This window comes from Vipera ursinii, assembly GCF_947247035.1.
Source record: "Vipera ursinii genome assembly, chromosome: 2".
Classification (NCBI taxonomy): Eukaryota; Metazoa; Chordata; class Lepidosauria; order Squamata; family Viperidae; genus Vipera; species Vipera ursinii.
In genome coordinates, this window is record NC_139513.1 from 108,314,899 (window position 1) to 108,603,256 (window position 288,358).

General features: G+C 41.4%; 3 protein-coding genes and 1 long non-coding RNA gene across 14 annotated transcripts in view; 2 read left to right on the forward strand and 2 right to left on the reverse strand.

Moving 5' to 3' along the window:
- The first annotated feature begins 16,608 nt into the window (after nt 1–16,608).
- On the forward strand, nt 16,609–187,821 carry ADGRL1 (adhesion G protein-coupled receptor L1). Of its 7 annotated transcripts, none has more exons than XM_083351757.1 (24): nt 16,609–16,672; nt 109,565–109,711; nt 120,381–120,597; nt 133,763–133,872; nt 146,151–146,168; nt 154,871–155,671; nt 157,779–158,090; nt 158,656–158,759; nt 158,903–159,088; nt 159,950–159,988; nt 161,582–161,765; nt 165,056–165,178; nt 165,352–165,557; nt 166,208–166,378; nt 166,836–167,045; nt 168,713–168,933; nt 169,295–169,361; nt 169,697–169,788; nt 175,025–175,193; nt 176,767–176,895; nt 177,064–177,160; nt 178,030–178,158; nt 178,499–178,516; nt 180,335–187,821. In XM_083351757.1, exons 2-24 carry the CDS (start codon nt 109,642–109,644, stop codon nt 181,111–181,113), a joined length of 4,452 nt encoding a protein of 1,483 aa, XP_083207883.1. In that variant the 5' UTR covers nt 16,609–16,672; nt 109,565–109,641; the 3' UTR covers nt 181,114–187,821. The 7 variants fall into 7 exon arrangements, with proteins under 7 accessions (XP_083207883.1, XP_083207887.1, XP_083207886.1 ...); XM_083351759.1 differs by lacking the exon at nt 16,609–16,672 and adding an exon at nt 17,225–17,320; XM_083351758.1 differs by lacking the exon at nt 16,609–16,672 and adding an exon at nt 83,850–84,599.
- A 31,400-nt stretch (nt 187,822–219,221) lies between these two features.
- Nucleotides 219,222–271,225, forward strand: ADGRE5 (adhesion G protein-coupled receptor E5). Its single transcript, XM_083357059.1, has 20 exons — nt 219,222–219,445; nt 241,403–241,447; nt 245,195–245,329; nt 245,821–245,898; nt 247,304–247,450; nt 250,252–250,386; nt 254,052–254,195; nt 255,905–255,954; nt 257,248–257,340; nt 259,604–259,772; nt 260,183–260,296; nt 262,113–262,333; nt 263,319–263,489; nt 264,892–265,080; nt 265,718–265,935; nt 266,316–266,382; nt 267,324–267,415; nt 267,705–267,873; nt 268,140–268,247; nt 269,255–271,225. Exons 1-20 carry the CDS (start codon nt 219,409–219,411, stop codon nt 269,285–269,287), a joined length of 2,415 nt encoding a protein of 804 aa, XP_083213185.1. The 5' UTR covers nt 219,222–219,408; the 3' UTR covers nt 269,288–271,225.
- On the reverse strand, nt 251,217–267,927 carry LOC310636910. 3 transcript variants are annotated; one of them, XR_014491835.1, is made up of 5 exons: nt 267,805–267,867; nt 264,966–265,139; nt 262,028–262,172; nt 260,154–260,267; nt 251,217–251,362 (listed from the first exon to the last, which is right to left on the reverse strand). It is a non-coding gene; the product is annotated as an uncharacterized lncRNA (long non-coding RNA). The 3 variants fall into 3 exon arrangements; XR_014491833.1 differs by lacking the exon at nt 264,966–265,139 and having other exon boundaries at nt 267,805–267,927; XR_014491834.1 differs by lacking the exon at nt 260,154–260,267.
- A 5,380-nt stretch (nt 271,226–276,605) lies between the features above and the next one.
- DDX39A (DExD-box helicase 39A) overlaps nt 276,606–288,358 on the reverse strand; it is a 15,807-nt gene continuing 4,054 nt past the window's right edge. For 2 of the 3 annotated variants that reach the window (XM_083352322.1, XM_083352320.1), the window contains exons 3-11: nt 288,096–288,223; nt 286,872–286,964; nt 285,066–285,249; nt 281,787–281,905; nt 280,080–280,211; nt 279,824–279,933; nt 279,469–279,613; nt 279,047–279,194; nt 276,606–276,915 (exon numbers count right to left, since the gene is read on the reverse strand). In XM_083352322.1, the coding sequence (XP_083208448.1) occupies nt 276,899–276,915; nt 279,047–279,194; nt 279,469–279,613; nt 279,824–279,933; nt 280,080–280,211; nt 281,787–281,905; nt 285,066–285,249; nt 286,872–286,964; nt 288,096–288,223 (1,076 nt within the window). In that variant the 3' untranslated portion in view covers nt 276,606–276,898. The remainder of the gene's footprint in view (nt 276,916–279,046; nt 279,195–279,468; nt 279,614–279,823; nt 279,934–280,079; nt 280,212–281,786; nt 281,906–285,065; nt 285,250–286,871; nt 286,965–288,095; nt 288,224–288,358) is intronic. The other variant, XM_083352321.1, reaches the window with a different exon arrangement.

The following is a 288,358-nucleotide window of genomic DNA, read 5'->3' on the forward strand; positions in this document are numbered from 1 at the left end:
AGTAAGAAAGCCTTCAAGCAATCTTTCCAACCTGAAACCTTCCAGATGTGCTGGATTGCAACTTCCATAATTCTAGTGACTTCCCACCAAGCTGACAATGATTGCTTGAGGCAGGAAGAGGTCACTAGTGAACCTTTGGATAGAGGATCATGATAAATTTTCAGTAAAATTTGTGATTCCTCCCTCCCATCGTAGCCAGATGGCTCACTTTACTTACTATTAGCTCAAATCACAAGATGAGTTGAAATTGGTGGCACACATAAGAATAGTCTCTGCCTGAGTCCACAAATTTGGTTGTACTTGCAGTTAACTTGACAGATAGCTTTTGTACAATCTCCTCCATTCCCTTTTCCAGATTACAGTACAGAAGGCTTACATTTTTCTCTACTTAAACCTTATGTTCATTCCTGGAAATGCTCACAGAGAAAATCTGATTAACCAAGGCAGATAGCCATTATTTAGTCCAGATATTTAGAGGACAAAGTGTATTATACGAGCATTTCCGATTCATTTTTTTAAACAAAATGAATTTCTAACCTTTGTGGCAGCAGAAAAAAAGCTTGAAAAGGTGAATCTAAATGACAGAAAAAAGGAGATCGGGTTGAGGGACAAAACTGGGGTGGATTTCTGAGCAGAGAAACAAATTCTGATATCTGGTTGGTGGAAAACAAAAACTGGATTGGTTATCCCTTGACAGGAATGAACAACATTGATAATATCTGATTATTTTAGTCAAGTGGGAGTAAATAACTCACGTCATTTAATGCTGCAGCACACTTACTTTCTCAGACGTAAGTCTCACTAAAGTCAATGGAGTTTACTCCTAAGCAGGTGTGTGTGGTTTTATCAAATCTTTTCAAACAGTTTTGTTTGCGAAAGCTTATAATATTGCCTGATTTTTCATACAATCTTATATTAGAGAGAACCTTTAAATAGACATTCTCCTCCCTTTCCCCCCCCCCCAAATGTATTCGGTTGGGTTAACATGGATATTCCATGCACAAACCATAGCCTCAGAACACTAGATTTCAGATTCCATACATAGCCAGTCTCTTTGTAGAGATTTGCAGAAACTCCCAAAGCAGTTAAACCCTGATTAGGAAAAACAAAGTGCTTGGCCAAAAAAAATTGTTAATGGCAAAGAGAGAGTTCATTCCTGAGGGATAGGTAGAGCAGGTTAAAAAGTAAGCTTTCATTATCTTGGGGGAAAAAATCAAACGTTTATTATCTCCTCAGACTTCAACTTACTATGTTTTTGTAACTCTGATTCAAAGCTCTCTCCTGTGGAAATGGCTTTATTCTTTCCCCCAAAACATCATTAATGTACAAGGCCCGGGGGGCCGGATCCGGCCCGCAAAGTGGTTTCATGCGGCCCCCAAAGCCATCCTGGAAACAGTGAGGGAACGGCCCCCACTGCCTTGGCCCTGGCCCAGAGACCCTCCTTCTGCCAGAGACCCTCAGATCTGTCCCACTCCTGCCCAGGCCGCCATAGGCACCCTTGATGCAAACGTTGTAGAGCTGGCCACGCCCACCCAGTAGGCCATACGCACTCTAGCCATGCCCACCCAGTAGGCCACGCCCACCCAGGCCACACCCACCCGGCCCCCTGAGGGCAATTGCAATGCTGATGCAGCCCTCAATGAAATTGAGTTTGACACACCCTTGAGATAGAGAAACAAACTTCCATGATTTTTAGCCAACTTTTTATCAATCGGTCCCAAAAAAACATATCTGGCTACAGTTAAAATTTAAAATCTTCTGAATTAATGTATGTATTTGAATCCCATTTTTTCAGCTTTTTTACCTATCCACCAAGAGTAATTAAAAAGTCCCCCTTATTCACATTTCCAGCATAAATGTGAAATACCTTTATACTTTAATTTTTCCAGTGTCAAATACCAACATCATTTTATAAAAAATTAAGGCTATAATATAATATGAATTTCAGTCTTTTTATCTGTATGCTGATTTTCTTTTGAATTGATGCATTTTTATTTTTTTTATTATGTTATGAGCCACCTGGAGTATTTGGACACCACTACTGAATAAAGTAGAAAGCAGATGACAAGGTTATGTCAAAAGCAGAATTAAAAAATAATTAAATTTTTAAATTTAATCTGAATTTTAAAGAAAAATCTTCTGGAACAAAGTATAGGGGGTTGGGTTCCCCCATCCTTAACTCAGGGGTGTCAAATGTGTCTTTTAATAATGAACATAAAAAAAGTCAAAATTTTACTTGCAATGACCTAGCTGCCATTTTGACTTTTTTGACCTAAGTTGACAAAATGCAAGGACTTTGGCCAAATGAGCATGCAGTATTACCAATGCATGGGGTAGACAGATTTCCACAACTTACTTTATAGCCCAATTATTATTATTTGAACATAGCAATTTTGTTATTATATGTCACAGGATTTATTTAAAGGAACTGCGATCAAGTGCAACCATTTATTTTTATTTTTTTATTATTAAATTTATATACCGCCCTTTCCCGAAGGACTCGGCGGTTTACAGGGTACTTTGCAGACAATAAATACAATTTGCATACTATACGATCTGCATACAATGAAAAGCATACAGTGGTGGGTTGTAGGCTGGGTTGTTTCATCAGCTGAAATTTATTCCCTTCCAATACCATCCTCTTTTGTATTTATATTGGAGAGTTTGCATTGCAAACTGCAGTTTCTCCTTCAAAGGGGAGAATGTACTTGTGTAGAGCAGTTGCCCTCTCAGCAAAATCCAGCAGACAATCGCTTTGACTTGAGAAGCTTTTCCAGAAAGTCAGAGCAAAATTCGGGCTATCTTTCCTTTTTTTTTCATGCAACTCACTCAACCATTACAGGTTTTGCATGCAACCCACTAAGCCATTATTAGAGTTTGCAATTTTCTTTACTGAAACTGCCGCTTTGGAAAATATTGGTCCGGGCTGGAATGTTCAAATAGAAACTGGGGGTTGGGGGGAGAACAGTTTAAAAGTCAAACGCCAGCTCCTGAAATAAAATGTGCTACAAGGTTGGAACGACTTACAAACTAGTATAAGTACGATTTCATTGTAGCAGTCAGGAGATCTGGCTGGAAATGTCCCTTCGAGATACTTAAGAAAGTTTTCTCCCTCGAGTCCCCCCTTTCATTTTGAAGTTGGTATAGTCCTGAAGTTTATATTGCTTGCTGCAGAGCCAGCTCCGTTCATTTCAGAGGTGAGGGGGTGGAGGAGGAGGAGAAAATCTACGATGTTCGTTTCGTTCAAACAATCGCTTTTTATTTTCCTGTTGCGTTAGGGGCCAGCTTTTGCAATTCCCTTTAGTTTTTTCCCCGGTTTATTCTGTGGTGGGGGTTGTATCGAGAGAGCCTGATATATCTATTAAGAAAATATTTTTTTCTATAGCTTTTCTTTCCGAACGCTCGGTCTCCATTAGTGGGAATTTATCTTAGTTAAAAGTGGAAGGAGAAAAGGCTTTTTATAAAATGGGGTTGCCAGTGACAGGAATTTTTTTTAGACTCAAATGTGGGGTTTTATTTTAAAAAAACAATGGGTTTCTATGTCGTTTTATTTCAAAATTCAATTAAGACTAGGTTTCTAGGTCTTCTAAAATTCAACTAATTCTAGTCTCTTTCTATGCACCACATTATCCTGAATATTAGCTAGGTAAAACAAATTTAGTTGATATAACCATTTTTCACACCTGGGTTTTGTGTAGAATTTGGGTTTCACTGGAAAAACAATAGGGTTTTTTCAGTTATGCTGAAAACATTTATTTTATGGGAAAGAGGCAGAAGAGTTTGAAAGTTAAGGTTCTAGAAATTTTACATTTTATGTCAACTGCCCTGCTTGAAAGTTTGAATTCTGTATTTAGATTAAAGTTCTAACTGGGAAGGGAAGGTGATAAGATTTAGCAACTTTGCAATGAGATAGTTACTTCAGCAAGAAAAGTCTAGTTGGGATTAGACCAATAATAGTTTTGCAAAACACAAAAGATGAGAAATTGGCTGCTTTGTTAACTTGAAAAGGATTTGGGGTGGATCTTCTGAGTTGCCTTCAAGTTAGGAAATGGCTGCCTTGCTATTGTTCAAAGGCCTTTCAATGTTTCTAAAAACAGTAATTAAATTTGCTTGAGATAAAAGTAACCGGATTGTCCTGAAATTTTCTGGCCCAAGTTCCTATTGCCATTTTAGGTTCATTTTGCCAAAATGCACTCCTAGTTCCATGTTTTTTCTCCCCACACTAAGTTTGCTACCCTTCCATTTTGAGATCATTTTTGATTTGTCTGGTGGATAGAGAAGATGAGGCTTTTTCAAATAGTTACATAGGAAACCTTTTTAACGATTAAGTTGGGCTAGTGCTGGTATTTTAAAGATGTAGGGTTTTTAAAAAAATCTGGGTGTTGGAAGTCTTGGCTTTTCTATACGCAACATTAACCTCTTCTATTAAAATTACACAGTACATAAAACAGGAAAAATAGTATTTCAAAACTGATCTTAAGTCTTTATCTGGGTTTATTTGAACACAAGTCCTCTTTAAGGTTTCTAAGTTAGGCAATGATAGCCTGGAAGAGAAGAAATGCAACATCTTAAAATACAGTTTGAAGCAATTAAAAGTTAAAGGAATTTATTATAGTTGGCCTGCTTGCACCTCCTTATTGGGGCAATCTACCTTTTAAATTCAGAAGCAATTTAAGGAAAGGGGGCAGGTGATAGATAATTCAGCTCTTATTTAGAAACTTTGCAGGGAGATAGCTGTTTTTAGCAATAAAGCCTGTAGCTGGGACTCTACTAGTAGTAGTATTTAATTTTCTCCAGCAAGGGGTTTTATAAAAGGTCTTTTAAAATGAGTTGCTTTGTTGGGCTTTAAAGAAAAATTTGGACTGTTTTTCTAGTTGAAAGATTATATATTTCATAAAAGGTTGCTTACAAGTTAAATGGCTGCCTTGCCTTTTTTTTAAGAGCCCTTAATCCAATATTTTACTGCTCCAGCAAAAACACTATCCAAGTCCAGAAGCATGTTCAGTATACGCTATGTCAGCCTTCAAAAAACATTCAAAAGACTCCAAAATAATTGGTATTTAATTTCATAATTGTTTTCTGCCCAGCAACAGCCAATATGGGGGATCAGATGCCCCTCTAATATTTATTTCTAAGCATAATTACCTAACATTTGTTGAGATATTTATACATAGGAATAAACCCTTAATCCCCTGATTCAGTTCATCTACTTTTAGGTTTTTCCCTGACAAAATAAAATCTTTTAAATCCATACAGATTTCTGATAAAACTTTTTTTTGTTGTTAACGTTCTTACATGTATACCTTCTTGGGTAGAGAAAAGACAAGGCTTTTCCAAATTATTTTGTGGCTTTGGCAGACTATTAATGTGAAGGTCTCTGGGACTTATAGTGGCTATTTTAATAGTTTTGTTAGTTGAAACTGCTTAAGATTTATTTAGACATGCCACTTTTCTATAAGGCAGTGAATATAATACGCACACACACATATACACTCTCTCACTTGATAGTCCTTTCTCCTATTTAATAATCCTCAGAACAGAAGCATACATTTGGTTTCTATTTCTGACAAGCAAAAGATAACTTTAATACTCCTATTCATACAACGAAGGGTGCATGCATCTGGCTCCTAATTTTCAATTCCCATTAAATGATTTTGCTTGCCATTTGGTGCTGTCCTAGTATAAATTGTGGCCCTAATTTTCCTACAACTTTGGGATTTGTGATAACATCTTTTTCTACTGAATAAATCTACCTTTTGCCTGACAAATGCATGTCGTCACAGATACAGTTGTTTCAAACTCCTGATAATGATTTTTTTTTACCAAGAAACCTTGGGACAGCTTCCTACCTATAAATTCTGCCTCATTAAATAAACCCTGATACTTAGCTGGGGTGTGTTCTTCAGTATTTACCATTTGAACAATATTTGATTTATAGTGCCCCTCATTTTGTCAAAGCATTTCTGGGTAGTTCATTGTGTCAGAAGCAATACAAAGGTGTATTATATGACATAAAATTTGAAAGATTAAAATACAAGTTAAATAGATGTTGCCCAGGGACTAGCAACATAGTGTTCTGTTTTACTGCCATGAAGAAGTGGGCAGTGAACATGGTTAAAAACGGAAAGCAAGACTAGAAAATTAGAATGTCATAAATTGGGGGATACCTCAAGAGACTCAACTGATAAGCAACAAGATCTTAAAAGGGGTTTTCAAAAAGTTGGTAGAGTTGGAACAATCTGAATTTTAAGGGGGGGCAGCATTCTAGGTTTAGGATAACAACGTACATCATGCTTATTCTGATGAACAACCATTTATAAGGTCCTCCTTTCAAAAGAGTTAATACATGGAAAATATAGTCTCCTCTCTGCTGTGGTGCTTGCATCTTAAGAAATATAAATTAAATCTTGGACCAGCTTGTTTTCCAACATGTTTCAAAGACTTAAAACTTTGGTTGCATTTAGAGTATTCTGCATTTGTCTTAATCAAACTTACAGTTCCAGATGAAATTTCCCAATTCCCCGCCCCCAATATTATTTAGGAGATTCAGAACCCAGCTTTTATCTAGGCAAATAGCAAAATTCGTGGTTTATTTGAATAATGTAGATGGCTTGGCGGGGTTCGGGGACCTTACAGCTCTTCCTCCTCCACTACTACTATTTGTGAGTCCTATTTCTGGAGAATAGCAATTCATTATTTTTGCCTTGGGCTGCTTCAGGCTCTTGCTCTAACACAAACCCACCTTCCTTCTACCCCCCCCCCCGATCTCTTGGCACCCCCAGTTGCCTCTGCTCAACTTCTGTAGCCATCCATCAGTGGGCTGGACTGGTTAGGGAGATGTCTTTAAAAAGGGACTGGACATTAGTCCCTTTAAGATCCTGGCCCCTTTATGGGCAATCTGACTTGACAAGTATTTTGGAAGATCAGTTTCTGTATGTTCTCAGTGTACCTTGGCAAGTTTTAATAAAGGAAAAATTCAGGTTGGGCTCCTAAGGGTATTGTACAACGCAATAGAGGTCAAAATAGAAAACCATGCAGCATAAGTTAAAATTGGGAATTATCAATTTGCCTTGTTGGAATCTCTTGAGCTTGGTTTTCAGGCTTGCATATGTTTTAAAGATTTTAAAATGGTTCAACGTTTAGTCATTTCTGACTCATGCTACCCTGTCAAGAAAGGGGGTATTCATCTTTGTATCATATTTGACCAATATCAAGTGAGCGAGATCTTTGCCTTTTGATCCACTAGCATCACTTACTTCTCCAATGAATTTGCACGTTTGACATGGCCAAAGTAAATCCAATGTAGTCTTGTGATTTTGGCTTCTAGTGATGTGTTTCTGGATTTATAACATTGAGCACTTGTTTGCTCTAATGGCTGAAGAATTCTGGGAGTTGAAGTCCACAAAGTCATGAAAGGGCCATGTTTGAAGACCCCTGCTCTATTTGCTTTAAGAACAGCAGTCTACTATATCTATTTGTGCCTGGTCATCTCTCCATTGGACTACTGTAATGAGGTCTATGTGGAGCTATCCTTGAAGAGTGCTTGGAAGCTATGGCTGGTGTGGAATGCAGCGATGTGGGCAATTCCCAATTTACCACCTTTTTTATACATGGATATTTAATTTTGCAGGAAACTGAATTGCTTAAGTAAATCTCTGCTACTTTTGCACAAAAAAGTTACCGGTCCTAGGAAGAGAGCTTTGATGCAATGTCTTTTATGCACATGTGTGATTGTGTAGAAGATCAGAGAAACCTAGGAGGAATGAGGGTTAATCAAGTAAATCCTAGTCCCAACTTCTCCAAGAATGCATGGACCATTACACATTTCTGTGACCACCTCATGTGGGAGCCTGCAGAGTGGGGGGTGGGCAAGTGGCATGTGAATAACCCAAATGGATAACATTTTGCACATCATGACTCAAAACGTCTTTGTTGATGAGTGCATATAGCCTCTACAGTATGGCATCTCTAAACTAATGGGAATATAGGCAGTTATTTAATAGCAAAAGCAATAGCACTTAGACTTATATACCGCTTCATAGTGCTTTACAGCCTTCTCTAAATGGTTTATAGTCTCAGCATATTCCCCCAACAATCTGGGTCCTTGTTTTACTGACCACAGAAGGGATGGAAGGTTGAGTCAACTTTGAGCCAGTTAGGATTGAACTCCTGGCTGTGGCAAAAGTTAGCCTGCAATACTGCATTCTAACCACTGTGCCACCATGGCTCTTCAACCAAAGAACCTCCTCCTGTGGTTCCCACATTATTCTATGTCTTGATTTACCTAGTGTTACTTTGTGGGTTAAGTCATAACTGGCTGAGTTTGCATAGGCCCAGGGGTAGGCAACCTTACTGTCTCAGGAAATCTGGGAGTTGGAAGTCCACGAGTCAAAAGAAAAGAGCCAAGGTGTTGCCTGACCCCAGGGGATTCATGAGTAAATTATGCAGTGACAGGAGTCACATCTGCTTAAAACAAACCAGTTTTGCATAGGCAAAGTGGAAAGATTGTCAAAAACTTCTCCAGATTTTGAGGTGTCTTGGTGCTCGCTAAACTTTCTTTCTTGCAGACTTTTATTACCCAAACTAAGTAACACCACCAGTGCTAGTAAGGAGTTCGCTCAGTTTACAGCAGACATGTCAAACACAAGGCCCGGGGGCCAGATCCGGCCTGCAAAGTGGCTTCATGTGGCCTGCGAAGCCATCCTAGAAACAGGGAACAGCCCCCACTGCCTTGGCCCTGGCCCAGAGACCCCCCCTCCTGCCAGAGACCCTCAGATCTGTCCCACTCCTGCCCAGGCCCCCATAGGCACCCTTGATGCCAACGATGAAGAGCTGGCTATGTCCACCCAGTAGGCCATACACACTCTAGCCACGCCCACCCAGTAGGCCATACCCACCTGGCCCCCTGAGGGCAACCACAATGCTGATGCGGTCCTCAATGAAATTTGAGTTTGACAACCCTGATGTACAGCATTAGAAATATCCTTGTACATTACTACCAGTCTGGGGTTACCAAGGTTTAAAAGTAGATGAAATGACAAACCAAATTAGGATTCTTTTTTGGAGAATTATTATAGCAAAAGAAAAAAAATCAGAAAATAACTTTTTCCGACTAACATGTTTTAGTGTAAGCAGCAGTGAAAGCTTATATGCCTTTTAATAAAATTGTGTTAGTCAGAAAAACTGCTATTTGCCACATAGACTAACATGACTCTCCCGTACAATGTCATGCTGCTAGTTAATCCTTGGTTTCTTGGAATAGTAATATTTTTCAATTCTGCCTCTTGGTCAAGTGACAAAAGTGCTCAATAGCCTTAAGAAAATACGTCCAAGTTTGAAAGCACAATTATGATAGCAATATTCCAGGCTTGTTTGTCTAGAGCAGGCATGTCAAACTGCCGGCCCATGGGCTGGATGTGTCACACTGAAACCATGCCCACCCCATTGCTGGCAATGGGGGGAAAGTCCTGATATGTCATGACATCACATGGCATTGCGAGTTTGACATGCCTACGTCTAAAGAGTTATTCTATCGCTTCTCTCTGTCCACAAGAGGAGTGGACTCTGTCTAAGGCAGAGGTCACCAACCTTTTGGGCACCAGAGAAGGGTTCCGTGGAGAAAGGTTTTTCCACAGATTGGAGGGTGCATAGTTTTTGTGTGCTGCCTGCATACACAGATGGGGCTTTGCTTGTTTGCAGGGACTGGTTCCTGGCATGCTGTGGCCTGGTACTGGTCCATAGACCAGGGGGGTTGGGGACCCCTGGTTTAAGAGCAAACAAGTTCCTGCATGAATGTACATTATCTAAACTACACTACATGGAGCAGATTTATATCTGTCAAGCAAATAATTCCAGGTTGGCAAAATTCTAAAACCTACTTAAAATGTAGTTTTTCTAAGTCATAGTTCTCCAAATGAGATAATGTACAAACAGATACAATTCACATAGAGAATCAGAGACGTGTCCTTACGGGATGATTTGTTTTCCTTAAAGGAGACAAAGATAAGCTTTTGATAAAAGATAAAAAACTAGAGACTGAAGTATAGCTTTCTTTATTAGACACATCTCACTCATGAAACTTGTGTACAACAGCTATACCTCAGAAGAGATATTTCACAGTTCTTTATCACTTATATTTTTAACCACTATAATGTGAAGTAGGTAGAAGATCTCCCATATAACTCCATTTGATTGTCCATTTATTCAAAACATACTTTCAAAATAGATTGAAGTCCCATATAAATTGGTCTCCACTTCAGAAAATTGTTTTTTTCCCCCGATTGAGTATCCAGGATGGTTAAGAAAATGGCTACATTTCTTTTTAGGGTCTTTTGGTTTCATGTGAAGATTTAAGTTTACTAAATACTATGTTTGATTTTGTATTGTTTACCTCTGTATTACATTGTTATTTATTGCACTGCTTCATTAATATGTTTTAATTAGGATATGTATAACAATGGAGAAGATAATCAGTTTTTGTGAGGGTTTGTGGACAAAGAAATAAATTGGTTGCTTACTTTACTTTTCTCTTCCTGGCTTTCTAAATCTATACAGCATAACAAAAGGGAAGCTGTGGCCTTGCTCTAGATAACAATTCCTGTGAATCCCAGTCTGTATAATGGAACTATTAACTTCTGGAAGAAGTACGTTCTTTATCCCATTGTATTGGATGCACCATTTATTTAACATACACATGCAGAGGATCAGCAAATTATTTTGATAATTCTCTTTACACTATTTGTTCCAACCAAAATAATTTTAAGTCCTTAACCTACCATTGGCTGGGTTTACAAGACATGGAACAACAAGCTAGCAGACCATATTGTAGCCTAAAGATATTGTGTGAATTTAGCACAGTTTGCATGATTTATGGCTCAAATGTATTCTGTGAATCTGGGATTCAGAGTTAGGATTGTGTGCAGACATATTCAATAGCAGATCTATGTGAGGGACTAGAGATCAGTGACTTCATTTGTTCATGAATTGTCCTCAAAATTTCTAGAATAAAAGAAAAAAACAAATCTTAGACAGCAGAGCTGAGAAAAAAATCTCTGCCAGGCAAGTAACTTTAGATATAACAGATAATTTCCCCGATCTATCATTGTGTCCATCCAACATGCTTACCCATACCTAACCTAATCATGGTTTATTTAACCCTATTTTATTATCACAGCATACTGAGTAATTTGCAGCTTCCTCAAATACAAAGGATTACCAACCACTGCATAACTAACCAGCCACATGGCTAGAACTGCACAACACAGAATTCTAAAATGTGGCTAGGTAGTTTCTGTTGCAGCGTGTTCTGCAACAAAAGCTAATGGAACTGGAGTTTTTTTTAAATGCAGCTTCAGTGAAAATCACAGTATTTCTTAGTTTTACCATGAGAGTAGCAATGTATAACAGCAGATACTATCCTCACATCACACATTAGAGGTTGCAACTCTTGTTCATAGAGGTTTTAGAAGCAGAGGACCCCTCTTATCTTGTCAATTGGGATCAACAATGCACACCAGATGGCACTAAAGGTGCCATGATCTTAAAGTCTGTGTTGCATGAATTCATATGCAGTGTCTATTTTAAATAATTCAGTATACCAGGGTTATTAGAGTGTTTTATTTTCTAGCTGCTGTATTGAGAGGGTGGCCTTAAATCCCATCTCTATTTATTTATTTATTTATTTATTTATTTATTTATTTATTTATTTATTTATTTATTTATTTGGTTTATATACCGCCCTATTCCCAAAGGACTCAGGGCGGTTTACAAGGCAAAATTTAAAAACAATCCAATATAAAATTAAAATAAATTAAATTAAGTCTAGCCACAAAAATTAAATCACAATTTAAAAACATTAAACCCCTCAGTCCTGACCAGATAGCTCAAAGAGCCAGGTTTTTAGGTCCCGGCGAAATGAACGAAGGTCGGGGGCAGTCCGGAGTTCCGTTGGCAGTTGATTCCATAGGGCAGGCGCGCCCACAGAGAACGCCCTCCCCCTGGGCATCGCCCGGCGGCAATCCTTGACCGGCGGTACCCTGAGGAGGCCCTCCCTGTGGGAGCGCACAGGACGAAGGGAAATTTATAATTTATAAATTTAAAATTTATAAAACACTTCTGCACATTGGCATAATTTTATTCCCATTTTATAGATCTTAGGATAAGGCTGTCGTTTGGCGTTCTGTGCAAACTCAAGCAATGAATTCAGTAAACCATTTTGAAGTAAACCACGGGGTTGGTAAGTTGTGCCTGTGTTTTTAATTTGGTGTATAATAATGGAAGATACAATTTAACACAATTCTATCACAAGACTTATTTTATATGAGCCATTCAACAGAACAGAGATAACTTTCCAGAAGCAGCTAAACTATACCTCCCAGCATCCTTCATCTTAGACCAGACATGTCAAACACAAGGCCCGGGGGCCGGATCCGGCCCGCGAAGTGGTTTCACGCGGCCCGCGAAGCCATCCTGGAAACAGTGAGGGAACGGCCCCCACTGCCTTGGCCCTGGCCCAGAGACCCTCCTCCTGCCAGAGACCCCCAGATCTGTCCCACTCCTGCCCAGGCCCCCATAGGCACCCTTGATGCCAACGATGTAGAGCTGGCCATGCCCACCCAGTAGGCCATATGCACTCTAGCCATGCCCACCCAGTAGGCCACGCCCACCCAGGCCACACCCACCCCTTTAGGGCAACCGCAATGCTGATGCGGCCCTCAATGAAATTGAGTTTGACACCCCTGTCTTAGACATATTTGAAGAGGGCTGGTGGGAGTTTTTGATTAGCTGCAGTTTTTTTTATCCCATTTATATCCTGCCCTTCTCCGAAGACTGTCCCTGAAATACAGATGAAGGCTTGATTTTACCCCTATTTAATGAACTGATCTCACTGAAATTATTGCTCCACCTGCAAACGTCTCTGGATTTGTTTATTTCTTCCAATTGCTTTTGATATACCTTCATTTGTATGGTTTGAATTAATCAGGTATGTGTGTTTTGACACATGGCTAGTGAATTTCTAATACTATGACTTGAAAATGTCAATATCTTCAAAAAAATATATAGGAAACTGCCACCTACCAGATCAGACCATAGAGCCATCAGGTCAGATCATGGAGACATCTAGTTTAATGCCATTCCCTCTTGTCTTACAAGACCTTTTTGGCAGAAGTCTTCCAACACCTGCTGTTGGATCCTTTTCACCTGGCAATGCCACACCAAACCTCAAGCTTTCAGTACAGTATGCCTCGCGTCTATTCTGCCCCAAGGTCCAGGAGTTTTCCTCTGTTCAGGAATCGAATCTGCTTTGTTCCAGGAATGACCTGCAAAATGTGTCTACATGCATTTGCATTATCCTAAACTTCCAGATGTTACACTAGCCCACCATGTACCTATCGAGATTAAGGAATTTAGTCTTTCACAAGTCAGTACTGTCAGCATCACTAAAAACTGGATAGTTCTGCTCGCTAACACTGTTAACCACAATATTTGTGCTTATATAGGACAAACGTATGTTTTTCTTAAGATAATTCAAGTTTCTGGGTTTGAAGTGTATGCGATGTAATAAACACACCAACTGGATTGCTTGGTTTATATATAAAGTTGTGCAATGAAGGGTAAAAATTCCCCAAAACCTAATTTACAGAATGCTGATGACACAATCTGCTTGAACAACATTGGGGACAAACTACAATATTCCCCCCCCCCTTAAAGAAGGTTCAAATAATCTTTGTATAGTTGTATAACAAATGCTGACCAGTAGTCACCTGCCAATCATCTTATTTTTGATCGCATGGGCTAGATTTTCTGGTTACATGCATACTGATAAATACACAATTAATAAAATTGAGGCTGGTATGGGTCAACTTTTGTGATTACGTATACCTAGTTTCCATCTGAAAATACAAATGCCAATTTAAATTGTAAGCCAGCATCTATAAATGCCTTAAGAAAGCTATAAAGACTTACTTGAATTCAGGAATCGTTAGTTTAGAGATCTTGGTTCGGGCATTTGTTTTACTCTTTCAATTCTCCCCGTTGATGCTGGAATTGGGAACTGATTCTAAATCTTCAAAATCCTCTTTATAAGGATAATGGGCATCATGGACACATAATCACCCGCCTCATCAGAGGTAAATAGAAAACGATAGATAAAGGTGGCTGGTAGTGGCGACAACTTGGGGCGTACAAGTTTTGTTTTGAAAGTTTTGTTTGGTTTTTTTACTCCTTCAGCAACCCTAATCAACCAAAGTTGTTACCATGCAACATTGAAATGTAAACACTCAGATTTGGGCCTGCAATCCACTCTGGAGTTCCTTGCTGGATACATCAAAAATGCCTAACTAGATTCTCCAACAAGGGAATCTGTATAGTCCAGGGACTCCAGGGGTAGGCAACCTCGGCTCTTTTATGACTCATGGACTTCAACTCCCAGAATTCCTGAGCCAGCCATGGCTCAGCTTGGAAACCTCCCTTTCCCCTCAGCATGGCTGGCTCAGGAATTCTGGGAGTTGAAGTCCATGAGTCATAAAAGAGCCGAGGTTGCCTACCCCTGGTATAGTCAAAGCAGTCAAGATGGCGTGAGGATCCAATGAAAACTTTGCCTGTGACACACATACAAAAATGAGTCAAGCTTTGCCCCATCGAAGGCACCATCTTGATTTTTTTTTTAACCAAACTCTGGAATGCCTTCTAAGAGTAGTCAGGTGTGACCTATTCCTTGTGAGCATTTACAAGATCTCCCTGCTTCTTCCCATTTTTCATAATTCTGGAGGGGCTGGAAACTCCCCAACCCAAACATTTGGAAATTAAGCAAATCTGGAAAGCAGCCATTTGGGAAGACTACATGGAAAAAAAAGTTTCCTATAAGTCCCCTCAAACCTGCGCACCTTTTTCTTCACGATACCATAATGCCTGATGTTTTATACTGCAGTACTTCCTGCCTTTGTTATTAATTCTCCAGGACCTTATATGAAGTCCTGCTTAATAATTTTAATTGTAATTGTAATTTTAATTAATTTTATTGCAATTGGGCTTTTCTATTTAATTCTTATCTTAACTTTTGTATATTGTATTTTTATTGCATTTTATTGCCCTGTACACCGCCCTGAGTCCTTCGGGAGAAGGGCGGTATAGAAATTAAATAAATAAATAAATAAATAAATAATATCGTCTGCGGCTTCATCCTGAAATAATTCCCCTGCTACCCAATTTATTCAAATTCTTCCATCAAGCTTCCTTACACGTTTGCAGATCCATCCAAGGTATTCCTTCTTTCCAGACTAAAGTTCTCTCTTGCCCGCTCCCTTTCAAAAAACTCCGTTCCGGATTTTCTCCCTTACGTGTGAGATGTATTGTTGAACGCCTCCCAGGTGTATCCGTCACTTCTGGAATCCGCTCCGATTTTTCCCTCCCGCCTTCCCTCCCAGCCCTGAATATAGCATCGGCTGGCTTGCCGTTGCCTCCCGGTCCTTAGGGAGCAAAGCAAGCATTACGCTTCTTCGTCAAGCACCCCCCCCCCCTCCGCGCGCCGGCTAGTAGTCCCGGGCTCTGTGGCTGAGGGTCTCGCGCAGGGGCTCGTGAGGGATTCGCGCGCTCGCGGCCGCCGATCGCCTCCGGCCTAGCCCCCCCCTTCCCCCTTTCTTTCCCCCTTCAGTCGCCTTCCTTTTGCATCTACTTCCCCCTCTCGCCTTGCCCGAGCGGGTCCGCCGGGAGGGGGCGTCCACCGCAAAAGGAGAAAGGGGGAAGAGTGTTTTGCCTCGGGGAAGGCAGCGGGGCAGCTGGAGCCCTCAGTCCACCGGGAGACGCGGGGGGGGGGAGGAGGGAGAAAGCTGCTCGGAAGCTATCGGTGGTGAGGCCAGAGCTACACCCGGCCGCCTAGAGCCCCAAGCCTCCCCCCCCTCCTCCGCCGCCTCCGATCTCTTCGCGGTGGGTGCTCGTGGGGAGCGCGCGCGTGCTTGTTTGTGTGCGCTGTGGCGGAGGAGAGACGGGCAGAGCAGGCAGACAGAGCCCCCACCCCGCCGCCGTCGCTCGCTCGCTCGCGCGCGCGCGTGTGTATGTGTGATAGGGGGGTGGATCTTGGTTCGCTCGCCTCCACCGACTCCAAAATGCCCAGACTGCTTCGTACGGATGGCTATATTTCAAGGTTTCCTTTGGCAAAGCTAGGCGAGGGGCATCGCCTTGTGGAGGCGTCCGTCATTGACATCTCTTCGGAGGAAGGAGGGCTTTGATTTGGTCCTTCTTCTCTCCCTCCTTCCTCCCATCTGCTATTTTCCGAGGGGGCGGCTGCAAACAAAAACAACAAAAATAATCATAACAGGGACATAGTCGATTGATAAGAGACGCCCCCCCCTTCTCTTTCTTTCTTGCCCGCCCCATTTAACTCGACGGCCCACCAGGGGCAAAAGCAACCCGAAATCCGGACGCGTTGTTATCTCTGTGTGTGTGTGTGTGTGTGTGTGTGTGTGTGTGTGTGTGTGTGTGTGCTCTCGCCCTCCCCCCCCCCTTTCTCTGAAATTGACGCCCCAAGGGGGAGCGATCGGAAGAAGATCGAGATCACGCATCCGATTGCCTCGTGTTTCCTAATATCTGCGGGGGCTCGAGCCCTGCCATTCCGGCGGCAGGATGGATTAGAGATCTCTGAATGGAGGAACCCGAGAGGACTGGATCGCAGAAGGTAAGGAGAAGCGAGGCTTGCTTTCGCGGGTGGGGAGGGGGTGGTGGTGGTGGTACGCGCGGGGTTGGTGTGTTGGTGGAAATTGCGCTGCCGAATTGTACCTCTCCCTTCATTCATCAGTGACTCTGTTGGCCTCGAACATCTGGAGAAATCGGATGGATGGCGAGTCGATTTGCAAGAGGGCGCTGGTAGTTTTTGGCAAGATGATGATGGTGGTGGTGGTGGTGATTGTTATTATGAGGGAGAAAATGGGATATTATCACCGTCATCATTACCTGAGCTTTCTTCTGGCTCTCTCTGCCCCCCACCCTCCCCTTTGGCTACTGCTGGACCCGATGTTTGATAAGCGTCTCTCACGAGCTGGCTTGCTTTGCGCCGTGAGACTTGAACGGGGGAGGGGGGGGGTGTTGCTGACTGAACTGGGAGGCTGGGAGGAAGGGACCATTTCCTCCCTCCTTCCCTCTACTTCTTCCCCCCCCCCCCATTTCATTTTCTCTGGAGGTTTGCTGCGATCTAGTCAGGGTTTCTTTTTGCAAGCGAGGGTCCTTTTCGCCTGCGGGTGAGGCGGCCGCCTATCCTCCGTTTCGGTTTCTGTGATGCCCAAGACAAAGCCCTCTGCAAAAAAAATTACCCTGCTCCTCGTCGCCGGTACTGCGGTATTTCCTCCCCCTCGATTTTGTATATATGTTAGGCGGGGGGGGGGGGGGGAGAGAGGAAAGGAAATTGCCGTCAAAATACCGTAATGCACAAAGAGGAGGAGGGTAGGGCAGTTTCTGGCGATCTTTTCTCCAGGTTTATTCTTCTCTTCCCCGCAGCCCGTCTCCGGGCTTGTTTTGCTGCAGGGGGTGGGAAAGAGACCCGGAACCTGGTTAAGTATCGCGGCAACGCTCCGTTTCTTGTAATTACCCTCCCTCCCCCCCCCAAAAAAATTTCTCTGATACGTGTCTGTATGCAACAACCGGGTTTTAAAGGAAGAGGAGGTGGCGGGCGTACACACGCGCGCAAATCTCCCCCCTCCCCACACGTACAGTTCCAAGATGGGGGGAGGAGAAGGATGCAGGCAGAATGGTTAATTGGGAATGTTAATTGGGGGGGCTCATGGGTTTGTTGTGATGGCTCTGGAGCTGTGCCATTCACTCCCCTCAGTGCCTACCCCACCCTCAATGCGTTGCTCTAGGGGTAAGTGAATGTGTGGCCCTTACTTCACCTCAGGCCAGGCCTTCCCTAAGCAGCCCCCCTATGGCCGCCAAAGGGTCCCTGAACTGAAAATATGGCTGTGAATCTAATTCTGTAGCAGTGGTGCCTGATCTTGATCTGTCCACAGAAAGGTTTTCAGTGAATGGTGGATGTGAATGCCACACGCTTGCGCACGCACACACACACACACACACATATTTTGGTATCTTGCATAATATCTCCTGATTCTCTCTGCCCCATAAGAAAGAAAGGCTGGCAAAGAATTTGGGGGGGGGGGCAGGTGGGCTATCTGGAAGAAACTTGGATTAAAATTATTGCATCCGCTCAAGTCTATTTTTCCCCCTTCCCCCCCCTTCAATTAGCTGACAACCATGATTATTAGACTTGCGCTGATTTTAGGATGGGAGTGGAGATGGGATCAAATTATCTCTGCCCCCCCTTCCCCTATCATTCCCAAAATTAGGTTGACAGAGATGGTAGATTGATTGCTGCAACACAGTTTGATTTAAAATTCTTCACAGGGCTGAGAGACGGAAGGAGGAGAGTAGATTCAGTTTTACTGTGTCCTGAGATCTTCCCTAATTTGGTGAATATAGAGGCTGTCGAATTGTAATTATTAATGTTTTGAAGTGTTGGGAAATGAAATGACTGGGAAAAGGGGCTGTGTGTGTTTCTGTGTTTGGGAGGGACTAGCTAGAATGATTGGTAAGGGTGAATACAAATGTCAATAAACTAAACCCCCCCAAAAAAGATGTAGATAAAGGGGAAACAGAAGCTCAGAAAAAGAAATGGTTAGAAATCATGCTTTCTTTGCCTCCCTCTCCAAATTTATTATGAATAAACCTCTCCCCCATTCCCGAATTTCCTGTGGTAGCTTTCTGCTTTCAGTGGCAATTGAATAGTCTACCTTTCCCCCCACCACCAACACTTGTGAACCATAAATGTCCTTTCTCAGCATTGACTTGGCTTGCTTGGCAAAGGTGAGGAAACTGAAAGGTGTCAAGCAATAGATCTTTGGGGAATATCGGCAGCCCACAAGGATTGTTCAAAGGGAAAGTTGGCACCAGGAAGCAGAAGCTGGCCTTTTCTGAAATTTCCAAGTTGGGGAAATAAGATAAAGGGATAAGAAGAATATCTTCTGTTAAATATCTTCATTCTGCCCTGAATGAAGCTCCCTTCTCCCCTATACCTGTCCAGTCTAACCCTTATGCCCATGCTTGCCTCCTATTACTTGGAAGACTCATTATCTTGGAAGATAATGTAGAGCCTCGTTATCACCTTTTTGATATATCAGATTGTACCCAGTACCCACCCATCTGTGCCTGAAGGGAGCGTTGCGTGGAAAAGTGGGGCACCAGTCCATTCCTGTTGGAGCATTTTTGCAAGGTAGGGGGGAGGAGAAGGCAGAGTGTAGCAAAGCAAAGCAAGTGTAGCTTTAACAGTTTCATAGAAGATCTGCAGCAGCAATACCAAAGGCAGTATATACTATAAACAATGAGAATTTAAACCTATTCCTTTTTTCTAGAACAAGAATAATAATGGTTTAGAGTCTCAGTGCTGAGGCAGGAATATCATGTTTAATAGGATTAGGAAGATTTTTTTTGGGGGGGGGGAAACCTGGCATCCATTACTATTGAATCTACTGCTAATGAACACTGTTGCCTTTGGATCCACTGTTCAGTTTAATAACTGGGTGCCCAGGCAGTTCTTCCTGGACGTTCTTCTCTATAAATTGGATGTGTTTCACACAGCTGAGGTTGTTCAGAATTAATGTTACACTGGTCAAACAGTGTTCATTAATTACAACCATGAATTCCGTAGAATTTTGTTGCAAGAACATACAATCTTTCATGTTAAGCTTGCTTATGGGTCAGGTAAACCGCAGGTAAACCCCAATCCCCAATGTGGGATTGGGATTCTCTGGCTATGTTTGCACCAGCCAAAAGCAGTGCTGACAAACTGCTGGCCCACGGGCTGGATGCGTTGTGCCGAAACCGCGCCCACCCCAGCTCCAGCAATGGGGAAAAAATTGTAATATGTCTTGACAGGTCACGTGATGTTGCAAATTTGACACCCCTGAGCTAAAGGATACAGCCATTCTTTCCTCAAGTTAATTAACTCATTGTTCCATTCCAGTACCATACAATGCTGAGAGCAGAATCTGTTACCTCAAATTGTAGGACCTGCATTTTCATTTTCTTCATTTGAATAGTGATGTGGGAGACAGAAAATATAGCCCATCAATTCATTAGATTTGATAAGGCCTAAATAACATAAAGAAGACCCACAGAGAAGACCTGAACCAAAAAGTCTCTAACTAGGATGATTACATAATGCAAGAGAAATACCGTATTTGTAATCTGCTGAGCTGTTGCAATTTGTGCAATATGAATTTGCAAAGTATAGATAGTTTTATAAGCATATTTGGAACAAGAACATTGTAACTGTGGGAAATAGGGAACTGAAAGTAGCAGATGGATGGAGGTTTCAGATGTACACGGATGTATGTGGAAAGTAATGGTCAACAAGAAAGAACAAGGAACTGATTTTGTAAATGTTGCAAGATAATGTCCATCTGTGGGTGGCCGTTAGGAAAAGGGTATAAAAGATTAGCTCAAGATCAGGTCATGGCCACTGGCCTATAGCTGATTGGAACTTATTGGAACTGCTATGTCACTGGAGCTCATTGCAATGGGTTATTAATTAAGTGATACTGTGATATTATGTTTGCTATGTTCCAAATTATTAGCAAAATAAATATCTGAATCTTAAAGTAAGAATTATTGTTTTGTGTTGCTGTCTCTTGTCTTTTTCATTGGGTTTCTCCATGACAGTGAGTTTTTCCAACTCAGGGATATGTTGAATGCATACATTCCTGAAGTGAGACATGGGAGATCTAGCTGATATGACCTCTTCCTCCAAAAAGTGCATCTCCTGCCTTTCTGGGACCTCCAGATTTGTTACACCTATGGAACATTTATGGCATAAGCAAGCTTAGGAGTTTTGGAAGCAATTCTTAGGATTTTTGTGCAAGTAGATCAAGACCCCTGCTTGATTTCATTTTCCATGAATCAATAAAGATGGATTTCCTGGTGGATGTAAATTGGCATTATTTTCTTTGAATGCAGGGGCGCTATGCTGCTTAACACCAGTTGGAGGTATGCAGCCTTTTGCCAAACACATTTGTCCTACTGCTCTTGTGGTACATGCACATTCTGTGGCAGATTCTTAACTTATATGAGCCTTTCTTTTAAAAGAACCCCATCTTCTGAAATTGACCAGCAGCAGCAGAAAAAATGCCTCTGAGCAGAGAGCTTTTCAATCAAATCTAAATCAACATTTCTCAGCATAGCTGCAACCTTGCCTTAGACTTCTCCACAGCTTCTAAGCTCAAGGGGGTCTTAGATGTCGGTATCCATGTCCCTTTGCACCCAGAACCACTAACGACTGGAAAAAAACCCTTATAATTTGGGATCCAAATTTCAACAGAATTTGGCCATTATTGCGTGCTTTGTTGGAGTTAAAAAGTCTTGATTTTCCAAAAGAGATGGGAAGGCAGTTGTGTACCTAAGAATTTGTGTGCAAGCTAACCACTAGTTTTGCCTGGGGGGGGGGGAAGGGAGAACATTTTAAAATGTATTTACTCTCTATGTATGGTAGAGAGAGTGTCAGTGTCCTCTTAGTTTATACAGTATATACAGTTCTTTAAAAATTGCTGTATTTAAGAAGTCAGGAAATGGGTAGGTATCAAGCTGTGTTACCTGTTCCTTCTTTGAGAGAAGGGGATATTTCCCTAGAGGCTCCCTGTGTAGTGCTGAATATATTAGTGTTCTGTCATTTGTGCTCTGAGCATCCATCTATCCCTATATGGTGAATGCAACCCTATTTTCTCATACATAAGTATGCCTGTGTATTCTCACATGAACACGTACTTTCCCTTTTGTTATATTATCTTCTTTGGCTGGGGTGGCCAATCTTAGCAACTCTGTAAGGATTTTAAGCAATATGTTGAGGATGATTAGGGAAGGGCAGTCAGCTGAACTCTGGGTGAAGCGTATTCTCGTATTCTTTTCCATTGCAACTTCAAGCATTATGTTAATGAACAAACTCCTTCTGCCTGTCTCCCATACCAGAGTCCTTTAATGGAGCCATTATTAGAACTGCTAGACCCCCAATTTGGTCTAGTGGTTGAGGCATCAGGCTAGAAAGCAGGAGATTCTGAGTTCTAGTTTTCTGAAAGCCAGCTGGATGACCTTGGGCCATTCATTCTCTCTCAGCCCACCCCACCCCACAAGGTTGTTGTTGTGGTGAAAATAGGAGGAAGATGGTGTATTGGATATGTTTGCCACCTTGAGTTATTTGTAAAATTGAATAAAGGTGGTATGCAAACAAATAAATCTGGAAGAACCAACATTGAAATTTTGCAAAACTACCGTATTTTCCGGTGTATAAGACAACTTTTTAACCCATGAAAATCATCTCAAAAGTTGGGGGGTCGTGTTATACGCCGGAAAATAGTACATAAATCAATCGAGCGCCCCCGTTCTTGCAAAGCAACTTCAAGCCTCCTTAGTCCAGTCCCCCCTCCAACTTGACTCTCCCTTCCCACCCCCAAGAGCCTCTCAGCCCCTTCCCCTCCCCCTTGCAAACGCCAGACCCCGGGAGCTCTTGCGTCTATTCCAAAGGGTGGGTGGAAGGAAAAGCCCCTTTCGGCTCCAGCTTGGCTGCAAGTCAGCGAGCCCGGGAAGGCACGCCCTCCCCTCTCACTGTGGAGGAAGCGGGGCAGGCTGGCATCTGGCGGGAGCCGGCAGGGCAGTCCTGTGCACGCGCGCGCTCCCCGGCTCCTAAGGAGTCCTCGGGGAGCCATGGCAGGCGCCTCACCCTCTTTCCTCTTGAAGCAGCATCGGCTCCGGCGTCGGGCGGGAGCCGGCAGGGCAGTCCTGCACACGCATGCACTCCCCGGCTGCTAAGGAGCGCTCCTTAGCAGCCGGGGAGTGCGCGCGTGTGCAGGACTGCCCTGCCGGCTCCTGCCGGATGGCCCCGCTTCCTCCACAGTGAGAGGGGAGGGCGTGCCTTCCCGGTCTTGCTGATTTTCCGGTGTATAAGACGAAAAATCTTGAAAATCATCTCAAAAAGTCTTATACGCCCAGTCTTATACGCCAGAAAATACGGTATCTCAAAAATGGCCAGGATCCATTGTTTTGATTTCCAACAATACCCATAGAGGTACTGCCGTGAAGGCAGTATGGGAAATGGTGGTTAAACTCACTATTTAGGTATCACTGTCTCTTCATAGCTAATGCTGCCTATGAGTTGCTTATTACTAAGCCAGGGAAACCAGGTTAGCTGTTTCTGATAGGAGAGAGGGTTTGTCTGGGGGCTTCTTTTGCCCAGGACCTTCTCAAACCTCATGCTGTTTTTCTTTTCCAGCATTCAGCCGTAAGTTTCCTTGAGTGCAAAAGCTATCACCTTTCACTATAAATGCACGATTAGGCAGTGTCAAATTTCCATGGAGGATTTTTACTTTTCATAGAGTATAATTCTTCCCTGATTGATATTCAGGCCCTCCTAAGGGACTACTAAATTATCTAGAAAGTTGATTAGAACCAAGGCTGCCTAAATTTCAGGCATACTCTGAGGTGGTGTCATAAATCATCCAACCATAGAATTTTGGCATCTTGACATGCCCCTTTGACCATTGTGTTATTTGTAGTAATAGTTCTAAGTACTATAAAGCATTACAGGCATAACTTTGAGATATTCCAGATCACTGCAATAAACTGAATATGACAATAAAGCGAGTCACACAAACCTTTTGGTTTCCCAATGCGTATAAAAGTTATGTTTACACTATACTATAGTCTATTAAGCGTGCAATAGCATCATGCTTTTTAAAAAATAATGTGTACACTTTTAATTAAAAATATTTTATTGCTAAAAATGCTAATCATCCGAGTCTTCAGCAAATCATAATCTTTTTGCTAGTGGGGGCCTTGTAAAAAAATAAAATCTCTGTGCAGTGTAATAAAGCAAAGTGCAATAAAACAAGGTATGCCTGTACAATGAATTTCTGTCCATTGAAAAGTCTCTTATATTTGTTCTCATTTCACATCTTTGAAATGTTGTTACCTATGTATGAACTAAGTTGTCCCTCTTTGTGGCTGATCCATGAAAATTCAGGCTTTATCCTGAAAGCCTACATCTCTTCTGTGCTTGCTGCCTTTAATCTTCTCTAGCCCTATCCCTAGCCTTCTGCTTCTTCAAACCTTGGAGGTGCCCTCTTAAAATCTTGCAGATTAGGAAAGTGGGAACACTTATACAATTGGCTTTGATGGCATCAGAACTTTCCTCCGCAATCACTTCTAATATAATAACCTTCCATCCATGATATCTACTACCACTTTCCCAGACATGTCAAACACAAGGCCCGGTGGCCAGATCCGGCCCGCGAAGTGGTTTCATGTGGCCCGCGAAGCCATCCTGGAAACAGTGAGGGAACGGCCCCCACTGCCTTGGCCCTGGCCCAGAGACCCTCCTTCTGCCAGAGACCCTCAGATCTGTCCCACTCCTGCCCAGGCCCTCATAGGCACTCTTGATGCAAACGATGTAGAGCTGGCCATGCCCACCCAGTAGGCCATACGCACTCTAGCCATGCCCACCCAGGCCATACCCACCCGGCCCCCTGAGGGCAACCGCAATGCTGATGCAGCCCTAAATGAAATTGAGTTTGACACCCCTACACTAGCCTATCAGCTGGTTGGTGCTGCTAGGAGTTGTAATCCAATGTCCTCAGCCACCCTTCTGTGGCTCATCTGCATCTCCACTGGATATGCCACCAATCAATGATTTTTTTCAATTTAATGTTTGCATTTTGCCATATTGGTACTTCTAATGCAATATCTATCTCGATTACAAGATCATTCATCTTAATAAGGCCTTGATAGGAATTTAGCCTTATGATGAAACTAACTTTTGCCACATCAACACAGACTTATATAGAGTGGAATCACAATACCCTCTTTTTGGATTATGTATATAAAAACACCCTTTATTATCCTTTGTAAGTCATATACCTCATTTGGAATTGCTGACACATTTACATTATCTAGTTAACTACACCTATTCTACACTTTCCATGCATTTCTTCAGGCAAACCAGATAATTATTTCAAGTCAAAAGATTATTCTTTAATAAGAGGATGGTTGTTATACCAAGAAGGAGAAGAAAAGAAACATATAAGTGTTCATTTGCATGTATTGATTATCATGCATGCCAAATTAAAATGGCTTCTTGTCTGGTGTTTAGAAGCACACCTGGTGCAGCACAGTTGAGACTGAAGTTATGCAGACTCTAATGATAATTGATTGGTAGAATATTGGTGAAAATTGAATAGAAAACAAGGTTTGACTAGCCAAGATTTAAGATCTGGATTTGGGGTCTGAGAGAAACTTTATTTAAGAGGAAGAGAGTTGTAAAAGATTCCCCAAGAGCAAAACTGGAATCTTATATTTATTTATGTTACTGAAACCTAAAGAATCCTGATGAACATGAATAAAAATAGTGCTGAAATGGTAGACATGAACCAACAATTAAGAACAGGATGCTTTCAAGCCCATGACAAAAATCCACTTCTGTCTTTCTCCCAAGCTTTCTGTTTCTAGAAGCCTAATTTAAGATATGTGTAAAAAAAAACTTCTTTGCTGTTAATGTATGACAATTGGAAATCAGAAACTTGCAAATTCCTCAGAGCTAGGAGTAGATTTACAATCAGTTTATGGCTGTCCCTGTGTCAAAAATTAGGAAAAAAATGCATTCAGCTTGAAAGAAAGGGGATTATGGAATAATGTACCAAAGGTACATCCAAAGGTAATTCTTTAGACAATTTCACAAGTGTAAGTAGTAGATGGTCGCAGAATTCTTGGCTTGTCTTAGGCTATTTCTAGCACACTGAATGCCATGGTTAAAATTCCTTTGTTGTAAGAAATGCCAAGCCATATTCTCTGACTTCCTAAGAGAATGGGTTAGGTTCTTGTTTACTGATGGACAGAATAAAAGAGTCCATTATGAGTGAGGCTGATTAACCGTGATATCTCCACACTTCTGAATGTAGATCATGAACCATATTCATTTAGGCACCTTGCTTGATATGCATAGACTCACACTGCTTTTTCAATCATTATTATTCCCATTAACCCTCGGGGCTTTGTGTTTCCATTAGTTTTGGCCTGATTTTTAAAAGTGAAAGCTCCTGGTGCTCTGATGCTGTTCTATGTTTTGATTCTTACAGTTTTTCATATCTCTAGACCCCAACCTTAATTCTCATCCTGTAGACAGAACATCTTATGGTTCCCCACAGAGAAAGTATACTATGAGACTGCCTTTAGTTCTACTCTTCTTATCCTATTAGCTAATGCTTCCATTTCAGTAGTAGGGAAAGTGGTCTATAGAGAGGCAACCCACTGAGCTAGGGGAGGTCCTCATGCTGCACACTCTAGCACAGGGGTCTTCAAACTTAACCCTTGTGGACTTCAACTCCCAGAATTCCTCAGCCAGCATGCCTGGCTGAGGAATTCTGGGAGTTGAAGTCCACAAGTCAGAAAAGGGCCAGGTGTGAAGACCCCTGCTCTAGCAGCTGGCAAAAGTTAAGTCTCAGCATTTATATATTTTTTTCCACTTCTCATCCAGCTGTGTAGTTTTACAGGTTGTTTCATCAGTTGATCAAGTTGGCTGCCAAAGCATAGTGTGGAGGGCAGTTTGAGATTGCTCCTATCTTTTATCCAGTGGCAGTGCTGGCTAATGGAGAAGTCAAAGTGGTAATTTTGTTTCTGGAAGATTTATTTTTTATTTAATCCCATTTACATCCCACCCTTCTCCAAAGACTCAGGGCGGCTTACAATTTAAAGCACAAATCAATGTGCTTAGCAATAGCCTTCATTCTATGTATATGCCTGCTTATTAGGGCTTTCATACGCCCCCCAAGTGGCATTATTACAAAGTCAGCTTAATTGCCCCCGACAATCTGGGTCCTCATTTTACCTACCTCGGAAGGATGGAAGGCTGAGTCAACCTTGAGCCTGGTGGGATGCGAACCTGCACTAATGGCAGGCAGCTGGTGTTACTTAAGGAGGCATTAGCCCACTGCTCCACCAAGATCTTTTTGGAATTTGGGTTCTGGATGATAATGAGAATAAAAAGATAGCCTTTTCCTCACTATTGAGCTAAAGCACTACCCCCGCACCTTTTAAGTCAACATACACCCTGAGAAATGCCACCCATTAAATGTGTTATTCTCATTGATAATCCCTGTCCTGCCTATTGTATTGGTTTTGAGTCACTGCCAAATAATGTCCTCATTGTGGACCGTGGCACTCCTTGTGGGCAAGTGATTTGGTTTTCACTTCCAGCTTTGTTTGCCATCCTTTTTCAACACATCACCAGCTAGTGAAGAAAACCACCAACTAGCATTGGGGTAGGAACTTAAATGAATATGAAGCAAATCTATTATGCAAAGACACCAGGACAGAAATAGCCCCACAATTTGGGAGCTATAGATTTGTAACTACTTAGGTGGTCCTGGAGTTCAGGAAATACGAAGCCAACCCGCTGCTAGATAACCACTCTCTTACTTCATAGGAGGTGAGGCCGGGAGAGGGAAAGAAATGACTGAAGGTGTAAAATATAGGGGACCTGGCAAATCAGCAACAAATTTTTTTTGAACAGTGTAATGAAGAAAAATGGGGCTGTTGCATCTGAAGGTAAAGATATATCAGTTAAAGCAGATTAGAACAACAGCTGCCTCTCTTCCTCTAACTCAATAACGGAGTTGTGCTCTTCTTTCCTTTATCTTGTCAGATACCTGAAGAGAAGTTGTTGTCAAAAAAAAAGAAGTAGTGAGATGAGGGACACTTTGATGTTGTTGCTGGGAGGTGCTAGAACAAGGGGGAAAATACTAAATTTAGATCAATAGAGCTATGGGCAATGAAAAGTTGTCTCAGTTAAAGGCTAGGAACAAGATAAGGGCAATGCTGGGAGAAAATTGGTGTTATCAGGACATGATTGCATCTTGATTAAGTGCAAATGGGGAGAGAGGCCATTATATGAGGACTGTTCCCCATCTGAGACTAAATTATAAAGCAGAGGAATTTGTTCAGTGACTCTTTTATAGGTACAGGCAGTTTTATTTTTCTGAAATTGCTAAATGTCCACTACAATGTAAGATTTTAATCCACTTTTAGAGTCTGGGTATTTTTTTTTAAAAAAAATAGCCTCTTCTGCTGATCCCATTAAGTTGAGCTGGTTGCATTTGTTTCTCAAAAATAAAACTGAGCAGTGTTCATGAGCAATTTCTTTTAATACTGAAAACAGGTACTTGCCAGAGCTCTTCAAACCTAACTTAAGTATTGAAAGTAAAAATGTGAAAGACAGAAGATGGTAGGAAGAATAAATCTATGCCCTATTTTTTTTTTGCCTCCCACTCTCTCCTCTTTCCCATATCTGTGTTATTTATTTTGCACCCTTTTTATGTTTGTGGAATGGTGGATGTATAAACTGTTCCTTTGTAGAAAGTTTTGTGCTTCTGATCCAATATGAGTGCTACTTAGAATTATTCATTCCTTTAGGGGAAATTCTGGTTTATTGCAACAACCTTTCATATAATTCAATATCTTCTTTCCAATTTTGCTTCAAGAAGAATTTGATCTGATGCATGTACAAAGTTGGCACTGTGGACGTGCATTGTCTCCATACACAGTAAATTTTCTATTGTGAAAATAGGTTAGTGCAGTTTAGTATATAAAGGTAAAGGAAAAGGTTCCCCCGCACATACGTGCTAGTCGTTTCCAACTCTAGGGGCCAGTGATCATCTCCGTTTCAAAGCTGAAGAGCTAACGTTTGTCCGAGGACATCTCCATGGTCATGTGGCTGGCATGACTAGATGCTAAAGACGTACGGAACACTGTTACCTTCCCACCGTAGTGGTCCCTATTTTTCTACTTGCATTTTTACGTGCTTTCGAACTGCTATGTTGGCAGAAGCTGGGACGAGTAACAGGCGCTCACTCTGCTATGCGGCACTCAGGATTCGACCTGCCAAACTGCCAACCTTCTGATTGACAAGCTCAGCGTCCTAACCCACTGAGCCACCACCACGTCCCCAGTTTAGTATATAAATAATAATAAAAAGTAGACATAGCATATGTGCCCCCTACTGTTAGGGGCCTATGTGGGAAGAAAATATTCTCAATTTGACCTTTCGTGCTTTCCTTGACACCAGGCTGACCATGGTGGGTCTGAAGGAGGCCGTGTGAGACAGAGGGGTCATGGGGAGTGCTGATCCATAGAGTGGCCAAGGGTTGGACACAGCTGAATGGCTGATGATGAACATACATTGTTCTAAATATGTAAATCAAGACCAAGATAAATGTTAGCTGTATTGACAGGCTGCCACAAAGAAGAGGGAGTCAAGCTATTCTCCAAAGCACCTGAAAGTAGGACAAGAAGCAACAAATGGAAACTAGTCAAGGAGAAAAGCAACCTAGAACTAAGGAGAAACTTCCTGACAGAACAATTAACCAGTGGAACAACCTGCCTCCAGAAGCAGTGAATGCTCCAACACTGGAAGTTACTGCACAGCCATTTGCCTGAAATGGTATAGGGTTTCCTGCCTGAGCAGGGGGTTGGACTAGATGACCTCCAAGGTCCCTTCCAACTTTATTATTATTATTATTATTATTATTATTATTATTATTATTATTATTATTATTATTATTATTATTTGCTCAACATGACTGTTAATTCTGCAAAAGCAGAAATGGCTATTCTCCATATTAAACAACATATATCTTTTTTTTTTCTACCACTTTTTCTACCTTCCTTCCAGTCCACACTTTCTTAGCACTTTCCCCATCCATAGTTCCCACTCAGTTTTTTCGATAAGGCAGCAATTGATAATTGGACAGTGATGTGACTATGTGATAAACGGTGAGAGCCAAGTTGGGAGAAGCATTCTAGGTTAACCTGGTCAAGGACCTGGAGTGTGTGGGGAAAAGTTCAAACCAAGCTTTTGTCCAAAACAACACATTCCTGCAGGAGGAAAGAGGAGAGGTGCTTCTTGGCTGAAATTCTTGTTTAAAAATTTTGATGATGAAGAAAATGATATAGGGCTCAAAAAACAACTCTATACCTCTTTGACAAATAGATTCAGTTAAATAATTCTTCAGGGCTTAATCCAAGAACTGGCAAGCTGATGATCCCAAGCTGTTTCAGATTTCAGCTCTCATTACCTCCAGCTAGCATAATAATCAGTAAATGGTTGTGGGAAGAGTAGTTTAAAATATCTTCCTCTTAGTTGTTTTTTTAGGAAATGAAAGTGGTGGGGTTTGGGAGGGCATGCGCCCACTATGATCAAAGTTGCTTTTCCATAAAACATTCTTGCTTCTTCTGATACTTAGTACCATATGCAGGATCTTGAATAGGACCCAGGATCCTTGACATTCAGCTCATTGCTGTACAGTCAATGGAATAGAGCCTCTTACGTTCATTTCATTCTGCTCTTACGTGTGATACTATGAGGGTCATTGACTGAAAACTGTAAAGCCAAACTGTAAACATTGACTAAGTGTTCCCAGGAATGGTCCCTGCAGGAGCTATGGAGATTAATGAGCATTAATTATCTCCTGGCTGCCTGTCACCAGGGGATCCCAACACACCTTGCAGACAGCACTGAATAGGCTCAGAGAAACAGAGAAGGCGAACTTTATTAAAGCTTTGTTTTAATAACCCCTTCTATCTCCTACTTCTAACCATCTCTCACAAGAGCCTTGGCTTTCAGGAAACCTCAGCCTCTTCGATGTAATGTCTATCTTCTTAATGGCAGTAACTCTAGTTTACCATAAATGTTCTTACTTTTTAATTAGAGTTGCTACGTAATGCCACTTTCCATATTGAATTGTTCACAGGACACTATTTGGATTATACGCTGTGATAAACGTATTTAAGAGCAGTATGCCATCCATATCTTTCAGAACAACTGGTTTGTCCTAATATAGCTGCATGGAAAGAAACTTGGATGATACATTTTAGTGCAAGCTATCTGAAACAAAAAGTGTAAAATGCTGCACAGCAATCTATTTTGGCAATCAATATATATTTATCAGTAGGATGGGAAGAGAAGGGGAGATGGAATACTGTGGTGGCACAGTGGTTAGAATGTAGTACTGCAGGCTATTTCTGCTGGCTGCCAGTAGTTCAGCAATTCTCACTGGCTCAAAGTTGACAGCCTTCCGTCCTTCCAAGGTCGGTAAAATGAGGACCCAGATTGTTGGGGGGCAGTATGCTGACTCTGTAAACCACTTAGAGAGCTGTAAAGTACATACATACAAACGTGTGTGTCTGTGTGTGTGCACATACATATATAACCTGTTTCCCTGAAAATAAGGCCTGGTCTTATTTTTTATTTTATTTTTTGCCTCCAAAAGAGGCACCAGGTCTTATTTTGGAGGGGGTCTTTTCTACTCACCTCCAGCACCAACAGCCCCAGCCAGCCAGCCCACTTCTGTGACCAAAGGAGCAGCTTCATTCTGCAGCTGAGAATGGAGCTTTGGCCTGCATTTCACAGTCAAAGGCCTTTACGGAAGGCCACTGCAGTTGAGAACCGAGCTATGGATTCAATCCATACTTGGTTCTCGGCTGCAGTGGTCTTCCAGAAAAGCCTCTGACTGCAAAATGCAGACCTGGGAATGCTGCAGAAGAGGAGAGGCCTGGCTGCAACGATAAGCAGGTGTGGGGTGTATATGTATATGTGTGTATATATATGATATATATGTGTGTGTGTATACACACTCACAAATACATATATATGTCTTCACTCTCATTTTACTTAGAGATTTATTTATCTTAAAATCCCTTAATTTCATTTTTAAAAAAATGCAAAGGTACCTTTAACTGAAGCATTGGTCCCAAATGTAAATGGATGCTGCAGCAATGCCTGTGGGCCCTAGATGTATGCCTAGTGCTTTAATTGCATTCTGATAAATTAATGTGTGATTTGCCACACATTCCAAGGCCACCATTTTCTGAGCATTCTGCTAAATATTTTTGCTATCAAAATTCCAAATATTGCTCCTGGCCTTAAATATTAAAGATATCTCCACTAAAACATATTGTGATAATAGTTTAGATTTGGCTTAGTACAATGTATGAATCCAACTACTGTGATTTATAAATCATAGTTTAAGTCTTGGTATCATGCTCAAACTTTGCAATCCCCCAAACTCCTAAAATTATAAATTTGTATAGCATGCCACAAATAATATAATGATTTCATTTAGGATCAGGCAAGAAATAGACCATTCTGCATACTTTTTTGAGCTAGTGTTAGTTTTAGTCCTTAGTCCTTTTGCTGGTTTGTTCATCTTTAATTTTTTTCTTAAAAATCTCTATCTGAAGATAGAGAGCTAAACTTCAAAGCGTACATCAAGTCACTCATATAAAAGATGTGTTCAAGCAATTACTGCTAAAATATATACACCACCTGTTCTCAAGGACAAGTCATAGCAGATAAGTTATTCTGAACTACCTTTCCTATAATTTCTTTTTTTGCAGGATAACATTAAGTCTCCTAAATATGTAGTCACATATATGCACACTAATTTCTGAAAGGAAACTCCCACACATGGGCTCCTACCCTTCACTTACTACCCTATGGATGAATATTGCAATTATAAGAACAGCTGAGAGAGTGACAGTGGAATTGGAGATGGCTACTGGTCATGATCACTCAGTCTTCAAAAGATTAAGAGCTTAATTGCATGGCAGGATGTGACATTATGTCTTGCTGCTGGGTGACAGAATAATAATCCCTCCCCCCCCCCAAGCACTGGTGGCTACCTCTTCTTTCACAAAGGGGATGCAGGAGTTGAGCAAGCATACTGTACAAATGAAAAAGCCTTAGAAAGCCAGAGTGATGGTAGTGCAAGAGTTGGAGTTTCTACATCCCCCTGACTTCGCCTGGTGTTCAAAGAAGCAGGGAGAAGGTAGGGATACAGCAATATATGCACGACTGCAGAACAAAACCAGCTTGTTTACAAGCCTACCTCCAGCAGTCTTCCCTTCCTCCTCAACTTAGTGCCATGGTGTGCTGACTCCTTTCATTTGGGAGTTAGCCATCGCTTGAGGAGTTTGTTATTCAGATCCTTTCTACTCCATAAGGTGGATACCATAAATAGGGTATGAACGTAATAGCACCTTCCCATCTGTGTTTTCCAGCAAAGTGGTGCTGAGGAATACGTATGTCTGTGTCTTCAAGTCAGTCTTGACTCCTGTTAAGCGACTAGACAAATCATTGAAACTTTCAGGGCAAGATTTTAGAAGAGGTTTGCCCTTGCGTTCCTTTTAGGGCTGAGAGAGAGTGACTGGCCCAAGGCCACCTGGGTGGATTTGTGCCAAAGGTGAAACTAGATCCCATGGACTCCGAATTTCTAGCCTGGTACCTGAAACCACTACACCAAACTATTTACCACTGAGGAATATATATCTCAAATATTGGAGATAGTACTCTACGATATTAAACATGATTCCGAAAAAGTGAACTCTGCCCGTCTCTTTTATGCATTAAACTAACTTGATATTTCCAGGCTTCCATACAAGCCTGAAAAAAAAGAGTCCAGTAGAACTCTAAAAATGTTAATATATTTATCCCGGTTTCAGCAGAAGCCTGAAAAAAAGTTGAGGTGCTTTACTGAATCACACCGAGGTGCTGTGCTAATCCCAGGCCTGAAGCAATTCTTCCAAATCATTTTTGAAGTGTGCATAGCTTTAATAAGTAGGAACATCTTCCATGAGTTTAAATAATCCCTTTTTAATGGTGTCCCAAGTTGGTGATCACCACTATTATCTTGCAGTAGCAAATCTCACAGTTGAATTATGCATAGTTTGAAAAAGTGTAACTTTCTTTTTTATTTCCCTTGAACTTCTTGGATTATAATATGTGAGCAAGAAGGAAGATGTCTTCCTTTGTTCTTCTACATACGATGCCAGGCATCTTTTCATATGCCTTTTATTTTATAAGTTCATACTCTGCTTTATTGTTTTAAAAAAGAGGGCCATTGTGTTGTAGAACAGTTTTCTCTTGGCTGTGATTTGATCTTGAGCTTCATTTGGTCTGTGTGACATTTTCTCAAGGAGAAGGTACACATGGTGCCATGAAGATGGATCGTCTTGATACAAGCTAGCCTGTTCTTTGGCTTCTGTTTTCTTTAGGTGGCTGAATTGAAGCTCCATTTTGCAGAAGCTTGGGTTCTGCAATGCGATCTAGATTTTTGGGCACCAGCAACAGCGTCTTTGCCTGCATACAGGGCAAAAGGCTTGACCTCTGGAAATGAAACTTATGTTTAGCTGTTCTCCACATTAGAACTTGACTGGATGTCAGTGAGAGCAATTCTGGGAAGTGTGTCTATTGCAGTGTGTTTCTAACTATCTGCGATCCTGTCACTCTTAATAAGATCACTCTCTTCCTGTCAATAATATCATTCACTGCTGAGACATAAGCACAGGGAGGGGAGTGGGAGATGTCATTTCTTCCAACCCACTCACCAGTGAAATAATCTTTTAGTGAAGTAATATTCCACAGCAGGAGGAAATTCTGAGGACTAATTTGGATGAATAAAATATTTTAATAGGGTTGGAAATGACAATGACATGTAAGTTCTTCTAAAAGACAAGAAAGGGGAAACTTTTTTCTCTATCAGTTGTGATCAGTTCACACAGCCTAATCCAGGGATTGTGACGTATCGCGACTTTTTTGCCAATGCTGGCAATGGGGTGGGCACGGTTTTGTTATGATGCATCGGGCCGGCAGTTTGACACCCCTGGCCTAATCAGTTCTTTCCACTCCATAAGGACACCTCTAATCTAGCTATATCTGCCCTTCCCATTGGGTGAGAGCTCCCTTAATTTTTTGGTTACACAACTCTTCCAACTTTGTTGAAAAGGAGTAGCAAATTCAGTATAGGACAAGAATGAGTAGAAAGGGACAAGGGAAGACCTGGAGACTGACCAGTTCGATATATTTGTCAGTTTTCCTATCCCATGGATGGTCAGAGGGTTATATCCCTTTGTGGCGATGTACTGAACTGAGGTTTTTGTGGTTGCCCTATAAATTTTGGGTGATTTTACCTTGGACTGTCCATGTGTAAGGTTCTGTATTGAAGGCTGACCTTTGGCCCTCTTGCGATGATCTGCAGATGGTAGAAATTCATGGTGCTATCCTGGCTTAAATGCATCATTCTTATCAAGCTCATAGGGCACCTGTGTGTTTCTCGAAGGCTGGTCTTAATTAGCATGCTTAAAAGAAGTCTGGTCCCATTCACAGGATCTACAAACAGTTTTTCATTGAAGTTTCATTCCGATTACAGGAACAGTTTGAATTAAATGGGTAGCCCAAGTCAGCTGGATAAATGAGTAGTATAAGATAAGAAAAAGAAAGGGGAGAGAGATTACAAAGGTTAAGGATCACAGCTGAGAATGGAATCACACATGATTAAAAGAATATGCTCCATTGCTCTATAAAGTTGACAAATAATGCTATATATTATGCACCAATTGACAATTGGGTCATTTATAGTTGCCAGTTCCCTATTCCCATCCAACTTCTGATGAATCACAGCACCCAGCAATCACATCCCTTTCATTTTAACACAAAGCGGCAAGCAAAAAGTGCATCTCTGGCAAAAGCCATGGTTGGAAGGCCATCCTCCACAAAACAGATCCTCATACATACAATTGCTGTCACTCTGTTACTGATAAAAGGGCCCTCATTACATTGAGAGCTTTTATGAGTGACAATCTATTCTTACTTTTTCTCATAGAGCTAACTAGGTGCTGCACATTACCTAAATATTAAATAGGGCTTTGCAGGCTTCAAAAATGGTTCAGAAAAAACTATTTTTTATTTTTTTTATTAAAGAGTTTTACAAAAAAAGATTTTACAATACATATCCCCAAAACCCACCCACCCCAAACCACCCCCTTCCCCCCCCCACTTCCCAGAGCTAAATACAGGGTTATAGATATAATAATCATATTCTAACTAAAAATTATCCATAATATAAAATTAACCAAATTCATAATGTACTTTAACTCCCCTTTAACATAAATACATACAAAGTACTAACACTGAAATTAATAACAATATCCCTCTAAAATCTACTCATAAGCTAAATGGAACTTTTTAGTCCAATATTTATTCTGAATATAATCTATCCATCTCCTCCAAACTGAAATATATCTTTCCTGTGAATGATCCTTCAAATAAGCAGAAATCTTAGACATTTCTGCAAGATTCGATACTTTAAACACCCATTCTTCTATAGTAGGCAAACTATCCTTCTTCCAGTATTGTCCCACCAGTAACTGTGCTGCTGTTACCAAATTCAACATCAAATTGGTTTCTTTAACATCACAATCTACAACAATACCCAATAAAAACAATTGCGGAGAGAACTTTATCTTTCTCTTAAAAATCTTTTGAATGTTCCACCAAATTTTAACCCAGAAAGCTTTTATATTTCTGCAAGTCCACCACATATGAAAATAGGTGGCTTCTAAACTACCACATCTCCAGCATTTAGACTAAGTTAGGATACATACTAGACAACTTTTTGGGATCCAGATGCCATCTATAAAACATTTTATAAAAATTTTCTCTTAAATTTTGAGCCTGAGTAAATTTAACATTTCTAACCCAAATTACCTCCCAAGTATCCAACGGAATTGGTTCCTGGATATTTTGTGCCCACTTTATCACACAATCTTTAACTAATTCCGTTTCGGAATCCAATTCAATTAAAACATTATATATCCTTTTTATATGTGCACAATTTAAATCTAATTTGTTTTACTAAATTTTCATCTGTAATTGTGATGCCAACCTTCTGATCCAACTTCCACCTAGCTTTCAGTTGGGTATATTGAAACCAAGAGTAACTTATGTTTTATTTATTTATTTATTTAATACTATTTCTATACCGCCCTTCTCCCGAAGGACTCAGGGCGGTGAACAGGGCAAGAATAAAAATACAGATTACAAAAGTTAAACAAGATTAAATAAATGCCCACATACTAAAATACATCTTTAAAACCTAATAAAATAACAATAACAACCCCCCCCAATCCCCTCATCAGGCCAGGCCAGCTTGTTCAAAAAAGTATGTTTTTAGCTCGCGGCGAAAGGAGCGAAGGTCGGGCGCCGTCCGGAGCTCAACCGGTAGTTTTCTTGTCTTAACTCATCTAATGATTTAAGTTGCCAATCATTCCCTTCCAATCTAAGTAATTCCTTATAGGAAAACATATCCAAACTCACTCCCATAGATACACCTTCTATTGCGTGTCCAGGAATTCCCCAGTGCCTTGTTGCGTGTCTGGAAAAAGTATTATTATAAGTTAAATTATAAAATACCGATTTGCAGAAAAAACTATTTGAACTTTATGGGAAGACAGCATCTTTGTTATTCATCACAGCAGGCTGTTTTCCAGGCTTCTATGCAAACTTGAAAAAAAGATGCTGGTGCTTTAAAAGTTGTATTAAAAGAGCAGTTTCTTCTTTCCTCAAGGTTCATGCAAAATTTTGAAAAAGTAAGGTTGCTTTAATGAATACCAAAGAGAAGTATATCATGTGAGCTGCAAAGCCCTTCTTAATCAATTTTGAAACATGCACCACCCTACTGAATATTTAACTCTCCTGAATATGAAATTGTCTACATGGGTAGGACAGAAAGGTCTACATAACTTTTAATTACTAACATATCCAAATGAAATGTTAGTTGAGTCTATTAGATAGAGACTAAAATTGCTTGACATGCTTACCTACAGTATGCTTGTGGCTTAATCAAGTGAATTTCTTGAGTGACAGTGAACTGTAAATTAACCATAAATAATAGCATGTTTTGATAGCAAAATTAGCTAAATTATGGTTTGCTAGTTTGCAGTTCAATGTGTGATACAAGCATTTGCAATTTGATCTCAGTCTTGACTTAAGCAAGGCAGAGGATCTTTGCTGTCAATCTAGGAAAGGCTTTGCTAAATATGTGTGTGTGAGAGAGAGGTTTTAATCAAGTACCATCCCAGTAGCCTATAAAGATACATATCTATCTATGTATCTATTTATCTATCTATCTATCTACCTTTGATCATAATTTCACCCTCTCGTGAGTGCCACAAAATGGGAGAGCAAGCTATGTTTTGCTGCTCCTGAATTTGGCTTCTATCACTGACCTAGATAGGAGTGCTGATCAGGTATGCCAATACTATAGCACAATTCACAATTTAGATTCTTCTCAATAAAGGAACAAGAATCCAACACTTCTGGATGTTTCCCCCTTGCAACCCTCCCAATAATGAATACATTATTTAAAAGCAAGAAAGCAACCCTCATTATCATATCTAGAAAATTACCCCCCTCCCCTGAACCAGCAATTTGCCTGCCATGCAGCTCCACTCTGACTTGCCCATTAATTACAGGGATGAAAAATCATTTGGAAGTCAGGAAAGAAAACTAATTGGATCTCCCCCCACTACCAGTAAGAATTAACGAGAGATAAAGAAGCTATAACAAGGTGGGATCCATAATCCATAGTCATTGGAAAGGGTCTACACTGGAATTCTTTCTTTCTTTCTTTCTTTCTTTCTTTCTTTCTTTCTTTCTTTCTTTCTTTCTTTCTTTCTTTCTTTCTTTCTTTCTCATTTAGAACTGTAGCCACTCAGCTTCCATTTAGCCTATATAGCCTATATCATTTAGAACTATAGCCACTCAGCGTCCATTTAGCCTATATAACCTATATTATCTGTTGGACTGGAGCTCCTGTAAACCCCGGCCAGTACCATCAGTAGCTCCATTGATTGGAGAAGATGTAATTCTCCTCTAATTCTTCCAAATCAGTCCTGGCTGGAAAAACTGCATCATGGTGGCTAAGGATATGAATTATGATTCAAGTCTTGCCTTTGCCATTAATGGAGATACTTATTATCAGATCAATTATTTAGGCAAACCCCATCTGCAGTAGATAGGTAAACTGTGCTGGCCTGCCTTATAAAGTTGGAGCAAGCTAAATATACAAATCCTTTGAATATCTGAAAGTGCTACATAAAGCACGCTAAGTATTATTATAATCCTCTACGATGAATACACATTAACGAAGCTCAGAACACCCAAAAGGAATTCGTGGTTTAAGGGCTAAAAGCAGCCCAGTCCAAGGGCAGGCAGCATTATGAAGAGATTGATTTAAGTTCACACTTTATATGATACAAGAGATCCATGAACATGTTTTTCTTTTAGAACTTAGATAGCCTGTTTAGACTCAGGAGTATAGTTTGGACAAAATGGAGTTTTCCCTCTTGGTTCTCTCTTCCCCGAATAAACTGGCTCTCCTTAGCAGTGGGCTATCATAGTTGCTTTTAATTTCATACTAATGGATGTTGGAAGGCCTGTTAATAAAAGTCAGGGCATTGGATAGTAGACAGTGTCTGTCCCAATGTTGCAGGTAGCAGAATTACAGCCTATGAGAAGAGGCCATCATAGATGGATTGCTACCTTGCGCCTAGCTGAGGTTACTGTTTCAGAAGAGGCAGTGTTCCAGCTGTGTCCTGACCTTGATTGCTGGAATTGCTGATGAGTGGGAATCTGACACTGGAATCTTGGGGGATAAGATTCATTTCATAGCAGCAGAGCTATCGAATTTCCTTTGCCTTATGCATTGCTTGCTTAATCCATTGGCACCATGATTTTAAGAGATGGGGATTTCTGCTCTTAGACCTAACAGCAAAGAGTATAATGTAATGAACATTACCAGCCTAGCCTGACACATGCCTTTCCCATGTGCCAGCCCCACTCTAAACAAGTTTGTATGATGGCAGTGCTTATGTATTTTAGTACAGACTGGAATTAGGAGCACTTTTGTTAAGTGTTTGGTTTATGGAGGATGCGTAAAACAGAGCTTGTTTGGTACAGGGGTTAAGGCATCAGGTTTGAAGCTGGGAGACCCTGAAATTCTAATGTTACATGAAACACAAAGCCAGCTGGATGACCTTGGACCACTTACTTTCTCTCAACCCTGGGAAGAAAGCAATGGCACACCACTTCGGAAGAAACCTTGCAAGAAAACCACAGGCAGTCACCAAGAGTTAATTGGTGGCTTGTGACTCAAAGGCACCAACCCCCCCCTCCCCACAAACAAACCTGCATATTGTATGAAAGAAAAATCATCTTTTTCTTATTCATCAATATGATAAAAATTGGTTTTTACATACCGGTATAATTGAATATATATATGCATGTGTGCATGTGAAAATGAAGAAAGATGTAATAGATGTGTTAGACTATATATAATATTGTGACCCTTTTCTGTACATTAGCCAAGTCTGAACAAGAATGTCATTTAAATGAAACACCAACATATGAAGATGAGCAACTCATAAAACTGCATATTACTGTATTTCTTTACATAAAATCATTTCATAGGCACACCTTCATAAATCTCAGATTATATCTGCTGGGTACCTATTTTATACCTTTCCTGCCAAGGACTGAAAAAGAGAAAGGGTTTATCTCCGTCTGTAAATGCTTCCAGATCGGGTGGTGGGGGTGGTAGAGTGGGGACTTAAATTGTGCTATTGTTCTAGTGCCGGGGTAGGCAACCTTGGCTCTTTTATGACTCGTGGACTTCAACTCCCAGAATTCAAACTCCCCATGGCTGGCTGGGGAATTCTGGGAACTGAAGTCCACACAGCTTAAAGTTCCTGAGGTTGAGAAACATTGGTCTAGTGCCGGGGTAGGCAACCTTGGCTCTTTTATGACTCATGGACTTCAACTTCCAGAATTCCTGAGCCAGTCACAAAAGAGCCAAGGTTGCCTACCCCTGTTCTAGTAGATGCCTAGAAACCTGAAGGTAGACCCTGAAATTTAGCTGTTGAAGTACCAATGTTATGTTAATTTTCCTCTGTTTGTGATTGAAATTATTGTAGAACTCCTTTGGCAATGAGTTCAAGATGGGATAAATGCAAGTCCAAGAACAGAAGAAGACCTTCTCCTTGGGGAATCATTCTTCCATTTCATAGTTTTTAACTAGAAGCAGAGCATCTGGATTGAAACAGCCTATAAACCCCAACAATAAATTAAAAAAAATAAAAATAAAGGCATTCGTGTTGCCTAGCTGTAGAGTTTGAGTGACAAGGTGCTAGAAAGGGCTGCTCAGTCTTCCATCTCTTCAGAATGAGGCTATCTAATTAAAGAGATCTTAGTTGATTAAGTATAATGAGTTTTAGTTGATTAAATAATTGATTACTCAATTAATTTTGCAAATGAGTTAGGCAATTGTTCTAAAACAAACAGCAAAACTTTGATTTTAGGTAATGCATTTGTGTGCCACAGAAGAGTGAATCTTACACTTGGTCACTCCTTGTTTCAAAGATGCCTTAAAGACCTACATTTTCTTTTAGCTGATACTGGTCAGTTTGTACATAAATACCCATCGTACTGCCTGCCCCATCTATTTTTAAAAATTACATAATGCAGCTTCCAAAAAAAAGGTGTATGAAAAATAGCAAGCCAAAAAGTTAAAGGCACGGGATAAAGAAAAGCAAAAATAAATACAGCTAAAATTAATTTATACCAGCTCCATTCACTATATCTCTATATATCTTCATATCTTTGCAAATATTGTTGCTTCCACTACATCTACACACCAATTCCTATTTCATAGATTGTTCTTTAATGCTGATCATTAAATGCCATTGAGCTATTGGAATTTGTTGCCATAGGAAGTGATGATATTCGGAAAAGCTAAATAAAGGAATTAAATCATGTAGGAGGAGATTAATGTATATTAATCAAGGCTATATCTTGTTTCCAATAACTTGCTATATGCATCCATTCACATGGTACCCACCAATACAAAAAAGAAACAGTAACTTGGCATTCAAATCTTCATAGTGGGCTTCCTAGAATATTTAATTGGTCAATATATCTTCCTCCTTTCTCCACTATTAGATTGCCTTTATTTTTCAGTTATGGTTCATAAAATGCATTAAGCAATGTTGTAGGATGAGTTATAATGCTAGGCAGTACTTTAAACTGTGGTTCAGTGTCTCTTAACCAACATTTGAAGTCATAGTTTATTCTAGGCTAGTTTTCTGTAACCAATGTAGCTTTTAGGTAAAGGTAAAGGTTCCCCCGCACATGCGTGCTAGTCGTTTCTGATTCTAGGGGCTGGTGCTCATCTACGTTTCAAAGCCGAAGAGCCAGTGCTTGTCCGAGGACATCTCCGTGGTCATGTGGCTGGCATGACTAGACGCCAAAGGCGCACGGAACGCTGTTACCTTCCCACCGTAGTGGTCCCTATTTTTCTATTTGCATTTTTTATGTGCTTTCGAACTGCTAGGTTGGCAGAAGCTGGGACGAGTAACAGGCGCTCACTCTGTTACACGGCACTTGGGATTCGACCCACCAAACTGCCGACCTTCTGATCGACAAGCTCAGCGTCCTAACCCACTGAGCCACCGCGTCCCTTTTAATGTAGCTTTTAAACCCAGACTAATTGCTAAATTAGACAACCATAGCCACTATTTTTGGTAAACAAAGAAGAAACTACTGTGGTCTTTAGAAGTGCGCATCTGCTTTTGTTTTTCACTTTCTGCAATTGTTGGAAATCTTTATGGGCAATGCTGCAAAGGGTGCTGGGATACTGGATGGAAAGAAGGGGAAGGTTAAAATGCAGTGAGTATAGTTTGCCATGTCATTTAGGGAACACCCACTGAAAGGGTCCATTAATTGGGTTACACGGAATCATGTTATTGGTCCAGAGGTGGGTAACATGGTGCCCCATCCTCAATTTCTTGAATTTCCATTCCTATCAGCTGTAGCCAGGTTAGACAGTGGGAAAGGTATTAGGTATGACTACCAAAGACATCCTGAGGAAGCGGCTTTCTCCAATTTTATTACTTGAGATCCATTTACATTTCAGAGACTGATACTGTGATGGTGTACACAGGGAATAGATTACTTCCCTGAACTGTGACCTTCCACCAACATGCAAATTTGAATGAGGGGTGGGAACGTTTCCGGCAGCCATTCAGTCTTTTTATGTATCCTTTTGTTTCCGCGCCCGCGGAACATATTCCAGCTTTCTTCCACAGCGAGCAGATTTTGGGCAGAAAAGAACCAGATGACAAATTATGAGAATTAAGACCACAGTGGGAGTAAGCTTAGTCCTGCTGATAGAATGCCTCTGAATTAGAGAATGAAGCACTGAAATCTGTTGCGGTACTAAACAAATGACATTTCATGCAAGTGTTTCCAAAGAATGGCAGATTTGGTGGGTTACAGCTATATCTGTGCCAGCTGCTTTCTTGTTCTCCATGGGTTGGATCCAGAGTTAGAGCAGACCAAGTGAAATCAATAGGACAATCATAAATTATTTTAATCCCATTGGTTTAGTCTGTCTGGTCTAGGAGTGACTTAAGTCTGTACCAAGTCACTGACTCCTATACAAGGGGTGGTGAGAATCTGTAAGAGTTTTGCCCATATTGTTTTTGTGTGTCTTGTTCTGCAGTGCTAAACAATTATTACACCAATTTATTGCCCTTCTCCTGCCATAGAGCTAGAGGTTTGTAGATCAGCGGTGTGTTTTAAATGCCTTGTTATGTCTTCGTAAAGGGCAAAAGTGTGCGCACAGCATAATCGGACCATTAAAACAGTAAGACACAAAAGATAAACAATAGCTTCCCCCCCTGTTTTTGAGAGGTTATCTTTTCACCCTTTTTCTCTGACCATTCTAGTCTTCACATATCTGAACGCTTGGGATTTTTTTAAAAAAAATTATAGAATATTTTTAAAAGGTCTCTAGGCAGCAACAAAGTTAAGAAAAGATGTAAATTACTAATAACAGCCAAGCCACAAAAGATATCAATCATTGTAGCCAGAGACCATTCAAAGGGCACACCCCTACAGCTAGCAAAGCCATTAAGATAGCAATCATCTGAGGATGCCTTGATGACTTCTTGAAAGGCAAAAAGATTTGCAACTATTGTATGTCTTGTTGCATTTTATAACCACAGCTGCAAAAATAACGTGCAAATTCATGTTGGTGAAAATCCATATCTTTAAAAGCAAGTACTATAGTTTCTTCTGGATATATTGGGAAGTTCAGATCTCTAATACCAACAGGTTAAAGTTGAAAAGGACTTTATGTAATACTGTGTTTCGGCTCTCCCTGTTTATTTTCTGTTCCTTTCCTATTTTATTGTTGTTTTATCTTTCGAAGGGAATTCTTTTAAAACAATCTGTCAGGGATCTATATATGCACTAATTGCATCAGGTTTGAGATTATTAGTTTTCTGGGGTCTTTAGTCCAGTCATTCTCCAGTTGGTGTATTCCAGATATGTTGGGAAAACAACCCCCCACCACTTCCTAGGGAACGTGGCTAGCAAAAGTGCAGTCTGCTCTGAAAGCTGATTTTCTGAATATAGATCAGGGTTGTCAAACTCAATTTCAAACTCAATGAAACCGCATCAGCATTGCGGTTTCCCTCGGGGCCAGGTGGGTGTGGCCAGGGTGGGCGCAGCCTACTCGGTGGGCGTGGCTGGAGTGCGTGTGGCCTACTGGGTGGGCATGGCTAGCTCTACATCATTCATGTCAAGGGTACCTATGGGGGTCTGGGCAGGAGTGGGACAGATCTGAGGGTCTCTGGCAGAAGGAGATGGGACTGGGGCAAGTGCCAAGGCATGGTCCACTGGAGGAGCCTCACTGTTCCTCTCAGGCCATGTGAGGGAGGGGGGCTGGATGGTGGTCCGGAGGTCAAATGCCCAGCCAAGCCCTCAAGCACCCGTGGCACTAAGCCCTGCCCCACTTCCCCAAGGGGGCACCCAGCTGCACTTACCTCCTCAAGGCTGCTGCTGCTGTGCTTGCTCTCCTTAGCCAGGTTGCCCATGATGGGTACGAGGTCCCTCTCCATGTGAGGAGATCTGGCTTTGTATCCAAAACTTCCTTAGCAATAGGATGGGAGATAGGCCAGGAGGAGGGGGCAAGGGGATGGTGAAAGGGCAGCAGGGAAGGACTAAGGCAGAACTTCCCTCAGACCCTTCCTTCCTCACTCTCCTTCCTTCGAGTGGTGGGAAAATATTTGAGATGAGGGAGGAAGAAAAACAGGCAAGAAACGCAGCTGGGGAAGTGTCATCCTTTGTGAAGAATGAAATGCACCATTGCCTGGAAATGGCCAGCACATGGTCCTCGTCTACTTCACATATCCGATTTGGTGGGCTCTGGGGGAGGGGATGCCATGAGCAGCATGAGTCATTGTTACCTGCACAATGCTGCCCAGCCTCCAGCCTCCCTGGTTTTGGCAGGCAGCGGGGTGCTCTACTCACAGTGCTGAGAGGCTGAGCCGGTGGCATGAATCTGAAGAGAAGTGAAATGCTGCCCAGGCCCTAGCCTGCCCGAAGTAGGCAGGGCCATATGCTGGCCACTTCCAGGCAATGGTGCACTTCTTCATTCCTCACAAAGGGCGGTGGGGCCAACGCAGCAGGGGCTGGTCCCAGAGGGCCTTGTGGCGCTAAGACTGAATGTGTTTCAGCATAGATGGCCACCACGAAATTTTACATTGGCTCTCAGCTGGCCTGGGCCAGGGCCAAGGCAGTGGGGGCCGTTCCCTCACTGTTTCCAGGATGGGTTCGCGGGCCACATGAAACCACTTAGCGGGCCGGATCCGGCCCCCGGGCCTTGTGTTTGACATGTCTGATATAGATGGATACATTTGGATTCCCATCTTCCTCAGCCTCAGAACAACATGCATTGATACAAAACATTCATATACAGTATTTCCACCCTTTTATTTCTCAGCTTGAACACTTATCAAAATAGAAAGTACTGCCGAATAACTTTTGAATTTCAAAGTAACCCGTAACAGGTACCAGCTGAAGACATAACCTGTTACTGTTAAGGAAAATTTTCTATTAATTAACTAATATGAGTACTTCACGAACCAGGAGGAGACACCATCAATACATGATAGAGCTACGTCAAAAAAAATATCTTTATACATAATGGAATTTGAGAGAGAACAAGAGTATTACAGATAGACAAAATTTTCTCTTTCTGCGAAATATAGCTGAGAATGTGCATACATGTAGTGTGTGTGTGTGTGTGTGTGTGTAAAATGTTATCTTTGCAGATAGCAAGCTGGTTTCAGTGAATTTAAGGAATTAGGAAGCAGGATTGTATCTGGCAGGAAACCTGACTTCTGTGTTAATGCTTCACATGTCATGAGGATATATTGTAGTTTCGTTAAGACAAGTAGTGATTTCTCTGATAAATGAACTCAAGCCAAATTGAAATGGAGTTGAAACTGGTTGGTTTTACAATAGCCATAGTTTAATGAATCATGGTTAAGTTTTGGAGGAAAGTTTAAACTTCCATCAATCTAAAATAGCAGCAGTAGCAACCAAAGCCTTCCCACAATTTTGGTTGGAGAGGGAAGAGAGGAATTTGCAAGGCCAAAGTTAATTGTATTTCATGGCATCTGAATAATGGCGAGCAGACTCCATTATTTTCCATTATGGTCCCTTATGACAGTGGTGCATAAATTGGAGACTATGTAGCTGACTTTCTGAGGAGTTGTCCTGCTTTCAGAGTCTAAAATACCTGAGTGATTTGCAGTCTGGTTATAGGGCAGTCTTCTACTTGATCAATACTGTATAGAATACCTAAAGTGCAACAGCTGGAATACTTAACAGCTTCCTTACGCTGGAGCTCCTGAGAAATGTACTGTAGTCCCAACCTATATTTAACACCATTCATTTTCACTTACTAACCAGTTGCTTTGGAAGCCTCTGTTTAGGAAGAAGGGTGGAGTGCAAATATTGCAATAAGTACACGAATACAATAAATATATTTTTATAAACAGTTTAGAAGTCTTTTTCAGGTCTAGTTTTATAAGAGAACAGGCACAACTAAATATAAACTTCTTCTTTGACTTCTGTTTACAGTAACTGCACAGGTCAGTGTGTGATCCAATGGCATGACCATCATATTTACTGTAGCTGGTTTAATTATTAGAATTTAGATAACACCCCTTTATTGAACATCTGGACTATTGTGAGAAAAAGAAGCTTCATCAATAGAGACCGAAATGATCAGGTTTGGTTCCCCTGACACTTCCAGTCAAAAGAATGTCAGAAAGCAACACAAAGAAAGCTCTCTGTCTACAACTATGGAGAACAGCAGCCAGCTGGGGAAGATCAGAGTCAGGCAACCTTTGGGGCTGGTGGGATATTTGAGAGTGCGTGGTGTGCTCTCACAAAAGGGCTGTTATGTTGTTGTTGTTGTTAGTTGCGAAGTCGTGTCCGACCCATCGCGACCCTATGGACAATGTTCCTCCAGGCTTTCCTGTCCTCTACCATCTTCTGGAGTCCATTTAAGCTCACGCCTACTGCTTCAGTGACTCCATCCAGCCACCTCATTCTCTGTCTGTTCACAAAATGGTGGCCGTTCATGGTAGAGTCACTCACAGAACTGTGGATTTAGCAGAGAGCCGGTATAATGTGGCGGTACAGGTGCTGGACCAGCATTTGGTTCAGCCATAGAGGTTCCCTGGGAGACTTTGGGCCACTCTCAGCCCCTACCTTAGGTCACAAGGTTATTGTGGTGAAAAATAAGAGGAGGAAGCGCTATATACCCCATCTATTATGCTATGATAAGTATACTTCTAGCCAATAAGTAGAGTGGTGAGATTGCCCCCCTTCCCCCCAGTTTACTTTCTGCCCTGTTTTCCTGGGTCTGTGGACCTCTTCTAAACGAAGCAGTGAGCTGCCCTTCTCCTTTCCCATTTTATTTGCTAAGAAAGCACCTACAGATTTCAGAGTCATTCTTTGTAAATAAAAGAACACTAAAGGTTACTCATTCCTTTTGTAGCATGCCAGCTTCTTTGAACAAATATTAAATAAAATAGCATTTAAAACGTTTAAAAGAACAAGTTGAGCAAAGCCAGGGGCATCTGCGAAAGTTGAGTAAAAAAAATATATCAAGATAATGGCAGCAACTGTGCAATCAAAGCCCCCCCCCTTTTGTATGCATGTTGCATGCATAATGCACATGTGGAGAGGGGTTGGCTTTGATTTATTAGAGTATTATTTGTTCAGTGTGTGAAACATGAAATCCTTTTTCACAGAATTTTATGTTACTAGGTTTTTACACTGCACTGGTTTGTACCAGTAAAGATAAATGGTACTGGAATAAAAACAATTAAAGACTTGGAGTGGATACTTCTGTGTATTTAGGACTGATATATGCATATCCCATTCTTTTCCTTTTACCTTTATTTTAATATTTTGAGCACTTGATGGCCAAAATACTGTGGAAGATGGAAATTAAATTGGGTCTATGGCGTTAAGCTGAGATTCTGATTTGAAAAAATGTGTTCTGGTTATACCTTAGCTATAAACTCAGTCGTGTAGTTATTTGACATTTTTAGCTGTAATCAGCCATATTGCAGTTAACTGAGACTAACAGTATCCCCCTCAGATATTTGTAGTGAGAATGATATTTAAAAAGCCTTAAATGTGCTGTACATAAATGTTTACAGATAAATAAAAGAGATTACTAATAAAGTAATGTTCCTCATCCAAGGTGTTGAATGTAGTGTAGTTGGCCCTTTTCCAACATGTTAGTAAAGGTGTTACAAAAAGGGAGAATTTGCTTTAGCTACAATTGGTTTCTCATTATGTTTCTGTTTTTAGCATCACAGCATGGTATATGTGCCACTGAATATGCCATTTTAAAGTTGCCAAGCCAGGATTTTCCACTATAAATCCTGCAGACTTGTGGTAGTTCCCTCATGCAATTTGTTATGATCCAGATTCTTCTTTATTTACAACTATCATGCATACAAACATCCAATTTATTTTGCTATAAATGTACTCCTATGACTTCAGACATCTCCAGAGCACTTGGGGAAAAAAACCCTAAAGCCCAAGGTGAAAATAGATGATTTCTGCACGGAAAATGCAATATAATAGAAGGTAGTGCCAAACCTTTCCTCTGTCTGCTGTTTTCCCAAAAGCCCCTTATCAGATGATTTTTTTTCTCCCCCAGGCAGCTCAGATTTTGAGCCATGGGGCCTTGCTGGGGGCAAAATGACTGAGGATAGAAACTGCAGGAAAGGTTTGGTGTTGGCCTCCTCCCAAAACCTGCTTTTTTCTGCTAAAAATCATTGCCTCTTCCTCCTGCATTCTCACTTGAAGTGGAGAAATGAGTTCAGGGTCTGCATTCAGAGACACACGAGGGAAACAGATAGCTTGTGGCCACTGGATTTCTTCCCCCTGATGACCTCAGGCAATCAAGGCTTCAGAAACAGGGACAGTAGCATCACAAAGATGGAAGTGGTGGCATTTGCATGAAGGTCTCTGTGAGCAGAACTGTACCACCTTAGCTTTCAGGTAAAGGAGTCTTTAGATACCTAAGCTATGGCAAATCTAGACAGCACACTAAAAAGCAGAGACATCACCCTGTCAACAAAAGTGCGTATAGTCAAGGCTATGGTCTTCCCAGTTGCAATGTATGGCAGTGAAAGTTGGACCATAAGAAAGGCTGAGCGCCAAAGAATTGAAGCCTTTGAACTATGGTGCTGGAGAAGACTCCTGCGAGTCCCTTGGACTGCAAGGCGATCAAACCGGTCAGTCCTAGAGGAGATCAATCCTGACTGCTCTTTAGAAGGCCAGATCCAGAAGTTGAAACTCAAATACTTTGGCCACCTAATGAGAAGGAAGGACTCACTGGAGAAGAGCCTAATGCTGGGAAAGATTGAGGGCAATAGAAGAATGGGACGACAGAGAATGAGGTGGCTGGATGGAGTCACTGAAGCAGTAGGCGTGAGCTTAAATGGACTCCAGAAGATGGTAGAGGACAGGAAGGCCTGGAGGAACATTGTCCATAGGGTCGCGATGGGTCGGACACGACTTCGCAACTAACAACAACAACAACAACAATCAAGGTTTCTGCAGACATTTTGTCCCTTGTCTTTGCTAGGCTTCCTCAAGGCTACCATTCAGAAAGGGGTGTAGGGGGTAAGGCAGGCATGTCCAAAGTCCGGCCCGCGGGCCATTTGCGGCCCGCGGGGCGGTTTAATACGGCCCGCAACAGCCCTCCCTGCTGTATGTAAATGCGGCCCTCCCACGGCCCTCCCACCTGATTGAGGGCCGCCCCTTCGGGAGCTGCTCCCGCCTCCCCCGCCGAGGGGCCGCCCCAGGAAGCGCAGGCCGGCCCAGCTGCCGCCCCCACCCCGCCAGCCAGGCTCCGGGGCTCCACGCGGCTTCCTCCGCCTCCTCCTCCTCCTCCACCAGGCCTGCTCGGGGCCCGGGGCGGCTCCAGTGCGCAGGGGAAGCACGCAGAGAGCGGATCGCGCCCTCATCCCGGCCGGAGCTCAGCCCAGAGGAGGAGCCGCTGGGCCGGGCATGCCCTGAGCGGCCGGGGGTCTCCGGTCGGGCCATGCGGCACTGTGGGCGAGGCGGGGGTGGCCGGCGGGGGTCTCGGCCTGCCTGCCCATCCCGCTGAGCACCTTCCCTGCAGGCCGCGGCTGCCCATGGCGGCAGCTCCGGCTCCGGCGGCGCTGGGGCTCCTGGGCGCGGGGGCTCCGGCGGTGCCGGGCTGGCCGCTCTGGTACCACAAGGACCTGAGCTGGGCGGCGGCCGAGGAGCTGCTGGCGTGGGCCGGGCGGGCCGGCAGCTTCCTGGTGCGCGACAGCGAGAGCGTGGCCGGCACCTTCACCCTCTGCATGCTGTGAGTCCGGGGACCCGCGGGCGCTGCCTTGGGGACAGGCTGCGGGAGGGAGGGAGGGGAGCGGGCCAGGGTGCGCCTGCAGAAGACTCCCCCCCCCCCGAGGCTGGGCATTCCGTGGTGGCGGCCCCGGAGCGGGGTCTGTCCAAGCCTCCGATTTCTTTCTTTTCTCTTTCTTTCTTTCTTTCTTTCTTTCTTTCTTTCTTTCTTTCTTTCTTTCTTTCTTTCTTTCTTTCTTTCTTTCCTTCCTTTCTTTCCTTCCTTTCTTTCTCTCTCTCTCTCTCTCTTTTCTCTTTCTTCTTCCTCTCTCCTGCCTCCATTCTCTCTTCTTCCTTCCTTCCTTCCTTCCTTCTCTCTTTCTCCTTCCCTCCCTCCCCCCATTCGTCCTTTCTCCTCCCTGTCTCCTTCCCTCCCTTTCTCCCCCCCTCCCCCTCTCAGCCCTGCCTGGCGCTGGAGTCCCGGGGGTGACCTTCCGCCATGGAATCCGACTTTTTCAGCTGCAGAAACGTCAGCCTCCCGGGACGGGCTGGGCAACCCCCCAGCGGGGAGAGGTGACTCCCCTCCCCCTTCTAGTGGCTTTCGCGACTCCGGCCGCGCCGATCTGCCGCTCCTCCGGTGGGTTGAAGGGCCGGCTGCCTGGCCGAAACGCCGTGCTCCTTCCCCTCGCCCCGGGCTTGGCGCGGCATCTGTGCCGGTGCAGCGAGGCTGACGGTGCGCGCCTGGCCTGGCTGACCGCGTGGTGGTTCGGCCAGGCAGGAAAAGGTACAGGAAGCGGCCGCCGCCTGATAATGGTGCCCGGGCTCACAACGTGGAGGCGGCGAGCAAGCGCGCGGTCAGGGTGAGGCGGCCGCGGTCCAGTGAGGGAAGAGCGCCGAGGGAGTGGCCGGCCGGGCTGCGCTGCTGCCGAGCAAAGCTTGGCCGGGGCGCCCGCTCTGCTCTGCCTGGCGCCAGCTCAGAGACTCCGCCCACCGGGCCCTTCTCCCACTCAGCCAGGCCAGGCGCGCACCGTCAGCCTCGCTACACCGCTTCCACGTTGTGAGCCCGGGTGCCGTTACCAGGCGGCGGTCGCTTCCCGCACCTTTTCCTGCCTGGCCGAACCGCCGCGCTCCTCCCCCCCTGCCCCAGGCTTGGCGCAGCATCTGTGCCGGTGCAGCGAGGCTGACGGTGCGCGCCTGGCCTGACTGAGCGGGAGAAGGGCCTGGCGGGTGGAGTCTCTGAGCTGGCGCCAGGCAGAGCAGAGCGGGCACCCCGGCCGAGCTTCGCTCGGCAGCAGCGCAGCCCGGCCAGCCACTCCCTCAGCGGTCTTCCCTCACCGGACCGCGGCCGCCTCGCCCTGAGCGCGTGCTTGCTCACCGCCTCCACGTTGTGAGCCCGGGCGCCGTTACCAGGCGGCGGCCGCTTCCTGCACCTTTTCCTGTCTGGCCGAACCGCCATGCTCCTCCCCCCGCCGCGGGCTTGGCGCGGCGTCTGTGCCGGTGCAGCGAGGGCGCGCCTTCTTTGCCGCCGGAGCTGCCCCGGCTTCGAAGCCCTCTGGCTCCCCTGGGCGAAGGCGACATCCAGGGAAGGGCGGGTGTGTCTGTGTGTGTGTGTGTGTGTGTGTGTGTGTGTGTGTGTGTGCACGTGCGCGCATTCTGTGTTTCACAGCCATTTTATGGGCTGGGATGTGGGGAGCTGGACAGGGGTAGGTAGGGCCCTGGCCTAGCAGAATTTGTGAAGTGGTGGAAGTGTGTGAGCTGTTACCAGAGAGTCTGACCTTGTCAAAGTAAGTTTGACAAGGTCAGACTCTCTGGTAACAGCTCACACAGTAAGTTTTTTTTTTTAAATTTATTTAAAATACATTGTGAAAACTCAGCTGTCAGTTGATCTTATGTTATAAAATGAAAAGTATGCCATTTGCAATTAACTTGGCATAAAATAATTCATTTGCATTTAATTGTAATTGTTCAAAGAATGTTCGGAAAAATGTTCGGCCCTCCAGCATGTTCACTTCATCCAATCTGGCCCTCTTTGAAAAAAGTTTGGACACCCCTGGGGTAAGGGAATGGGTATAGGTAAGGGGTGAGGTTACCTTGCAATGTTTGAAATCTATAAGATTCAAGAGGCCACCAGCAAGACTAGCAAAAATGTTTAAAAATATGTCAGATAGATGCTGGAAATGTAAGTACAATTCAGACATGTACTATCATATTTGGTGGACATGCAGCAGGGCAAAAGCTTATTGGAAAAAGATACATGCTTGGTTAGAAAAAGTACTAGGTGAACATGTTGTCTTTAAACCTGAACTTTTCTTCCTAGGTATAATGCCTGAAAAGATTAACAAGCAAAGTCTATATTTGATCTTACAGCAGCGAGAATAATCTTTGCGCAATATTGAAGAATGAAGGACTACCACCAGAGGAAGAAATAATCAGAAAAATATGGGAATCCGCAGAGATGGATAGATTAACTATGAGATTGAAAGATAAAGAAGACACAGATTACTACCAAACTTGGGACTTAATTTTATTGTTGGTTAGAGGAAAGAATGAAGGATTAGGAATTAAAAATGTATTAGCATAGCTGATCCCAGACAGCTCGTTGGTTGAAAAATTAACTTATGTGCATAAAAGAAAATTAATAAAAACTTCATAAAAAAGGATCAGTTGGTGATGGAAGTTTCCTAGAAGGTATAGCTCGGTTGTTGGGAGTGGTACTGTCTTCATTTTGATTGATCTTCTGTTTGTTATGGACCTGATTTGGATCAGGCACCTGGCTGAGTGGTAGACTGTATCTATTAAAAGGATCGTTCTGCATTTTAAAGCTTAGTCTGCAACCCGCGGCTCCGGAGCCGCATGCGGCTCTTTCAGCCGTCTCCTGCGGCTCCCAGTCCTCTGCCATGTGCAGTCCAAAAAAAAAGTTCAACCAATCAATTCAAATATGCAGGGCAGGTGCATATCTCGCCTTGGCTCCACTCTTCAGTCAAACCCTGTTCTGCGCATGCGCGCATGTATGTACATGCGCACACCTTTTTTGCGGCTCCCAGCTTTTCCTTTTGTGAGGGAACCGGTTCCGAGTGGCTCTTTGACTGTTTCAGGTTGCTGACCCCTGGTCTACAGGGAGTGCAGAATTATTAGGCAAGTTGTATTTTTGAGGATTAATTTTATTATTGAACAACAACCATGTTCTCAATGAACCCAAAAAACTCATTAATATCAAAGCTGAATATTTTTGGAAGTAGTTTTTAGTTTGTTTTTAGTTATAGCTATTTTAGGGGGATATCTGTGTGTGCAGGTGACTATTACTGTGCATAATTATTAGGCAACTTAACAAAAAACAAATATATACCCATTTCAATTATTTACCAGTGAAACCAATATAACATCTCAACATTCACAAATATACATTTCTGACATTCAAAAACATAACAAAAACAAATCAGTGACCAATATAGCCACCTTTCTTTGCAAGGACACTCAAAAGCCTGCCATCCATGGATTCTGTCAGTGTTTTGATCTGTTCACCATCAACATTGCGTGCAGCAGCAACCACAGCCTCCCAGACACTGTTCAGAGAGGTGTACTGTTTTCCCTCCTTGTAAATCTCACATTTGATGATGGACCACAGGTTCTCAATGGGGTTCAGATCAGGTGAACAAGGAGGCCATGTCATTAGATTTCCTTCTTTTATACCCTTTCTTGCCAGCCACGCTGTGGAGTACTTGGACGTGTGTGATGGAGCATTGTCCTGCATGAAAATCATATTTTTCTTGAAGGATGCAGACTTCTTCCTGTACCACTGCTTGAAGAAGGTGTCTTCCAGAAACTGGCAGAAGGACTGGGAGTTGAGCTTGACTCCATCCTCAACCCGAAAAGGCCCCACAAGCTCATCTTTGATGATACCAGCCCAAACCAGTACTCCACCTCCACCTTGCTGGCGTCTGAGTCGGACTGGAGCTCTCTGCCCTTTACCAATCCAGCCACGGGCCCATCCATCTGGCCCATCAAGACTCACTCTCATTTCATCAGTCCATAAAACCTTAGAAAAATCAGTCTTGAGATATTTCTTGGCCCAGTCTTGACGTTTCAGTTTGTGTGTCTTGTTCAGTGGTGGTCGTCTTTCAGCCTTTCTTACCTTGGCCATGTCTCTGAGTATTGCACACCTTGTGCTTTTGGGCACTCCAGTGATGTTGCAGCTCTGAAATATGGCCAAACTGGTGGCAAGTGGCATCTTGGCAGCTGCACGCTTGACTTTTCTCAGTTCATGGGCAGTTATTTTGCGCCTTGGTTTCTCCACACGCTTCTTACGACCCTGTTGACTATTTTGACTGAAACGCTTGATTGTTCGATGATCACGCTTCAGAAGCTTTGCAATTTTAAGAGTGCTGCATCCCTCTGCAAGATATCTCACTATTTTTGACTTTTCTGAGCCTGTCAAGTCCTTCTTTTGACCCATTTTGCCAAAGGAAAGGAAGTTGCCTAATAATTATGCACACCTGATACAGGGTGTTGATGTCATTAGACCACACCCCTTCTCATTACAGAGATGCACATCACCTAATATGCTTAATTGGTAGTAGGCTTTCGAGCCTATACAGCTTGGAGTAAGACAACATGCATAAAGAGGATGATGTGGTCAAAATACTCATTTGCCTAATAATTCTGCACTCCCTGTAGATTAACCCTATCCACCCACCCTGATTTAAGCTTTTCCCTGACCTGTTTATTTGAAGCCAGAGCCTTCATTGCAGTGGAGGTTTCCTTACATCAGAGACTATTCCTTACATCAGAGACTATTCAGCTCCATGGTTGCTGCCTTGAGTGGTGCAGTCCAGCCACAGATACATAGTATAACAGGCTGCTGGTTGTTTGGCCTTGCATGGTTGCTGTCCCTGAGTTTCCAGAAGTGTATCGGTACTGAAGTGGTGCCTGCAGGAATGGTCTACTTGCACAACAGCTGGAGCCGGCTGGTAAAGACGTACAAACATGTTGGCTTCTTTCTATATTCTGAAAAGTAGCAAGCTTTGGCTTTCAGTTTCATAGAAGGAAACAGATTTCATATGACTTCATGCTTCTACCTGTTGCTGTTTATCTAGTGCAGACTCAAAAGCAGAGCTTTTTTGCATATTTGCTGTTGGCTTTTCATTAGAATAAAACTACAGGTGCGAGGGTTGGTTCCCATTGATCTAAGACAGACTTGCTCTTGAGTAAACACGCATTAGATTGCAGTGTCACTAAGGTTTTTTTCCCCCTCCAAAGTTTCAAGAGCTGTTTGCACATTAGGCAGTGAGAATGACAACTTTCCTAGACTATGCATTCAGCAAGGAGGTCAGCAGCGTGACATATTTTTCTGAAAGCTGAGCCCGATACATAAAGTTATCATACATTTATTTATTTATTTATTTAGTTAGTTAGTTACATTTATATACCGCCCTATTCCCTGAGGACTCAGGGCGGTTTACAGGGAATTAAAAAATCCACCATACAAAAGTTAAAAAACCAAATTAAAAAATATTAAATTGACCCTGTATACTTAAAACCCCAATTAAAAATTTCTCCTCAGCCTGGGCCTGAGAGCTCAAAGAGCCAGGTCTTCAGGCCCCGGCGGAATGATCGGAGGTCGGGGGCAATCCTCAGCTCCACCGGCAGCTGGTTCCAGAGGGCAGGCGCTCCCACTGAGAAGGCCCTATCCCTGGGTGTCACCCGCCGGCAATCTCACCGGCGGCACCCTGAGCAGACCCTCCCTGTGGGAGCGCATTGGGCGAAGGGCGTTTGATGCCGGCAGCAGGTGTTCCCTCAAATAGCCCGGACCCAGGCCATGTAGGGCTTTATAGCATTTAGCATTCGAAAGGAACACTGAAAAACTTTAGATGTACCTCAGATACGTAATAGGTGTAGCAGCTCTTCCTTGTAGAAAGGAAGCACAGGTTGGTATGCTTCTCTTGGGTACAGCTCTTCTGTGGATTTGGAAGCTGCGTTTCATATTCAGCAGTTTACGATGGAAGAAATTGGGATCTTGGCCAGTGGCTACTGAACACAAAATTGAGGACAAAATAGAAATTGCCAGGCTCTGAAAGTGAGGCATTTAGACAAAGGTCAGATAGGCAAAGTTGGGGATTGGTTATTGGTTGGGGATTGGTTATTCTATTGGCTAGAATAAGTGGTTATTGATTATTCTATTGGTTAGAAAAAGGGGGGAGCAGGTAAGTAGCTCTGCTGTAACTAAGACTCATTTGTGAGCAGCCCTACAGCAATTGCATTACCAGTTTGCATGGAGATGGATGGAGATGGATGGATGGATATGGATATGGATATGGATGGATGAATGGACGGACAGACAGATAGATATCTTGATTAAATTCTGTGATGTAGAATTGGGTCACAAATACAATGGAGCTGCCAAGATGGCAATTGGAATTAGGGCTGGTAAAGCCCATGTAAATAGAATTTCTTCATCACCTAAAGTGCAAGATGAGATTAATTCCTGGGAGAAACAAGTAGAAAGAGAAGCAACTACAATAATGGCAGAAATGTGAGCCATTTATTTTAAATGGGAAGAGTGAAAGAATTAGCGGCACCTGACCAAAAAAAGAAAACAAAATTAAGTAGCTTTTTAAATACTACTTGCTTTATAGTTAGTTGGTTGGTTGTTTAGTTGTCTGCTCTACTGTTTCAGGAGTGACACTGGTCACTCTTTTCATAAATACAATACCAGGCTGTCCAATTGCCTAAACCTTATGCTTTTGCAGATGGATGTCAGGGGCTTGATGTTTAATAGTCATTATTATCAGTAAAAAAAAATCTATTGTTTGACTAGGTATTTTCTGCATGTTGTACTTAGAGTCACAAACAGATTTTTTTTTCATAAGCTGACCTTGGTGGTCTTTTTTCCATCATGTGACCCATTGATTTCTTATATAAACATTTATTTGTTCGTTTACTTGTTTGTTCATAAGGGTTTTCTGTTATGCTTTTCTTATTCGACTACGCATCTTTTTGCTCTCAGTAATGTAGGCTGATTTTTGAGATGTCTAAGGAAGGTGCTAGTTCATATACAGTTGACTCTTTCTGAATATAGGAATATGGATGGTCACTTTATTTCAAATTGAACTTGTCTTCTATCCTCTGTTCTGATTCATGGTAGATATTTTCCCAGCATCTGCCATCTGATCCTTTTAATTAGATGCCAGGACTATATCTAGGACCTTCCCCATAAAAAATATGTGCCCTATTGTGATCCTTACTTTGATTTTATGATCTGTAATTTTATCCCACAGTGAGATAACATTGATGGCTTCACATGTCCTCTTTCTCTTTCTATCTTTCGAACCCTTTGCTCATAGGTTTTCCTTCCCTGCCTGTCTTGCTGGCATCTGAACTGAGATCTTGCTACAGAATCATTTCCTTTCCAGCTCCCAGTCTTTCCAGTGAATAAAGAGTCAAAATTAGCAATAAATCTATACTCCCTTAGGAATCAAAACCAGGGAGGATAGTGTCTCCTCCAAGTTTTCATCTTTTCAGGAATGGTCTACGAGCAATGACTTACACCTTTCTCTTAGTGTACTGAGCCTGGCATTAAGCAGCCATTCAACTCTCCAACAATGCATAATTTGTCATTCTAGTTTTAAGGAGCTATAAGGATGGATTTGATATTCTAGTACCTTCTCGGAAATGAATGCCTTTTTTTTTGTGCAAGAACCAATTTGAGATAGCACCATGTCACCCACAACAAGTGTGTCATTAAACTGACAAGGAAATTAGTGTCTGCCATGTCATAGCTTCGTATCTGATCATTTGCAAGAAACATTGTTTCTGATGAAGATTCCAGCACATTAAAAAAAAAAAAGCCTTCATGACCAAAATAGACAGTGGAACGGCTGTTAATCTAGCAGGCACAGGGGAACAAACCTGGATAGACTAGCGCTCTATTTCTCTCTCTTATCACTAGTCTTTAGTGATTTCTGTTCTCCTTCCTGCTGTTACTACAAAGTCAAGTGTGTGAGCAATCTAGTGCATTAAGGAAGAAGGGGGAAACATGATGAAGATGGGTTAAGATGGCGAAGTCACTTTTCCTCCTCTGCCATATGGAAAAGCTAGATTTGGAGATAGGTATGTTTCTGCAGAATTATGTAATTATATGAATTTCTTTCTCCAAATATTAGGACAGCCCAAAAGAAGTGTGTAATTATAAAATGCATTATGTGAGTTACAATTATCATCATCGTATCAGGGAAAAATTATACTAGCCGTTATGCTACCCTCTGAATGTGCTGAGCTCCAACATTTCTAATTTGCTGGTCATTCTGGCTATGGAGTTCAACATGGTTGGAAAATCTCAGAAGGCTAAAAGAGAGGGCTAAATAAGACACAAGCATGGAAGATTTAACAAGACGGATCTATTTAAATGGAACATATATATTCATAGTTTCAAGTATTGCACAACAGCATTCTGGACTAGATGAACTTTAAACTAGCATGGCAACCATCTTGTTACCATGATGAGAATGGGAGAAAGAAATAAAAGGGATTTTAACCTCTTTCACTGCCCTCTCACAAAACCAGGTACAGAGTATTCTATAGGTATAGATATTCAGGCAGTTGAAGGACATCGACTGCAATAGTTTTTATCTTTTCTCTGTATCCCATTTTTTTCGGTCCATCCCATTTCAGGGCTTCCCTTATTTCTTCTGAGATAAGAAGGTTGGATTGTATCTCCCACCCATCCGTGTGCTTCTAAACATCTACCTGCAGAGATGTTGCCATTTTAGCTCTCATACTTACAGTCCTAAATCCTGACTTGCTAGAGCCATTTTAAGCTTAAGGTTAATTGATTTGAGACCATCTCTCTCTTTTGTCCTTTATTTACTACCTAAAATCTCATTAAAATAAACACAATGGAAAGGAGAAAGAAAAACTCAAGGGGCAAAGCAGCAAAACTCAGCATTTTAAAGCTGTGGATTAAAAGAACACAGAAAACAATTTCCTAATTCTCCTGTAGTGGAGGAAAGGGGCAAAGGTTTTGCCTAGGAGATGAGCCATCCCAGTGTGAGCTACTGATTCTATGGTTCTACTGCCAGCATTTGCAAAATGTCTAGGACAATAGCAACCTCAAATTTGCCTGCAGACTATAATTATTTCCTGGCATCCTTTCTGGAGCTCCCAATATGAATTTCCCCAAATAGGCATTTTATTCTCTTTTATTTTAAATCTTTCCTGTTCTGTTTACACATACACACACTAGCAGATTAACAATGGATCCAACATAAAATAGTCCTCAAAGTCTAGGAATTAGCAAAGAGATGGTAGAGAGGAAGGATCCTACCTGTATTCAGGCAAATTCTGCCCACAGCCTGCAGTTTGATCCTGACAGGGCTCAAGGTTGACTCAGCTTTCTAGCCTCCCAAAGTTGGTAAAATGAGGAGCCAGCTTGTTGGGGGTAATATGCTGACATTGTGAACTGCCCAGAGAGTGCTGTAAAGCACTATGGGGCAGCATATAAACATAAGTATTTTTATTTTATTTTTAATCCCATTTATATCCCGCCCTTCTCCGAAGACTCAGGGCGGCTTACAATCTAAGCACAATCAATGTGCTTAGCAATAGCCGTCATTCTATGTATATGCCTGCTTATTAGGGCTTTCGGGGGACCCCAAGTGGCATTATTACAAAGTCAGCTTATTGCCCCCAACAAGCTGGGTCCTCATTTTACCTACCTCGGAAGGATGGAAGGCTGAGTCAACCTTGAGCCTGGTGGGATGCGAACCTGCACTAATTGCAGGCAGCTGGTGTTACTTAAGGAGGCATTAGCCCACTGCTCCACCAAGGCTCTTCTATTGTAGTAGCAATAGTACTATTACTATCAGGCTCAAACTAAAAAAACACCCACTTTCAATTATTCCTAAGGGATTGGATGAGGACAACCAATAGGACAAGACTAGCTAGAGGGAGAAGATAGTCCTGGAGCCTAGAAACAAGGACTGAAAACAAAGAGGCTTTAGGAAGGCCCTCTGATCTTGGGATAGCAATTTCACACCGATGTTCTGAACAATTCAGTGTCCTAGAATAGATACATAAAGCAAGCTATTGGTTGTGATCTTTTCCAAAATGATACTCTGACATCAGCTTAAGGAGGATACACAGGACATGGATAATGTCCCAGTCTGATAATCGTGTTAATTTATTACTTTTATATGCTGCCTGGCGACCAGTGACTCTGGACTATTTGTAAATTGTTAAAAACAAGGAAACAATAAAAAAAAAGAATAAAGATGGCAGAAATAACAAAACCAGGTGGAACAAAAAGGGAAGAAACATTCATGCTTGCCAAAGGCCTGAAGGAAGAACCAGGTCTTCAAGGCCTTTCAAATCACCAGCAGGGGCAGGGCTGTTAAAATCTTGAACTTCACTCCAAAAGGCGAACAATGCTACCTACAAGGAACACTTCTGAAATCTGTTTAAGTGAAGGACACTGGAGTGCGCCAACCCCGCCAGATTGGATTAGCCAGGCAGATACTATGGGAGACAGGTAATCCATCAAGTAGACATATCCTATGTTATAGGTGACAGCCCGGTCCTTGAATTGCATCCGGAAGTAAAATGATAACCAGTACAACTTGCAAAGCAGAGGTGTTACATGAGGATACCAAGACACGCCTATCACTGCCTTCCAGCTGCATTCTGAACCAGTTGAGGTTCCCAGGTGGTCTTCAAAGGCAGACCCACGTAGATTGCATTGCAGTTGTCAAGCCATGAGGTAACCAAGGCATGAAAAACTGTAAGGACACAACTGGCACCCCATATGAAGCTGTGCAAATGCTTTCCTGACCACAGCTGCCACCTGCTCAAGCAGGACCTGTGAGTCTAGGATGACTCCCAAATTACCCCACTGCCCTTGAATGGGGAAGTACCAATGCTCCAAGATTAAAGGTGGAATATCCCCAGATATTTTTCTCTCACTGGTAAATTGACATTTGTGTGAGAGTACCCGCACTATGCTGATCACTTTGTGATCCTTCACCTTTCAAAAGCTCCAGCATGCTGTGTTGCTAGCATTAAAATGTTTATATTTTAATGCTAGCAATGTGATAAATACATAGATTTATGAGTGGCAAACCTTCTTGGAACCTAGCTGTAAATTTCAGGATTTACATTTTTTTTATTCAATTATATTTTTATTGCATATAGTCTTACTCATAGTAATTTGTTCTAGAATTCTTAGAAATTTTGATACACTTGTTGGTTTACATTGTGTAAGAGAGCTATCAAATCAGATACAGATTAAACCAAACTTCCCAGTTGTGTCCTAGTTCTTGATTTTTCCATGTTCTTCAACTTACTGTAGCAGACAAAAGCTGTTTCATGTATAGTTTCTAAGTTCCTACCTCATTCTAGGGATATCCAAGTCTTTCATTAATTAGTACAGATAATTTATTTATTTTATTTATTTATTTATTTAAATTTATATATCGCCCTATTCCCGTAGGACTCAGGGCGGTTTACAGGGAAAATTAAAAGTTAAAATACATCACATACAATTAAAATCGATTAAAACTAAGATTAAATTAATCCCTGAACTTAACTAAAACCCCATTAATTAAATAATAAAAAATAATTAAAACCCCTCAGTCTGTGCCAGACAGCTCAAAAAACCAAGTTTTCAAGTCCCTACGAAATAAGCGAAGGTCGGGGGCAGTCCTAAGCTCCGTGGGAAGCTGGTTCCAAAGGGCCGGTGCACCCACAGAGAACGCCCTTCCCCTGGGAATAACCCGCCGGCATTCCTTAACCGGCGGTACCCTAAGAAGGCCCTCCCTGTGGGAGCGCACAGGACAATGGGAAGTTGATGCCGGCAGCAGGTGTTCCCTTAGATAATCTGGACCCAAGCCATTTAGAGCTTTATAGGTCATTACCAGCACCTTGAATCTCACCCGGAGGGCAACTAGAAGCCAATGCAGCTCACGGAGAAGAGGTGTTACATGGGAGTATCGGGAAACTCCCATCACAACTCGTGCAGCTGCATTCTGCACCAGCTGAAGCCTCCGAGTGGTCCTCAAGGGCAGCCCCATGTAGAGAGTGTTGCAGTAGTCTAGCCAGGAGGTCACAAGCGCATGGGTGACTGTGCGTAGGGCATCTTGGTCCAGATAGGGCCGCAATTGGTGCACCAGACGAAGCTGGGCAAAAGCCCCCCGGTCACGGCTCCTATATGATCTTCAAAATTGAGCCGTGAATCCAAGAGGACGCCCAAGTTGCGAGCCCTATCGACGGGGGGTAACACCTCACCCCCCATGATTAGTGGTGGAACAACCTGGTTTATCCAATATGCCGATATGCACAGCCACTCAGTCTTGGCAGGATTGAGTCGAAGCCTGTTTCTCCCCATCCAAACCCGGACCACTTCCAGGCAACGGGACATCACGTCGAGGGCATCACTGGGTTGGTTCGGGGTGGAAAGAAAAAGTTGGGTATCATCAGCGAACTGATGATACCCCACCCCGAAACCACGAATGAGCTCGCCCAGCGGTTTCATGTAGATGTTGAACAGGAGGGGAGAGAGGACCGACCCCTGAGGGACTCCACAAACGAGAGACCTCGGGGCGGACCTCTGCCCTCCTGTCAACACTGACTGCGAGTGGCCCAGGAGATAGGAGGAGAACCACCGTAAAACGGTGCCTCCCACTCCCAACCCACTGAGACGCCGCAGTAGGATACCATGGTCGATGGTATCGAAAGCCGCTGAGAGATCTAAAAGGACTAGGACAGAGGAACATCCCCTGTCCCGAGCCCGCCAGAGATCATTCACCAGTGCGACCAATGCCGTCTCCGTGCTGTACGGGTCCAGATAATCAGTTTCCTCCAGGAACAGAGGAAGCTGATGTGCCACCACACTCTCAACAACCTTCGCCAAAAAGCAAAGGTTGGAGACCGGACGATAGTTATTTTAAAACAGCCGGGTCCAGGGCAGGCTTCTTGAGGAGGGGCCTCACCATTACCTCCTTCAAGGCATCGGGGAAGATACCCTCCTTCAAGGAAGCAGTTATTACTGCCTGGAACCAGCCTCGTGTCTCCTCCCGAGCAGCATAGACCAGCCAGGAGGGGCACGGGTCCAGTAAACAAGTGGTGGAGCTATGTCTCCTCATAATCGTGTCCACGTCATCGGGAGAAACAGGGTCGAACTCAGTCCAGATAACATGCTCAAGACCGCTTGATTCCTCCATGCCAGACTCTGCCCAGTCAGAGTCCAAACCGGCCCGGATCTGAGCGATTTTGTCCACCAGATGATGACTAAACTCCTCAGCCCGACCCTGTAATGGTTCCTCCCTCACCTCCCGATTAAGGAGAGAGCGAGTCACCCTAAACAGGGCGGCTGGGCGATTATCTGCGGACGCGATGTGGGCAGCAAAGTAATTAGACTTTGCCGTCCTCATCACAGCGAGGTAAGACCTTGTAAAGGCTCTTAAGTCGCAATCGGTCAGATTCAGACCAGGTGGACCTCCAACCGCTCTCTAGACCCCGTCTCCAATGCTTCATCTCCTGGAGCTCCACAGAAAACCATGGAGCCCAACGGGATCTGTGCTGAGTCTGGGGTTTCAAGGGTACAACACGGTTGAGTGCCTCGGTAGCCGCCCTTTCCCAGGCATCAACCAAGGCATCGACCGGCTGTGAGTGAGGGAGACAGGTAAGGACCCAATCGCTATCTGGAACCGTTCTGGGTCCATTAGGCGCCTGGGATGGAACCATCTGGTCGGTTCCACAGCCCGGCACCGGGGGGTGGCACAATGGAAGACCAGCCGCAGGAGATAATGATCGGACCATGACAGGGGGACAACAGATGGCGAGCCCCCTCCCAAATCATCCAACTATTGTCCAGATAGAAAAATCAGGTCAAGGGTGTGACCCGGCCCATGAGTCGGGCCCTGAATTACTTGGGTCAGGTCCATGGCCATCATGGAAGCCATGAACTCCCAAGCTAACTCTGACGACTCTCCCAGGGAAGGCAGGTTGAAGTCGCCCAGAACTATAAGTCTGGGAAACTCCACTGTCAACCCTGAGAGGGTGTCGAGCACCTCAGGCAGGGCCGTTGCCACACAGCTGGGCACCAGGTATGTTAGCAACAGATCCAACTGAGCCTGAGGGCCACATCTCATGAGAAGGGACTCACTCCCGCCTATCTGGACAACGGTGATCTCTCGCGGACATAAGGTCTCCCGTATAACCACCGCCACCCCACTGCCCCTGCCCTGAGCCTGGTGTAGCACACAGAAACCCGGAGGGCAAAGTTCAACCAGAGGGACACCGCCCTCTGGGCCCAACCATGTCTCCGTAATGCATGCCAGATCCGCGTGTCCCTCCTTGATCAATTCCCGGACGAGGGGAGCCTTGTTCACCACAGATCTGGCATTGAAACACACCAGTCTGAGCTCAGGATCCTGATCCCCCTCGCCCCCGGATACAAGGGTACTAACCGGAGGGTCGGAACACGCCACCGCTTGAAGATAGCGGGGGCGCGGTCCCGGATATTGATACGGCCCTCCGTGTAACTGCCTGCTGCCATTCCCAATCATCGTGGGGATTTTCAACCCCACCCCCATACCAACGGAACCAAAAGCCCACGCCCCCAACCCCATTTCACCGGGAACTATTGGAGGCCCAGACTGACAGCCGGTTGATAAAACCCTCCCCGATTCCCTCCCCTCCCTCCCATTCCCACCCCTCCCTAACCCTTTAAAACAACCGGCTAAAAAACATACAAGAGGCCTCTTAATGCATTTCCACCAGAGGCCCCTATTTAAGCCCAGCCACCTCTCAGGGTCCCAACAATTGGGCCTGTCCTTAAGGGAAGTAAGGGACATGGTGACCGGTCGTATCCAGGAGGGAGGAGCCCCCCTAAGAGCATACAAGTCCGTGCTCGAGTATTGTATATGAACCATATCATGATAACAACTGCATAGGGCCATAAACCAATGAGCAATTAGATGACTATAATAATGTGATGTTATGAGCCAGAGAATCTTGGTTTAATGTTCTAATCATTAGCATCCCTTTCCAATGTGTTTCTCTGCATAGAATATAATGTTTTGTTTTATTGTAACAATAGAGACTGTTGAAAACAAAGGTGTACGGAGATTCTGAAAATGACTTCAGACATCTGTTTTGAAAAAATAGATGCCTTTGAAAATTAACCTAAAAATCAATCTTTGCTTAGGAAGGATTTTTCCCCTACTGAAATTTAGCCCTTTGTGAAATGGTGCTGCTCACTGTTTTGTTTCTCTGCACAATTGTCTCTTCTGCCCTCCATCCAATTTTGTTTCCCGCTTTCCCTTCCCTACCCATTGAATCTATTGGATAACATCATCCTTGACTATCAAATTGTCCCTGTATAGTGCAGAATAGAGGAGATATCCCAAGAGAAGAGAATATATTGATGCTCTGTGAGCTGGGTCGTTTGCTTGCAGATGTTTTGTTACCCAACTATGTAATATCATCAGTGAGAATGAGTGTGGGGTTTGTTTCTGTTTAAACAATACACAGCACCTTGCCCTGCCAATTTTGGTGGGGATGTGGGTTTCTCCTCAGTAGTTCCTTGGTTAGGGTAATACTTTCTGCTTGACTGTTTCGTGTTAATTGAGGAAGAGAGATTTGTCTGGGGTTTATTAAGGAAAGGTCATCTGGTGGCCTACTTTTCACCTCTGTACTGCTTCTGCTATGTACATCAAAGGGTTAAAGCTGGAACAACCAAAGGCCACTCCTTTTGGCATTCTTCATGCTTTCCTGTGGCTGTGGAAAGTTCGCTATCTTAGCTGTATACTATAAATTCTTGCTTATTCGTCTCTTTTTCTTTTTGTCTCTTTCTCTTTGTCTCTCCCCCTCCCTCTCCTTGTTTTGCCTGCCTTTTGTCTTGATTGTGTCATTTAACTGTTTTGATGTTTGCTGATGTTTAATAAATATCAAGCTGTATTTCTTGCTAGCTGAACTAGATACAGGGACTGACTGGGAATGTGCTGGGTGCAAGCTAAACTGGATATTATCCATCATAATTTGTCAAGAAAAAAGGCAACGGGCTCAGCAGGGAGCTAGAACTAAATTCTGCATACTCCAAGTATTCCAACATAGGCACAACCCATCCCATCCTATTTTCATGCATTTGGTCAAGCATATCCTAAATCAGCACTCAGGGATCACTCCTCATGGATACTTAAAAAAAGTAAAGGTTCCCCCGCACATGCGTACTAGTCATTTCCGACTCTAGGGGCTGGTGCTCATCTCCGTTTCAAAGCCGACGAGCCAGCGCTTGTCCGAGGACGTCTCCGTGGTCATGTGGCTGGCATGACTAGACGCCAAAGGCGCACGGAATGCTGTTACCTTCCCACCGTAGTGGTCCATATTTTTCTACTTGCATTTTTACGTGCTTTCGAACTGGTAGGTTGGCAGAAGCTGGGACGAGCAACAGGCGCTCACTCTGTTATGCGGCACTCGGGATTCGACCCGCCAAACTGCCGACCTTCTGATCGACAAGCTCAGCATCCTAACCCACTGAGCCACCGCGTCCCTTAATGGATGGATACTTACTAGGATTTAAAATGCTGTAATACAGGAGCGCTTTTTTTTTCACCTACAAAAACTAGCATAAAGCTTTTGAAAATTGCAGTGACATTGCAATGGGAACATCTTGTTCTTGAAGAGGGAAAAGAGTACTTATTCTCCAGCATGAAGATGGAGACACTATTTGAAAGGTGTCCAGAATATACCCAAAGGAGGACAACTTGGATGAAAAAGGATAGATTATGAACTATGAAATAATTCTGAGGTTGAACTTGACCAGCTGTGAGTTGATTTACAGTACTGCTTCAAAAAGGAAATCTGGGATGAAATAAGACATATTTCTGCTCAGAAATGAGCAACTTCCATGTTAAATAAACTCATAAATATAAAATTATCCAGGAATGGAAGTTCAATGGAATAAATGATTAAGTATCTCTTTGTTCAGAAGACAATAAAATAGTATGAAGTTTTCTGATAATCTAATCAAGGAATTGATATTAATTTCATTACCAGGAAAGTACAAATACATGGGGAAATTAATCAACCTTCCTAATAATTTTTTTTCTTTGAGAATAGAAAATGAGAAGGTGCAAGCATACTACCAGGATTAGAAAGATGCAACCTGAAGGGAATTCTGTGAACAAGAAAAAAGGAAGAAATGCCGTCCATCACTACTGTAAAAGAAAGGGACATATTAAAAGAGAATGAGACTTTAGAAAGCTAAGACTCATAGAAGAGATAATGGGATCAAATGGCATAAAAGAAAAGTCAAGTCTCCCTAGGAATTGCAAACATAATGAGATGCAAAGAAACAGCAAATAAATGCTTACTTGACATTGGATATATTCTGAATTTGAAAAAAAAAGTTTTCTGCTAGATAGTGCATCAAGCCAATATATCTGCAACAAAGGTGTGCTTATAAGTCTTGATGAACCTTACCAAGGAAAAATTAAATTAGAAAATTGAATGTTAATAGGTGGGGAAAAGGTACCATTAAACTGAAATGCCTAATAGGTCATCATGAAAGGAGAAATATATTACATACATGAATTGTATGAAACTTGCTTATGTTTTTATGTAATGTGACTGTAAAATTGTGTTTAAAAATAAAGACATTGTTGCAAAGGCGCATGAACTGATGCTGGTGGAAAAGCACAGTGAAACTAATTTTCTGGAGTTATGCAATCCAAGGCAAACAAAATAGCAGGATGCATACATAATAATAATCCTGTAATATGGCTTACAAGATTTAGTCCCAGAGATGAGTCTGTTATGAAGAAAATAAGGGATAAGGACTTAGCAATTGGACTGAATGTTTGTCCTTGCAAGAAACAAAGGAATCAAAATGTGACTGTTGTTTAAAAGCAAATGGAAAAAGGAACAGGTTTCCCAAGGCTGAATTCAAATAAGGCTGTCAGCTATTGGAACTTGTATTTTCAGTCCTATGGGATCCCATGCCAATCAAAATAAAAGATGGGAAAAACTACTTTGTAATGCTCATATAGTCTGCAACTCAAAGTATAGTTGCGCTCATCTCTTAGCCAATAAGATTAGAAAAAAATCAAATTGTCCTGTCTTTATACAGAAAACAAGTTTAACAGAAAATGCAAGTTATTAAGGTATGATAATGGGGGAGAATATTACATCCTGGAATTTGAGGAGAACTTGAAGAATGAAGGCACAAAATGTGAAGAATAACAGAATAACAAAGTGGATCTTGGAGGTCTTCTAGCCCAACCCCACGCCCAAGCAGGAGAGTCTATCCAGGCATGTCAAACTGCTGGCACTCAGGCTGGATGCGTCACAATGAAACCATGCCCACCCCATTGCCGGCAATGGGGGAAAAGTCCGAATACGTCATGCGATGTCATGTGACGTCACAAGTTTGACATGGTATAGACTGATAGTCTCTTCTTAAAAACTTCAGAAGTTGCACTCACAACTTCTGAATATTAGGCAATAAACCTGAGCAAAATGGAAAAAGCCTGTTAAGCACAATAAGGTATTTTTTGGTTGATACAAAAGATTTTTGGTGGAAAAGCACAACATAGCTACTTATCTGCAAAACATTTTATCAACAAAAAATGGAGGCCAAATCCTATGTGATTATGGAATGGGAGCAACCCAATTGGCCATACAGCACATGAAGTTATTTAAATGTAAAGCTTATACATATATCTCTGAAGGTAAAAAGGGAGTAAATTCAATTGCAGAGCCTGATTTGTAATAGCTATGGACTATCAAGTGGTGCATTCTGCAATTTGGATATATGAGTTTGCTGAGTACATTAGATGCCAATTAACTCATAGCCACAGCCATTTTTCAACAGAATATATCATCTTCTATTCTGTTTCCCCCTTTCTTTTTCCAGATTCTTTTGAAGGAGGAAGTAAAATATCTACGTGTGAGGGAATTGTTGGATATATCCAGATGAGGGTCAATTGGCTTGGTGAATGTGGCCATTTTAACCAGTAATTATTTATATTTTTCAAATTAAATTCAATTTATGTGTTTATTTTTCCTTGGCCATGCCCTTTTTTTTGGGGGGGGAGGTATGTATATTTTCACCTATAAATATCTCAGATTTTTCCTGGGAACCCTGAACTAACAAGCTGGGAAATGGACAATTATGTATAGAATATTATATTTCCAAGAATATCTCTGGGCTCCATATGGGTTTTGTGGACATTTTTAGAAAATGAAAATCATGCATGACCGCTTTACTTCAAAATACACTCAATTTCCCTGTAAAAAGCAAAGGTAGACTGAAAAGTGGTACAGGATTTCTAATAGGGATAGTGAAATAGTGGGGAATAGGTTTTACCCATTTACTTTCCATTAAATCAGTCCAGCAATTCTGAATAAAAAAAATGGTTGAGGGGGGCAGGGGGAAGATATGTGCTTAACTCTATTCTTCATGTCTTTGCTAGTTCATCTTTTTGCAAATTTGCTAGCATATCATTATTCGCTCTTGCTGAATGCAAGAATCATTGCTGAATCATTTATTTTTATTAAGGATAAATTTAGTATTTCTTGTACTGTTCTGGTTCTCGATAGCTATTCTTCAGGAAAAAGGACTCTGAACTTATGGTATCTTGCGGTTACACTAACATTTTTGGGAGAGAGAAGGGCTGTGGGGCATGGGTTAGGTAGTAATAGAAAACAGCCTACATGTGGATGGAATTTGGGAAAGGGTAACTTTTGTTCTTAAATTGTGTTAAGACTACTTGAGGCTTTGCACTCTGTTTTCAGTGTTTTGTTCTTCTCTGTACGAAAATGGTGGGAAGCCAGTTTTTTTTTATTTTTTGTACTTGAGTTGAAAGTGTCCATGGACAACAACAGAAAGATTTGTTGCCTTTGACTCTCCTAGTTTTGGAGAGGATTTTAAAAATTTCTCTTTATAGGGAGTTTGGTCTCCAAATGTATTATTTCTAAGAAAATTGGAGAAATTTTGAGTGACAGACATGACATGGCAAGTTCCAAAACTGTAACTGTCCATAAAAACTGCTTTCCTGACTGAACAGCAAAACGACAACACTGGTAGATTTCTCATCACCTTTCTTCTGGTGATGCATTTTTCACTCAGAATCTGTGGAGAAACATTCTTCTCCCATTTTATCTAGGCTGGCCTTGAAATCGCTTAGATTGCCTCTACCAATGTAGCGCTATGTCTGTCACTAAGTATTTTTCTTCAAGAAATGGGTTTTGCAGCAGCTGCCAAGAATAACAGGATAAGACAAACTCCAGCGTTGCCCTTGGGTAAAGGAAAGGCCTGTCTGGTTCCACAGAAAAGCATCCTAAGCCCAGGATGAGTAAATCAGAGCATTGCCCAGCCCAGAAAGCGCCTGCTCTCAAAGGGAGCCTTTGTGAATACATCCTTCAGCAATCCTGGGTGTCAGCAAAGGCCAGAAAGGAAAGGAATGCATCATGTATGTACAGGGAGAGGGCCTTGTTTGATGGCCATCTCTTTAATTTCTCTAAGGAGCCTACTTTAATAAGAAATGGGTGTCCTGATGTCCTGATAAATCAACAGCGTGGAGGAGGAAAAAAGGTATTTCCTCAGGCAGAATCCTTCATGCTGACAGATCCTGTGCACAGTGATAAATCAACCTGTTCCTCAAAGATCTACCCCAAACAAAAATGCACGTGCAAACCAATTAGGGTCATGTCTCTTTCTCCCCTACCCCGCAGGGAAGAAAAAATACAAGGAAAAATATGCCTACTTGTTTACACCATTGTGTGAGAATCACACAGTTCTCTATTTTTTTCTGATTATGTATTTTTGGTAGTCATACTGGCTTCCAGATAAGCATAATTGTAGTGAAATATACACTTGCCTGATTTGAAATGACAATGTAATACTCCCCCCCACCCCAATATTAGGATTATATCTGTATAGGGGGGGAAATGATGTGTGCAATGGTCCATAGCCTTTAATGAATGAAACCAATTTTCTATTCTTCATTCCATGGTCTGAAAAGAAAGCATTTTCTTCCAACTCCTTTGTATATAAGCTCATATCTATATTAGAAGGATTACAACTGGAGTACCCTGTAGCCCACCTCGGGGGATACAGTACATTGCACTGTGTAGATCTCAGTGCAGAAGAAATGTGAGCAGTCCCTCTGCTTCCTATTTTATTTCAGATATATATATATATATATGTATATGTATATGTATATGTATATGTATATATGTATATGTATATGTATATGTATATGTATATATATGTAAATTATTCAAATTGCTAATAAAGAATTTGGGAGGCTGAGATGATCATTTCAAACTTCTTATGTTCTCATCAGTCAGTCATACCCTTTATCTGAGATTCAAACCTGGACTGATTATATATTAGGCAGTTGTTTTAACTTCCTGAGCCACAGGTTCTTTCTCTCTTTTATTAGCTAGAAGGCAAGGGAAATATGTGTTAAGAATTTGTCAAGGCTTTTTGAATGCACCTTGCTAATTAACTCTTTCTTTCCTGCTTTGGCCTGACTCAAGACTCAAGAAAGAGTTAATTAGCAAGGTGCATTCAAAAAGCCTTGACAAATTTTTAACACATATTTCCCTTGCCTTATAGGTAATAAAAGAGAAAGAACCTGTGGCTCAGGAAGTTAAAACAACTGCCTAATATATAATCAGCCCAGGTTCGAATCTCAGATAAAGGGTATGACTGACTGATGAGAACGTAAGAAGTTCGAAATGATCATCTCAGCCTCCCAAATTCTTTATTAGCAATTTGAATAATTTACACAAATAATGAGCTGTCCATAAGTTGACTATATCCTGTGGATAAGCCTTGAGTCAGGCCAAAGCAGGAAAGAAAGAGTTAATTAGCAAGGTGCATTCAAAAAGCCTTGACAAATTCTTAACATATATATGGGCTAGTGCTCATCTCAGTTTCAAAGCCGAAGAGGCAGCGCTTGTCCGAGGACGTCTCCGTGGTCATGTGGCCGACGCATATATCTCAAAAAAATAAAGGGAACAGAAAATAAAACATCCTACTATTAAGTACAGTACATTGTGTTTATGTTGTTATTATTTCAAAAGTATTTTTAAAAAAGTTGGAAGTAGTTGAATAAGACAGCTAGTTTATGTTGTTATTATTTCAAAAGTATTTTTTAAAAAGTTGGACGTAGTTGAAGGAAATACATCACACAAGTCAAAACAAAACAAAAGCCATCCACCACCCCTGGCAGATGGTCCATTTCTAGGGGAAAAACGGCAAAATCCTGTTGCTTGGCTCTAAGTGCCTGGTTCTAAATGATTTCAGACTGAACTACTTTAAAGGTTATCTCCTCCCACCTGGGGGGATTTCAACACCATCCCTGGAATCCCTTCTCTTTACACCCCTGTTTTCAGAGCTTTCAGGAGTGGTTCTACTAGTGGAAAGTTGCTTGGGTGTGGTCTGCCCTTTTAGTCCTTCTGGATAAAACCTAGGTGGAGTCAAATCTTTGACATCAGTTAAAGACTTTTTAATTTTCTGGGTCTTTCAAAGTACAAGTGAATTTGGTTTGATCTGCTCTTGCCACTTTTTATTTCCTGTTGTTTTATTGTGTTTCTTTTGATTATTAATTTTATTCAGGGCTTTTTTTGTCATAGAATGCTCAGAACGGAGTTCCGGCACCTTTTTTGGATGGAACCTTGTAGGGTAGGCAAGGTGGGTTGTATGACACGTGTGAGTTCCGGCACCTTTTTCTTTTACAAAAAAAGCACTGGTTTTATTGTTTTAATAAGGTTGTTGACTGCTCTGTAAGCAGTAATTCTGCACAAGGCAGGGCATTACCCACATTACATTGCACCCATCATCTTCAGTGCCAGGATTTAAAAATCAATTACGCGGAAAATTATATCAGATCCACCCCAGGTTTCATTCTCAGAACCAGAACGAAGGTAGAGTTAGTTACCTTCTAATAATTAAAACCTGAAGTGGTTCCCTTTTGTTCTATAAACCCCTATGACCAAACAAAGGTGCCTTTTTTCTTTTGTCATTGCTACTTTGTAAGAATAGATCAAGCTAGAAAGACATTCAACACTGAGGTCTTTAAGACCATTCAAAATAACAAGGATCCATTACACCTGAAGACTAAAGGCATTTAGGAATAATGCACTCTCTTTAGATGCAGTATTTAGGAGTCCAATTTTCTGCAAAGTAAACATGGTATTGGCACAAGAGAAAATGACTGTATTAACACACATACGCACATCTATGATACATTGTTTTGGGCTTGAAAGACATCCAGACTCTAGAACGGGGATCTTCAAACTTGGCCCTTTTATGACTTGTGGACTTCAACTCCCAGAATTCCTCAGCCAGCGTGCCTGGCTGAGGAATTCTGGGAGCTGAAGTCCACGAGTCATAATAGGGCCAAGTTTGAAGACCCCTGTTCTAGAAGCAAGCTCTGCAGACTTGAAATATTTTCATTTGAAAATGCTTGTATGTGAGTCATTTTGCACATCACATATATATTTTAGTCCTTTTAAATTAAAGATATAAAAATATCACAGGCCTTTTAGAAAGCATGCAGGCTCTCATACATGTTCTATTCTGTTGGATGACAGAATTTTTCTTGACGATTCTTCCCAAAGTTGTAAGCATTTAAATGGACCCATTCCCTCTGGGTTGAGATGGGGAATGCTTACCGGAAACATAAGCACAAATCTTGAGCTGATACATTACCTTGTAGGATTTAATACATAACAAATAATGAGCAACTCTCCCCATTCTAAGGCAGGTTTATGACCTCAGAAATTAGTTCCTATGTGAGGGGAAACTCTTAATTAGTATGGTTTCTGCACATGTGGCAACTTCTGCAAATATGTAAAGCAGGGGTCTTCAAACTTGGCCCTTTTATGATTTGTGGACTTCAACTCCCAGAATTCCTCAACCAGGCACACTGGCTGAAGAATTTTGGGAGTTGAATCCACAAGTCATAAAAGGGCCAGGTTTGAAGACCCCTGACGTAAAGGCTCCCCTCTGCAGTCAATTATGCCATGTCTATGGAGGCAGGCTTGTCAGTATATAACACTTTATATATATATATATAAAGTGTTAAGTATTTAGAATACCTTGCTAGGCCCCAAACACGGGGCAAATCTTATTTCCTGTTTCAGCCTAACCCAAGGCCATCAACAGGCTGTAGTCACAACAGTGACAGCCATATATATATGGCATACAATGACTCACAGTATATGGATCCCTGTGACCTAGTTATATTTCTTCACTAAGATCGAAGGGTAAAAATGCCAACTGCACAAAACTTCACTGTGCAACTAAAAAGCTTCCAAAATACCAGCTTCCCAAGTGAGGGAAATCAGAAGTTAAGACTGAAATAGTAAAATGTTTAAAAATAGCAAGAGCTATTTTGAGCAAGAGTTTTAGGGTATTCATCACTTGTATTTTGTTTATCTGTGAACTTATATGTCACCTGCTCTGGGTAATTTGCCTTCTGTTCCCCTACCCCCCCCCCCTCTATACACACACACACATGCACTTGCACACACAGACGTGTGTGGGGAATGTGTGGGTGCATACATGCATTAAAATTACACAATTTGAAGCAAAAAATATATCTCTGTTCTGGCTAGCTCATTCCATATAGAAAAAACAGAATTTACTGTTGATGTTAGAAAAACCCCTAAGCAGCATCTGCAAAAGCATCTGAGTACCTTGGACACTGTATTGGAATAACTGATCTTGCAATCAATAACTTCAGCCAAAGGTATGTAAAGCTTTGTACACAAAAGGACATAGATTGGGTAACTATAATTCAAGACGAAAGGGATATGGCATCTCAGGGTGCCATTCATCACCCGTGCTGCCATATTCTGGAGCAGGGGTCCCCAAACCCCCCAGGCCACAACCCGGTCCTGTTCAGAAGTGGGCCGCGTGCTCAGGCCCTCTGCTTGCGCAGGCCAGTTCCCCTCTCCTCCCATTCACCAGGCCACCAAGCCATAGAGGGTGGGGACCTCTATATTCTAGAGTAGGGTATCTTCAAAGGCTACCCGATAAAGAACATATTGCAGCAATGCAATTGGGAAAGCATCTGCGTCACAGATGTTGTTGTCTAGCAGCAAGAACAAAGAGTACGGTACATTTACAAATCTATTGCTTAAGAGCAACCCCCAGAGTCAGCAAAAACTGTCTAAATTCAGCTTTGGTTTGTTCTTCACATCTAGTGCTGATGACCCGGAGATACTAGAAGGTTCTCAAAGTATCCAACCTGAGCTTTCAAACTGAATTCAGTCGTGCAGTATTTATATGTGTGCTATCCGTACTCAGGTTTCATTATTCAAACAATTTTCTATATAGGGGTGCTATTGACTTTAGTACAAGGTGGAGCTGCTTAGGAGATACCATGTCAAATGCCTACAAGGGTTCATTATTTCATTCTCCGCTCTCAGACATGCAGTCCCTGAGATGTCTGAAATACAATGGGATGTATTAACCTTAAGAGTGGCCCAACCTCTATACATTACTATACATTACTATACATTACTATTCAAACTTTCATACTCGAAAATTCTCCCCCATGCATTTTTTTTCCTGCCTGTCTTCTCTCCTTGCTCCTCTGTTGCTGCTTTGTTGCTCCTTTTCAAAGACTTTTATCCCACATTTTTTTAGATTTATACAACTCAAGGTCGCAAACATCAACACTTCCTCCTCCTACTTTCCCCACAACAACAGCCCTGTGAGGTGAGTTGCACTAAGGCAAAGGGACTGGCCCAAAGTCGCCCAGCATAGCAGACGAGGAGGCAGGCTCTGCAGGAAAAGGTGGCTTCTCAAAGGCAGATTTTATTGTTGGAGGGAAAATGCTTTCCTTCTGCTATCACCATCTGACCAGTCTCTGGGCTAAGATGGAAAGAAAAATTGTAATCTCAACTCCTGCTTTGCTTGCTTCACAGTAGTCTGACAGCTTTCCTTCTGGTCTGGGATTGCTGATGCAAGCCAGTCATTAGGAATGATTTCTGGTGTAAGTAGTATGGCATATTGGTTCCTTCTAGAAGCGGTATGTTGCCTTGAGAAAGAGTGCTCAGCATAACTCTAAAGAACCATATAAAGTATGAAACCATGGTAGTGGTTAGAATGCAGTATTGCAGGCAAACTCTGCCCACAGCCAGTAGTTTGATCCTGACCGGCTCAAGATTGACTCAGCCTTCCATTCTCCCAAGGTTGGTAAAATGAGGACCCAGATTGTTGGGGGCAATAGGCTGACATTGTAAACCGCTCAGAGAGTGCTGTAAAGTATATACTGTAAGTCTAAGTGCTATTCAAGTTCTCCAGATCTTTTTATCAGGGAGGGTGATAAACTGAAGAAAAAAGAGGAAAGGAAAGGGGTATTTTCCATGTGGAAACTGATTTTTGGCAGCATTGAAATATGACAGAAGTCTGTAGATTTTCAAATTATGCCTGAGTGCTAGACTAGATAACCTGATGTCCCCCCAGAGTTTTTGAACAACATACCAGGGGGTATGGGATCACCTGTCTCTGCTATGCTAGACACTGAGATGGCTTCAGTTTATCTCCAGGGTTTTCCCAAGGATAGCTGGAACAAAGAAACAAGGAAACTATTGTTGAACACCCTTTGAAATGTATTCAAAGCCATCAAGTCAGTGGAAGCCAGTTTCAATCACTAGGTTGAGAATTTGAAAAACTCATAGATAATAAAGTCCCAAGTTTAAATATAGAAAATTATTTTCCTTTACTATAGAAGGAATGTTGTGGAATGGGCATATATTGGCTTAAGACTGGAAAACTGCCCACGATTGTTACTTTTGGCACTATTGAAACACATTTGAAATAAATCTAGTCAGATTTAGATGTCTAAATCAACTATTCTCAGATTCCAGTTTTCTGGGACAGCCATTCCTATAACTTTTCCTTATCTTCCCTATTTGTATGTAAAAATGTTTCTTAAACTTTTTGTTCTTTTTTTTTTATTGAAAAGTTTTAACATACAATTTTTCTTTAAAAATCCCCCCTCCCTTCTCCCTCCCCCCCCACCTTCCCAGAGCTAAATACAAGGTATATATAAAAAAAACAATCATAAACAACCATATACTAACAACTATAAACTCTAAAATCCATCACTCTCTAGCTTATATAGGATAAAACAAGCCTTAGTAATATTAAATATATATAAAGAAACTAAAATAGAAAAAGAAAAAAAGAAAGAAGACTTATTCAAATGCTACATGAAACTTCTTAACCCTATACTTGTTCTGGATAAACTCAATCCATTTTCTCCATTCCATAATATAGCGTTCTTGCGAGTGATCTTTCAAATAGGCCGAAATCTTTGCCATCTCTGCCAGGTCGGAAACCTTTAAAGTCCACTCCTCTATGGTCGGCAGTTCCTCTTTCTTCCAATACTGACCTATCAAAAGTCTTGCTGCCGTAATTAAATTCAACATCAACTTGGTGTCCACAACTGTAACATCTGTAATTATTCCCAACAAAAAAAGTTGCAGACAAAACTTTATCCTCTGTTTAAAAATCTTCTGCATGTTCCACCAGACTTTTATCCAAAAAGCCTTAACCTTTTTACAAGTCCACCATATGTGAAAATATGTTGCGTCTTCATCACCGCACCTCCAACATTTAGGCTGATAATTCAGATACATACTTGCAAGCTTTTTAGGATGTAAATGCCATCTATAAAACATTTTGTAAAAATTCTCTCTTAGATTTTGAGCTTGTGTAAATTTTACGTTCCTCACCCAAATCTTTTCCCACGTGTCCATTGTGATAACTTCCTGAATGTTTTGGGCCCATTTTATCATACAATCCTTAACAAGTTCTGTTTCTGAATCAATCTCTATCAACGCAAGATATATCCGTTTAATATGTGCTGGTCCCTGATTTCTAATTTGCTTTATCAAATTTTCATCAGTCATTGTAAAACCATTTTTCTGGTCTTCTTTCCACCTGGCCCGTAACTGAGTATATTGAAACCAGTTTTGAACAACCTCCTCTTCTCGCAAGAGGCTATATGATTTCAAACACCAGACATTTCTTTCCAAGCTTAGGATCTCCTTGTACGTAGTCACATCATGTTTGAAACCAGCATGTATATTTTCTATTGCGTGTTTTGGAATTGCCCACAGTGGTATCTTGCAATCTAGCTTATGTCTATACTTCTTCCAAACTCTCAACAATGCCTGTCTTAAAATATGCACTCTAAACACATTGTCTACCTTCTTGTCATACAACAAATATGCATGCCAGGCAAACAACAAATCGTGGCCCTCAAGATTTAATAATCTCTCTTGTGTCAAATTAATCCAATCACTTATTCCTACTAATGCAGCAGCTTCATAATAAAATTGGGCATTTTAAGACCACCTCTCTCACGAGTATCCTGCATAATCTTAAGTTTAACTCGTGGCTTTTTCCCTGCCCAAACAAATTTATTGATACCTCGCTGCCATTCCTCCAAATTAGAATCTTTCTTAAGAATCGGTATCATTTGAAATAAAAATAAAAATTTAGGCAGGACATTCATTTTCACTGCTGCGATCCGTCCCAACAAAGACAATTGCAATTTTTCCCAACTCTCCAATTCTTTTTGAATTTTCCCCCATAGTTTTTCATAATTATTTTTATATAACTTTGTATTAGAGGGCGACAAAAGCACCCCCAAATATTTAACCCTTTTAACAATCTCAAATCCAGTTAATCCTTCTAAGAGAGCCTTTTGCGAAACTGTCATATTTTTAGCCAGAATTTTGGTTTTCTGTATATTAACTTTAAATCCAGAAACCTTCCCATATTGTGTTATTATCTCCATCAGGTCCACAACAGAGTTCTCTGGCTGGGTCACTGTAACAACCAGATCATCTGCGAATGCTCTCAATCTATAATCCTGATCTCTAATTTGTATCCCCTTAATTTTTTCCGAATTCCGTATTTTAACCAATAATATCTCTAATGTTAACACAAATAACAAGGGCGATAACGGACACCCTTGCCTTGTGCCCTTCTCAATATTACATGCTTCTGTCAGACTATTATTAACTATGATTCGGGGAGTTTGTTTTTGGTATAATGCCCTAATCGGTTGTAAAAAATTTTCCCCAAAATCCATTTTGTCTAAAACTTTCAACAAAAATTGCCAATTCAATTGATCAAAAGCTTTTTCAGCATCTAGAAAAATTAGCGCCGCAGGGATCTGGTTGTTCCTTTCCAAAAACTCTAACACATCAACTATATGCCTCACATTATTTTTCATTTGCCTACCACTAATAAACCCCGTTTGGTCCCCATGAATCACTTGTTGCAGAACCCTCATCAGTCTATTAGCCAAAACCTTAGCAAATATCTTATAATCTGTATTTAAAAGCGATATCGGTCTATAATTTTTAACTTGAGTAGCATCTTGGTCTTCCTTCGGAATCAAGGAAATAAAAGCTGTTCTCCAAGACGGTGGCACCTTTCCCCCCCTCTGGATTGTCTGGAACAGTTCCTTTAACGGTTTTATCATCTCTAATTGTAGATTTTTGTAGTAAGCCACAGTCAAACCATCCGTACCTGGTGCTTTATCCACCTTCAATTCCTTAATTGCTGTAAAAATTTCTTCTTCTGTAATCAATTGATTAATCCCCTCTTTTTGTACTTGCGTAAGAACCGGGATGCTAGCATTCTCCAAATATATATCAATGTCTTTTTCATTAATCTTCTCCTTAGCATATAATTTAGAATAAAAATCCACAAAAGCATCCTTGATAAGGTCCTGTTGAAACACAACCCTTCCTTTATGCTCAATTTTGTCTATATTAGAAGCCCTTTGTTTTTTCCTCAATCTATAAGCTAAGCATCTACCTGGTTTGTTAGCGTTGCAAAAAGTATTATGCCTGGCAAACCGCAAATTGGTTGCCACTTGGTCAGCCATTAATTTATCAAATTGTCCTCTTAACAGTTTAATAGCCTCCTTAGTCTTCACATCCTCTGAATTCAAAATCAAAGCCTTTTCTTTTTCCTTTATTTCATTCTCCAGTTCTTTCCTCCTAGCTTCCACAGCACGTCTATGTTTATTATTCATATATATCAACACCCCTCTCATGTAGGCCTTGCTAGCATCCCAAACCATATCCATAGAGGTGCCCTTATTCATATTAATTTCAAAAAAATCCTTCATTCGCTGTTTGCATTCTTCCACATTTCTCTGATTTCTAAACAAATTCTCATTTACGCGCCACGAGCGCCTGTCTCTATTCTCCTTATCAATCTCTAACCAAACTGGACTATGATCAGAGATAGTTCTTGCACAAATCTTCACCTTTTTAGTCCTCAAAAAAAAATCATTAGTCAACAAAATAAAATCAATCCTAGAAAAAGATTGATGTCTGTCAGAATAAAAAGTATAATCCTTTTCCTGCAAATGTCTTTCACGCCAAATATCTCGCAATTCCAAGTCATCCTTCATTTCAAAAAAAGATTTAGGCAGTCTAGCATGACTTGGGATGCGCTTAAAAGCTCCAGCCTTGTCCATCTGTACATCCAAAACACCATTCCAGTCCCCCATAAAAATAAAAGATTTATAATCCAACTGGGTAAGCTTTGTGTGAAGTAAACTAAAAAAGTCAGCTTGTTGTTGATTAGGAGCATATAATCCAACTAAAAGCGTCTTTTTACCTTCTAACAGCAGCTCTATCATAACGTATCTTCCATGCTTATCTGCTTCAATTAAGTCTGCTGTTAAGGCACTTTTAACATAAACAACCACTCCATTTTTCTTATTCATTGCAGAAGCAACAAATTGCGTACCCAACCTTGAGTTCGATAAATACTTTTGATCCACAACTCTAATATGCGTTTCTTGCAAACATATAACATCTATCTTGAATTGTTTTAAATATTGAAAAACTTTCTTCCTCTTCTGTGGTGAATTTAGTCCATTAACGTTCCAAGTTAAAAATTTAGTTGCCATGCATATCCTCCCAAAGCTCTTGGAGCACTGCTTTGATAGGACTATCTTCTTTAGGCCGTGCTCCTCCCACTGCTTGGCTGTAAGTACGTTGTGGAAGTTCCAAAGACTTTTGCTGGTCTTGTTCTTTTATTTTTTTTGATCGTTTTAAAGCAGCACGCGTTACCCTTTGCTCTCTAGGATCATCCAAAGAAGTTATAGCTTGATCTCCTCCATCACCGTTTTCCTCTGCTTCAGCCTCTTGATGTTCTCCTTCTCCAGATCCCTTTGCAGCTTCCAGAAGTGTTAATGGGGTTGCTTTTAAAACGTTATTGTAAAAATCACGCGCTTGCTTCACAGTAACCAGCCGGTACCTTTTACCTTCATGCATCACCATCAACCCAACTGGAATCTCCCATCTGAACCTTATATCTCGTTGCTTGAGCTCTTGCACAAGAAATGTAAAATCCTTCCTTCTCCTTAAAATCTTTGGAGGAATTTCTTTTAGAACCAAGACTTCTTGATCAGCAATCACAACTTTAGCATCATAGGCAGCTTGTATAACTTCATCTCTAATTTCCCTTTTTGCAAAGTAAACCACCACATCTCTAGGCAACTTTCTCTGTCTAGCAATCCATGAATTCACACGGAACACTTTATCCATACCTCCTCTTATTTCAGATGCTGGCTGATTCAATACCACTTCGAGAGCCTCAGAAACCAGCTGCTTTAAATCTTCCTTAACATTCTCTTTTAAGCCTCTGATTCTAACAGCAAACTGCATCTGGTAATATTGAGCAAGACTTAATTCTCTTTCCATTTTGTCTCTTAAATCTTCATTCTCCAGTACTTTTGCTTCTAATATGGCATTCTTTTGAATCAAATCATCCACTTTTTCATCCAAATCTTCCACACATTCCGCCACTTTATGCACTGAAGACAAAATGTCTACCTTCATCACGCTGAACTTCTGTTCCATCCTCTCTTCCATTCTCTCCTCCAATTTCTCCAATTTCTCCTCCATCTGTGCAAATTTATCACCCATTGATTCCAAAATTACCTGGGCATGTTTTCCAAGAGCATCTCGTAAGTCCTTCGGTGTCAATACATCAGGAGGATGCAACGCCTGCAATGATGATTGTTGCACCGGAGAAGTTCCACCACTCCGAAGAGTTTTAGGGGGAGGTTTAGCTGCCATCTTTTACTTTCAATTGTGACGCACTTTCACTTTAAGTTTAAAAAGTCCATCAAGCTCGAGAGTAAAATAAAATAATCCTCTTCACCTTTTCCTCTTGTACCGCTCTGCCTGCTCTTATTACTCCATAGTCCTTCCTTCAGGCAGGGGTGGTCACAGACGCCTGGCTCTGCTCCAAGAAATCCGGAGCAGAGACGCTGGCCAGCTGGGAGTGACCCAGGCTTCGGGGGAGTTCAATCCTTCAGCCGCCCAAGCTCCAAGCTCAGGCGGCCCCGGAGAACTCGACCCCTACCTGGGGCCTCACCCCCTCCTCTTCTCCCGAGGAGGGGGCTTCAAATTCGCCCGAACAGCTGATCGGCGCTGTTTCGGGCGAAAATCACTCAGCTGAGCCGCGGGCAGCCCGGGAAGGCTGTCTCCGGCGCCGCGCAGCCACCGGAAGTCAACTTTTTGTTCTTGAGACCTCTTCCCACTTTTAAAACTTATGGAGGACCTCAAAAGAGCTTTTATTTGTGTAAGGTAAATTTATCAATATTTACCATATGAAAAATGAAAACTCTTGCATTTGTAGAATATTGATTGGATCACGCAAGAATAACAATATTAAAACCGGTAGATATTAACATAAAATATTTTTTCCTGAAAAATCCTATTTTTTTAAAAAGAAATAGAAATAATAATGAGAAGAATGATACTCTTTTGATATCTTTAATATCCCCCAATAATTTTGATTTCACAGACCTCTTAAGGGATGCCTCCCCCCTTGGATCATATTTTAAGAAAGACTGGCAAAATCTAGGGAGGCACCAGATGTCTAATTTCAACGATGCCATTAATTCAATTGTAACAATCTAAATGTTAGTTTATGGAGTACTTAGAATCAAACTAGATATGATGGTTTGCTGTGAGCTTCTTCTTCCATAAGTTACTTAATTCAAAGCACAGATGGACCACTTATTGTCCATCCTTTGCCTATGTAGCCCTCAGTAGCTAGGTAGCAACTGATTTGGTGGGCTGGGGTGTAAAGTGCTGACATGTTTTGTTTCCCCCCCCCCCCCCCAGAGGGGAGCTTGTGCTCCTGACAGGCTTCCACAGAGAGTTGCTTGCAGATGAGAGCGGATGAGACATTTTCTTTCGAGATGAATGTGTGTATAATAGTCTGAGTGCACAACGATGCGTATGCATTCAAAGCTCCCAATAAACAGTCCGAACGCAAATATAGAAATATTACCTGATTTTAAGAAAAACAGGAGCTTTGATCATTTCCTCTTTAAATAAAATCTATTTGGCAATCAAGATCAGAAGAATTAGCTCTTTCTCTCTCTTGTGTATCTGTTCAGACTTAGAAGTTATTCTTTGTTTTTTAAAAAAAATGAAAAAAAATCCCACAGATCTTTGGAACAAAGAGATGCAACTTCATGTCATGTCTAGCTTCATCCATACAACATGAGGTCCCAGTTAACAAAATGACACATACTAATAGAGGAAGAAAATAATAACGCCCACTTTGCTTACATCCTATTGGGCATCTTAATGAGCTATTTGTATTCAGTTGAACAGATTTTGGAATAGTTTCCATAATTTCCTGGAAATGTTGCGCAATGTGTTTTTCTCATGAAAAACGCGAACAGCATGTGTACAGTAATATTTAAAAGGGAAGGAGGAAGAGAAGGCAGCAGCTAGAAAATAATGCAAAAATTAATAATGGGGACCTTATAGCCCCAATCCAATTATGACTTCCGTTCTCATTTAATTATTCCCATCCTTATCAAAATGCAGATATCTTACTGGAGCTCAGCTGAACTTTGCGGTATTGTAAAACGTTTTGGTTACTAAATTTAAGACATTTGGAAATTAATAGAAAATAAGAATGTTACACTGTATTATTAATTAGTTGATGTAAGATGGTGAGAAATAGAATATATTCAAACAGATAAGATGTGTATCCTGAACATTAAATTCTCTGATGAATTGTGATAAAGGGAACTTCTGTTATTTAAAATTTGGAAATTTTAAATGTTAAATTTAAATATTAATGGGAAACTAAAAATTGGGAAAAATTGATTAGGACATTGATTGCCTATAAAGACTGAATGTTAAAATAACCAGGATATGTATAGGCTAAAAATTATTGATAAATGTAAGAATGTTATTTTTATTGATTGATATAATAAGAATTGTATTAGTTTAAACATGAGACAGTAAATACTAAGGGGAAAAGACAGGAAATATTTAATGTAATAGTTTGAGACTTCTACTAAAGATACTTGTATGGTATTGAATTATCGATTAATTCAGCCGCCACGTTGCTTTTTAAATACTTAAATGTAAAATTAGAAAATCAATAAAACATTTAAAAAAACCACATTTTCTAGCAGATGTAGATTTCCATCTCTATCAGCTATATACTAGTAGACAAGTAGATGTGAACTCCAGTTTGCTTCCAAAAGAAAATTGAAGAATCAGGGGCAACAATTTTATTGTAGAGTTCAATACCTTGTGGGGCATGCAGATGAAAGCTAAAGGGAACTTATTTTCTTTAGACAATGAAAGTAGAGGAGGTTGGAGATCTCTAAAATTTTTCATAAATCTAAGCTGCTTTCTAATTCATGATATGTATACTCTAGGTATGATGATGAAAAATTGTGTAAAATTTCTTTAAAAGCACCCAGATAGAGTTGTGGAAGATGGAATCTGAGGCTAAGTTAGTTAGACCTCTCATCTTGCAGATGTTGATCCCAAACTGTAGGCTGACAGAATCGGGCTATGATTGATGGAACTGGAATATCTGGTTATGCTGCTTTCCCACTACACAGTTCCATAGATAGGAATAGAAATAAGTCTAGAGGGACCATGGATGGACACAGTAAGCTTACTGTTCAGATATGCATGCAGTCATGACATTTAATTGTCAAAGACGACAAATCTGTGCATTTCAGTTTTGCTCCTGGCTGGCTGACAAAATGTCATAATGGATTCTTGGGTGATGCAGAATCTCTGGAGTACCGGTTTACCCAGAAGAGCCACATCAGAGGAATTTGGAAATCATAAAAAGACAGAAGTCTGGCTGTTCGCTTCATGATATGTGAGCCTTGTGATACAAATAATAATGAGAAATATTGAAGATTACAATAGGTTAAGGAAACAGAAAATGGGGTGATTAAGCTCGCACTATATAGTTTGCCCTTGATTTAATGTAAACCTGGATTGCCCAGCTATTGATTGCCCGACTAAGAATTAGGCTTTGACCTGCTGGTTATTGTTTCTACTATTAACTCAATAAAATTTAAAGAGGAGTGGGAACCTAGCTTGCGCTAACCCAATGCTTGTGAACAACTAATTGAATGTTTGAATCCTATCTCCTTACAAAAGCTAGAAGACCAGGATCCAGATTAAGATCAACGCACTAGGTGGATAAAGGGTTACACCTTGACTGTTGCTCTAAGCTGTGTGAGGATAATTTATCAGCCGGCAAAAGCATTGGCTTCTATTGATCTGTGCGTGGCCCTGTGCAAATAGAGTCAGAGGGAGTGAGAATTAGTCCCAGCATGATGGTGACATTACTGTTTCTATTACAGAGCAGACCTGCTTCGGCTTAAAGCCATGCTGTGCTAGGCGGTGAACAAATGCAGAACACAAAATAGCCTCTGCCCCAGAGTCTTCCCAGCCCAGGTTATCAGGAATAGGCAGTGCTTTTTTGTATTAAAAAAAAAAGGTGCCGGAACTCACACACGTCATACAACCCGCCTTGCGGTTCCATCCAAAAAAGGTGCCGGAACTGAGGAAAAAAGCCCCCAGAATAGGGAAGTCTGGGAGAAGAGTCCAAGACTGGACAGGGCTATAATCTGGATTGGATTCTTCTATTGCCCTAGTAGCCGCCTTACTGGTCTGCTTGCCTGCCTGTCTTCCCAGAATCTCATTTATACTCAAAAGCTTCAGGGGTGGCTTTTAGTTACTTGAAAGCACATATCCCTTTGTTTCTGCCTGTCTCATTTTTCAGGATCCCCTCTGCCTAACTTCATCCAACCTCACCCAATCTTCTATTTCTTCCTGGCCCAGTTGCTGCCTATGATGACAGGGAGAATATGATAGACAGACCAGAGGGCAGGCAGGCAGACACTCAAGTTCAGAGGCTCAACCATCAAGTGCGCCAGGAACAGAGGTTGCATCCAGTTAGAAAAAAAGCTCTGCCTTTTGCACTCCACGGCCAGAGCATCCCACTCACCTGTGGGCCGGCCTTCCTCCCAGTCTCTTGCTCTTCATATGGCAGCAGGGGCTGGACTGCTATAGACTGCGGATGCTGGTCTTCAAGCGAAAAATAGGCAGAAATGGCAGAGGACAAAGAAGGAGAAAGAGGAAAATATGGTTATTATAAGAAGGCAGAATTGGTTCTCATGTAGGAGATCCTTGGGAGCTAGAAAAAAAGTTGCTGTATCTCAAGTTGTTTTTAGTCACTTAATTATTCTGAGGTCTCATATCACTGTAAGAATCAGCAAAAAAAATTCATATTGTTATTGGATCAAATTGATTACGCTAATCCCCCTTCTCTTTAACAGTTAGTAGTTATTCATAGGGCATAATCTTTATTCAAGGAACAAGCGAAAAGAGAAAACTCAGATTTTTGCCGTGATTGTTCAGTACTGAGATTAAAAACATGAAGAGCCCTCTAAGGATCAAACAAGTGTCTGTATTCATCCATCAGGGACAAAGCACACACTGTATCCAACACATCAGTTGGTTTCTGGGATAGCCTGAACTTCCAATTTAGGGAGGCAGAATGGTAATCAAATGAGAGGAGATCTAGAGACATTTAAAAAAATGATTAAGGGATTTTAAGGGATTAAATAAAGGTGATTAAAAGAGCTCAGCATATTCAGAGCAAAGACAGGAAGTACACAGATACAGCCTGATGCATTTAGGAAGCAAATGTAAATAGTAAATAAAGGCAAATAGGGATTTCCCCTCTTATTCTTTCTGAGCAGAAAGTTGAGGATATAGAAGAGGGTAAGCATAATTGAAAACATAAAGTAAGGAAAACAAGGAAGGAAGTGTCTATGGAGATTCTCAGTCATCCAGGTCAGGGTTCTCCCAAAGGTGCCCCCCCCCCAAGAGATAAGTGGCCTTTTTGTTTTTCTTTGAAAACATTTCACTTCTCATCCAAGAAGCTTCTTCAGCTCTGAGGGAAAGAAGAGCTGTTGAACCACAAATGTTCTTCTTCTTTCTCCTGCTAAGGGTGAGAAAAGAACTCCTGCCATCATTACAAGTAGCCTCAATTTACAACCATTTGTTTAGCAATAGTTTGAAATGATATTGGAAAAAATGTGATTTATGACAGGTCCTTGAACTTCCAACGATTGTAGCAACCCCCATAGTCTACATGATCGCAATCCAGGCACTTGGCAACTGGCATGCACTTATGATGGTTTCAGTGTCCTGGGGTCACATTGATTGGTATTTGTGACATTCCCTGCCAACGTCTAACAAGCAGAGTCAATGGGGGAAGCCAGATTCACTTTAACAGCCATGGAGATTTGCTTAATGACCATGATAAAAAGGTCATAAAAATGGGCAGTCCTGTGATGGCTCACTTAGTGATTTTGTCACTTAGTGACAGAAGTTTTGGTCCTGACTGTGGCCATAAGTCAAGAACTATCGGTACCCATTTTCATAATTTCTATGTTTGGGGACTCGAAGCCCATGTATGTTAAAGCTGCCAGGGTTGAGAAACAGGGGATTAATCATGCCGGCTGGAGAATTCTGGAAGTTGAAGTCCATTTATCTGAAAGCTGCCAAGGTTGAGAAACACTTAATTTGTTTAAATATGAAACAATGTATATTCTTGGTAGCCTTCACCGAGGATGCTCTGGTGAATGTTCTGCCCACTTCTGCCAAGGATCCTTTTTATCCTTTCTGACACTTGTAAATGAACTGACAGCGAAGGCTCCAGCAGCACTTCAGTTGCTTTTGCAATTTGAATAAAAAAAGTGATGGTTTGTGTTTGTTATGCAGACCAAAGCCTGATTTTATAAGTTTAAACAAAATGGCAAACAAATGGAAATTTCTAACCTCCCCCCCCCCATTGAATGGAAGGGCTGCCTATGAGGAAAGAGTGTAATATGCAAATCTGAAAGCTGGCGATTCGATCAGGCTATGGCTTGATATTCAGAATTAAGCCATGTGTGGTGTTTCCAGGAAAAGGAAAATTATCTCCATCAGATGTTTTGCTCCAAGTTGAATTATTTAGAATAATTGCTGTTCAAACTAAACAGATCTATTCTCCGTGATACACACCATATTAACCATATGGTATTTGATTTCTGCAAACAGAAAAAATATTTATTGTGGTTATTAATTGTTTTAATGCTTTAACAACCCAATAATTCTTTAGTTGTTATTTTACAAGGTTGAAGTTATCAACTCCTTTTGTGTTAAGACATTAAACATCCAGGCCTATTGGGTAAAGAGCCTACGTGTGCATGGAAAGAAGTCATTTTCCAAGATGAGTCTAGTGACAATAGTTTTGGAATAGGGGCCAAATAGGAACCATTCCCCATGGCTGGCTGGGGAATTCTGGGAACTGAAGTCCACACATCTTAAAGTTCCTGAGGCTGAGAAACATTGGTCTAGTGCCTTTGCTTTTGAATGTAAAGCTGGAGATTCTTAGGATTTATTGATTGCCCCAGGAAAGCTGCAGTGGCTGCAAGGTTGCCCAGGATGATGGGTAAAGAGAGAAAGAAAGTCTGAGGTTGTTTGGGGAGTTGATAAGCTCATCTGTGGTGAAAAGTATGACAAAGTTTCCCAGCATCAAGTTTTGCTAGTATTGCTATACACCTCATGTTAAGTGATAAATTGCCAAGTACTATCTGCTAGATCAGACCCAACATAGATATATATGATCTGTATGCTAGAATGAAAGATTTCATTTCACACATGTTATGGTACACATAAATGTTCCATATCTTCTGTTTGCACAGTTTCAACAAAATGAAACAGCTGAGATATTTGTATAAAAGGATATTGCATTTTCCACTTTTATAGATGCAATTAACAGGGGGAAAAAGTCTGGCTGCTTGGTGACTGTGCATAAGATTCAACTATCTTCTCCTATAAAGCAGGCTCGGAAACTAAATTGTTTGTTTATTAAAGTACTAAAATGAATTCAAATCATTACATTAAAAGAATACAATCATCAATCTAACTCAGAACATTAAAACCATTAAGGGAGTCAGAATCATCCATAATAAACTTTAAAAAAAAACTGTGTATGGTGAGGTTTAATATTAGGTTTATACATTACACTGAGCCATGGTTGGTAATTAGGCAAGCCTAGGTTCATACCACATGCTAAGATAAAATTAAACAAGTCACATAAATCTCTCATCTGATGAAAGAAAATAGTAATATTGATAAAGTAATTTCCTAGGAAGCACACATTTAAGAATAAACCAGGCCTTGAGGCAAAGAAGAGATTGACTTAGGGAATGTGTGTTTTCCTGACAAAATTGAAAAGAGCAGAGGCTTCTCCTTGTGCTTTGGGGGAGGAAGAAGTGGGGAGATGTGGAACAAATTCTCCCAAATGATCAGTTTTCAGGGAAAGTTAATCTTTCAGTAATTTCCTTTATCCAGGACCACACTGAGATAATGGTTTATTCTTATATATATTTCTGGTTTAATGGGTATCACTGTTACACGTTTCATCCATAATCCCGCAGTTTCGATGGGCAGGTCGGTATTTCATAATTTTTGTCAGTTCTTTTTGTTCGACTCTGGCATCTCCTGGTACAGCGATATCAATCAGCTGTACGCTTTGGTTCTCTACAACTGCGATATCTGGCGTGTTGTGTTCCAAATGGCGATCTGTCTGTATTTGGAAGTCCCACAAGATCTTCACCCTCTCATTCTCGACAAGTTTTCCACCCTATGTTCCCACAACTTTTCGGACACAAGCAAGTCGTATTTTTTGCACAATGCCCAGTGGATTAGTTTAGCTGCTGCTGTTGTTGTTGTTGTTGTTGTTGTTGTTGTTATTATTATTATTATTATTATTATTATTATTATTATTATTATTATTATATTTTATATGCCACCCATCTCATAATTCATATCAGCAGTGTATGGAGAGCTGTGTGAATGTCCTTTCCTGTATCTTTTTTTTTAAAGCAGAAACCCAGAGCTGTGGTGGTACAATGGATAGAATGCAATATTGCAGGCAAACTCTGTCCACAGCCAGGAGTTCAATCCTGACTATCTCAAGGTTAACCCATCCTTCTGAGATCTCTGATTGTTGGGGGCAATATGCTGACCTTGTAAACCACTCAGTGCCTTAAAGCACTATGGAGCAGTATATAAGTCTAAGTGCTATTGCTATTTAATTTTTTTGCTCCTTTCAACATTTAAAACTTCGAACGTGCTAGCCTGACTAAAACCAACTTATATTTTTTCTTTACATTTGGCTTTGAAGAGGAAGGTTAAACTCAACTAAGATGTTACAATATGGCTAGTTGTGTGACACCAAGCCTCCAGCAAGATCTGCAGTTTTACAAGTCTTAATGAAAAGGGATGAGAACATTCAGAAGCACTCACAAAATGTCACCGCAGTGTGCAAAGTTTCATAATGTTGGGGCTCTTCAGCACCTATAATGTATCCTGTTTCCACCTGGCCCCCTGGACCATGCTAAGCCATAGCAATACATCATAAGCCACAGCTGTCTAGTAAACCTGCTAAGCTACAAACGCTTACGTAGTTGGATTCACATAACACATGGGTGCTTCTGGTTTACAACATCCTTCTTGGCTGATTGGGGACATGGTGGCTCAGTGGGTTAGGACGCTGAGCTTGTCGATCAGAAGGTCGGCAGTTTGTCGGGTCGAATCCTGAGTGCCATGTAACAGAGTGAGCGCCTGTTACTCGTCCCAGCTTCTGCCAACCTAGCAGTTCGAAAGCACTTAAAAATGCAAGTAGAAAAATAGGGAAGGTGGGAAGGTAACAGCATTCCGTGCACCTTTGGCATCTAGTCATGCCGGCCACATGACCACGGAGACATCCTCAGACAAGTGCTGGCTCTTCGGCTTTGAAACGGAAATGAGCACCGGCCCCTAGAGTTGGAAATGACTAGCACGCATGTGCGGGGGAACCTTTACCTTTTACCTCTTGGCTGATAATGACCACTCAGTTGTGTGCTAAATATTGTTATCTAGTCAGCAGTCATGCCCCTTGTACCACCCACAACACAACCCCTGTGGTTGCCCTTCAGTTCACGTGGCCCTAATGTCTTATCAACCAGGTCCTTAGCACTATGTAATTGTTGTTTTTTCCTCTAATAATCTTGAAAAGATCCTGGTTTCTATGGTAAGCAGGGAGTTGAACTGGATGGGCTGCAGAAATAGTTACATATAGCACCAAGGATACCCAGCATCTTTTCTTCTATTTAACCAATAAGTTTTACTCCTACTTTTCAGCTACTGACCATAGAAGGTAGAGAGATCCTCATTCCAATGCCAGCTCTCTGTTCACAAGGCTTTTGTTTGAACTTATAAAAACAGTGGTCCTGCTTATAAAAGCACAGGATACACTGTTGGGAAAGGAGTTTAATGACAGAAGTTGCCAGGGCACCTTTGTATTTAGAAGTGGAATCTAGTCCTCTTGACAGCCAATAAATCCACTGGTGCTGGTCTCTGTTAGCACTCCTGGACTCTCTTGTTTGCACCTCCTTTGGGGTTATTGTTAAATGCTTTTACTTAGCCAAACTTGGCAGAATTGGGAGGGGAGCGGGGTTTTTTAGACAACTTTTAAAGAAGCTCTGTAAGAAATGTGCCTTTTGCATTAGCGCAAACCAGAGGCATGTAAGGCAGCTATTTCAGAAATCCCATGTAATAATTAGGATATTGATATCATGCTCATAAGTTTGGCTTTAAAACAAGTATAGCCTATCCGCTAAGTTATGGTAGTAGATCATCTTTTGAGCCATCAAATTCCTATACTGCATTCCGTGTGTAGAGACATTTTCTGTTCAGAATTACTGAATTAAATATATGTTGTGTCTTGGTTTTGACATATATTTTATTACTGTCGTAACCTGGTGGGGTTTTTAAAGCTACAAAGTGGTATACTTTAAATATATCTAATTAATAAATACCACCAAGTTATAGTATTTCAGATCATCAGTTTGGAATAGTGGTTCATTTCCGGTGTAGAATATGAATCTTTTCTTGCTAGGAAGTGATTTTCTTTTAAGAGTGACTAAAACTACAATATAAAACGGCAGTGAGACTTTGCTGGGCTAGTGGTTTCATGGATAGCTATTTGGAGTGTTGAATGTGGTTTCTCAGCTCTGACTAAAGCTACTGAACAATTTTAACATATTACATGCAAACATACACCCTGCTTTTCATATATCTTGCCTTTCATAGGGCATCTCTCTCTCTCTCTCTCTAAACAATGACTAGGGCAAGACCTGTTTAGCTTCTTCATGGCATTTTCAGTGTAGGTCTCCTCTTTACACATTGCATAATCCTTTTCCCATCAGCACACGCTTTGTTTGTCAACGTCATCCTCCACATCCCCAAATTGAAAACAGAGCTACTGTAGATCAGATATTTGCTGTATGGCCAACATTGGGGTAAATGATCTATCAAATAGTCCAGGTGGTGGTCTGCAGAAGGGTTACATAAGCCTGTTAGATAAAATAAAGAGGCACCAGCTTGAAAGGGCACAAGGTTTAATGAGAGATGTAAAAAAGATGTCCCTCCTTTCTGAATCTGATTTCTAGTTCTGGGAATTCAGAATCCAGCTGCTTTAGCCATGGGTCTAGCAAGGAAGGGGAGGTCAATGCTAAACAAAATTCTCATTCCAGGAACTTTTTGCTGTCTGGGAAATAAAAGAGTTGTATTAACATACTTCTTCCTGGGATGATCCTCACATGCTGTTGCACTTTTGTCATGATTTGGGTGGACACGAACCTGCTATATTCTAGGTCAACTGTTTGTCCTCCAGATGCTGCCTATACCAACAAAGGAATGGGTTATGGTTTGAACCCATTTCTTAAACGTGCGGTTTAAATAAGCTAAAAGAGAAGATCTGCTTACGAGCACAGAGAAATAAAACCCACACATTGAAAGTGAAGGGCAAAAGCTGTGTTGTCTTTGCTTCCACTCCAGTGTTCAACCACTGCATCATGCGGCACCTGCTCAGCACGCAACGACAAATGGCTTTTTGCTCCCCCTGCATAATCATCTCTTCTGGGCCTACATCTGGCTGCTGTCTCACCCTGGTGTACATTGCAGAGATATGTACATCGCAGCCCTCTTGGGGGTAATGCAATAATTTGGCAGTTTTAGATGTAATTAGGCAGTTTCTTAAGAAGCCGTGTCTTTTCCCAAGAGAGTGCAAGCAAGAGAGCAGCCTTGTGGAGAGTTGATAAATCCATAATTAGGGGAGGTTTCTGAAAGTGTCTTGAATGCACACTGCCCTGCCTGGGGAAGTGTGTTCCTGGTCGTGTTTCAGAAAGCCCAGTCACTAAACTCAAGGACAAAGACTTGAGGCCCAGCAAAGGAACAGCTTTCTCTCAGCTCCGAGAAAGGGCCGGCAGGGGAACAATTTCCCGCCCGCTTGTTAAAGCTCTAGCTTAAGCTGGGATGGTGTGAGTCAGTTTGCCTGGCAGAGCAGGAAATTAACATGAAAGACTCTGCAGGGATAATCTCTCCCATCATTAAGAGCTGACACAATTGGTCAAGAGCCAGGCACTGCAAAGAAAGAGGGAAAGAGGTCTGAGCCACGGTGCTTTCTTGCACCATCCTTACTCACTGGCCTGACATTAAGGCTGCTTGGTGGGATAAGTCTTTTCTTCACTGGATCCATTTTGAAACCACAACAGTTCCCTGAAGCACGTTGTAAATCCTTATCATCAGTGTGACCAGTCACATTTATTGTTTGGGATGAGCGCTAACCCCCACCTGGTGCCTGATAATAAAAATCAGAATATGAAATATTGGCAGTTTGGGACAGCTATTTCCTTGGAAAAATTGATAGCAGGGACTTTGGTCAGTGGCATATGTATTATACTATTCAATTAGCTTGTGTGATCATCTTCCGTCATAGAAACATTACACCACGGAGATACATGGCATTTAGCTGTGATTAAACTTCTGACAGAAGTGAATACCCCATTATTGATCTTATTAGAGTAAAAAAGATTGGGTATAGAGCTTCAGTGGAATGAGTATTCTGTGTCAAGATTCAGAATGTCCACCAGGGTTGGGTGAAGAAATTTGGGGTGCCCTGCACAAGTACATTTTATAACAAAGCAGCATCTGTTGAATAAGTCAAGCGTACATACATCTTTCCTTTTGTGTAGCAGAGCCTTCTTTGAAGGTAAATTATTCTTCATATTAACTGTAGGTAATATAGGGTTTGGAGGAACATCTGTTTAAGATAAAAACCCTCTTATGTCAACCTGAGCTGCTTGTAGTTTCAACCATAAGGAAGTAATTTGTCATTGGCTTCTTCCAGATTCTTTTTTTTTTATTTCTCAGACTACATTATAGCCTTGAGATTTCCTGATGGTTTCCTACCCAAGGTACTAATCAAGTCTAATATGGCTGAGCTTTTGTAAAGATCAGTCAAGTTTGGCTACCCAAACTCTAAATAGTCACCATGCTGGCACACAGAAGATGCCAGTGGAAGTGATTTTGCCTCAGCTGTGAGTGTCCTGCTCAGAACACAGCGTTCCCTGGCTGTGATGTATATGGTCCTATTTTACCCCATCTCCTACTACCCTATTCTGTGAGAAAATTTACAACTGCTCGCTCATGTTGTGTCCTCAGCTTCTATGGGAAATCACGGGCTCTGTGCCAGGGAACCAGGCACTGAAGCCAAGACTTGGACATCTGTATCTTCTCATTCCCTTGTGCTGTAGCTGTCAGCATTCTCCTTCACATTAGTGAACTGGGGAGAGTTACAGTGCTCAGGAACAAACACTGTTTCCCACAGGGATTGCAATACCTTTCCGCCACAGTAGGAAGAACTAATAGGAAGAACAGAGTAGGAAGAATAGCAGAGGGCTTAGGATGTGAGAGAAACTGGAAACAGCAGTCTAATGCTAGTTAAGTTTTGTAGACTTCATTGAAAACATTCAGTGATTTATTATGCTTCGCTCCAACAAAGCGTATCCTTTTTCATATGCAGAACTAACATTCCGAATGAATGTGAAAGAGCTTTGGGCTTGTGGATCTCCTTTATAGGACCCACAAGTCCTGAGAACTCCTAATATGTGCTGTCTCTTTTATTGTTAAGGGTTTCCTAGAATCAGCTTCCAAAAGTCTTTCTTCAGTACACACTTTATTACTCTTCCAAGTCAGGGAATGCAAATCGATTCCCATACAAGGCAATGGAAAGAGGTGTAGTTTTGTTTGGTTTTTTTTTGACAGTATAGTGTACTGTTCCATTACTGAGTGGACATTCCTTTGGTCATAGACTGTAAGGGGATTCTGTTCTGAGCCGTAGCACAGGAGGTGGCCAAGGAGAAGAAAGAGCCATTGTGTTTAATTCAGTTAAGACCCCCGTTAGAGCTGAACTGCGATTGAGTAGTAAGTAGGTGGTGCAGCATCTGTCTAACAGCAGGGGGGGACTAAGGCTCAGGAGCGGGTTATTGTTTTTCTGTGTTAGAGATACTTAATCCCATGTTTACACCCTCCTTTGAGTGAGCAAGGGCTGTGGGTCAACCCTACATTGATCAAATCTTCTGTTTAAATGGTGCTTTGGATCAGAACCCGTGTCCAGTCTGATTTTCTAATAGTATGTTCAAATTCAGATGTTGGTGCATTGAGAGGCAAAGCAATCACATGTTCTTCTGATGGTTATTGGGTCTGCATTAACCAAGCTTCACTTCAGTATCTCTCTAAAACTAAGATGGCACAGATAAAGCCTTCTAGAGGTCCATTTTCTTGGAAACTTGAAAAGTCCATTAATCAAAGTTCTGTCTCACTTATATTCACTGCACTTTATGAAAGGGAATCTTTATCTACCAATGATGATGCAAATATGTGGCATAATGATTAAGGAGATGGAAAACCTCAGGCATGGGAACTTCCTGGATGAAATGCTGGATTTTTTTTAATTGTTGTCTTCTATATATTATACTGGTGTGGTGCAGTAAGTATTTCTACTTCTACTTCAATTATTTCAGCATGACCTTGGTATTCTCCAGGTTACCATGCAGTGACCTCTAAATTCCAATGCCCACCAAAACTGATTTATTCCACTGAACAGCCTGTATGTGCATTTTTCTTAGTGAGATGTAAAATTTGTGTGTACCATTGAGAAAAAAGAATGGTTAGCACTGTGACTAGAAAAGGTATTTTGGGGGGGGAGTAATAATAGAGAAGAGAAAGGGGGGAATAGAGATGACAGTGTAGGGAAGCTGCATAGTGGAAAAAATGGAAAAAGGAAGATTGATGGAAATACAGAGAAACCTGTTCTACAGCAGAGAGAACAGAGTGCAATTCATTGTTTCCTGAGTGGACAGAGACACCCTCCACTCAGCCTCCATATGCCCTCAGCATCCTACCTGAAGGTTTCAGGACTCTCACAGACATTAATGATGCCTAGAAGGCTTCAGAGAGGCAGAAAACCATCCCTCCTATTCTGTGAGCTGTTTCCCCTTTCCTTCATTAAACTATTCCATTGATCTGCATAAGCAATTATTGTAGAACAGAATGGGGGAAATGGAAGAGACACTCGGTGTTCATAAGTTATCTAGAATCAAGGAAAGCAGTGAGATTTGTGTAAAAATTCTGATTATTCAGGATGGAAAGATCTACCTAGACTGTTGAATTTAATTGCATTCTAAACTCTATGAGTGGGCAGTTGTATGGTGTGTGAGGTTTGGTATAAGTAAATATAAAATGGGGCAAAAAAATAAAATCCCTATATAAAAATGGGATCGGGGCTATCTTTGATTTCAGAAGAAAGGGAGGAAAAGAAAACCTTAGCTATTGCATCAGTGAAAAAGATAATATCAAAATGGTCTAGTGGTTAAGGCACGAGGCTAAACACCAGGAGACTGTGTGCTCTAAGTCCCATCTCAAATCTGAAAGCCTGGTGGACAACAATGTCCCCAGTGTCATGTTCAAGCAAGAAGTTGGTCAATCAATTCCTATTGCAACCAATGGATAAATACTCTGTTCATCTGAAAAAAGTAGACCCTGCACTTGAGGGGAAAATGCCAAGAAGAAAAAATATGAGAAACTGTAAGAAAAGAAATAAAGAAAAATCAAATGCTGACATACGTTCAATGAGTTGCCACTGTACTTAAATGGGGGGGGGGGGGAATCCAGAGGAAATGGTTCTTATCAGATTTGCAGATGACACTGAGCTGGGGAAACTGCTAGTTCCTTAAACGCATATCAAAATGACCTTGAGAAGTTCGACCATTGGACCAAATCCAATTGTAGGAAGTTTAAGGTTCTGTGTCCGTATAATAAAATTTCATTACTCAGGTTCAGAACTGGGAAGATTTAACAGCAGTGTGTGTATGAAAAGGAACCAAAGGTACTAGTCAACCAGTATTTGAACATGAATAATCCATATGATGCAGTAAATAAAAAAGCTAATGTGATATCACGCTGCATTAACAAAAGCTTCATATTTAGATCAGAGAAAGTAGTTGTTTGATTATATTCTGTCTGGGTTGGACTGCATACTGATTACAATCCTTTTTTCTGGTGTTATTCCTCTTCCGAAAGGATATGATGTTGGAGACACAGAGGAGAGATAAAGAGTGTGATAAAGAATCTAGAAACTTAGGTCAAGAGAAACAGTAAAAATAGCTGGAATGTTTGGGTTGCAAAAAAGAAAATAATAATGTGGTATGATAGTACAGTAATCTTCAGATAGTCATACAGCTTCCACATCCAAAAGGTGGGAGGCCTCTTCTCTATTGAAATCAAGAGGAAGACAAAGACTATCAGATTAAAATTAAAATTAAAAGTAGTGGGCAGTCTGCCAATTACAACAGTAGAGTCCTCTTGCTGGAAGATTTCAAATGGAGGCTGAATAATCACTTGTTAGAGACATCTAAACTGATTCCTGTACTTTAGGTTATCTAGTAAGGAGCTCGACTAGATGACTTACAGTGTCTTCTAAACCATACGTAATTCTACAATGAAGAAATACCTTCCTAATGGTGGCTAAAAGTCCTCAGTTACGTAGTGAGAGTAACTTTAGAGAAATTAAGACTGGGAGCACAATTTATATGGTATGGAAAAAACAGAGCATTTTTTCCTGACACCTCAACATAGTAGATTTTGAGACTCACCAATAAATCTAATTGATTGGAGATTCCTGCCACATAATTAAGTTGTGCAGTCACTAACCCAAGATGTGTTAATGGCCACTTGTTTAAGTAGATTTAAAAGAAGATTAGACATGGTTCCTGAGGGATAATAATTTAGGTAAGCCTGCATGTGTATAAAAAGTATACCTCTGTCTACCAGATAGGTTGATGGAGGCCTTTCTTATACTATTGCTTTCTGGAGTTATTTTGCTACTCATAATGTAAAGTGGGATGATGGATTTTAGATTAAATATTTTAAATTAATCCAAGAAGAATTTTCAGATAGAACTGAAAGATGGAGATGAAGAGGGGGAAAGAGGAAAAAAAAGGCAGGTAGAAAATAGTTTGTGTATGATATGACTTCTTTCAGGTTTTTGTAATAAAGCCGTTGGACTAACAGACTTTATTTCCTTTTTCTAACTTGTGCTGATGAATTATTGTCTTCAGTGTTTAATTTAACCAAGGTGGGATGTGTTTTGGATAGTGTTATTATATTCTAATTATTAAATAGCATGGGCATTAATTGTACCTTAGGCTATTTCTTCATTTCAGAAATGGAGAAGAGGAGGAGATGCATCATCAAAAATGAGGAGCATGTGCATTTGCATAAACTTTAAATTTTCAGATTTTTGAATGAATTATTGTAATTTGAGTTAGGAGGATTAATACCAGACATAATTCAGTATGCTGTCCATGTACTAAGGTTTGCTCTATATTTTATAATTATCTTTAAACCAAATTTGAACTGGACATTTTTTTTAAAGAGGAGTTGCTATTGTAAAATAGGACAAAAAGACACATCTGAATGAATAGCGTTCTTGACTGGCATGTCCACTGATTCTTTTTTGACTGTGTATTTAGAAGTCAAGTCTAGGTGGACAATATTTTTGTAGCTATGAGCTGTACTAATAGTTGGTGGGGGAGGTAATGGTGAACTATGTCATGCATATCAGGACCACATTTTCCAGGTTTCCCTCTCTTCTGGGAAAAGGTAAGAAGGAATTTCTTTCATTCTTCTAAATGTTTAGAGCTTATTTTAGCAAGAATTTTCACCTTGATTTTCCACAATTGTCTGATAAGTATCAGCTGTATATTTAAACATTCTAGGACATGCAAAAGGATATGTACAGGTGCCTTTGCTTTAAATTTCAACTTTCCTAATTAGAGAAAGAATAAAGGATTGTTTCCTACATCGGAAGACTTCAGTTTTAATAATCTTGTGTCTTAGCCTTAATGGAAGCAAAAATTTGCTAGCTTTGCCCGGTCTCCAAGTTCCACAAGGAGAAATGAATGGCACAATACATTTGTCTTGTGTACAATGAGGAAAGAAACCCACAGCATTTATTAATGTTTTCCCTTTGTTAAAGATAAGCCCAATTTTAAGAATTTTCTGGCTGAAGTTTGATGTCCCGTCAACCCTGAGAGGAATGTCATCTTTGAAAGGCCAGAGAATTTAGAAGCATGAAAAAATGTTGAAGCATTTTTTAAAGCTTTAAAAAGTAGTCCAAATGTGCATCTATTAATTTAAAAAGAGAGGCACCTTGGAAATTGATGCTTGGAATTCTCAACAAAAGTCTCCCTGTGATATTTCTGCTAATACAGGGCTTAATTCTTTGCAAAGCCATAGAGATGGCAAGGCTCTGCGAATTGATCAGAATCTAAGGACAGTAAGAGAAGGTCTTGAAGGAGATAACCTGCATTCCATAAATATTGCAGGAGCTATTTTCAGAATTCAGTCACAGTTCTACCAAAGTCCAGAAAAGTATAACTCAGCATTCAGAAGCAACAAGGCACACTCCCTTAGCTATTATGAACCATTTCCCAGTTAAGGGAGAACATGTTTTCTAAAAAATCATACCCGTGCCTTGGGCCTCATATGTTCAGATAATGGCCACAGCAGTAGAAGAAAGCCAATTTTCATTTCGCAAAGATATATTCTCACTATTGCATACATTTAAGAATTTGTTGGGCAGCTAGTTTAAAAATAGAGTCATCACCTTAGATAGCTTCCTCAGTTGTGAAACAGTTCCATAATAGGATTGCTAAAATTGGGAGAAATAGAAGGGGCTAAAAGGATGACTCTGAATATTTTGTTCTAAACCTATGTGAGACCATGGAGGATACAAACGCCCTGTAGGATACCTCATTCCCTTCTTTATAAAGTGAAAATTATTCTAGAAAAAAGAAAAAAATAGTGACTTGTGAACAAAAAGGCAGGCTATGTTTGTAAAATAAATATTTAAATCTTGCATAATTAACAAAAACGTGATGCCTGTGTTGTACCAAATATGCATACGTCTAGTTCTGGAAATTTAAAGTTACATTTTAAAAGCATATATTTCCATTAATAGAAGCTGTTCTCTCACAAGTGGCAGAAATCAATGTATTTTTCCAGGCTGTATGCCACAGGTGGCTTCTGGAAAATGCTGTTGACAACCTGAGGGCTAAACTGGCTACCTTTATCACACCCTTTGAGAGAGTCTCTTTTTAACTTTTCCATCAGTAGTATGTATTTCCAAAGTTTTTCCCAAAAAAATGAGAGGGCCACGGAAATACAAAAGGAAACATTGTCTTCATAGACAGCATTTTAATTCGTGCATACAAAAGAGAAGCCATTCCAAAAAGCCCAGCATTTGATTTGATTAGGATCCCTGAATCCATGCTGGTTGAACAAAGAGAAATGTGTTTTTGACCAAATGGACAGGATTACATTCTACATAACATGGCACAAAGCCAAGAAGGTAAATGTTATTGGAAAATGAAAAGCACTTGCACAGTTTAGGAACGGTGAAGTACTTTGTTGCAAAAAGCCAAAGTAGTTATGTTGGCTACAAAAGAGAATTTTCTATTAAACAATCCTCACTAGCCAATACTTTTATCAGATGAATTCTACGTTGCAGACAGTGCAAACATAAAGAAAACTCACACAATATTCTTTAGCTGTTGACTGACCTAATATGTAAAGGCATTACCTCAACATAGCACATTAAGTTGCATCTATTTGTACCTACAGTACAGAACCAGTCTATAAACCTACTATGGAATCTATTATCCTAAGTTTGAGAATTGGATGAGGACACTGTCCTTACAAAGATAAAGATTATTTCTTGCTGGAATTGGGTATGTGTAGTTTAATGAAGGGAAGGGTGAGGGGTGACATGATAGCAGTGTTCCAATATCTCAGGGGCTACCACAAAGAAGAGGGAGTCAAACTATTCTCCAAAGCACCTGAAAGCAGGACAAGAAGCAACAGATGGAAACTAGTCAAGGAGAGAAGCAACCTAGAACTAAGGAGAAACTTCCTGACAGTTAGAACAATTAACCAGTGGAACAACCTGCCTCCAGAGGTGGTGAATGCTTCAACACTGGAGGTTTTTAAGAAGAGACTGGACAGCCATTTGCCTGAAATGGTATAAGGTTTCCTGCCTGAGCAGGGGGTTGGACTAGATGACCTCCAAGGTCCCTTCCAACTTATTATTATTATTATTATTATTATTATTATTATTATTATTATTATTAGTAGTAGTAGTAGTAGTAGTAAAGAATTTATGCTATCAAGAAACCTGCAACCTCCATGCTGATGCAAGGAATTATCAGCTACGATGGGATCCTACACTTCCTCTAATTCAGAATAGATCCCACTTGTAATCTGCTTCAGAAGTCTTAACAAAGGTGAAAATTTCTAGTCATAAAAGGAAATATTCAACTGGAAAATATTCATATGCAAACCAAACTAATCTGCTTAGGAAATTTCAAAATAAAATGTTTTGATATTTTTAAAAAATAATCAAAAATAACCATTTCAAAATATGTTTAAGAGGCATTAAAAAGGTAAAGGTTCCCCCTCATGGATACTTAAAAAAAGTAAAGGTTCCCACGCACATGTGTGCTAGTCGTTTCCGACTCTAGGGGCCGGTGCTCATCTCCGTTTCAAAGCCAAAGAGCCAGCGTTTGTCCGAGGATGTCTCCGTGGTCATGTGGCTGGCATGACTAGATGCCAAAGGCGCACGGAACGCTGTTACCTTCCCACCGTAGTGGTCCTTATTTTTCTACTTGCATTTTTACGTGCTTTCGAACTGGTAGGTTGGCAGAAGCTGGGACGAGTAACAGGCGCTCACTCTGCTACGCGGCACTCGGGATTCGACCCGCCAAACTGCTGACCTTCTGATCGACAAGCTCAGCGTCCTAACCCACTGAGCCACCGCGTCCCTTTAAGAGGCATTACATAAATATAATAATATATTTCATTGTAAGTTTTAATTAAAAGTTATAATTAAAAATTAGTACAATACATAATGATTCTTGATGAATTATTACAAAAATAAGTGTTTGCAGTCTCTTCTACTATGTTATTTAGAAATCAGTTTCCATATCACTTAAAAAAAAACCTGAAGCCATCCTGATTGCATAATACATATATCTTTTCATTGTCCTTATAGCCCAGTCCACACCTCCAAACTGACTCTGAATGGAATACAACAAGGACAGAATCCAAAATAATTTATTAAAATCATTGAGCAAAATAAATTAAACACTTGCTAGAAAATCCAGTAAGGTAGAGATCATTTGTATCTCTTAAGTGGGGGGAACATTCCATAGGATAACAGTGCCAGTGAGAAGGCTTATATCATAAGGCCCCATCATAAAGACAAAGGACCTGCCATAGGGTCTCCTGTGATGACTGGCCTGAACAAGCAGTTTCTACCCTGCCATGGCAAATGAACTCTACCCTGCCATGGCAAATGAACTTACCAACTGGAAAAATTTCTCCTTAAATAATTGATTCCAAAACCTTTTTAAAAAATCCCAGGATGAGGAATACTTGTTTGTTCTATACCCCAGGTCAGGATGTTCAAAGATAGTGTTTCAGAAAAACCAGAGTTTGTTGTGGGTAAGTAAATTAATTGTAAGTCATAATGAAAAGGAACCTATATTATTATACCATAATATATGGATGAATAACCAATATTTTGCTGTACGTATGGGTGCCCAGCCAGTGGTGAGATTCAGCCAGTTCGCATCACTTCAGCAGAACCGGTAGCTAATATTTGTTGCCCAGGCCCAGATTGGACTTCCAGAAGTGGCATCCACACAGAGAACCGGTTGTTCACGTATCTGAATCCCACCACTGTGCCCAGCCCTCTTTTTTGCAGCTTCCAACCATACTAGTAGAAGAAACCAACGCCTCTCAAGTCACATTAGTGAAGCTCTCAAAGAACCTGCTTGATAGTTACAAAGTGAAAGTGCCACATCCAGGCTTATATGTACACATGAAAACTCCCTATTGCAGTCAGTTTTGTGTTCTCTTGGTTTGCTATAGTTGTCTTAATGTAATTTTACAGTGGGGCACTATCGCTCATAACGTTTAGTTCTGTACATGAATGTTTTCTGAATAGGACTGATTTCCTATAGAAAACCTCAGCTGATACTATATGCTATAGCAGAATGTCTCCAAAGTCAGCCTTACCCGCTTCACATGATTACCCCTTTCCTATAATTAAAGACAATAATTTAAAATATATGCCTTCCAGTTGTCAAAAAATGACCGGTCCCTTAACAAGTAAAGAAATCTTTTTTTTTTTCCTCACCAAATATCTGAAAGCCTAATTAAGTGCAGCAAGCGTCTTTAAAATGAGCTATTTCTAATGGGCATCATTTTTACTCTTAGGTGCAACTAGATCCCTGGTCCTGCAGAGACCTAGTTGTTGGTGTCAGAAATGGGGTCAGTGGGTACAGGATACACATCATCTAAAGTTTAGAGATATAGCCAAGGGCTATGAAAATGGACTCCAGAGCAATACGTAAAGCTTTGAAAAGAAGAAGACGGGGTGGGGTGGGGGGGAAACAGAGGAGAGCAGAAAAACAGTTTGCCATTGGCTCTCTGAAAAAGCTAATTCTAAAGTTGCTGGCAATCTTACAGCACTTGTAAGATAGAATAACCTTTATTGTCATTTTTTTTTTACTGTGGGCACAACAGCACACATCAAAAATGAAATTTAGTTGCCCGCTCTCAAAGTGAACACATACATGTATGTGAAAAGGAGTCTCTGAGGAGAGAAAAAAGCATCTCAGATATACAGTATGGCAGAATGGCCATGTATTCTGGGCTTCCCTGCAGACAGTCCCTGAAGCAGTTCTACAGTCTTGGAACGAACAGATATTTCAAGTCTTGAGTCCTTGTAAGACGTCCTTTAGGCTGGCAGCTGACAACTGCCTAGTCTAAAAATCTGCTATAAATATGAAACGGTAGCCTGTGTGGCCTGTTTCTTGAATCCCCCTATAGCTGAATCCGGTAAATGACGTCTGGAAAAGGGGGAGTATGATCTATTCAGTATATAGATGTGGCTTACATTGTGTCTTATTTTTCCTACGCTTGACTTCACCAGATTCCCCTGGAGGTGGGGACGAAAAGCCATCTGATTGAGAAGCTGGACAGAATAATCCTGCGGTGAAAGACTATGCTGTCATTATTGATCTCTTTTTCGGGTCTTCTGTGCAACTTACCCTCTTTCCTTAAGGAGTTATTTGTGCTCTGATATGAGAAATACACACATAACAAATGCTGATAGTGTTATTTGTTCAGTCATATGACTGAGTTGTGTTTTTCTGCCAGGGCTCCAGTTGCCTTAAAGAATGGTCTGACAAGCCAAACCGTATTAGGTGAAGCTTGTCCTATAATTTCATATCTGTGACACGAAATATTTTCCTGCTAATTTTCTGCTGGGTATTTTTGCAATTCTTTGGTGAAAGGAGCCATACTCAACCTTTGAGAGAGAGGGGGGGGAGGGTCAGAGTGGGCATGCTTGTGGAAGATAATGAATTGAGTAACCAAATTTCCAAAAAATAAAACCAGGACACATTAATTTGGAATATATTTGCATATTTATTAATGCTAATCCATAACTTCAAGTATATTGTAAGCAGAATTGGGCACCATATCTGCAAACATCCGAACAACCACTAGAATGATTGGGGGGGGGGAAACTCAGCAGAAAACTCTTATTTGCTGCCATCTAGTGATTATCTAACTTTTTGCAGCCCAGATATGGTAAATGTCTACGGCAGGGGTCTTCAAATTTGGCCCTTTTATGATTTGTGCACTTCAACTCCCAGAATTCCTTAGCTAGCGTGCCTGGTGGAGGAATTCTGGGAGTTGAAGTTCACAAGACATCAAAGGGCTAAGTTTGAAGACCCCTGGTCTATGGAGATTCTCAATTCAGTTCTGGCTGTATAGTGGGGAGTGTTCTGAAGAAACGTCTTGGGTGAGAAGTGAAACATTTTCGAGGAAAAAAACCCAAGAAAGTCCAGTTGCTTTTTGAAAAGCATCTTTGGGATACCCAGGTACGGTAGCTCTAAGGACCATGAACAGTCAAATGTGCATGTTGATTTTTCCTGTGCCAGGACTTATACTGGTGTGGCCACTGACCAGGTTGCCACGATGTTGAGACTCTAGAAAGAGTACAGAGAAGAGCAACAAAGATGATTAGGGGACTGGAGGCTAAAATATATAAGGAACGGTTGCTGGACTTGGGTATGTCCAGTTTAAGGAAGAGAAGGGTGAGGGGTGACATGATAAGAGTGTTCCAATATCTCAGGGGCTGCCAGAAAGAAGAGGGAGTCGAGCTATTCTCCAAAGCGCCTGAAGGCAGGAAAAGAAGCAATAGATGGAAACTAATCAAAGAGAAAAGCAACCTAGAACTAAGGAGAAACTTCCTGACAGTTAGAACAATTAATCAGTGGAACAATCTGCCTCCAGAAGCGGTGAATGCTCCAACACTGGAAGTTTTTAAGAAGAGACTGGACAGCCATTTGGCTGAAATGGTATAGGGTTTCCTGCCTGAGCAGGGGGTTGGACTAGATGACCTCCTAGCTTCACACAGTTCAATTTGCCCATTTCTTTATTGAAGGAATAACGTACTGAAGGAATATGCAGAAGGCTGCAAAGAAAAAGAATCCTTATTTTCAATTTTTATTCAAATACTAGCAATACTTTTGGGAGCCTCCCGATACTCCCATATCACACCTCTCCTCCGTGAGCTGCACTGGCTTCCGGTTGCCTTCCGAGTGAAATTCAAGGTGCTAATGATGACATACAAAGCCCTACATGGCATGGGTCCGGAATACCTACGGGAGCACCTACTGCCAACGTCAACACCCCTCCATCCTGTGCGCTCCCACAGAGAGGGCCTCCTCAGGGTGCCACCGGTCAAAGAATGCCGGCTGGTGGCCCCCAGGGGGAGGGCATTCTCAGTGGGTGCGCCAACCCTCTGGAACTGCTTGCCTACCGATATCCGGATGGCCCCTGACCTTCGCACCTTCCGGCGCGACTTAAAAACTTACCTGTTCCAGCAGTCCAGCCTGGCCTGACAACTCTTGGGGTTTCATTTGTTTTTACTATTGTTTAACTGTATACATACGTTGCTCTGTACACCGCCCCGAGTCCCTCGGGAGAAGGGCGGTATATAAAAACAAATAAATAAATAAATAAATATTACTACTGGTAATATTAGAATAATGCTGGAGTACTGAGGAGACTTTTCAGGGGTTTGGGGAGGTGAGGTGCATTGGGAGGTGTGTGGTGTTTTTTTTAAGGTGAGTCCTTAAAAAACATGATTTCATCCAAATTATCTTGGGAGGTGGGGAACGAAGGCACAATTCAAACTGAAGAGGACTTTGAAAATGATGTTATGTAGAATCCTGAGTTTCCTTGGAAGCTATTCAGTTTTACTCAGGGACAAAACTGTCTCTGGCGTATTCCAGGACCCATACTAAGATCACACAGGGAGGCTGCCAGATCCAGAAAGTCTGGCATGTGTCATGGATGCACTAGGTTGATGCTCTCTCGTGCATCCAGCCTCTTCCCAACACACAATTTCTTCCATGTCTCAGGTATGGGAATTTCTTAGCAGACAGGGAAACTCTGAAACAGTTTTTGGGTTTTTTTTATCTACTAGAGATGAAGGGCAGAAATACAGTTTCTATTCTGATAGAATATCTCATAATGGCCAATGTAACTCTGTATCTCAAAAGCAAATCTGACAGAATTTAACTCAGTAATACTTCTCTATATGTGTGCTTGTATCCTATCCAAAATTTGAGTTTCCTTAACATAAAGTCTTAATATTCTGGCTCTAAAGAATCTGTTAAATCAAAATAAATATTCAAAAGCTTGGATAGAACTTACAGTAACTTTGAATCTTGTCTTAAGATATATACTTTGTTTACTATACTGGTAGTATTTATGTATTACTTGGATTTTAATAACCATCTATAGTTTTTAAATGATAAAATATTCTCATGAATTACATGAATCCAGTTAATGAAATATTGAAAATTATAATCTTATTTATGACACTTATAAATTCTGTTTACTAACTCCTTGTTTTCACTTTCTGAATTTTTCTCAGCTTTTTTTCTCTTCTTTCTTTTTTCATATTCTTAATAAAATGTCATTTAAAAAAATGAAAACCACTGCAGTAAAATTACCTTAGCTTTCAAATATTAGAAACCTTACCACTCACTGTTCCTTTGTTTCAAGAACTCAGAGGAAATGTGTCTCTAACTAACATCAGTCTTTGATAAACATTTGATTTGGAGGCATTCAATGGAGGATACATTCACGTGGCCGTTGTTTTTGAAATTAAATAGGAGTATATAAATAGCTGTGTTTTGTTGAAGACTCCTTGCAGGGATGTCTTAAGTTTTGAGATGTGTGAATGAGCAAGTGGGCGAAAACCCCCTGCAGAGAAACAAGTTCTCTTTTGGAAAACAGAGAGGTATAAGGAGAATCTGTTTCAAATGTTTTTACCATTTTCTACCAATAGCCAGAAACGAATCATTGTGGATTCCAGCTACTTCTGTCTGGAGATATTGGTTTCATGTTATTACACAATATGTTCTGATGAAAGTATTCTTGAGACAGTCTACTCTTTTGGGGTACATGTCCTTTGGATAAAATCAGTAATTCCAGTTCAGTCTTTTGATTCTTGAAATATCCTCTTCTAGAGAGAATAGATTGTTGTTGTTGTTAGTTGCGAAGTCGTGTCCGACCCATCGCGACCCTATGGACAACGTTCCTCCAGGCCTTCCTGTCCTCTACCATCTTCTGGAGTCCATTTAAGCTCACGCCTACTGCTTCAGTGACTCCATCCAGCCACCTCATTCTCTGTCGTCCCCTTCTATTGCCCTCAATCTTTCCCAGCATTAGGCTCTTCTCCAGTGAGAGAATAGATAGGGTTTCATAAAAGGCTTCTAATTTTTCTGGGAAGAGATAGATATGTTAATCTGAAGGGCCAGAGAATGGAGAGGCTGATTGAGGACCACAAGGTGTATCCTTTAAAGCAGGAAAAATAATGTTAGCATGATTTCTATAGGAGGCAGATTAAGGACAGGAGGTAATAACTCACCCCTGTGCTAATTCCTGACTCTTCTCTTTTTCCACCAGGCCTGCTGTGATTTACCCTCCTTGGGGATGAACAGAGTGGCTCCTGGTCGCTGACAACTCCCAGCATTCACTGCAGGATGGCCCAGCTCATCCACGCCCTTTGGAGCCTGTGCATCACCACTGTCCTTGTCACCTCAGCCACACAAGGTAAGGCGAACAGAGAACTGACATCCCTCAGGAAGGAGGGCAGCTTCCAAAACAGGGCAGGCCTTGCAATGAATTAATTCATGAGCCTGCGCCACCCAATGCTAGAAAAAGCTGAAGAAGAGAGACATTTTCTTTTCTAGACAAAATTTAAAAATGTGAATTTCTGAAATAAAACCTTTTATTTCCTTTCACAATAAAGAGTAAAAAGAATTTTATAATAGCGTTTAGCAACTTCCCTTGACAATGTCAAAATATTTTCTAATTAAGTACTAAAAACGGGGCTGCTTTACTTAGAAATGCACAATGTTTACAGTTGAAATTTCTGTCTCTTTGTCTCCTGTATATAGGTATCTGATCAAATTGTATTTAATATCACATCTTTCTAACTAGTAAGAAGAGGCTACTTGCCTCTAGTAATTGCAAAGGAGATCCTGGTACCATGGCAGTGCTCTTTGGACAGTTACTGAATCTAAGGTCCTGGGTTGGGAAAACATGAGCAGCAAAATGGATGAGCACGCTAACATTATAAATCTTGTAAGCAAGTAACCTGAAGCTGTTTTTGGGAGACCCAGTTCTAGTAATAGATGGTTAGATACGCTCATTGTGGGGATAACGCATTTGTCTGCAAAACTAGCAGGCTATTTTGGTGCTCATACTGAATTTATACACCTGGAAGGTTTTTTGGAAATTTCTAGCAACTACTGTGACTGCTATCTTTTTTCTTCTTTTTTTTTTTGGTAGGCTTCCTTTACTTCTAAGAGGTATAGAGAAAGTGAACATTTAAGAAGGAAACCTTGTCTAGCAATGAGTTTCCAATCAAAGCCTTTTTAGATAGCTGAAAAGAACTGTCTGGTAAGAGAATCCAGGGGGAAAAAAGAGACCAAGGTTTTTTTTTTATCAAGGCAGATGGGGAGAAAAATAGCTAATCTTGTTCCTCAGCTGATGCCTATCTTCTGTTTTTCTGCTTGTTGAGCCTTCCAGTCTTTTCATCTTGGCAAATGAAAGATCAACAAATACTTTAGTTCATCTTGTCATACAAATTTTCCCCACATTGTGATTAGAGCAGCTTTCTCGGATTTGGCACCCTCCACATGTGTTGGGCATTCTGGTAAGGATGACTGAAGTTGTAGTCCATTACAGTACATCTAAAGATCCTAGATGGGATAATTTTTTTTTAAAAAAGTTGATTATTAATACATTTCAACTGTTGGCTAGGTATTAATTGCTTTCCAAAATACCTTCACATGTTGCTCATACATGTGATATACAATCAGTGTACAGCGGATATTAAGAACAGGAATCCTGATTATCAGAATAACAGAGTTGGAAGGGGCTGTAAAAAAAAACCAGTGCATCAGCAGTACATAAGGGTACACAGAGTTGGGAGGGACCGTGGAGGTCTTCTGATCCAACCTCTGCTCAAACAGGAGGACTCTATATCATTCCAGACAAACGGCTACCCAGTCTCTTCTTAAAAGCTTCCAGTGATGGAGCACCCATAATTTCTGGAGGCAAGCTATTCCACTGGCTAATTTTTCTTGTTATCAGGAACCTTGCAGGTCTTCTAATCCAACCTCCTGTTCAAGCAAGAGACCCTATACCATTCCAGCCAAGTGGCTATCCAGTCTCTTCTTAAAAGATTCCCCTCAAGTTCTGGAGGAAAGCAGTTCCACTGGTCTATTATTTTCACTATCAGGAAATTTCTCCTTAGTTGCAGGTTGGTTCTCTCCTTGATTAGTTTCCACCCATTGCTTCTTCAGCTTTGGCCTGTCCCCATAGATTTCACATATTTCACATCCCCGTAAATGTTACAAAATACCTCTGAACAGGGGCTGGAATGCAGAAAAATGCAGTAAAAGTTATCAGCTTGGTTTCAAAGAAAAAGGGAAAAATGGGTGAGGATGTAGCACGTGCTCCTTAGAATAAAGTATGATTTCCTATCACTCTTTGTATTTAGTCCTGCTTACATTTTGGAAACAGACATCCCACATCCATCAAGTACTATTTCAACTCTATGGTTCCTGGAGGGGAAGGAGTGACATAAGAAGTTTTATTATTATTTTTTAAAAAATGGATCCACATACCACCATCTGCCTCGTATTTTAATCTTTTAGACTGGTGATTTTCACTAGTGAGAATAGAGTTGATTAGAAGTCTCAGACTCCTGCCAAGAGAAGAATAGGCATCCACAGTCTGAGAGTACAGGGTGACTATATTTGTCTAGATGAACATACCTTTGAAGATCTACCATATTTCAGAATGCCTAGAAGAAAGAGACCAGATTTGTTTCCTAAAATGAAATGCTCAGAATTCATAGAATGTTGCCCATCATGTTTGTCCTAAAGGGAGACACCTTCTGCTCGTGTTCTTTTATTTTGGGTTTTCAGATTTTGAATGAAAGGAAGATGGGTACCGGTAATTGAGTACTGCCTATTGGAACCACTAAAAGCCAGCTGCATTTAGACCCAAGTATCTTGACTCACTTGAGCATTTTTTTCACTTTGATAATATCTCTTGGCTAATATACTTAACCACCAATATTTCTTACACACATGTGTACCGGTCCATCATGTTTTCTTTAAGTGTTATATATTTCACTGTTTTCTATATTTTTTACAAAAATCCCACAAAATAATCTTTGCTGAATGAATCCCATAATGAGTTATATGACCTAAGCAAATCAGTGTAGTTTTCACTTTAACTGGTGTGCTATGGTGCTTCTCCACTTCCCTTTGTATTATGAACATAGCCAAGAAATTAAGGTGATGGAAATGTTGCTGCCTTAGCCATATGTTTTCTGCCCTAAATGTTATTACATATCACCCTCTTGGGTTTTTACTCAGCCGAATTTGATTGGTAGTGTCAGTTTGTATGCCTAAGTAAAGAATTTGAGGTAGTCTCACTTTCCCATTTGCACCTGTATGCTTTTAACTTGACAATTTGGATTCTGAAAAAAAGGGAGAAAACTGCTTTAAAATAGGCTTGGTCATTATAATACTGAGTACATGCAATTTGTTAAAGCCCTTCTGATGTCTACTGTAGTTGTTTGTTTTAGTATCCTAGTCAGATGCTTTCAATGGGAGTTGATAATTGTTGCCTACCATGAGCCTTTCAAATATTGAAAACTTTTATGAAACAATAAACAAAACTGAAGAAATATTTACTAGAATCATTATATCTAAGTCTTGACTTTTGTGAAAAGATTTGAATGCCAAAGGCAGATTATTATGGGCGTTTTCAAACTCTGTGAGTTTTCTTAGGTTTCTGTCTGAAAGATTTTTCATGAGAGCTAAATCTGGAGAGCCTTTCTCCCATGCATCAGAAAGAGAACCTTAACTTAGTTTAAAACAGGAGATCTTTTTGGATACGAACGTTAAATCAGTTTTAAATCATGGACTCAAAGGCCTGTGTTTTAAATCAAGATCCTTGCTTAGCATATAAAGCTATAACCAGATTAAAATGAAACTTCTTTTATATTCCTCTTGCTATCAGAAAAACAATTCTTTGGCATTCACTGAGCAAGAGATGTGAACCTATCCAAATGTAGCACGTAACTCAATGTGGTGTATGAACAAGTTTATTTTAATTAGTTCAACAGACCATGGGCAAAACCTTAATCTTGACCATGTCTTTCAGAATGGGTTGGGGCCACAACTTTCTTTTAGTTTGAGTGACAAAAATGGCTGCCTTAGGAAACTACAAGTCTTAAGCCTGCTAGACAGAAGGTCGGCAGTTTGGCGGGTCAAATCCCGAGTGCCGCGTAACAGAGTGAGCGCCTGTTACTCGTCCCAGCTTCTGCCAACCTAGCAGTTCGAAAGCATGTAAAAATGCAAGTAGAAAAATAGAAACCACTACGGTGGGAAGGTAACAGCGTTCCGTGCGCCTTTGGCGTCTAGTCATGCCGGCCACATGACCACGGAGACATCCTCGGACAAGCGCTGGCTCTTCGGCTTTGAAACGGAGATGAGCACCGGCTCCTAGAGTCGGAAACGACTACCACGCATGTGCGGGGGAACCTTTACCTTTACCTTTAAAGACAACTGAAATGATAGAAGGGAAAAGAAGAAAGTCCCAAACCAAATTAAAATTACTTTGTATGTATAAAAGAACCAAAAAGAAACTGCAACCAAAGTTATGCTGAAAAAGCAGTTTTTGCAGCCTTGCAGAATGCAACAGCTGGGCCCAAGCATACCTTTGGGGGAAGCATGCTCCTAGCTGTGGAGAACTTTAAAGGTAATAACCATCACTTTGAAATGGACATGGAGGTAGTGAGTAACTACACTGTACACAAATATGTAACCACAAAAAAATAATCTGTGTACTGTTGCAAGAAAGCAGACGGTACTAATGAGATTTCTGTCTTATCCAGTTTGTTGTGAGATGTTAGCATTCTACTTTTCTAAAGAAAGTTCTAGCGGAGGTGGTTTCACCATAAATCTTCCAAACTGTCCCAAATCAGGGCTTTTCTGTTCTCTGCTTTTCACTTCAAGGATGGTACTGTAGTGATGGCTGTTTTTTGGTACTTCATTTCTTACAGCCCTTTGACAACAGCCTGGCACTTGGAAGGTGCTTAAAGCCAAACCTAGCCTTTATGTATGTGTCTCTAAACAAAACCAGATGTGCAGTAATGCTTGGCTCATAATTTGCATGACTGATCTTGAGACCCAGATAGAAAAGGCTAATGGCCATCTGTGTTGCACATAAAACAACAGTGGACAGAAACATAATTGGCACCTAGGAGGACAGTAGAGCTCACACAAACCAAAACAAATCCAGATTCTTCCCCCATTTTTATTAAATAAATAATCTTGGACAAATAATCCTGAATGGCCACGATTTCTGTCATCCATCATCTGAAAGTCAGCAAGTCATAAAGACACCAAGGTATGGGTGATTCCTTGAGCATAAAGGTCTTTGCATTCTGTGATGAATAGAGTCAGTTCATGTCAATTAAATCTTCCTGACCATCTTTCTGTCCAGTTCTACCTTTCTGCCCAATTCCAATCTGGTATATCTTTTCTTATGTGCCCACAGTGAGCGTTAAGCACGCATAGGCATTCTGGAGCGGAAATGCAGCCTCCTGTAGCTAAACCAGATAGATGTCAACGTTGTGGTGAAGGGGAAAGAAAGCAAGGCTAGAAATAGTGAGAAGGAGTAAGAGTAAAAAGGGAAGTTACAATCACTGGAAAGCAGTTACTAAAAATATGCATATCTTTGCACACCACCCTTAGCATTGTCAGGTTCAGATTTGGAGATGAAAGTTAATTCTTTGGGACTCCAAACCTTGGAAGAGTCAGCCTATGTGAAGAAGAAGTAAATCCTAATCTGCCGCTTAGAGACGCTTCATATTTGTTCATAATTGTCATTTTAGCTATCCTTCATTCTTGCTGTGGAGAAGTGAAACAAGAGTCCAGCTAAGCCAAAAGGAAAGGAAAGGAAATTAGACCAAAGAAGCCTGAGGGCTGGCATTGTCACTGCAGACCATTGTCACACACACTGCTGGAGCCTTTAAAGCTTCTGACACAGATATTTGGGGTTTTGAGCTAGCAACGGTACCCAACTCTGTGATCATCTTTCTATTCAAAATCACAGCCATCTAGCAAAAACCTGTAGTAAAGGCAGCTAATGGAATGAGGAGGTGGAAAGAAAGGTTCCTCCACAATATGATGCCCATGAAGTGTTTAGCAAAGGCTCTGATCACACCTACCAGGACCAATGGAGGAGGGGAGTGAGTGTGAATTGCTGGAGAACAGACATTAAGTATACCATCCCTTTAAGCTAGCCTGTTAATTCTCCACTGCGGCAGAGGACATTGTTGTGTTGGCTGTGTTGAAGCTGCAAGCCACCCTCTGTTTGGTACACTGTGGGAGGGAAGGATCTTGTTCTTCACTTCAGGCTTGCCAATTATTTGGGGGTGATTCTGATACCCACCATTAGGCATCTCTGCCATTTGAAACCAAATCATCGCCGTAGCCTTAACAATGGCAAACACATTAAGATGCAGTTGCGAGGCTGTGGTCTTCATTGAAGAGAGCTTCTCCCTAGGCTACCAGTGTGAAAATTCATGGCTTTGACATCTAATTTTATTTATTATTTATTTATTTCTTTATTGAATTTATATACCGCCCTATTCCCGAAGGACTCAGGGCGGTTCACAGGGCAAGTTAAAAACAATACAAAAAGAGAGAATAAAATAGAATTAAATTAATACAAGCCTACAAGATTAAGATAAAGACCACATAGGAGCCGTGACCAGGGGGGCTTTTGCCCAGGTTCGCCTGGTGCGCCAGTTGTGACCCTATCTGGACCGAGATGCCCTACGCACAGTCACTCATGCGCTTGTGACCTCCCGTTTGGACTACTGCAACGCTCTCTACATGGGGCTGCCCTTGAGGACCACTCGGAGGCTTCAACTGGTGCAGAATGCGGCCGCGCGAGTTGTGATGGGGGTCTCCCGATACTCCCACGTAACACCTCTACTCCGCGAGCTGCATTGGCTTCCGGTTGCCCTCCGGGTGAAATTCAAGGTGCTGGTGATGACCTATAAAGCCCTACATGGCTTGGGTCCGGGATATCTGAGGGAACACCTGCTGCCGGCATCAAGTTCCCTTCATCCAGTGCGCTCCCACAGGGAGGGTCTTCTCAGGGTGCCACCGGTAAGAGATTGCCGGCGGGTAACACCCAGGGATAGGGCCTTCTCAGTGGGGGCGCCTGCCCTTTGGAACCAGCTGCCAGTGGAGCTGAGGACTGCCCCCGACCTCCGTTTATTCCGCCGGGGCCTGAAGACCTGGCTCTTCGAGCTCTCTGGCCCAGGCTGAGGATTAATTTATTTTAATTGGGGTTTTATTTATACAGGGATAAATTTAATCTTTTTTTTTAAACTTGGTTTTTAACTTTTGTATTTTTGGTTTTTAATTACCCTGTAAACCGCCCTGAGTCCTCCGGGAAACGGCGGCATATAAATGTAATAAAATAAATAAATAAATAAATAAATAAATAAATAAATAAAGTTAAAATTGAAATTTAAAATTAATTTAATTTAAAATCCCTCAGTCCAGGCCATTCAATTCAAACAACCAGGTTTTTAAGTCCCGGCGAAACGAGCGAAGGTCGGGGGCAGTCCGAAGTTCCATCGGCAGTTCGTTCCAAAGGGCAGGTGCGCCCACAGAGAACGCCCTCCCCCTGGGAATCACCCACCGGCAATCTCTAACCGGCGGAACCCTGAGAAGGCCCTCCCTGTGGGCGTGCACAGGACGATGGGAAGCTGATGCTGGCAGCAGGTGCTCCCTAAGGTAATCCGCACCCATGCCATTTTCTACTGGAACCCAGCTTTTTCATCCCTTCTTCACTTGCTGTCTTCCACTGGTATTGCTGTTCTCAGTTGTCCTGGGTTTTTTTTCCCAGCTCCGACCTTCTCTTGTCTGCTGGGCTCTCCCCACATCTCAAACACCAGCGCCAGGCTGTACTAGTTAGTTACTCAGCTAATGGTTTAATTACAGACTGCCTCCACAGGGCTCTTCCATTAACCCAGCAAGGGGGAAGGAAAAATTACACAAAGAGCATCTATGACATGCTTGCTTTCTAGCCCCACTCTCTTATCTTCCCTTTGAAGTCCTGAGTGCCACTAATGTGTGCTTCCCACTAGAAGCTTTAACAATTGTCCTTGGAGTCAAATGCAGGAACCGATTGGCTGATTAGAACATCCAGCAAGGAAGAAATAAGCCCAAAAGGAATGCAGATGTTCTGCCAGATGGGGCCATAACATGCCCCCCAGCAACCCTTGCTAAACTCTTCCTGCCATTTTTTTTACCTGGTGATGCGCTATCACCTTCCTTCCGTCTCCTTGGGAGACAGGGAAAGGGGAAAATGGAGAGGTTAGCTAATGGATTATGGAGGCTAAAACAGCTGGGAAAAGGTAGGCCAAAGCAAATAGAACTCTGAACAACTGGGACATTTCGTCCTGGAAAACCATGATGTAGTCATCAGTTCAGATGCAAAAGTGTTTTAGGTCATACAAGTGTTTTGTTGCTACCCTACCATTTTCTCAAGCTCTTGTCCTTGTTAGTCATCCCTTTATGGAATTATGAAAAAGCTAATACAATCCTTGGTTTTATAAACAGAGGCATAGAATCAAAATTGCATTAAGCATTAATACTGCTTTATAAATCCTTAGTAAGACCACACCTGGATTACTGCATCCAGTTTTGGTCACCACATTACAAAAAAGGTGCTGAGACTTTGGAAAAAGTGCAAAGAAGAGCAGCTAAGATGATTAAGGGCCTGAAGACAAAAACATATGAGGAACGGTTGCAGGAATTGGGTTTGGCCAGTCTAGAGAAAAGAAGGACTAGGGGTGACATGATAGCAGTATTCCAGTATTTGAGTGGCTGCCACAAGGAGGATGGGGTCAATTTATTTTCCAAAGCGTCAGAAGGCAAGACAAGAAACAATGGATGGAAACTACTGTTCTGTACCAGCCTGCTACCGGCCCTGCAGAAAAGGCAGGGACAACCCCTTTACAAATGGCAAGAGGCTGGAATAAAGCCTGCCAAATTTATTAACATAAAACAGACACCAACCATGAAACAGGAGCTATGAAACAGGAACTATCCAAGCGGTTGCCTTCAGCAAACCAGCCCTCCCACACATTCCCCTTAAATACAGCTCAGGGCGTGGCCTCTCTCTGCCTCCTTCTGAGGTGCCCCATTGCCTTCCTCTGTTTACTCCTGATTGACTGCCTCCTGCGTCGGGCGTCCTTGAACAGGGCCAGCTGTGGGTCATCTTCATCCACGCTGTCAGGCTCAGACAGCTGGGTCTCCACCAGGTGGGAGGGGCCTGGCTGAGGGCTCTGCAGAGCCTCAAAGCCATCATCAGCAAGCTCTTCAACACCCCCCTCCTCCTCCTCTGAGTCGTCCGACCCAACTGCCGAACCCACAGGCTGACCCTGAATCACAACAACTACTCAAGTAGAAAAGGAACCTGGAATTAAGGAGAAATTTCCTAACAGTGAGGACAATTAACCAGTGGAACAGCTTGCCTTCCGCAGTTGTAGGTGCTTCCATCACTGGAGGATTTTGAGAAAAGACTAGACAGTCACCTGACTGAAATGGTATAGGGTCTCCTGCTTGAGCAGGGGGTTGGACTAGAAGACCTCCAATGTCCCTTACAGCTCTATTCTGATGGATTGAATGCATACTATAGTGCTACATCTTACCTTTCAGCAATTCTGACCACAAAATGAGAGCAGCAGCACCTGCCAGGTAAGAAGTAACACTGCCTTATCCTTCTAGTTCAGGCATGTTAAACTGCTGGCCCGTGGGCCAGATGCATCATGCCGAAACCGCACCCACCCCATTGCCGGCAATGGGGGAAAAAGTCACGATACGTCATGCAATGTCACGTGACATTGCGAGTTTGACAGGCCTGCTCTAGTTTTTCATTCAGAGGACAGAGAACTATAGTGCAAAGAGGTGACCTGTTGATCATCTGTGAAGAGGCAACGAGTCATCTCCTTTTTGAGACAGCTATCATTGTAACTGGAACATCACATGACATTAGTATGCAGTTACAGCAAATTTACAATGAAGAAATCTTTGGGATAAAGATAGTCATTGAAGGTAGCTAGATATTCCAAAGCACAGGAAGGATATAATGTTGATGAGGGGGGGGAAATGGCTAAAGGGGTGGAGCTCATTTGTGAGAGTGAACACTTTTCTGTAGCATTTCCAGGAATAGCTGGGCCCAGGATACCTCTTTCCCATAATTTTTTTACCTCACATAGAAAGATTTCTAAAATAAATACTTAACCACAATTGTCTGATGACTAGGAACTAATTCCAAAGATCTAACTGTTCGGAATAGATGCTTGGGGTCACTGTCTCTCTGGCTTATAGAGATGGTGACAGAATTCTGCAATGGTGGACTTCCAGCTCAGCATCCATTGTTATCTTTTCCCATCCTTCTTTAACAAAAACAAACAGAAACATCTAGCACGAATATTTTTGGAAACTTTCCTAATGGCATGTTTGGACTTCAAATGGTTTTTCCTCTTGTTTACTTCCCACCTCCACCTCTTCAGTCTCACAAAACCTTGCAGGATTCAAAAGGATTGTAAAGAATTTTCTCAGACCCTTTTCTCAGCTGCTGTCTCTAAAGTGGGTGGTGTGGGAAGCCAAGAGCTTTATGAAAAACATGTCTGGGTTTTTAAAGACATACCTGCCTGAATCTGTAGAGTTTAGGTGGAATATGCAGCTCAGCCCCACAAATAGGAGCCAGTGTTTTTTCTTTTTCTTTTTACTTCTTGGGTGGTGCAAGGACACACATAGCTTCACATTTAAAACCTACCCAGATGTGCCACAGTGGAGATATAAAGGATTCCAGATCCCTACTATTCTCATCAAGGACTGAAAATGAAAACAAAAGATGTGGAGAAAGATGGTGCAGGTCACAACCAAAATATAAGACAAACTATCAGAGAAAAATAAAATTCTGGTTTACCTATCTGCTGTTCTGTGTAGCATGGAAAATAACCATAGGCTTTTAAGGCTTTGGTCTCATTGAATACTTAAACAGGGGAGAAAATTACAGCCAGCAGTCAGGGGATGGAATCGAATTTCAAGACTGAGTTGCATACTAACCTGTTTTCTTACTCTCTCATTTCTTATTTCAGCAGGCCTAAGCCGTGCCGGCTTACCCTTTGGTCTGGTTCGGCGGGAACTGGCATGCGAGGGCTATCCTATTGAGCTGCGTTGCCCAGGCAGTGATGTCATCATGGTAGAGAATGCTAACTATGGCCGCACAGATGACAAGATCTGTGATGCTGACCCCTTCCAGATGGAGAATGTCCAGTGCTATCTGCCAGACGCCTTCAAAATCATGTCCCAAAGGTAAATGGTTTCATAGGTCTCCATGAAATATTATGGAGCAATCCCTCTTCCTTTCTCTGTCATGCTAGTAAATACAAAAAAATAATATTGTAGAGATGGAGAAGTTGCAAAAAAGCAAAATCTGAGCAGTTTTGCAATTGAATGACTTAAAAATAACAGCGAGGAGTATAATTATACTGATGTACAGTGATAAAATTGTGGCACATGGACTTTTGTTAACTCTCGCACAATACTGGAATTCAGGGTGACTCTCTGAAGCAAAATGCAAGGCATCTGTTCTTTATTGCAAGGAAGAACCTTACAATACCAAGGAGTATTCTATATGCCTCCTGATCATTTGAAAGTAAAGGTGGAATTTAATACTACCATCATCATCATCATCATCTAGTATAGCTACAGTCATATGCTAGTTGTGTTTGGTTCAGTTTAGCAAGGTTTTTCTGCAAGTAGATTTCACATAATGAGCACTGCATGAAATTAAAAGGAAATCCACGTAACAATCTTCAGCTTACTGAAGACGTTTGAAAATCTGTTTCATTATAGATACCAGAGCCCACTTTGTCCAGGAGAAGCTAATAAAAGACAGAACGTGCATATGTTTTGGAGTAAATGAGCAGAAAGGGGTGGGTGAGTGGGTCACCTCAAACAGAATAAATTACAAAGGACACTTTGGAATTCACAGCACTGAAAATGACAACTGCTCAACTATTCAAATCTCAGCCAGTCTACCTTCATTGTTTTGACCCTAAAATAATTCAAGTTTATACAAGCCATCAACTATTCTATTTATTGTTCCTGATTAAAAATTCCCTGAAGTCTCCACATATTCCATTATGTATACAGGTCAGGTATTCACAGACTTTCCAGGAAATCTTTCCATCTATGTAGTTTGACAAGGTAACTACTTTAATGAGAAATAGTGTGGATAGAATCCATCTCGATTTCAGCAATGTTTTTGACAAGGTTCCCCAGGACATTCTCATTGACAAGTGGGATTTGGATGGCACTAGATAAGGGAGCTCTAGAACCGGCTGGCTAACTGCGCTAAGTATTAATGGCTCTAGATCAAGTTAGAGAGCAGTGGCCAGGCAGGACCAGCAAGGATTTGTCTCAAGACAGTACTATTAACATTTTTATTAATGATCTGGGCAATAGGATTGGTGGGCTACTTCTCAAATTCATTTAAGAAACAATATTGGGAGGTCTGGTCAACCCTTAGGAAACAATTGCTATCTAATATGCACAGGTTGGAAGACTGGACTCCCTGTCCTGCAACAGGGAGAAAAGTAAGGTGTTATTATATTTAGGGACAGAAGATGGCTTGGAAGCAGTATGTCAGATAATTTAATTTAATTTAATTTAATAATATTTCTATACCGCCCTTCTCCCTGAGGACTCAGGGCGGTTCACAGGGCAAAAGTAGAATACAAAATACAAACATTAAAAAGAAATTAAATAATTGCCCAAATTTAAAACAATTACTATTCAATTATAAAACCCCAAAGTTAAAATTAAGAATACAAAAAAAAAACAACCCATCAATCCCCATCAGGCTAGGCCGGCTTGTACAAACAAAAACGTCTTGAGATCGCGACGAAAGGAGCGAAGATCGGGCGCCATCCGGAGCTCTACCGGTAACTGATTCCACAGCTCCGGAGCGCCCACAGAGAAGGATCTCCCCCTGGGGGCCACCAATCGACATTCTCTGATCGGTGGCACCCTGAGGCCCTCTCTGTGGGAACGCACAGGGCGCAGGGAGCTTGATGCCGGCAGCAGATGTTCCCTGAGGTACTCCGGCCCCATGCCATGGAGAGCTTTGAACACCATTACTAGTACCTTGAATCTCACCCGGAAGGCAACTGGTAACCAATGCAGCTCACGGAGCAAAGGTGTAACGTGGGAGTATCGGGAGACTCCCAACACAACTCTCGCGGCTGCATTCTGTACCAGTTGGAGCTTCCGGGTGGTCCTCAAGGGCAGCCCCATGTAGAGAGCATTGCAGTAGTCCAGACGAGAGGCCACGAGCGCATGAGTGACCGTGCATAAGTCATCCCGGCTTGGGTGTGATCAGTGACAATAAGCCATGAGCCACCAGTGTGGTATGACAACTAAAAAGATTAATGCAGTTCTGGACTGCTTTAAAAGTAGCGTTGTTTCAAAGATGCCTGAAGATCTTATTCCCCTTTGCTATGCACTACTTAGAGCATACCTGGAGTACTGTGTACAGTCCTGGGCACCACATTTCCAGAATATTGATTGGCTAGAACAGTGGTTCTCAACATTTTATTCACCACAGACTCTCTTAAAATACCTTTTGTGGCCACAGATCATGGCCACCAAGGCGCTCCGGCACTTTGGAATCAACTGCCGGTGGAGCTCCGGATGACATCTGACCTCCGAACCTTCCGTCGCGGTCTGAAGACCCATTTATTCGAATTAGCTGGTCTGGCCTGATGGGGGAATATCTGGGTTTTTAAAATAGTTGTTTTTATTATTGTATTATCGTTTTTATTTGGGCATTGGTTTAATCTTATTTTAACTTTTGTATCGTAATTATATATGCCCTGTGAACCGCCCTGAGTCCCCAGGGAGAAGGGCGGTATATAAATTAAATAAAACCTAATAAATAAACCTAACACAAGATTTAAGTTATACCATTTCTTCAAGACTTCATGGACCACAGAGTGGGAACCACCAAGTTAGAATATATCCAGAGGAGAATGACAAGAATGATACAGGTATTTGAAGACATAACTTTCATGAGGACAGATTGAAGGAATTTGGGATAGGCAGTCTGGAGAAAAAAACAAGAGAGCAGTATTAAGGTATACAAAAGGTGCCAAAGGGAAGATGGTTAGCAACTGTTTTTCATTGCCATAGAGATTAAGACGCATCTAGTTGCTATTGTTAGTGCATTGTGTAGCAGGATGACATGTGGTCAAAACATAAGGCTCCCAATTGTCTTCAGGCAAGTGAGAGATGAAGTGTCCATTTAGTGAGCTGCAGCATCTGTCATTCCTTTTCCCTAAACGGAAACCAAGTGAAATTTAGATCTGGTTGTAAAATATACAGCATGACCATCCGTGTAAACTTGGGCAAGAGATATTGAATTCTGACAACACAACTTTTACTTTCTTTCTTTTCCATGGCTTTATTTAAATTCTTTGTTCTCTTTAAATGTGCTTAAGTGGAATATCTGCTACAATATATGAAGTATATAATTTTGTTTGAGAGCCAGTTTGCAGTAATAGTTAAAGGCATCCAGCTAGAATCTAGGAGACCATGAGTTCAAGTCCTGATTTAGGTATAAAACCAGGTGAGTGAGTTTGGCCAATCACTCTGTTTCAGCCCGAAGAAGAATACATGGACAGACCACTTCTGAAAACATTTCCAAGAAAAGTGCAGAGATTTGTCCAGATAATTACCAGGAGTCAAGACTGACTCAAAGATGCACCCCCCCTCTCCCTCCCTCCCTCCCTCTCCCTCCCCACCCTCTCTCTCCCTCCCTCTTTTTCACACACACAAACACAGATATTTACATAGCAGACCATAATTGGGCGATATTTTTTCCCAGGAAATTCCTTACTAATTCTTGCTCGTACCTTTTGCAATTTTAAGAGGGGAATAAGTTAGCAATTCTTGACTGGTGAACAGCAGGCAGTAGTCTCACATTGGGAGTTTCAGAACATGAAGGGATTTTGGATCCAAAGAGTCTTCAGTTTGCCCTGGATACCACCCAGGTTCTGAATTCATCCAATTAGTGGACCTGGGAGTTAGGATTGTTTCTTTAGGAACAGAGACATTCAGAATATTTATTTTTTCCCCATTTGCCAGTGACAGGATACTGCAGTTGTTCCATATACTGCAATTTTTCATTTCTTTTATATCGTCAGCATCATCTTTACAGTCTTTATTTTAGAACCCATATTTTTCTGTTGTCTTCCAACTTCCAAGCTTTTTCTTCAAAATAGACACTCATAAGCAAAAAAAATGATAAAAGATCAGCCAACTTAATATTTGAAATTTCCAAAAGTGGATTAGTTGCATCCAAGATTACTTAAAGGAGTTTCATTTCAGGATGCCTTTTTCTGATCTTTGAAAAATCATTGAGGACATGTGTAGAGCCAGAGGACTGGAAGAGAACAAATGTTGTTGCTAGCTATCGTAATTCATGCCTTCATCACCTGCAGTGAACTCTACATGGGTCAGCATTTAAGACCATCTAGAAGCTATAATTGGTTCAAACTGCAGCCACTTGCTTGTTAGTGGCACACATCATCAGGAATATTTTACAAGGCCCTGCATTAATTTCAAAAAGGCTTCTGGGTTCAGGTTATTGGTTCAGACTTATAAATTCCTATATGATTTAGCACTTAGATACCTTCAAGACTACATTCTGCAGCCTGAATTGAACTGACCAACTCATTTGTTCAGGAAAAACTGTTGGTAGTGCCCCACTTCCATGGGGCGGGGGGACTTCTGTTTTTTGGAACAGCGTCCTAATTAAGATCTGGCTGTACCCCCTTGGTGTGCTCTTGGAAAATGCTGAAAATTAAACTCTTCCAAAGAGGTTTTATAGCCTGAGTAGGTATCGTTTGGTTTTTTTTTATTTTATTATTTATAACTTGTTTTGATTAGTTGAAATATTGTTGTTTGTTTATGGATAACCTATTTGTATTATATGGGCATTTTTCTTGCATTATTATTATTAAGCACCAAGAGTCCTCAAATATTACATTAGGTTACAAGTTGAATGAATGAGAGGGGAAAAAAGAGGATCCAATTAATTACAGACTGGTTGGAGGGCGGGCGGGCGGGCAAAAGTGTAGGACAGTTTTTTAAGCAGATTTTTTAATATGGGCCAGACGGTACTGCCATGAGCTAGACTGATTAAACAATCATACCCAACGAACATACATCAGGTGTTCAGGCTAGAACAGGGCTTTTCAACCAGTGGTACAGGTACCACCTGTGGTACATTGGCACCTGGCAGGTGGTACGCAACCATCCTAGAAAAGTTGTGGGGGAGGGGAATGAGCTGAACCAGTGGCAGCACCGCACAAGCCTGAGCGAGAGATGGCTGGAGCTGCAGGGCTGTCAGGGCTCAGTGGAAGTGCCAGGATCAGCACTTCTTTGGGGCTGTCAGCACTCAGTGGAAGCGCCAAGATCAGCGCCAGGCTCCAGCTGGAGCTCGGCGCTGATCCTGGTGCTTCTGAACCCAGAAGAAGCGCCGATCAGCTGGAATGTTGCAGCATCTCCAGAGTCTTGTGATTTACATTTAGATGATTGGCAACTGATTCATATTTATGACGGTCACAGTGTCCCAGGGTCGTGTGAAGTGACCAAAATCTGCTGCAACCACCCAGCAGATGGGGGGAATAAAACCAAACTCCCCCCACCCCATGCCCAAATATAAATTTTATATTTGGACGACCCAAAGACAGACAAACAACAAACACTTTAAAAGATGGTATCAAATCAGAAGGCTTTTCACAAGTTGTAGGAGAAAGCATCTAGATACATTTGAACAGGGATAAATGTAAAGTGTTTCATTGGAGTAAGAAAAATGAAAGGCATGAGTGTAGGATGAAAGAAGCCAAACTGAGTAACAGTACATGCAAAAAAAAAAACCTGAGTGTCTTGGTGGATCCCAGGATCAACACGATCCCAGGATCAACACGAACCAAAAGTGTGATACCACAGCCAAAAAACCCAAATGTTATTTATTTTATTTATTTAATTGTGCATATCGGCATCTCGGGTCAACCAGACTATTCCATCTCTAACGATGGAGGGGTGAGGTGTTACCCCCCATTGATAGGGCTCGCAACTTGGGTGTCCTCCTGGATTCACAGCTCACTTTTGAAGACCATATAGGAGCCGTGACCAGGGGGGCTTTTGCCCAGGTTCGCCTGGTGCACCAGTTGCGACCCTATCTGGACCGAGATGCCCTACGCACAGTCACTCATGGGCTCGTGACCTCCCGTTTGGACTACTGCAACGCTCTCTACATGGGGCTGCCCTTGAGGACCACTCGGAGGCTTCAACTGGTGCAGAATGCGGCCGCGCGAGTTGTGATGGGGGTCTCCCGATACTCCCATGTAACACCTCTACTCCGCGAGCTGCATTGGCTTCCGGTTGCCCTCCGGGTGAAATTCAAGGTGATGGTGATGGCCTATAAAGCCCTACTTGGCTTGGGTCCGGGATATCTGAGGGAACACCTGCTGCCGGCATCAAGTTCCCTTCGTCCAGTGCGCTCCCACAGGGAGGGTCTTCTCAGGGTGCCACCGGTAAGATATTGCCGGCGGGTAACACCCAGGGATAGGGCCTTCTCAGTGGGGGCGCCTGCCCTTTGGAACCAGCTGCCAGTGGAGCTGAGGACTGCCCCCGACCTCCGTTCATTCCACCAGGGCCTGAAGACCTGGCTCTTCGAGCTCTCTGGCCCAGGCTGAGGATTAATTTATTTTAATTGGGGTTTTATTTATACAGGGATAAATTTAATCTTTTTTAAACTTAGTTTTTAACTTTTGTATTTTTGGTTTTTAATTACCCTGTAAACCACCCTGAGTCCTCCGGGAAAGGGCGGTATAGAAATGTAATTAAATAAATAAATAAATAAATAAATAAATAAATAAATAAATAGATTTTTATACCGCCCTATTCCCGAAGGACTCAGGGCGGTTTACAGGGCAGCATAAAATACAATATAAAAGATAATAGAAAATTAAAATGAATTAAATTAGTTAGCCCAACAATTAAAACAATATTTAAAAAGCTAAAACCCCTTCAGTCCAGGCCTGATAGATCGAAAAGCCAGGTTTTCAGGTCCCGGCGAAATGAACGCAGATCGGGGGTGGTCCGGAGTTCCACAGGTAAATCATTCCAAAGAGCAGGCGCGCCCACAGAGAACGCTCTTCCCCTGGGAATAACCCGCCGGCATTCCTTAACCGCCGGTATCCTGAGAAGGCCCTCCCTGTGGGAGCGCACGGGACGAAGGGAGCTTGATGCCGGCAGCAGGTGTTCCCTCAGATAACCCGGATCCAAGCCATTAAGGGCTTTATAGGTCTTCACCAGCACCTTGAATCTCACCCGAAGGGCAACCGGAAGCCAATGCAGCTCGCGGAGTAGAGGTGTTACATGGGAGTATCGGGAAGCCCCCATCACAACTCGCGCGGCCGCATTCTGCACCAGTTGAAGCCTCCGGGTGGTCCTCAAGGGCAGCCCCATGTAGAGAGCGTTGCAGTAGTGTAAACGGGAGGTCACAAGCGCATGAGTGATTGTGCGTAGGGCATCTTGGTCCAGATAGGGTCGCAACTGGCGCACCAGGCGAACCTGGGCAAAAGCCCCCCTGGTCATGGCTCCTATATGGTCTTCTAAACTGAGCCGTGAATCCAGGAGGATGCCCAAGTTGCGAGCCATATCAACGGGGGGGGTAACACCTCACCCCCCCATAGTTAACAATGGACAAAACTGGTTTTCCCGAGATGCCGGTATGCACAGCCACTCAGTCTTGGCAGGATTGAGTCGGAGCCTGTTTCTCCCCATCCAGACCCGCACCGCCTCCAGGCAACGGGACATCACGTCGAGGGCATCACTGAGTTGGTTCAGGGTGGAAAGAAAAAGTTGGGTATCATCAGCATACTGATGATACCTCACCCCGAAACCACGAATGATCTCACCCAGCGGCTTCATATAGATGTTGAACAGGAGGGGAGAGAGGACCGACCCCTGAGGAACTCCACAAACGAGAGGCCTCGGGGTGGACCTCTGCCCTCCCATCAACACCGACTGCGAACGGCCCAGGAGGCAGGAGGAGAACCACCGTAAAACAGTGCCCCCCACTCCCAACCCCCTGAGACGTCGCAGCAGGATACCATGGTCGATGGTATCAAAAGCCGCTGAGAGATCTAAAAGGACTAGGACAGAGGAGCAACCCCTGTCACGAGCCCGCCAGAGATCATTCATCAGCGCGACCAATGCGGTCTCCGTGCTGTACCCGGGTCTGAAACCCGATTGGTACGGGTCCAGATAATCAGTTTCCTCCAGGAACAGAGGAAGCTGATGCGCTACCACACTCTCAACAACCTTCGTCAAAAAGTGGAAGTTGGAGACCGGACAATAGTTATTCAAAATGGCTGGGTCCAGGGCAGGCTTCTTGAGAAGGGGTCTCACCAGTGCCTCCTTCAAGGTGGCAGGAAAGACACCCTCACTCAAAGAGGCAGATATCACTGCCTGGAACCAGCCTCGTGTTTTCTCCCGAGCTGAATAAACCAGCCAGGAGGGGCACGGGTCCAATAAACAGGTGGTAGAGCTCAGCCTCCCCATAATCCTGTCCACCTCCTCGGGAGTCACAGGATCAAACTCAATCCAGAAAATACTACTCTCAAGACTGCTCGATTCCTCCCCGTCAGACTCTGCCCAGTCAGAGTCCAAACCGGTCCGAATCTGAGCAATTTTGTCCGCCAGATGCTGGCTGAACTCCTGCTAAAATCAACAGAAGTAAATGCTAAGATCAAGGAAAGTAATCATTTGTCTCTCTTCTACATAGTTGAGACAACATCTAGGATATTGTGTCTTGTTCACAATTTAGGAAGGGCATTGACAAACTAACGTGTGTTTAAAGAAGAGCATCCAAAATGATGAGGATCCTGGAAGGGAAATCCTAGGAGGAACATTAGGCAGTATGCTTAATTTGGAGAAAAGAAGACTGCAGGGAAACATGATAGCTGTCTTCAAGTATCTGAAGGGCTGTCATGTAGAAGTCTGGGCAGAGTTATTTCAAAAGACAGAACAAAAACTATTTACATTACAACAGTGTAAATATTGATTGGCCATAAGAAAGGACTTCCAAATGGGAAGTGTTGTTCAACTGGGGATGAGAGGAGGGACCCTCCTCTCTTGGAATTGTTTAAAGAGAGGCTGGATGGTCATCTGTTGGAGATGCTGTGGCAGTGCATTCCTGCACTGGACAGGAACTTGGACTAGGGCAGGGGTAGGCAAACTTGGCTCTTTTATGACTCGTGGACTTCAACTCCTAGAATTCCTAAGCCAGCATGGCTGGCTCAGGAATTCTGGGAGTTGAAGTCCAAGAGTCATAAAAGAGCCAAGGTTGCCTACCCCTGGACTAGGGGATCTCCGTGATACATCCCAACCCTTACACTGTATGATTCGAGAATTGTAACTGCACTTCCAATCCTGCCTGATAAATTTTTAAACAATTAAAAATATCTAACTAAAAACAGACAGCCAATTTGGTGTGGGATCAAGATACCAGGCTACAAACCAGAAGACTATGACATTTATTTCCACCTTAGGCACCAAGCCAGCTGGGTGATCTTGAGCCAGTCACTCTCTTTCAGCCCTAGGAAGGAGGAAATGGCAAACCATTTCTGGAATCTTGCCAAGAAAACTGCAGGAACTTCTCCAGGGAGTCACTAAGAGTCAACACTGACTTCAAGGAACCAAAAGCAACAATAACAACTAAAAATAGAATTGTTTGCTCTATTCCTGCACTTTAATTCCTGTGACATGCATTTCCATTCAGTTGTAGTGTGTAAACTTTGCTCTTGGCTTCCTTTGTCTTTTCCCACTATTATTCTTTAATAACTCCAGTACAGTTCTTTCTCATACTCTGATTGGTTTATGGACAGTAGATCTGGCCTCAATTTTTCAATTGTGACATAGTAGGATTCCCTTCCCAGATAGTGTCCCAACCTTCTCAATGTTCCTTTTGCTATTAAGTTTAAGTTTAAGTTTATTATATTTGTATACCGCCCTTCTCCCGAAGGACTCAGGGCGGTGAACAGGGCATATATAAAAATACAAAATACAAAAATTAAAAAGAGAATTAAATACGAGCCCGCACTAAAAACAGTAGAAAAATGTAAAAAATCCCCAATAAAAAACCCCAACGCATCCCCCATCAGGCCAGGCCGGCTTGTTCAAATAGGTAGGTCTTCAAGTCGCGTCGGAAGGAGCGAAGGTCAGGTGCCATCCGGAGCTCAACCGGCAGCTGATTCCATAAAGCCGGGGCGCCCACAGAGAAGGCCCTCCCCCTGGGGGCCACCAGCCGACATTCTCTGACTGGTGGCACCCTGAGGAGGCCCTCTCTGTGGGAACGCACAGGGCGGAGGGAAGTAGATGCCGGCAGCAGGTGATCCCCGAGGTACTCCGGACCCATGCCATGTAGGGCTTTAAAAACCATTACCAAAACTTTGAACCTCACCCGGAAGACAACTGGCAGCCAATGCAGCTCACGGAGCAAAGGTGTAACATGGGAGTACCGGGAGACTCCCAAGACAACTCTCGCGGCTGCATTCTGTACCAGCTGGAGCCTCTGAGTGGTCTTCAAGGGAAGCCCCATGTAGAGAGCGTTGCAGTAGTCCAGACGAGAGGTCACGAGCGCATGAGTGACTGTACACAGGGCATCCCGGTCTAGATAGGGCTGTAACTGGCGCACTAGGCAAACCTGGGCGAAAGCCCCCCTAGTCACAGCCACTATATGATTTTCCAGAGTAAGCCGCGAATCTAGGAGGACTCCCAAGTTGCGAGCCCTATCTACGGGGGGTAAAAACTCACCCCCCCATGGAAAGAAGTGGAATATTCTGAATATCCCAGGATGCTGGTATGCACAGCCACTCAGTCTTGTCGGGGTTGAGTTGATTGCATACTAATGTTGTTTTCCGCATTATACAATCTTGAAATGGCTCACTATGTGAAGAAATGGGATAATTCAAAGTATAACATCAATAATTGCAAAACTCAAAGACAGCGTTAGCAAACAATACATCAGAAACTATTTTCAAGGTACTTCTATTCTGATGCCTATACAGTAGGCCTTGTCTGAAAGTTTTCCTAACCAAGTTAATTTGGTTTGCTCTTTAAAACTGTGGTTTTTGTTAGAATTCTAATACTGAAAGGAGCCATGTGAGCAGTTGCACAGTTCATAAACATTATATACAGTCAAAAAAATTGTTTGAATGGCCAGTTTTTAGTTTGATGTATATATATATTTTCTATGTACAAAATTCCCTCTGCTTTCTTGGACAGAGAAAGAGCTTCCCAACTCTTGCACGGTTTTTGGCAAGAAACAGATTTGGACCTCATTATAGATTCATTATAGATTCAAGAAAAGGGACGCGGTGGCTCAGTGGGTTAGGACACTGAGCTTGTCGATCAGAAGGTCAGCAGTTTGGCGGGTCGAATCCCGAGTGCCGCGTAACAGAGTGAGCGCCTGTTACTCGTCCCAGCTTGTGCCAACCTAGCAGTTCGAAAGCACGTAAAAACGCAAGTAGAAAAATAGGGACCACTCCGGTGGGAAGGCAACAGCGTTCCGTGCGCCTTTGGCGTCTAGTCATGCCGGCCACATGACCACAGAGACGTCCTCGGACAAGCGTTGGCTCTTCGGCTTTGAAACAGAGATGAGCACTGGCCCCTAGAGTCAGAAATGACTAGCACGCATGTGCGGGGAAACCTTTACCTTTACCATTTTTATAGATTCAAGAAATTTGTCTATTGCTTAATTTTTCCTCTGTTATCACCACCAGTTTTTTTAACTGCGTTTAATTCCTCAATTCTTCTTTCCCCACAAGTTTTTTCTTAATTTTGACCTATGTCCTAGGCTTGCAGTCAGATGTACTGTAATCTTTCTCTGAACTGCACTCCTCATAGCTCACATTTCGGCCCTTTGAGTGAAGCATTCAGAGATGAGGGACATAGTTTGTGGATTTTCCAAATAGAGTGATATAACCACCTGACTAGATACTGACTGATGGGGCTGTGCAGGCCTGGAAGCACCGCTGCCCTAACCTTGTCCAACTTATTTTACAGGTAAACTGAGCTTCAGTGAAAGCAGGTGGTTGTTGTTTGGTCCCAGGAGGCCTAAGCTGATACTGGCTCCAGTTGCTTTGGCAGCCGACAGCCCCTGGGAGTCCCCCTCCAACCTCTCTTGCCTGTTGCATCAGCCTTTTGAGGAGAGCAGGTGGCAGGAGCTAACCAAGTGGGAACTAAGGAGACTGTGATTCTTAGTTCTCCTTCTGGACCTCCATTCTGCTAAGATCCGAATTATTTAGCAATAGGCTGTGAGGAGACTGCTTCCTTGAAATGTCAGATAGGATAGGTTAGGGAATGGTTGTTTTTTTTAAAAAAAAATCATATACAGATTTTTAAATTTGGCTGGTTACATTTGGGGATCAGATAATAATGTTCATTATTACCTGATCCCCAAATGCACCATATCAGATTTGCTCATCCACACTCCCCGCCCCCCACTTTCCCCCATTTTATGCTTGTTTTTAAGATGTAGTAAGTTCAGTGTGTTCTTATAGTACTTTTCTTACAGTACATTTTTTTATAGTATATTTCTTATATTGGGCCGGATGGGCTTATTATCCAACAGCAAGGGAGGAACTAAACTGAATTGTATTTTGCCCCTATAAGACAATATCCATGTCTAAATGGTAGTGCTATACAGGAGTTATGCATCTTCTTCAGGACTTGTACAAATACATGTTTGATCTTGACAGGAAAGAAATATAGCTTAAGCATCTAGGTCAGGGGTAGGCAACCTCGGCTCTTTTGCGACTCATGGACTTCAACTCCCAGAATTCCTGAGCCAGGCTCAGGATTTCTGGGAGTTGAAGTCCATGAGTCACAAAAGAGCCGAGGTTGCCTACCCCTCTGATCCAGGTGCATGCATAGATTTCTGGACAGGCATCAAATACTAAACTTCAATATTTGAATTTTATTTGAATTTGTTTGAGATGTTCTGTGTTGAGATTTGCCTCTCAAGACTATACCCAGCCAGTACAGGAGTTGGCCTGTATAATCCTACTTTCAGGGAAGAGTATTTTCTGATTTCTGACAAGTTTTCAGCGGACCACTTCTGTTGTAGGATGAGTGGAGGACTCCTTATGTGTACATTAGGGTAGACATATCAATTAGTTATCCTAGTATTAGATTTACCTGCTCCCAGCTTACAGCTTCATGTCTGAGATTACCACCTGCATCTGAAGCTTCGAATAGCAATGGGTGCAGTGTTGTTGTTTTTTAGCTCTGCAAAGCAAGTGCAGTTAAAAGTGTCAGTCAGTTCCATCTAGTGGTTTCCCTTAGAACTGCATTATGTCTCTGCCTTAATAATGTTTCCTCATTTTCCCTTCTCTTTCAGGTGCAATAATCGGACACAGTGTGTAGTGGTAGCCGGCTCAGATGCTTTTCCAGACCCTTGCCCTGGCACCTACAAGTACTTGGAGGTCCAATACGACTGTGTCCCCTACAGTGAGTTCATTTCTCGTTGTATTATGATGCCTCGTCTTGTTTCTGTTCTTGATCCAAATGAGATCCCCCGCCTGACCCAGGGAGGAGCGATTCCACAGGCTGGCACACCCATCTACTGGCACAAAGCAGGGGATCTACTTAGGGAAAATACTACTTAGCAGTTGACTGTGGTGCCTCTTGTGCCAGGGGATTTCAATGGCTAAAATAATAATTTCACCTAATTCCCAAGTTTTAAGAATGGAATTGAATCTAATGCATTAGTTCTGGAAAGCTGGGCAAGAGGAATCCTAATTGTTCCATTGTCAACTCACCTTGTGTTGGATGATCACTGTTTACATTTCTCCACCTTTTCTTGTCATCCAGTAGTTTGTATCCTTGGGTGCCGAGCACCTGACTGGGCCCAAAGGTCTAGTTTTAAACTTGGGGGATAATATTTTTTTGAGCAAAAAGTTAATTTTTTAAATCAGATTTTGGATGAAGGTTGAATACCAGATCCTTTTTATACTTTTACCTGATCCCTCCGTCACCTTTGAGCATTTAGAGCTAAATATTGCCTAACATTGGTCTTCTCCAGGATCATATTTCAGTCCGCCTCTCCTGAAGCTGAATTTAAGAAAAATAAAAATTCATCACAGAACAGACCTTCAGGGAAAAAATGTTCCTCCCATATAAGGCCACCCATAACTGCATATGGAGGGTGCAGAGGTTTGAAATACATGCTCCTAAAATGCACTGTATGTTTCTGATTGTTGTAGATTTGTTTTTGTACATACCTATGGATCTATAGCATTTAGCTAATCTTGATGTGAGTGTCCATTTAAAGGATATACCCACACTCTTATCTTGTCTATATTTATATAGACATATGGATATACATACATACATATTCATGCTTCATATAGTCTGCATATATACATATATAAATATATATATATATGCATTGCATCCATGCATATATGGTCTGTAGGCCCATATGGATGGTACAGAGGTATATGGCTATCTCCATGTTGGTGTGCATGCATATGACTCTGTGTGTACACACATGCATGTCTCAATGTTTCAATGTATGCTTGGGGGTGATTTTGTGTGCTTCGTATTAGAGCTAAATCATCTGGGTGGTGGGAGGTGGGAACCTGTTTGAAATGTAGCCATGGCAGCAGGATGAAGGGTACTGCCTCTTCCCAGAGGACAGGCAAGTGGAAAATGACTCTGCCACATGGCTGTCCTCAGTTAGGGTGTTTGCATACATACATATGCTTTGAATGCTGCTAAGCTCAGCTGGGTGTATGGCCATTTGGGTATATGTACATTTTGGTTTTGAGTGTATGTTTGAGAGCCCACATGGTGTGAGTGATATATCAGTGGCCTTATAAGTATGTCTATGCATATTTATTAAATGTGGCCATGTATGCGCTTGTACCATCATCCAGACTAAGATACTTAAAATAAAACTTGGCAACTGTTCTCTTTCTTCGAAAAAGAGGAAATCAAGGTAGGCATCCCTTAAAAAAATTAAGATAATGCAATTATTTTTCTCAAAAAGAACATGTGATTTAAAAAAAATACAAGTATGCTAACAAACAGAGCTCAAGGAGAGTTTGATTTTCTGGCTTGTGAGAAAATGGTGAAATCTGGAAGTAGGACAGTTTTCTATTACAAGCTGCCCCTGTCTCCTGGATCCCATTTTTTTTCATTCCTATTGATGGATCAAACTGAGTAGTTGCAGGGGGGGAGGGGTGGTGGTGGTATAACGGCCACTCCCTGAACTAGTTTTTCAACACTAGGACTTGCTGAAGAATCTGAATTAAAACTGGATCCTGTAATGTTGGGCGGTGGATCAAGGAGGAAACTTTTTATTTCAGAGCCTGACTTAAATCTATTTCTCTTTGTATCATGGATCCTGACCAAACCTAGTAAGTCTCATCTGGCAAGCCTAATAAGAGCTACTGAACTGCCAGCTTGGGATGTCCTTCCTCCCTGGGTCAGCAACTGATACACCCTCTCCTTTCCTGTTCTGTTATTTGGGGTGTGTGGAGAGGTTGGCTCTTCCTTGCTTCATACCTTATCCACTCTCCACTGGGTCTTGGGTCCATGTGGGAGGGATAATCATTCAGGGTGTATCCCCTTCCCTCCATGCTAATACCCCTTTGGTTTCTCCTCACAGATAAAATGGAGTGATGCAGGGCAGACGTGGCCTCTTAACTTCTTAACATTCATTCCTGCCCCTTTTCCTTCCAGCTACCTGATGGTGCCGAAACAAATCAATCAACGCTCATCTCAGGGTGTAACCAGTCCTGACCCCCTCAGAATTAACAGCACTGAGAACACACCAAACCAGCAAAGGGCACTAAATTATTGCTTTATAAAAAGGGGAGAGAAGATGCAGATGGCATTGGGGTAGGAAAGCAGGATGGGTGGATGTGCCTATGAGCATAGCTGTAGAAATAATTATCTCCTCAGCACAGGTGACCTCAGGGCCTGGAAATGACCCCCTGCATCCATTTGCTTACATCGCAGTTTATATATTATTCGTATAAGTAATATTTACATATAAGTACATTTACAAACTCTTTTGTTTAGTTTTACACATTTTTTTCATATCCAGTTCTTGGAGACCCCCTGGATAAATCTCGGCAATTTTCTTGGCAAAGAATTTCAGAAGTGGTTTGCCATTGCCTCCTTCCTAGGGGCTGAGAGAAAATGACTGCACCATGGTTACCCAGCTGGCTTTCTGCCTAAAGTGAGGCTAAAACTCAGGGATTCCTGAGGCCTTAACCACTACACCCAGCTGGCCCGCTGTTTTACACATAGTCAAATGCATATTACATACATGTATATTTCCATAATTTAAAATGTTTGTATGCATACATTGTATGCATACATTGTGTACACGTATGCACACAAACACCCTTCCATCTTTCAATCTCATGCAAAATACACATATTTTTATATACGTAGTATAGTGTACATAAATAAGTATGTACTGTATGGATGCAGACGAGGACAGCAAGGGAGATTTCTTGGAACAGTTCATGTTTATGAATTCCATACCACGTTATATGTATCACGAAAATGCACTGGCTAATTTACTCATATATATTTTCCCCTGAAGACTTTTCATGGTATTGTTTAGGCATTTATCCACCAAGTTTTTGAAACTGTGGATAAGCACGTTAACATGAACTCTTCTATGATCCCCTTTTCCCTCCTTTTTTCTCACATTCTTGGTGTGGAGAGATGTTGACTTAGGCTACACCAAAAAATCATCTAATGAATGAGTCCATCTCAAGCTAGAAGATGCACACACAGATCTAGAGTGGACATCAACAATTCCCAAGACACCGTTTGTGAAGCCAAGGATATAGTATGGCTAAGCGAAGCCATCGTCTGTCTCTTCTATCAAGAATGTCTTGTGGTCACATTGGGCTTTCTGTAGAACCAGAATTCAGTTCCTGATCTTGTTACACCTTGTCCAGTCTCAGTGTTTCTCCTATCCTCTGCTGGTTGCTCTATCCTGTTTCTTTAAACAGGGGAAAGCTTGATCCAATGCTGTTTCTGTTGGGCTCAGGACTGGGGCAGGTGATGGGAGGGGAAAGCAAGAAACTGGAGTTGTGGCGGGGAGAGATGGGTCATAGAGCGAGAGCAGAGATGAGAGGGGCCTCTGTTGTCAGATCCTTTTGCTTCTTTCTTTGCAGCTCCTTCCACTCTAACCATACACCAATCTTCCTTCCTCAGGGGCCAGTCTGTCATGTGGAAAAAAATAAAACCATTTAATGTGTCCTATTTTTGGGTTTGATTTTTTAGTGGATTTTATTTATTTATTTATTTATTTATTTAATTAAATTTTTATACCGCCCTTCTCCCGAAGGACTCAGGGCGGTGAACAGGGCATATTATTATGGTGTGTGTATATGTATATGTATATGTATATATATATATATATATATATATATATATATATATATATATATATATATATATATATATATGTATATGTATATGTATATGTATATGTATATGTATATGTATATGTATATGTATATGTATATGTATATGTATATGTATTAAACACAACCTCCCTCTCCCTTACCTTCTTTTGGCTTTCTCCCAACTATCCTTTCTCTTCTTTCACTCCACCTTTTTTCTGCCGCTTGCTTCCTTTGCTTTTTCATAGACCAGGGGTACTTACTCCCTCTCTGCTTGAGGAATCTTTCATTCAAATGTTGGGATGTGGGTATTTAAGCAACTGGTGATGCCACCACTTGCCCAGGAAAGTAGTTGTTTGTACAATGTCTGGATTCTGTCCTATAAAGGATTGAAGTTGTTGAGTTGCCAAACAAGACTTGTTAAAACTAGGCAAAGAGCAGGAAGTTGCAGGAAATGCAGCACTTAATAAAACGGGGGGCTATACCAGAAAGAATATTCAAGGAACCACGTTTTTGGAGCCTATTGGTAATTTAGATATTTATATTTGCATTGGGCAGATTGAGATGAGATGAAAAACCTCATATTGTCAACACTTTTGCAGAAGACTCAGACTTTTTAGGTGAACGTATGATATAGTTTTCAACAGGTTATTTATTCATAATCTGTGAGAGCTTACTTCCTCTGAATTTGGCCATTTGTATAAATAATCTAATTTATTAGTTGGGTTTAGGCCAGGAGATACGTCCAAGCCCTTGTTCAACCACAAATTTCTTGAATGGTTGATAGTCAACAACTGTCTTGTTGTGGGGATAGGTGAAGGAGAGGCCTCCTAAAGTAATGTCAGCTCTTGGACAAAATATGTGATTTTCTGGGCACTTGAAAAAAAAGACGTTATTATGGAGTGGAGAAGCCATCATTTTCCCTAAAGGACATTCTAGGGCAGCCTACATCGAAGAGCTGGACCCAAGGTGAAGCAGGAGTGCCCTTCACTAGGGAAATGTATCTGCTCACAAGCTCTGTGAAGTCACAGCATTCCATAGTATTGCCAGAGAAAATACCAGTTTTCCTACAATTTCACCTACACTGTATTTGAGCAAGAAATAAATTGGTTCATCTCTTCACTGCTGCCAGCATGATAGGAATGGAGAGATCCAGAGCTGCTTTCAGAGCAGTACAGAATTCTTATGAGGAGCAGTAGGAATCAAGATTTGTTAGGAGGAGGAGGAGAAGGAGGAGGAGGAATTCGGAGGCGTAATTCCAGAGACTATTAAAAACAAATTTTGAGCCTGAATTCAGACAACCTTATTGCTTAATTTTGCACAGTGTGTTCCTTCTTTCTTAACACATATGTCTCCAATTTTGCTTGTAGTTTAAAAAAAGGAAGAGATACTGCTTATCTAAGATGTACCTGGCTACATATTTCAATCTATTTTTAAACAGACTTTGGAAATTTTAAACCGCATACACAAATCAACAAAACTTGTTTACTGAAGGCAAAGATAGGATAGGTAAACACATCAAGAAATGAAATTCCTTTTATACTGCCTTTAGCTGTCTGCCAAAATAAATAAAATATCTCTTTCATTTGAAGTCAGTTCCATAACCCAGAAGTGGCTACATTCAGGCTTATGAGTTCTATTCAGTTTTTCTTTTCTAGAATCACAGGAGTAAAACCAATAAAGATATATACATGGAATTAAAAATGAAGACATCTCTAGGCACAAACCTGGGGATCTGAATTCAGTATCTGAATGAACTAAATGCTGAGTTCTTTCACATGAAAGTGCATTCTTGCAAGCTCCAAGGTTGTTGGTTTTTTTTTTATTATTATTATTATTATTATTATTATTATTATTATTATTATTATTATTATTATTATTTCAGTAACATATTTAGGCAGAAGAAAATTTTACATTTGTAGCTATTTTTAAACAATTGGAAGACTCTGCAAATTTACTGCAAATCACTCTTAAGTTCTACTAGTAAATACCAATTTAGCTTCTGTTTTTCCTTGTCCTAAATAATGTAATAATTATGGCTACCCCAAAAAATGTCTGTAAAATGTTTAATAAGGATCTGCATATGTCTTGAAAGATTCTTCTCTGTCATTTGGAGACATAAGTTCTGAAAGGTTTGGGTTTTTTGTTTTTGCTTTAGAGTCATGAAGTCTGACTCAGTATATATATCTGAAGGGCAGAAAATGAAAATATGTAGTCATTCCAGCTGTGCTATTAGTGAATGGTTTAGATTGAACTCAAAGGAAAAAAAAAGTTAATATCAGTATTATTATTAGAAAAATTGTTTTGGCTCAATATGTTACAAAGATCAGGAAATAATACTTATACTGTTCCATTAGATTTAGGAGCAAGTTCAATTTTTAGCATCACTTTCAAAAAAAGAATGAGAAAAAGAGATCAAGGCAATTAATAAAGAATTGAAAGGAAGTGTGCTCAAATTGCCTATTAGTGTTCTAAAACAGATGAAGATGAAACGGACTTTTAAGTGGCTTCAGCTACTTCGATAATTCCATAGAATGTCAAATAATAGTTGCTGTGGCCAATGAGAGTAGGACTAAAAGCAGTAGATTTATGGTGATATAATAGAAGCCCTGGAATGTTCTTGTAGTAACAAGAGCAGCTAACAAAGGAACTAATTGCTGAAGTAAACAATAGCTTAATACAAAGTGTCTAGATATATGAGGAGAGTTTTAGGACTTGCTGCAGACTCCATGATTCTTTAAAGAGCTCTGCCTCGATTTATTTTAATAGAACAAGTCTTCATCGTTCTATTTTTTCTTCATTGATTCTCTGCTCACATCTATGTGTTGGCAAAATTGGAGGCCTTTGCTGTCTCTGTAGCTGCAATCTACTTGTCCTCAATTATGAGCACGTGCAGATGCAGTCTTCCTTTATCCTGATCTTCACTCAGACCATTTCTTCTAGACTTCTAACGTTCCAATTGTATTTCTGACTAGGGAGCTGGTGGTGCATGATTCTTGGAAAATTCTGGGAAGTGGTTCTCATAGATCAACCTTGGGCCAAATAAGCCCAAAATGTCCTTTGCCAACAGAGCTGACAAATAGTGTAGAGTTTTGCAACTGATTATGCAATTGTCATCTTACCTGAGACTCCATTACACTTTGCCCTTGAGAGGACAGAAAATATGAACCTTATATTAGCATCCTACGTTCTTTTGTAAGAATTTAGGAATTTTTCTACACAAATTCCTTTTAATACCCCAATGCTATGTGTGGTTTTTAACATATAAAATGTATAAGTGGTTATATAATTTTTTTAAGGCAATAAACTATGGTGTTAATTTAGTTAATGGCTAACCTATGGAGCAGAAATACCTTCCCTCCCCCCCCCACCCACTTTTCATTGGTTTGATAATCTATAACTGGAATCTCCTTGAAAGTTGATTCCAGCGACAAAATTAAATGTCTAGGCATACTTTTTCTTACAGAAATCTGCAGTGCTAGCCAAGTGCCAGTCAATTGTTGTTTGACTTCCTAAAAGGGTTGTCTTTTAATTCTGGAGACCCACTGTTCCATAGGCTTAGTACAAACCATCTAATTTTAAACTCATCTGAGTGACAGTTTCTCGTTGCTTCAAGATCCTGCTGGCTTCAGCTGTTCTACCATCATTCCCTATATTCTTGTTTACACACATATATTCCCACAATTTAGATTCATTCCTTTATATACAAGAGATTTGTATTTATAAGGTTCATAAATAATAATAGATAATAATTATCTAATAAGCATTCTAATAAATTATGGGATGAAATTCTAATCTTCTGAATTACAAAACTTGTTGGCAAACCACTTATATTATGTGGAGCCCCAGTAGTGCAATGGTTAGAATGCAGTATTACAGATTACCTCTGCCCCTGGCAGGCATTTGATCCTAACTGGCTTAAGGTTGACTCAGCCTTGCATCCTTCTGAGGTCAGTAAAATGAGGACCCAGATTGTTGGGGGCAATAGGCTGACTCTGTAAACTGCTTAGAGTAGACATGTCAAACGCAAGGCCCGGGGGCCGCATCTGGCCCGCAAAATGGTTTCATGTGGCCCGCGAAGCCATCCTGGAAACAGTGAGGGAACGGCCCCCACTGCCTTGTCCCTGGCCGAGAGACCTTCCTTCTGCCAGAGACCCTCAGATCTGTCCCATTCCTGCCCAGGCCCCCATAGGCACCCTTGATGCAAACGATGTAGAGCTGGCCATGCCCACCCAGTAGGCCATACGCACTCTAGCCACGCCCACCCAGCAGACCACACCCACCCTGGCCATACCCACCCGGCCCCTTGAGGGCAACCGCAATGCTGATGTGTCCCTCAGTGAAATTGAGTTTGACACCCCTGGCTTAGAGAGTGCTGCAAAGCACTATGAAGAGGTATATAAGTCTTTCTTACTTTCTTCTCTCCAAATTCTATGTAAGTGATCAGTAAATAATGTACTGCACATGCTGATTCTGACATTAGCCTTGGTGTATTTTTTAGCAATTCAGAGAGTTGCTAATACCCAGTAGATGCAATGGATTACAACTCCTATCTTCTGTAATGTACCATCAGTGGTCATATTGTCTAGGGTTATTAGTTCTTACAGGGGACATCAGACAGGTAAAGGGTGATCTAGAGTCTCACTAACTGAAAAACAAAAATACCCTGTCTGTTAATGTTTAATTTTAATATATGGCAAAGGCACTGAAAAGTTAAGATCAACCCTTTCAAATTAATCCCTGCAAAAGATAAATTGGAGAATTATAGAGACAGAATTTGAAGATACTATGAACTTATAATTTATCTTATTCTATGGCCAAGTCATTTGGGACCATACAGTGTTCCCCAAAGTTTTGAATTGTGAAATGTAAAGTCTCCTTCAATTTCTGATGACTTTATGGGCATATCCATATAGTTTCCTTGGTAACCCATGAAAGTAGTTTGCCATTATCTTCTCGGATTTTTTGTTTTTTAACCTCTCACTCTAGTCCAGGGGTGTCAAATTGCCGGCCCGCGGGCCAGACGCATTACAACAAAAACGCGCCCACCCCATTGCTGGCAATGGGGAAAAAGCTCCGATACGTCGCGCGACGTCACGTGATGTCGCGAGTTTGACACCCCTGCTCTAGTCTGTGCCTTGAGCATGTCCTATTGGACTCACAGGATAGTACTAGCATGAATTTGCTTAGCAAAATTTCCATTGTGTTCCTGTGTATATATGTATTTATACCATTTGCATATGCCAATGGTATAAATACATATACCATTGTATTTATGTTAATTTTGTTAATTTTATGAAAGTGCTCTTTATGCATCTTTCTACAGTTGAAGACGAAGTTCACCTCCAGTAACCTTACTACTCTGATATTTCTTTTTACTCAAATTTTATTTTTTATTGATAATAGACTGTAAAAAGCAGAAATATATAATTTAGCACTGTCTCCATATTGTGGGCAGACAGATATTTCCATAAAGGTCACAGTCAAAATATCTTTAAAAAGAGCAAAGGAACCTTAGAGAAACCCTATTCTGAATGTGGAGGTTCCAATTAAACTTCATGACTAGTAGATAATTGGGACAAATTTTCTGTGAATTTGTATTGTCCAGTCTTGCCTTTACCACACTATAGAGCTACCCTTTACATTCTGAACTGCAGCTTAAATTAGACACAAGTTGCCGTTGGGTTCAGAGCATGAGTTGGTGTGATTGCTACTGTATGCCATAATTTATATAGAGTTCAGAAAGGTTTCAGCTTCATTCGAACCACAGCTCTCCTTATAACACTATATCCTTGTTTTTGTTTCCTGCTTCTTATTATAAAAATTCCATCAGAGAGTAAAGACATGCTACTTCTGACATTTCTTTCTTGCATACCTTCTTAATTTTGTCCTGTGTAACACTGCAGTTACAATATCTGTAGATTATTCAAAAATCACCACTCCAATATATGTGGCTTTAGATCTTGTTTTGGAAGAATAAATGGATCTAAAGAAATGAGGCCTGGCAGGCCTTAATGTTAGGTTAAACTAATTAATAGAAAACCATATACTCACTGATATTAACAATATAATATAAACGCCTTGTTATAATTATGACAGTAAAACATGCCTGAAAAATTATGTTATAAACTGATAGACTCCAGAAAATTTGTCAATAATAATAATAATAATAATAATAATAATAATAATAATAATAATAATAATAATAATTTAATTTAATTTCTATACCGCCCTTCTCCCGAAGGACTCAGGGCGGTGTACAGGGCAATAAATACAATAAAAATACAATGTACAAAAGTTAAGAAAGAATTAAATAATGTAGCCCAATTACAATAAAAATTAATAAAATTAATATTCAAATACCCCACACCCATCAGACCAGGCTGGCTTGTTCAAAATCTGAACTGTTGATATGTGTTGTTTTTTACCAGTTGAATTGGGGTTTTTTTTTGTAATTGTTGTTTTCTTCAACAAGGGGAAAGAAAATACATACATATATGTATATGCATATGCATATGTATATATTTCATTCAGTTGTGTTCAATTCTTGAAGACTCACTGGACAAATACCTGCAGCTTTCTTGGGAAAATTTTTCAGAAGTAATTTGCCATTGCCTTCTTCCTCGGGCTGAGAGAGAGTGATTGGCCCAAGCTTACCTAGCTGGCTTTGATAGTAGAGTTCCCAGATTCCTAGTTTCTAGCGCGATGCCTCAGCTGCATCAGGGTCTTAATTCATATATTACTTAACTCATATATTACTACCTTCTAAATTATTCACCTGCCATCTATCATATCTCTATTATTTGGGGCCAGTCCTAGGAATCTTCCATTTGTCCATTGAAGATTGGGTATTACTTATAGAGAATCTCTAAGCCCTTTATTGGAAACACCTGGCATGAGCATTGGAATGTCTAGTAACTAGCATTCTTTAATTTTGAATGTGAACCTGTGATTTGAGATTTTTATCTAGATATGAAGTTGAGAAACTTGCTGAATGGCAGAATGTCTTCATAAAGCCCTAGATTAAGGGCTAGATCTTCCTAAAATGTCTTCAGAGCTACTTCCAAGTTAGTCAGACATTAGTTAGACTCTGCAGAATGTTGCACTTCAATATCTACAAAACTGCAGAAAATGTATTTATTTATAGTTGTACTTATACGTTTAGATGCTGCCCACTCCAAGAGCTCTCAGCGACTTACAAAAAAGTACACATTTAACAGATAATTCTAAACGGTTTAAAAATTCTAAAACAAGGGTTAAACTCAGAAGTTTAAAATTACAGGTGAAAGCCAGTTTAGTGCAGACATTAAGGAATCAGGCAAAATCTGGGTGGCTGTGAAGCCTTACGCATGAAGCCAGCTGGGTGAACATGGAGCAGAGCCCTCTATCATCCCTAGGAAGACAGCAATGGCAAATCCACTTCTGAAGTCTTGCCAAGAAAACTGCAGGCAGTCATCAGGAGTCAACATTGAGCTACAAGTAGAAGGGGTTTAAGCCCGTTTCTCGGGACTAATAAGAATGCTGATTGCAATGTATTTTGTAGTATGACCTTCCCTTGGACAAAACAAATTTGCTGTTGGTGTATTTGCGGTGAGACCCATAAAAAATGCTCCATAGAGTCTGCCCCTCATCTTAAAAACTGACTGGCAATCTTAGACCTATGCCACGAGAAAGAGAGACATAGGAACAATACTAATATGTAGAAATATATATTGATTTATATTTACAGAAGAATAGTTTTGGTTGGATTTAGAGGAGGTGAACAGGTAGTGCATATCTGTGGTCAGGTTGGGTATGCCTTCCTTAGACATTAAGTAAAGATTTGGGGAATATATATTTTTCTTTTCAAAATCTTACTCTTTCCCTTTTTCATATTTCTGCTTACTCTTTCTCTTCCCCCCCCCCAATTCTGCTCTTTTCTCCTGCAAATGCTTTCCACCCAGCAGACCCCTTTTGTGTTTTGCTCTTTTGTTGTCCTTCCTGGTTGGCTTTGATTTCTGATTTTTCTTTTGAAGGGCAATGTTGCTGGCACCAAGTTTAAGGGCGGGTGGGGAGGAGGACCCTGCACACCTCAAACTGTTCAGATGCTGTCAGGAGGGGGAGACCCAGGGGAGACCTCCCCCAGCAAACCCCACACACTCTCTGCCTTGATGTGACTCCAAAGCGGGAGGGGCTGGTGTTTGTTCAGCTGGTGGGAAGATTGGGGGGATGGGAGATGGACAGTTGAAGAAAAAAAAATGGCTACTTTGGGGTGGGGGAGAAACAAAAGGAATTTAATCTCTTTTCTCTTTTTTTCCTTCTTGCACCTTTTTTTTCAATATATTTTTTCTTCTCTCCCTTCGATGCATAAAGTAGAAGTGGAACAGAAAGGTAAACAACAACATTACCACTGACCCCACCCCTAACCCAGCACCTTGTTTTTTTTTTCTCTGTGGCCATATTTAATGTGACCTTCCTTTCCCTCTTCTCCCTGCCCCTTCTTCTCCTAACCTCCCACCTGCCCTCCCCTTGGCTTCCCTTCCTCTTCTTTCTTTGGTCTCACTAATTCTAATTGGCATCCTCTCTAGAAACAAATCTGCCAATCACTAAACAGCCACTCAGCAAATAAAGGAGGTAAAGCCATCATCTAACAACAGCCCTGCCAAACGTTCCATGTTTCCGTGCTCACATGTGGAGGGGAAGCACTATGAATGCTTGGGCGATGCCTGTCCTTCTCTGGTTTTGCTTCCTTCAGGGGAAATACACTTTTCCAAACCGTTCTTGCCTGCGTCTTTTATCATTCAACTGATTTTCTCTGCTCCTTTCTTCATGTTTCCATGGCAACCAACTGGGTACCTTGGCCTACCTCAACCACTTTTCTTTCTTTCTTTCTTTCTTTCTTTCTTTCTTTCTTTCTTTCTTTCTTTCTCTCTCTCTCTTTCTTTCTTTCTTTGCTTAAAATTTTCTGAAATTACAAAAGAACAATAGGTGGTTTGTTTTTATTTAATTCACCCCCATACACACACACACACACACACACACACACACACACTTTGATTTCAGTTTGGGCATTTCAAATATTTGTTCCAGGGCTTCCTGTGTATTTTTAAAAAGTCTTTACATGCATACATTGATCATTGTTAACATTATGGAAGCCATTTGGTTTTAGACATTCAACAAGATCCGAGGAGATATGTACACCTTTTGATCCTATATTCAGCAAAAGTAGATGCCCTGCAATCAATGGGGCCTTTTTTCCTTCTCCCAAGCCTCAAAGTGCTCTCTTGAAATGAAAGGGTTTTTTTTAAAAAAAATCCACTACTGGATGTAATGGAGATGTTCTTTTGAGCTTCTTACACATTGGAACCTCCCCCCATCTTCCAGAAGTGTTGATTGACAGTTCCCTGACCATGGTGACTGCAGATAATAAGAACTGTAATTTAGTCAGGATGCCACCAGGTTGGGGCGATCGGAAGGTCGGCAGTTTGGCAGGTCGAATCCCGAGTGCCGCATAACAGAGTGAGCGCCTGTTACTCGTCCCAGCTTCTGCCAACCTAGCAGTTCAAAAGCACATAAAAATGCAAGTAGAAAAATAGGGACCACTACGGTGGGAAGGTAACAGCGTTCCGTGCGCCTTTGGTGTCTAGTCATGCCGGCCACATGACCACGGAGACGTCCTCGGACAAGCGCTGGCTCTTCGGCTTTGAAACGGAGATGAGCACCGGCCCCTAGAGTCGGAAACGACTAGCACGCATGTGCGGGGGAACCTTTACCTTTACCTTTACTTTACCTAAGGAATAGATGCTCATACTAAGTGACGTCACCCTAAGCAAAGATAAACTTAGCCTTCACCATGCTCTGACAAGCAAAGTGAATCATGGGTTGCTAAAGCTGAGCATTAATGACTTCATTTGTAATCCATCTTTCAGTGGAAATTTCACTCAAAGCTTGTACAGTTCTTTGATGAGAATTCCCAAGCTGTATCTCAAATGGAGTTTACTTTCCTTGCAAATATACTCAGAGTCAGCTTGAAAAGGCTTTTTCTCTTTTTGGTGAGTTCTACCTATCAAAATGACATGGAAATTAGATAAGCCCAAAGCAGTGGTGGGATTCAAATATGTGAACAACCAGTTCTCTGTGTGGATGCCACTTCCGGAAGTCCATTCTGGCCTGGGCAACAAAAAATTAGCTACCGGTTCTGCCGAAGTGGTGCGAACTGGCTGAATCTCACCACTGGCCCAAAGTAAAGATATGTATGAAGTAAATTATTCTGATATACTAACCATTTCAATATGGGCATTTTTAATTTTTGTACATATTTCTTTTTCTTTCTTTCTTTCCTTCCTTCCTTCTTTCCTTCCTTTCTTTTTTCTTAATTCCTGATCAAATCCTGGGTGATTTTGTGTTTTTTAAAAAATTCTTTTCCATTTCTGCTTTTTTTTTTAAATTTAAAGAAAGCTGCAGTCATGATCATTGACTCTGTCTGTTATTGGGGGAAGATGGGGATGGTGCATGAAGGAAGGGGGTCAGTAAATGTGTTGTATTAACTAGATTTATTAACCTAATGTAAGTATCTGAAATCACAATTGCAATGAGCCTCTTTGAACAAGAGACAAGCTGCCAAGTTAGATCTAGAAATTCAAACAATTATTTGCAAGGCAGTACAACTAAAAAGCCAGGCTTGATTCTACCCAAACCATGTCTTTCTTTTCTTCCTCTCTCCCCTCTCTTTCTCTCTTTAGTTTGTTCTAAAAGCACGTTTTTCCCCCCACTATATTAGTTTGGAAATTTTTTCCCAAGATTGGGGATGGAGGCATATACTTATACTTTTCTTTTCCACAGGTTTCCATGGTTTTGGATGTGGTTTTTTTATTGATTGTTTCCTTCTCTGTTTCTGACATCTTCTCCCCCAACCCCAGAACACAGTTGCCCCATCCCGAATTAGAAGGCTGAGTCGGCACTACCCCATCCATGAGGGATCGGAACCAGTTAACGCTTTGTGCTGCCCCTCCCTCTCCAGTGCTTCATTCTTTAATGGTGTGTTTCTCCTCCTTGTGCCAGGAGTCATCCATCCCACCCCACCAACCCAGATGGGAAACTGGGTTGAGCTGAACCTGTGAAAGTCCAGGAAGCTGCTTCGGGGCAAGGTTGCCAAGCAAGGGTTCAGAGCAGGGAAGCAAGATTAGAGCCCTGAAATTCTTTGAATCTTGCCCACCTCTTCCCTGTCACCATCCTTTCCCATCTAAGGTTCCTTAGCTTCAAAATGGGGGTCAAGAAGCTGAAAATGGCAGAGATGTTCATGTAAAACTAACCACCGCTCAGGTCAAGTTATATTGTAGCCGACATCTCCAGTCTGATGGGTGAAAATAAAAAGTGAAGGCAGCACATTCACTTGCAGGTAGGCCTCAACCTACGACCACGACTGAACCCCTAATTTCTGTTTCTAAGCAAGACAGTTGTTAAGTGAGTTGCACCCCATTTTATGAGGTTTTTTTGCCAAAGATGTTAAGAAAATCACTGCAGTTGTTAAGTTAGCCTGGTTGTTAAGTGAATCTGGATTCCCCATTGACTAGGCTTGTCAGAAAGTAGCAAAAAGTGATCATATGATCCGGAGACATAGCAAGTGTCATAAATACGTGCCAGTTGCCAAGCATCCAAATTTTGATCACAAGATCATGAGGATGCTGCAATGGATGTAAATGTGAAAAATGGTCATAAGTCATTTTTTCAGTGCTGTTGTAACTTTGAACGGTCACTAAATGAATGATTGTAAGTTGAGGACTACCTATAGATAACTACATAACCAGAGGCATGTAGATACATAACCAGAGGCATGTAGATATCTTTACATTAAGAACAATATAGTTGGATGTGTTTGAATGTGTATTTGCCTGAACATTTTGTATATATGTAAAAATGCACATGTGCAAACAAATAACTTACACAAATGCAGAAGAAACGCAAACCATAAGCTTCATTAAATAGGCAGTATACTTTTAAATATGGTCCAGCTGTTCTTATAAGCATCAATAGATATAAGGATGTGTGTCCATCTCCATGATTGCTCTATAGAAAAGCATAAAATTTGATGTATTGTAAATCATGACATTCATAGTACTTCTGGTCTTGAGGCTCCTCTTTTTCTTCAAGTTTATAGTGCCCTTTCTTCGGCTTAGCTACATGTTTTGAAGAAGCAGGATCAGAGAATGGCTCCAGGCAACCTGCCCATTTCCATCCCATAATTGACAGCCTTATTTGAAAGAAAGGAAAAACACAAAGTGCAATGCATGACGAATAGTAACACAATATTTAAATAGTTACATGTAGACCAGCCCAAACATTCCTAGGGCCTTCTTGGTTCAGAACAATGGCAAATGAAGTTCAACACATCTGGATGCTGTCAAAATAGATAAGGCTGGTTAGGAATTGCTAGGCTAAAGGCAACTTTCCTTTGAATTTTTCACTTAGAAGGCTACTCTATAGACAAAAATACTCATAAAGTTCCCTTAATAAGTACCAAGAGTTTTCAGGTGCTAGAATAGTCACTAGACATGGCATTTGGAGCTCACAGGTTCAAACTCTTTTCACCTATGACATCATTTCCAATTATGAACTATTTCCCTGACACATTCCCAGGAGAGTTGGATGGATTTGGGCATGATATGGATCCCTGACTATGTGATTGCTTTTATCTTCTGGGGATATAAGTAGGGGAGGGACTTCTCCAGCTTGGGAAATCCAACATGTCCCCTCCCAATAATAAGCAGAGAAACCATTTCCTTACCAAAAGGGAACAGTCCATTTTAAATATTGGAGGAAAGTATCATGATCAGTGATTGATAACTTCAACAAGTCATACACCTTGAGGTTCCTTGCTATGGAATCCTCTATATGGCTAACATTTATTTCTAGGCTTATTTTACAACAGGAGCGATGTATGCGGTTATTTCTTACATTATGCTTCAGGGGTTTTGGTCTGGTTTTTCCCCTGACAGAAATATCAAAAAAATCAATAACATTTCTGGAAGTCAAACTGATCTTTGCTTGAACAATATAAAAAGTGGCTTGTAGAATACAGGTGTCATCAGTATGATAGTAAAAATTGTGTTCAGCCAAATTGATGCAACACCAACATGGTCCTAAGAATTAAGTCTTGAACCCCATGTCAGTAAAAACAAAACCTCTGAAATGGTCATAATTTACACTTAGTGAGCCTTGAATGAGTTTGCTCTTGACTTTAGAGGGACTCACTATGACAAGATTTGGAAATCATGGATTAGACAGAGATAGACAGCTAATACAAGGAACATCATGCAGTGCTATAAAATCCAACTGCTTCACATTAAGCGGTTCTTGTCTGGTGATTCACAACAGAAAACACTATAGGGATCTTTAACAGACCTTGTCATTAACATCTAGGCTAGTTGGCTTCTCTCCTCCCTGACTCATTGCCATACAGTGGTAAACCCATTTATCACTTTGCATTTCCACTGTACTGTACATCAAATAATAGCTCTGTTGTATGCAAGAAGACTAAATAGATGATCTTCAAACATCTGGTAAATGAGACAAAATAAGTTCCCTTTCTTCCTAATTAAAAGTGAATAGGCAAATTGCAGGTGGTCTTCCTTGGCCTGCTATATCTATGCAATCTTTGCATGAGTTACTTAGAGAACTTAAAAAGTCAAAATGTATACACTGTGGCACATTACAGCTGTAATATGAAATGTAACTTCCAAATAATCATTAGCTCTCTTATCCCGGTTCCTTGAGAACTATCTCCAGTTTTCAAGGAAAGAATAATGCTTACTAGTTAGGTTTATACTAGCCAGCATCCTTATTCTTAACAGGGCATAGACAACATTTGGGCCACACGTGGCTTCTCCAACCTCATTTTTCCTTCCCTTCGAGCCCCCAAGATCATAACACTGAATTTCATCAGCATTTTTTTTACAATAGGGGAAGGAGGAAAATAGATATGTTAACCCACGGGGGGGGGGGGGAAACCAACATATTTATTTGGCATTAAAAGACATCCCCAGCTCTAATAAAGCCTTTTTCTTTCATTCTTCAAAATCAGGCTGAACATTTCTGATTTCACCACAGTGTTATTAGTTATAGTCCTTGCAGACTTCATAGACAAAATAATAATAAAATAAAAGTATGGTCCATACATCAGAAAAGCCCTAGCTCAGCCCTCTTCAAAACTCACTATTGCTCACTGTGAATACCTCTTTTCCATTCCATCTACCAGTTCTCCAAATGAGCTCAGGAGGCAGAATTTGCCAGCAGCTAGAATGGCAGAATATTTATTAATCAGAATTATTTATTATAACTAAGTAGGGTGCAGCACAACATCTCCATGGAGACCCAAACACTGTGAATAAGAGTGAACTCACCAGGTTGCTGACTCAGCCCTGCTTGTTCCCTCTGGAGTTATCTAGAGATTGTGACCATTGAAAACAACTGTCCATCATACTCATAAGCTCATATAAGTCTTGTTGATTTCGAGGAAATTTAAACATTTTAAACTATGCCATAGTGTATGCTCAGAATCTTAACCTAATCACCTTTATGCAAAAATGGATATGTCCATTTGCACTGTAGCTCTGCCTGAGTCTGAGAAATCAGGGGAAGGGTATTTGTAAATATTTATGAGAGCTGGCATTGACAAAAATGCTGTTTTCCTCCATGACTGTTGCCAGTCTTCTTCCTGGATTATTTGCCAATCATTTCTAGGGCTGTTGGTGTATCTCATCTACATGTGTGGTGGTATAGTTTGATGTGGAATCTAAATTATGCCCAACTCCAATAAGACTTGCTACATCTGGTGTGATGTGGCATTTCATAGTGACTGTGCAGATGTAATAACGGGAGAGCAGAGAATTCACTAGTGCATCCACAAAACCCATTGCCAGACCTTTTAAGGCTGCTATAACAAAGCCTGAATGCCATCGAGGCTGCAGAGTGAGAAAAATAACTTTCACAGTGGAAATTGTAAGCTTCTACCCAGCAGTAACTGGGTTGCTGACAATCCAGTTTCTCCTGTACCAGTGTGTCGATACTCGTACATCAGAGCAGTACGGTACTGGGTCTTAATGAAAACATCTTGCAGCCTTTAAGCCCTACAATTTGCATTTGGTTTGACTGCTCCAGTGTCTTCTCTATAGCTGCTTAGTAACACTGTGCTATAATGGACAGGTGAATTCTCTGCTGCAATCCTGCTCTCCTCAATCCACTCCACCCCTCCTTCCATCACTAAATGCTTTTCTTTCCTCCCAGCCTTGCTCCAGCTAACCAGAGGCAGATACTTGCAGAATGCTGGCCTGTTTTTGTCTTCCTTTCAAACTTTTTCCTCCTGGCTTTTCCCAAGGCTACGGGCGGCCAATTGGGATGTGGGTGAAAGGGAGGGGCTTCCTTCCCCCTCTGCCCAGCCTCCTTTCCCCCCCCTCCCCCCACTGTCACTTCACTCCTCCACCTCCTGCCATGTGCACTAGCCTCATGTCCTTTGCTGCTCCGAATCAAACCTGGCTGATAAATTGCTCCAATGGCACCCAGGATATGGGAAGCAGAAGCTTTGGGTAATTTCATCCTTCTGCTATGACTCTGTAAGCTCTTATTTCCAGAAGGGAGACAGTCCCTGTGCTAATCTACAGCTCTCTGTCCCCAGGGTTTAAAAGTAGTCTCTTTCAGAGGAAGAGGAAACACCCTGTCTTTTATATTCAGTGGGCTTCTAAGCAGCCAAGCTTTGGATTATTTTGTGCTTGTTTTCTTTTCCCATTGCCCATTCAATAATGTTTAATAATGGTAGAATATTTCAGGCTGGCAGGCCCTCGTTCTTTTTCCATTAGAAGGCATTTCCTCAGAACTGCTTGGAGGACAGTGATAAGATGTAGAAGAACATTTCTCGGAGGGGTGTGAGATAAAAGAGTCTGAAGCAATGGAAGTTTGAAACCTGGGCTCCTAATTTCTGCTTCTAAATGCATGATTACTTTCTGTTTTAGGAACTGCACTGAGCTAACTTGCAGCTCTGATATTCTAGCTAATTACTTCAACCCCAAGGAAAAGAAAGACCACTAATAATTGCCTTTGTAGATGCAGAAATGGGTCCAGTTTCTTTCTGCCTCATTATTATTGATGGTTATGCCAACGTAAAACTTGGCTTTAGGTGCGGCATGATGACGGGCATAGATTAATCTTGGTCCATGGAGTTGGTGAAGCAAATTCCTTTTATGAGCGCTATAATCCTTTGATCAGAGTACTTCAAGATTTACTGGAACCAATATGATATAAGTATCCAATAAAGTAAAAAAAAAGGTGTCCTTCCTCTAGAGATACCCATAGAAGATAAAGGACCATCAATCCTATAAAATCCAAAAACACGACTCCTCACACTACTCAATTCATTCCATAGGATAGACAGTGCAGCAATTCCATACTTAATTTCAAAGATGTGATGTGGAAGCTTTAACTTCCATACCATTAGATGTATCCCCTGGGTACCTCCACTGGAGAGGATTTGTGAGGTCTAGCTCATTGTAATTGCTTTTCCAGAGCTTTTAACTCTTCTGACCTCCATAGAATGAGTAAAGCATACAGTCAGGGAATGGGGTTGTAGCTGTAAGTTCACCAGTACTCCCGTTCATATTTCTGGCTTATCCAAATAATATTACTTAGACTTTGGCAGGGAAACAATTTAACATTCCCTGCTAAATTTCAAAGTACGGCAAAGTGGGGGAGGATGGTTTGGAATCCTTATATTCCCATTTTAATTTGATCTGGACAAAGTGTTGATTTCCTCTGATGCTCCCCACCCATCCCTCCCATTATTTAACTTCACTGAGCCATCTCAGCTCAATAACAGATAAAAGTGTCATGATTGCAGCTGCTCTGAAAATTCAGCGCGGATTTCACTTCTCCTGCCAACAACCTTTTACAAATTTATCCTCTCTCTCTCTCTCTCTCTCTCTCTCTCTCTCTCTCTCTTTCTTTCTCTCTCTTTCTTTTTTCCTTGTTCTGTCACATTCTTTCTGAATTTTCACCCTTCCCCTTTTTACCCAAACATCCTTTCCTCCCTTACATCCCCTCCCTAGTATTCGTTTGCCCAGGGACGCTGCACAAGATCCTGGAACCTACCTCGGCCCATGAATCAGAGCACCAGTCTGGAGCTTGGTGCAAGGATCCTCTTCAAGCAGGAGACCGAATATATGTCATGCCCTGGATCCCATACAGGACAGACACTCTGACAGAGTATGCTTCATGGGAAGACTATGTAAGTGCCCGACATACCACCACATATCGCTTGCCCAACAGAGTCGATGGCACTGGCTTTGTGGTGTATGATGGAGCAGTCTTCTACAATAAAGAGCGGACGCGCAACATTATCAAGTATGATCTGCGGACACGGATTAAAAGTGGAGAAACGGTTATCAATACAGCCAACTATCATGACACTTCACCCTACCGTTGGGGTGGGAAGACTGACATTGACTTGGCTGTTGATGAAAATGGGCTATGGGTCATTTATGCCACTGAAAGCAACAATGGACGGTTAGTGGTAAGCCAGCTCAACCCTTATACGCTACGCTTTGAAGGCACATGGGAAACTGGTTATGACAAACGCTCGGCATCCAATGCTTTCATGGTGTGTGGAGTCCTCTATGTGGTACGGACAGTCTATGTTGATGACGACAGTGAGGCTGCAGGGAACCGTGTTGACTATGCCTTCAATACTAATATGAATCGTGAAGAACCGATCTCTCTGACCTTCCCTAATCCTTACCAGTTCATCTCTTCCATTGACTATAACCCCCGTGATAATCAGCTTTATGTATGGAATAATTATTTTGTTCTGCGTTACTCTCTTGAGTTTGGTCCACCCGATCCTAGCACTGGTGAGCTATTATCCTAAGATAAAAGTTTGGGTGGGGGAAAAAAGGAGCTGTCAGTGTTTGGAAATTATGGAGATTTTTGTTCCAATTTTTATAGTATTGATAAAAATACTTGGAGACAAAAAGAATGAGTCATCTTGCATAGATATGAATTTCTTAATTATACAATTTGGCACACAGATCTTATGAAATTATCTTTTAAAAATAGATTCTTCAATATACGTTTTATACCAACTTTCTTTAAATCAGTGTGCTCCAGCTGAGTTGGAGCATTAGAATTACTATGTGCATTTTGGCTGAAAATTCTGGAATTTGTAGGTTAACACATCTGGAGAGCACTAGGTTGCAGAAGATGTTTTACACTAAATCTTATATATCACCAGTCCCCAGTTGCATATGAATTAGGATTGCTATCTTTTGACTTCAGCTAAATATCTTTTGATGGCTAGCTCTTTACTTTAGCTAATTAAATAAAACAAACATATATTTTCCATATTCTACAAGTGATTGCAAGTTTTTGAGGCAACTCAGCTCCTACTATTTGATATGAAGGACAATAATCATATTTCAAGAAACTTTCAAGCATGTATTAGCAATATCACTTTAAAAAGAAAGGCTTAAATTTTTTCACTGACTTCTAAAATATCTTTAATTGTGCTACTTGCTGCAAGCAGTTCTTCAGGCTCCAGTCAAATAGTAAGTATTGGAAAGTTTATTCACTTCAATTCAAACTCATTGTGACCCCAACAGAGTCAGCATCCGCCTGAAGTTCTGACAGTTAACATCACGTGGAGTTTAAATTGAGAGATGGATTGTCTGATGTTCAGTATTTGGCAGAAGCCTAGAGGCTACAAAACTAATTCCTTAAAACTGGGCAGAAGGAGAAAAATTCAGTCTTGTTTTAAATAAAAGAGGTTCAAGATTAGTCATGCTCTGGTATAGGGCCAGATTCAGATCTGTTTATTCCAATATGCCACTAATTTGTTTTTCATACATACTCCATTCATCCCAGTTGCACAGCTTCTGTCTGAATGGCATTTGAAACTGAGCATTTCCTCAGTTAACATCCCCATGCTGTGGCTGGATGAATGGGATTGAGACTTAGTGAGAATAATGGATCAGTTGTATCTGAAGGAGTCACACGCATATTTTCAGATGGGATGGAACATTACTTAAATTACTTAAATAAGCACTGAGTGCTACAGTTTGCTATATTTTAAAATTAAAAAGAATTTCAGTGTGAAGACATGGTTTGTATTTCATATTCCTAAGAAACATCTGACAGAAGTTATCATAAATGGTATGTGGGCTAAGGGAATATGAGGAAGCTGGTCCAGATTAACCATCTTAGATATACTGAAATCAAAAAGTAATATAACTTGGAAATTTGATGAGTTTTTGCAATTTATATAATCTACACAGGGAAGATCCAGACACATTGATATGTAAAGGAATATACTGTATACCGAGCCTCATGGAATATTTGCCAGCAGTAAAACAAGGGTCAGAAAATTTGGGCTGGAATCAATAGAGAGGAGGAAAGAATATATATAATTCTTTTGGTATCATTAGCTCCTTTTCAGAATATTCTGCATTTGGACATTTAGTAATCACGATCTCCTCTTTTTTAAAAAAATATTTTTGCAACCATGGCAACTAGAATTTGTGATACTAAAGAAAATCTGGGACTCTTTTTAACCTGGAGAACTGCATCTTTTGTTACAAATGTGATCATGATTAAATGATGATTCCATTCAATGAGATTTTCTGGCTAAAATAAATAATACTGTGGTGAGAACTCAGCAAGGGAACATATGTTTTACATGTACAAAGTTTTAAGTACAGCTCTTGATATTTTTTAGGGTAAAGGAACTGAAATAGCAACACAGGGCATGAAAAGAGACTCTGCTGAAAATTTTAGGGATCCACTGCAAATCTAGATGTACCATAAGATTGGATCGATGCAAAGCAACATCACTGAAAGTGGAGTTGTAATAAGCATAGGCATTTTAAAAAATTAAGATTTTACAACTAAAGACCTGAATGGGAAGGGAGGGATATTTTGTATATAGAAGGGATTGCTTGTCCTCAACTGTCTTTCTGCCCACAGGCCCGGTCACCTCAACACCACTCAGCACGACAACCACTATTCATCCCACCACCGTCACCAGCACAATATCACCTGTTGTTACAACCACTCGACAGCCACCCCTTACAACCCACCCTGTAGGTGCCATAAATCAGAAGGGTACAGAACTGCACACGGTCACTGCCATAATGCCCAGTACCCGCCGTCCACCAGCAAACAACCAGCACATCTTTCCAGAGCTCTTCTGTGAGGCAAAGGAGGTGAGGCGTGTCCAGTGGCCGGCCACGCAACAAGGCATGCTGGTGGAAAGGCCTTGCCCAAAGGGCACGAGAGGTAAAAATAAGCAGCTTCACCAGGGGTAACCTTAGGCAAATTGTTCTGGTCTTTATTTGCAGAGGCAAATGCCTTTGGATGCTTACCAGATCCAAATGAAAGAAGCTGGGGCTCAGGCAGGGTGTAATTCTTCCATTAGTCAACGCTAGAAGTTGTAGCCTTGAGGTGGCAAAAACCTGTACTGGAATGAAATCTGCTGGCCTGGTTCCTGTGTCTCAACTTGCCTTTCTATGGCAACTACCTGATTTCAGTCTTCATACACCTTCAGGCTTTCTTTGGACACCACTGAGCTACTGGTGTAGCTCTCAATTGTGAGCTTGGGATGTGAGGAAAACAGCAATATGAAGATGTGGCTGGATAAAGATGCTGCTGGAGCATATTTGTAGGGTAATTAAGGGCAAGGGAAGAATCTACCTGGGAAGCCATCTCTCGACAAACTTAATAACGCTTCTTCAGAGACCTTTAACAAGGGGCTGTTTTCGTAGTGGGAACAGATAGGAATGATAGGCTGAAACCACAACAGCTGAAATTGATTAACAAGTCTTTCTTGCTGTCCCACTCACAGGTATTGCCTCTTTCCAATGCCTTGCTACCCTTGGTATTTGGAACCCACGTGGGCCTGATCTCAGCAACTGCACAAGTCCTTGGGTCAACCAGGTGGCCCAGAAGGTATCATTTTATTCCCAGAAGTTGTCCCTGCCCTCTGGTGGTTAATCAGACAGTTCATCTTCACAGTGTGTATCAGGCTTCTTCATGCCTGCACAACTCTTCTGCTGGATTGAGGCTAGTCTGTATTTCTTTCCTCTTGACAGATCAAGAGTGGAGAGAATGCAGCCAACATTGCTACCGAGCTTGCCCGACATACGCGTGGTGCCATCTACGCTGGAGATGTTAGTTCCTCTGTCAAATTAATGGAGCAGCTCTTAGATATCTTGGATGCTCAACTGCAGACACTGCGTCCAATAGAGAGGGAGTCCGCTGGCAAAAACTACAACAAGGTGCATGGTGATATGTTAACTGGGAGGTTGTTCTCAGCAGGTTGTGTGTCCTGACCTTATATTTCACTTTTCTGGACCGCTGAAACAGAATAGCAATTTGGCATAAACCTTTTAGCAGCCTAAACATCCAGTGGTTGGACAAATACATGTTACACGTCTGCATGCCTTTTTTTTGCTTTACAATAAACACTTAGCAATTTAGTTTTCCATCCCTCTTGATTATTAGCTTTGATATGAGAATAGTTATGAAGAAATATCTTTAGATGGCTAATTCTGTGGTACAGTCTACCAGATGCTGCTACTATATAGAGTCTCTGGTCATGTTTTATTGGTTTTCCTATAGGATTCTGTATTAGCTCTGCTGATAACAATGCAGAATGCTGAAATAATGATCAATCATGTGAGTGCCTTCGAAGAATAGCTAATGTGTTATTGAGTTAATATGACCTAATCCTATGTAAGTGTCTAGGATTATAATTCTGGTGATAATTTTGAATTCAGGCCTGAAAGCATAAATCAAAAAACTTAAGAATTTGATCAAATGTACAGTGTGAGGAAATAAAAAAAGGTAAAAAAAAAAGGATACAATTAAAAAATTATCAAACTCAACTTGTCTCTTTGAATAACAACTAGTAAATTAAAATTTAAAATTGGATTCACATTGTCATTTAGTATATTTCTTTTTTTATTACCTGCTGCCTGCTGCCTGGTGATTTTATGACTGGAACAAACCATTTCAAGGAAACCCATAGATAAAATGTATTGGGGTAGAGTGAAGCCTTTGGGGAATTCTAATAATTTTCTCCTTGTTTTGGTATATGGACCATCATTGACACTTGGCTTGTATGCTGTACTCTACAGATGCATAAGAGAGAAAGGACCTGCAAAGACTATATCAAGGTGAGGACATCAATGTTCTAAATTCAGGTAGGAATAGCTATGGGCAAGAAGTAACCTGTCAAACATCTGCGGTTCTCAGGGAAATGCTGACATTTCTCTGAGACCTGCATGTTTCGACATCAAAGAAAGTGCTTCATTTAGAAGTACCCTAAATTTAGAGCAGCATTAAAAAGTTGTTTGTTATTAAAATATTTATATCCCACACCTGATACACTCATTGTATAACTTTCTAGTAGTATATATGAAAATGTTCAGCAGCCTGTGGAATTTATAATGAAACAGACAAGAGAATCTTTCGGGGAAAGAAGGACATGCTTTGCTACCAAAAATATTTTTGTTCTTTGGTCTTGTCCCAATCCTGGATGAATTTCACTTAATTACATGACCTACACAGGAAATGTACTTTATATAACAATCGTCCTCATTTAAATTGTTCTGGCTATACAACTGATATGGATATCCACAAAACATCCCACATGAGATAGCCATATGTAAAAACCTAACATAGAAAACTTCCACCAAGCCTATATCATTTTAATTTTGTGTAGGAAGCCATTTGTAGCTGTCCAGAATACAAATAACCATGCAAGTAATGTCTCAACTACTACTGCTACTAGTACTACTTAAAAACTATGCCAGTATGGCTGATTTAATATAATATAAAGTTTCATGGGGCTTTTAAAAAAATTTATAAATAAAAGATTGCAGATCATTTATTTGGAATAGGGTCATAAATGCATGCTCTTGAACTGAGTGACACAAAAGAGATTCTAAGTCAAACTTCTCAGCTTGGCACCATCTCATTGTGTTGAATTTCAATCCCTAGACTAAATAAAATAAAAGATGTTAGCTATGGTGGCTGAACTTCCAAGAAATCTGGAGGATACATCCGGAGAGGGAAAAGTCATTTAAAAATAAAGGAGAAATGACTTTTCAAAAAATGTGATAAATTAAATAAATATTTAAACATGGGAGCTATGCTACTTCTCACCCTGCAAGCAAAGTAATTGTATCTTATAGTTGCTTGTAGAAAGTACATGCCCACTTTATAATACTTAAAGTAATGATGAGCAATGCCTGTAGTTCCTGAGGTGAAGAATTGTTTTCTAGTTGTGGATTTTTTTGGGAAATACTGTGCCTTGAGTACAGAATTAGCATTTCAGAAATTGAAAAGCTGCTTCCATCCATACAAGAATTTTGATCCAATGAAAATAAGGTGGTTAGGTAAGAAAATGGGGAGGAGGAGAGAGAGAATATACAGTTACTACAGTATTTCCATAAATGGTAGCATCTTTGAATTGGCCCATTCTACTCAGGAGATGCACCTAACTAGCAATGGCAAAATGACAATCTCAGAACCTCCAGGTTTTGAGACTTAAAAAATGAATAACACCCAGGGTGTCATGGATAAAGATTAATAATATATATGTCTTTTGTCCGTCAAATATAAGTGGTAGCATGAAGAATGCATCTGTAGCCATCTTTGCTCAGTGGCAAAGAGGAGAAAAGGAAAGTGCGAGAGCAGAAGAACTGTTGGAAGGGAACGGACTATGAGAAGTGGATCCATTTCCTCAAAACTCAATGTCATTCTAGGCTGTGGTGGAGACGGTGGACAACCTCCTGCGTCCAGAGGCACTGGAATCGTGGAAGGACATGAATGCCACGGAGCAAGTGCACACTGCCACCATGCTGCTTGATATCCTGGAAGAGGGAGCTTTCCTTCTGGCTGACAACGTCAAAGAACCAGCCCGTTTTGTCACTGCTAAGAATAATGTTGGTAAGCATCAGTCTGTCTGCTTTATCTTGAAGAAGTCAATTGGGAAGAAGGGAACTTCACAGAGTGTGTGGGCGCAGCAGCCGTATGCCTCTCTGGAGCAATTCTAAAGCAGCCAACCATTCTTTCTTTGAAATGTGTGTACTGAACCTTATTGTACACAGTGCCTGTGCTTTGTAAACCTAGGGAGGAGGGAGCCTTTATCAAATGCAAACTGTCAAAAAAGGTGCTATTTACTTTTTAAAGGCTCTTGAGTTATGCCTCCTGGCAGTGTCCTTATTTCTCCGTCGCACCCATAGAAATGTGATCTGTATTTCCATTGCATAACATATTGGAGAAAAAGGTTTCTTACATGGAAGTAGCATTAATTTCATTTAGTCTTCATTATATATAAGGAAAGAATATCTGTCGCATTCCCCACTTCCTTACTTCAGGAGCCTGGTACAAATAGTTATGTGGGGTAAAAACAAGAGAAAGGTTTTCACTGGTCAGGCACAAGACTGGGTCTGCTTGGCACAGCCCCAGGTAGGATGATAGCAAGTTACCATTATCTCACTTAATCAAGAGAACTTTAGGATATCTTTTCATCATTCATTCAAAGCATCATCAGTTGGCCTGCTTTACAAAGTTATTGCAATGATAAAGTAATAATATTAGATTATTATAACACAGAAATTTATAAAATGCTTTTCACATTGCTTTGTGCTGTGTAACTAACAGCCATAATGCATAATGTATGATGAGTTCTCCTCACGTGTCTGTCATGTTCTACAGTGATCTAGAAATAGACTCACAACTTCCCAGGCTGCTATTTTAAGGGTGCTTGGATTCATCTCTTGAAGAAGATGGTGCTGCCATGGGCAGAATCATACCAAACATGGTTACATATTAGATGCCGCATTAAAATGTTTTTTTTAGGCAGAAAGTACAAGTGCAGCCAATGGTGTTAAAACAAGTAGAAAAGAATAGGGTATTAAACTGGAGAATAGAAAAAAGAGTAGGCTTAGGAGAGGTAGAATTTAGAAATTTCCCATCCAGTCTCTTGGCCATATACTGCCCTTGTTGAAAATGTAGGTACCCTCTTATATCTCAGGCAGTGATTATCTGTTCTTGAGGTCAAATCCATTCTTAAGCTATTGCCAACTTTTTAGCAATGTAGTCCAAGCCATTTCATTACACAGAAATGACATATTATGTGATACTAGCTAGACCAAAATAAATAAATAAATCAGAAAATCCAGTCAGTTTTGCAAACCATTTTCCTTGTGTGCAAAAATTCGCACAATAGTGTTCTGCATAACTATAAATTAATAACTTGCCTAAACTTGTTCTGTTTAACATCTTAATAGCATAAATCAGTTCTAATAAATAGCTTTCTTTTCCCTAAAGTCTAAAAATTAAGTATAAATCAGTGTATATCTTTTAAAAATTCCCCTTAAGCCATAAAAAAGAAAGAAAAAAATTAAGTTCTATCATTGCAACAAGTATATTCCATTTATCCTCTTAATATTTCATCAATTGTTAAAATAATATCTTTTATTATGTCATTGCAAAATCTATAATATAATTCAAAGTTATATTCTGATAATTAATCTATTTCATTATATAATAGTTTCCCTATCTAAAATGCATACATATTCTATTTATCATCCTTACAGTTGATCTATAATTAACAAAGTATGTTTTATTGTTTGTGGCTAATTTTCATTCCCTTAAAAATCTAAATCCTAAATATAAAATCAGTTTACTTCTTGTAACAGTTCCCCTTGGCCCATTAAAAGAGAATATAAGCTTTATTATTGCCAATCCCCACATTTACAACAACAACAACAACAAAAAGCAATAAATCATTTTTTAAAATCTAACTCTTGCTTTCTTCTTGTGCCAGGCAGGCTTCCATATCATTGCCTTTAACTTCTTAAATGTGTCTCCCTTTCTTCCTACACACATTGTTTGAATCCAGGGAGACCATCCAATTATCAATTTTTGAAAGAAAATGACCCCTTTATAGTCATTAAATTTTCGTTCTAGTAAGTCCAATCTCCTTGTTTGGTGTAGTACAGTTGTCATTAATTCAATCTGATCTTCTCCTTTCAAATCCATCTGGCTTAGATAAGAGGTCATGTCTAATGTTGTAATTATCGTTTGGTTAGTTAGAGTCTTAATGTACTGTATTTGAGGGTCTTTGGCATCCTCCATTTTAATATTGCTTTCTTCAGCTTCTGTTATTTGTTGGATTGTAGGTTTTATAGTTGAGATCAAAGTTTGGGCATCAAGGCTCTCAGTAGATTGTAGTTGCTGTGTTTTAAAGTCCCCTTTTTTGTTGATTTCCTCATCCTCTGTTAGATTTTGAGTTGTCAGTTCATCAGTTGAAGTCAGAGTCTCATTAGGTGAGTTTATGCTGTCAGATTTGTCTTTAAGTTTAGCTTTAGTTTCTGCAGTCATTGCCAAAATTGTATCAAGAATGAGTTTATAGTCAAGTGGTGGGATGTATTCTTCCATTTCTTTTGTATTTTGCAGATAGGCCTTTAGTGGAGGCTAATTTAAGAAAAGCCAGTAAATGTCCACCTCCACTATTCCTAAAAGTTGTTTTCAATGCCAGTTGTTCCCAATTTTTATCTTTAAAGATAGTGTCAAGGGCAACTCTATTACAGGCAGATCTCAGAGTAAAAAAAAAAAGCTTTACTTGCTATACTAGGTTTTGCCACAAGATGTCCTCACTTGCATATAGAATCCTTTTTAGTTACCCAAAAATTTCAAAAATCCAAAATAGAATAGCTTAATTAATTCTTTTGAGGCTTTAAAGTTATAAATCCCCAGGTAGGCAGCTGCCAATTTTTCAAAAAGTGAGGAGAATTTTCCAAGAAAGTCCCACAGGAAAGAGATTAGGGAAGTAAAAAGGGTAAGGTCTCACCCAAATCCTCCATATTGCTTCATTGTGCTTAGGTGGTGCTGTGGTTTTCAGCAGGGAACGGCTTAACATGGCCAATCTCTTCTTCTTCGGGCCAGAGGAGAACTCCGGATCAAACGGAGGGCTGCCACCCTTCCGCGATCTCAGGGAGCTGGCCTCCTCGCAGTGGTCGCCCCTCCAGGGCGACTTTTAACCCTTTGCAGGGTCCTCCGAAGGAGTAGGACTGGACGGCAGTGGGAGAGATTCTCCCAGCACGTCTGCCAGCGTTGCAAGCACAAACCGGAAGCCTGAAACATGCAAATTTTTAGATAATTACTACAGCTTCTTATTGTTTGATCTGCATTTTTGTGTTAACCTATTCCATTCTTCCCTCCCATTATAGTGTTGGAGGTCTCTGTGTTAAATACAGAAGGGCAAGTGCCTGATATTGTGTTCCCACATGAATATACCACCAGAAACTCAATCCAGCTATCAGCCAACACAATCAAGCAAAACAGTCGTAATGGTGAGCAAGAGAAGGAATTCTAGATTTGGGGAGGACCTTGATAAACATCTTCCTGGAACATTTTGGAGACCATCATCATGCAATTACCTCTTTTCCTCCCTTTCTAGCAATAATTGATCCTGTCTATTACACCCCAGGCTATAGGACTGATCTCCTTTCCCTTTGTTCCGTAGGGGTGGTCAAAGTTGTTTTCATCCTCTACAATAATTTGGGATTTTTCCTTTCTACTGAGAATGCCACAATCAAGCTTGGAAGTGAAGTTGGTCCACTTAGCCCCTCACTTGTTGTCAATTCACAAGTTATCGCTGCCTCCATCAACAAGGAATCTAGTCGTGTCTTCCTTATGGACCCTGTCATCTTTACTCTTTCCCACCTGGAGGTGAGATAAGCATGATTCCTGGGATTGTTCTATCTGTTTCCTTTTCTTTGCACATTTCAATAAATCCCATACCCTGGTACTTGTGCCTTGTAATCTGTACTAAACTACAACAGCGGCAAAGTTACACTTTGTAAAGGCTTCACTGCTAATGTTTTAGGTAAAGGTAAAGGTTCCCCCACACATGCATGCTAGTCGTTTCCAACTCTAGGGGGCGGTGCTCATCTCCGTTTCAAAGCCGAAGAGCCAGCGCTTGTCCAAGGACGTCTCCATGGTCATGTGGCTGGCATGACTAGACACCAAAGGCGCACAGAATGCTGTTACCTTCCCACCGTTGTGGTCCCTATTTTTCTACTTGCATTTTTTACATGCTTTTGAACTGCTAGGTTGGCAGAAGCTGGGACGAAAAACAGGCGCTCACTCTGCTACGCGGCACTCGGGATTTGACCCGCCAAACTGCCAACCTTCTGATCAGCAAGCTCAGCGTCCTAACCCACTGAGCCACCGCGTCCATGCTAATGTTTTGAGCATGTATAAATTCACTTTTAATCAAGTCATACATTTTTTTCGTTATCTGTATTCAGGAAGTGCCCTTCCCCCCGCCAATCTTTATTCTATTGATGACACCCAGGCCCATTTCTGTTTCCACATAGGACAAGAATCACTTCAATGCCAATTGCTCTTTCTGGAACTATTCGGAGCGTTCCATGATGGGATACTGGTCCACACAGGGCTGCCGGCTGATGGAGACCAACAAGACCCACACCACCTGTGCTTGCAGTCATCTCACCAATTTTGCTGTCCTCATGGCACACCGTGAAATTGTAAGCATATCACTCACCTAAAGAAGGGCGGGAGAAAATACGACAGCTTGTTAGGTGGAGAGAAATGGTTTCCAGTCATTGGGGCCATCCTTTTAACTCTTAATGCATGCTGAATCTTTATCTTGTTGTATGGGTCATATGTAAAATCAGGGCAGTTGTTACTCTTCACATGTTAAGAAGATGGTCAGTCTATGATGCCCTGTAAACCGCCCTGAGTCCTTCGGGAATAGGGTGGTATAGAAAAATGAATGAATGAATGAATGAATGAATGAATGAATGAATGAATGAATGTGAAATGGCTTCGCAGTATTTGAAAAATGATCAAAGCACACCACAGCTACCTATTAGTGGAGACCATTGTTCTAATTACTACTGTAAGTTCAGTATAAAATTTAGCATGCAGCTAAGGGGATAGGGGAACCACACTCACTGGGCTTCTTCCTTTTTTTCTTTTCAGTATCAGGGCCGCATCAATGAACTTCTGCTGTCTGTCATCACATGGGTGGGCATTGTAATTTCTCTGGTCTGCTTGGCCATTTGCATATCCACCTTTTGTTTCCTCCGTGGGTTGCAAACTGACCGCAACACCATCCACAAGAACCTCTGCATCAATCTCTTCATGACTGAGCTCCTTTTTCTTATTGGAATTGACAAGACACAATATGAGGTATGTGATGGTTTTCCTTTCCTATCATATACAAAGCCACCATGGACTGTTCCTCTGCATAGTGGGATCTGCGAGGCACATTGGGGAGATGAGGTAGAATATGCTAGGATGGGGCTCTCACTAGGTTTCATTTGGTTTGCTAAATTCAGGGTGACGTTGACAATAAGCCTTTTCAATTCAGAAAATGGTGTAAGTGTGTGTGTGCCTGCATACGTCCCTTGGACTGTTATTCCACTGAAGATCTCACTGACCTCTGTGTCTTACTAAAGAAATATTAGACTGCAAAAAGATTTTCAGATAACATGTTTTCAAATATTTATTTGTTGAATTCACAAAAGTGAGAGGTTATCGTAGGATAGATTACAGAAAGAATATAACTTTGGAGAGAGATGTTAAAATATATTTATATTTATAACTGCTGTGAAGAAGCCACTTTATATCTTTTTTTTTCTTCTAGTCTTCTTCAGCATTTTTTCTTTTCTTGGACTTTTTTTGCTTTTTCTTTTTTCTTCCTTACTTTGTACTAGTTTATATTAGTTTTTATCTTCTTGTTTAAAAGGTTCAATAAAAAATATATGAAAATAAGAGTTACTTAGCTTGGAAGTAGAATTCTATTTTCTCTGTGAAGCATCTTCCCTTTAGCATCTTCCCTTCTCTTTGTGGAGGAAGGTTACCTGCTGCCTCTTTTCAGTGCAACAGCATAGTCTTAAGATTATGGCATTGATTTTGATTGTGTAGTGGTGATGATGATAACCATAGCAGGAATAGTACACATCACCCATTTATGAGGTTTTGGGGGTAGGGGAAACATCTGCCTGTCTTTCTAGGCTACGTGTCCACCTAAATAAGATTTTTTTAAAAAAGATAAACTTGAGCAACTTTCTCTCATCAGTTGGCAAAGAGAGGGAACAGGGAGGAAGAGATTAATAGATCCTTCTAGGAATTCAAGAGCATTTGTAATAGTATAATCTCAGCTTATCAAAATTCAGAGAAGAATCTCTGTGTTATAAGTGATAGGAGAAATATTTAAGACTGGGGAAGCAAACACTAAATACAATTCAGCACTGCGGTGCAAGCAACCTAAAGCTGCAGATGATTCAAGAAGTCCTAAGGCAGAGGTCCTCAATCTTTTGGGCACCAGGGAACGGTTCCTTGGAGAGAGGCTTTTTTCGCGGACTGGAGGGGGCATGGTTTTGTGTGCTGCCTGCATCCTGTTTGCACAGACTGGTTTCTGGCATGCTGTGGACCGGTGCTAGTCCACGGACCGGGGGTTGGGGACCCCTGTCCTAGGGCACATGATGAGTGGAAGTAGGGTGACTTAATGAAAGAATATTGTTGCAGGGGGCCAATGTACACAACAAATGGAAACAGTTTGTGGCCTTGCGTATATTGTTACAAAGAGATTCCACTACTGTTCACCATTACCCAGGCTGGCTGGGTAATGGAAGCTGTAGTTTGGAATTTGGGCAGTCTTTAAAGAGCAGCAATTGGTGCACAGAATGATTTGTAGAGATGAAGACAGCCTTCTCTTTTTCTAATATCAACAACATATAAATTGCATGTTGCATAACTGGAAGCACAATGTAGAGATTTTAAATAAATCATATCCCCCCCCAAAGATACACAAAAATCCATGCTAACTGATATTCTTTTCCCTTCAACCCCAGATTGCCTGCCCCATCTTTGCTGGGCTGCTTCACTACTTTTTCCTGGCAGCATTCTCCTGGATGTGCCTGGAGGCCATTCACCTTTACCTCATGCTGGTTGAAGTGTTTGAAAGCGAGTATTCCCGTAGGAAATACTACTACCTAGGTGGCTATTGTTTTCCTGCCCTGGTAGTGGGAATTGCTGCTGCCATTGACTACCGGAGCTATGGCACTGAAAAGGCGTAAGTAGAGGGGCCACAGCTGGTGGAGGATGAACAAGAATGATGTTCTGTTTTTAATCACAGATCCAATGTGTAAATGTAAGGAAGAGGATAAATACATTATCCTTTGAGATGTGGTAGAAGTACTAGATTTTAATTGAAAGAAGTAAAAATTTAGAGATAAGACAAGGGATACCAAAAGGAAAGGTATGCTAGAAGACCAAAGCAGTTGGATGAACAAGGAATTAATCTAGGTTTCCAAGCAAGTTTCGGTGAAATTATCATTGCATGCCAGTCAAACTACTGTATGCAGTAGTGAAGGTGTGGGATGTCCACCGTTCTTTGAGTCTCTGTTTAAACATGTCTTGCTCTCTTTTGGCAGTTGTTGGCTTCGAGTTGATAACTATTTCATCTGGAGTTTCATTGGACCCGTTTCTTTTGTTATTGGGGTGAGTCATTGAAGGATTGTTTGGCGTAGTTGAGGTTGGATTTTTCCCTCGGTCTTATAATCCAAGACTTCAAACTAAAACTGGATAAAGTACTGAAGTCCTTATTCCAACACTTCCCAATCCATTAGATATCCTTTTTCTTCCCAAAGCTCAGAATATGTGCTGTAATGCACATCTGACTCCAAAACAGTGCAGTGGGAATTCATTGCCATTCTCAGAATGGGACAGAAAACGGTTTCTAACTGGGGGAACAGTAAGGCAAAGAATTCCCATCACACACGTCCCTTCGTTGGTTCGTTCGTTCATTTGTTCATCCATCTGTACATATTTTCCAGATCAACCTTGTTTTCCTCATGATCACTCTGCACAAGATGATCCGCAACACATCTGTCCTCAAGCCTGACTCCAGCCGACTTGACAATATCAAGTAAGTTTCTCTTTTGATTCCTTTTGATCTTCTGATGTAGGTTGAAACACCTCCTTATATTAATAGCTTAATTCTGTTGTCATCTGAACAAACGTAGGACACTGGAACAAAACATGTCCAGCCTAGACAAAGTAGGCATCTCTATGTTTAAGCCCTCGTCAGTGAGTCCAGCAATATCTCATTACCAACTCACAGCTGAGAATGAAAAACATAGTTCCAGAGAAAGGGGTTTGAAGAGTTGAAATGGTCCTTATGGCATGTTGAACTTTGGAAGTGGCTCAGAAACAGGATAATTCCTTGAAGCATTTGTCTAGCCAAGGCCTTTGGACAGCTGATGTTTTTGCAAAACAACCCCTTGCAAAGATTTCTTGAAGTCATTCCCTCATTTTCAAAAAACACAACCTTGCATACCTCTGTAAAAGGAATTCCCATTCTCCTAGATAAATAGAGTTGTTTTATTCAACAGCAAATGAAGTGAAAAGCATACCTCATTAACAAAATTGGGAAAGATTTTTTGCAGCAAATAGTTTACAAATGACAAACTGTCAAAACACGTGCGTTACTCACAAGTTCACACCTTCTTACACTCGTTTTCATAATAGAATAATCCAGCCAATTGTAATTGTTGGGCAGAACATACTTTGCTTGTTGCTAAGTTAAGACAAATAGTTCCATTTTAACATCTACCAAACTGAGAAATGCAGTGTTCATTAACCTTCCTTAATCTAACTCAAGTGACTCAGAGCCATGCTTAAGGGTACTTGGAGCAAGAGTAAACAAACACATCCAAGAGAGGCTGATAATCCCTAGGAGTTCCAAGAATGAAGCCGAATGCAATCCGTGGATACCCTCTTTAGCAGCTCCCAGAATGCCCTCTAACTATCATGATGAAAATCAGTGTTTGGGTTCCCTCCATTTTTCAGTCAGTCAGTGCATGAAAATTGAACAGAAGTCATCCAATAAACCTAGTTTATATAGTATCGCCCTGATGTGCACATGATTTAAGAATCCTGTAAACCTGGAATTCAGTAGTGGGGAACTTTAGCTCTGCAGGTATTAATTAAACGGAAACTCTAGTACGTTAGCTAGGAAGGGATGCTGGAATCTGTAGTTAGCAATAGACGGACGGTTTCCACCTTGGATTATAGACAGAATCAGGGCTTTTTTTCTCATAGAACGATCAGAACGGAGTTCCGGCACCTTTTTTGGATGAAACCTTGTAGGATAGGCAAGGCGGGTTGTATGACATGTGTGAGTTCCGGCACCTTTTTCTTTTACAAAAAAAGCACTGGACAGAATTGACATAGTACTTTCTCTTTCCTAATACTGTTATCAAAAGAGTACAACTATTATTTTCAGAAAACAGTTCAGTTCTTTCATGCTGATTTTTTTCTTCTGTTTTTCCAATTTGTCTAATTGCAAAGAATGTATTCACCTCTGGTATGATTTTGCAGCTGTGTCTATTTTGGATTTCAGTTCGGCTCAATGTGTCAATATGCTGTTTGGGGTTTTTAAATATTTCATACAAATTGACACTTCCTGATATTTGTCTTTATTCAGAAAAGCAAAAGAATTAATTTTTAATGGCTACTTATGCATACAATCCTTCAAATATATTTCTCATGTAATCATCCCAAAATAGTATACAAATAACAAAACAAAAATATAATAATACATCAATAAACAATATACTAACAGACATTAAATGGGGATAAATAAAGGACATAAAAAGAAGAAAAATACATAGCACTCGCAGAGGGAATACATGAATGTCTGCAAAAGAAAGAAGGATATTTGTGCCCTATGTTTGCTCAGAAATAGGTCTTGTAACAGTCTCATAGGTTTTTATTGGCTCATTCCAGAGGGACATATGGTGGGGGTGGTATGGGCTCCTTTCTCCATACAGTCTGTTCAGATCTTCAGTATCCACAAGCTGAGCATATTAAACAACAGAATAAAGTAGTTCCCAAAGGGACAACATCATACCTGCTCTGACAATGGTGTCCAAATCAAAATGCATCTATTGATGCTTCCTTTGCAAACAATAGTATCAGCTATTTAGAGTGAGGCATAAAGTCTTCCAGCTTATCATCCCACATTCCCAGCATTCTGGTGCAGGAGATAGAAAAGCAGATGCAGTGGAAAATAGGTAATTGTTGCTGTCCTTGCTGCCATGGAATAATATTCTTAATCAACTTGAACCTTTGATGTCCTGACTGATCCCAAGATTTATTCCAGCTGTTCTCAAAAAGCTGCCATGCCTTTTGTTTCATATGTTTCAGCTCCCTGCCAAATCAGGTGGGGACAGTCTTATGTATTGTCCATGCTGTTTTTTGTGTTCTACTGATCAGCCAGTATAGGAAAATCCCCAAGTGGATTCAGTAAATCAAATCCATTAGACCAGGGGTGTCATACTCGCAACATTGCGTGACGTGTCGCGACATATCGTGACTTTTTGCCATTCCCGGCAATGGGTTGGGCGCGGTTTCGCTATGATGCATCCGGCCCGCGGGCTGGCCATTTGACACCCCTGCATTAGATACTAGGGGCAAACCTTTTTGACTAGTCCATAACCTGTGCAGATGTTTATACTGATGGCTAGCCTGGTAACCATATAATGATCTGTCTATGACAGTGAAATTTATATGGTGCTTCTCTACCCTCCAGTCACTTATTTACCATCTGAGCAGAATAGTGACATCTGCATGTATGGGACCAAATACTAATTGATACTCTCCATGGTTGCATAGCAGACAGGATCAAATCCTTAGCTAATCCAAAATGAAACTATAAAAATGCTATATTCCAAATTGCTGAGCCAGCCCAGGAAAAAAGAATACTACACTGTAAGAAAAGTAGTATAACAACAGAAATCCTCCATTGTTCCAAACACCTAATTATAAGAACATGCATTCAACATTAGTGGACTGCTGGTGTAAATATCAAGTCAATGAGACAGAATTCATGTACATTCTATCTTTCATATGTCACACAACAGGGGGGAGCACTTACGTTGTGCTTTAAAAAATGTCTACATGAGAAGGCTTTCCTGTTGAAGGTACATATGAACCAGGAGGCAGAACAAGTAGTATGTGTGTGACCTGAGAATCAAAATGATTTAAGGTTGATTCAAGCCATGTATGATTCTGGGATTGAGGCTAATATTAATATAAAAATATAATTAAAACTAGGGGCTACTTTTTTGAAGATACTTTGGATTCTAAGAGTAGCTCATAACAGGTGACCAAGGCTTTCTCCACCCCAAAGCAATCATGTTAGACTTTCCCACTATGTGGCAATATCCTGTGCCTGTTATTAGCATCGCTATAAAAAGTAGAGACTAAGAAAGTGATTTGGACTTTCTTTGCTGCAAAACCCAGAAATGGGAAACAACTCTGTACATCAGGGATATTTTAGTGACAAGAACTTATTGGGAAATAAGAACTTATTGGGAATGGGAAGAATAAGGGAAGACAACAATCATATGAAGAATATTCTGAATATAAAAGAATGAGGCCATGTCTTGCTATATGATTCCTATCCGAGGAAGCTCTTTGTAGGATACATGGATAGAGTGAATGCTATATGATGGGGAATATTCAACTTCCTGTATTAAAAAACAAATATGTTTATGGAATCTAAGAGTAGCAAAATCCATTGTTTTAATGAAAATTGAATGTTCTTCAGTCTAAATAAAGTATCTTCCATTTCTGAGTTTCTGGAACTTTCTTCTTACTAATTTCAATAATATCAGTTCCAGTAGAATAAAGTTTTAAAAAGAGCATAAATGTATGAATGTGTGCTCAGAAACAAAGCTGAATATCTAATTATTCAGGCTTTCTCGTATGAGGCCACCTTACAAAGGGCTAGGCTGAAGCATAGTTATACTACAAAAAAAGTTTGTGTGTTAAATTTGGTATACTTTTGATATTTTAAAACACCAGAAGATTAAAATAAATATTGCTATGTATGAGAGAGAGAGGAGAAAAAAGAACGCCAAGATGAAATTTAGGATAGAGAACTGCAGGGAACTGTGAATGGGGAATGTGATATGATATTTCCCCCCCCCCCCCCATTTCATTTGTAATACATGAATAAAAGCAGAGGGTAATAGCAGAGGGCCAAAGTAAAAGAGGCAGCTTTATAATCGTCAGCGTGATTTGATAAGGATGAGTAAGAAAACAGAGCCCACTAAGCAGTTTTTTGACTAGTAACATCTGACACACAACCCCATCAGAGAACTGGAGGAGATATTTTTTTCCCTCATCTCATGTCTTCTCACCCATTTATTTCTGGTTCACCCTCTGGCATCAGCAGAGGAACTCTTTCCTTCATTACATATACAGAAAAACAAATCCCAGTATTCAGTCAAACACACTTTCTCTTCCTTCACTCCTAAATTTACCCTTGGGAGAAAAGCTATGAAAAACAGTTAATAAATTCTTTCTTAGAGAGCAAGGAGGAAGAAAGTACTTTCAGGACCATTAAGGCCTGGGAATGTAAGTTGCCCCTGTAGAAGTAATAATGTGTTACCTTGGATTTTATATTCACTGTCTTAGGCTGCTGTTCAGGCTATATGACATTTAAATCTCACTTAAGGTCCTTCCAGTCCCTCGCCTTGTGGTTTGTTGTGTAAATGAGCATTTTGGTGTATTTTTTTCATAAAGTGTGCAGCCCAGGCAGATTCTGGTCCATCCAGAATCCAGAATAGCTGACTCAAGAATTCTGGGAGTTGAACTCCATGAGTCATAAAAAGAGCCGAGGTTGCCTAGCCCTGTAGCTCCATCTCATCAAGCACTGAGGTAAACCACATTCACCTTCTCAAGGCAGCTTGCCCTGTGTACAAGGTTGAGGAACCCACTTTCTGAAGGTAGGAGGAAGATGTGAGGAGTGAAGCCCCAATGTAATCGATGCTCATCTTTTTTTTTAATACAATATTTATTTTGCCTTATCCACAAAAGTAAAATACGAAACAAAAAATAAGCAAATCCAGCACTAACAACAAAAAAGAAAAGAGATTGGTGTACAAAGAAAGGGGGGGGGGAATGAAATAAATTTAACATCAAACATATAGAATCCACCCCAGCTGGATTCTCCTCCCCTTTATATAGTGGGTCTAGGAATAGTTATAAGCTTTCCCATCCCTATTTAACATGAATACTATATTAAATAAACAAATATTCCAGGTGAGGGGAATCAATGCCTATCTTGTATTTACTAGTCTCTCTTTCTACAGGTCTTGGGCACTTGGAGCCATTACTCTACTTTTTCTCCTGGGCCTCACCTGGGCCTTTGGCCTCCTCTTTATCAACAAGGAATCTGTTGTCATGGCCTACCTCTTCACTACCTTCAATGCTTTCCAGGGCATGTTCTTCTTTGTTTTTCATTGTGCACTGCAGAAAAAGGTGGGTAGTTCTGGTATTGAAGAACACGACACAGGTTAGAATGGCAGGTTGTGGAAAACCAGTGAAGTTGATGTGCAAAATGCTGATCCAGGGGCTTTATAAAAGCAACAGGGCTTCCTAGTCACAGGCCTAGGCTTCTTTGCAGAAAACCAGCACTGACTGTAGGATACTTTGAATCTACGTTGACTAGTTACAAATTGAACTATCTGATGAAATAATTTCATTTGGTTATAGACAACCTGTGACAGTTGGGGCCTCATTTCAGAGATATTTCCCTACCAGAGCCTTCAATGTCTTTAACAATGGAAGAGCTTAATGTACCTAAACCATTCTTTAAAATTCAGGATACATATTCAGAAATGTAGATGCCTTGAAAGTAGCCCATGTTGAAGTGTACAGCACATTCAAAACATCAGAAGTTTGATCACGGGAACTGTTTTATCACATTTTGTATTGTGTCATAAAATGCTCTATAATAATTTTATGTCATAAAATGTTTTATAAAATTTGCCAAATTCCAGTTCCACAGGAGTCATGTGTCCTGGGTTTTGGACACATTCTCTAAGTTAGCCCATTTGAGGTACCATGATTGAAAACGTTTTGCACCGTTTTTGCTAAGTTAAGAGTTACAGACACAAGAGTTTTAGTAGAATATAGATACTAGTCTTATTAATTAGCTGATTAAGATATCCAATTGGCATAGATTTTGTATGTAATGTACTGGGCTTTTGGGTACCACACCACGTGCATTGCTGGAGAACTAACGGTTCTCCAGCAACCCAGACAGGCTGTCTCTGGGCCTGTAATTGGTCAGCCTCAGGCGGCAAGCGCAGGTTCAATCTTACTGGTTGCTACCATAGGGCTTGGCTATATATTGGGGCTGGGAGCGGCCCAAGCCTAAGTACAGTTCCAGCTTGAATAAAAGAATGAGTTTCTCTGTACTCAGCCATGTGTCTTCATTCCTGCTCACCAGAGCCCACGACTTAACATTATATGAATAAAAATTTCTAGTTTTGAACCTAGATGAATTAAATCATGCACAACTCATCGTGATTTGTGAGAAAAAGTATATTTGACTTTTTTCAGACAGTGTTTGTTACCAGGGGGTTTTTTTTGTGTTGTTTTTTTTTGTAATTACCGGTAGTACTCTTTTATTTTAAAAAAATATTCCTGACAAAGTGAGACACCTTTTTACTTTATACATTTTTCCTTATTTAAGCAAGTAAACGAAAGTTCCACCTCTAGTTTTGCATGATGGTAAAGACTGTTTCTGAAAAGCCAAGAATAGTTGCTGAAATAACAGCAGAAAGAGCCCTTGTGTTACTGGGAAGTGTTCTTATCCACACAAGTGAAAGGATACTGTGCAAGTATTCTGTGTTTCTCTTGTTAATGCTTGTATGTATGTGGTAAGTAAAAAAGACAGAAGCAGCAGCAAAGGAAGTTCCAGGTGCAATATGTTATCAATTTCACCCCTCTTAAAGCAGAGTACAATGAATGGCTTGTCTGAAAGCTGAATGGAACAATGCATTTTCTCCCTTTCTCTTTTTTTCCTCTTTCCCCTGTTTTGCATTAGGTGCACCGGGAGTTCAGCAAATGCCTGCGACATGCATCCTGTTGCCTCCGGAGCCAACCAGGTGCCACACTAGGCTCCCTCAAGACCTCAGCTATCCGCAGCAACAACCGTTACTACTCTGGGACACAGGTAAAGTCTGGCAGGGTTTAGTGCAGATCAGTCACTGGACAGACGATTTAGTTAAATCTAGAGGATTTAGTCAAACTAAAGGTTTTGAGAAGACCAGGACATGAATGTAAGATGAATGGGGAAAATGGAGAAAGTTCTGTTACATCCAGAATGGGCTTGTCTTTTCAGAGCCGAATCCGGAGAATGTGGAATGATACTGTGAGGAAACAGACGGAGTCCAGCTTCATGGCAGGTGATCTCAACAGCACTCCGACACTTAACCGAGGTGAGTGGTCACCATCCATCATTTCCAATGAACCTATCCTAAACCAGAATGAGAATCTGCACCCGTACAAGTGAAAAGGAAAATCCATACTGCTGAGTATTGTGTTGTGGGTTCTGGAATGCAGGAAGGACGCCAGGCGATGAATACAGCACACGTTCTTTATTGAAGGGTAGACGGTACTGGGTGAATAGGGGTTACCTGTGCCCTATTTGTACCTGTCCAGGTACACTTCCAGCCAATAGATTTAAACCTGGCTTTCCCACCGAGGGTTCAGGTACACTTCCAGCCAATAGATTTAAACCTGGCTTTCCCGCCGAAATGCTGCTCCCGGCCACAGCAGTTTCGGCCCAGCGCCACCTGGTGGTATCGGTAGAGCCGTTGCTTGCAGTGTTATTAAACCCCATACATAACACCAAGTAAAAAGATTTCCTGCCCTAAGCGGGCAGTCACAAAGCCCCTTCTTCAACTCCTAACCTAATACTTTGCATCAATTTCTTCTGAAGTAGCCTTCTCTTTCTTAGCTATCGCCGGATGTCCTCTCAAGAAAATGATAAAACTCCAGTCTAGCTTATATTGTAGTGATCATTCCTCCAAAGAACTTCCCTATCATCTACAACAGAGGCCCCCAACCTTTTGGGCACCAGGAACCAGTTTTGCGGAGAAACGGGGTGTGGTTTTGTGTGCTGCCTGCATTCCTCAAATGGGGCTTCACTGGTTTGCACGGCCCAGTTGCTGGCATGCCGTGGCCTGGTGCCAGTCCACGGACCAGGGGTTGTGGACCCCGGGTCTACAACTCTTCACCACCCACCCAGATACAGACATTTGTGTCCTGCAGAATCCTAACACTTTTGCATACACTCTCTTTGCAGGTACAATGGGGAACCACCTGTTGACCAACCCCGTGCTGCAGACACGGGGCGGGAGCAGTCCCTACAACACACTCATTGCTGAGTCTGTGGGCTTCAACCCTGCCTCACCCCCTGTCTTCAACTCTCCAGGTAAGATGGTCACCATCTAGAAGGAGAAGCCTTCTTTTTTCATTTCTGAGTTTGCGATTGGAAAAAGGTTCTGGGTCCATGCACCTCGTCAATAGAAGGGACATTATACAAATCCGGACTACAGGATGTACATTGTACACATTGGGGGCCTTTTCAACTCTGCCGAGGTTGAATTTGAGACTTTATCCATGCAAACCACAGGCTCTTCCACCAAACTCAGACCAGTGGGATATGAAGATTGTGGATCATAGCTAATATTCGACTAAAATGCTGTGGCCACCTGGGTAACTCCCTTTTCTTTTCTTTCCCCTTTTTCTCTCCTAATCGACGCTGCCTCCAGGGAGCTTCCGAGAGTCCAGTACGTCCCTCCTTTCCAGTTCCATTTCGCAGTAATGTTTCCTTCATTGCTAGTTTGACTGGCAGGCTGGGGTGGGTGCGCAACAGGCATGGGCAAGCGTGCGCCATTCTTTCTGTTGGCTGCAGGGAGTGCTGGCTCTGGGAGGGACTCTTCGGGCTTTACTTTTCCATTTATTTTAGCTGTGGGGAAGCCATATGGCTTTTGCAGTACTAGCTGTAGGCACCAGATGGAGCAAGTAGCAACCACAGAGCTCAGAAATACCCAACCTAGCCACTCTCCCAGTCATGCTGGATTAAAGCAGTGGGCCCAGTGATCTGGCTGGGGCTCCCTGCCTAAAGTATCTGCTTTACTGCTTTACTCTGTTGCCTTTCAGCATCTTTCCTCTGTGGGCAAAGAGGTGTTATCCATACTGCATAATGCATGTGGCTGTGCTTGGCTAAATTAGGCATTTCCCATATGGCTGTTTCCTTCTCCATCACCTATAACTTATGCGCAATTACACTTTTCTACACGCGGACACACTTACGCCCCACAAACCCATGCCTCATATCTAAGTGGGCATTGCTCACAGATGCAGCTGTTCTAACACAAGCATTTTTTTAAAAAAATCCCGGGCCCTTGAATCCTGAGCTATTTGCACACAGTCAACATTTGCACACAACCAAAAGAGAAGTGAATTGCAGATTCACTGACTCAGTGAAAAAGAACATTGAAATTATTCACCATTTGTTTGGAAATACACCTTCTCAGGGACAACAGCTCTACATGTTTGTTCTTTGTTTTAGAATGCTGGGGTCTCAAAGTGACTCTGTGCTTGTTTTTAAATCTTGTGGAAATAGGGAGGCCGAGACAAGGGAAAAAGTAAGATGCTGTTTCATACACGCAGCCATCACTTAGAACACTTCAGGAAATATTTGAGCCTTGCTTATTTAGGGAGTGACTCCTTTACTTACTTACTGAAAGCAACTCCCTATCTTAATAATTTAATGTTATCTCAAAAGCTTATACTATACATTGGGTATAGCATGACAATTCTTTCCCAATGGTGGAGTTATATAACTTGATATTCTGGACTTTGGGGTTTTCTTGGGGGGTGGAGGGAAGAGAATATTTCCTTAGATGAATACTTCTAAGTGTGGTTAACCAGCCCTGTTTCCTTTGGGTGTCTGGTGTGTGTTGCATCTGTGCCCGAAAACCCTACTCTGAGGGCTCTTCAGCCAAGAGCAAATCAGTAAAAACCCATTTGGCATTTCCCATATGGCTGTTTTCTTATCCATCACCACCTTCTCTTTAACAGGAGTGGGTTTGGTTAAAAAGGTTCCTTGTCTCTTCCACAGGATTGTAAAAATAGTTAGATCAAATCTTCAAAGTGTCTTGTTGAAATAAAGGGAGAGTGTATAGAACTCTTCCCCCCTCCCGCCCCCGAAACACACTAGCCAATTCAGTTCAGCGCAAATTGTCTTTCCAGCAGCAGTTTTAGATTCATTTCTCTTTGCCTTTATATAGAGGGGGTTAGAAGTGGAGTCAGTTTGATGCTACCTCCTTTCTCTGAACATGAGCCAATTGCCTTGGGAATCGTCCCATATGATTCCCACCCAGGCAATTCTCCTTTGTCCCAGCACAAACACATTCATAGCGCTTGTGTGCCTAAACATTCATGAGTTCATGCTGCTCAGATGTCTTTCATATGTTTCCAGTGAACAGCTTGCCTTTTAATGTACATCTTGGAGTTACTCCTTCCACCGCCCCCAAGAAGGTGCGCAGGGCCTCCCTCCTATTTTCTGCCACTAATGCCCCTATCTGTGCTGCCCCTTACAGAGCACCCCCTGAACAACAGCCGAGACGCTTGTGGCATGGACACCCTCCCGCTCAATGGCAACTTCAATAACAGCTACTCCCTCCGCAGTGGTGACTTCTCCGCCGAGGGTACCAAGATGGCTGATTGTCGACGAAACCTGAGTGATGCTGCGGCCTTTGAAAAAATGATCATCTCTGAGCTGGTGCATAACAACTTGAGGGGGGGAGGCAGTGGTGCAGTCAAGGGAGGTGGGGGTTCCACTGAGACCTCCAACCCCCCTGGGCCTCCTCCCCCTCCCAATGTAGTAGCAGGGGGAGGGGGAACCAACAATGAGGATGACGCCATTGTGCCTGATGCCCCTTCCTTGACACATGAGGAGAACATGGAAATTGAACTTATGTATAAGGCCTTAGAGGAGCCACTCTTGCTTCAGAGGGCACAGTCCATCCTATACCAGAGCGACCTGGAGGAGTCAGAAAGCTGCACAGCTGACCTGACAGAGGGGGGTGACGGCCAAGCTCCTTCGCCCAACAGGGACTCATTATACACCAGTATGACCAATCTGAGGGACTCCCCGTATCCGGACAGCAGCCCTGAGGCAGTTGGGGAAGTGCTTCCTCATGCCCAAGCCATCAATGAGATCTACTATACCAACCGGCCAGCCTTGGTGCAGCGCAACCAGCTCCAGGCCTACTACCAAGTCCGGAGACCCAGCAATGATGGGTATTTGGTCCCACCAAGCTTAGAGAACCCTGCAGTGGAGGGAGATGGCCAAATGCAGCTGGTGACCAGCCTTTGAGGGGCTGAAAAGGGACTAAGGGACCATACCTCCTAACCCCAACATGGCATCCTTGCTGTGACCTGAACATTTTCATTTTTTGCTGGAGAAATGGTGGGGAAGAAGAGAATGGAGCAGGCTGGGGAATGAGTGGAAGAGAGAAGGTGGAAGGAAGAGTGGAGGCAGAGGTCTTCTCCAAAGGGATGGGTAGCCATTTTATCCAGCTATCTTTCCACCCACTTAGTTTTCCAGACAGAAAGTGAGACATTGTCTATTAGAAGATCTCAGTTCCTTTTCCAGGCAAATGCAATGGAGGAAAGAGAGCAGTATCTAGGCAAGAAGATCAGACTAACGACAACACCTCCTAGAAAATGGAGGGGGAACAATAGATTGAGAAAGTTTGAAAGTTGAAAATTAATTTTTATTGCTTCAATAATCAAAGCCATGAGGGTGCCATGTGCAGAGAATGGGGCACATGGAGAAATACCCTGCACCCACTCTCCACCCTCCCTTCCCCATGACTTTATTGGCTTGTTTTCAGGCAACAAGAAAACTCGAACAACAAGGCACATAGCCTTCTTAGAGTTTAGATGCAGCCAATGGCCACTGAGCTGCCCCATGTCATAGGAAAAGGTACACAAGGGGGTGGGAAGGAAGGAGCTGTTCAGTTGATGCTAAGACCACAACTAGCCTCCCAGTATTTGTTGGGAAGCCCACAGGTTATCAGTGGGATTTCTATTGGTTCCTTATTTGTTGCATCAGAGTGGCAAGACTGCCCCCCCCAAAAAATGATCTTCCTTTTTTTTTCCTTTGTCTTTTTAAAGCTACATAGATATACTTAAGCTGCAGCATTGCTTCTGGGGAAGAAGGAGAAAGTAGCACTGAGCTGGCTTATTTTCATTTTTGCTTAACTTTTTGTTGCCACATTTAATGGTCATTCCCCCTTTTAATTTCTTTTCTGTGGCCACCAAGCTTGAAACCATACAAAATACAGATGAGGAGGGATGGAATTGAGGGCAGCTGTCAGCTGGGTCAATCCCTCACCCAATCTACTGTGTTCCTTCTCCAACATTTAGTAGTGATGCAAGAAGAATCCTCTTCCTTCTGTCTCATTCCTGCCTGTGAAGACGCGAAAGCAAAAATCAGGAGTACTTGCAATGCAAATATGGCTGCCATCCGAACATATTTGGGACCGCATGGGGAGAAACAGGAGTGTTGAACTCTTTTTTTTCCCCCAAAACTGGATGGATTGTGTCTTTCAAACAAATGAGAAAAACAAAACAAAAACACTTAACCCAGACTGCACTTTTTCCCCAAAGGAAGAAATAGCAAATCTCCCTCTTCAAGCACAACTCCGACTTTACTCAACAGCTCTTGTCCCTGGAGAGCTAGAGGAGGAACCGGTCTCACCTAGAGGCACCATATCTCTGGCGGGCGGTGGGCAGGGTGAACGGGGTCTAAGGGAAGGGGGAAGGGATATCAGTTGAAATGCTGTAAATAGGAGATCCTCAAAACATCAACCAAGAATCGATTTACTCACTTGAAAAAGGAAAACTACAAACCAAGGAACTTTTCTGTCTGGGTTTGAAATATATCTATATCCAAATATATATAGATATATAGCACTCCGCTCTGCTCTGGTCCCATGTGTATATGGGAGCATTAAAGGGGAAAGAAAAACCCTTCTTTGATGAAGACAATGGGGGGGGAGCCTACCAAGAGCAGATTTTTACAATCAAGGAAAAAAGAAACATTTTGGCACAATTTTTATGTAATATATAACATATACTGCGTCATTTCTGTGACCTTGAAGCATTTTCCCTTTCCTTCCAGATGAGGTACTTTTTTCATACATCCTGATGAAGTTGGTTATTTTCTCATTAACTGACACTTTGCAACTGTGGGTGGGGAGAAAAAAATTCAAAGTTTTTACCGCAAGACCCAAAGATGCTGTAGTTCTGCAATGCTGTAGGTGCCAGGAAAATCCTTTGCTTTTAGAAATTTTAGTAGCAGGGGTGGGCAGATAGGGTTTCACTTCCTTTTTTTAAGAAGCCACACTGTGCGTATTTATTTGAAACATCCAGGCTAGCATTTGCCAGGTGACCTTCTGTCAAAGAAGGTAACTGGTGTGTGGTTTTCACTGGCCAGAGCCTCAAGGCATTCAGTGTTTTGATTTCATTTTGTTTGGCTTTCGATCCCCTCAGAGCTGATATATCGATGACTGTTCAAAGCTAAAACAGAGAATCCGCTGTTTTTAAGTAAGCTTTCTAGATAGCTTGGGCTTTCTCAGAGAGAAAGATGAACCGTCCTCCAGTGTCTGTCCCCGCTGTCTCTTACCTCACTGCCAATATTAACAATGAACCAACCCCCTCCCCAGTAAATTACCATGTAGGAGATGCTGTGGATTTCACCAGGAGGCAAATCTAATCCTGATCCATTTGCATTTTCGGTTCCTCAGGTTTCCCTGAGAGTGTGGCATGACTAGATCTTTCTAACAAACACTGGGACACCCCAAACTGTCCTTGAATAATTTGGGGAAAAGAGAAGCCATGCTACATGTCTTTTTCGACCAATAACCCAAATACTGTGGAAGGTTACCTGCCAGCTGCAACAAAGCATGTAGGTGAACTGCATTCCGTAGCTTTACATCTAAGGATAAATGGATAGTTCTCTGGAGTGCAGAGCTTGAGCTGGCATGTTTTCAAATCAAGAGGAATTGTGCACAGTAGAATTAGGTGGAATATTCCGCATAAAATCTTTTCCTCCTGCCTCTCCAGCTCACAGTAATAGCCACACTCCTGCATTTAGTCACAATGAAATTGGCACTTTTTAAAGGTGCCCAAATAGCTTTTGCTTTATATCCAGATCATGAGTACATAGGGCACAAGGAAATGGATAGCAGGGCTTTTTGTCCTTTGTGCTATTGTATTGCTCGCTGGTATTGCAGTGCAAGAAATGGGGAGGATTGCTAGGGTTGCTAGCAAACCCTTCTGAGTCCAAACTCCTTCTGCCACAGTTTTGATTTTGCTCCCAAGTCAGTGTGTGATTAAGTAAAACTAAGGTCCTGCTTTCATTTCCCTGTTCCATCCACAAACTGTGGATTTGATCAGTCCCCTTCCAATACCAAATGGCCTTATTCACCCCACTTCCCTTTGCTGTGTTGATCCAAGGAAGGCTCTGGGTTCAGGAATCTCCTTGGCTTTTATTCCAAGAGGTACCTCTGTGTGGAAACCTCACATTAAAAGCAAAATGAAAACAAAGAAACCAAAGACTGCCCTTGTTCTCCCTGCAAAGAGTTGAAGCTATGAGGATTGAGTTTTTGGCAGCCCAACACAAAGCTTTGCACTTTCCTGCATGTTAGGTGTTCAAGGTCCATTCAGCTGGTGAACCTTGGAGGAAGGAGGAAATCGACAGACAGATGAGTTAATATCAGTGTTATTTCATGTGGTCTCCTGGTACCAGAAAAAAATGTGGGAAGAGTAACTCTATTGGTAGCAGTTGTGATAAGGGGATTTTAGGGTCCAAACCTTGGAATCAGCTCAAATATTAACAGTTTTATACAGAGAGGCAGCTTCTTCCTGTTCTCAAATTTGGAATTTAACATTGCCCTGTTCTTTGAATGCTAGTTGCCACTAGGAAAAACACACTACTATTTTGAATTTGAGTAAGTTATATAGACACAGAGACAGGTATTTTAAATTTAAGCTGAAGAGAGAAGCCCCAAAGAGTTTTGTATTTTAATGGGAATGAGTAGAGAGACACAACTAGCTATAAGCAGATATGGAATAAAAGGCAATAGTATGTCACTCAATATGACTGCCTGGAGCAGTGCTTCTCAACTTTGGTAACTTTCAGATGTGTGGACGTCAACTCCCAGAATTCCCAGGCAGCATAACACACTGGCTGGGGAATTATGGGAGTTGCGTCCACACATCTGAAAGTTGCCAAGGTTGAGAAATATTGTTCTAAGGCTACAGTAGTTTCATCTAGGAATGTTGGAGGAGAGGGGATCAACAGCATCACAATATCCCTGGTGTAACAAAGTGGTGCAAATGCTGGGTTCTAGTTTAGTGGCCCGGTAGCAGATTTTTTTAAAAAATGGTTTTGTTTTGCATTTGGAGTGCAGGCCCAAGGAATATAACAACAAGCTGTGGGAATCCAGATATGTGATTTGCAGAAACTAGTCTCTCAGAGCAGACTGAACTTATTATAATTTAAATGGAGGACACCTCCACACTTAACATTTCAGAAGATAACATGCCTGGGCTACAATTACTTTTAAACATGCCTCTTTATTTATAGTCACATGTAATAATCTTTCTTCTCAGACTTCTGCAGTTTCCCACTTCTTGTTCTTACAGTTCTTGGGGGGGGGAGGAACATAAAAGCATGCAAAATAAAATTATGCTTTAAATAGGGTTTTACCATAGGTTGTAGAATGGCACCGTGTTGCTTGCTGCTCCCTAACACTGATGTTGCTGGGGGTGAGGGGTGGGGTTTACTGCCACAGCAAAGCTGATACCATTGCATTTTCCACCTTGAATCCAAGACCTTGTGTATGTGTGTCATTCGGATCTGTTAACAGATTGCCGAGAATTGGTGGGTGAATATAATTTCTCTCTGCAGTAATGATATTACTTCCTTCAAAATGGCAACAGCATTTATTGGGAGAGTGTAGAGTTTTCCTTCTTAAGATTTTTCCTGGGGACTGCATCATTCGGATGCCCTCGCTCCTTCCAGCCACGTACACTAAAGAAGGGCACCATGGAGTCCTGTTGTGCTGCTTCCAAAAAGCTCAGTGTCATTCTCTCTGAAGTCCTGGATTGAGTTGGTCGGGGAGTGTCTTTAGCTTAGGTCTTGTGCAGATTAATATAGTACAGATACTGAATCGTCATGTCTTTGTACAGGATGCCTCTTTATATTTGTCTTTTATTTTATAACACTGAAATCTCATTCTGGAGGTCACAGGAAGGAAGGAAAAATTATCAAAAGTTTGAAGAAGAAAACCAGGAGATAGGTACTGCTCATCATGAGTGCTTGGGAGACAGTAATTGCTACTTCTGTGCCGATAGCCAGAGAGGGCATGGGATTCCCTGAGGAGGGCCTGAACAGCTTCCCATTCAACAATTGTTCTAAATGTCTCTGGTTGTTCTGTGCATGGCGTTCATTTCTGCTTGCAATCCATTAATTGAAGGGTCTGGACTGCAGTTCTCTTTCTCTACACTTTTGTCTAAGACTTATGCAAATCCGTGAGCTCCACTCACTTTAGCAAAAGTATTCCATTCAGCTTTTCCAGAGCCATTTCTTATCACTGCCTTGGTGCAATGCAACCAGATGTGCAAGTTAATCCAAATTATCCCCTCTGGCCTTCAGGCCAGCATAGCACAGAGGATATGGGCCAACATATGGTCTATATTCTCCATTCTTCTGAAGATGGGTGGGGAAGTCAGCCCTCCACAGCTACACTGTTGTCTGCTCTTCAAGGCCATCTCTGTTTTCCCTAAAACTGGCTGTCTGCAAGTCAACATGAGGGGCACATATGCATAAGCTAGTTCAGGACAGCACTACCTCTAGGGCAACTTTAGAACTCAGACTCTGCTGCTCTAAAAATCACTCTGAGCTTAATCACTGGAAGCAGTGGCACACATGCTCTGTTCCCTTTTTGTGTGAGAGTGAAATGCACTTCTTTCTCTGCTAGGAACTCTCAGGCTGCTTCCAAACTCTTCATGTGTGAGGCTGAAGGGTTATTATTTTGCAAAGTCCATGGGAGGACAGCTACAAAGCCTGAACCAGCAACCAGCAGCTCACAAAAGTGGAGAACTGTTCATCTTTCTCAAATTACATGAACAAGATTGGTGCTCCAGTAGGATCTCTGTTTAAGGGGAGTCCGTTTTCCTATTATTTGACGAGGAAGAGTCTTCTGTCGGCTCCTTATCCCAGCAGCTCCTCACTTGAAACTGGTCTTGTTTTTAAGGTCCTATGCACCAGCCTGTGCCTCTCTGTGTGTGCTGGGGTGTCCTTAAAGCGAGACTACCAGGAGTTCCAGTAAGAACTCTTGTGTCTGTAGATTAGTCTACCCCAATAGTGGTGCTGGCTGGGGATGATGAGATACTGTCAGGGAGAGAATGGGTCGGGGAAGGTTGCATTGAATATTTCTGCGTCAAGCAAGCACAGCAGCGCAAGAGAAGTGTTTGCACTAGGACAGGGAGGGGATGTGTGACAGCAGAAAAGATGATGGCGGCACACTCTGGAGAGCATCAGGCTAGTTTCCGGTTCAAGCCACACTGCCTCTTCGAAGCTGTCCCATCCCAGCCCTTTCCCTGCCTCCATTGCTTTCCCAGTTCAGTTTCCCTCCAGGTTTACCGGTGAAGCCGTGCCTTTTGAATGGCAGCGTGAAGGAAGGCCTGGGCCAAGAGGTCAGGGCTCGTGGGGAACAGTTTGACTCGTGCTCTCCCACCTTGGTCCCTCACTTCCCCTTCTTCCCCATGGTGCTGATCCATTTCTATTTCCACTCCACTGCTTTGGTCTAGTACGTCTCTTCTTCCTTCCCATTTCTCTGTCTTTCAGTTCCTTTCCCTTCCCCTCAACATGCCAAACCAATTTTGGGTCGAGTGCATTAAACAGAAAAAAAAATATATAATGAAAATTTTAAAAATATTTAAAAAAATGGAAACTTGTTGAGTTACAAAAAAAAAATTAAAATAATAAAGGAAATACAATTTCTTGGAACTCTAGGTGGCTGTGGATTTTTTTTTTCAGTGTTAATTTGTTCAAGAGAACAAAGCCAAGGTTGATTAAGACACTTAACGGTTTAGTCTAATCTCATTCTTCTGGGGGCTCTAAGACATGCCAAATCCTTGTGTTGGTACTGAGGTAACGACGCCTCAGTCAGGGTACTCATTCTAAGGATGAAGCCAGTTACTGATTGTAACACTCTATTCTAACATGCACGATTTTAAAAAAGTTCTGAGAATAGTCTTGTTTTCTCAGCAACAGTTCTAAATTTTTTTAAAAGGTTAGAATTGACTTAACATACTTTTCCTTGTTTTGTCTCAATAAGAACTGAAAAGTTGACAAGAGTCTGTTCCCATTTCACAGCTTTAAATAGTTGCTGCTTTGATGAAAACAAGAAGTAGGAAGTAGAGAAAGGGCCACAACTCAGGGTACAGCCCAAAGGTTCCCAGTTGTTAGATCAGGAAAGGCCTCAACAACTTAGTTGTAGTACTGGTGATCTGGAGAAAAAAACCCACCAAACTAGAAGGGCAACAATTTGGTTCATAATAAGGCAAATCCCTGTGTTCGTAAAGGAGTCAAACTGTCAAAAATTTTCTAGTTTGCAAGATTTCTTTCTAGCTTGTTGGGGAGCTGGAGAGAAAAAAAGGCATCTGGATGCTGAACCCTGTGGAGGGGGGGGGGCTCCACCAATTTTTCTGCAGGACACTCACAGGAGAACTCGGCATGCCAGGCTAACCATGGCCTGGACTTAGAGGCTGATGTGGTACCCTGGCCACCCACTTAGGGAGACCCACCACAATTCTTTGTCCTCATTGAAAGCTCCAGCTGTAGTCAGGAATGCCACCTCCATGACAAGGCTGGGGGTGAGGTGATCCTGTGGCTACTCATTGTTAACTCCCAGACTCCTCAAGCACTCTGTTCAAAGAGAAGGGATGCTGGGTGTTGTAGTTCAAGAATGTCTGAAAGGCCTCAGCTTAAGACTTCCTCTGTGCAAGAAGTTGCTGTATTCTACCTACTCCACAGCTATATCTAGAGCAGGGGCAGGCAACCTCGGCTCTTTTTTGACTCATGGACTTCAACTCCCAGAATTCCTGAGTCAGCCATGTTCTGTCTTAGGATAATTAAGCCTCATGTCCTTGAGTCAGGAACCTTCCAAAGACAGAATTATGATCAGCTCTAATTTGGAGGTGATGATGGAGGTTGTAACCTAGACTAGGTCACGTGCCAACCCCCACATTTTAATAATCTTACATCTATGTTGTGCGTATACTAATCTGGTACTGTAATCCCTTCATATGGCTGGGAGCTCTATTCAGCATAACTTCTACCACCCTCTCCTTTTCATACCACAGACTCATGGGGTAGTTTGGCAATGGCACAGAATGGAGCTCTGAGCCACACGCCCAAACTCTTCACTGATTTAGACCATGTTGAAGATGTAGAATTGGTGGTTGTAATAATAATTGCAATGATAGTAGATCTAGCTGCGATGATGGTGGTAGTGGTGATAACTGCTTTTGCCACAATAGGTTCTCTATGGTTCTGGCCTTGTAAAGCATCTTTGTAGCGTGAGAAACAAGCTCCATTTTACTTTGCAGGTGATGACCAAGAGGGAACTGATTCTGTAATGATGCAGCTGATGTAAATGCAGCTGTAAGAGGGGATGGGACACAGGGAATTTTCAGCACTTCATTAAAAGGTTGCACTGCAGTTTCTTCTTAAAACATTTTGAAAGCTGCAAGGCAGCCTTTCTGTGCCATTCAGACACATTGAACTACAACTCTTATAGTCTTGAGCCAGCATAGCTATTTGCTGAGGTGGAAGGCTGGAGGGTACTAAGCTGAAAAAAAGGCTACATTAGAAGATACATTTCCTTCGTTCCCCTTTTCATCCCTGCAAGCTACTTTCCTGATTTCCCACACAAGAGCAAATACCATCTTGAAGTGCATGGGGAAGAAATGAAGACTGCATTGTGGGTAGCAAATTATCTAGTATTTTGACCCTGAGTCAAATATGAATTACATTGCACCCCTCACCTGCATACATAATGAGAGCAAATAGCGCATGAGATCCCATCATGGATGTTTCAGTCTCATCTGAAATTCACTGCAGAAAAAGGAGTGCTCATGTTGGCTAAACTGCCAATATCCTAAATCTTTATGTAGTTGGGATTTGGCCAGGAAACTACTCCCCATTGGCTTGTGATTAACAAGAATGCAGCTACTATATTCTGGTTGTAGTGAATGCTAATGAAGCCCAGTCTTAGAAGGAACACAAGCACACTTACTGCAGGTTGGAGAAATCAGGTTTTTTAGTTTAGCTACAATCCTATTCTGCCACTCTTCACATAAATATCCACTGACCAATGTAAAAAAACCAGTTTTAAAAAAATCAGGGACACAAATATGCAGTGAGATAAAACAAGATGCAGAGAGATGAAATTTAGAGTAAATTAAGCTTAGCAATACACCCTATGGCTGAATTATATCTGGGAACAATGTTGAGTTTTATGAACTGACCATAGGTCAAAGACTATTTGCCATCTTGAATGATGATGATGATGGTGTTGTTATCCATCCAATCATGTCGGACTCTTGGCAATTCTATGGGCCAGGTCTCTCGACTTCTTTCAATCTTGTACTCCTTTGAATTGCTCTGTGATCCAGCTGATGCCTGCTGTAATGGTGCCCAGCCAAGGCATTCTTTAGTGGTCTGGTTTCTTTTTACTGCTAACACTTCCAAGTATAATTGCTTTCTCCAATAAATTCCACCTCCATGACATGGCCAAAATAGGCTAGACACAGTTTTGTGATTTTTGCCTACAGAATTTCAGATATTTGTTAACATTTTCTTTTCATTCTTGAAAAAGCAGGCAGACCTATGACTTTTATAGGGGATTCAAACTAATCATAAAGGTATTTGGCTATAAAGTCATACCCAGAATCAAATGGGGGGAAAAAACTTTCACAACATGACCCCCTACTTGGTGGGAGTAAGTCACATGCTCTGGAAAGTGTACATGAAACTCACCTTTAGTACTATTCTTTCTTTGGCATACCCAGTGGCTCCTTGTAAGGAAACATCAAGTGACCTGGATTCAGTCCCTGTATTGTTTTTCTCCCTAATAAAAAAAACCCTTTTTTTAAACATATCCACCCACACAATCGTGCCAAATTCTTATTAGCTAGGAGATACTATCAGAAAGATCAGTTACCTTTCCACTGAGCTATAAAATGTTAGACGAAACTAAGAATGCGAACATAAGGTTATGGGCAGCATTTTCCTCTATAACTTTTGTCTTAGAATGCTGAAGTTCTTTCTTAAATTAGCACCATAATTCTTCCTGGGTTTAAAAATAAAGAGGGAGCATGTGTTACAAGTTGCTGGCCACAAACATTCAGGCATCCTCATGGCAGATGGTTCCCAGATGGAAGAGATGGGCTTGAAGCTATTTTTAATAAAGACCAAAATTTGGCTGTTTATTTGGCTGAATATGTGAGAACTCAGCTCTGCGAAGAACCGGAGGCCTTGAACAACTGGGAAGACTTTCTGGAAGCTGGAGAGCAAAGTGACAAGTTTAACATGGCTCTTCTCCCAGATCTGAAGGTGTTCTTTGAGTCTCCCTAAACAAATGATTTTCTCAAGCTTCAGAATGGACTGCAGTTTCTTCTTTAAATGCTTGAAAGGTGTGAGGCAGCTTTTCTGTGCTGTCCAGATGCATTAAGCTACTATAGTCTCCAGCCAGCACTACCATATTATTTGCTGAGGTGATGGCAATTGGGGTCCAAACAATTTGGAGGAGTCCAGGCTGAAAAAGACTGCAGTAAGTCATTCCAGTTTGAAATAGGGAGAGTTTTTAACTTCTTCTGCCTCTTCAGTACAGGCTGTTCCAGATTTAAAATCCATAAACCTGTGAAAGATACCACAAGCCCGGCAGCTAGAAAACTATGCACTTATGGGTATTGTTGTTCCCTTTCCGCCAATTGCAAATATATTTGTTACTTTGGGGTCACTGCATATATAAAAATATTGATCAACCTTGCCCAGTGTAACCATTTCTCCAGAATTAACACAAGTAACTCATTTTACTTGGAAACTGGATGGGGCAGGATTTCCAGGATAATTTAAGATAACTAATCTTTCACTGGGGAATAAAAACAATTCCAGGTAGGGGGAAAGTTCATGACCAGATTAGAATTATTGTCTGGACTTTCCCCCCACCTACCCCCATTCCTTATGGCTATTTTTTGCATAGTTTTCTCACCAAGGAAATCAAGGCTCTACCCTACTTTCATACTCAGAATCAACCTGTGACGGTCCATCATTCCAGCTGCTGTTAGAAAGTCAAGATGGCAAAGATAGATTTGTGTCTGTGAGGCATGTGGTTTCCAATTAGCAGGAACTCCCACCTTGTCCATTCTGTGAGAATTTACCTTCTTTCACAACTGATGGGGCAACAGCTCCTTGCTGCCATTGTCATCATGACTCTGACTCTTTTGGAGGATGGCAACATTGTGCATCTCTACAGTAGCCAACTGGAGGAGTTTGAAAGAAAAAGCCAACTCCAGAGGGGAAGAAAGAAGAGGCAGCGGGCTAGCTAGCTGTTGCTCTTAGCAAAGGTTAAAAGTGAACAAAGCCCCAGCAATTCAAAAGGGTGAAGTGACAACACACAAGAACCCCACGAGCCCATGCAATGGCATGAAAATGTTGGTAATGGTTTGTTGGGGACAAAGCCAATGGCTCTGTGGAAGGATCCTATTATGGCTGGGATTATAGGGTGTGCTAAGATATAGTTTGCTTAACCAATGACAGGGCATGAACCATGGTTGGAATAACTATATTTTACAAACCTTAGTGGTTGGGTTCAAATATGGTAAATGCAAAATAAGCACAGGCTTCATTTTGGCTTAGCCTGTTGTGTGAAACTGGCAACAACCAGTTCACATTTCAGCAAGACTAGAGGTGTAACTAATATTTTTGTAGTTTCAGTCCAACTTGCTATATTAGCATTTGGAATACTATGCTAATAATTATATTATAATGATAATTAACATTAATGTTAACAATTGATATTAAATATTAATGCTAATAATGCCTTAGCAGAGACCTATGTACAGAGTAGAGAATTTGAAAAGGCAGAGCTGGGTAACAGATCTTTTTTTCCATGTGTTTTTCTTTGCAACTGGATGGAAATGCCATTAGAAATAACAGCTCATTTTATGGTAAAGCTACAAAGAATTACAAAATCATAAAAGTCTGAACTCAGTAATGTAAACATAGTATCTTGACTTGTGGGAACTAAAAGAGTGAGCCAGCAAACCATCAAGATTATTAAGGGGGGAAATATTTTCAAGATAGGATGTTAACCCATTTGTGTCATAGAGGGAGTGACAAAGCTGTCCCAAATTGCAATCAGCTATTTTAGGGGATTAGCACAAGTAAGTGTGTTGTGTGTGTGTGTGTTGCCATCTTCTTCCTTAAGTGGACTAAACATCCAAACATTTGTAGCTACTATTTTGGGTTAACAGAAATCATAATTTGAAACCAACGCTTATAGACTTTAAGGATGTGGAGATAGATTAGCATTGTGAGGGAACTAAAAATGTGTTTGATATTCTTTATTCCCTTTCTTACAAAATTAAAGAAAGTTATTGAGGCTTTATTATTATACCTATATTTTTGTTGAATAAGGCATAGTAAACAAGTCCATTCCAAACAACGACTAAGTTCATACTACCATAAATTATGATTGGGCAAGTGGTACCACCCAGATTAGTTTGTACATAACACCAAATGACAAGAAGGAAAGGACAAATAGACTTATAAGACTAATTTGTACTTGCAGGTACTTTTTTTTTGTCTGCATGTTTGCTCAATGAAGACTTTAAAAAGGAATACACTTAATTACAGAAAAAATATATTTCATATATGCACATATCCAATGGCTCTTCTTTAAGACATTTTGACTACAAAAATGTTCTTCAGCATGGAAACATCTGTGTGGTCCTTCCTGGAATTATGAACATGTAGCTATCTGAAATCTGAAAGACCACTTATATAAGAACCGAATTCATTCCCATCCCAGATAGTAATATTCTTCAAGCAGCCATCATAGGGCTACGGTTGTCAGAAGGTTCTATAGTGAGATACCTTTAGTCTTCCTCACCCCAAAGATCCTCTGCTCCCTAAAATCAGTCTGAGCATTCATCTCTCCCCAGCAATCTTTAGGTCATCCAGTGTTCTTCAGGAGGAGATGTGTACTCAGTTTCAACATTTGGTTGTGACTGTTCTCAGTTGGTTTGCAAGTGACTCTTTTTGGGGCGTGCAGTTGTGCAATGTACTGTTCAATCAGCCTGTGCAAATGAAAAGTATGCAGTCGAGGGGTGCTGTGCAGATTGTTTTGTCTCAACGAAATTTGACTTGGTTGTATGAGAAAATTAGAAGGTTCACTAGACAGAAAACGTCCAGCTACTACAACTTCAAGCCTGGGTTCATTCATTATATTAATACTGCGTGTCTGGTTTGGTTTGGTTTTGGCTCAGTATGCTTCCAAGGCTGTCCTCCATGGATCCTTAGTAATCCTCACAGTTAGTGCTGGAGATTTCAGGAACAAAAGGGAGAAAAGTGAAAGTAGAAGTATAATCTTGATTTATGTAATTATTATATGTTTTATTGTTAGCCGCCCTGAGTCCTTCGGGAGATAGGGCGGGATATAAATCCCATCAATAAATAAATAAATAAATAAATAACCAGTAGTGGGATTAAGCCGGCTCACACCACTTCAGCAGAACCGGTAGCTAATTTTTTTGTTGCCCAGGCCCAGAATGGACTTCCGGAAGCGGCATCCACACAGAGAACCAGTTGTTCACATATTTGAATCCTACCACTGAGTATAACCCCAAATAACTTCAGCTTTCTCATTATCTTTTTATCAGAAATCTGTGTATTTTGGAACTAAAAGTATCATCGACCACAACTGTACTAAAAATGTTTAAAAACACTTGCTGGTGTGATTGTTTGCAAACATTCTTAGGGATATAAAAACCCAGTCAATTGTTGTGAATCCAGCAATTGTGGTTTATTTAAATATGTAATTTATTATTATTTTATTTATTTTTATTTTAATTGCATTTATATCCCGCCCTTCTCCGAAGACTCAGGGCGGCTTATAAGCTTAGCAGTAGCCTTCATTCTATGTATATGCCTGCTTGTTAGGGCTTTCACACACACCCCCAAGCGGCATTATTACAAAGTCAGCTTATTGCCCCCAACAATCTGGGTCCTCATTTTACCTACCTCGGAAGGATGGAAGGCTGAGTCAACCTTGAGCCTGGTGGGATGCGAACCTGCACTAATTGCAGGCAGCTGGTGTTACTTAAGGAGGCATTAGCCCACTGCTCCACCAAGGCTTGTATAGGATGACTGAATTTTGAATAGTAAAGGGCTGAATGAAACATTTTTTTAGGAGAATAAAAGACATATAGGCAAACATTGATCCACTGTAAATGGTCCTTGCGATATACTTAAACAGTGGTTTTGTTTTTTCTCTAGTTCTGGGAAGATATTGGTAGGCAGGATCTGCACTTTTCTACAGTTAAATAGCAATAATTGTTGCAAATGCTGTGGGGGGAAAAAGGTAAACAAGGTATGGGGATACAAGCATCCTTAGGATATCCCAGACTACCCACCTGTGATTTGTTCAGAGTGAACCTAAACATACCACTAAGGGAAAGCCCAATGTTGTACATCGCAAAGATTGACCCAATAAACACTCTGAAATAGCTTTCCACCAAGACATTTTTCTTATCAACAAAGTCAATGGGCAGATGGGGCTGAGGAGATAAAAACATGGGGGATTTGGGCAAGGTATAATGTATAATGCGGTGGCTCAGCGGGTTAGGACGCTGAGCTTGTCGATCAGAAGGTCGGCAGTTTGGCGGGTCGAATCCCGAGTGCCGCGTAACAGAGTGAGCGCCTGTTACTCGTCCCAGCTTCTGCCAACCTAGCAGTTCGAAAGCACGTAAAAATGCAAGTAGAAAAATAGGGACCACTACGGTGGGAAGGTAACAGCGTTCCGTGCGCCTTTGGCGTCTAGTCATGCCAGCCACATGACCACGGAGACGTCATGGGACAAGCGCTGGCTCTTCGGCTTTGAAACGGAGATGAGCACCGGCCCCTAGAGTCGGAAACGACTAGCACGCATGTGCGGGGGAACCTTTACCTTTACCTTTTATAATGTGAACTACACAAACACACCTGCAGACCCACTAATACTGTGCGATTTCTGGTTTGGGTGAGAAGGACTTGCTCTCATCACAGAAGGTGAAGAGAAGCAGGATCTAGTTTTGAGCAGGAAAAAATAGGAGGCCGCTGTGCATAAATTGCCCTTCCTGCTTTTGTGCTGTGCTTGAAGCTCTCAGACAGGAAAGAAGCTCTGCTGTAATTAAATAGGAAATAGTTAGGGTTTAGTTCTGACTGCTAGAGCTATTAATGGCTGAGGCTCTGCTTTCAATTATGGTGAAACTCCTGGATCCAAATACCAAAGAGCATCAGCTATTCATATATGAGCACACAGATTAATTAGATAGCCTAAAATAAAGTGCTCTAAAAGAGCTTTTTAGGATAGAATCCGAATGCTGTTTTTCCACCAAAGAAATAATTATGGTTTCATCAAAACAATTAGATTAACTAGCCAAGGTCTTCTCTTGGCCATGCCTGTGGTTCTGTGCTGCTTTCTTCCTAAGAACTAGGCTTTTAAAGGCTTCTATTTTCTGCCTTCCTCCTTTCAAAGGCATGGCTTTTCTAAAGAAGGGACAGTGTGGTGCCACACAAAAGAAGAAGTGCACTTTTTAAAGATATTTGTATAGTTTTGGGAACAAGATTTACGTACCTAAAATGTGCACACTGCATCAGCTGCGAAACAGCTGATTCAACTTAGGCTCTGTGGTTTGATTGGCCTTGACCCTCTCATGGCCATGCAGGCACTTTATCTAAGTCAGGGGTCTTCAAACTTGGCCCTTTTATGACTTGTGGACTTCAACACCCCTGGCTGAGGAATTCTGGGCATTGAAGTCCATAAGTCATAAAAGGGCCAAGTTTGAAGACCCCCTGATCTAAGTTGTAGTGAAGGGATATGTTAAAAAGCTGGCTTTGGTGGGTTTCCTCTTTATATTCAGGTCTGCTATCCAACATATCCCATGTGTGCCAGTCTTCTTGATCTGTATGTGCTGGGCTCTAAATTCTATACGTCTCAGCCGGCTTGGCCATGGGAAAAGCCACATCTGACAAGTGGATCAATAAAGGGGGGGAAAAATCCCATCTGGTCAAGGTGTGCCTGTCATGTACTGGGTTCGTTGTGCAAGAACAAAGACGAGGCAAGTGAGTTCAGCAAAGAACATTGTTTATTGCTTGCAGGATCTGAACTGGGGAACAGGGCTGCAAATGCAGCAATTTATACCCTGGCCTCTAGGCAGCGGCCAATAGGTTTAAAGCAACCTATTGCCACCCTAGAGGCAACCAATAGCAGGGCTAGAGACGGGCTGTCTGAGGAGCTGTGAGCCTTTAGCCAGCTTCCCTGCTCATACAGACTTCCAGCAGTTACCACGTGGTGTTCCCTTAACAAAACTAAAATAAATAAAATAAATAAAATAAAACAAGCCCAATACATTACAGTGCCAATCCCGCAGAGTCCTTGCTGGACCTATTTTCTTCAGCTTCCAAATAATTGGGCAATATTGTTATTAATAATAAAATGCACGTAAACCAATTCTTCATTATCTACTTCTATCAGTATTTTTACTCTCTTAGTGGCTTCTGGTTTTATCTACTTGCTGATGGGCAAGCAAAGGGAGCAAAAGCATTGAAATACAACATTTAGATGTCTCACCCTATCCCTTTTTTCAGAGGGGAAAAAAAAGCAATAGGCCACCGTACCAGTTCATGGAAAGAGATTGCCTGGATTTGTATTTGAGGGTTATGTATATTTTTAAATCTTCATATTATCACTAAAACAGGTTGAGATCACCCACATAGTCCTAGTCATTGAATCCATCGTATATTTATCCTTGCCTCTCATTATCTAATGGGAAAGGAAGTGAGAAGGAAAAGGTCATGGCACAGATTGTGCCTCTGAGTCAAACATGGTGTGAATAGGATGATACTGGTCCCAACAGAACGCACAATCAACAGTTCAGACACAACAGCAGGCACTCCTGTCTCCAGTACACCAGACAATGGACTTAGTGCTGACCCAGCAATAGGAAACTATAGATTAATCTACAGGTGGGTGGCTGTTTCTCCCACTCCCCTCTGTAGTGAAGGACAAATCAGTTGGGTTGTATTTTCTGATGACAGGAGTGCAGAAACGGAAACATTAGTATGACATTAGTTGACGCCTGCGGCCGGCGTCAACTTCCCTCCGCCCAGTATGCTCCCAAAGAGAGGGCCTCCTCAGGGTGCCACCGGTCAAAGAATGCCGACTGGTGGCCCCCAGGGGGAGGGCGTTCTCTGTGAGCGCGCCGGATTTATGGAACCATCTTCCGGTCGAGCTCCGGATGGCGCCTGATCTCCGCTCCTTCCGGCGTGATCTTAAAACCTACCTTTTTGAACAAGCTGGCCTGGCCTGATGGGATGGGGTTGGGTTTTATAAATCGGTCTTAACTTTTTAATCTGTACTAATTTATTACGGGCATTGCTGTTTAATTACTTTTTAATTTTTGTATCTTGTTTTTTATTATGTATTGCCCTGTTCGCCGACAGGCTGGCTCTTCAATAGAAACCAGGATATGTACAAAGCAGAGTGATGAGACAGATGCCCAGATTCTAGATTTAACTGAAGCTTCTTGGCTGCATAATGGCAGGGCCTTATTTGCTCAGGAGTAACCAGTTGAGAGCTGATCACTCAGAGCATCCATTCTGATGCCATTTTTTTTTTACCCCGGCACACCACTTTGTCTCCCTTTCTCTTTTACCTTTCCAACATTTTCTTTTCTCTCTTTCCCACAGTTTGACCTGATTGCTGGTAAAGAGCTTTTTAAATTAAATCAGGGGTCGTCATCTTTGACCCTATAATCACATTTCTCATCTTGAGAAAGGCAAACATAAAATAACATTTATGAATGCAAACACCCCCTCATTGGATGGCCCCCAGTGGCTGAAATTATTTATGAACCATCAGCAGGGACAAGTCTTTTCAAGATGGCTCAGGGCCCCCTTTTAAAATAAAATCTCTGGAAAGTGCTCTTCTCTTCCTTGTGGCTTTCTCATCCTCTTCATAAAGAACTGCCATACTTTATTTTTTTTAAAAAAAGGAAGTCATACATAGCCTGTGATCTTCCTATGCGTTATCCTCATTACATGGCAGATGAACTTTTATAAACTTTTAAAGCATAGATCTAAAGCAAGAAATAGTGTGAGGTTTATCCATCTCGAAAGTACACCTGGGATAATTCTTCATTAGGCTCTTTCCTGGGTCCATCATCTAAAATTCTATTTTTTATTATTATTATTTTTCTATTCTTATTGTCCCTTTTTCCAGGATTATCACTCTGGAATTTCAGCATCATAACAATTTTCTGAAGCAAATTAAATGGTGAAGCAATCTGGGCAAAGGTATGAATTGCGAATTTGTACAACTATCTCCAAAGGTCAGTGTATACATTGTGGCACATTGTGGGAACATTCTCTCTGTGGAAATGTATTGCTTTGGACTTGATCTGCCATGTAATGCAGATAACACATGGGAAGGTCATACATAGGCTATGTATGACTTCCTTGTTCCTTTTCCAAAGTTCTTCTGAAAGTCAGCACATGGCCTGAGAAGTTATTTATTTTTTTTATTGAAAAGTTTTATAAAGATTACAATATTATCCCATCCCCAAACCCACCCCGCTAAACCCCCCTCCCCCTCCCCCACTTCCCAAAGCTGGTTGCAGGGTTACAAATATATAGTAATCATAATCTAACTAACATTAATCAACTATATAAATAACCAAATACATAATACACTTTAACCCGCCTATAACATAATTACAAATACTCTAAAATATCCAACTTATACAATTTTTTTAAATTATAACAATCTAAAATTTACTCATAAGCTAAATGGAACTTTTTAGTCCCATATTTTTTCTGAATATAATCTATCCATCTTCTCCAAACCGAAATGTATCTTTCTCGTGAATGATCCTTCAAGTAAGCAGAAATCTTAGCCATTTCTGCTAAATTTGACACTTTAAGCGTCCACTCCTCTATAGTAGGCAGACAGTCCTTTTCCCAATATTGCCCTACCAATAACCTCGCAGCTGTTATCAAATTCAACATCAAGTTAATTTCTTTAGTATCACAATCTGTAATAACACCCAATAAAAATAATTGTGGAATAAACTTTTATCTTTCTCTTAAAAATCTTTTGAATGTTCCACCAAATTTTAATCCAAAAAGCTTTTATATTTCTACAAGTCCACCAAATATGAAAATAAGTAGCATCCAAACTACTGCATCTCCAACATTTGGGCTGTAAATTGGAATACATACAAGACAGCTTTTTAGGATCCAAATAAATCATTTTATAAAACTTTTCTCTTAAATTTTGGGCTTGGGTAAATTTTACATTTCTAACCCAAATTACCTCCCACACATCCAATGGAATTGGTTCTTGAATATTTTGAGCCCACTTTACCATGCAATCTTTTACCAATTCCGTTTCCGAGTCCAATTCTATTAAAGCATTATAAATTCTCTTTATATGCGCTCGAGTTTGATCTTTGATCTGTTTTACCAAATTTTCATCCATCAGTGTCAAACCAACCTTCTGATCTAACTTCCACCTAGCTTGCAATTGAGTATACTGAAACCAAGACTGTACAATATTTTCTTGCTTTAACACGGCTACCGACCTTAGTTGCCAATTGTTCCCTACCAATCTAAGTAGTTGCTGATAAGAAATCATATCCAAATTCACACCCATAGATACCCCCTCTATTGCGTGTCCAGGAATCCCCCAAATTGGTATTTTATAATTCCGCTTAAATTCTATTTTCAAGTTTTTCACTATTTTCCACAACTTCATCCACACGATCATCTAAACGTTCAATATGTGCAGCCAGCCCTTGAAATGCAAACAGAATGTCTTATCTCATCTCTCTATTTTTAAATTCAAGAAGATCAGCTACCTCTTCCTTTAATTGTTGAGTCATTTCTTGTGCCTGCAGCTTCAAAGCAACCTGCAAGTCTTTAAGTGTAAGTGCTGGTGGTGGAGGAGAGGGTGGAAGGGATCTTGGCTTTGAAGTGGATTGCGTTGCAGATTGAACTACAGGCGAAGAAATTGAGGTTTTAGAAACAACAGGAACTGCCTGCTGTCTTGAAGCCATTTTCCAACTTGCTACAATTCACTTTCTCTTATCACTTTCACTTTCCCTTTGGACTTCAAAAATAAAAATAAAAATAAAGTCCAAAAAAAAAGAAGAGGAACCCTTAATAATAATAAGAAAAACAAAATTCTTTAAAACTCTGGAATCCAATATATTGTTTAAATTTTAACAAAATCTTCTTACTTTATTCTTTTAAAAAAACATTCGGCGCCATCTTTTCTCTTTCTCTTTCAAGGTCTAATTTATGTATGGAGAAGATTAAAGCACTCGTGTTAAAGTTCTAAATACTTGCAACTTTACTCCTCCTGGTCAGCTCTGTCTGCTTTGAAAGCAATCATAAATCAGTATAATCCGCAGATGTGGATGCAGCGTCTGGCTTCGCCCCTGCATGGAGCAAAGGCGTCCTGGACTCGGAGAAAGCCTCGGACTCCATGGGAGCTCTCACCCTCCGACCCCCAGATAATTCTGGGAGGTCTTGGGGAGCTCTACCACTATCTGAGGAAAGCTCACCTCCACCTCTTCTCCCGAGGGGGAAGTTTACGAGCCGCAAGACAGCTGATTGTTGCCGTCTCCACGGATCTAACGAAGCCTCAGGACGGGCGGCCAGAGAAAGCCACCATTTGGCATGGTGTTGCCACCGGAAGTCATGGCCTGAGAAGTTATTATCCAAAGGCCATCCTCTGCATTGCATAGAACCATGGCTGGCTCATACCAAGCAGCTAGATGAGTAATAAATATCAGTTGTACAAAGCTAGAGAAAGGAAGCAGTCCAGAGAGCATAGCATTCAATGGGTGAAACATGCTAATTGTACAGAAAGGGCCCTAAATGTCTCTCTCTGTCTTTGTTGAATGCTTAATAAAGAGGAGAGAATTCAAGAGGTTATTTTACAGCTACACTTAAATGGAAGTTAAAAAATAATTTTACTAGCCAACCTGTGCCCTGGGTCATCCTTCCTTCCTTAATTCCCAGTAACAGAGAAATAAAATGACCAAGGGTAGGCAAAAAAGCAGTGAAAGCGGGAGTGACTTCTGACTTCCTATTGGTTTCCCTTCCCCCTTCCCTTCCCTGCCCCCTTCCCTTCCCATCCTATCCCATCCCAGCAGGCAGGTAAGTACCTGCTGCTGGGCGGGTAAGGAATGAAGGATTGTGAGATTGGCTGGGAAACTATCATAAAATGTTGAAGATCACATGACTGCACCAGTAGCCCAGCAGCAGCCATAAGCTCCCCAAAATTCATTCCCTTGGGAGTCATGGATCCCAGATTTTAGACACATTCTGTAAGTTAGCCCATTTGAGGTACATTGGTTCAAAAATGGTTGCCCTGTGAGGCACCATTTTGCCCAGTTACATGTCATGATAATGGGAGTTTTAGTAGTATATAAATAGAAATTTTACCCTTCAATTTACAAGGAAGGATCCTAAATTACCTTGCCAAGGAGATGTTCAAGCCAAGTGTGCTACAACGGGGCCTTTCTGCCTTAATGCCCCATGTATGTTATAGGTTGGTTATACTAAGTATACATAAACCAGACCATGCTTCTTGCCTACAATCACTATTTACAAGACATGAGTACATAATCTAATACATGTGGATTCTGTGATGGCCATTTACTGTGCTAAAGATATTAATATTTGCCATCAATCATATAAAATCAGCTATTTCCCCCTCCCAATTATGGGATTTAGATTGACTTCTCCGTGACCATTTAATCTTAAATTACAGAACCAAAACCTTACCTAATTTTTGTATGACAATATTCCCTCATACTGCAGCTGTTTAATTTTCTGTATCTCTTAGCTAATATCTAGTCATTGTCGGAAATTTACAAGCTTTATGTGGTAGCTCTATTTGCAGCCTTGCTTACCACAATAACCTCACTGAACTCAGTAATGAGATAGGAAATGATGTAAACATGGGTAAAATAATTGGTATATTGTCCATAACAATCTGGTGCTCTCCAAATTTAATTTTACTAGCTGCCAATTGCTTCCCCCATTCCCCCATGGAGCATGCAGATAGTGATCAGCATGTTGTGCTATACAGGCAGACATATGTTTGTGACAAGGAACTGTTTGCACACAGCTACGGTGGTTTGCTAGAAAAACACAAATGCTAAATTATAGTTCCATCGTTCTTGTCTGTACCTGAAAGACTGCAAGCGTTGTGTTACTGTGTCCAGCTCTTTGGCAAGATAACAGCAACATAGGAATAGGAAAGGCTGATCAAGGATTTGAGGAAGGGAACATGTGCCCACATCAGTCTGCAATGTCCAAAATGTCACACTCTAATCTTTCTAACTCCTGGTCACCTGAGTGCCTCTAGTGTAATAAGTAGTGATGTGTAACCAATTTCATATTACTTGAAGCTGCAGTTGGATGCTTTTGGCTTAAAATGGAAACCATCACCATAACTTTGTAGTATGCCTGAAAACAACATAAACTTGTCTGACACATGGGATGGGAGTGAGATAAATACAACTTCATGGCAACCCAGAAGAATAAAATTACTACCAAGGGATGTTTATGTTCTGCACAGGCCCTCTCAAGTATACCATTAAATTAGGGCACCTTAAATTAAGTATCCTCCTTAGACCTTACATCTCAGTAGATATATTCACTATTCAAAACTCTTGTGCAATAATCAGCCAATTTATTTCATTATAAATGCAGGTTAATCAGAGAACAAAACAATGTTGGAATTTAGATGAATTCCTACTCTCCTAGGAATTGCTGTGAGTATAAGTAATGTTTCAGAAGCTTATATACAATCCTACAAAATCTGGAATTGTAGAGATTGCAGATACATGTAAATTATAGTCTTCCTAGCAATCAATCAGATCCATAGAAAATTGCAAAATATCCTAACCAGTAAGACTCAACTCTCCATGTATTTCTTATTAGCTGTTCCATACTATTGATTGAGTTTGGATAGACATATTCCTGAGAGTATGGCTGTGCCAATGGGTAGGGAAAATAACAGGAATCCAGAAGAGTTTGTCTAATTATTTCTTTAACTCAGACAACCATTCCAAACTTTATGATGTGAAAGCTGCGTGTGCATGAGACAGTAGTGCCTATGTGCTCATTCAACAAAGCTAGCTACTGTTTTTAAAACATATATATGGTTCAGCTGAGCAATTTGCATTCAGATTGATTCTACCGCTAGATGTTGGTCTGACATTTGTTATATTTATTAAGCAGGACCAAACTGTCAAGGTGATTATTTAAGAGCTGACCAGCTGATGCAATGATGAAAATGAGTCAGCAGGGTCTTTGGCTGTTGTCTCTTTAAGAGCCTGTGTAAAAAAAGGGAGGCTCTACTAGTGTGTCCTCTCTTCTTTTCCCTTTCCTGCTGTATTTGCAGTTTGTTGGATTCTGCCCGTAGCACTTGTATGTATATTGTTCCTAATGATATTTGTATAGCATTGTAGATATTGTAAATAAACTACCATTTGTTACAAACCACTGTTTGCTGTGTCTGCTCCTGGATTGTCCCAAGTGATAGGACTGTGCGCGCTGTGACACAAACGGATATTTCCAAAGAAACATATGTTCGGGAATCCATTTATGGTGGGACATAAATCAGGTTCTAGAGGGCACAATTTACATCTGCAATGCCTTTTAGACAACCTTTTCAAACCTGGTGCACTCCAGATATTATGGACTTCAATTCCTTTTGAACATGACTAGTGGTAGAAGGTGGCATGAGCTACAATCCATCACATCTGGAAATCATTGGGCTGGGAAAGACTATCTTATGATATTTGTGGCCATCAGTTTGGCTGAGAAATTGTAATAAATTGGTAGTTTCAGAACAGTAATTATTCAGGTTGGCTAATTTTAAGATTAGCAAAATTGTAATTGTTATCAGTAAAGATCTGCTTTACCAAATAAAATGTTTCTTTGGAGTTGTCTTGGGCTACAATCTAGAACTTAGAATCCCCTTTAAAATTTTTATTATTAAGATGCTGCTGCAAAAATAATTTATATATTTTGAAATAACATGCTCACTTGTCACTTCAGCAAATTCCCCTGGCCTAATACCAGCATCATGTCATTTATTTCAGCATTCCATAGGCTCCCTAAAATACATGCACATAGTACTTTTTTCACATGTGTTTTTAAGTAGGTGTTAAGGGAATGGCACCGTGGCCTAGAGGTGAAGATGCTAGCCTCCCATTCAATCCTAGGCAGCAACAGATGCTGCAGCAAACTCTATGTAGGCCTCAGGAAGGATATTCAGTCAGTAAATGCTCAGCTCCACCCAGTTGCTTCGACTCGACCCCTAAACAAGGGATTACTAGATAATTAAAAGAAAACGTATGCATTAAATATTGAGGAACCAAGAATAATGCAACAAGATGTGGGTGTGGTGAATATGCTCTTCTTCCCTTTCCAGGTCTGGAGGTTGATCAAAATTCTAATGCTAAATAGAACAGGCATGTCAAATTGCCTGCCTGTGGGTCGGATGCGTCACGCTGAAACCGTGCCCACCCCATTGCTGGCAATGGGCGAAAAGGTTGCAATACGTTATGCGACATCGCAATATGTTGTGCGATGACACGAGTTTGACATGCCTGATTTAGAAGAATAACTATCACACATAATTGGTAGATTTATGGAGAAAGTTATAAATTTAAGGCAGTAAACAGTAACATTTCTCACAGTCACTTATGATTGCTTTCTATTGGTGCTAGGCCTGGAGAGTCACTTTTAAATTTTTATTAAGTGAGAGATGGGAACAAATCCAGGATGTAAATACAGCTGAATTTCTCAGAAATGACAATATCAAAATGCAATATATGTAGAAGAAAGGATTCTGGGGAGAAAAACATTGTAGTGAAGAGTTAACTTTCCACTTGAAGGAAAGGAAGAGATCCAAAAAAAGCGCCATTAATTAGAAGACAATGTGAAAATATAGTTTATAAAGCAAAAATCCCTTAAGAATGTGTGGGCAAAGTTAAAAATACCGGTATTACCACATATACAATTTGTGAAAACAATAAGCACATAATCACATTGCAAAAATAGCAAACTAAAATAAGCTATTTAAAGTATGTTTTTAAATACTCCTATGTCAAATGAGGGAGAATTGACTTTTTTTAAATAGCTAGGAAAAGCCCAGGGTTATAAAGAGACCGAGTTTGGTTTTTAGCAGATAATTCGGTTAAATTTATTTATTCTGCCTTCTGTAAATATTTCTGATTCAAAATAGCTTCTAGTATTTGCATTAGTTGAATGATTATGAAAGCATTATGAAAGCATTTTGTGGACTGTGTTTCTTTTATCAACAATTGCTGAACCTTTAATAAATGCATCTACCTATCCACCCACCTACCTATTTATTTGTATTTTATATTTCTTAACCACCTATCTCCTTCTCTGTACCAATTTTTAGTGAATTTGTCTACATTTTCATATGTAAATGACATGTTAGCAATGCTTTGAATGGAGGTTCTTGAATTTTGTATGCATTTCGTTTGTATACAGGTTTTGTATCTTATAGATGTGGCAAATTCACTCCAAACCACTGAAGGCCAAGTCAACAAATCTTAAAGATGGAGAAAGAGGGCTGGTTTAAGTATCATCTTTTGCACAGAAGTCCTTCATACCAATCCAGGTTTTCCTTTCCCCCTTGATTATCCATAAATCCAGCCCTTTTCTCTTCAGAAACCCATCTCTCCCTATTCATCATACTGTCACATTAATACTTTATTCAAGTGCACCTTCCCTCTTGAGACTATTATTTACTTAAAACGTCTACACCACCCATTTCACTCTATAATAAGACACTGGGCAGCTTATCTCCAGCTTGCCAAAATGCAGGGTTCTTACCTAAACAGAATGTACCAAAGGAACATTCTGGCAGGTACAGCTCATGAGAGTAAGAAGGGAACTTATATTAGTGGTACATTCTTCCTTTTATGTGACTGTAGTGAACCACAGTTGTTTTTCCTTGATGTAGAGCAAACATATTGAGGATGCAAAACCCCATATGCCCACAAGGCAACAGAAAAGAGATAGAAACCTTTAACTTTTTGCAATTACCTGTCAATTATCTGCTAGATGTGGTATGCACAGATGAGATTTCCAAACAAACATAAGGACATTAAGCAGGCACTAAACTAGACTAAGAATTTTATTTTGTGTAAGGGAATTTCCCAGGGTGAATTGACTGTATAGTCTCTTGAATGATGGTATCTTGAAGTTTGTATTAGTTTTTCTTTTTATCTGGTTGATAGAAAAGACACTGTTGGCATGGAATTTGCATCAAATGAAGTTGACTTACCACAAGTTCACCACCATCAGATTTCCTCAACTCAGAGCTTTCAATATATGTTAGAATGTAAATGCCGTATCTGGAAAGCCCCCAAATTATTCTACAATAACTGGCAGGTGTTGCTCATGGTTTCAAGCAGAAACCTCTTCAAGTTCTACTTGCTGATTTAAAATACAAAAATTAAGCTATTTGATAATCACACTTTTCTTGTCCCTGAACTGCAGTTTTGGTTGAGAACTTCCACCAAGTCCTTCGCTACTGGCTGCTATTCTACCATCTGTTCAGGAAACTTTGGGGTTTTGCAAGCATGTTTTCTAGACACAAAAATATGTTTGCATTCTGCTTTTGCCTTCTGGTCCTCAAGAAAGTATATCGAAAAAGCTGAAATTCTGTGAAAACAAATTCCAACCAAGCTTAGGAAAATGTATTCTGATGTAAAAAAAAAATAAAGCTGTGCAGGATCCAATCTGAGTTGGTCACCAGGACCAGAGGCTTAGTCTTCCAAGCTTTCAGACCCGTGCTGGAGCCCATCCACAGGGAACTTCTTTCTCACCCAGAATGTGTTGTCAAAGAATCCCTCATGTGTCGACACATTCTGGGTGAGAGAGAAGTTCCCCGAAGATGGGCTCCAGCACAAGTTCCGAAAGCTCGGAAGACTAAGCCTCTGGTCCCAGTGACAGACCCCAAATTGGATCCTGCAACACTATCCTGGGTCAAAGTATATTTGCCTTCATTCGTAAAGTTGTCACATGTACCTGTGACATCAAGTTTCAAACATGTTTCCAGTAAATGTTGCCATGTGACATAAATCCTCAACCCAATGAATACAGAGACAAATTTAGTTGAGCCAAATTTAGTTGAGTCTTTCATAAATAAGACTTAAATGCGGGATGATTTTAAGCATCAGAATTAACTGAACAGGCATTCATTTGCAGTAATTATTTATTCCCATTGTTTTCCTGGTTTTGTTGTAATAATCCAAAATTAGGGATTCTTTTGGATTGCTTTGAGGAAATCAGGTTTTTAATTTATGCTGTTATTTTTTACTTTTGTACATTTTCAGCCTTCTTTCTCATGTGTTCCTTTTCTGCTGAGAAAATGGTCCCATGCTGGTGGGGGGTGGGGTGTGTGGGCAGGGCTGTCAGACAGCTGTCCTTTTGTGGTTTCCTGAATTCTCTCTTCCTACTTCAGGGAATTCTACAGATCATGTCAATTCTGTACTGCAATGCATTTCCCTACTCAAAGGAGGAAAATACATATTAATTAATCCCAAGCCATAAAATGCAATAGCACACCAGCTACCATCTCTGATGTCAATGAATTCTTTTGTCAGTAGAACAATCAAAAAGGGAGGAAAGAGCCATCAGGCAGAGTCAGAATTGGTGGGTGGAATTTCCCAGATGATCTTCCTGAATTTCCTGGCTTTTTCTCCTCTGTGCAGAGGACTGTGTAGGTCTGGCCACCCACTCTGGGGCCCCAAGCAAACTTGTACTAGAAACTAATAACATTCTATTAGTACATCAGAATTCTCTACATGGAACTGGAAGATCTTTGTACAGCTGATACATGGGTCAGAAACATTCCATAAATGATAATGGTCGCTAGGATAGGGATATGGGCAATGTTTAAATTTGTTAAATAATAAATAAATGGAAAAATGGGACAAGACAGTCTGAAGGACAATGTTCAAGACCTAAATGCTAGCCCATCAAGCTTCAGTAAATGAAACTGCAAAAATGGCCATCTTGTATTTTGCCATAGGCAACAAAAGTCTTTATATACCAGATTTCAGGAGAACTTTGTGAACAATTATAAGTTGCTTCAGAGCCAAGGTATGATTTTAAGGTGTCCAGTTCCTTTCCATATGTCACAGAGGGTCTACAAATACATATAAATTCATGTTTGTGTTTTACAAAAGAATATTTTTACTGCTTGGAATGACATTTTTAGTGAGGAACTTCTTTGGTGTGTCAGATGCCAGAGCTTCTCAGTCTGCAGCCTTTGTCAGCAGAAATCTAAAAACAATTCTTACTACAGTATTTGGTAACCCCATCCCCACCCAAGCTAAAAGCTAGGGATGGTAGAGGGGAACTCTGGAATCTATGGGAGGCAAAAATATCTGGGAGTACCTTTTCAGACTAACAAAAGTTATTGAAAGTTACAAATATGAGCTATAGTAGTCGTTCACTTCATCAGGTGTTTGGAGTGGCTGTTAGGATATGTTAGACAGAGTGTGTATAACACAATGGGTTTTATTAAGATACTTGTAAGGTTCTTGTAATCTGTCACAGGTACCCAGCATCTGCATAACCAATTTGTCTTTTCTTCCCCACTCCCAACTTAAATCTTACCTTAGTAGTCACTCTGTACATTGGATGAAGTGAGCTACAGCTTACAAAAGCTTGTTTTTTAAAAAATAGTTAAGTTTAAGAAAAGGTAGAGGTTGATGTTATTAATTAAATGTTCAGATCTGTGCCTTTTACTCATTTAGTGTGAATTTCAGTTGATAATTATAACATTTTACTGTATATACATATTGAGCATTGTAAAGCATATTTTAATTTCTATTAAAGTATTGGGATTTAGATTTTTCTAAGCCATCCTTAAGCCTCATAGATAAAATTCTAACTACTGTTTCTTCTACTGTCTTTGCCTCTTCTTTCAAAGTTCTTAATTTTATCCAAGTCCACTTATAATTTCCATGAAATAACTCCAGTAACTCTTTTGTATTTCAGTTTAAAAAGGTAGTCAATGCCATTCTTTTGATACATTATTAGTTTGTCCTTTTGTACTTCTGATCGTCCCATTCCATTAGTAAATCCAGTATTTCTACGACTTTCTTGCCAGTTGTAGTTTCTAAGTTTATCTTAAAGTCTATTTGGATTATCTTCAAAGGACTTTGTTCATCTTTAGTTAACAACTTTTGTTTCCAGTAAAGAGTTAAAAAGCTCAAGGACATCACAAACTCTGGACCAACATTTTATTTATTTATTTTATTTATTTAATTTTTATACCGCCCTTCTCCCGAAGGACTCAGGGCGGTGTACAGGGCAATACAATAAAATACAATATATAAAAATTAAAAAATATTAAATAGCCCAATTCAATAAATTAATACAAAATGTTAAACCCATCAGACCAGGCCGGCTTGTTCAAATAAATATGTTTTTAGGTCACGTCGGAAGGAGCGAAGGTTGGGAGCCGTCCGGAGCTCCACCGGTAAATGGTTCCAAAGGTCTGGCGTGCCCACAGAGAACGCCCTCCCCCTGGGGGCCGCCAGTCGACACTCTTTGACCGATGGCACCCTAAGGAGGCCCTCTCTGTGGGAGCGCACTGGATGAAGGGAAGTTGATGCCGGCAGCAGGTGCTCCCGTAAGTAACCCGGACCCATGCCATTTAGGGCTTTATAGGTCGTAACCAGCACCTTGAATCTTACCCGGAGGGCAACCGGAAGCCAATGCACCTCACGGAGTAGAGGTGTTACATGGGAGTATCGGGAAGCCCCCACCACCACTCGCGCAGCTGTATTCTGCACCAGCTGGAGCCTCCGAGTAGTCCTCAAGGGCAGCCCTATGTAGAGAGCATTGCAGTAGTCCAAACGGGAGGTCACAAGTGCATGAGTGACTGTGCGCAAGGCATCCCGGTCTAGATAGGGCCGCAACTGACGTACCAGGCGAACCTAGGCGAAGGCCCCCCTAGTCACAGCTCCTATATGATCATCCAAGGAGAGCTGTGAATCTAGGAGGACACCCAAGTTGCGAGCCCTATCTACGGGGGGTAATATCTCACCCCCCATAATTAACGATGGAATATTCTGAATTTCCCGAGACGCCGGCACACACAGCCACTTAGTCTTGTCAGGGTTGAGCCGAAGCCTGTTCCTCCCCATCCAGACCCGGACCGCCTCCAGGCAACGGGACATCACGGAGAGGGCATCACTGGGGTGGTTTGGGGTAGAAATAAAAAGCTGGGTATCATCAGCATATTGATGATACCCAACCCCAAAACCACGAATGATCTCACCCAGCGGCTTCATATAGATGTTGAACAGGAGAGGCGAGAGGACCGACCCCTGAGGAACTCCACAAACAAGAGGCCTCGAGGCCGACCTCTGCCCTCCTGCCAACACCGACTGCGAACGTCCCAGGAGATAGGAGAACCACCATAAAATGGTGCCTCCCACTCCCAACCCCCCAAAGACACCGCAGTAAGATACCATGGTCAATGGTATCAAAAGCTGCTGAGAGGTCTAATAGGACTAGGTCAGAGGAGCAACCTCTGTCCCGAGCCCGCCAGAGATCATTCACCAGCGCGACCAATGCCGTCTCCGTGCTGTACCCGGGCCTGAAGCCCGATTGGCATGGGTCTAGATAATCAGCTTCCTCCAGGAACAGAGGGAGCTGCTGCGCCACCACACTCTCAACAACCTTCGCAAGGAAGCGAAGGTTGGAGACTGGATGAAAGTTGTTTAAAACAGCTGGGTCCAGGACAGGCTTCTTGAGGAGGGGTCTCACCACCACCTCCTTCAAGGCGGCGGGAAAACTACCCTCATTCAGAGAAGCAGTTATCACTGCCTGGAGCCAGCCTGGTGTCCCCTCCCAAGCCGAATAAACCAGCCAGGAGAGGCACGGGTCCAATAAACACGTGGTGGAGCTCAGCCTCCCCATAATCCTGTCCACCTTTTCCGGAGTCACAGGGTCAAACTCCTCCCAGATGACATCGACAAGTCCACCCATGTTCTCACCGTCAGACTCTGCCCAGTCGGAGGCCAAACCGGTCTGGATCCGAGCAATTTTGTCCAACAGATGCTGGCTAAACTCCTCGGCGCGACCCTGCAAGGGCTTCTCCCTCACCTCCTGATTCAGGAGGGAGCAAGTCATCCTAAACAGGGCGGCCGGGTGATTATCTGCGGATGCGATGAGGGCAGCAAAGTAGTTTGACCTCGCTGTCCTCATCGCCGCAAGATAAGACCTAGTGAAGGACCATAGTCGCAATCGGTTGGATTCAGACCGGTTGGACCTCTAACAGCTCTCTAGGCCCCGTCTCCAACGCTTCATCTCCCGGAGCTCTGCGGAAAACCACGGAGCCCACTGGGATCTGCACCGGGTCAGGGGCCGCATGGGTACAACTTGGTCGAGTGCCTCAGTGGCTGCCTTTTCCCAGGCTTCCACTAGGGCCTCGGCCAAGCTGTGAACTAAGGCGGCAGGTGGGGATCCAAGGGCCGCCTGGAACCGCTCAGGGTCCATTAGGCGCCTGGGGCGGAACCATCTAGTTGGTTCAACAGCCCCACAACGGGTATTGGCAAAATGGAAGACCAGCCGCAGGAGATGATGATCAGTCCATGACAGGGGCGTAACAATTGGTGACCCCCACCCAGATCATCCAACCACCGGCCAGATAGAAAAATCAAATCGAGCGTGTGACCCCCCCCATGAGTCGGGCCCTGAATTACTTGTGTCAGGTCCATGGCCGCCATGGAAGCCATGAACTCCCGAGCTAACTCAGATGATCCCCCCAGGGATGGCAGATTGAAGTCACCCAAAATTATAAATCTGGGGAACTCAATCACCAACCCCGAGAGGATATCGAGAAGCTCAGGCAAGGCTGCTGCTATGCGACTAGGCGAAAGGTACACAAGCAGCAAGCCCAACTGAGCCCTAGGGCCACATCTCATGAGGAGAGACTCACACCGGCTATTTGGACAACGGTGGCCTCCCGCGGACATAAGGTCTCCCTCACGACTACCGCCACACCCCCACCCCTACCCTGAGCCCGAGGCCGGTGCAGCACCCGGAAACCCGGTGGGCAAATATCAACCAGGGGGACACCTCCCTCTGGGCCCAACCAGGTCTCCATGATGCAAGCCAGGTCCGCACGCTCCTCCTCAACCAAATCACGGATGAGCGGGGCCTTATTAACTACGGACCTGGCATTGAAATACACAAGCCTGAGCTCAGGTGGCTGTTCATCCCTGTTCCCGGGACCACGGGACGAAACCAGAGGGTCAGAGCGCATCACCGCTTGAAGACAGCGGGGACGCACTCCCGGGTATTGATACGGCCCTCTGTTCGAGCATCTGCTGCCATTCCCTAACGTCGTGGGAATAGGTACTCCCACACCCCACTCCGGGGCCCCGGAGGCAACCCGCCCAAGCCCCGTCCGACCGTGATCTATTCCAGGCCTGGCCTGAACAGCGAATGGTGGACACCCCCCCCAAAATCCAACCAAGAACGCAAACCCTCCCTTTTCTTTAACATAGCCATCATATATGCTTTGGTAATCAACCTTCAAAGTCTTGTTTTGCATTTGAAATGTAAACAAGACAGATTTTCCCCACGTAAGAAGATCTTTCTAATTAATTTTCAAAGTCTTTCTTTAAATCAGTTTCACTATTAGAATCTTTCCTGAAACAAAAAGCTACTCCTTTGCTGTATATTGCACAAAAGAGGCAAAAAATAAAGATCTTATAAAGCTGAAAAGATGTAATTTTCTTTCTTTTGAACTGGATTGAAGGGAAACTCTCCCAGAGACTGGTAGGCTTGTGGTTCCAAAGGTTTGTCAATCTTAAACAGGAAATTAAAAAATAAATAAAACAAAATCATTAAAGATAGGTTTGGTCAAACACTGAGTCTATGAAAGGCTGCATTCATAATTCAGAGTATGATGAAACCCATACTTCCCAGATTATTGCAAGCAGTTGCAAAAACTTTGATTTCTGCTGTTTACTTACAAAAGTCAGCTGTTCAGACTACATGCAGTAGATATAAAAAGTCTACTTACCCCTGTTAAAATGCCATGTTTTTGAGATATTAAATCAAGATAAATCACTTAGAATTTTTTTTCCACCTTTAATATAACATATAAGCTGCACAATTCAACTGAAAAACAAACTAAAATCTTTTAGAGGGAAAATAACAATATATAACATGGTTACATACGTGTGCCCACCCTTAAATTAATAGTTCATGGAAGCACCTTTTGATTTTATGACAACATTCAGTCTTTTGGGGTAGGAGCTATCAGTATGGTACATCTTGCCTTGAATCTTTTTCCACTCTTCCTTGTAAAAGTGCTCCAAATTTGTCACATTGCAAGCCCACTTCAGGTTACCCTCACGGATTTCAATTAGATTCAGGTCCAAGATCTGGATGGGCCATTCCAGAACTGTGATCTTCGGGGAAAGACATTGCTTTGTTTATTTGGAGGTACGCTTGGGTCATTTTTGTGTTGAAAAGTGAAAATCCGCTTCATCTTCAGCATTTTAGCAGAGGCCTGAAGTTTTTGTACCAAAATTGACCGATATTTGGAACCATTCACAATTCCCTCCACCTTCTCCAGTTCCACCTGAAGGAAAGCAGCTCCAAAGCATGCCACTGCCCTGCTTCCCTGCGGACATGGTGTACTTTTAGCGATGCACAAAGTTGTTTTTGCCCCACGCACACTTTTTGGAATTAGGGCCAAAAAGTTCATCCTTGGTCTCATTGGATCATAACACATTTTCTCACATGCTTTTGCCAGACTTGATGTATGTTTTTTTTGCAAAATGTAGCCAGGCTTGGATGTTTTTCTTTGTAAGAAAAGGTTTTCATCTTGCCACCCTACCCCACAGCGCAAATATATGAAGAATGTGGGAGATTTTTTATCACATGTAGTACAAAACCAGTACTTGCCAGCTGTAAATTCTTACAGCTCCTTTAATGTTTTCTTGACCGCTTGGCAGACTCTCCAACCAGTTTTCTTCTTTTTCATCAATTAGAAAAATCCAGTTCTTGGTAACGTCACTGTCATGCCATAATTTTTCCACTTATTGATGACTGTCTTCACTGTGTTCCATGGTATACCCAAAGCTAGGGGGGAAAAATGTACCCTTTTCCTGACTGAAGCTTTCCAATAATGGTATCCCTTTGATGTTTTGCAAGTTCTTTGCAGATTAAGGCTTTTGCTGTAAGAGGCAACTGAGTAAATGTCAGAAAAATCCTACCAGAACAACTGAACTCTATATGGATTTGATCAGATTCACTTTAACTGATGGCAGATGTGTAGTGTGTGCTATTTAACATAAGAATGAATGTGATTGGTTAATTCTAAACACAGCTACATCCCTATTTATAAGAGGTTGTGCACATATGCAACCATGTTGTTGTACATTTCTATTGTTTCACCCCCCACCCCACTAAAATTGTTTTTCAATTGAACTGTAGTTATATGTTATATTAGAGGAAAATTCGAAGATGTAGCCTGATTTTTTTTTTCTTACATCTCAAAACCTGGCATTTCAACAGGGATGTGTAGGTTTTTTTAATATATCCACTGGGCAATCTCCAGATCTCTGTTCTACAGAGAATTTCAACAATCTGGATCTGATATCCAGCTGCTTTTTTGGGTGTAATAACACACACCCCACATCTGTGGAGCAGAGAAAAATGTGGGCATTGATTTGCCTTGACTCACTGGAAGCTCTTAAAGTATTAGGATTTAGATCTGAAGAAGCTGTATTTCATCCAGTTTAGCATATTCTTCATTTTTGTGTTTTGTGTAAGAGCATGACTCAGTCTTACAGCAACTATTTTGAGTGAAAATATATTATCTCCTCTTGCAGTTATAACAAGGATAAGGTATATGTGTCTATATTCTATAAATAAATTGGATCAGAATGAATTGATCCAGTTATTAATAGCATTCCATCATTTAGTTCCATAGAATAAAGCATTCTGAAAATTCTTACTGGCTTAAAAAAACTCCCTCTTATAAATCAATTTGTAGGATGAGCAATTTGTAGATGAAGAAGCCCAAGAGAATTTAGGTACTTGTCAAAGTGAACTATTACATCCTTTGATGTTTATCCCTTGCACTCAACTTGTACTGATATGCACAGAACACAAGCTAGCAATCAGTATAATATTGTCAGGCTACAAAGGCCTTTGAAGTTCTGAATTTCTCCCGCAAAGAGTTATAGATGGTTGGTTTCTGGCTTGTTTTCTTCCCTTTTCTCTGCCAAACAATGTAAGAAAGAATACCCAGCTTTTTGCTACACCAAGAGTTCAAATGACAAGTGAAAATTGTGGTTTGAGTTCTTGGTACTGTGCCTTTTTTAAAATGCAGAAATTGAATACAATAACAATAAACCTAGAAATAAATCAGCTCATATTCTGTATTGTTATAATATCTAGAATTCAGGCATGGGCCAGAAATAGCATTGGATGCCCTGGTTGATTATATCGAAACTTAATAAAACCCCACTTGAGACCACACCTGGAATACTGCAACCAATTCTGGTCACCATATTACAAAAGAGATGTTGAGACCTTGGAAAAAGTTCAGAGAAGAGCAACTAAGATGACACAAGGCCTGGAGACTAAAACATATGAAGAACGGCTGCAGGACTTGGGTTTGGCTAGTAGTCTAAAGAAAAGGGGCGACATGACAGCAGTATTCCAGTATTTGAGAGGCTGCCACAAAGAAGAGGGCATTAAAAACTATTCTCCAAAGCACCAGAGGGCAGGGCAAGAAACAATGGTTGGAAACTGATCAAAGAGAGAAGCAACCTGGAATTAAGGAGAAACTTCTTGATAGTGAGGACAATTAACCAGTGAAACAGCTTGCCTTCAGAAATCATGGTTGCTCAATCACTGGAGGTTTTTAAGAAGAGACTGGACAGTCACTTGTCAGAGATGATATAGGTTCTCCTACTTGAGGGGGGGGGTGGATTAGAAGACCTCCAAGGTCCCTTCCAGCTCTAATTCTACTCTACTCTACTCTACTCTACTCTACTCTACTCTACTCTACTCTACTCTACTCTCTTATTCTCCTAGTGTTCTGGATTGCTTTTTGGCATTCAGCATCATCAACCATGGCATCCCCATTAACCATCTGCAAGGGTTAGTGTGGCAACACTATATCCCACTTAAGTAGATAGTATCAGTCAGCATACAAGAAGAAAAGGTAATACCTGGCTCCTCCAGGTTGAAATGCCTTGGAGCTTGTCTTTCTCCCCAATGATTTTTAGCTTCTATCTAGAATTTCTGGGATTATCTACTAATTTGGGGTGAAGTATCATCAATACACTAATGATACATAACATATTGCTACCCTAGCTTTAGAAGACTACATGGAGCCAGGTGAGACTAAAGCACTCATATTAAATATCTGCAAGACTGTGTAGATGTTTGATCAATTTGGCTTGATTCCAATTACCAATTTGGCTTTGGGCTTCCCTAAAAATAGCAGGTTGATGATTTGGGGATCTCCTGGTCCCATGACTGCTGCTCAAGCAGTAGAGAAGGCATAGTCATGGGGCCTTGTCCAACTTTGGTTGGTGTGTCAGTTGCGGGCCTTTGGAGACCAGGACACTTTTGCAGCAGTGACATATGTCATCATCACCTCATGGCTAGACTACTGCAAATTCTGAACTCTGATGGCAACTTAGAAGTTGTTGGTTCAAAATGCAGCCCCTAAACTTCATCCAGGAGGAAGGAGAGTCAACCTTTGTGGATGTCACTTCATTTGTTCCAATAGGCCACTGGGCCCAATTGAAGGTGCTGGCTTTGATCTTAAAAGCCCTACAGGGCTTACTTGCTTGTTCACTCATTCATGCATTCATTACGTGCCCATCTCACCTAACTGACCCTTGGGCATTTTAGACCTGAGCTTGGCATTCATGTACTTATAGGATCATATCTCCCAAGTGCAATCAGTATAACCTTTGTGTTCATTTCAAGGTCTTCACCTCTTGTAAAATTAAGTGGGTTAAATTTCAGAGGCACACTTTCTCAGTGGTGGCTTAATGCAATGCAGACTGATTTCCCCCCATATATGTGGGGAAACCTCATCTTGCTTGCAAACCAGCTATGACACCCAATCTCTTCTGATGGTCTGGCTCTTGGTGTGGGCAACAGACCCAGGTTGCATTTTAATTTTGACTCTGTGAATTAAGTTTTATTTTTCTTTATGTGCACCATCTGGAATAGTGGGAAGTATGGAAGTGCTATTAAATACCTGTGAAAAGTGAAAACTAAAAAAAAAACAGGTTTAGGAAAGAATTCTATGGCTGCAATTCCAAACATACGGTGCAAAGTCCAAATCTTCTCAGCATCAGAAAAGTTGACTAAAGTCAAGGGCCAGAAATAACAAGTCAGAGAATAATAGAGTGGGAAGGGACCTCGGAGGTCATCTAGTCCAACCTCCAGCTCAAGCAGGAGACCCTTCCCCCCCCGAAAAAAAACCCACACACACAACAACAACAACACTTGTAGTCCTTTCAAACCTCCATCGAAGCTTAACAAAGTCGCCCTCCTCGCTTGGCCATACAAAGACCCGAATCTGGGAGTCTCGAGCGTGAGAGACAATGCAGAGTTCTGGGTTCCTCCACGTCTTCTGAAAACGCATTTATTTGAACAAGCCGGCTTGGCCTGATGGGGGAATGGGTTGGTTTTTTTTATTGCTCTTAATATTTGTATTTATTGTTTTTACCTTGGGCATTATGTTTAATTCCTTTTAACTTTTATACTTTCGTATTTTATACATTTGCCCTGTTCACCGCCCTGAGTCCTTCGGGAGAAGGCCGGTATATAAATAAAATTATTATTATTATTATTATTATTATTATTATTATTATTATTATTATTATTATTATTATTATTATTATTATTATTATTCGTTAAAAAAGGAGAAGTCGGAGTCCTGGCACCTCTGCTGAGGGAAGCCACACCACACCCCAAGATACGTCAGACTTCGAAGGGGCGAGGAGAAGCGATCTGGGCCGAGCCCCAGCAAACGCCCCTTCTGTCGGCCGCCGGCCCTCCTTCCTTTGGGCGGGTTCTGACTGCAACAGGGGCCGCCCCGCATCTCCCCCACCCCCTTATGAACTTCTGGCTGGGACGCCACCGGCTTTGGCGCTCTCGGCCCCTGAGTCTTCGCCGGTTCTTAGCAGCATGGCCAAGCTCACCCCCTGGCAGCTTCTGGCTACGGGTAAGTGCCGCCTCCCTCTGTGCCGCTTCGCGCTTCCCGTCTCAGCTGGGCTCCAACGCCGCTAGGTATTTTTTTTTAACAAAATTGTATTTGATTTGATTTAGCCTCCTAAAAGTTCCTCTGCTTTTTTTTTTTTTTTTTTTTTGCACGAGACGTTTGCGGCTAGGGTAGGGGTAGGCAACCTCGGCTCTTTTATGACTCCTGGACTTCAACTCCCAGAATTCCTGAGCCAGCCAAGCTGGCTCAGGAATTCTGGGAGTTGAAGTCCAGGAGTCATAAAAGAGCCGAGGTTGCCTACCCCTGGGCTAGGGCGAAAAGACTCAATAGTTAAGCCAGGGGTCTTCAAACTTGGCCCTTTTATGACTTGTGGACTTGGGAGTTGAAGTCCACAAGTCATAAAAGGGCCAAGTTTGAAGACCCCTGAGTTAAGCGGAGGTTCCGGTGTTGCCTTCCCGTCTACGGGATGGGAAAAACGTGGGGTCGAATCAGACATTTTTGCCCCCCTCCACCAATGCTAAACCCTGCCGGCTCGTTTCTCCCTAGTCGACAGAAATCAGGTGGTCCCTTGCCCGATCACGCTTGATCAAGATTTTGCGAAACTGATTTAAAACTTTTCCTTTTTTCCATATAGATTTTTTTTAAAAAAAAATAATAATCCAGCGGGACAGAAGGCATTGTTTTTTCTTCTTCCAGGCCGTTTAACCCTTTCTCTGCCGGCCCTTTGTTTTCTCAAAAAAACTCTCGCCACGCCCCAAAGATAGGGAGAAACGAGGCGGAGAAGCATGAATGGAAATCGTTTTTCGTACCTCTTTAAAAGTTGATATAATATCCCGGAGGGGTGGGGAATGTAAGGAAACTAATTAGGGATACCTCAGGCAATATTTATTCATCTGGATTCTGGAGCGTTCTCCTCTAGGGACCAAAGCTGGTGTACATCGTAATTCTTTCCATTTTGCCCTCATAGCAACCTTGTAAAATGGATTATTGTAGGCTGAGAGAGGGTAACTGGTCGAAATCGTTTGTGAAATTTTAGGGCTGAATGCTCAAGGGACTTGAATCTGTCTGGTCTTTAATTAACTAGTGTTCCTATTCAGAGTCAAAAAAATTGCAGGTCTAAAGTTCTTCAAGCAAGGTGATAAATACCACCACGGAAAGAAAAAAAACATATTACTCAGCTGTGAATTTTGAGAAGGGCAATTGGTTAATTACTTCCTTAGTATCAAGCACTACTTGCACTTCGAGGGGGGAGGGGGAGGAAGGAGACACAAATTCTGTAGTAACAACAAACTGCAGCACCAGCTCATCCTGGAAAGTGTGCATAATATATGTGCAATCTATCCGAATCAGAAGAATTTGATGCCTCTAAAAGACCACATACCAAGCGCTGAAGTAGCAGAGTGAAAGAGCAAGGGAAGAAAATCTAAAATCATGAAAAATAAAATCACGCATCAAACTGAGGATTTACTAGATCAAAAGAAGTAGAATCATACATATACGTAACAAACATGAACACAATATTTCATTTTTTATTGTGTATACATGTATAGCTGGTAGTTATTGCAAATAGTTGGAAGAGAATGCATATCCAAGAATTGCCCAGTTTTTGAGAAAATATGAGAAAAAAGAAACTAAAAGCACAATTGGAACAACTAAAAGAAACCTGTGCAATCTTTAGGAGGGTTTGCAGATGTTCAGTTCCTTGTGAAAAGTTGGGTGGCGGAAAGAATTGGTTTATGAACCAAGGAATAATAGTACAGTGCATCTCTGTCCTGTCTACTACAGTAGCGTGGTTGTGACAAATGCTGGCTTAGCTTCTGAAGAGAGGATGGAAAGAAAATTGAGAAATAGTTATGACAGAATGGGGTGGGACAGGAGGCTGTTTAGTGGAGCAGCAAATGTGATACTTCCTTTTGAAATAGGATGGGAGGAATGCTTTTTAGGCCATTTTATGAACAAATGTAGTAAATTAAAACAATAAAACCAAGTTTTCCCTTCAGGGTGAAGGCTGCGTTTCCTTCTCCTGTGCTGAGGGGAGCAGGAACAATAAGATTTTTCAGTTTGCAGTTTGGCAAGTTTCAGTGAAAAGCTCTTTCATGATTATGTTATTTATATCCTGCCTTTTCTTACAGGAGCTCAAGGCAACATAAAAAACACAAAAACTCTGTTTATCCAAAATGTTGAAGCACAGCCAACCATACTTTTAGTCTAGTCTAGCATATTGTGTGAACCTGGCTCATGTATGTGATGTGAACACAGAAAAATTGGGTCAATAGAGAAAGACATGATTTATTTAATATGTATGTCATATGAAAAGGGGGAATTTTGAGGTCATGCTAAAGACCTTTCAGGGGAAAAATGGAAAATGAGCAGTTTTTCTTTCTCAAATCTATCTATTACATGAAACTACAATCTTAAACAGACTTGATAGTGGATTTACTTTGCAGGGGCTGTATATAGGATTATACTATTATTCCTGGCATGAGCTCAAGACTTACTTGTGTGTGTTATTCTTATAGAATATTCTCCCACCCTCTTCCAATCTGTTTGGAGGTGGTGCTTTGTGCATTTTCTTCAGAACTAGCTGCAAAAGCATACTGGCCAGGACTTCTGGAGCTGGGTCACAGACATTTGGCTAGCCAGCTTCTCAGTCTGTTGTCTTGATATAAAGCCATGGCTTTATCAGAAAGCTTTTCCTGAAGAATTGAGAGCCCTTTTGTGTTTTAACCTAGAATTATACCATGGCTGAGTCAGTGTTAACCTGGCTGACTCTTTTTTAACATTTATATTTTTAGACTGGATATTGTCTTTATTGTGCCTTTAAATCATACTAGCTTCTGTGGGTAAAAATACAGTCCTTGATTGTTGGTTTAGTGACCATCCTGAGTTACAACAGCACTAAAAAAGATGACATGACTGTTGTTCACACTTAACACACATGGTCATTTGATCAAAATCCAGATGCTTGGCAACTGGTTCATATTTATGATAGTTGCAGTGTCCTGGGATCATGTGATCACCTTTTGTGACCTTCTGACAAGCAAAGTCAAAGAGAAGCCAGTTTCACTTAACAACTGTTACTGATTTAACAACTGCAGTGATTTAGTTAACACCTGTGGCAAGAAAGGCTGGAAAATGGGACAAAACTCACTTAACAACCATTTTGCTTAGTAACAGAATTTGGGGCTCAATTGTGGTTGTAAGTTGAGGACTAACTATAAAAATTGATCAGTTATAAATAACATATGTTTTAGTGGAGTAGGTGGTAGTTTATTTGGTTGGATTTATTTAGTTACATTTAAGATGATGATGAGCCAGTTGGGTATACTGGTTAAGACACCAGGCTGAAAACCTCAGACCTGGGTGTCTGCGGTGATCTTGGCCAGCCTCTCAGCCCTAAGAAGAATGCAGTGGCAAACCACTTCTGAAATCTTAGCAAGAAAACTGCCGGGACTTGTTGAGGAAATTCCCAGGAATCAACACTGGGAGGGAGGGGAGAAGGAAGGAAGGGACTAAGAATGAAGAGACATATAATTTTTGCTAGCATACAAAAAATATTTTACATGAGTTTGGGTATACCAATTAACTACCAGTCAATAACGGTATCGGACGATCAGGACACGAGTGATCTTGTCAATGTCACCTGGGAGGAGTTCGATCCTGTGACTCCGGAGGAAGTGGACAGGATCATGGGGAGGCTGAGCTCCACCACATGTTTATTGGACCCGTGCCCTCCCTGGCTGGTTTATGCAGCCCGGGAGGGGACACGAGGCTGGTTCCAGGCGGTTATTTCTGCTTCTTTGAGTGAGGGTAGTTTTCCCGCCGCCTTGAAAGAGGCGGTGGTGAGACCTCTCCTCAAGAAGCCTGCCTTGGACCCGGCTGTTTTGAATAACTTTCGTCCGGTCTCCAACCTTCGCTTTCTTGCGAAGGTTGTTGAGAGTGTGGTGGCGCATCAGCTCCCTCTGGTCCTGGATGAAGCGGATTATCTAGACCCGTACCAATCGGGCTTCAGACCCGGGTACAGCACGGAGACGGCATTGGTCGCGCTGGTGAATGATCTCTGGAGGGCTCGGGACAGAGGATACTCCTCTGTTCTAGTCCTATTAGACCTCTCAGCGGCTTTCGATACCATCGACCATGGTATCTTGCTGCGGCGTCTCAGGGGATTGGGAGTGGGAGGCACGGTTTTTCAGTGGTTCTCCTCCTATCTCCTGGGACGCTCGCAGTCGGTGTTGGCAGGGGGGCAGAGGTCGACCGCGAGGCCTCTCGCTTGTGGAGTCCCTCAGGGGTCGGTCCTCTCGCCCCTTCTGTTTAACATCTACATGAAACCGCTGGGTGAGATCATTCGTGGTTTTGGAGTTGGGTATCATCAGTATGCTGATGATACCCAACTATTCATTTCGACCCCAAACCACCCCAGTGATGCCCTCGACGTGATGTCCCGGTGCCTGGAGGCGGTCCGGGTCTGGATGGGGAGGAACAAGCTTCGTCTCAACCCTGACAAGACGGAGTGGCTGTGCATACCGGCATCTCGGGACATTCAGGATATCCCACCCCTCATTATGGGGGGTGAGTCATTATCTCCTGTAGATAGGGCTCGCAACTTGGGAGTCCTCCTAGATTCACAACTCTCCTTAGAAGATCATATTGTAGCTGTGACTAGGGGGGCGTTCGCCCAGGTTCGCCTGGTGCGCCAGTTGCGGCCCTATCTAGACCGGGATGCCTTGCGCACGGTCACTCATGCGCTCGTGACCTCTCGTCTTGATTACTGCAACGCTCTCTACATGGGGCTACCCTTGAAGACCACTCGGAGGCTCCAACTGGTACAGAATGCAGCCGCGAGAGTTGTATTGGGAGTTTCCCGATACTCCCATGTCACACCTTTGCTCCGCGAGCTGCATTGGTTACCAGTTGTCTTCCGGGTGAGGTTCAAGGTGTTGGTAATGACCTACAAAGCCCTTCATGGCATGGGTCCAGAATACCTTGGGGAGCACCTGCAGCCGGCGTCAACTTCCCTCCGCCCAGTACGCTCCCACAGAGAGGGCCTCCTCAGGGTGCCGCCGGTCAAAGAGTGCCGACTGGTGGCCCCCAGGGAGAGAGCGTTCTCTGTGGGTGCACCGGATTTATGGAACCATCTTCCGGTTGAGCTCCGGATGGCGCCCGATCTCCGCTCCTTCCGGCGCGACCTTAAAACCCATCTCTTTAAACAAGCGGGCCTGGCCTGATGGGACGGGTTGGGATTTTTATTAATAACTTCAATTTTAAATTTGTATTATTTATGGGCATTGTTTAATCATGTTTTAATAATCTTAATTTTAATTTTTGTATTTAACTTTTATGTATTGCCCTGTTCACCGCCCTGAGTCTCTTGAGAGAAGGGCGGTATATAAATTAAATAAATAAATAAATAAATAAATAAATAACAACTAGGATCGAAGGAGAATCCAGAATGAATTCAGAGTGCTCAGTGGGACCCAGATCGCCCATCAAAAGACTCTTGTATGAACAAACTTTTCCTAAACAATTCTGAGCAAAGACATGTTTAGTTTAACATGTCTGAACAGGTGCTGCATGTCTGTCTGTTTACAGTAAGGATTATTTTTTGCTCAGATTTTTGCTCCACTCTGATAGTAATAGCAGTAATAAAAGAGTAAAGTTTCCATAGCGCTTCATTTTTAATTTTTTATTAGTTAAAAGTTTTAAGCAATTACTATTTTACACATCACCACCATATAAAGTAGGATTTTTTCCATATAGATTTTTGGGGGGCAAAATCTAGATTTAATTTTTGAGTTGGATGCCATGTGTTCTGTCCCAGCCTACGTGAGTCCTTGTTATGCTCACAAGGAGAAACCCCTCTTCCAAGAAACAGGCAGGAACTGCAAGAAAAAAACCCCTTTTATTCTCACAGACCTGAGTCAATGTCCAAGACAAACAAACACAGTCCACAGAAACTCGATCCTCAACACAAACAGATGCTTTCAGCAACCAGCACCTCCCACACCTTCCCTTTTATAATTCAGCCAAGGCGAGCCTTCCTAATGCCTTCTCCTTTGCCTTTGGAGCCACCTCATTGCATTCCTCTGTCCTACTCGCTTCTCTTGCCTGCACTTTCGTGCATCCTGGATTTGTCCCAACAGTTCTTCATTACTGTCCAACTCAGGCTCCCAGTGCAGCTGTGTTTCAGTCTGAGTGTGAGTAGAGGGGCCAGGCTCCTCGTCCGACTATAAGTCTTGGAGCTCCTCAGAGCCTTTCTCTGACTCTAATGTCACTCCAGGCCCCTCCTCCTCATCTGATTCCTCAGACTAAGCTGCTGGATCCACTGGCTGGTGAGGAATCACAACACCATGTATACTCCATGTATAATCCAAAAGAGGTGTTGGAGGTGTTTGATTTAATTCAATAGAGTTAATATTGTTACACCTTTGCCAGGTTAAGATTTGCACTTCAGAGAAAACTTTTCAAATGATTTTGGATGCCATATATATAGTTTTATAGTGAAAGGACTTCAAAGACTACAAATAATGTACCACTCAGGTATATTAGGACACCCAGGACCCTGGCAAAGAAATTAAGTAATGGCCTTATCTATAGTCTACACTAATTCAGTGTCTTGTCAGAATATAAAAGAGAAGCTAAGAATCCTTTTCTTTTTTCTCATTGGCTCCATCATAGTTTTCTGGTCACTACCCTTCTTTGAAAAGACTTGTAATCTTGGAAACAGTTGAAGAGGTCATGATTTACGGCAGAAAGATTATATTTTTAATTTTAAGACATATTTTAATATTTGGCATGTTGACAACTTCTTGGAATTATACATTCTTTGACCCTGGTTCCACTTCTTAAGTGACTTTTAGAGGGAAGTAGGGATGACATCAATGTGATTTAGCAATATACTGTTTTTCGGTTGCAAAACACATAGATGGTAAATTCTAAATCTGTTTATGGAGACTGAATGTCTAGCCTTGAAGCTCTTTTTCTCTTGATAGAGTAAGCATCCATCCTCATGCTTCTTGCTAGAAAAGTTCAAAAAAAGAGATTAAATCAGATTGGTGTTAAATTTTTGTATTTACCATTCCCTTAAAATATCTATGAGTTATATATATTTTTTAAAAAATAACTTAAACTTTTTTCATATGCATCTTTTCCCAATAAGTGCATGTGATAAAGGTTTCCCTAATACAGGTACTCCTCAACTTACAACAGTTTGTTTAATTACCATTCAAAGTTACAACGGCACTGAAAAAAAGTGACTTATGACCATTTTTTAACACGACCTTTGCAGCAACCCCAGAGTCACATGATTTACATTCAGATGCTTGAAAACTGGTTCGTATTTATGACGGTTGCAGTGTCCTGGGGTCATGTGATCACCTTTTGCAACCATCAAAGCAAGAGTCTATGATGAAGCCAGATTCACTTAACAGCTGACTTACTAATTTAACAATTGCAGTGATTCACTTGACAGATGTAGCAAGACAAGTCATAAAATGGGTCAAAACTCACTTCACAAATTTCTCACTTAGCAACATAAGTTCTGGGTTGAATTGTCATAAGTTGAGGACTTCCTGTATATAACATATTAAGTGTTCTACAGCCGGGGTCCCCAACCCCCGGTCTGTGGAACGGTACCGGGCTGCGGCATGCCAGCAACCGGGCTGCACAAATGAGCAAAGCCCCATCCACAGGATTCAGGCAGCACACAAGACCACGCGCCCTCCGGTCCACGGAAACACCTCTCTCCACGTAACCAGTCCCTGGTGCTCAATAGGTTGGGGACCTCTGTTCTACAGTATATGTACATGTGAGATCTGAAGAGATGATTTTCATATGTCAAGCTTTCCTTAACTTGTAATGATGGGGTAGCTGAGTTAGACAAACATAGCTTGATTTAATAAACCAAGAGGTGAATAAACTTTTTGTCCATGCTTACAGATTTCTTACATCAGTTTCTAATGCAGAGGATCAAGTCAAGTTATCTTCAGTTAATCACAGTTTTCCATATCCTCTAAACAGTAAAACAGTGCTTATCATTTCTTGGGGAAAAAAACCCTAAGATTTACAATGGGCTTAACATTTTGATTTGATATTTTTAAAAAACCATGATTAGATATTGCTTTTTAACTTAATTATTGTTTCTGCAAAAAGACCAGTTATATAGGAGATGAGTTTTTAACACATTTTTTTCAGTGAGATATAATAATCCAATTTAATCCTTGTGCTCACTGATCTGATAAGAATTGCCTTTTCGTCTGAAAATAATGGACTGGAAATGGTGAAATCCCTTTGGTATTGACTGTAAAGTCACCCCCATCCCCACCCTGGGGAATAAATAAATGACAATATCCTACCAAGATTTCCTTTTCCTAGCTGTCTGAGGAGAACAAAATCCCTCCCTATTTCTTTTAAAAATCAATATTTACTTCATAACCTTTTCTTTCAAACAGGAAAATTTAGAAGTTGCCATTTTAAAAAAAAATTGGATAGTGTATGTGAGTTTAAGGATGGTGTAATCAAAATAGAATTTGGAAGATTCAAATATACAAAGCCGGGCCAGAGAAAAGTACAAAAGTAAGAGCAATGGATGTTTATGTATGTTTGCTTAATACTGAGGAAGAGAACAAGAGAACAAGATTGATTGGAAACCTATTCTGATTTCTCTTCTGGACTCTCTGTGGAATTGTCTTATCAAATTTCTCCCCCAAAGCCAAATGATTTTCTTTTGTTGTCATAGCTACCTAGGCTTATATTTGCTAAATTACTGGATTTGCACAGGCCTCTGGTTGAGCCAGTTCACTTCTGACAGATACTGTAGTTTGTTTCCATGTCAATTTCTTCCTTGCTCAGATGACAGTCACACCAGAAGTTCATCTGCCTCATCCCCTCCAATCTCTAACCCTGTAAACCAGGGGTCTTCAAACTTGGCCCTTTTATGACTTGTGGACTTCAACTCCCAGAATTCCTCTGCCAGAGTGCCTGGCTAAGGAATTCTGGGAGTTGAAGTCCACAAGTCTTAAAAGGGCCAGGTTTGAAGACCCCTGCTGTAAACTGATCAAACTTTATGAGCTGTCCTAGCCATGGCTTCTCTCTTGCCATTGGATATAGACTTCTCTCAGGACTTGTTTTTTCAGGTTCTACATGACTTGCTTATAGTCGTGTCCCTAGTTGAATACACAGTGAGCTTGTATTAAAGATATTCACCAAGATCAGATACAGTATTCTGCCTTAGCCCAGTCTCTTTCATACGGTTGACATTTAGATCAAAGTTTCTGTCAAAACCTAGGCAGCACAACCTTTCACAGAAGGTGGAAAAATCTATATTATAGTATGCATATTAATTCTATACTGTTGTTGTTGTTAGCTGCGAAGTCGTGTCCAACTCATCGTGACCCTATGGACAACGTTCCTCCAGCCTTCCTGTCCTCTACCATCTTCTGGAGTCCATTTAAGCTCACGCCTACTGCTTCAGTGACTCCATCCAGCCACCTCATTCTCTGTCGTCCCCTTCTTCTCTTGCCCTCGATCTTTCCCAGCATTAGGCTCTTCTCCAGTGAGTCCTTCCTTCTCATTAGGTGGCCAAAGTATTTGAGTTAATTCTATACTGTAATAGCAACCAACTAAAATTTTCACATTGGTCTCTCCCTTCATTATGAAAAATTGTACTATACAGTATTGTTTTCCTTTGATTATCTTTTCCTTAATTACTGAATTGGTGCTGAAATGTTAGATTGAAGAGGTACAGTGCGAATTAAAAACCAAGAATATTTCAGACCCAGTATTACCCCATTAGGAACTTATTCCTATAAAAATGCAGTCTAGGGTCTCAGATAAACTATAAATAGAAAGCAGAATAGATTTTGTTACTTATCCTAGAAAGAAAAAGAGTGGGAAACTATTTCATATGATATCAGGATGCTGCCACTTGACCTGAATAAAATCTTTTATAAAAGCTGTCTTATTCTTGTACCACAAAACAAACCAGATGATATCCAAGTTGGTTTGAGTCTAATCAGGCTGCTTTCTGGATCACCAAATTAGCAAGAGAACTGCACCTTGTATTTAATATATATCTGTAGCCACAGTTGTTTTTTAGTTGCATATCTTGCAGACATAGAACGTGAAGAATCTAGACTAATTCCTCCTCCTATTTTTAAGACTAGGGAACTCCCACTCAAGGCTGGTGTAGGGGAGCCCTCCAGAAGGCTAAATCCAGTGCCAAAAATGATGACTTATTGCTACACCTGCTGGTATGGAATGTTTATGTCCTGGAATAGCAGCTTCTAATCAACATCAATGTAGCTAAGAATGGGAGAGTTTGATCTTGACTTCACAAAACAGAGTCTTGGTTGTTTAGTCATTCAGAGGGGAGAGACAAAAGCTGCTGGGTATTTCCAGGGCATCATAGCAAACAAAAAAAAGTTGTTTTGCTCTGATTGTTTTACACTCTCTTAATAATAATAATAATAATAATAATAATAATAATAATAATAATAATAATAATAATAATAATAATTTTATTTATATACCGCCCTTCTCCCGAAGGACTCAGGGCGGTGAACAGGGAAAATGTATAAAAATACAAAAATACAAAAGTTAAAAGGAATTAAACATAATGCCCAAGCTAAAAACAGTAAATACAAATATTAAGAACAATAAAAAACCCAACCCATCCCCCATCAGGCCAAGCCGGCTTGTTCAAATAAATGCGTTTTCAGATCGCGTCGGAAGGAGCGAAGGTCGGGCGCCATCCGGAGCTCAACCGGCAACCGATTCCATAAATCCGGGGCGCCCACAGAGAAGGACCTCCCTCTGGGGGCCACCAAACGACATTCTCTGATCGGTGGCACCCTGAGGAGGCCCTCTCTGTGGGAACACACGGGGCAGAGGGAAGTTGATGCCGGCAGCAGGTACTCCCTAAGGTACTCCGGACCCATGCCATGTAGGGCCTTGAACACCATTACCAGTACCTTGAATCTCACCCGGAAGACAACTGGGAGCCAATGCAGCTCACGGAGCAGAGGTGTAACATGGGAGTATCGGGAAACTCCCAACACGACTCTCGCGGCTGCATTCTGTACCAGTTGGAGCCTCTGAGTGGTCCTCAAGGGCAGCCCCATGTAGACAGCGTTGCAGTAGTCCAAACGAGAGGTTACGAGCGCATGAGTGACCGTACACAGGGCATCCCGGTCTAGATAGGGCCGCAACTGGCACACCAGGTGAACCTGGGCGAAGGCCCCCCTAGTCACGGCCACCATGTGATCTTCCAAAGTAAGCTGTGAATCTGAATTTAGGTGTCAGTGTATTCATAGTGTTATTTCAAATAATTTCAGGTCGTACATAATAGAATGGCTACAAGAAGCCTGAAAAACAGGATATTATAGAAATTTCCATCAATTCAGAATATTGATACTGAGCGTTAAGTTAAATAACTATGAAGGGCAAAGTTGTAATCTCAGTTGCTGATGTAGATAGTTATTTCTTGTGGAGATCAAAATGTTGACTCTCCTGGAAGAAGTACTCCGTGCGAGAGAGGGGAAAGAAGGTTAGCTGTGATAATCCTTAGCTGATGTGAACTGGAGTAAAGACTTATGGGGAAGAACATTACAATCCAATTCTGATCCTTATATATTTTTCATAGAACCTCTGCAATGCTTTGTTGTGCCTTACCCAGATTTGGCCTTTCATTATACGATTATAAAGCAGCTTAATGGTAATCTTTAGAAATTCTGCGTTAAGTGGCCCTGTGGTCATATGACACTTAGTTTTCCTTGGTGACATTTGTTTATGCTTTGGAGATGGGGAAAGACCTTGGTTATTTCTTCACAATTTGTTCAGGAAATAAAGTGCCTTTCTAACTTGGTTTCACATAGTAATTTTGCAACTACCACAGCTTCCTTTACTGTTGCCTCTATTTGTTGTTCCCCAGATAGAAAGGTCATTGACTATGCTAAAGCCTTTGATTGTGTGGACCATAACAAACTGTGGCAAGTCCTTAAAGAGATGGGCGTACCAGACCATCTTATTTGTCTCTTGAGAAACCTATATGCGGACCAAGAAGCAACAGTGAGAACTGGACACGGAACCACTGATTGGTTCAAAATTGGGAAAGGAGTCCGGCAAGGCTGTATACTGTCGCCTTGCCTATTTAACTTATATGCAGAGCACATCATGAGAAAGGCAGGGCTAGATGAATCAAAATTTGGAATTAAGATTGCCGGAAGAAACATCAACAACCTAAGATATGCAGATGATACCACTCTAATGGCAGAAAGTGAAGAGGAACTAAAGAACCTCTTGTTGCGGGTGAAGAAGGAGAGTGCAAAACTTGGGTTGAAACTTAACATTAAGAAAACCAAGATCATGGCATCTGGCCCTCCCAATTCCTGGCAAATAGATGGGGAAGAAATGGAGGTAGTGACAGATTTTATTTTCCTGGGCTCCAAGATCACTGCAGATGGGGACTGTAGCCAAGAAATTAAAAGACGCTTGCTCCTCGGGAGGAAAGCAATGGCAAATCTAGACAGCACACTAAAAAGCAGAGACATCACCCTGTCAACAAAAGTGCGTATAGTCAAGGCTATGGTCTTCCCAGTTGCAATGTATGGCAGTGAAAGTTGGACCATAAGAAAGGCTGAGCGCCAAAGAATTGAAGCCTTTGAACTATGGTGCTGGAGAAGACTCTTGCAAGTCCCTTGGACTGCAAGGCGATCAAACCGGTCAGTCCTAGAGGAGATCAACCCTGACTGCTCTTTAGAAGGCCAGATCCTGAAGCTAAAACTCAAATACTTTGGCCACCTAATGAGAAGGAAGGACTCACTGGAGAAGAGCCTAATGCTGGGAAAGATTGAGGGCAATAGAAGAAGGGGACGACAGAGAATGAGGTGGCTGGATGGAGTCACTGAAGCAGTAGGCATGAGCTTAAATGGACTCCAGAAGATGGTAGAGGACAGGAGGGCCTGGAGGAGCGTTGTCCATAGGGTCGCGATGGGTCGGACACGACTTCGCGACTAACAACAACAACAAGATAGAAAGGGTGATTTCAAAATTGTATGAAAAGACTGAAACCCCTATGCAGAACTGAACGATGCCATTTTATCATACTTCAACCTCAAAACTTCCTATCCTCTCACTACACAGAGATTTTAATATCCTTAGTGATGTACTGGTAACTGCTATCTTCTAGGTCAAATCTATAGCCTTTCACCCTGGTGGAGAAACCCTTCTCTTCCACTTTTGACCTGACTGCACCATCTGTACCTAGCCAATACCAGGAAAGCTAAGAAGAAGGAGTTAAGGGGAAAATGCATCTGTTTTCAAAATCCACAAACCTGAATAAATCCATAAACCTCTATTTGTGAAGGAAAACCCTTTTATTTTAAGTGCCAAAAGACCTAAATATCACAACTGGCCCAAACTAGCAAATGAAAGACATGTTATAGTAAGAAGGAATCTGCAGAGGAGCAGATGAAGAAAGGAGGAATCAGAATGAGCACATGATCCCCGCTGATCTTGGCTTAACTGAGAAGGTTTCTTGTTAACTGCACCATTTTGAGAGCAGCCTGTCTATTTCTGCCCTGCTAGAAATGAGCTAAACAACCCCAAACCCATTGGTACATAGTGCCTGAACAACTGTATGAACCCTGGTGGCAGAATGCAGCCTTGCAAGCTGACTTTGCCCACTGCCAGAAGTGGGATCCTGAACGGCTCAACATTGACTCAGTCTTCCATCCTTCCAACATCGGTAAAATGAGGACCGAAATTGCTGTGGGCAGTATGCTGACATTTGTAAACAGCTCAGAGAGTTCCATAAAGCACTATGGAATGGTATACAAGTCTCAGTGCTATTGCTATTTCAGATATCTATTCTAAACAAAAATAATCCTTTAACCCTCTAATGCAGGGTGTCAAACTCAATTTCACTGAGGGCCGCATCAGCATTGCGGTTGCCCTCAAGGGGCCGAGTGGGTATGGCCAGGGTGGGCGTGGCCTACTGGGTGGGCGTGGCTAGAGTACATATGGCCTACTGGGTGGGCGTGGCCAGCTCTACATTGTTTGCATCAAGGGTGCCTATGGGGGCCTGGGCAGGAGTAGGACAGATCTGAGGGTCTCTGGCAGAAGGAGGGTCTCTGGGCCAGGGCCAAGGCAGTGGGGGCCGTTCCCTCACTGTTTTCAGGAAGACTTCGCGGGCCACATGAAACCACTTCGCGGGCTGGATCTGGCCCCCGGGCCTTGTGTTTGACATGTCTGTTCTAATGGAATTGGTGACCATGAAAGATGGAATCACTCGTACTTACTCTTCCTACATTCTTGCTCTTACCACTGCTTCCCATAGAGAAGTACCATCTTTCTCCTTTTCTGTGGAAGGTGTGTAGCAATCCAAAGAAGAGCAGGAACATCAGATTAACTACACCATCAGTGTTGTCATAAAAAAGAACTTGCCAAGAAAACATCCTATTTCTTTCTCATTTAAAATGGCCAAAATTTCAAATAAATCATTCAGGAAAATGGCAGTGATCTATTGCTTTAGGCTTATTTTTGTTCGAGAAATTTCAGCAGGCAACTTGCACCAAAAGGTCAAGGAGTCTTGCTCAAGCACTTACTAAGAAAGGAACGTGTCAGGAAGAAGTGAAGTGCCAGCAATATGTTGATTTTTACTCAGCTTTATTGTGCATTTATTGATTATACTTAGCTTTATTGTTGGGTCAAACCAAGAATTACCCTCAGCCACTTTCTTGTAAAAGTCATGGATATTCAAGAACCAGTTGGATTCCAAGGTAGGCCAAAGCATTGGGACTGTTGTGTACTGCCTCAAAGTGCCCATTTAGTTTTGGTAAGCTTGGGTGAAACAAGGGTGAAGGGGAGCATAGGCTGAGATGCCCTCAGCGAGAAAAGGAGACCATAGGCTAGACTGTGGAACAAAATAATCCACTTCAGTGGCTGCAATTAAGTCCCAGCTTCTTCCTAGCAAGCACATCTCCTCCCACCCTTTGGTTCTTTATCAAGGAAAAGAAAAATGACATCTGCTGGGTCTTGTTTGGATATTGCAAAATACAATATTTTTGTGCTACCCCTTCAAGATAGAAGAAATTGAGCAGTCTAATCTGCTATATTTTAAATTATCAACATTCAGGTCTAGCCAAATTCAGCAGTGACAATCAACCAGCATCCCAAGCAACAGGCATGCTTCAAAGTATGTGATGAAGCAATTTGCATAACTCCTGCCACTGGAAGAATATCCAGAGAATAAAGATAACACTTCCTCATTCTCAGACCACTAAAGTCTATCCACTGTCCAACTTCCATGTATATGCCCAACTAGCAAAACATTAAAAAAAATGTGGGGACCGATATACAAATGTATTGTTGTTTTAGGCGCTTTCTGTGGAGACTTTAGGGTTCAGGTTTTATAATGTAATGTGACAACAGAAACGTGCCTTTAAAGAAGAGATAAAAAAATCTTGTTTTGGTTAATGTGATAAATGTGTCTTTATGGTTTCAGATATTTTCTGGAAAGGAAACTATCAACTGTTGCAACTTTTGTGTAAACAACCACCTACATATTTAAGAATTCTGTACCGAAATCCCTGAATTTCTCAGAACAAAGAAATAGATAAATTATTTCACAGACCAAGGGTAGAGAATTCTGAAGCAAAATTACCTGTCTTACATACATGTCTCTTGTGACAGATTAGTGTGTAAATAGTCATCAGACTGTACATCTGTACAAGCATCATAGTTTGGTTCTTGATTTTCTTTTTTCTTTAGAAGTTTCTATAGAAGGAGTTACTATAATTGCCATTGCAACTTCCTCTATTACAGGGCTTTTCAACCAGTGGTACGGGTACCACCTGTGGTACATTGGCACCTGGCAGGTGGTATGCGACCATCCTAGAAAAGTGGTAGCGGGGGAGGGGAATGAGCTGAACCGGTGGCAACACCGCACAAGCCTGAGCGAGAGATGGCTGGAGCTGCAGGGCTGTCAGGGCTCAGCGGAAGCACCAGGATCAGCAATTCTTTGGGGCTGTCAGGGCTCAGCGGAAACACCAGGATCAGCACTTGGGGGGCTCTTCTTTTCAGCACCATTGTAACTTCAAACAGTTACTAAGCGAACTGTTGTAAGTCGAAGACTACCTGTACTTCATCACTTTTTTCCTTTTTTTTGGCACCTTGTTTGGCACCAGGTTTTTGACACCTTGCTAGGCTACTGGTGGTACTTGGATGTTGCCATATCCTAAAAGTGGTACAATGGGTGAAAAGGTTGAAAAGCCCTGCTCTATTAAGCTTTCACAATGAGGGATGCTGTGAGGTTAGTAGTAAAATATTTGAGGCATTATTTCAGAGTCTAAAGGCAAAGGCAAAAACTGGCCCAGTTTAATAAATTGCAAAAGAATGGCACATTGAGAGATAACATCTCACTCTCACACATGTGCTATTAATCTTGTGATTTTGTGCCTTGGGGCTTGCAACCACAGGCATTTTTGCTGTATCCTATTACTGGTGCTTCAGAAATGGCAAAGTGTTTAAAATAAAGTTGCCCTGTGTTGGAAAAATCAGTCTGGCTTTCCACTGAAAGGAATTGGAGCTTTGCCAGCCTCCTAGCTCCTGGGAACACAGAGTGAGCTGGCATGATCAGGGTAAAATAGACTTGTCGCTCTATCAACATTGGGCATTTTGAAAATAACAGAAGCCCGTCCCCATGGCAAACACAAAAACAGAAAGAAATGTTAGCAATTTATTATCTTTGATTTTGGTCAAAAGAGGAAACCAGTGGGCTTTCTTCAAACTCAAGCCACACAAATGCATAAGAAACATCTACATCCATGTTTTCCGTTTAGTCAGATTCTGAAAATAAGAGCAGTCTGAGTCAATCTCCAGTGCATTTTTAAAAATCTTCAGAGCTTTGTAGGCAGATGGGTGGATCATATAGAGGTGCCCAGAGATACTGAGGCTATTCCATATGAACCTGAATAATGTTAGTTACGCTTTTTAAAAAAATCCATATTTTTCAGGGAAATGTTTCAGATGGTGTTAAAGGGCAGTCAGGTAGATTTGGACAAGGCTCAACTTTATAGTCTGTTTGGCATACAATATTTGGAATTTTTTAAAGTATGTTATGACTGCACCAGTCACAACAAAAAAAATTCAGTTGACAAAAAGCAAGCTAGTGAAGCAAAGAACCCTCTACCTGTTCTTGGGGAAGGGAAACCTTTTATGTATTTATTTGTTTGTTTGTTATCTATTGTTCTCTTCCTTCCTCCAATGCTGAGCAAATACAATCCTCGCTGCTGTCAATACATGAAATGTTAGATATACACTTTGTTTGTCAACTTTTTCTGGTACTATACCTAATAAGAAAAGTTCAGGTTTAAAATCTATATGTTTCTCTAACATTTTTTCTAACCAAGTGTGTATTTTAGCCCAAAATTTCCTTTCTTTACCGTGGGAAGGGAAACCGAACAAAACTTAAGGAGCTAAGAAGATTCCATCATTGCTAAAAACAGGGTAGCATATTGTCCGTTTGAATCAAGACACGGGGAGGATGTTCACTACATGACTTTGAAGATTGTCTGTCCAGTCGGAGTAACTTTGTTAATGATTCTCGAACATTTCTTGGTTCATAAATGGCTTAGAGGCCTGAACCCCATCTCTCACTGTTGAGCATAACAAGCCAGAAGCATTGTAAGCAGGAGGTGATCTGAGAAAGCCTAGCTAAATACTGTAAGCAAATTCCAAGCAAGACAGGCAGGTCAGTGCTGAGGCTTTGCACTAGAGAAAAGGACCCATTGGCAGAAACTGTTGAGTACTGGACTGCTCTGTACCAGGGGTAGGCAACCTTGGCTCTTTTATGACTCATGGACTTCAACTCCCAGCTGACTCAGGAATTCTGGGAGTTGAAGTCCATGAGTCATAAAAGAGCCAAGGTTGCCTACCTGCTCTATACTATTAATCTGTGACATAATACTTCACAGCATGCAGCATTTATTTCCCGACACACACCCTCCTGCAAAAAATAATAATAATAATAATAATAATAATAATAATAATAATAATAATAATAATAATAATAATAAACAACAAAAGATAAAAATACTCTACATTTTGTTCACAGTAATCTGAAAACTTTCAAAATGCTTGTTTGGAACTACGAACAGAAAAGCTAGAGAAAACATGATGAAAACAGCAGAGATTAATGAGAAGATTTAAGGAAGAGGGCTTTTTAAAACTTTGTTACAGAAACTTGATGATAGCATAAAAACATGTGCCAATACTGTGACTGATAAGACACTTAAGTTACAGAATGAGGGCAGGTTCCAGAATGGACTGAAGTGGCCGTGTTCCCATGTGTCTTGGGCTGGTGGGTAGCATGTCATGTGAACACCGTAACCTAGGCATCCGATCTCATGAATCAACCTTGAGAAGTTATGGATAGCCTGAAACTGACTGCTCAGCTGGGTCATCAGAACAGCTTATGTGAAAGGGGGGGAGGGGCTAATAGCCAGCTTCCTTCCTGTCATAATGGAGAGAAAATTTAAGAGTACAACATCGCTTTAGTTTTTACATCCCCTGTGCCCACCATGGCTGTGAAAAGGAGGTAGGCAAAGTAGAGGTGACTAAACATAAGTTTTTTTGTGTTTTTTTAAATTTTAATTTAAAGTGGTCTCTTTAAAATTGTCAGGGGGGGAAAAATACAGGAAATTATCCCTTTAGGGTAGCTGGGAGGGGATCATATTGGCTAATTTATAACTGCCTCAGTTATTCCAAATTGTGCGCTGCTAGTTCATACATATAAGGGAGTTGACTGAAGGAGAAAATGAGCTGGTATTATGGAGCAAGAGGAGCAATAACATAGTTAAAGTGCATTTTTATTTTGATCATTTTATTCTCAAGTCATTGTTCACCACCCAGAGTCTTTCTTCATTGGGGAAATTTACAAATATTGCAAATAGAGCCATATAGAGCCTTGGTGAAGCAGTGGGCTAATGCCTCCTTAAGTAACACCAGCTGCCTGAAATTAGTGCAGGTTCGAGTCCCACCAGGCTCAAGGTTGACTCAGCCTTCCATCCTTCCGAGGTAGGTAAAATGAGGACCCAGATTGTTGGGGGCAATTAAGCTGACTTTGTAATAATGCCGCTTGGGGGTGTGTGTGTGAAAGCCCTAATAAGCAGGCATATACATAGAATGAAGGCTACTGCTAAGCTTGTAAGCCGCCCTGAGTCTTCAGAGAAGGGCGGGATATAAATGGAATTAAAATAAAAAATAAAAAATATGTATTCAGTTCTGAGAGGGTGCTCAAAGTTTTTGCGCACATAAAAACTGAGTAACAGAACTCGGGAAATAATAAAGAAGAAAATATGTCTTGAGAACATGCAGAAAGCATTTTGCAAGCCACGGTGTACTTTAAATGCATTTTACACTCAAGTGGGGGGGAAAAAGTGCCTTGCTGGCAGAGACTAGAAAATGCTTTTTAGAAACGGAACAATGCTCTCATAGTGGTCATCTGTGAATTTTAAATATTTGGAAGAATGAACTCTTGGATACGCATGGATTTGGGAAATTATGTATGTAGTGCTTGGTTGACTGAATTATTGAAGAAATGTATGATAGAAACAAGGAAATGAACACATCTTAGTAAACTTTTTTGTAAACATTCAAGTTCAAATGATAAATATGAAAAGCAGCAGACTGCCACCATCCCAAGTAAAATCATAGCTTCCTTGTAACATTTTTGCTTATGCTTTGTTAATGTAAACAAATATACCTTAGTCTTTCTTCATCGGCTGCTTTCCAATTGTGCTGGACTGCAATTCCCAGAATTTCAAGCCAGCTGTATTTCATCCATCACAAGGGCAACAGGTTGCAGAAGGAAGGAATGTAGCTAATAACATTTCCTAACACAAAGGCTTGGAAGATGCTTCCTGATGAACAGTCCTGATGTAGGGCACACCTGTGCAAATACCAAGTGTTATCCTTAATAGATTTTCTCTCTAAAAAGAAATGTATTTAAAATTATGGGAATTAGTAGAAAGGTTATATAGGGAGAAGGAAGGTGTCTTGACATCCAAGTAAAGTAATTGTCCATAGAACAGAACATCATCAGAGTGGATGGGGATCTAGCCCAACCCCTTGCTCCAGCAGAAGACCCTATATTATTTCAGACAAATAGCTGTCCAGTCTCTTCTTAAAAGCCTCCACTCACTACTTCTGAAGGCAAATTATTCCACTGGTTGATTGTTCTCACTGTCAGGAAATTTTTCCTTATTTCTAGGTTGCTTCTCTCCTTGTTTAGTTTCTATGCATTATTTCTTGTCTTGCCTTCTGGTGCTTTGGAGAACAGGTTGATTCCCTATTCTTTGTAATAGCCCCTCAAATATTGGAAGACTGCTATCATGTTATCCCTAGTCCTTCTTTTTCACTAGACTAGATATACCCAATTCCTACAACCGTTCTTCATATTAATCTTTCATACTCAATTAAAGCACCCTAAACCTTCCATAAAGGCTATAGTAATTTTTCCATTATTGAACATTTCACCAAGAGGAACTAACAAACACCAGCCCCCAATGTTGTTCTACCTAACTCAAAAATATTTGTGTTGTAACTAGCAGAATATTTGAGTTCCTTCCTAATATAAGGCAACCCTACCCTGCCCCCACTCCAGTTAAAATTGACGATTCTTTTTAGGGAAAAAAACCTGTTACAATACTTAAGGCCCATATGGGTAGCTTTTTGGATCCTGCATTATTCATAATCTCTGAATGTGGAGAAATGGTCTGATATCTGTGAAATCCCCATATCTGTCATCTGTTTGGTATTCAAGTCAAATGAGTGCTGATATTTCCCAGCAACAATAAATTTGCTTGTGGCAATTAGTCAATTTTCAACAAACTGATGTGAGAGCTTCTAGATGGAACTGAATAGCCTCCCTAACCTTAGAAGACAGGAACTTCAGTGAGAAGGTAAGAGCCAGGGCACCATGAATAAAGAGCATTGATGTCTTTGGAGCAAAGATTAGTGTACAATCTAGTGCCCTTCAAGTATATTTACACCTCACTGTCTTTAGCCTTGTAAATTGGAGATAAAGGATGAAGTAGTCTAACACAGGGCTTTTCAACCAGTGGTACAGGTACCATCTGTGGTACATTGGAACCTGGCAGGTGGTATGCAACCATACTAGAAAAGTGGTAGCGAGGGAGGGGAATGAGCAGCACCACAAAAGCCTGAGCGAGAGATTGCTGGAGCTGCAGGGCAGTCAGGGCTCAGCGGAAGCGCCAGGATCAGCGCTTCTTTGGGGCTGTCAGGGCTCAGTGGAAGCACCAGGATCAGTGCCAGGCTCCAGCTGGAGCTCAGCGCTGATCCTGGCGCTTCTGAGCCAAGAGGAAGCACCGATCAGCTGGAATATTGCAGCATCTCCAGGGTCTTGTGATTTACATTCAGATGGTTGGCAACGGATTCATATTTATGATGGTCACAGTGTGCCAGGGTCATGTGAAGTGACCAAAATCTGCTGCAACCACCCAGCAAATAGGGGGAATAAAAACCAACCACACCACACCACACCACCCCTGCTGCCAATCCTCAACAGAAATGCTCACAACAATGAAAACCTCGGACAAGAGGAAGAGCACCGCTGGGCAGGCAGGCAGGTGATCTTGCTTGGCTGTGGCTTGGGAGGCACTTTTTTCAATGCCATTGTTACTTCGAACAATCACTAAGTGAATTGTTGTAAGTCGAGGACTACCTGTACTTCATCACTTTTTTCCTTTTTGGGGGGGGTCATCAAGTTTTTGACACCTTGCTACGCGACTGGTGGTACTCGGATGTTGCCATATCCTAAAAGTGGTACAATGGGTGAAAAGGTTGAAAAGCCCTGGTCTAACAGATCCGAAGGGGGCCATATTGGGGACGGTCAGTTTGTGGAATAAGACATTCCCTGACTCTATATTCTCTCTTTGTTTTTAGGCCTCCTCATTTTCTTTTTCCAATCAGTTCTTCTCCAAAATCAAGGTAAGTTTCTCCAAGATCTAAAAATTGTTGGAAGCATTAGAAAGCTCATTTAAATTCACTGTCATTAAACAAATTATTTTCTCTTGAGTAGGTATACTACTAAATAACATCAGGGTAGAGAAGAATAGGTCCAAATATTGAGTAGTGTAGACTCTGCAGAAATTCCAAAAGCTAAGAGCTATTGCGCAGCCACATTCAGGAAAAAAAATCAAGGGAGCTCATTCAGACGAAGTCATGCTAAAAGCAAAAACACCGGGAGTATGTCTTATTAAAGTATGGTTTTTCAAATGAGTTCATGTGATTATGCACCCTTGGAATTTAGTTTTAGTTTTAGACATTTTAAAAGGATACCTGGTGTTCTTAAGTATGACAATTATTTATTTATTTTATTTATTTAATTGATTTTATATACCGCCCTATTCCCGAAGGACTCAGGGCGGTTTACAGGGCGAGTTAAAACAATACAAATAAGTACACTTTAAAATAGAATTAAATTAAGACTAGCCCACAATTAAACAAATTAAAATTAAATTAAAATTAAAATTAAATTAAAACCCCCTCAGTCCAGGCCAGCAACATCAAACAACCAAGTTTTAAGGTCCCGGCGAAACGCGAAGGTCTGGGGCAGTCCGAAGTTCTACCGGCAGTTCATTCCATAGGGCAGGCGTGCCCACAGAGAATGCCCTCCCCCTTGGAACCATCCATCGGCATTCCCTAACCAGCGGAACCCTAAGGAGGCCCTCCCTGTGGGAGCGCACAGGACACTGGGAGGCTGATGCTGGCAGCAGGTGCTCCCTGAGATAATCCCGACCCATGCCATTTAGGGCTTTATAGGTCATCACCAGCACCTTGAATCTCACCTGGAGGAGGATTGGAAGCCAATGCAGCTCGCGTAGAAGAGGTGTTACATGAGAGTATCGGGAAACTCCCATTACTACTCGCGCAGCTGCATTTTGCACCAGCTGAAGCCTCCGAGTGGTCCTCAAGGGCAGCCCCATGTAGAGAGCGTTGCAGTAGTCTAACCGGGAGGTAACGAGCACATGAGTGACTGTGCGTAGGGCATCTCGGTCCAAATAGGGTCGCAACTGGTGCACCAGGCGAATCTGGGCAAACTGATGATACCCCACCCCGAAACCACGAATGATCTCACCCAGCGGCTTCATATAGATGTTGAACAGGAGGGGAGAGAGAACCGATCCCTGAGGAACTCCACAAACGAGAGGCCTCAGGGCAGATCTCTGCCCTCCCGTCAACACCGACTGCGAATGGCCCAGGAGGTAGGAGGAGAACCACTGTAAAACAGTGCCCCCACTCCCAGTCCCCTGAGTCGTCGCAGCAAGATACCATGGTCGATGGTATCAAAAGCCGCTGAGAGGTCTAATAGGACTAGGACAGAGGAACAATCCCTGTCCCGGGCCCGCCAGAGATCATTTACCAGCGCAAACAATGTCGTCTCCGTGCTGTACCCGGGCCTGAAGCCCGATTGGCACAGGTCAAGATAATCGGTTTTGTCCAGGAACAGAGGGAGCTGATGTGCTACCACACTCTCAACAACCTTTGCCAAAAAGCGAAGGTTGGAGACCGGATGATAGTTGTTCAAAATCGCTAGATCCAGGGCAGGCTTCTTGAGAAGGGGTCTCACCACTGCCTCCTTCAGGGAGGCGGGGAAAATACCCTCCCTCAAAGTAGCATATATTACTGCCTGGAACCAGCCTCATGTCTTCTCCCGAGCTGAATAAACCAGCCAGGAGGGACAATGAGCCTAAGCATGACACATCTTCAAGGGAGAAAACCATGGACTTCTGCAGGCAGTTGGGATGGAACTGATGATCTCTACTTAGAGGACAGGAAAGAAGAAGTTGGGGAACCAGAGTGAAAGCTGAATAGTGATATATAGATGCATGTCAGCTGAAGTTGATAACACAGAACCAGAGATGAAGCCTTGTGCAGAAGCAGCAGCACAAATAATGAATTCCAGAGGTTATCAAGACTTCTTGGTTAAACTGTTTGTAAAATGTTTCACAGGAGTATCAGTAAAAACAGATGGCACTGTAAATCTGCCTGCTTTGCTTTGGCAACACATTCAAAATTGCAACTTCTTGACTCAAAAGTTTTAATTTTGAAGAGGAGGGAAAGTTGGATGCTTCCTTGTCTTGCCAACATTTAGTTTGCTGTTCACATAGTTAAGAAATCCTGATATCATCCTGTTTATGCAGAGGTAACTAATTTCAGAACTCTGCGGCATTCTAAGAACAGCCTACATCTTATAAATTAACAATACTTTGTGCAAGTAAGTCATAACTTGGGAATATGCCTAAAGCCGTTTAGACATGGGAAGACAGCATAAATCAATTTGAAATGATAAGAGCTAGATACAATTACCATATTGTGGTTAAATCTTAAGAGTTAATGCAGAAATTGCAACAAAATTGTTGATAGAGTAGATTTTTGCTAGCCTATTTGGAAATATACTTTTGAAACCAATTTGTTTTTTTAAGGGATGGCTTAGATAAACTCCGATCTCTTTACTCTACAGTAGAACTATGAACCATGTACTTTCAAATGACTAGGGGATTTTTTACACACTATAATTTTTACTTTTGTAACCCAAAACACATTTTCAGGATCTGCCAGACATTTTAGGCCTTCATGAAGCACTGAATGCCAAAACAGTCAATTTATTTCAAATTATATCACTCAAGAAAATTGGGGTTATCATAAAATCTTAGACTACAGAAATAAATTTACAGAATTGTAGCTCCTGTCATAAGGTCTTCTGTCCAAGACTGAGATGAAAGACAACAGCATGTCCTTATGCGTTGAAATATATTTGAATCCTATCTATGCAAAAGAGTAATATGAGGTACTTCGTGTGAAATAGGCAAGATGCTATCTACTCTGGTGTGTGTGGCGGGGGAGGTAGAGTTGGATCCAGTTTGGAGGATGTGCACTACAGCACAGCCAATAGAGTGGACTGCTTCTCACTGATGTTGCTCTTAGCTCTGTATATTCTAAACAAATTGCAACTATTGCAGCAAATCTGATGCAGGCATATGACTCAGGATATCAGGTTTGCCTGGGCAATGATGAAAAACATTGCAGGCATGGGACATCTTACTATCTGTAAGATTTCTTCAACTAACCCAGGAGGCTGGGTTGGGTGAGTATGAAAAAAATATTGTTAGATAGAGCAGCAGTAGTAGCAAAAAATGAAAAAAAAAATCTCACCTCTTAGAATAAGGAAATGGTAACTTAGCTTTAATTTCTAAGATTCCATTTGTCAGCTGAAAACAGGAGATTACCAGTGTTGTTAGTTTTGCAACAGCTTTAAAATGCAATACAGGTAGTCCTTGATGTATGGCCACATTTGAGCCATCATATTTCCACGAGGATGCTCTCAACAGTCATAAGTGTGAAAAGTCACACTGCAATGGTCATAAGTCACTTTTGTCATTGTAACTTTGAATGCGGACTACCTGTAATCAGTTGTCTTATTTCAACATTTGGAAAAGCACTACCCATATATGCATCCTGAATTGATCAGCAACTACATACATGGAGCGATGGAAAAATATTCATCCAAATTTCTTCTCTGTTTGACTCTGCAGACCACATGGTTTCAGCATCAAGGCACTTTTTTCATTTCTTTTCTCCCCTCTACATATTGGCCATTTTAAAAAAAACAAACTTTGAAAATAATCTGATTTCTCCCCCCCCTCCTCTAATGTTCTTCTGTTCTTCTTATAGTTGACAATAATTGTCTAAATCTCTGTGGAAAAAATGCTTTGTGTGAGAATTACAGCTGCTCTTGCAAAAGGGAATTTTGGAGAAAATCAAATAAAGAGAAAACTTTCAAGAATGCCAGTGAAAATGACTGTACATGTAAGTGCTTTCTATGTAGCGTATCATTCTTTAAACATGGTAATTATTGCCTCCTTCATATGCTGACAGCACATAAACAAAGAGTTACTATGTGCATTAAACCAATTAAGTCTCTAAAAGCCTGTTTGATAATGTTTATTTCTGACCATCAGCGACTCCTTGATATATCCATTTTAGGAAACAGTTGCCCACTGGGCTTTTTATTTGCTGAGGTTTTCACTCCAAAGTGTAAATAAAACTAAATTTGATTGAATTGAAATTGATTGGAACTAAATTATTTGGCGTATACTTATGTAATGTCCTATGTATCTATTGATTGATCTGTATTCCCTTTTAAAAATTACAGTTGAATGGAAATACAGTTCAAGAATCTGCCAGAAATATTAGTTATTACTAAAGAAAGCATTTAGTTTGGAGGAAGTGTGATATAGCATGGCCTAGACATGGATGTGTTCTAACTAATGCCTTTCTTCCCTCTGCATTCTGAAAAGCTTGCATCAGCTATCCAGCAGAAGAAAACTGTACGGAAGGATATAAGCCCTGCGCTGGTCATACTGACATGTGTTGTGGTAATTGACTTCTTGTTTTCCATAAGGGAGTGAGCTAAAGTTAGGAGGAGGGCAGCAATGACAAACCGTTGCCAGGATCACGATTACAATCTGCAGATTTGTTTATCATTCCCCCCCCCGCCCTCCCCCACACACACAGCTTGTAGTTTTTGGAGACTCTGAATTGGAGATATTCCATGCACAGGTCAATTAAAATGGCATTGTTTTTCCTATTGTCTCTCGTCAGCTTAAAGAGGGTTTTATTAGGATAGGATGGAAACAAAAACAGTTCTTTCGAACAGAGTTCCCCAACCTTTCCGGGTTGGTGGCCTGGAGCAGGGGGGAGGGGGGAAAGAGGGGATGGTTTTGTGGGCGGGGCAGGTGTGTTAGTATGTGTGGGCACTCTTTTTGGTCCACAGTTCAGAAACATCATCAGTGACAGGTGGTTTGAAGATCTGTTAGTGGGGCCACAAAAAAATTCCTGGAAGGCATTCAGGGATGTTGTTGAGAATTTTCTTGGCAACTACAGAGCACTAAACTAAATCCAGCTGGTTGTCAATCTTCTTACAGCAAACAAGGCCATGAAGATTCATTTTTTGCATTCTCACTTGGACCTCTTTTCCAAAAAAACTAGGTGACAAACATTAGGACATTACTACAGTAGGACATTATTGCAATGGAAAAACAGTATTTAGGGCAACTGAAATTCATCAATGCTGGCTATTGTTGGAAACTACAGTGAGATGCATCGGACACTGAGTACAAGCAAATTTGAGCTCATGCAGCATGTCGGAAACATTATATGATTAAATACATTATAGCCGTGGTTCCCAACCTTTTCTATACCCTGCACCCCTAGAATGCTTCTGATATATTCTCGCACCCCTTACAAAAGTTCAAAATAATGGCAGTGAATTACACATGTACACTATGCAGACGTTTTTGCACCCCCAGGAATATTGTCTTGCACCCCCGGTTGGGAAGCCCTGCATTACAGTCATTAAAAGTTAATTTGATATCAATCTGAAATTATATTTCTGTCCAATTTGAAGGGATTTGTATCTCATTATCAATTATACTTTTTCAAGAAGCAAAGTCTTTGAAAAAAATGTATTGTCCAGTGTAATGACTGGGCAACAGGGTTCATAATGCAAGAACAACTTTCATATGGCAAAGATCAAACTTATTTCTAATTTGGAAAAAAAAACGTAATATAAAAACAAAAAAGGGAGATTTTCCCCCCCATCCTGGCAATGAGGATGCACCCTGTATTAACGGGAAGATCTCCCTCAAATTTTTTCTCAGTCTGATTCTACAGATTAGACTCCCTCCCTTTTCTGCCTCTTGAGATTGGTGTCTATTTTTAAGTCCAGTGAAGAAATGTATTTCTGATGTCAGATTATTTCTTTTCCTGAACGTCTTCTAGCTGATTCTACCTGTAAAAGTGAACAGTGTGGAAAACATGGTAAATGTCTGAGAGACTGTGCAGGCTTCTATTGCCAGTGCAAACCAGGATTTTACTTACCTAAGGGGGGAAGTGAATTCAAGAATGTGAATGAAAGTAATTGTGAAGGTAAGTGCCTTCTAGAGCTCTTATTTCTTTATGCATGGCACATGATTTTACTCCAGGCAACGCACTGATAGCACATGAGCAGAGAGTTATTGCAGAGGCAGAAGTCTGTTACACCGTGGAACTGGAAATGGCAAACTCTCAATAAACTTATGTCTTTCCACCCAGCACTGAAAGGAAAGAGTTTCTTGCATCATAGCCAAAGAGAATGAAGCTCATTTGCTGTCTTGCCATCTGCATTTTCCCCACCAACACCTTTTTTTTTGCACTGCTTCAAACATTTGAGGTTATCATGTATTTGTACCCATGTATGTCCATGTAACCCAAGCTTGTCAATATCTGTTTCTGACCATCAGTGGCTCCTTGAGATCTGATAGTCGGTCCTCCCAATTGCTCACTAAGCTTTTGATCTGCTGTGGATTGCACTCCAAAAAGTATGGAAACAAAGACAAACTCTAAATCTGATTTAATCGATCTTCAACTAATTAAAATAATTGCTACAAATTAACACAATGTTTTGCATGTGCTAACTCACTTCCTCTTTTTGTTCTGTTAAAAATTACAATTTGATGGCAATTTATAAAAGGGCCAAAATATTTTTGTGAGCTCTATGCACCCCTTAGGGCAGAGGTCTTCAAACTCGGCCCTTTTATGACTCATGGACTTCAACTCCCAGAATTCCTCAGCCAGGCACGCTGGCTGAGGAATTCTGGGAGTTGAAGTCCATGAGTCATAAAAGGGCCGAGTTTGAAGACCCCTGCCTTAGGGCCTACGGTTTATGTACTCTTATTTTGGAGGTAGTCTCCAAACTCAGCTCTTTTCCCGGAATTTTCCACTGACTTGCTGCATGTAGATGTATGGATGTCTTGACCTACAAGAGTTACTTCTCAGAATCAACCAAATCGAGCCAACTGATCCATGAAAATGGGCCATTCTAGGAACATATTAAGAAAGGAACTTTTTTCATATATTAAATGTAATTGGAGTAAACCCAATGCCAATATTAAGCTAGTAGGTAATAATCTAGGCTACTTTTTTATTTTAATGCTACTAAACTGCACATTTGGAGAAAACATCAGAATAATATTATTATGATGATTGGCTCCCAGCAGCTGAATGTTGTTGTTTTTTTTACCTGCTACTGAATATGTTGTATATTTTAAGCTTAAAATGGATATTTGCTTGTTCTTTTGCCTTTCCATTTGGACGAGGGAATAGTTTTAAGTTTGTTGAGAATACTCTAAATTAGGCTTACCTTTTTTTTTCTAGTCTTATCATTTGTGAGGGCATGGTTTTAAATTCAGGGTCTTTTTTCATTTTAGGAAAAGAATATGGATTTTGCTATTACAGATAGGACCATTATCTGTTTTACTATGCTTCATTTCTTGCAAAATGAAAAAGAGAGTGCAATTTCTCCAAAGGCGCTCGTTCCCCTTTCACGTTTCTGCTGTCTTTGTATCCATGGCAGAGATCGTTGAATCTAATTAAATAATTGGGTCTGAGGATTTATTAAGAATCTCACTGGTTATTCATGATAAAGTGACCAGAATGTCATTCCAATGCTTAGCATTTGCAGTTATCCATTTTCTTTGGGTTTGCAATGAATGGAATGAAAAGTACTCATTATTGTACAGGAAAGGGAAATATAGTCACAGGGTCATTTGGGCATCATCCCCATCCTCTCACTTTCATTTTTAATACATGCCCGATGATGAGGGAATTACTTCAGCTTTGGTTACTCCTCATTTCTTTCTTTTATCTGTTACTGCCATGACTGGAACTGAACCTCTGTTTACTTGGAAAACTGGACTTGGTGGGTTTTTTCTGAGCATTCTGCCCCTCTTTTAAGCAGGAGATTTCTCAGTTACTTTAAAGTAGTGACGTTCAAAATGAATTTATTGGACGACCCTCAGAACTGATCCTCTTTGTCATTTAACCGCAAAAATAATGGGTCCGTTCCCTTCATCATTGCCTGAGTGTAGGGATGAGCTGGATAACGGTGAACAGGGTGAAAATAAGCTCAGACAAGACAGAAGTACTGTCATTCAGTAGGAAACCAGACTTTGGGGTTAGTGTTAGACAAAGTTGTATTCCCTCTGAAAGAGCAGTTTGAAATGTTAGTTTTAATATTTGAAGTCCTACATTTCCTCTGGTCTGGCCATTTGAAGGGCTACCTATCTCTGTGCCTGTCTTATCAGTATGTAGGTCACCAGGAAAGAAACCCACTTTCAGAGCCCATTGGTTAATCGGGAGAAGAAGGCCTTTCTCCCACCTTACTCCCAAGCTGGGGAAGAGTTGTTTTCAAGAGTTAAGACTGTCTTCTTCAGCTAGGTCCCTCGGGTTGTAGTAATAATAATTGGAGCTGCTTTTTTATTTTTAAAAAACCAAAAATCTAGATTGACCCATTGATAGAACGGTAGGATCTAAATCAAATGAATAAAGTAGTTTTCTCTGCTCACAGTATGGTGACTCAGCCACAATGCCCATGCAGTTCACCACTTCAGAGTTTTTGTCCCAAGTATGTATGTTACAGCATGTTGCTTTGCAGAGTTTGCATGGGAAATGGCTTGGCCTTTTGCAGCTGTAAACAGTTTTTTCTCTGCTACGACACAGCTTTCCCAACCTGGGCCTTCCTCAGTTAGGTGGACTCAGCTCCTATAATCCTCAGTGGCCATGCTGGATGGGGAATTCTGGGAGCTGCAGTCCTTTCTCCTCTGGGGAATAAATGCCCAGGTTGGAAGATGCTAGCATAATCGGTTGTGGCATTTTGCCATGTTTCATTTAGCACTACTTTCTTCTTGCAGACATTGATGAGTGCAAGAGAAATGTTTCCATCTGTGGTCCCAAGGGGAGCTGCATTAACACTGAAGGGGATTACCACTGTAAATGCAAGCAAGGATATGGAAAGAGCTTTAAAGATGATAGAAAGCTATGCAGAGGTACAGCTGAGTGAGAACACAACTTCTATGTTATGGAACCACACTAATACATTGGAGGGTGACAAATCACTTCTGTAGTTAATTATTTTTGCGGAATGATTTTGAAGTGATTATAGAGCCAGAGATGGTCAAAATGCATAAGAATGTTACCAATAAAGGAGAATATCTGCAGCTCAGGGTTGAAATGAGGGCCCTTTGTGCTTTCTGAGCTTGCTTGTTTTTTTGCAGACGTTTCATTACCCAAACTAGGTAACATCATCATGTTACCTAGCCTGGGTGATAAAATATCTGCAAAAAAGCAAACAAGCTCAGAGAGCACCAAGGACCCTGCTCTTGAAGTTGCCAAACAAAACAAGACTTATGAGAAAAGTATTTATCTTTAAAATAACCATGATTGTGGACTATTATTTGAAACATTTTTAGAAACTGCAATGTTTGGGGCATGAATTATTATGGAGAATCGGTTTCTTTTCAATCATATATGTTTGAGGTTTTACTTCAGAACATGTTTGTGCTGTTTGAAGTCACGAGTGTCTCTCTTTCTAGTAAGAGCTTGGCAGTGGCTGGCTTTCTTACATAAGCCTTTGCCAGCTGGCATCCTCCAAATGTGCTGTGTCTAGAACTCCTAGAATTCCACAGAGTGGCTGGGATTCGAATTACAGAAGTTACATAGTCACAACAGGCCTGGAGATCAAATCAGAGAAACTAGTATCTGTTGTCTCGGTTTGTCCAATAGCTTCATTTTGTCCATTCATAAGGTTAAAATGGAAGAAAATTAATTCCTGTTGTTTAGTCAGGAAAAGTTACATTAAATAGCTGAAAATTGTCAAAAGGCATCTTGCTCATTTTTTAATGGATCAAAAAGACGTTGGGAAAGATCTTTCATGGAGCAAGCAGGGATATGACGATCATCCATGACATACGTTGTGATATACATTGTCCATGCCCTGTGTCCTTGTGATCCAAGCAGCTGTACCTAAGGGAATGAGAAGTGAATAGTTACTCAATAGTGTTGAGGAATTAGGAGAAAAGTTTTATGATCCCAGGCAGAGTGACTTGCCAGTCAATTCCCTCAGCATCAGTGGAGGACAACTGTTCTATCTGCAATGCTGAAATAAGATGCAATTGCCAATTATGTTAGTTTAAAATTTCAAGAATCTAGAGTGATGAGAAGATGTGATTGTTTTAGCTTGGGCAGCAAAATATCTTGGTTTACTCCTGGTTGCCATCTGTTCACAGTCTGGCTGGAAACTACAGTACATATCATAAAGAGATGACTATCTTTGAGGGGCTTGTGTATCACATGAGAGAAGAGGCTGAGAAAAATCATACTATTTGAAAATTATTTGGTAATTGTCCACATCAGCCTATGGGTTGAGGTATTTTTTGAGGCAATGGAGCAAGATAACATTCTTGCCATTGCTTAAATGGTATATAAATCATCAGTATGGGTAAGGTGTCTGGGATAAGGTAAAATATTCTCTTTAATCATCGAAACTCTTCCCAAAAATCACACTTGTAAGTTTCCCATGTCAATATATCATTTCTAACTTCATTAGTTATTTTCAAACAACATACAATTCATATTAGTCAAGATAACTCAAATATTTAACCTTTTTATTAATTTTTTTCATCAGATTGTCTTGATTTTGTATAGTCACATTTTTTTTACAAACCTATTTATCAATCCTGAAATCTGTTAGTCTACTAAAGTCTCTCAAAAAATTTTTATCAAAAACTCAGTCCCTTTCTGGGGGTCTTGTAAAATCAAACCCAAATCATCTGCAAAACCTCTCAGTGAATAGGTTCTGAATATATAAGTACAGGCAATCCTCACCTTATGACCACAGTGGAGCCCCAAATTTCCATTTCTAAGCGAAACATTTGTTAAGTGGATTTTGCCCCTTTTTACGACCTTTCTTGCCACAGTTGTTAAGTGAATCACTGCAGCTGTTAAATTAGTAACATGGTTGTTAAGCGAATCTGGCTTCCCCATTGACTTTGCTTGTCAGAAGTTCGCAAAAGGAGATCACATGACCCCGGGACACTGCAACCGTCATAAATATGAGCCAGTTGCCAAGGGTCTGAATTTTGATCACGTGACCAAGGGGATGCTGCAACAGTCTTAAGTGTGAAAATGGTCACAAGTCACTTTTTTCAGTACAGTTGTAACTTCGAATAGTCACTTAATGAACTGTCGTAAGTCGAGGATTACCTATAAATGTTTAATGGCACTTTTTAAAATACCTCTACAAAATTGTCAAAGCTAAGTGTCCTGTGATTCTAATTTATACATCAACATTTGCACATACTGAGGCTTACAGTTTCACTTCTATAACCAGGAAAGTATTTGGAACACACGGTGGGCCATGTTTTATGATCATGGAGCAATTTCCCATTCCTTTTCAGAAGCTTGTCCTAGAGCAGGGGTAGGCAATCTCGGCTCTTTTATGACTCATGGACTTCAATTCCCAGAATTCCTGAGCCAGCCGGCTCAGGAATTCTGGGAGTTGAAGTCCATGACTCATAAAAGAGCCGAGGTTGCCTACCCCTGTCCTAGAGAGAGGCTATCAGCTCCAATTTAAAGACAAACTGATATATATATATACCTTGGTCTGTTGCCATCCGTGTGGATGTGTTATATTGGTTTATGGAAGCATGATTAGAATGTCAGACGTACAGAATACCTCACAGGCAGAATACTTGTAACAAGTCTGAGCTTTTTTATTTAGTTGGGGTTTTTTTTCCCTTCTCATTTTCCTTTTTTTTCTTTTTTTCTTTTTTTTATTAAAGAGTTTTACAAATACATTTTAAACATAAAAACCCGTCCCTCCCTCTCCCTCCCCCCCCCCCGACTTCCCAGAGCAAATACAGGGTATTAACCCTAACAATCTTAAACTATAATATGCTAACGAGCTATAACACTTTAAGTCCTATCGCACTGTAACTCTCCTTAAAAATAACTAAATAATAACATATCTTATAAATCTAATACTTATTCAAATGCTAAATGAAACTTTTTAGTCCCATATTTATTCTGGATATAATCAATCCATCTTCTCCATTCCAAAATATATCTTTGTTGCGAATGATCTTTCAAATATGTGGAGATTTTTGCCATTTCTGCCAGGTTCGAAACTTTTAAAGTCCATTCTTCTATAGTAGGCAAATCTTCCTTCTTCCAATATTGTGCTACCAAAAGTCTTGCTGCCGTTATTAAATTCAACATCAATTTAGTTTCTATAGCAGTACAGTCTATAGTAATACCCAGCAAAAATAATTGTGGAGAAAACTTTATCTTTTTCTTAAATATCTTCTGCATATTCCACCAAATTTTAATCCAAAAAGCTTTTACTTTTTTACAAGTCCACCATATACGATAATACGTTGCATCATCTCAACCACACCTCCAGCATTTAGGCTGATAATTTGGATATATAGATGCCAATTTCTTAGGATCTAAATGCCATCTATAAAACATCTTATAAAAATTCTTTCTTAAATTTTGTGCCTGTGTAAATTTTACATTTCTGACCCAGATTGTTTCCCAAGTATCCATCGTTATTGGTTCTTGAATATTCTGGACCCAACCCTTCTCATTTTCCTTTCTTGCATTAAGTAGTCTTACATTAGTTTTATATTCATCCCTCTTTTGTTTTTAACAGATTTTAATGAGTGTAATGGAAATGCTTGCGATGAAACTGCCCATTGCGTCAACTATGAAGGAAGTTATTCATGTTACTGCCCGCCAGGATATTTCCAATATTCCAATGCTGTCCAGGAGAATAAAACAAAGATAAAATGCAAAGGTAAATTCGAAAGGAGAAGATGAAATTAAGGGCAGAAGCAGCCTTTTTACAGAGAACAGCCCCACAATGGCTCAAACCACACGGGAGCTTATTGTTAGGCAACAAGCTACAGGCAGGGCTGGAATCACTTAGCTAATTTCCCCTACATAAGACGGTCCAAGAACTGAGAATAAATGAGATTTATTGAAGAAACTTGGAAACCATTATCAAAAGCATTTCAGCAATTGAGATAAAACAAAAAGTAGCTTTTTTCATAAAGGCAAGGTTCAAATCTTCTTTGGCTTAATTTTTCACCCCATCTTATCTAATAAAGTAGTTGGCTTCCTAGATTGTTAAATCTTTTTTTTTCTGTCCTTTCTGTCCTTTTGGTCAGCTTTGTTCTTGTTTTTTACAGACAGTATGCGAAGGGACTTTCATGTTAGCTTATATTTCTCGATCATCGTTGTCTTAAATTTTAAAAATTGCATGCTTGCTGTGTTTGCCTTAAAATAGCATTATAATTTGGTTTATATTTATCATAATAAAATTAAATTCAGGCAAGGGAAAAATAATTTTAAAAGGTACATTGATTGTCTCAATATAACGGGAACTGCTTTCCTTGCTCAGCTTGTTTTACTGGCTCCCTGCATATAAAAACAATTTGATTCTAGACCTGTTAAGAGTGATCATTTTCTGTTCAAGCCACATCTACTTCGGCTACCTGGGCACATTATTTTCTTACAGCTTCCACTGATGGCTCATCTCTGCAGGGGTGACAAGTTTCCACCCCCCTGGAATTCTGGTTTGACAGCTGTATCTTACAGCTTAAGTGATTGGCTACAATTAGCCCCCCTCTGTTCTCCAGTTCTGCCTCATTAAGGCCGTTCTGGGGTTAGGAGCATTGCTAGCCAGAGCCCTGAACCCAGCAGTTCAGATGGGAAAATCTATGCGGCCAGTATGATTCGACAAACAGGCTTCACGCAGTTAAAATTTCTTAAAATATATTCCAGCATAGTCCTGGTTAGATATGGATTACCAGACTTAGCAACTCAGCAAGTCATCATCAGAGAAAAATCTCAAATTGTAGTTCCCTGTCTCATGTTTAAACATATTTTATGCTGCTCCTAGTATTCAGGCTTTTACATTTTTGGAGCAAGAGCCAACAGTTGGGTCACATTCAGAAAACAAGCCATGACAAATGTGCAGCTGTACCAACCCAGCAAGCGAAAGAATGGTGCCTCTTCCATCCTTTCCAGGGACCAAACCTTGGGCCTTTTATATATGCAGAACAACCGTTTTCTCATCCCCTATTTGCCTCTGTCGTGCTGTTTCTGTGCCACACCGTTTCTCTGGATTAAATGTTGCTGGAAAACTTCTGCCCTTCACCTGCATGATGATTTTTGGCAAATCTCGTTCAACCTTTTTTTTTTAATAGACTAATAGCGATTTGCCTTGTGGCACCATTAAGAGGAACAAAGCAATAAAAAGCATTGAATAAAAGAAAAGTACCAAGCATAGTTTCTCTTCAGTTGCATTATTAGGGCAAAGCAAGATCTTTTTTCACAGCGCCCTGAGACTTGGTCCTATTAGTTTCCACTCAGAAATAGATAAAGTGATCTGATCAATAAAAAGTATAACCTAGCACGCTTCGGAAAATAAGTAAAATGAAGAGATTTTTAGAATTTTTTTTAAAAAAACATTTCTCCATAAATTGTTTGTTCTGTCCCCAGAATTCAACTATCCCATCATACCTTCATGGAATAACTGTTCAGATAAACAGGTGAGTCCTAAATGCTTAGATCTTGAAGTCAGGATTAAATTTATGGTATGTAAATAATACTAAATTTCCCTTTTGATGGAATGGCCACCACATCTCTGGATGTAACAGTATTTAACTTAGGGGTTTGTTTTCTAACTTGACCAAATCATTGCCTCCCGAACAGCAGCCTAATGGCTTTTTAAATAAACAGCAATAACAACACCTAACATTACAATACAATTTAATGACATGATTTGCCTTGGTTAAGCAAATTGTGAAGAGTTGCATGTAGTTATCTCACTGAACTGCCTCAACCTAGTAATTACTAAGAGTTTGTCTGTGTTTTGCCTTGTAATCTTAAGGATCAGAAGATAGGGTTGTTTTTTTAAAGAAAACACGGTAGGATTTTTCAGGATAGTGAATTAAATGGCATACATGGCCTGGGTCCGGGGTATTTGAGGGAACACCTGCTGCCGGCATCAAACGCCCTTCGCCCAGTGCGCTCCCACAGGGAGGGTCTGCTCAGGGTCCCGCCGGTAAGAGATTGCCGGCGGGTGACACCCAGGGATAGGGCCTTTCAGTGGGGGCGCCTGCCCTCTGGAACCAGCTGCCGGTGGAGCTGAGGACTGCCCCCGACCTCCGATCATTCCGCCGGGGCCTGAAGACCTGGCTCTTTGAGCTCTCGGGCCCAGGCTGAGGAGACGTTCATTTTAATTGGGGTTTTTAATAGTACAGGGTTGATTTAATATTTTTTAAATTGGGTTTTAACTTTTGTATGGTTGATTTTTAACTCCCTGTAAACCGCCCTGAGTCCTCAGGGAAAGGGCGGTATATAAATGCAATAAAATAAATAAATAAATAAATAAATAAATAAATAAATACAGTACATGATTTCTACATTTGTGGTGCGTCGGGATTAGATCTCTGCAGAATTGGACTCAAGCATATGATATTGGGGAAAGATGCTGCTGTTTCAAGACATCACAGTATAGCCATGCTCTCATGTTCTCTCATGCTTATTTGGAGCTTGGATCCAAATCTCTGAGAGCCTTAAATATACCTAGTGCTGGTTTATTTGTTCGTTAAGACAGAGAAGGGCAGATTATAGCATTTGTGGAAATTGTTCTCCTGGAATTTTATTCTTGAAATGTATTTGTTGGTTAATAGGGCTTTTGAAACTGTAGTTTTCTATCCAGTGTATAGTGTGCGTGTGTGTCATATTTCATATTCATATTTTGTATTTCATATTTCTTCATCATGGTTCTCCCCCTCATCCTTGTCCCCTAATGGTGTTTGCCGGGTGTTGCTTTGCAGAGTTTCCTTTGCAACATTACTACTCAGCTGGGAAACCTCTTTGGTTCACCGCCAAATGTGAGCAGCCAAATGGATTCGAAGAGGCATTTGTGGGTATGTTTTCAGTTTAGTTACTGACTTACACGAAAAGGCAACTTGAGAAAATATGTAAGAAAACAAGCTGACAGGAGATGCATTGAAGGAAGCTCCCTGCCCTGCCTACCCTGCATCCATCGTGTATTAAGACTAACGCAGTTCATATCTTCGGCATTTTTCACATTGCACATGATTGCACAACATCCCAATCTAAAAGGGTAGCCAGTTATCATATGCTAGTCAAACAACAATGGATCTTTTATGCATCTGTGTGTGAGTATTTCCTTCCACTCTCCAATAAATGAACCATCATTCTAGATATGATACAAAAGAAGCAGCAGCCGGGTTCACATCTTTTAGGCAAGCCTTTAATTTCTCCCACAGCCAAGAAACCTCTGCTTCCCATTGCTGCAGACCCTGTCTTAGCCTTCTTCATTTGCATCCCTGCCTTCCAACTTCTCTTCTATCTGAAGATTCCCTGCGCCATCCACCCCTTCTCCATCACTTAACACAAACAAGGATTGCTCAATGCTGGCAGGTCAGCTTAGTTTAGAGGCTGTTTTAAGACCAGTCCCAGCTGTGGGCTTCATATGAAAGATGGCCAGGGAGAAGGAGTGAGAGAAAAAGAAAAGTGGTGGTGGCATCAAATAGATGTTGATAGACAAAACTTTTATTCTGGAACCACAGAAGCTGCATGCAAATATTCTGAAGTTAGCAAACAGGTAAATAAATCCCTGTCACCAGCAGTTAACTCTGAGAAAGATATTTCTGCCTCCCAAAATAATGTAGAATAATACTCTTACATGAATACCTTTAAAACGTAAACAACAACTAAAACTATTGCTATTCCAGTCACATGTACTATTTTATATCACTTCTAAAAAGCAAGGGAAAAATATTTGAGTTGGAGTTAAAATCCATGCAAAAATTAATTCAAGTGAGTATCCGTAGTATATAGAAACATGTACTCTATAACAGCATTACCATCGTTTTTATTGACAGACTCCTGGCTGGAGCTGTGTTTATAGATCCTTTACTTGTGAATTTCTAAATAGATCCCAGCCAGTTGTTAATGAGGAAGGAAACAGTTTTCATATCACTAAAATGCCCATTTCATAAAGAATGCAGGGGGATGAAGCTTGCTGTTTACTATTGCTGTTCTTAGGGTGATCATTTATGTCAGGGGTGTCAAACTCAATTTCATTGAGGGCCACATCAGCATTGTGGTTGCCCTCAGGGGGCCGGGTGGGTGTGGCCAGGGTGAGCGTGGCCTACTGGGTGGGCGTGGCTGGAGTGGGCGTGGCCTACTGGGTGGGCGTGGCCAGCTCTACATCGTTCACATCAGGGGTGCCTATGGGGGCCTGGGCAGGAGTGGGACAGATCTGAGGGTCTCTGGCAGAAGGAGGGTCTCTGGGCCAGGGCCAAGGCAGTGGGGGCCATTCCCTCACTGTTTCCAGGATGGCTTCACGGGCCACATGAAACCACTTTGCGGGCCGGATCCGGCCCCCGGGCCTTGTGTTTGACATGTCTGATTTATGTAATGTAAGAGGATACAAATCAATGTATAAACTAATATATTTAATTTGTCTTAAATAATAAAGGTGGGAAAAGCTGAAATAATTTTACTGTAAAAATGGGGAGATTATAGTTTGATAGCCAATTTTGAGGAGACACCAATCTTGTTTGGGTTGTTTTGTTTTGTTTTTCTTTGGTTTTGTCACTCAAGTACTTTCTAGCTGTTTGGCGGAAAGCTGATGCTGTAACACATTAGCTCGTATTCTCATCTGTGGATCCTCAACCCTATGGGGTCAAAATGTGGCTCACCCATCAAATGGCTCCAGTGGAGGCCTTGACCACTCGTAGTCCCTACAGATCAGAAAAGATTCTTTTTCCATCTCAGCATTTGTCCTTTGGGGGGAGTGGAAGGACACCCCTCCAATAAAGCATTTTTCTTCTTTTCTCCAAAAACTGTACATTCTAAGTAGGACCCAGAGGCATTCATGGCCACAAATATGATGCTCGATACCAGTGCTCTGCTTTATAGCGTGCTAGATTACCTTTTAATTAAAAGAATCTTTTAATGTGATAACAAAGGAGACATCACCAGGCATATTCAGTTGGCTGCTGGTAAAGAGGCAGATTATTTCTTAGATTTTACATGCTCAAAAATCCCACTGGAGTTCCCCATTCCTGTGCTTATCTATGTACAGTGGATTTAACAATGACTCAGTGTCTCTGAGTGCCAGCTTTTCTCATAAACACAAATGTCAACATGTTTTAGGAAACACTGGACAAAGTGGACAATCTGTTGAACTTGATGGAGGCTGAGAATAAGCAGCAAAGTCAGCAGGTGGCGACTAAGATCATGGAGCTGATGGAGGCCAGGCTCAGGATGTTTGCGTTTGCCCTACCCAGTGGAACCACCACCATCAAGCCCAGAGCAGGCACAAGTTAGTATACAGAGTTGGAGTTATTTGAGATTTCCTTCAGGACCTTGCCCAGGAATTCTCTCCTTTATTGACTGCAATGACACCTCCTTTGTGTCTTAGCCACCCCTAATGTGGTGCCTTTCAGATGAATTCGACTGTGCCTGATAGGGAATATTGGGAGTTATACTGCAGCATATTTAAGGAGGAGGAGGAGGACACTTTTGAAATATGAAATTAGCTCTCCTTCCCCAGTTTCATTCTGCTTTATGATATATTTCTCTCCTCCTCCCCCCCCCCGCCCCTTGCTGAGTAAATCTGTTGCTTGAATAGTTGGAATATTTTGAGGAAAGTGATGTTTGTTTCAGAGACCCTGCCACTTGCCCTTTCCTGTTCCCTACTAACCTTGTCATCTTCCTTTTCTTTCGTAATAGAGCTGGTGATGGAAATCAGGACAGCTGAGAACACAAGCCAAGGTCTGGCGCAACTGTGGCTGGAGGACACACAGATGGAAGTAAGCTGGGAAGAAGCAAGCAAGAAGGGAGAAGGTAAAAAGCTGCGGCAGGGCAACCGAGGGCTTGTCTGCGGGGTATGCTGTGAGAAGGAACAGAATGCCCGTAATGGGCTGGAAAAGCCGAGGGAGAAGGCAGCAGAAGGGAAGAGCTCTTCTTGGGGGTCAGAGCTTCTGGGACAGACTTTGGGCCTGGGAGAGAAGTTCTCTTCCCTTTGGGAAGCCACATTGTCTTAGGACAGGGGTAGGCAACCTCGGCTCTTTTATGACTCACGGACTTCAACTCCCAGAATTCCTGAGTCAGCTGTGCTGACTCAGGAATTCTGGGAGTTGAAGTTCGTGAGTCATAAAAGAGCCGAGGTTGCCTACCCCTGTCTTAGGAGTAATTAGATGAGAAACGTATGTCAGTGGAAGGTGGAACTTGCTGTCTTTCAGCAGGCTGCTACAGAAGAGTTCTTGCCAGAGATATAGGTCGCTGCAGAGCGATTTTCTTTCTTACTCTCCTGCCTTCCTTCTTCTTGTTGTTGTTGTTAGCTGCGAAGTCGTGTCCGACCCATTGCGACCCCATGGACCACGTTCCTCCAGGCCTTCCTGTCCTCTACCATCTTCTGGCCTTCCTTCTCCTTGCCTTCTTTTTCTTAATAGACCTGTGGATCCGTTCCTCTTCTGCCTCACCCTTCATCACGTAGGCAGAGAAATAGGTTTCTTTGAGCCATAGATTGCCTATCCAAGGGAATGGGCAGATAAATAGAAATAAGGAACCAGGGTGGGCCAGGAGAGGGGAAAACTTGGCAGCATTTGCTTTGCAGGTGTTCTGGACATTGTGAAGAAAAGTGAAATACTGGAAAACAACTGATTGTGAAGACATGTCAGTGTTTTATTTTAAGAAAAATAATGGCAAGAGGAAAGATCATTTTTCTTCTTCTTCTTACTATATTAGATGAGAGGGATGCTCAAAGGAATTTAATTAGGAAAATGTTCAGGACACAATGTTGGATTTAAATGTATGGAATGTACAACGCTGGGTGTAAATGTACGGTGAAGAAATAGTTTTTTGAAGTTGTTTGACAGGATGAAGAATAGAGCAATTCATATTTCTGAAATATTTCTAAATAATGTTGGGAGTTAGAGAATTTAAGGGAAAGACTGTCTCTGCTTGTGTTTCCTAGAAACATCTCTTTATTCATGTCTATCAACAGAATGATAAACTAGATGGACATTCAGTCTGATGCAAGACAATTCATAAGTTTTGAAGAAATGACAGGCAGTTTTTTGTGTTGATAGGTTTCTTAAAACTAAATGATATATGACCACAATAATATATATATTATTGAACGTGGATAAAATATATAAACAGAAGGAAAAGGCACAAAAAAGGCAAAGGAATAGAATCAGGTGAATAAACTAGGGATATACAAATACATTAAAATTATAATTTGCCATTATTCCAATAAGCAATTGAATATACTATATTCTTTAAATTCTTAAAAATGACAGTTAAATTCTGTACAGAATTCAAATATCTAGAGCAACGGAATAAATTATTAATACCACAACAATTGTTAACTGGCAATTGTACAATGACACTATGGAGAGAGAGAGGAGTATCAAAAAATTCTATATGAATATCTTTCCAAGGTAGATTGTCCAAGAGAAAATTCCCTAGTTTGCTAGTTCTTTGTTTGCAAAGATTATTTTTCCACATAGACCTGAATTTGGACATACTATTTCTCTCCATTGGCAGCTTAAACAGACAGAATCCACTCACTGCTTATGTACTGTGGACCACCATTGGGTTGTCTCATCCCAGCAGCTTCTGCATCCTCACATCTCAATCACTCTTCCCTTTTCAGGCCCCAGTGTTGTTGGCCTCCTGTCTTATCAAAACCTGGGATCCATCCTGACAGGTGCACCTGTTGAAGGAAGCGACTGGGAGCAAATTGTGAAGTCAAAGCAAGAGACCGACAAGCCCAACTATAAAGTATTGTCCAAGGTGGCATCTGCTTTTCTAGGCCATAATGAGACCACTGCCCTAAACAATTCCGTCACATTCTCCTTTAATCATCCCAAACCAGTGAGTATCCATTTCTTCTTTGTCTTCCCTGGATCTAGAGAATGGCAATAGTATATCCTTTTGTTACTCCCGTAAGAGCCATTTAACCAAGGAAACAACCTTTCCTGGAGAGAAAGTACTATATAGTTTGTCTTCTACTTAGCCACACTCAGAAGTGAGCTGTTGGACGGATTTTGACACTAATTCACATTAAAGACCTGGAAGCCCAATTTGTCTGCTTTTCTTGCTTTCTGTATGTGTAATAATATGTGGGAAAGACCTTGGTAGACCAGTGTAGAGATGCGGCCTTTGGAATGGTCAGATCAGAGAGGACATAGCACGCAGCTGGATAAAAATAATCCTTAACTTACAACTGCAATTGAGACCACAATTTTAGTCACTAAGGCATGCAGTCATAAGTGAGTCATCTCATGTCCACACCTCATTTTATGTCCATTTTTACTGTGGTCATTAAGCAAATCATGTGGCTGTTAAGTGAACCATGTAGTTATTTAGCAAATACAGCTTCCTCAATCGACTTGGCTGGTTGGGAAGTTGCAAACCATGATCCCATGATGGCAAGACCCTGCAAACATTGTAAATGCAAGCTGGTTGCCAAGCGCCTGAACTGCAGTCATGTGACTGTAGGGTTGGTGCAACTTTGAGGAGGGGTTGTAAGTCACTTTCTCCAAGGCTGTTGAATCTTTGAATTATTATGAAATGAATGGTCCTTAAGTCAAGGATTACCTGTACTGGATGGAGCAAGAGGCTCAGAAAAGACCCTCCCTAATATCTCAGACTGCAAAGGAGTCAGCAGATTTTTACCTGTAGATTTGCAAGACTCTGTTAATATAGCCTGATAGTAAAGTAGGATTAGCTCATCTGGTCATGTTTCCTGTCTGCTCTGCTGGGAAGGCTGACAATATACGCAGAGTTCAAATTTGTATGTATTTGATAATATTGGCTCATTCATCCTGTCCCCATATTCCTATTTTTTCCCTTCTAGGAATCAAATGCTGTGAAGGTGATTTGTGCTTTTTGGAAGCCCACTGAAACGGGTGGAAATTGGTCTCAAGAAGGTTGTGTACGTCTGAACATTAGTACTGCCAACAGGACATATTGCAGCTGCAAACATCTGACCAGCTTTGCAGTGCTCATGGCCTTCTATGATGTGGAGGCAAGTCCCAACTAGAGAGTAGAGAACTTAGGACTGGGTTTAGTCAGGGAAATTTTTTTTAAAAAATGGTTGTAGGATTGATTAGTTATTCATAACTGGAGTTCCTTGTATACTCTGTGTTTCCCTGAAAATAAGACTCACCCCAAAAATAAGCCCTAGCGTGACTTTTGGGGGTGGGCCTAATTTAAGCTTTACACCCGAAAATAAGCCTCAGAGGGTGGACGTGACTAGCACAAGAGACGGCGAGCGCCTGACGGCCGCCTGGCACAGGACTGGTAAGTCTGAGTGTGAAGGCAGAGGTGTGGGGAAGGCAGGCGATCCAGACGGGCTGCGCGGCCATCTGGCTCATGGGAGGCTCGCGTGGCGGCACCAGCAGCAGGCCTCTGCCTCCACCTGCTGCCGGTGCCGCTGTGTGAGCCTCCCACAAGCCAGGCGGCCGCGCAGCATGTCTGGATCGCCTACCTCCCCCTCCTGTGCCTCTGCCTGGCTCCACCGCGCATTTTTCACCCAGGAGGAGGCTGGAAGCTTCATCTGCTTGCAAATGGAGCGAATTGCTCCATTTCAAAGCGCTCCATTTGCAAACAGACAAAACTCGTCATTTCTCTGTCCGGGTGAAAAGTGTTTGGGTGCCTATGGGGCTGAGCCATGCAGAGTCAACCTGGAGCTGGGTGGCACCAAAGTCAAAATAAATAAATATTTGCACTTCCGCCCATTGCTGCACTCTCACCATCATCTTGTGTCTCCTTGGATGACCAGTTTGTTCATTCATTTGGAGTGTAGCCCTCCACTAGGAGAACATCCAGGCATCCAAGGCTCAGAGAAAATGTCATGACAGAAGGTGGAAGCAAGCCAAAGATGGCAAGAAAAGAGAGAAGGAGACTTTTTTTGCAGATGGCTTGGTTCAATTCAGTTGGTTGGCTGTTAGAAAGACTGGCCTATTCCACCTGAATATTGGGAAAATGGCGCCTATAGGACCTTCACTGTTGAGGGATCTACAAAAATAATAGCAAGACCATGGGAGTAGTGAAGATGATGGGCTCTTAAAGCAAAAGTATTGAGATAAAATTAGTAGCAAGGCAAGATTTTGGTTAAAGTATTTATTGGAATTAGCTGCTTTAAGGAGAATCAGCTTCCTGGTATTTAAGGAGAGGAGGCAAAAAAACACTTCAGCCAGAGATCTGAGCTGGTCAACTACTTTTCAGTCTGATTTTTGAGCCCTTCTTCTTCTTATCTTCTCCTGAAGCATCAAAGAATTATCACTAGCTATTGGCAATTTAAGTTTAAATCATTCGCTTTTTATTAGCCGAAGCTTCTGTAAGGTTCTTTCAAGTAGAGTCGACTAGACCTGACTTCTACTGCATTGCCTTAATTAATTAATTACCTATACTGGTCTTTACTCTAGGATTGGGGCCTGTCTATCATCACAAAGATTGGGCTGTTTCTATCTCTGATCTGCCTATTCTTCTCCATCCTCACCTTCCTGTTCTGCCGTGCCATCCGAGGTATCCGCACCACCATACACCTCCACCTTTGCCTGGCTCTCTTTGCTGCCCATGTCATCTTCTTGGGCGCTGGGATTTCTACCAATACGGTAAGTAACTGGCAAGGATTTTGATTACGCATTTGGGGAAGGTATTCTGGGGGAAACAGCTGAAAGAAGTGGAAAAATCCTCCATTTAATGTGGCCAATCCTCTATAATGTGCATTAAAAAAAATGAGACCTTACCTCCCACTTTTAGAATATCATTAAAAATGCATCTGCCCCTGCTTTAATAGAGGATATGGGAGAGATTGAATTTCTAGCCTGTTAGCTGACAGTGGGGTGCTAACTTTCCTCCTTCCCACTGTCCAGGTTAAGTGCCATCGATAGGGGAAAGTTGCCTAATGGACATATAAATACAATATTGTTTGTCAGCTCCTTCTATGGTCAGTTAGTACCCTGTACGTCCAGTCCAGTTCCTAACATTGTGAAGGTCTGTGCTTGTTCCTTCAAGATTGGAGTACCTAACAGACCAAACAGTGAGAATGCCAAGAGGCACAAGTATTAAGGGGTGCTGTTGGACCTTAAAGGAGTAGGAATAAAGAGTGCATCACATTTCTGTTTGAACATAATTTTCCTGGATATGAAATATGTCCTCCTCTGGGAAGAAGGAGGATATTTGAAGACCAGACTGGATTTTGAAACTGCTACCAGAACAGCTGAGTCTAATCTTTCTTTCCTTTTTTAGATGGCATGTGTTGTAGTTGCTGGATTGCTCCATTATTTCTTCCTCTGCGTCTTCTTTTGGATGCTACTGGAAGGTGTGCAGCTCTACCTGATGGTAGTTCAGGTCTTCAACACACATAGCCTTAAACATTGGCACATCTTCCTTGTGGGATATGGGCTCCCAGCTGTCTTGGTGGGCATCTCCGCTGCCATCAATAGCAAAGGATATAGCAGCAAAAAGTGAGTCCTGAATTTGCATCTTTATCCACCTCCACCCAGTCATGAGCTAGAGAGTATCTGTGTATTGTGCACTGAAGGTCAGGTGACAAGGTCTTGAATATGAATGTCGGTAGGTCCTCCAGTGCATGTCATGCTAGAATTGCTTGTGAAGTAAAAGGGCTGAGCAGGCAAGTAGAGGAAGCTATAGTGGCCAGCCTTAAGTCCCTGTGACATTGACATTGACATTGACATTCTACACATTCCAGCATGACCGGTAGTGAGCTTTCTTAGGAAAGTGAATTTCTAAAGGGGCAGAAGAACAGATCTAAATGAACTGTGAGAAAATAACCATATACGTCCAGTTGCCTACAAAACAAGTCACCCTCTGTCTTTCCATACAGCTGCTGGCTTTCCAGGGAACGTGGGTTCTTGTGGAGTTTCCTGGGACCTGTCTTCTTCATCATCATGGTAATGCTGAATGCATACTCAAGAGCTACTTAAAATGTTAATCTCTGAACAATATCCCAGCTTCTGTCTATTATAGTTTAATGAAGAGAAGGACTAGGGGTGACATGATAGCAGCGTTCCAGTATCTCAGGGGTTGCCACAAAGAAGAGGGAGTCAAGCTATTCTCCAAAGCACCTGAAGGCAGGAGAAGAAGCAATGGATGGAAACTAATCAAGAGAGAAGCAACCTAGAACTAAGGAGAAATTTCCTGACAGTTAGAACAATTAATCAGTGGAACAACCTGCTTCCAGAAGTGGTGAATGCTCCAACACTGGAAGTTTTTAAGAACAGACTGCACAGCCATTTGTCTGAAATGGTATAGGATATCCTGCCTGATCAGGGGGTTGGAATAGAAGATTCCAAGGTCCCTTCCATCTATTCTATTCTATTCTATTCTATTCTATTCTATTCTATTCTATTCTATTCTATTCTATTCTATTCTATTCTGTTCTGTTCTGTTCTATTCTATTCTATTCTATTCTATTCTATTCTATTCTATTCTATTCTATTTTTGAAGGCATCTTATTATTTGTAGGTAGCTCTGGATGTAGTAGTCCAATTCCTGCGATATGTCCCTTGAACCACTTCTGCTAGGGACAACTTTTGCCTCTCCTTTAGAAAGGCATTCGCTCCAGTTCTTATATGTATTATCTGATGTCATATTAAAATGCTTCTCCCCTCCCCCCCATTATATGACATAAATAAACCAAACTGAAATGACTCCTGGGTGACTATACAGCTTGGATTTAAATTGTTAAAGCAGAATTCTCTAACACTGTCCAGCTTTCAAAAGCTTAACACTCTATCTTTAAGCTTCCATTAAGGAAGCTAGAAAAGCTGTGATATTTAGGCTAGTGCTCATCTCAAAGCCTGATTATCCTTATCCAATCTTTTCTGCACAGGTCAATGCTGTTGTCTTTCTTATTACTGTCTGGAGGCTTTCTGAGAAGTTTGCTGACATTAACCCTGATTTGACTAAATTAAAAAAGCAGAGGTAAGTAGCCAAGAAAAAGTGATCGTCTATGTCTTAAAAGATCAGGAATTAATAACTGGTGAGATTACAATAATCCCCTTGGATAATAAATGATTTATTTAATAAAATGGTTTTCAGAAGCTCCATCTAATATAATCCTGGTGGAGAATTAAGGCATAAGCTGTTACCTAGCCCTGTTTGATGTAATAGATGCCCTTCACATTCTGTTTTGAGGCTAGTCCTCATTACATAAGGTCAGGGACCATAGCAACCTGTGTTAAGTTGTGTCCTTAATCTCTTTTTCTTACAGGGTGCTCACAATCACAGCCATTGCACAGCTCTGTATTCTAGGCATCACTTGGATCTTTGGCTTGTTTCAGTTCAGCAACCAAACCCTCGTCATGTCTTACCTCTTCACCATCTTTAACAGCCTACAGGGTCTCTTCATCTTTCTCCTGCACTGTGTACTCAAGAAACAGGTACCTGCATTTGTAGAAAAGCAGATATGTTGGGAACCAGCTCAGAGACTGAAATATTCTGGTCATTTATTTGGGAGTAAAGCATATTGGATATGATAGGATGTACTTCTCAGCAGACAGGATTGGACTGTAAGTTGGGCATATAATATTGAGTGTTTGGGGGGGGAGACTCAAAGACTGGCAAGTATCAAGGTGTGTATGTGTGCAAACCAGGGAAAAGACACAGATACAAAGAGCACTTTCCTAAAGTTGTTGTTTGTGTCTAGGTGCGCGATGACTATTACCGCTGGTTGTGCCAGGGCAGACGTGGCAAGACCCAGAGTTCTGACAAGTATTCAGAATTCAGTTCCACATCCGGTTCCAACACGTTAAGGGTAAGAGCTAGTGAAAGATTTCATCCTCCAGATTCCCTGAGTGTGGAGCTGTCCTGTAATGCTGTTTTGACTTTGAGCCTGGCCTTAATGTTCCTCCACTTGGTCCTTTTAAAAACAATCAAGAATCAGACTAAACCTGAATCAAGACCTGGAACAGCTTTATTCTCCACCTGTCCTACTGCTTTTAGAAGTCGTGCAAATCAATCATCAATAATGCTTGCTTCTAATGAGGTGCAAGTGGGTGTATTTGATATCTCTCCAGTCATTTTATAATTGAGAACATATGTCAATGTGAAATAATGGGAAAAATATTTGACATAAGGATTAATCTGAACAGAAACCCTAGGGCAGGGGTCTTCAAACTCGGCCCTTTTATGACTCATGGACTTCAACTCCCAGAATTCCTCAGCCAGGCATGCTGGCATGCTGGCTGAGGAATTCTGGGAGTTGAAGTCCATGAGTCATAAAAGGGCCGAGTTTGAAGACCCCTGCCCTAGGGCAAGAAAATAGGGAGCAACTCTGAGATACAGGAAAAGGGATATTCAGATGACCTAGTGTGAACATAGATTAGAACTGACCAACTGCACTATATAACTGTAAGTAGGAAAATAGAGAGAACATGACCCCTGAGGACTACTGTATCTCAGCAGTTTCTGTAGATTATTGACAGGTTAGTTTTTCAGGGCTTCTAAATCAAGCAGAATCCAGATCACTTAACCAAGGATTATTAAAAGTCATATGACTCACATTTAAATTGAAGTTATTGGCTGTGTAGTTTGAGCTTAAAATTGATTCTCTGGCTGTGGTGCTACAGACTTTGTATTATTTGCATAGGTAAAGTTTGCATTGTCCTATAAGTTGACAGGAAAATGTCCTTTCTTAAAACAGAAGGACTTACAAATCTATTGAAATTCATGTCTGTTATCAAGAATTAATGAAATATTTACTCCAGTGGAGGCAAACAATTACTAGATAATTCTAAAGGCTGTCTTTCTTTTCTTCCACAGTCTCCCAAACCTTTGAAAGAATCTGGAATATAACAGAGTTTTCAGAAATAATGAATTCCAGGTGTGCTGCTTTGCATATAAACATTTCCAGGGAAAAGATGGGCTGGATAACAGAACTATTGCCTGCTGATTCAGACCTACTGCAATAAGGACAGTGAAACTGCCAGAAACCTATGCAAGGATCCATCCAGCAAGCTCTGGAACCAGGCCCACATTAATCTTATATTGGTACAGGGCTTCATCAAATGTTCCCTTTCATGCTGAGGCTCTTCTCTCTCAAAGAGAGGAACATTTCTTTTTAAAAGGGTACTTCTACATATGACACTTTCATAAAAGGTCCTTCCCATGGACACTGGTTAGTCGTCTGCCTGGCTATTATGCATCAAAAATTTGAAATGAATTCTACAGTACAAGTGGCCTATGGACTGATCTGATAGCATTTCCCCTAATGCTTATTAAGTTATTTTCAAGTATAAACCTATGATTGTCTGCAGTACCTATTAAAACAAGTAGAAAGAGGGATGATAAATATGGTTTATCAAGTGTATTTAAGGCAAAGGACTGGGAAGGATGCTGTAATTTAGGACTGGACAAAGAACTTCACATTATTTTGCTTTGGAATTACATTTGTCCAAAATATATAAATTTTGAATTTCGCCAGTCAATGAGATTATAAAGCCAGGTCCCTTTTTAGGTAGCTATAAAATTGTCCTGGTCTGAATAGTCCTGCACATAAAAATGTATGTAAATGTAGAAACATACATTTTGCCTACATGGCTTAGGTAAAATACAGACCTTTTAGCGAATGATCTAATTTTTGATGTAGAAGGACTTTTATTTATTTTTAATAGAAAACTAAGCCTTCATTTGCAACCTTGCACACTGAGCCAGGCTTAATTAGGTATAAGTAATCCCCTGCTATAAAACTGTTTAAATTATAGTTCTTTTCCATTGCCCAAAGATTTTAATGTTTCTTGGTGCATTAAATGTCTGCCATGCTCAAAATTCAAATTCAGCTCAAAAAGACAGATCTAAATAATCTAGCATGTCATGGGCTGCTTCATATCTGACACCTTTGAGTAGAAGCACGGAAATAGAGGAAGAGTTTTCATTTGATGTTGTTTTACTGCTGTTCCCTGGAGTTCTGCATGTGATAACAAGATGCAATGACAAAAAAGGGGTATAGGATATAGAACAATCTCAGCTACAAGAATCCAGGTAATGTTGTTTATTCAGACAAGTAGCCACAATTATAAACTTGAGGTGGTGGTGTTTTTTTTTAATTATCTGGATGGAACGCTTCCAGGGAACAGAAGAGCTTGGGTTAGATTAGAAAGTTAAAAGCAATATCTCGAAAGGCAGTGATGGAAAAACTCTTCCATATTCTTATAAGGAAACAACACAAATGCAAAATCTTCAGGAGTCAAGGCTGACTCAGTTTTCCTTTTTTAAATGCAGTTAATGAACTTTTCTACAGTGGCCATTCCCAGAAAATATTGAAAAATTTCATGTTTAGACCAATTAGGTTTGAATTGTTTCCAATATTCCTAACTTTATTTTTGTAAAGTGCTTGGTATTTGTATTTTATATGTATCTCAGTTCCAGGTGTGCCTCATTTGCATGTAAATAGCAAAACACCAGAGTTCACAGCTATTTTTCTACTGAATTTTGCTCCCAAAATTATTCACCAGTTAGACCTAGTCTTTGCATGCACCTTTTGTAGTATTGGAATATGTAAATTTGTACTTGAGATGGGGTGGGGAGGAAATGGATGGATTAATTTTACTGATGCTTCTACTATTGTTTCTACTATTGTTTCCGTAACTGCCAGTCTTGAAATATATTCACTCTAAGAGTGCCTTTAAAGATGTATAATTTTTTTAAAAAAATTTTTATCCAATTACCTACATACTTTCTTAAAGCATTTTTCCCCTCAATCCTTCACCTTTTAATTAAATCAAGAGAAATCTGGTTGCATCTTTTCTATTTTAATAGAAGAGAATATATGTAGCTCACGGTTGAACTGTGTAGTCTTTAGTGCTGTCTGAGTTTAGTTATTTGCTTGGAGATATTTAATTAGCCAACTAAGTAACATCATCAGTAGGAGTAAGTGTGAAGTTTGCTCTCTGAATCACATAAGTACAAAGACTGCAACAACCCAAGAATACTAGAAAAAGGAAGCTGACCACATATACAAAATCCTCCAACAAAATGGATACCCATAGAACTTTATCAAAAGTGCCTGACCACTCAATAGCACAATCAACACAACTATGAAAAGGATGACGCTGCCTTACATCAGAAACAACCCACGGTTACAAGCACGTGGCATTAGTGTAGCACACAAACCAATTAAAGCTGTCCAAAACATAAGTAAGCCAGAAGACCAGGAGCCCAAGAAGAAGAAAACAGAAGCCATCTACATCATATAATTCAAGTATTATAGCAACCATTATGTAGGATGGACAGGTAGAAGACTGGAGAGTACATCCATGAACACCAACTAGCAGTCAGAGGACATGAAAATTCCTTAATCTCACAACACATAAGCAGACTTAACCATATAACTGAAAAATTATGAACATTCTGGGCCAAGCTAAATCCAAAAATGCTAGGCAATTCCTGGATGCTTGGCAGTCAGACAAATTAGTCATTAACAGACACAGAAGAAGAAAAAAACACACATACACCATTCAAATGAGGCAATTTAAAAAAGCTAAGGAAACAAAAAGATCAGGACTCATCTTTTCCATCAGCCGACACCCAGATAAGCAAGGATTAGCACCAGACAAACAAGCAGAAAATAATACCCTAATCAAGGGAGGAGCAGGGAATCACATTCTCACCAAAACTTACAGGGCAAACTACTGCCTAGGCCAGGGGTAGGCAACCTCGGCTCTTTTATGACTCATGGACTTCAACTCCCAGAATTCCATGAGTCATAAAAAGAGCCGAGGTTGCCTACCCCTGGCATGAGGCAGTCCTTAAGTTAAGAATGTCTGACTTAAGGGCAATCCTTAAATGCGAACAGGCTGCCTATTACTAAAAATAGCAGACACCATTGTTCTTCCCCATTCTGACGAAGCAATGAGACCATGTGTTTTTTTTTTGATATATAGCGGTTTTCATCTTCTTTCAGTAACTCCTGAAAGTATCGCACAGCTTTAGTGCTCTGTTGGTTTGACAAAGGACAATACAGTCTGCCATTTTTTAATAATAGGCAGTCTATTTGTAAATACGAGTTCAAGTTAAAGAATTTGTAAATACAAATTCAAGTTAAAGACAGAGAACTTGTTCTTAACCTGGGAACTGCCTATATATAAACAGGGAGCAAATCACACATCCACTCTCTAATGACCTTACCTGGTAATGAAATGACTGCAAGCAAATCGCCAAGCTCAGACAGTGCCAAGGATTTCATAACACATTTTATTAAAAGGCTTAAGCTTTCATGGATGCATGGAGGGGCTGAACCGACATAGAATTTAAATTGGAATGAGATGGGTCAGAAGGGAGGGGAAGACAGGGTAGTTCTGCAGGTGCAAATTATGTATGAAACAGATTACAAGCACTATATCAATTAACAATTGTAACACATTAAAATCTCATTATATTTTGTTAGCTAGCCTGAAACTTTTTAACGGTATGAGTTTATTTATTTATTTATTAAATTTTTATACCGCCCTTCTCCCGAAGGACTCAGGGCGGTGTACAGGGCAATAAATATTAAAAAACAAAGTACAAAAGTTAAAAAACAATTAAATAATTTATGCCCGATATATACAATAGTTAAAACCATATTAAAAACTCAACCCCAAACCCATCAGACCAGGCCGGATTGCTCAAATAAATAGGTTTTTAGATTGCGCTGGAAGGAGCGAAGGTCGGGGGCCATCCGGAGCTCAACCGGCAAGTGGTTCCACAGGTCTGGCGCGCCCACAGAGAACGCCCTCCCCCTGGGGGCCACCAGTCAACATTCTCTGATCGGAGGCACCCTGAGGAGGCCCTCTCTGTGGGAGCGCACAGGGCGGAGGGAAGTTGATGGCAGCAGGTGCTGCCGTAGGTAATCCGGACCCATGCCATGTAGGGCTTTGTAGGTCATTACCAGCACCTTGAATCTCACCCGGAGGGCAACCGGCAGCCAATGCAGCTCGCAGAGCAAAGGTGTAACATGGGAGTATTGGGAGACTCCCAACACAACTCGCGCGGCTGCATTCTGCACCAGTTGGAGCCTCCGAGTGGTCTTCAAGGGCAGCCCCATGTAGAGAGCATTACAGTAGTCCAAACGAGAGGTCACAAGCGCATGAGTGACTGTACGCAAGGCATCCCGGTTCAGATAGGGCTGCAACTGGCGCACCAGGCGAACCTGGGCAAAGGCCCCCCTAGTCACAGCTCCTATATGATCTAGAGAGAGCTGTGAGTCTAGGAGGACCCCCAAGTTGTGCGCCCTATCTACGGCGGGCAACAGCTCACCCCCCATAGCAAGAGATGGAATAATCTGAATTTCCCAGGATGCTGGCACGAACAGCCACTCAGTCTTGTCAGGGTTGAGCCGAAGCCTGTTCCTCCCCATCCAGACCCGGACCGCCTCCAGGCAACGGGACATCACGTCAAGGGCATCACTGGGGTGGTTTGGGGTTGAAATGAAAAGCTGGGTATCATCAGCATACTGATGATACCCAACTCCAAAACCACGAATGATCTCACCCAGAGGCTTCATATAGATGTTGAACAGGAGAGGCGAGTGGACCGATCCCTGAGTTGAGCAATCTCTCAAGTTTTTTCTTCCTCCCACTTCCCAAAAATTTTGAGATCTGTAATGGAATCTCCTGTCAGGTTCAAAGGCTCCAGGATTACTTTGCCATTCCTTTAAATCCTGGTGTCAAACTTGAATCCATTAATTCCTTTTGCAAAGTTTGGACTGTTTGGCCTACACAGAATCCAGAGAGGATAGCATTTATTACATTAGAACAGTCTGTAAAGAGGCCTCTGTGTATGAAGTTGTTGGGGCCTGTGAAGGTGGTGGTGATATGTGTATGTGTGTGTGGGGTGGTGGTGGTTGGTTGGGATTATCTGCTTCCTGTGTTAACATCATAACCATTAATTCTTGTCATCTACTTCAGATAGGATGGTTTTCTGTACGCAAGTATGGGCCTGCCACCCAGTGCCTAAAAAGAATGCAGTGTCCAATATAGGCTACAACTTATTGTGAGTGGCTTGAACTGCACATAACTAGTAATGTTGTATTTTTGTAGTATTGTAATACATTTTCCCTGGGAATTGATCTGGCTGTTGTCTACTGAATTTAGGTGAGTTATCTTTAGAATGTCCGGTTTAATCCATCAGTTGCACATCTCTGAAAGCTGGCCAGAACAAATGCAATTGTAATTTAGATCCTATAGATCAGGGGTGTCAAACTCAATTTCATTGAGGGCCGCATCAGCATTGCGGTTGCCCTCAGGGGGCCGGGTGGGTATGGTCAGGGTGGGCGTGGCCTACTGGGTGGGCATGGCTAGAGTGCGTATGGCCTACTGGGTGGGCGTGGCCAGCTCTACATCGTTCTCATCAAGGGTGCCTATGGGGGCCTGGGCAGGAGTGGGACAGATCTGAGGGTCTCTGGGCAGAAGGAGGATCTCTGGGCCAGGGCCAAGGCAGTGGGGGCCGTTCCCTCACTGTTTCCAGGATGGCTTCGCGGGCCACATGAAACCACTTTGCGGGCCGCATCCGGCCCCCGGGCCTTGTGTTTGACATGTCTGCTATAGATATATTCAATACTATATTCCGGGTGGAAACTGGAGACATGCAGCAGACATAGTGATTTGTAGAGTTCCTGAATAATATAGTTTGCATCCATTGTGTTTTACCATGACATCAAAGTGGATGTTCACGAATGTGAAGCCATGTGTGTAATATATGCCTTCAAATATTGCTGATTGAAGATATGTTGTCAAAGGTGAAGTCATGTAGCAGCATACAATCAGTCGGTGGCAAGACACGATAGCTTCATGGTTAAAATGTTGGTGAAATTTCCAATATAACTTAGGAAATCTATCTATGGAGATTCTGTCATCCAGGTCAGATATCCCAAAGGCACTTTTTCATGAGGCAACTGTTTTTCTTTGAAGACATTTTGCTTCTCATCCAAGAAGCTTCTTCAACTCTTGACTAGATGGTGAGGAATGGAAGGGTTTATATACTCCATGCAGGCACCTGGTCATTTGCATTCTTTTAGAGCAGACATGTCAAACTTGTGACGTCACGTGATGGGCAACGTATCGGAGCTTTTTCTCCATTGCCGGCACGAGGGTGGGCACGGTTTCCTGATTACGCATCCAGCCTGTGGGCCGGCAGTTTGACACCCATTTTAGAGAATTGTTTATGCCACCTGGAGGTTAGGTCATCAGGATCACCTGAGGTGCAAATGGGCATGGAGCCTTCTTGGAACTGTTGAAAGGACTGTGTTCTAGACTGGAGATAGATGTCATAAACCTCCCCGTTGAGGACTGTTCAGTTTTGACATAGATGGCCTCTTTGACCTCTTTCAATAACCAGCGGTCCTCTGTCCAAAATGTGGACTTTGCTGTCTTTGAAAGAGTGGCCTTTGTCTTTTAAGGAAAACAAAGTCCAGTTGCCTCGTGGAAAAAGCACCTTTAGGAAGTCTGTGGTGTCTTTTATATACTTGGTATAAGATCTAAATGCAGAGTCCATGAAACCTGACATTCTGATTGATAAGGTGCATGTAATCTGACTCGCATATAATCTGCATAATCACCATCTTCCCCTCCTGTTCCCCTTCTTATCCCAATTTAAATCCTACATCAGTTTAGCCACTCCGTGCATCTGATAAGTGGGCTGTAGCTAAATGCCTTTCAACAACATTCGTTACTTTAAAAAAGTTACTTGTGATTTGGGGCTATCACACAGCTGTCCTACAACATCCTTTTGTTATTTTGAAATTGTAAGTCTTGCTATTTTTCCAAAGAAGTAAAAAATACGGGATGTTTAGTATTTGGGTACTCCATCTAGATTGGATAATGGAAGGCCTAAGTGGATGTAAGTATCATGTACTTATCATGTACCAAGACAGCGCTCCTGAATATACCTCTTCCTCAAAACTGGCAGCCTCTTGAGGACTTCCATTCCCATCTTAGTTTATTTAATAACAAGTAGCCTCAAGCAAACCTGAAACCAACTGAAGGCTAGACAAGGTATATATTAGAGAGAAGCCCAACACACACAAGGTAAATTGATTGTCCTGAAAGCACTCCAAGTAGGTCAAGGGAGTGAAGGTTGGAGACCGCAGAAAGTGGAAGAAGCAAGCAAGAACGTGCATATGTGTGTTTTCTATAACCAGTAGATTCATTATGCATTAAGACAGCCCCAAAAAGTTATTTTAAATTTTTATTTATGAAACATAGCCTCAGGGGCTGACTATTCAGAAAATAGAAACATCTAATTAAAAAAGCCCCCAGGCTTGAGCTGAGGCAAAAATACCATCTGGGCACTTTGTAAGACTTCACGTTAAGAACCAAAACCCCAACATTTTGCATAGCGTATCTTTTCAAGAAGATATTCATCTGAGTTCAGCAGAAGACGTGGGATGTGCTCAACCTCCTGTTCCACTCTGGGTTCCGTGAACTCAGGCTACCGGCTTTGTTCTACTGCAAGAGACCAGATGAAAAATAGCAGTCAGTTACTCGGTCATCCTCTGCAGCCGAATTAGTTGAATGCTGCCTCTGCGGTGCTGGAGAGTCCAGTCTCAACTCTCCAAAGCTAGGAGGGGGCCGTTCTCTTGGGAGCTTAAAGCTGTCCCCTTGTACAAGTCAGCAGGCACTGTCATCAGTGCTTTGTTTCTCCATTAATTAGGTCTACTTTTGAAGAAGCGTATCTGAAGTGTACATGGAAACCTTACCAGTCATATCCTGTCCTTAAAACAGCCTTCCTTATTGGTAAAACAGCCATCTCTGCTCCCCCCCACCCCACCCCAACAGTCCCATTTCATGGTCTCCTTTCGCTCATTCCTATCATGCATCTGGCCTCCTAAACAAACTGAAGGTTTAACTGAGAAAAATATTGATGCTATATATTTATACAAATGCATTTCCCCATATTTCAATTATGGAACACGTAGAAGAGAGTTTACAGAGGGTGCAAGTGTCTTTACTTTCAAACCAGCAACGGATACTTGTTCCACCCCTTGCTGCTACCGGCTAATTTAAGGATTTATAATTGTTTCCAGCACTCAAGTGTGCAGGCCTAGCTCTCCTCAGTAGGGCACAAGTAGCAACACAATCATCCTTCTACAGCAGAGTTTCTTAAACTATTTGTTTCTCAGAACCCCTTTCCACTTTTAAGAATTATTGAGGTCTCCCCCCAAATGTTTTTGTTTGTATTTACTATATCAAAGATAAAAAATGATTTTGCAGGTCACAGACAGGATGTTGGGGCACCCTTAGGGGTCCTAGAACCAACTTTAAGAAACACTGATCTATAGGATCCCCAGAAACAGAACCGGGTAGTAATCCTGCATTAGCTACACTTGTAATTTTATATCTCTATCTCTGATCTGCAAAACAACAACAAAAAACCTCTGGCAACCATGACTCAGTACAATACAGGTAGTCCTCAATGTACAAGCACAATAGAGTCCAAAATTTCCATTGTTAAGCAAGGCAGTTGCTAAATGAATTTTGCCCCATTTCAATCTTTTTTGCCAGTTAAGCAAATCATTGCAGCTAAGTTAATCATTCGGTCATTAAGTGGATCCGGCTTCCCCCGTTGACTTTCCTTGTCAGAAGCTGGCTGGGGAGGATACAAACGGTGATCACATGACCCCGGGACAGTGCAACTGTCATAAATACACGCTGGCTTCCAAGCACCCAAATTTTGATTGTGTGATCATGGGGACGCTGCAATGGTCATAAGTGTGAAAAACGGTCACAAGTCACTTTTTTTTAATGCCATTGTAACTTCAGTCACTAAACAAAAGCCTGTAAGTTGAGGACTATTTGTACACCTGGGTTATTGTAATGTACCCTGCTTGGTGGTACCTTTGAAGAGCATCCATAAAATATAATTGGCCGAAAATGTCGTATATTGCAGTAGTCATATTCCTATAAAGTCTACACTGCGCAGGTTATCAAAAGGTTTTAGGGTGCAGTTCAGATCTTTAACTTGCAAGCCCCATACGCCTGGGCTCTTACAGCAGGGCTTTTCAACCAGTGGTACGGGTACCACCTGTGGTACATTGGCACCTGGCAGGTGGTACGCGACCATCCTAGAAAAGTGGTGGCGGGGGAGGGGAATGAGCTGAACCGGTGGCAGCACTGCACAAGCCTAAGTGAGAAATGGCTGGAGCTAGGTGACTGGTGGTACTCAGATTTTGCCATATTCTAAAAGTGGTACAATGGGTGAAAAGGTCGAAAAGCCCTGTCTTACAGGATCACTTCCTCTCTGAGCCATCTTCTTAATCCGGTATGCAGATCCTTGCAAAATTGTCTTGACAGTCCCCTAGCTTTTTGAGGTGATTCCAAATGCTGTTTGTGTCACAGTCTCTTTACTGTGGAACAATTTCCCTCTTAAAGCTGACTTTCCAGAAAATAGTAAAAAAAAAGGAAACTGTCCTGAGAGGTACTTGGGAGGACTGAGGAAAAGTCGCCACTGCACTTTTTAAACTCTTATTTTATGCTATTTTGATTTTATATGGGTTTAGCGTGGGCTATATATTAGGAATCAACGTAGATTATGGCAGTATAAAATGCAATAAAGAAAGGTAAACGAATCAATACATACTATAAGAGGAGATGTCTATCTCTTCTGGGAGCTCAGCCACGTTGACCTCGAAGCGATCCTGTACTTCATTAAGGATTTTGGCATCACCTTCGTCTGACACAAAGGTAATCGCCAAGCCTTTCGTACCAAAGCGCCCAGCCCGGGCCACCTGGAGAGAGAAGATTGTATGAAGGATCAAAAGAAGCTCCTCCCCAAACTGAATCCAGTATTTCAAAGATATCCGTCAGAGGGATAAATCAGATGCTTACTTAAAAATCAGGCAAACTTCATTTAAGAATTTTCATCAGAAAAATCAAATCCAAAAAGAGGCTGGGAATCCATGAAGAGAGTGATCAGAAGCCATCCAGAATTTGCAAGCCACCAGCTCCTTACCGCAACTGGCAAGGTATTAGAACAGAAGCAACAAACCTGATTTCACTCACCCTGTGTAAATAGGTATCGGAATCCTCAGGCATATCATAGTTGAAGACTATGTTGACTCGCTCTATGTCCATCCCACGGCCAAAAAGATTAGTGGCCACCAAGATACGACGCTGGAAGTCTTTGAACTGTTGATACCGAGAGAGCCTGCCAAAAAAATAAAAAATACTTCCTTGAACTTCATGATTCCTCTCCGGAGCGGAGTCTGATTCTTACGCCCAAAGTACTTAGAACTAGTTAGTACAACGCTTGACTTTTTTTTTTTAAACTATCAAGACATAATTGTCCCCATATTCCATTCTCAAAAGCATAGATACTACAAGCGATGTTCATGTTTCAGACTCTGATGCTGCTCACCTCTCTTCCTGAGACATGCCCCTGTGTATAGCAATAGCTGGGAAGTTCTGCTCGATCAGAAGTTGGGCTAATGCCATGCAGCGCTGCACAGACTTTACAAATATCACAACCTGCAGGGATGGGGAGAGCAAAAGGGGTTGATCTGGAAGCCCTACAGATTCCCATTAGCCTTCAACTCCCATTGTGACCATAGCTTCCAACCCCAGGAGGTGGGATACCACTTACAAGCCATGGTTGCCAATCCTTTCATACAGACCTGATTGAACTCAAGTACATCCAGCAGGTCAAAAAGTTTGCGGTTTTTCTCTGTGTCCTTCAGCTTTACATAGTATTGCTGCAGACCATGCAGAGTCAGCTTTGTCTCGTCATCTACAAATACCTCCATGGGCTGGAAATAGCGAACAAATGATTATAGCAAAATCCTCTCCTGTGCATACATATCAACATACAGTCATGAATAAATATTAATGTAAAATGCAAACATTCTGAAATTTACAGAAATAACGTTTGTTCCTACATCTGGCACATACGATGAAGTAAGCCATAACTCACAAAAACTTTTTTTCCAACACATTAATTAAACATGTTAGTTGAAAAAAGTGCTATTGGACATCCTCTGATTTCTGCCACCACAGAAAACATGGCCCTCTTCTATTTTATTCCTAGGACTACTATGAATATGGTCTAGAGATAATTCTAACATTATTTCTTTTGTAGGATTGTACATTATCAAGCCTCAACTTTAAAAAAAAAAATCTGCTGAAGAGCGTATACAGATTTCTCAGTAATGTGAACCACAAAACTGGTCCCTAACTTAATGGGCATTTATCATGACTTTTATCTGTGTCCAATCAATGAAGCAAAAAAAAAATCTTTCACAACTAAATAAATGAGTTGGGTAGAATACATCAGGTTATTACCTTTTAGGACCACCATCATGTAATAATTGCAGTCAGATCTCTTAAACTGCACCTGAATCTGTGCTACTGTTGTGATTCAGGGTCAGCCTGTGGGTTCGGCAGTTGGGTCGGACGATTCAGAGGAGGAGGGGGGGGGGTGTTGAAGAGCTTGCTGAGAATAATATTGAGGCTCCACAGAGCCCTCAGCCAGGCCCCTCCCATCTGGGCATGACGCAGACCCAGCTGTGTGAGCCTGACAGTGTGGATGAAGATGACCCACAGCTGGCCCTGTTCAAGGACGCCCGACGCAGGAGGCAGTCAATCAGGAGTAAACAGAGGAAGGCAATGGGGCACCTCGGAAGGAGGCAGAGAGAAGCCACGCCCTGAACTGTTTAAAAGGGGAATGTGTGGGAGGGCTGGTTTGCTGAAGGCAACCGTTTGAATAGCTCCTGTTTCATGGTTCGTGTTTGCTCTCTTTGCTCTGTTTATGTTTTTATGTTAATAAATTTGGCAGGCTTAGTTCCAGCCTCTTGCCTTCTTGTAAAAGGGGTTGTCCCTGCCTTATCTGCAGGGCTGGTAGCAGGCTGGTTCAGAACAGCTAGTGGCAGGATCAGTTACAAGACTAAGTCCTAACTTTTCCTATGTCTTAAGCAGCTAGCCACTTTCGCTGCACCAACCCTCAGGGCAAGGTCTCCTCTAGGATTTTATTGAATTGTAAACTACAGTACATTCTTCCCAGGATTTCTTTCTAGTGTATCTGCAATGTTGCTAGGAGGAGGCATAAGTGATGGCAAGTGTGTAACAATATAATTATGCAAATACTGCAATTTACTTTCTTCAATCAGATGCCCTGATTTATAATTGTGGTATTTGCATGATTAAGCCGCTGACATTTGCTGCTTTCAAGTACCCGCAATCTGCTTCAAACCCCCACCTGTTGCCCCAAACAGGATGTTGACAGGAACACAAAACTGACTCGGCAGATTCTCTTTTGTCTATGTTGCGTGTGTATGCTGCATGGACTGTCCCCACTGGGCAGCAAAAGGTGAGACTTTAGCACTTACATCCTGCATGAACTTCCTGCAGACAGGCCGGATCTCCTTGCTCAAGGTGGCACTAAACATCATGCACTGCTTTTCAGGGGGAGTCAATCGAAAGATCTCCTGTACGTCACGGCGCATGTCTAAAAGAAACGTAGATAAAAATAAAGAGTTGCCAACAAAAGCAGATTTGAAATTCAAGGATTCATTAGCTCAACCACTCCCTGTCACTATTTCTCACACTCAAATGTTTTATTGTAATGGCCAAGAGAACAGAGACGCAACAGAGCTCTATACATTTCTACAGAGAGCTTCCTCAACTCATCTTTGCCTCTTCTGATTACAACCTGTAAAAACCAGACACTTTTTTCTTTGTACCCTTCCATAAAAAAATTATCAGCTGTAGTATACAAATAAGCAAAACAGTACCAGAAATAATCCCCAACCACCTTTGACGTGGCATGCTCGCAACTGTGATTTTTACAAAAGCATTTCAAACAAGCCCTTGACATCTTTATTTTCCAAAATGCCACTGGGCCGCATGTAATTAATCATAATAATGTAATTAGAGGCCAATGCTCAGCTTTCATGTGCTCCAACTATTCATCCTTCTCAAAGGAAAAAAGCAACAGGTTAGGCTGCAACTGAAAACCACGGACGAGCTGACTAACAGGAGGGTTTCGAAGAAGACAGGTAAAGGTTGAGTTGCAAGCGATCGCCAAGTGAGAAAAGGAAAGCATAGAAAAGAGAGGAAAGGCAGCTCAGGGAAAAAGCACAAAACGGATGTGGAAATAAACGGGAGGAGAAGCGAGAAAGAAAGGCGTGCTCTTGGATAATGGAAGTCTTGGGAAAAAGCATCAGGGGAGAATGAGCCCAGCCCCAAGAAAACAGTCAAAATGGACAGTTTGTTTTCTAGGGCTCTGTATTCTACCTCTTGGATAAACTGTCTTTTAGCAATATTAGCAAACATTTCTGTGAAAGTCTGTGAGTAGCTATGTGCACCATAGTAGACATTTTGTGAATGGGCACCCTGTTTTCTTTGATTACTATAGGGCCTATAAAGGTTTCCCTTCAGGTGTGTTTAAATGCCATACAGATCAGCTCAAATCAGGATATATGAGATTCTTAACCTGGCATCTTTTGTATGTTTTTGGATTACAACTCTTCAAGAGTCATGGTTAGCGATGTGATTTATTCCTTGAAGGACATCTGATTGCACATAGATGATTTATGACTTGTACCTGCACACAAAGCAGCCTGTTCCTAGGTTGCACAAAAGAATTAAGCCACTGTTCGTCTGCTTGGACAAATGGCTGATTGCATGTTGTAGATAAGGAGTTTCTGACAGCACAGCAAAAAACAGAGCTGTAAGCTTGCAATAGTAATATGAAAAATGTTTCCAGTTTGAGAAGTTTTAAATTCAAAGCAATACTCTTTCTGAGTTTGATAATAATAATAATAAATTTGGAAGGGACCTTGGAGGTCATCTAGTCCAACCCCCTGCTCAGGCAGGAAACCTTATACCATTTCAGGCAAATTGCTGTCCAGTCTCTTCTTAAAAACCTCCAGTGTTGGAGCATTCACCACCTCTGGAGGCAGGTTGTTCCACTGGTTAATTGTTCTAACTGTCAGGAAGTTTCTCCTTAGTTCTAGGTTGCTTCTCTCCTTGACTAGTTTCCATCCATTGCTTCTTGTCCTGCTTTCAGGTGCTTTGGAGAATAGCTTGACTCCCTCTTCTTTGTGGCAGCCCCTGAGATACTGGAACATTGCTATCATGTCACCCCTCACCCTTCTCTTCCTTAAACTACCCAATTCCAGCAGCTGTTCCTTATATGTTTTAGCCTCCAGTCCGCTGATCATATTTGTTGCTCTTCTCTGTACTCTTTCTAGAGTCTCAACATTTTTTTGATGGAATACAACTTTCCCCTTTGTGTTGGGTGTTGCTCAGACTATTCTGGAAGTATTCCAAGCCAAAGGCATTCCAAACGTTGTGTGTTTTGTATGCTTTGTCAGAGGTCCCCAACCTTTTGGGCACCAGGGACCAGTTGCGTGGCAAAAGGTTTTTCCATGGACCGGAGGGGGCGTGGTTTCATGTACTGCCTGCATCCCGCGGATGGGGCTTTGCCTGTTTGTGCAGCCCGGTACCAGTCCATGGACCGGTGGTTGGGGACCCCTGCTTTACATTATGTCAGTGCAGAAAGCTTTTTCCGGTGTTTCTATTTCACTGTTACCTTGTCATAAGGCCCTCTCTTCAGGGCAGGCAATAGGTTTCTTTTTGAAGTTTCTAAAATATATCAGATAAAACTGAGCAATTCGGAAATATTGCTAAGCTCTTCCCCCCCCCACGTGTTTGCACTTTAATTCCATCCCAACTGAATTAAAGTGGTAGTTTTTGTTTTGTCTCAGGATGATATGCATCCTCGCTGTACAAACTAACAGCCGTTCCTCCTCTATCGGAAAAGAGAGAGGGAGTTACCAATATACCCCTTTAAAAGAGCTTTACTTTACTACTAGCAGGGCAAGGCACTCTTCCAATATAATTTTTTTTTAAATTCCATTTATATCCCGCCCTTCTCCGAAGACTCAGGGCAGCTTACAAGCTTAGCAGTAATTTGGAAGACACACTTCATCATACTTCATGTAAGTATTGCAACTTGTACTTTTTTAAAGCAGCTCACTTCTATGAGCACTGAAAATAGCTGCTTAAAGGTTGCAGTAGATGGATTCATTAAAGCAGCACTATTTTTTCAGGTTTTCCTGATGTCTGAAAAGGTCTGACGGTTTACTGAATAATAAATGGGTGCTCTGTTCAAGTGAAGTCTGAATCATGCACACCAAATCTCTATCTCAGTGTCTTGTTCTCTAATTTGGGCACCAGGCCATTTTCCTACAATAGGTCAAGTATGAGCCTTGGTGGAGCAGTGGGCTAATGCCTCCTTAAGTAACACCAGCTGCCTGCAATTAGTGCAGGTTCGCATCCCACCAGGCTCAAGGTTGACTCAGCCTTCCATCCTTCCGAGGTAGGTAAAATGAGGACCCAGATTGTTGGGGGCAATAAGCTGACTTTGTAATAATGCCGCTTGGGGTGTGTGTGTGAAAGCCCTAATAAGCAGGCATATACATAGAATGAAGGCTACTGCTAAGCTTGTAAGCCGCCCTGAGTCTTCGGAGAAGGGTGGGATATAAATGGAATTAAAATTAAAAAAATAAAAATAAAAAAGTATTCTATACTCTATAAACAATTCCAGTTTTATTTGGACTTCTCCAGCCTACACCCCCCTTCCCTTCCCCAAGTTCTCTTACCTAGCTGCTCGAGCATCTTGTCACATTCATCCAAAACAAAATGCTTCACATTGCGCAGGTTGAGTGTCTTGTTGCGCACCAATGCTAGAGTACGGCCTGGGGTTCCCACCACAATATGGGGACAGTTTTTCTTAAGTACCTCTTCATCTTTCTTGATAGAAAGCCCCCCAAAGAAAACTGACACCTGCAGGAGAATCGGAAATCACTCGGATGACTTTGCAATGCATTATTTATACAATGCAGTAAATAAAATTCAAACACAGCACCTTTGGTGTAGCAATACGGTACCAGGCTAGAAACCAGGAGACCATGAATTCTAGTCCTGCCTTAGGCACAAAGCCAGCTGGGTGACTTTGGACCAGTCACTCTCAGCTCTGGAAAGGAAACAATGGCAAACCACTTCTGAAAAATGTAGTTAATAAAAGTACAGGGACTAATTTAGGTAGCCACCAGGGGTCAACAATAAATCAAGGGAACAGATGCACAAACACACACAAACAAATAAAGCTCTTGAAAGCTAGGATTCACACTAGTTACCTTTTTTTCTAGAAGGAAGAGACAAGGATTTCAGTCACTTTGAAACAATAAACGGGCACAAGAAGGCCAAGATAAGCTTTTATACAATACTAGACAATCCTGTGACCCATTGGATCACTCTTTGACAGAATGGTAGTACAACCACGTGACCAAAATGAACATTAAGTTTTAGGTTGATCCTATTTTTACCCTACTGCTGGATGGTCCCATGATCATCTAACAAGAGTGTGTATATATATCATAAAAAAACCTAACTCTAGTGGCAAACAACCTTCAATAGTAAGTCAATATTTACTTACCTAAACAGATAAACAGAATGACCATGGGCAGACAAAAAAGCAGTTGGAGTGGGACCGTCTCTTAATTTCCTATCAGCTTCTCCACTGATTGTGGGAAGCTGGCAGAGGGTGTTAGAAATTATGATCACCTGACTGTGGAGACGCTGCAATGGCGAGCAACTTTGCAAATAAAATGGATCTGAACATCATGGAACTTTGAATTCCACAGGAGTCCTAGGTATTTTACGCATCCTTTAGCTTATTTTAGGAACCTTGGATAAAAAATTGATGTGATATACTGCACTTGGGCTAACTTAAGAGTACAGAGAGACAGACATAGTAGGAGTTCTAGTAGTACATAGATTTTAGAATCAAATAATTAGCCCATTACGATCATTGGTTTGGTGTAGTAGCTAAGGCACTGGGTTGAAAACTAGACCAAAGTTCTAGTCCTGTATTAGCTGGGTGATTTGGGGCTTGTCTGTCACTCTCGGTCCTAGGCAGAAGGCAATGGCAAACCATTTTTTGAAATTTTGCCAGGAAAACTGCAAGGACCTATACAGAAAATCACGAGGAGCCCACAATGACTCAAAGGCAGCCCTCCCCCCAAAATCCCATTAGTTCAGAACTGTCTATTTTCACTAGAAACAGTTCTCTGAGATCTTAGAGACTTTTCCTAGAAGTACCTGGAAATACAAGGGACTGAACAGAGGAATATTTATATGGTAAGTACGTGTGGTTTCCTCTTAATATCAAAAGTCCAAAAAAGAATCCTACTACAAGCTCTCCCAAAAAAGGTTTAGGTGATGTCCATGAAGAAATACGAGCAAGCCAATGCCAAGGTAAGGGCATTCTCTCTCTCTTTCTCCATATAAACTCCTTCCCCAATTAATTATAGATGCTATTCACAATACATTTCCAGAGATTTTTTTTAAAAAAAATAGTAAGGATTCTAAATATTTTGAAGCCCAAAGCAATACTTGCCCCTCACCTTGACATTGGTCATATACTTTGAGAAGCGTTCATATTCTTTACTGATCTGAAATGCCAGTTCCCGGGTATGACACATCACTAGCACGGAGACCTAGCAGAATGAAAAGAAATACTGATACAAAGGCATCAAGAAAAGTTCTTTAGTCGTTTGGATGGGGAGGAGCTATTCCACAACTCAACGCTACCCAGACAGAGTGGCTGTGGGTGTCTGAATTACTTAGGTCTCAGGATATTCCATCTTCGACCTAGGATGGAATTGCACTTCTCCCTTCAAGGTTGGCACAGATGTGAGGTCTTCCTGGATTCACAGCCCCTGCCCTGCTGTGGCAGCTCTAGCCAGGAAAGCCTTCGCAAAATTCATCTAGTGAGACAGTTGTGTGCTTTCCTAGATCAAGGGGCCTTTCAGACAGTTGCTCATGCCCATGTCACCTTGTGGCTTGGAGTACTGCAGTGCTCTCTACATAGGTCTACCCTTGAAGACCACCCAGTAGCTTCAGACTGTTGTGACATAAACAATACTGGATGCCCAAGACATGCCAATGTAACATCTCTGCCTCGCAAGCTGCACCGGTTGATAATTTGCTTGCAGGTGTGTTTCAAGACACTGGCTGTTACCTACAAGGTTCTACATGACAGTGCCTGCTTAGTTGAAGGACTGCCTATCTCCTATAACATCTACCTGGCTGATTAGATCCTCCAGGGTTGGCACGCTCCAGTTCCTTTTATGTTTTATTGTAATTTCTTTGACTGTAGTGAGCCATCAAAAGCCATTGAGAGTTGGGCGAAATACAAGTTTAATAAATTACTATTACATGAATCAAGAGTCTCCGCCGGACTATGAAATAACATTTTGCAACAGCAGAGATACGGTTGAAAGCATCTGGAAGTCTAACTGTATGATTAAAGTCTTATTCTTTTTAAAACTGCAAGAAATTTGTGTTAAGAGGTGAAGGTTCAACAGCACCATCTCACACACACCTCAGAGATGAAAATACTAAAACACCTCAAATGGAATCTGACTCTTTATGAATTGGAATTGGTAAGAAAAGCACATGAAACCAAAAAAAACCAGCATCTCCATTAATTTTTATCCTTTTTGGTGTCCATGCCCAGAATCGTTGCACTCATGGTAGTAGTTGAATCACATTTACAAGACTCCTACCACCTACTTATGGTATATAGCTTTCTGTTAACAAACTCTTTCCCAACTTCCTTTACATACCTGCCCATCCAGTGGCTCAATCTGCTGCAGAGTAGCCAATACAAAAACAGCAGTCTTGCCCATGCCTGATTTGGCTTGACATAGTACATCCATGCCTAGAATTGCCTGTGGAATGCATTCATGTTGTACTGATAGGGAAAGAATAAAAAATAACTACACAAGAGTCACTGGAGATATGAAAGTATCTCATTTCTATGACAAACTCCAGTAGCCTTGATCCAAACTTCCCTTCTTTCAAACAGATATTCCGTATCATATCCTTG

Excerpts from the sequence above, each read along its gene's own strand:
- ADGRE5 (XM_083357059.1), top strand. The coding sequence starts at position 219,409 with ATGGCCAAGCTCACCCCCTGGCAGCTTCTGGCTACGG. Across the intron at positions 257,341-259,603 it reads ATTCGAAGAGGCATTTGTGG|GAAACACTGGACAAAGTGGA; the intron begins GTATGTTTTCAG and ends AACATGTTTTAG. Across the intron at positions 259,773-260,182 it reads CAAGCCCAGAGCAGGCACAA|AGCTGGTGATGGAAATCAGG; the intron begins GTTAGTATACAG and ends CTTTCGTAATAG.
- ADGRL1 (XM_083351757.1), top strand. The coding sequence starts at position 109,642 with ATGGCCCAGCTCATCCACGCCCTTTGGAGCCTGTGCATCACCACTGTC. Across the intron at positions 159,089-159,949 it reads CTGGCAAAAACTACAACAAG|ATGCATAAGAGAGAAAGGAC; the intron begins GTGCATGGTGAT and ends TGTACTCTACAG. Across the intron at positions 177,161-178,029 it reads CACTCCGACACTTAACCGAG|GTACAATGGGGAACCACCTG; the intron begins GTGAGTGGTCAC and ends CTCTCTTTGCAG.